The 255,697-nt window shown below is 45.7% G+C and overlaps 3 protein-coding genes across 20 annotated transcripts in view; 2 read left to right on the top strand and 1 right to left on the bottom strand.

The window, feature by feature from the left end:
* The first annotated feature begins 12,451 nt into the window (after nt 1-12,451).
* Nucleotides 12,452-125,172, top strand: PLEKHA7 (pleckstrin homology domain containing A7). Of its 7 annotated transcripts, none has more exons than XM_088450337.1 (27): nt 12,452-12,778; nt 29,055-29,138; nt 73,525-73,630; nt 77,220-77,324; nt 78,201-78,273; nt 78,645-78,745; nt 82,196-82,362; nt 86,267-87,304; nt 89,763-90,252; nt 90,775-90,831; nt 93,799-93,852; nt 94,979-95,059; nt 95,995-96,063; nt 96,350-96,430; nt 98,954-99,103; nt 100,211-100,312; nt 100,881-100,989; nt 102,532-102,758; nt 102,850-103,062; nt 103,334-103,448; nt 111,846-111,937; nt 112,074-112,274; nt 116,968-117,129; nt 119,083-119,216; nt 120,530-120,672; nt 120,829-120,913; nt 123,263-125,172. In XM_088450337.1, exons 1-27 carry the CDS (start codon nt 12,711-12,713, stop codon nt 123,276-123,278), a joined length of 4,323 nt encoding a protein of 1,440 aa, XP_088306463.1. In that variant the 5' UTR covers nt 12,452-12,710; the 3' UTR covers nt 123,279-125,172. The 7 variants fall into 7 exon arrangements, with proteins under 7 accessions (XP_088306463.1, XP_088306462.1, XP_088306461.1 ...); XM_088450336.1 differs by lacking the exon at nt 120,829-120,913 and adding an exon at nt 122,905-123,013 and having other exon boundaries at nt 90,775-90,861; XM_088450335.1 differs by having other exon boundaries at nt 90,775-90,861.
* Nucleotides 125,173-135,425: 10,253 nt separating this feature from the next.
* Nucleotides 135,426-145,257, bottom strand: CUNH11orf58 (chromosome unknown C11orf58 homolog). The gene is made up of 5 exons (XM_088450334.1): nt 145,128-145,257; nt 140,412-140,495; nt 139,975-140,035; nt 138,130-138,239; nt 135,426-136,537 (listed from the first exon to the last, which is right to left on the bottom strand). The coding sequence occupies exons 1-5, from the start codon at nt 145,185-145,187 to the stop codon at nt 135,767-135,769; spliced, it is 1,086 nt and encodes a 361-aa protein (XP_088306460.1). The 5' UTR covers nt 145,188-145,257; the 3' UTR covers nt 135,426-135,766.
* A 58,040-nt stretch (nt 145,258-203,297) lies between these two features.
* The window catches only part of SOX6 (SRY-box transcription factor 6), a 448,338-nt gene continuing 395,938 nt past the window's right edge, over nt 203,298-255,697 (top strand). For 3 of the 12 annotated variants that reach the window (XM_088450327.1, XM_088450324.1, XM_088450321.1), the window contains exon 1: nt 203,298-203,518. The gene's annotated coding sequence lies outside the window, so the exon portion shown is untranslated. Of the gene's footprint in view, nt 203,519-203,664; nt 203,783-203,976; nt 204,192-204,284; nt 204,314-255,697 lie in introns of those variants that run through there. The other 9 variants (XM_088450331.1, XM_088450326.1, XM_088450325.1 and 6 more) reach the window with 6 other exon arrangements.

The following is a 255,697-nucleotide window of genomic DNA, read 5'->3' as shown; positions in this document are numbered from 1 at the left end:
TTCTGCCATTCTACAGGTTTACATTTTATGATGTGTTCACTTTAGTTGTGTTGAGTTCTTAATGATAATTAGAGGCCTATTCAAATAGACGCAGGATGTAAGGGCAGTAAAAATCGCTAATGTTTTACCTACCGTAATACATAGAAGTGCGTGCTGCCGAGCATTGTGCAAGGCTCCAATTGCAGCTCGCGGCTATTTGAATCTGGCCATTAATATGTAATATGTTGTCCGTCTTCCGATCATGCTGACGCGTTTGTACCACTGTCTTTGTGTTTGGCCCGGAAATCCTCTATCAGGGATCTAGCTCAGTACATTCTTGATGGGATCATGTAACTGCTGTGTCCGGTTCCAGCTCCGTGTAAAGTGTAATTATGCGGAGTCATCGGTCAGTGGCCGAGCGCCATGGTTATGTTGGGAAATTAATGTGATCTTCACTTAATAAGAAGACCTGCAATAGATTCCTTTGTGCAGTCAGAGAGCACTTTATCTCATTTCACTTAATTAAGGCTCAGATTGAGCTTCATTACACATGCATAGATGAAGCAAGCATGAGACTTGTGGAAAATAAGCTTTTAAATTGTGGTTCTGCTAATTTCCTCATGCAGGTTTGCATTCAGTATCTTATTCTACATCGATCTCCAGTCTTCATTCATTATCCAGCTTCTGGTGGTGGCACTATTAGGGTGCTGCAGGCTCACCTGAAAATGAAGAGCCAGAGAGAGGACATTACTGCTAACCTCACTGTAGACTTCTCAAGTGTCTGTACTAATGGTCAGCGCTCTGCTGCCAGCCTGCGCATTACAATGGCGCCCTGTACAGGCCACAATGAGTGTTTTCACACGTCAATAGTATGGGTATAGTATAGCGGTGGCACAAAAGCTCTAGAACAGTAAAAGTACTATACAGGATATCCTTAGTAACTGCAGGTTATATTGTTGTACACTGTACAGGATATCCTTACTAACTGCAGGTTATTTCGTACACTGTACAGGATATCCTTACTAATTGCAGGTTATTTCGTACACTGTACAGGATAACCTTACTAATTGCAGGTTATTATGGCGTACACTGTACAGGATATCCTTACTAACTGCAGGTTATTATGGCGTACACTGTACAGGATATCCTTCCCTTTTGCAGGTTATTATGGGGTACACTGTACAGGATATCCTTACTAATTGCAGGTTATTTCGTACACTGTACAGGATATCCTTACTAACTGCAGGTTATTATGGCGTACACTGTACAGGATATCCTTACTAACTGCAGGTTATTATGGCGTACACTGTACAGGATATCCTTCCCTTTTGCAGGTTATGTCGTATACTGTACAGGATATCCTTACTAACTGCAGGTTATTATTTCATACACTGTACAGGGGATCCCTCCTAACTCCTGGTTATGATGTCATACGCTGTACAGGAGATCCTTCCTTACTCCTGGTTATGATTTCATACGCTGTACAGGGGATCCTTCCTTACTCCTGGTTATGATGTCATACGCTGTACAGGGGATCATTCCTTACTCCTGGTTATGATGTCATACGCTGTACAGGGGATCATTCCTTACTCCTGGTTATGATGTCATACACTGTACAGGGGATCCTTCCTTACTCCTGGTTATGATGTCATACGCTGTACAGGGTATCCTTCCTACCTTCTGGTTATGATGTCATACACTGTACAGGGGATCTTTCCTAATGGCTGGTTATGATGTCATACACTGTACAGGGGATGCATAATGGTTGAATATGATGTCATACACTGTACAGGGGATCCTGGCTTACTGCAGGTTATGATGTAGACAGGTTATCCTTGCTATCTGTGGACTATGATGTCATGCATTGTACATGACATCCTTACTAACTGCATTTTATGAGGTCACTGTACAGAATAACTTCACTGTACACAATATCCTTCCTAACTGGGGGTTATGATGTCATGCTTTGGACAAACTATCCTTACTAACACTGAGCTATGATGTCATACACTGTGCAAAATATCCTTACTAACTTCAGGATATTGTGTAATACATTGTATAGGATATCCTCATAACATGGGATTATGATGTTATACAATAAAGAGGATATCCTATACTGTGTCATATTTACCATGCTGTCACAGTAGGGATGGTTAAATTGCACCTTGAGTAGCCTTTACATGTGATGTACTCTGTTCCATCATCAAAATTATACTATGTGACCAGTACTATATCGTATATATACAATACAACTATGATTTTAAATCTTCCTATAAAGGGATCTGCCTGTGTCACCAGCTGTGATGGCATTTTTCCTGGTACAGCATGACCTCAGCTATGGATGCAATGTGGTATAACTTGTCCGTGGTGTACTAGCTCCACCAGTTGTTGTGCTGTCAGAGATATTAGGATAAATACCGCAGGGAATGTTTGTGCTGTCTCTGTATGTATGATGAGCGTCCTCACTGAACAGGACAGAGCTAGCCTGGATCCTCTAACATAGTGCTTAGAAACAATAACTTGTTGAGCTATTGAGGATTTTTTTATATCATAGTTTATCCTCAATTATTCAACAAATATATTAATGGAAATGTGTAGTTAGAGGAAGGCTTTCAGAGCGGTGCTGATAATGTGATCTCCTGGGAACATATCACCATCACACTGCTGTGAAACATTAGTAAGTAACATAAAACAAGGAGGGAAAAGTCCTCTCTATCCTGGGATGTGCCCTACACCTGTGGCCGAGGAACCTCCCCACCCGACCACCGGCTTCTGGGCTACCTGAGCCTCATGATGTGACCGGAGTGCCAGCAAACTCCCTGGTAGTAGGGCATGGTTGCTGGATAATGTAACTACATATATTTTACCGTTTTAGACTCTGGGGTAGATTGGCCATAGCAGCCAATCAGATTCTGCCTATCATTTTATAAGATGCAGTGGAATATGATTGGTTGCTATGGAAACGGTAACGCTTTTCATTTTTAGAAGCTTTAGTAAGTCTACACCACCTCTGTGTCTGCAGAGTATATTACTTCTGATCAGACACGTAAGTGGCCATAGATCTGATTTATATGTGGAAGAGCCATAAAGATGATGATCATGAACCTGTATTATCACACACATGGTAAAGAAGCCATCTAACTATCTTCTGCCCAAATTAGATGACGTCTGCTACCTGTATTTCCAGGTGAAAATAAGACTGAGCCAGCAGGACAGAGAATGGAAGTGTTGGTTCTCTGCAGTATAATTAGATGGGAAATGGGGCAATGTAATGTCAGCATCCTAATTATCTGACCTCTAGATCTAGGTAACACAAGGAAGGAGAGTTGGCTTTTACCTCCTGTATTTATGTCTTTGTCATCCTGGATGAGGGGGGGGGGGGCTTGAAATAGAGGGTCCCTGTTCGGTTAGGGTTTGGTATAGTGAGTCGACACTCATTCGGTCAACATGAGGTTGACAACATATTCCTTATGTTGACATTGACTATGTTGGCATTTTGCAAGTCTTACACTAATGGATTGCCAACATGGTCAGAATGTCGACAGTGTGGTTTTAAGGTAAGGCTAACTCTAACCCCTATGCCAAGGTCGACATTTATGATAACATTCTGGTGTTGTCACCTTAACAGTTCAGTTACACAGAAGGCCAAGGGGTTCACCCCTTTATCTATGACAACTTTCTGCTTTACAGAAAACAATCTCAAGCCAATGTCTTGACCAGAACCTACTTTCATTCTGAAATGGAGACTGCAGGTGTTCCTGTATTCGGCTGTGACCTCCTAATCCTCACCTGGCACAAATACACTACAGATGATGAGAGGTTATTCCAGCCCCTTACTTATGCTGGGCATACACTATACCAGGGCTCGACAAAACCCAGGGGCCAGGTCGCCATGGGGACCAGATTTTGGTGCCTGGCGACCAGATTTTACAGGGAGGGAAGAAGCAGCACCCCATGTGCATAGCACACTTTTATTTGGGGGGGGGGGGGGTGGTTTGGCTCCAACACTTTCGCCCTGGCTCCTGGATTTTAGAAAAATTTGTCGAGGCCTGCACTATACAATGATCTGTCAGATATCTGTCCAATCTGGCTGGTTGGAATGAAAACCTGGTAATGTATGGGAGCCAATGACAATCGTCCATTTGCTCACAAACACTGAAAAACAGACACAAGTTGTCATTCAGACAAATTGGTTTAAAACAAATGAATTTAACCAATTTGAACAATAATTTTTGTCCATTTTCTAGTGTTTTAAGACCATATGGTCAATTGTCATTGGCTGCTCCCATACATTACCAGGTTTTCATTACAACCAGCCAGATTGGACAGATATCTGACAGATAATTGTACAGTGTATGCCCAGCATTACTTTTACATCTCATCTCAGGATGTTTCGTTTATATGACCGACCACACAAGTTTTGAGGTTTTGTGCTGTACGGTGTGATATTATGTACCTGGCATTGTATGTTCCCCCATGTGGTACCCCTGTTGTAAACTTTTTTGTTTATTGCAAATATTTAGCATGGCAGCACCGTGTAGCCCTGGACACCGGTTTCTTGGCAGCGGAGTGGCGTTCGGTTGATCTGCCGCATCTATTTCCCATTAGGGTTTCGTAACTACAGGGAGAGAGAATCAAACATCCTGCTGCCTCTGAACCCTCCAGTATTTACCCACCGAGCCCCTGCCTCAGTGTGCATCGCCATATCAGCTGCTGCTACACTCAGTGGTCCTCTGAGTTTTGGGAGTCAGGAGAAATGCCTACGGCGCCGCCAGGCAGATGGACTCTCCGCATCCTGCAAGCTAATGACATGATTATTCTATGAGGCCTAATGATCTGTCATAAACACGTTACTCTTTGTCCGGAGGGCATGAGATTTATTAGGGAGGGACGAATTAGAGGCCTAATGGGGGGATTAGAGTGTAGCTGCAGAGCTTTGTTGAATAATTTTTACAACACTGTAAATGTTAATACATGAATTTAAGCCTCACATGACCGCGTCACCTGGTGACCGCCGTCTTCACTGTGTGACAGATCTGCTGGAGTAGGAAGTTGTACTACACAAACCTCTACAGCAAAGATAAATAGATACTGTATAATAGGCCCATTTATCCAGAGAATTCGTACCCAGACAGTTCCAGATTCCAGGAAGGAGATAAATACATTTATTGCTGCTAGATAATCCAAAGTGTTTCTTATAAAAGTTACGATGAGGAGCTCCGCTTTACAGTTTAATGAGGGGGTCCGTGTGGGGAGATATGGGGGGTGAGGCGGTTTAGGTTTGATCCTTCAAATTAAAGAAAAAATCACAATACTCCACCACTCCAAATAATACCTGTATTAATAAGTCTTGCAAACTTTTCAAAACTAAATATATGTAAGTGATTGTGGGGGAAGCATTTTTCTTGTGGACATCAGACTTCTGTTCAGTTGGCATTTGAAAGAACATAGGTCCTCATTCAGAGTCGGTCACAAGCGCTGAGCGCTCGCAACTGACTCGATGTTTTGGTCCTGCGCACGCGCAGCGGCCGCCCTGCGCGCGCAAGCCCCGTAGCGAGAAAGAAACTCTCTCGCTCCGGAGCTCACTACAAAAGGGGCGGCTGACGATGTTGATCGACAGCTCGTCCTGTTTTGTGGGCGGGGGTTGGTTACACAAACGGAGGCGTTCCTGATGGAATGCTTGCCGTTTTGTGGGCGGCCGCACTGACATCAGCAGTGATGTCAGTGGGGAGTTTCCTGCTCGATCAGAGCAGGAAGCTCCCTGGGGCTTGCGCTTGCCGAGATCGAACCTTAGGGTCTCGTCGCAAGCCCCAATGGCCACCATCACCCTGGAGGCCGCACTAAAATAAAAGAAGCGCCCGCCCTCATTCAGCGAGAGCGATCGCTTCTTGCGACCGCCTCTGAATGAGGGCCATAGGGTCACTGGTATGTTTTGGCTTAGTTGCGTGTAAATGCTAATACAGGTAAAATCCCAAGTGTGTAATACAATCTATGCGATGACCTCGGACTTTATATGGATGGGCTATGTGGAATGAGTGTAGATTAATGGTCTTCTCCCTGGAATCCTCCAGTGCCTGTATAATGACGTATCTTCGCATTATTGAAATAATTTTTAGGTGTGTTCTAAATATCCTTTTCCAATAGGAGCTTGTCGCTTATATTATCCTTATATTGTAAGTGTATTTTGGCTGTAGGTACCCCCTGTTTGCAGGTGAGTTACTGGGTCACTGAGGGGTCAGTGTGTGTTTTCTCATTCTTGTTGCATATATTCCATTAAATCTTCCAGCGCAGCTTCTGAATCCTATCGTTTTCTAAAGATCTCGTCAAGACTTTTATCTCTACCTCTCTCCTCCCAATCAATATAAGCATCAGTTGTCCTGTCCATAACTAATGAACGCTGACGGGTACAGATTTGTGTGTTATACAATTGCAGTATATCCGTATAGACCATGACATGACCTTCTATGTGGCCTCCCTGGCTCTGAGTTGGTCTCATAATATGTGCTTGTATCACAATGACACCATGCACGTTTCCGTGGGACTGTTATGGAGCATACACACGGTCAGATTTGTCAGACTTGTCAGATTTGTCAGATGAACGATTGAACGATTTTACCAAAGTTTTGAACGATTTGAACGATTTTTCACTGCATTAAAATGAATGGAATCATCCAAGTCTGACTGCAAACCCATCAGATGTCAGATATCGTTATCTGACAAACGGGAACGCGCATCGTTGATCGTCCATCGTTCAGGCATGTCAGATATGAACGATTTTCCTTTCAGATATGAACGACTGAACGATTTTTAAATCGTTATCGTTCATATCTGAAGGAAAAATCTGATCGTGTGTATGCACCATTAGTCTTTAATTTGTCGACTTGATCCCGTCCAATGCGATTTCCTATTGCTGCACCGTACAGAGGGCCTGATTCAGACCCAGACGCTAAGCCGCGATCACTCGCTATGGGCGATTGTCGACCGTCTGCGTATGCATCGCAGTGCGCGAAGCAGTCACTGTGATCGGGAATCGTGCGCTCTTTGCACAAAGACTGAGCGCTACTTTGAGTGACAGCGCCGTTTGTGGGTGGTAACAGGGGAAGGTGCTGTGAAGGCAGGCGTGTCTCTGGGTATCAAAACGGAGTTTTATGGGTGTGCATAATTAGCATGGAAGCGTCATTGTACACGTCACTTGGTTGTATTTCAGCCTGCAGTGCTTGCGGCGGGGTAAGGTCTACCTCAAGCGCTGCGCGCAGCTCTGATGGCTCTCAATGGTTCTGATTAATCATACACTTCCTGGAGATGACGTGTAAGTAAGAAAAGTGGGCGTCTTTATACCGGCGTGCGCTCACTCTGCCGTCGCACTGTAAGACATAGAGGGCGTCCTTATACTAGACAGTGCGATCGTGGAATTTGCATACCCGGCCCCTTTTGGATGCGAGCAATCGCGGCTTAGCGTTTGGGTCTGAATCGCCCCCAGAGACCGCACTGTTACCAGATGACATACAGAGTTTGCAGAGCTGCCCACCTCCTTCCCCCGGGGTACCCCTGTGATGCAGTCTGTTGTGTCTGTGACTGTGCATTCTATTGGTTCAAGTCTTCCCATATGACTACATATGTCCCTCTCTGACTAGGAGGGTAGCAATTAAATATTCTCTTTTACAGTGCTGCTTATTCTCTTTTAAAGTGCTATATAAAAAACTGATGATAGTATACCTCCTATCTTGGTTTGGCTGGCAGTGATCTCTGTCTGCAGATGATACAGAAATATTCTGATGCTGTCCTGCTCCTTCCCCAGGTTTCCAGCTGCCTATCTCCATTCTCCTGGATGACCCTTCACAGACTTAAATCTCTTTTCTATAGAACTCTGCTGATTTCACTCCTTCCCGCACAGCAACTCGTCCCCTTTGTGTGCAGCAGTCTGTCTGAGTACAACTCCAGTCTGTTCAGAAAAGATTGGGTTCCCTGGCGTGTCATTCCTATTCTGCAAATCCCGAAACTGGTTCATAAATCAAACTTAAACTCTTCACTAACTTATAAGGCGCGAAGTTCGGTGGTCTTCTACCTTAACAGTGTGGGCCTCATTAAAAAATTCAATGAAGCCTGAGGGCCACTAAGCTATACTGTGGTATTTAGACTCTGCCCCCTCCTCACACAAATATGTCCCATAACTGCCCCCTCCTACAATTTTAATTAGGTCCCAGAATGGCCCCCCTCCTCCTACAATTATAATTATGATAATAAAACTGCCCCCCTCTTCCATTAATTATGCCAGTAGTTGCTCCCATCCTCAAACAGTTATGTCCCATAACTGCCCCCCCCCCTCTGTAGTGGTCCCCCCCTATGCAGTGCCCCTTATATAGTGCCCCCAGTAGTAGTCCACCTTATGCAGTGCCCCTTATATAATGCCCCCAGTAATAGATATGTAGTGCCCCCAGTAGTGGTCCCCCCTATGCAGTGTCCCCCATACAGTGCCCCCGGTAATAGTCCTCTCCCCCCCCCCCCCGATGTAGCGCCCCCAGTAGTGCCGGCACCCCTATGCAGTGCCCCTTACATATATAGGACAAAAAACAGTTACCTGAATCCCTGCGCATGTCCCTGTCCGCTCCTCCATCCTCCTGGCCCGCTCTGCACTATGGGAGAGACATCATGGCATCATGACTCCTCTCCCATCACCCACTGCGGGAGCCGGATGGTGGAGCTCAGGAGTGAGCTCCAGCCCGGCTTCGGCCGTGGGTGCAGTAGCCAATGAGAGTCTATCTGACTCTCATTGGCTGCCAAAACAAACATACTGCTGCAGGATAGTAAGAGTGTACTACCCGGCATAGGCGGCTGTGTTTGTTTCTGTGTAGTGCGGACCGCACTACACTAACCATCGGCGAGCCACGGGGAACAGCTCCACGGGTTGAAGATCCAGGGCTGCTTTAAGTAATATATCTCTCCTCATCCTTTATTATCCTTCATTTATTCCCTGAAATGCCGTCTTCTGGCTCTCTTCCTGACCTGTCCTGGTGTAACTTCTATCCATTCCTGTTTTCAGGCTTTTTCCCTCGCCACAATAGTTTTATGGAACGATTTACCCCGAAGCATCAGACTGTCACTCAGTGTCCAGACATTCAGGCACTTTCTGAAAACACACGACCTTATGGAGACCTGTTCTATCACCATTCCACCTAGCTAGATGCCCAAACCTGCTCTCTTCCCCTGTGTGTCTTGTGGACATAAACTAGTATTAAGTTGCAGGGACAGACTGTTGATTCTGAATACCCGCTGCTGCCCTTTGCTTGTCCTGACCATAAATCTGCCAGTCAGCACCTTCCTGTAATTCTCCCCTTTACTTGTATTATATAAGATCTTTGATTCCTCAAGTCCTTGTGCTTCAGTCTAATAACACGATCATTACTCTGACAGTGCTGTGGAATATTATGGTGCTATATACAGAAAATGTCATAACTTAAGACACAGAAGTGTAGTGACAACTCACTTGAGGCTTTTCAGCCATCCTGAGAAAAGAGGCGCTGGGAGGATATGTTCCTATTACTCTGTAATTGGACTTGGACTGAGCAGTCTCCGTGACTCATGGCTGATGCTGGTTTCATTTTTAAAACTACTGGTGTGTTAATCAATGCACCATACCATATACTGTCAAAGTGGTGACTTCCCCATTAGGAAGCTAATGTACTTTTTTTTGCTGCGTATGAATACTAATTAGGGCCTGAGTCTGCTGTTCACTTATGAAGGGCAAAGTCGTTTAGAAACCAGTCGTTTGCAAACTGCCGGAGGAGAGGTTACCTGGAAGCGAGTACAAAGGCAATGATCTAACCGTTGTCGGTAACCTGATGTTGCTTAGGTGCCTGCCATGCAGCTTCTGAATACTCCACAGGCCCTGACTTTATATTGTTTACTGTCGGCAACCCAAACCAAGGATCTTCACTAGGACGCTATTTAATCAGGAGATGGTGCAAGCTGTGCCCAGTGCGTTTGTAGTAGCGATGATGCCCAGTAATATGCATGGCAGTGGTACACAGTAATACGTACGTCTGTAGCATTGATGTCCAGTGTGTTGTGCGGCACTGATGCCCAATTTGATGTGCTGCAGTGGCAGTGATACCCAGTGTTATATATGCCTAGTGGTACGTATTGCAGAAGCAGTGATGCACCAGTAAGATGTGCGGCACTAGTGTGATGCACAGTGTTACGTATGTCTCTAGCAGCGCTGCCCAGTGAGATATGCATCAGTGGGGGTGATGCCCAGTGTTATATATGAGACTAGTGGTAATGCCTAGTAGTACGTATTGCAGTAGCAGTGATGCACCAGTAGGATGTGTGGCACTAGCGTGATGCCCAGTGTTACGTACAGCTCTAGCGGCAATGCTCAGTAAGATGTGTGGCACTAGCGTGATGACCAGTGTTATGTACGGCTATAGCAGTGATGCCCATTAAGATGTGTGGCACTAGCGTGATGCCCAGTGCTACGTAAGGCTCTAGCGGCAATGCTCAGTAAGATGTGCGGCAGTGGTACTGGTGCCCATTGATATGCGCAGCATTCGTGGTGATTCCCGGTAATACGATGGTTTAAGTCATGCAAGGTGCACCAAACCATCCCAATTCAATACTTGGGCTCAGCCTTCTGATACCACGTGGCCTCCGTCAGTCACTGTTGCTCCCAATGCTGACCCAGTGGCAACCTGAATCTGGACAGTGCATTGTGCCAAATGCCAGAGATCGCCCCATAGCACACATACATTGACTATATGGTGTGTGATACACATGGATTTAATAACAACCATTATACTTTCCCAGATTCACCGGGAACTTACACTTCTCTGTCACAGGACAGTTATTTCCTCTTATCAGGTGCATGTCCCAGATTTTGTCCTTCTTGCTGTTTGCACCTAATAGATGTATAAGTAGTTCCGTGCTGTCCGGTAGCTTACCTTACTGTACATTACTGCAGAACTTACAGTACGGCGGCACTAATATACCCACTGATGTCACATCTCATGGATACTGCATGTGAGAGCATGTTGTCAGGTCAGTGTGTGTCGCTGCCTTCACCACCATGTGTGTAATTTGTGTAAACACTAATACTGGGGAAGTTGGCGTTTAAAAGAACCACAACGCTGCTGTAATGTTCCAGTCCATGAGCAGCACTTTCCAGACCCATCTTCCTGTGCTACACGTGGTTAGATCATTTTACGCCATTGTTGCAGCAGTTTAGCGTCTTTCCTGGGCAGATTGCATTGTGTAACTTGTATTGGGAGTATGTCATGGTGGAGGTGGTTACGCGACATTAATCCTGCTAAAGTCTGGAGAGCCCCATGCTGCTTTGTTACTTGTGACCATTATCAAAGGTTTATTATTTAACAGAGAGGAATAAGGAAGTCTTATAAATGTAACAAAAATTTTGTGAAAGTAAGTGATACATGTTATAACTCCCATCATCTGTGTAATAATATTATGTACAGAATAGCATTGTATGGCAACTTTGGCTTTTCATTTCTGCAATTTTGTTTGACAAAGGGACTTTTTTGCGGCCCCAGAGGCGTGTAATGTATCTGTTCCGATTCCGTTAGTCGTTATATTTGGTCCGATCAGTAAGCCTGTGACCTGTATGGGTAGAAACGCAGCCTAATGCTGATTTACGCGGCGCTACGCAAGCCCCCCCCCTGCGCTTTCTGCTCCATTACTTCCTGAGCGACGTTTAAGGTCAGTTTATCCAGGATTACCCTGTGACTCGTCATCCGGGGAGATGAGACCCTAGTAATTGGCTCAGTGTTTTATTGTTGCAGCAAGCACCTTGGTTTCCTAAGTTGGCTCCTGTGTGTAATGTCAGATCCGCTCTCCCATGTGTAGTTCTCCTGGACCCAGACATGGGTCCTTGATGCTGTCTGGAAGTGGCGTGTTATAAGCGGAGACCTGCGTCTCCTCCAGCCTTTGTCCCTCTCATTGTCTCACTGCAGTAGGTCAGAGCTGATCTCCGAGAGGAAGGTATAGAATGTATTGTGTCTTGTCAGCCCTCGCTCAGTGGGGTGCAGTGAACATGATACACGACTAAAGTGCTGCAATCTATTCTCTGTTCTGCCACCCTTCCACACATATTTGTACTGGAAGTTCTCTGCACAGCGTGTAAATGTCAGTGGCTTTATGAGGCAATCACATCCTCTGCGCTGAGAGTCTCAGGGGGGGCTATCACCGCGGACCCTCAAGGTCATAGATCACCGAATACCTTTACAGGAGCCATCTGTGACAAAGAGCGGAAATAAAAGGTTCCACCTGCAGCCTCGATCTTCATTAGCTGATAGGAGCGATTTGCAGCATTGGCAATAAGTTGTGCTGTTGGCTTTCAGCCAGGAGGAGCGCTCTCTCTCTCTCTCTCTCTCTCTCTCTCTCTCTCTCTCTCTCTCTCTCTCTCTCTCTCTCACTCTCTCCCTCGCTGTCTGTCTCGCAGACTCTGAGCATTGTGTGTGATTCTATCCAGAAGGCACAAGCTCACCTCTGCTCCTGCACATCTCCCTGTGTGTAACCTGCCGTGATGTCACAAGGGTGGTGGCTATGGGTTCTAACAGAATGAAGTGCTTTCTGCGGACTGGAGAATTGGAATACACTTTGTCAGTAGCTGTATAGAGGGGTCACTGGCTGCGCTTGGCTTCCCTCTTATGCAGCAAGCCGATTCTCTCGCTAATGGGATGTAACCATGTGTAGGAAGAGGATTTAGAAGCTGGGAGATCATGTGGAACCCTGAGTATTCAAACTTAGTCCCTCGCGTGGAGTATCCCTTATACCAGGTGTCGTGCAGGTGTGTACCGCTCTCTCTCTCTCTCTGCCTCACAGCCTTATCCATGTTAACTCTTTCATCGCCCTCCCAGCCAGCAGCTGCAAAACAGGTCGGAGACAAAAGGTGTTGAACTTGTCTGTGACTGGGGGAGTGTGTTTGCGGATTACTTTCAGCGACGTTAATTCTGCATAAGAGCAGATCGGAAAATCTGCATTGCATCCCAGTTTGGCATGGAGGAAGAAAAGCTGTATATTATCCAGCGCTGCTTGCTGGCCTCAATATTACTGATTGCAGGATTTGGGTGGCTAGCCGCTACGAAGGTTGCCAAATGCTCTCCATGTAACTGGCACCTTGTAGTGTGCACAGGGAATAATACTGGTGTCATTGTACTGCATGTTGGCGCAGGTGATGTCTGGAGTATAATCCGTATTGTACATTTATACAACTTTTACTGGACCGATGCAGCTCCCTGTACACCAGGGACACACACCTGCAAGCACAACGGTGCAATTGTGTCAGATAATTGGCTTTAACCCATTGTCTGCGTTTTCTGTGTCACTCGTTTTCCCGCATAGTTGTCGGGTTACGCCGTGCGGTAAGAGTTTCAGGTGTAGGGCACACCTTGGAGAAAGGAATGTGGGAGATTGTGCAAGTGGAGCGTTCCACAGATATGACTCGTTCCCAGGCTGGTTACTGATTACACCTTGCTGTTGGCAATCTGCTCTCCATACTCGGGTTAATGGTAGAGAAATGAACGCTATGGCTTTGCGTATTATGGTTTTACCGCTGAATACCTAGGGGGCAGCGCTGTTGTCGGGGACTTAGTTGAAATGGTTTTGCAGTTGCCATGCATGTACGCTACAGTTTTTCATGATCACTTATCCACTGTTTAGCAGGACAAGAGTCAGTCGTGTCAGTGTATTCAGCTATGAAGAGGGTCCATTGCGTCTAATTGTTTCTAAGGTTTACATTGAATGTTAGATGGTTGCTAATCTGCCAGGTGCTGGAAAATCCACATATATAAAACTATATAAATAAATGTTAATAACTAGCTTTCAGGTATGTTCCGAGCGTGCATGGCACAAATAATGGCATTGCCGCCTTCCTTTACTACCAGTCACTTGTGTTTAGTGAGCTCAGTTAGTTGCCATAAATGATGGTCACCCTCTGGCTGTAGGGTGATATATCGAAGAGGGGGCAACGTGATTTATTTGTATAGAGAATCATCAGTTCTTTTTATATTTATCTGTTCCATGTACTACTGAGTGCTGACAGCAGTTGTACCTTTACACCCTCATACACATGTTAGGGAAGGTCTATGACTCCCAGGTATAATTCTATCTATTAGATGAGCTATGTGTTAAACACATCTTTTGTACACCTGTTTAGAGAATTGCTGTATCACTCAAACGCCTCCATAGAAAATCTCTGTATCACTCGCATCTCATGGAGATGCTCTCTATCACTCCCACCTGTACACACCTGGTAGAGAAGCTCTAGCTCTCCCACCTGTACACACCTGGTAGAGAAGCTCTAGCTCTCCCACCTGTACACACCTGTTAGAGAAGCTTTCACTCTTACCTGTACATACCTGTTGGAAAAACTACATGTGCACGCCTGTTGGAAAAACTACATGTGCACACCTGTTGTAACATTAACATCTGTGTGTACTCTGTATTAACACTCACACCTGTATACTTCTCCATCGAGATGCTCTGTAACACTCACACCTGTACACACCTCCATACAGAAGCTCTGTATCACTCCTGCATATACCTCCATACAGAAGCTTTAGCACTCACACCTGTATACGCCTATTGGAGAAGCTCTGTATCACTCACACTTGCATATACCTCCATACAGAAGCTCTATCACTTACAGAGCTTCTCCCATAGGTGTATACAGGTGTAAGTGATACAGAGCTTCTCCCATAGGTGTATACAGGTGTCTCACTCACACTTGCATATACAGTACCTCCATACAGAAGCTCTATCACTCCCACTTGTACACACCTGTAAAAGATGCTCTATCGCTCCCACCTGTATACCTGTTAGAGAAGCTCTAGCTCTCCCACCTGTACGAGAAGCTTTCACTCCCACCTGTACATACCTGTTGGAAAAACACACATGTGCACACCTGTTGTAACATTAACATCTATGTGTACTCTGTATTAACACTCAACACCTGTACACACCTCCATAGAGATGCTCTGTAACACTCACACCTGTATACACGTCCTCATCGATGCTCTGTATCAGTCACACCTCCATAGAGATGCTCTGTAACACTCACACCTTTATACACGTCCTCATAGATGCTCTGTATCAATCACACCTGTATACTACTGGTAAAGCTCAGCCACAATCACACCTGTTTATATATCCATAGATAAGCTTTGTATTGGACACACCTGTATACGCTGCCATAGAGATGCTCTGTAACACATCTGTACACACCTCCATACAGAAGCTCTGTATCACTCACACCTGTATTCACCTATTGGAGAAGCTCTGTATCACTCACATCTGCATATACATCCATACAGAAGCTCTATCTCTTACACCTGTATACACCTATTGGAGAAGGTCTGTATCACTCACACTTGCATATACAGTACCTCCATACAGAAGCTCTATCGCTTTCACCTGTACACACCTGTAAGAGAAGCTCTCTCGCTCCCACCTGTATACCTGTTAGAGAAGCTCTAGGTCTCCCATCTGTACACACCTGTTAGCAAAGCTTTCACTTCCACCTGTACATACCTGTTGGAAAAACTATGTAACACACCTGCTGTAACATTAACATCTGTATGTACTCTGTATTAACACTCACACCTGTATACTTCTCCATAGAGATGCTCTGTAACACTCACACCTGTACACACCATACAGACGCTCTGTATCACTCACACCTGTATACACCTATTGGAGAAACTCTGTATCACTCACACCTTCATATACCTACATACAGAAGCTCTATCACTCACACCTGTATACACCTATTGGAGAAGCTCTGTATCACTCCCACCTGTATACACCTCCCTACAGAAGCTCTGTATCACTCACACCTGTTAGAGAAGCTCTATCACTCACACCTGTATACACCTGTTAGAGAAGCTCTATCACTCACACCTGTATACACCTGTTAGAGAAGCTCTATCACTCACACCTGTATACACCTGTTAGAGAAGCTCTATCACTCACACCTGTATACACCTATTGGAGAAGCTCTGTATCACTCCCACCTGTATACACCTCCCTACAGAAGCTCTGTATCACTCACACCTGTTAGAGAAGCTCTATCACTCAAACTTGTATAAACCTTTTAGAGAAGCTGTGTGTCAATCACACATGGAGAAGCTTTGTGTACACATCTATTGGAGAAGCAGTGTGTCAATCACACCTGTACACACTTACTGGAGAATCTGTGTGTCAATCACACTTGCACACACCTACTTGAAACCTATGTACGCCTAAATGAAGATTTTGGATTTGTAGGAACTCTACAATTGTTGCTGTCAGGTTTCCAGAGATCACAGGTTGCTTCTGTGACACAAAACCCATCTGCTCTCACATGTTCTTTGTGTTCTGCAGCCTTATCTTGTTCCTGAGCTCTTCTGTGTTTGATTACAGTACATAACACAGTATATTGGGGTGGCATAGAGTTGCAGTTCTGTACAAGAGTAAATTATCTTTGTGTCACCAATGTCCCACATAGGACTCTGTTGCAGAATGTATTTGGGGGGAAAATTGCTTTGTGGTCACAGAATTCAAATATCTGCACAGTGATCTATTTTTCCCATGCTCTTCCGGGGTTCCCAACGCAGTGTTTTCCAGGTGTCATCGTGAGACGTGGGCTACAGTGTGTATGGACCCAGCTACATTTCCACCGCGATGGGATGAAGAATGGGCTAGACGGTGGGAGGGGATATAGCAGAGCTGGGAACTGTACTGATGACGATGATTCTCTAGACTCTAATTTAGAAACATTACCCGCACCATCACCCTGCCGGCAATTGAGTTTGAAGACCCTCCTAGGATTTATAGTAAAGGTTTCCTAAGCACACCTGTTCTGCTAGCTAATATGTCTGTCTGAAATCTCATTAGCATAGATGTGTGCGCTGAAACAGAGGTAAATTATTTTTAATGCACTTTGTGAGAGAGGAAGTAACGTATTCACCATGATTTACAGCGCGTCGTTACTGAAAGATTCCGTATATATTCCACTGTGCCCAATATGTGTGCAGCTCCCAGCAGAAACACGCTGTCACGGAATACCTGTCCTTCAGTAGGTGCTCTTCCATCGGTCCTCGTGGACAATAATCCCGACAGTTTAATGGCACCGGTATTCAAGAGCAATGTATTTTAGGAAGAAACTCTACTTCCATTCACCGCTTGCAATGTTCCAAAGCGGCATTTCATGGATAGAATAGCCGATTATGGAGTAACGATTTAACAGATGGAGTTGGAATAGTAACAGCAAATGAATGAAGCGTGGTAGGGTATAAACCTTCTGATATGATTTCTTGGCACACTAGATGGGACAATTGTTATCTGTTTATGTTCTGTGTCCTATATATTACTAAATTTATTGCCTCTGATTCCTCTAGGATAATGTAACAAACATTTCTCTGTGAATAGAAGGTCTCACCTCTGGCTTCTTAAGGGGTTAAATATTGTGTAGTGTCTTCACCTCTATGTAGTGTGTCACTCGAGTTCTTGTGAGGAGTTGTGCTGTGGTACATTGTGTGACAGACTCCTACCATTTACATGACAATCATCCAGAGGAACCTGTTTTGTATCTGCAGGTTAGGGGCCGGGAGTAACTCTCTCACTCGCCTTCATATTTCCTCTAAGGGAGGGTAAATAATTACTCCTTTTTATATCTCTCATTGTCACCTCCAGGTAGTCATTACAGGAGGTAGAAACACGAACATAGGAAAGTTATGTGTCTTTCTAGACCGAGTATAACTATGTTGTGTATGTATATTGGATAATAACCGTTTGTTTGTTTTATAGTACCTTCTCGCTACCAGGAACGCTATTAGGGACTCAAACACTTGTGTTGTGGTCCAGTTTGCATGTAGATGGATGGGAATGACTAAAGGCCCCCATACATCAGGAATTGATTGCACCAATTGTGCAATTCTGCAATCGATTGAAAAAGGAAAAGATTTTTATACACAATCAATTGCTGATGTATGGGGGCCTTTAGGATGTTGCCTCCAGGCGGGTGAGGGGGGACGTTGCCCTCAGGCGAGTGAGGGGGGACGTTGCCCCCAGGCGGGTGAGGGATGGCGTTGCCCACGGGGGGTAAATGTGGGGGACTTTGCCCCGAGGCGGATGAGGGGCGACTGCTAATGTGGGTGGAGTATGAGAGTAAACTAAGCTTTTTCGTCTGTCTCATATCCAGTCCTGAGAGTTGGAGCTAGGAGCCGGAGCCCGCTGTTGTGTCACGGTTAATCTTATCCGCAAAGCAATTCCAAAAACATACCAAGATTAATCTGATAATAACATAAACTCTGCATCGCGGAACAATCAGCTGCCGGACTCTCCTGCAGATACTCTGTTAATGCTGTAATGTTTTCCTCTGGCATGTTTTATTTTAAGTAAATGTATCACAGAGGGAGAACTTATCAGCGTCCAGATAGGACCTTTGTTCTTCCTGAAATGACATTCCAATGAGAGTGTTCACACTGAACTGTCACTCTGCGGGTTTGTTTCACCTTATTCTCCATCAACACAATTAGAGTAAGGTTTAGAAGATTCCAGTACTTCAGATTTAACCTTTCATAAATTCTGCTTATGTAACTAACAGGGAATCGCATTTGGGGGGGATTTTGTGAAGTTGGAGAACAAATTTAATTGAAGGCTGGAAAGCGAGATTGGATTATTTGAAAGTTATTTATATAGCTACAACATATATTTTGCAGTACGTCAGAAGACTGTTAAACTACCGGTATGTTTTTTAAGTGTTAAAGAAAATTGGAAGCACCATAGCGACAATGGCAAGGAAAACATACAAACTCTACACAGATATCCGTGCAAGATCATGAATGTTTTTCCATGTTCCTCTGGTCTTCTATACTGTACACACCAGTCGGCGGGGAAATTGGTGTAGTGACCGGGTTGTGGGAGTCTCTCCTTGACTTGTTCTGCAAGCACATGTATGGAATATGCTGTAGTTTCTGTAAAGTGGGAATGGTCTTGGGTTCACAGATGCTGGGGGAGAAAGTGGTGGTCACGTTAGAGCTGCAATGTGTACATGCTGTGGTGGAACTTGTTGATTTCTTGGATGTATTTTGACTCTGAGGTTTGCTGTAACTACCTCATCATCCAGGGAAACCATTGTTCAGCCTCATCATCTAGAGAAGTTACCTGTTCCATTTCATTGTCCAGAGAATCCACCTTTTCCATCTAGTTATCTAGGGATTCCACCTTTTCTACCTTATAACCCAGTGATTCCACCTCTTACACCATATCACCCAGAGATTCCACCATATCGCCCAAAGACTCCACCTCTTCCACATTATCACCCAAAGACTCCACCTCTTCCATATTATCACCCAAAGACTCCACCTCTTCCACATCATTACCCAGATCCTACACCTTTTCCACCTTCTCACCCAGATTCTACACCTTTTCCACCTTCTCACCCAGATTCTACACCTTTTCCACCTTCTCACCCAGATTCTACACCTTTTCCACCTTCTCACCCAGATTCTACACCTTTTTCCACCTTTTCACCCAGATTCTACACCTTTTCCACCTTCTCACCCAGATTCTACACCTTTTCCACCTTATTACCCATACATCTCACCTCTTCCATTTTATCACCCATAGATTCCACCTGATCACCCAGGGAATCCGACCTCTTCCACCTGATCACCCAGGGAATCCGGCCTCTTCCACCTTATCACACAGAAAATCCACCTCTTCCACCTTACTACCCAGGGGTGGGGGGTGATCTGAGACAGTGAAATCGGAGGTTGGATCTTTTTAGCCATTTTAATATCTGAGGCCGGGTGAAGTGAAACCATCTTAATCTACGGTAGTGCTGAATAAATTGGAATTTACATTTAGATTGAGAACTTGTTTTGATGCGGTTGATGTAATTAGTAGCACAACAATTGATGGCCTCGCTCATTGGCAGCTCTAACAACTTTTGTATCACTCCATCACAGCAATCAAATTAATCCTAGAGGTATTCTCATTTTGTTTGTATTGATTCCAGAGAAGATGATGTGCCCGGGGGTTCTATCACTTTTTCACTTCTCAAAAGTAAACTTTCTGTTCTGGGGAATGTTAATGATGTTGGCAGAATTTTCCGTCTTCTGTTTTCATCTTGCAGAAGTGTTACCCAGTATATAAGAGATGAGACTGCAACAAAGACAGATTCTGCATACTGTGCTTTACACCAAAATGGTTTTCATGTGTGTACGATGAAGATGGTAAATGACACAGCGTAGGAGAGGAGAGCCCGGGGGCACTTTGGCACTGGCCAGTGGTATGTAAGTCATTCTGAGTGCCCTCTGCATTTTTACTGGCAGATATCATGCTATATTGTCAGGAGGGTGTTTTTATTACTTCATATACATTGACTGACTGCCAGTAAATTTACTAAACAGTGGTAATCCAGAGTCTTACAGTGCTTAAGTACAGAGCACATTTATGTCTGCCGCCAATTTTGGCGCCGATTTGTGTATAGGAAGATAATGATAGGTCCCAAAGTGTCTGTGTGTTTGGCAGGGTCTGAATAACATATTATATTATAGCTTCATCTCCTCCTTGTCCATGTGTGCCCCGTCTAGTAGTCCATCAGATCACTGGAACTCTCATGTGTTCCAGGAGATGAGTGTGCTGATCATATGGGGGACAGTGACCTGCAGGCATGTGTCGTGTGTGTGTGTATGTATATATATATATATATATATATATATATAACTATATTTTTTATGTGTGGAAGGAGCAGGGTAACCCTTCACAGGAATAAGTGTTTATTTATTTAGCGCTTTTCTCCAAAAGTACTCAAGCATATTTTTGTAGTCTCTAATGATCGTTTATTTGAAATGAATTTCATACATCCAACGTGTTGATATTTTGTATGTTTATTACTTCCATGACTTTCCTATTAGTGGTGGATCTCTGTGTGTGACAGTGTGGTTGGGAACCTCAGTTTGGCACCTTGGCACATGTCTCTGTAGTGTATTTGTAGCCACCTGACTTGGGGGAGGCCTTTAGCACCACCAACCTGTAAAGAACAACTACATTTCCTCTTCTTGCTTCACCCAGGGGGCACATGATACCAGTAACGCTGATCACCGTATATAACATCCAAATCCTGACTTTTTACAAATGCTCCCATCGTCAGACAGAGGCACCAGATTTCACTTTGCAGGATGAGACTATGTAAGTGACACAAAGGGGTAGAGAGCAGCAGATTTACAGCGTTGTTTTCCTGCGTATCTGATTTGACGCCTGCTATTAAAGGAACATGATTTTTACCTTGCAGTTGGTGTGTTAAGGAAAAGCGCGTTTCCGGGTGAACATTGACAAATGTCAGAAAACCTGCAGCATAAAAGCGCCCTTGTAATAGGGACAGCCCCGTTGTCCATTAACTCTTATAGTGGGTTTAAGGCATAGATGATGCCGAACTGAGAGTGGTCATTTAGTAGAGAGCGTGCAACATGAGATTAATAAAGAGGAGATTCTTACAGGTTAATTGTTTGGAATTTGATGTTTTAATTATTTCCCACTTACACATTTTCAGGCCTATATGCAAAACGAGATGCGGTTAAAATCCCGACCGCTGGGATTCCGGCGGTCAGAATGCCGGCGCCAAGCAAAACTAATTGGAGATTATCGTTCTATTTAGTATTGGGGAGGTTCAGGGACCATGGATCGGGTGCTCATTGGATGAGGCCGCACAGTCTCGCTGCATAGTTGTAGTACATATGAGTGTTAATGCTCCTTTATTGTGTCACTAGCATCCTGGCAGAGGCCTACAGGCCCGGCTACTGCTTCATCAGTAAATAGGAATTTAGTGTATAAATGCGCCTATCATTCTAGCTTTCATCATAAAAGACCCTTTACAAAGAGTAGTAATCACACATCTCCTTATAAAGTCTGATTCAAGGGTAATTTGCAATAAAAACATTTATTTCCCTCCTCAAACGAGAGCGGAAAGAAATGAGTATTATTCTGCGTCTTCACGGTACATCATCTCCTTATTCCAGCCGTTATTACTAACGTTCTATAAATCGTTGATGTACTGCTGTAGTCTTGTACCATTATAATACAGCATAAATAATATCAGTCTCCATTACTAGGAGCAATCGATTTATAAATATCAAAATAATGTGATTTGGGTGCGGTGTGAGCAGAATACATGTAAACACGCAGGGGTTCACATACGTGTGTGTAACATGTAGCAGGTCTCCCACATTTTGGACCTGGAAATCTGAATTAGAAAAATTATTTTGTTAGTAATCATGCCCTGGGTACAGCTGGCATTACAGGACAATACTTATCAGATTCTGGAACGGGTTTATAGTAGAAATGGCACTGATGTATATATAAATCCGATGTCTTCTGTATACTGTGACTCCGGGCCTCTCCCATTTGGGGGTGAATGTTTTCGGCATCTGTTAACTGTAATTAGCCGTTCTGGGCCATTGCTGCCCGTGGTTGGCCATTTTAAGCCTCTGCTGCCCATGGTTGGCCATTTTGGGCCTCTGCTACCGTGGTTGGCCATTTTGGGCCTCTACTGCCCGTGGTTGTCCCTTTTGGGCCTCTGCTGCCCGTGGTTGTCCCTTTTGGGCCTCTGCTGCCCGTGGTTGTCCCTTTTGGGCCTCTGCTGCCCGTGGTTGTCCCTTTTGGGCCTCTGCTGCCCGTGGTTGTCCCTTTTGGGCCTCTGCTGCCCGTGGTTGGCCCTTTTGGGCCTCTGCTGCCCGTGGTTGGCCATTTTGGCCCTCTGCTACCCAGATGGCCAAAATGGACGAATGTGAGAGGCCATTTTGGGCATCTGCATCAGCAGTCTATTAAAAAAAATTTTTTTTATCAGCAGCAAAAAATGCTGTGGCAATAATGGTACACCATGGAATGTGGAAAGGGTTATTGGCATACATTGCTTATAATTTCCACAGACCATCAGTGATTTCTCTATTGCCGAGTGTATTTCCCTGATTTCTAGTTTATAGTTACCATGGGAACCACTGAAAGTACAAATATATTTATTATAATCACATTTTTGTACTGTATGTTCCATCCAGCAAACAGGCGGGTGTTGTACAGAGGGAAGACAAACCATCTGTGTGTTCCCATGTCTTTACAGCCCGCTAGAAGGAAATACTGTATCACCCCTATTTTCTTTAGCAGTATAATACAAATAATTATTATTGGTATTTTGTTATTTATTACATTTTCTACAGCCATTGTGCCTGTACTCCCCTGTCCTGTATAGTGTCCCAATCCTGCCCCTACTGTTATGTGTTCTCCATGGTCTGTAACTGTGGCCATCTCTCTCCTGTGTTATTATACCCCGTTCCCAGTAAGCACAGATCATTGTACAGTAACATGAAATAAATCTGTTATTTCGATGTTGCATCCAGTGACCTATAGTTCTGCCATCCTTGTCTACACAGCCGGCGTCTTTCCCACGGAAATTCCTCACATACGTACAGTCTCATCAAGTCAATTATGAAGTATTAATTGGTTTTTGTTTCCTTGCCAGCTGAGGACAAGCTATAAAACGCACACGCTGGGCCTGTGTGAAAGTATTCACCCCCCTCCCGGGAAATTCCAGCCTGTGATTTGTGCACAAACATGAGGAAAATACAGCTAGCCCTCATCTTTCCCTCATCTTTCTATTATCCCCTGAGGGGAAACTGATTGCATATTTATAATTATTATTATTATTATTATTATTATTATTATTATTATTATTATTCTTTTTAGTAATAATACTTATAGTAGCAGTATAATTGCATTTATTAAGAGAATTTCTCTGTAGACCACTGATACTTGTGGTAATTACTTGGGGCAAGGATTATTTTCTTTACCTGGTAATACGCTTGTTATTAACATTGAATTCAATAATACAGTTGGTTTGCATCAGTTTTATTCACTTTTGCGTATATAAATTCAGAGTTGACCCAGAACTTAAAGATTATGCCTTTGTGTCAATGACTTTGTAGTAAATAATAATGATCTAGTTAGTGCACAGTACCACTTCTCTTGTTCTGTAGCTAGGTATAATTATGTATGTGTAGCCGCACAGTACCACTTCTCTTGTTCTGTATCTGGGTATAATTATCTGTATGGGTAGCTGCACAGTACCACTTCTCTTGTTCTGTATCTGGGTATAATTATGTATGTGTAGCTGCACAGTACCACTTCTCTTGTTCTGTATATGGGTATAATTATCTGTATGGGTAGCTGCACAGTACCACTTCTCTTGTTCTGTAGCTAGGTATAATTATGTATGGGTGGGTGCACAGTGCCACTTCTTGCTCTGTATCTGGGTATAATTATGTATGTGTAGCTGCACAGTACCACTTCTCTTGTTCTGTATCTGGGTATAATTATCTGTATGGGTAGCTGCACAGTACCACTTCTCTTGTTCTGTAGCTAGGTATAATTATGTATGTGTAGCCGCACAGTACCACTTCTCTTGTTCTGTATCTGGGTATAATTATCTGTATGGGTAGCTGCACAGTACCACTTCTCTTGTTCTGTATCTGGGTATAATTATGTATGTGTAGCTGCACAGTACCACTTCTCTTGCTCTGTATCTGGGTATAATTATGTATGGGTAGGTGCACAGTACCACTTCTCTTGTTCTGTATCTGGGTATAATTATCTGTATGGGTAGCTGCACAGTACCACTTCTCTTGTTCTGTGTATGGGTAGGTGCACAGTGCCACTTCTTGCTCTGTATCTGGGTATAATTATGTATGGGTAGCTGCACAGTACCACTTATCTTATTCTGTATCTGGGTATAATTATGTATGGGTAGCTGCACAGTACCACTTCTCTTGTTCTGTATCTGGGTATAATTATCTGTATGGGTAGCTGCACAGTACCACTTCTTGTTCTGTATCTGGATATAATTATGTATGGGTAGCTGCACAGTACCACTTATCTTATTCTGTATCTGGGTATAATTATGTATGGGTAGCTGCACAGTACCACTTCTTGTTCTGTATCTGGGTATAATTATCTGTATGGGTAGCTGCACAGTACCACTTCTTGTTCTGTATCTGGGTATAATTATGTATGGGTAGCTGCACAGTACCACTTATCTTATTCTGTATCTGGGTATAATTATGTATGGGTAGCTGCACAGTACCACTTCTTCTTGCTCTGTATCTGGGTATAATTATGTATGGGTAGCTGCACAGTACCACTTCTCTTGTTCTATATCTGGGTATAATTATGTATGGGTAGCTGCACAGTACCACTTCTTGCTCTGTATCTGGGTATAATTATGTATGGGTAGCTGCACAGTACCACTTCTCTTGTTCTATATCTGGGTATAATTATGTATGGGTAGCTGCACAGTACCACTTCTTGTTCTGTATCTGGGTATAATTATGTATGGGTAGCTGCACAGTACCACTTCTTGTTCTGTATCTGGGTATAATTATGTATGGGTAGCTGCACAGTACCACTTCTTGTTCTGTATCTGGGTATAATTATGTATGGGTAGCTGCACAGTACCACTTCTTGTTCTGTATCTGGGTATAATTATGTATGGGTAGCTGCACAGTACCACTTCTTGTTCTGTATCTGGGTATAATTATGTATAGGTAGCTGCACAGTACCACTTCTTGTTCTGTATCTGGGTATAATTATGTATGGGTAGCTGCACAATACCACTTCTTGTTCTGTATCTGGGTATAATTATGTATGGGTAGCTGCACAATACCACTTCTTGTTCTGTATCTGGGTATAATTATGTATGGGTAGCTGCACAGTACCACTTCTTGTTCTGTATCTGGGTATAATTATGTATGGGTAGCTGTACAGTACCAGTAGCTGCAATGTTTCCCAGGTACAGTGGATAGGTTAATTAGAAATCGGCACTACACCACTTTCTCAGTGCCCATTTCTAGAGTCATCTCAGCGGCAGTGACTACACACTACACCGTGCGCTATCGGTAGGAAAACCAGGGACCAGGTGCAAAATAGTCACCATTAGTGGTGATAGTTGCTGACGCCCCTAAACATACTTCTTGGTCCTATCTGGCACCAGGAGGCTACAGTATTGCTGTCCACCGCTACCTGGAACTCTGTTTGCTGGGGATTATGAGGGGAGATGTATCAAGCCGTATACAAGGTGGACAAGTGGAGAAGTTTCCCATAGCAACCAATAATTTTCTACTAATCATCGTATAGAAAGTGTTTAGTTTAAAAAATGGTAGCCAGAAGCTGATTGGTTGCTATGTGAATCTTCTCCACTCTTTACCCCCCTTTTGAAGTCTCCCAAGAAAGAATAGAAACTGTCTGGACTATAATAAATATGGGATAATTACCTCCTACACTACAGTATATTGTGAGGTAACCAGAAGGTACACTGGTCGCGTAAAGGTTTATGCAGGTCACGGAAATCTTTGGAGGGGTTGTGTAATGTGTACAGTACATTTTATTCATGATTATACAATGACCTGAGAACTTTATACATATATTAGTATCACCAGTGCGATGTAGTATTGTCCTGCTTGTATCTTCTGCTGGTCCATGTTACTGATCTGTCTCTATGGGAATACAAACTTGTCTTTCCCTACTCTGGATACATATGTACTGTATGTATATAATCTATATACAGTGGGTCTCTGGTGCAGAGTAAACTATTCAGTTGCTTGTTTTACTGCACCTCCGTGTAATTTATTCTGTATTAAAGTTCTGCGTTTTCAGTTGTGTGCAGGATGAATAATAGGAGTCTCGGTAGATTTCTCTATTTGTTCAATAATTGAAAACGTTTCTATGTAAATATTTCATGTTATGTCTGTGTTTTGTACTGAATGAAAGATCTCTGTAAAGCAGAACAGGGACCTAGCCTTGGGGTTCTGCCTGGGGGCTGTATGTAGTGGGGAAGGTCTGAGAAACATGTACAGAGTTTAAGCAGCGTCTTTCTTAAATATTACCCAAGAGAGGGGGGCGTGTGGAGACCCCCTCCTCGCAGTATGGGGATGTGGGACGGGTTATTAAAAATCAGGACTGTGCGTGCACATTTATAAAGCAGACATTACAGCGACTGCGACACTGAGTCATCTAATTTGGAGATGATCTCGCTGTGCCAGGTCCTGCAGCTGCCCAGTTTCAGGTCATTATGGGAAGATTTATCCGATGACTTTCCCATCCCTTCTCCTGGATTAGGACCATAGTATATAACATATTGGACATGAGCTGGGGGTGTGACTTATCAGTCTCTCTGTGCTGTTGTGGAACTATGGGGCTCATTCCTCGTTGTCCATGTTTGCCTATATTGGTGCTCGCACGTCTGCGACTTTATGCAAAGGCGCTTCACAGCCGTTCCCTGGTGCGCATCTGTGCATCCGAATGTGCAAGGACTGGATGTACTGAAATGAAAAATGCGGAAAAACCCCCTGCAAATGCTGTTTTCGGGGGTTTTACCATGTTTCTGAAATGTACTAAGCACTGGAATGAGATGCATGCCAGTGCTTCGACCCGGTGGGTAATGCCATCTTTAGGTGGCGTTAGCCAACAGAAGCCCATGGGCTTCTTTTCAGGATGCCTCCCTAGAGAGGGATCCAATCTGATCCCTCCCATCTCACTCCACCGCGGTGCACTTCATTCTGCGCATGCACAGAAGGACGCCAGAGGGACATCTGGGTGTTAAACCCGGACGTCCCTCTATCCGAGGGCATCGCAAAGGACATCTCTTACCGGGAAAGCTGTCCTTTGTGAAGGTCATACAACAGTAATCAACCGTATGTACCCGATAAGAGGCGGGGGATGTATGGCATCGAGGATGCGATGCTTAGTACATCCCGCCCTATGATTCTCACTGTCAGCCCCTGACGCCATACATGCTGAACTTGCAGCGTTGAAACTTGCACCAGCACTATGACAGGTATAGTTTTTTTTGGTCCGCGTACGGCTTCCTTCCGTGTGACTTAGAAGCGTGTGCAGAACACAAAAAAAAAAAAGCTTCACTGCGTCTGACATTGCCGCTGCATCCGACTCAGAATGAAGGTCTGTGTTCTGCCGGAATCTGGCCGGCGGTTCAAATCTCGACAGAGGCAGCCCGAAAAGGATGAAAATCCCGATCGTCCCCAGGTAAGTATTCACTAACCTATCCTACACCCTAACCCTCCCTTAGGAGTGCCTAACACTAACCTTCCCCCCCCCCAGTGCCTAACCCTAGTCCCCCCCTCTAAGTGCCTAAACCTAACCCCCCTTCCCCGCCGCCTAGACCTAAGTCCCCCGGAGGGTTGCCTAACCGTCCCTCCCCCTAACCTAACCCTAACCTCCCGGGGGGGTGCCTACCCCTAATACCCCCCCACGGGAGCCCCTAACCTAACCCTCCTAATGCGGTTGTCGGCGCCCGGCATCGCTTCCATCGGGATCCCGGTCTACCGGCATCGGTAAAATGACAGGCATCTAGATTTAAGCAGTCGGGAAACCGGCTGTCGGGATTAGGTCCGCCGGCTTCCCGACTGCTTACCGTTCTGCCAGTGCATGCTGAGACATATAGTTCCTCAGTATCTGGGGAGCCACAAAACTATTGGTTCCAGACACAGATTCTGTCGGTTTATCGGTGTATGGGGTGGGGGAAGATTTTAATAAAGATTCTGAATTTTTTGCAACTCTTCATTTTTGTATTTTTCTGGAGAATAGGGAAAGATCTATCTCCTCTTGTTACAGTATATTCTGAGATGCTAACCGTGCAATATGGAAAATCCGGACCACCCCCATCTGTCATATTTCTGGCATTAGGAAATGTCTTCTATGTAACTGTGATAAGATAACACGCAGCTAAATCTCTATATAGCGGAATCTGTCAGTGTCTGTGATATCCCGCCGGATCAGACGCTGCGGTGAATGACCTGCGCGGTGGCCCCCTCATTGTGGGCCTAGTGAGAGAGACTACTGTTACAGCAGGGGGACACGTAATCCGAGGACGCAGGATATAATCAGCAGCTGGACGAGCGTTATAATAACATAAGTCACTGGTGACAGCTACTAGAAGACATGTTAATCTTTTATAGTAAGACAGTGATCAATGTGAGAAATGATAATTCTTGACCTGTTTGTTTCTCATTTCTCTACAGCCACAACCAGCGGACGACGACTTTCACACACCCAGTGACGGGTGAGATTTCTCCTGAGAATGCGGAGTTTGATCTGCGTGATGAGTACGTATCTTCTCATGTGGCCATTCGTAGAAGTCCTTATTGGGGAGGGGGAAATGTTTCAGGTCCTCAGGACATTCTCTCGGTGACTGTAACTATGCAGAACTTTGTCACATTTACCTATTCTAATAATTGTTCTCCTGACCTTGTCAAAACATCAGTTTGATTACCATAGTATGAGGTACCCGGCCCCCAATCGTAGCGCCCATGGAGGGGAACAGCTCCCTATCAGGTCAGCATGAGAGGAATTCCGTTTTCTCTGCACATGGACCTTTTTGTGACAGACGCCCCTGTGGGGTACATAGAACTTTTTTTTGTGGGGGGGGGGGGGTGAGACATTTGACACATGCTGTTCTACTGAGCCGTGGGAGGGTGGGTGTCTCAGGACTGTACATCCGTCCCAATCACTGCAGTAGGGGGATGGTGCCGCGGCTGGATGGACTTGTGTGGCAGTTGTGCCCACTGCGCGTGACAGGGCTCTGAATTGGCGTTGCTGCTTCAGTGCGGTGCTGAGTGGAAATGAGACTGAAATCCCTCATCTGTGGACTGCAGCACATTAAGTAATGACAGTCTGACAAAAATGTGCCCATGCTTGTTAATTTACTGTACAGGCCGCTAATAATACTACCAGCTAATATTTCCCTGCTCTGGTAATTACATTACCCTCCGCTCTTCCTCACGGAGTCATATTCCGCGTTATCTCAGCCAAACACTTTAACATCATTGTTTCCTTTTCAGAGATTTTGCTGCGTGATTTTATGCGATCAGTGTTTATTAGGGTAATAAGGAAATGGCCGGAACATATCGTCATCAACATTTGGTAAAGCATAAACTGGTCCAACAAGAGAAGAAATAAATGGCATCGTTAAATAGCTGGTTATGGAAAATACAACAGGGCGTCGCACTGAATTATAACAGCCAGTATTGGCGATGACGATAAAACTAGGAAAGGTTATGATTGCGCTGAGGGGGCTGGTGGTGGGGTTAGGAGCCTGTCTCCAGGGGAGCGGTACTAAGGGAACTGTATTGTCCAGGTTCCTTAGATCTCGCTGTGTGGTTTTTATACCAACATCTCATAGATCACATTACTATAACAACTAAACGGACGTCCTAGCAGAACAAATGGCAAAACCTCACCACACTCACCATCTATATAAAGAAGCATCCTCACTCGTCTTTGCTGCGCCAAACAGCCCCTCTCGGCGCGCCTGGTCCATTTGAGACTCTGCTAGCGCCTGGCATCTGTTTTGCATCCTTTTTTGCTGAAAAAAAAACATCTAAGTCGCAATGTTATGTGACCAGGACGCACCATGAGATTGTGCTGATTAATGTGATATGTGACTCTTGTATATCTGTGTGCGATTGAGTCTCTCAGTCAGCATGCAAAGTACTACCATGCAGCGGCCGCAGCTTTTTTCCACGTCAGGTTCCGTTTACATTATCAGCCGCACAGTGTGTGTGAGGCTGGGTGCAGCGTGTGTGAGGCTGGGTGCAGCGTGTGTGAGGCTGGGTGCAGCGTGTGGGCTGCTGGGTGTACTGTACTGTAGTGTGTGTGTAGTGTGTGCGGCTGTGTGTAGTGTGTGTGTGTGTATGTTTAGGTATTGCCCATAGCATCCAATCAGATTCTGTCTATCGTTCTAGGATGCTTTTCATTTTTAGAAACTTTAATAAATCTACCTCTAAGGGGCATATCCAATTGGCCGCGGGTTTTCCCCCTTGGCTAATTGTTGCGCTGGACGGGATTCAGTTAGCGGGGATTCCACGCGTGGGTGTCCCTGAGACCCCGCATCCGAGTCCCCGCTGATTGACTTTATCTTGCACCTCATGTAGGTGCGAGGTAAAATCAGCGTGAGGCCGCCCTATACGGCCTCGCGCGAGAGGATATTACACACTGATTCCGCAGTTCTCGCAGAATCAGTGTGTTCTCGCGCGGGAGTCCCGGTCTAATGACACGGGGAAATAGCTATTTAATTGAATAGCTAAACCCCGCGTCGCGGGACTTTTGCCTGTCAATTAGCCGCGGATTGGATATACCCCATTGTGTGATGATTGTGTTGTAGTCTGGATTGGTTAGGGATAATGCAAGGATTGGGCTCCTGGATGGCCGCTATTAGGGCCGTGCCTCTGTGTTTATAGAAATTATGTGTTGAACCAACCAAGGGAAATTAGGAAATATTTGAATCTTCATTTTTTTATGGAAAATAAAGAAGCTATTTCTATTATATATTAGTACAGGTTATTTAATCACTTGAAAACATCCAACAAAGCAGCAGCTTTATCTTTATAAATAAAATAGCACCAAAGATTGTGCTGGAGAGATGGCCACTCCTAGTGGAGGAGCCAGGCTATACGTAACTGGGCCTCCAGGCCACTTCTAGTGGAGAAACCAGGGTATCCGTAACTGGGCCTCCAGGTGACTTCTAGTGGAGGAACCAGGCTATACGTAACTGGGCCTCCAGGTGACTTCTAGTGGAGGAACCAGGGTATCCATAACTGGGCCTCCAGGCCACTTCTAGTGGAGGAACCAGGCTATACGTAACTGGGCCTCCAGGCCACTTCTAGTGGAGGAACCAGGGTATCCGTAACTGGGCCTCCAGGACACTTCTAGTGGAGGAACCAGGCTATACGTAACTGGGCCTCCAGGCCACTCCTAGTGGAGGAGCCAGGCTATATACGTAACTGGGCCTCCAGGACACTTCTAGTGGAGGAGCCAGGCTATACGTAACTGGGCCTCCAGGACACTTCTAGTGGAGGAGCCAGGCTATCCTTAAATGGGCTTCCAGGCCACTTCTGGTGGAGGATCCAGGCTTATCTGTAACTGGGCTTCCATGCCTCTTCTAGTAGAGGAACCAGTATATCCATAACTGGGCCTCCAGGCTGATCTAGCATTGCCCTATAACACTGCATTCATAGATACATATGCATTACGTTCTATATTACCACAACCACTCCCAAAAATAATATAATCCTAACTTTCTGCTCAAAACAAATTGAACAGACTTTGATCTAGGTCCCTTCTTGAGCGTATGATTATATCAGTGCAGCTTTGCATGTTCCCATCACCAGCTTTATGATTAATATACACAGTCAGGGCTGCAACTAGGGGGGGGCTAGAGGTGCACGTGCACTGGGTGCCAGAATGCAGGGGGTGAAAAAGGGTTGACTCACGGTGGCTTGTGGGGCTGCAGATTCAGAAAAAAGCCATCCAAAAATGGCCGCCGCCCAGGAGGAGACAGATGCTAGGTGTCCTTACTGGACCTCTAGTGTCTGTCTCCTCCTTGGCGGCGGCCATTTTTGGATGGCCGTTTTCAGCAGATTCCATGCGGACTAGCCATCCACATGGACTCTGCTGAAAACGGCAATCCAAAAATGTCCGCCACCAAGGAGGAGACTTACACTAGAAGTCCTACTGGACCTCTAGTGTCTGTTAGGCCAGCACAATGCACACAGAGTTCCCGGAAGTGCCGGGAGAAGATGCTGAAAGCTACATCTTCTCCCATGAAACCCCCCCCTGGCAACGAGCATGAAACCCCCCCCTGGCAACGAGCATGAAACCCCCCCCTGGCAACGAGCATGAAACCCCCCCCTGGCAACGAGCATGAAACCCCCCCCTGGCAACGAGCATGAAACCCCCCCCTGGCAACGAGCATGAAACCCCCCCCTGGCAACGAGCATGAAACCCCCCCCTGGCAACGAGCATGAAACCCCCCCTGGCAACGAGCATGAAACCCCCCTGGCAACGAGCAGGTAATTTTAAAGTAATTAGAAACTTTACTGTGGGGCATAAAATGGTGTCGGGCAAATATGTAAGTGGCACTTTGGTAATAGGCATTACAGTGTGTGGCACAATGTGTAATGGGCATTATGGTGTGTGGAATAATGTAAGTCACTATACCAGGGACGTTTGACTAGTGCACTGCCTTATGGAGGAGCAAGGACAAAATCCAGGTACGAGAAGGGAGGAGGCGCAAAATTGCTGCCTTGCATCGGGTGACAGATATCTTAGTTTCGGCCCTGACAAAGTGCTCCTGATGACTCCCCAAAGCATTGTACCCCCTAAATTGCTGCACACAAGAAAAAGACCCAGGTACATTTCATCCCATGTCAGAATTTGCACTTAATCTGAAGTTAGTGCATTAAATGTGGTTGTACAGAATATGAACAACAGTGTAAATCCTCCATAGTAAAGCCATGGAGTATAATTAGATTTAAAACCTACTTTGCTACATGTACAATGTGATACAAGGACTGACAGAGTGCAGGGACAGAAGCTGAGAATTATCACATTATTGGAACATCTCCACCTTAGAGCTGGTGTATGACCTTATTAACCACTAATTAAGATATAAAGATTCAGAAAGAGTTTAATTTTATGCTCAGGACATTGTAAACTAAACCTGGGAACTTATCCAGAAACTAAACAGCACTGGGATGCAATCGGGATACCGGCTGACATGATCCCGACAGCTGGCTACCCGACTGCTTTATCCCGGCGTGAGTTAAATGACTGGCGTCTATATCTAGACGCCTGTCATTTTCCCGACGCCGGGAGACAGGCGCCCGGCATCCCGATCGAAGGGATGCCGGGCGCCGTGAGCGGACAGCCGCGGAGGGGGAGGGGTTAGGTTTAGCGCACCCGGGGGGGACTTAGGGTTAGGCACTCACCCTGGAGGGTTAGGGTTAGGCTAGGGGAGGGAGGGTTAGGGTTAGGCACCCCTGGGGGGGACTTAGGTTTAGGCATCGGGGAAGGGGGGATTGGGGTTAGGCACTTGGGGGAAGGTTAGGGTTAGGCACCCCTAAGGAGGGTTAGGGTTTGGGGGGGTTAGGTTAGTGATTACTTACCTTAGGATGATCGGGATTTCCAGCGCTGTCGGGCTGCCGCTGCCGGGATCTGTTCAGCTGCCGGGAATCGGCGGTATTTCATACCGATTCCGACATGCGCTCTGTGATACATTGCAAGTCTGCCCCATACTATTAGATATTGCTTTTATTTGAATTGATACATAAAACATACTTTATGCACTACTTGGGCATCAGTTCATGTTTTTATTTGTACCAATACTACACCGTGCAGAGTCACCAAAATATTTTCTCTCTCGGATAAAACGTAACATACTGAAGTCACTAACCACGCCTCCCCCCAGACCATCCATTGTTGTTAATATTTTAAGATGTGGACACTGTGACAAATTAATATACATCTGTTGTAGACAAAGACACATTGTGTTGGGTCACTGGCTGCTTTCTGCTCCTGTGGATGGGACATGACAGAGCCGCCTAACAGCTGCCAAGGGATGTTGGGCACTTATACAAGCCAGGGCGACAGGCTTACAACAATATCTCTCCCTGAATGTGTGTTAAATGCTGGTGATAAAGGCTGTACATGGGGCCCCCTGGGGAGACTGTTACTATAACAGCCATGGGCTAAATAGCAAAACACCGGAGAGGTGGAAACTTTTTAGATTTGCTATGTATGAGCAGAGATATGGAGTAGACTGGGGTCTCCTTATCCTTCCTCCGCTAACATACAGCGGTCAGCTCTGAGCAGCCCCCTGTGGTCAACTATATAGGGGCCCTGCTCCCCAGAGCTCACAATCTAAATACCCACCTGTATTAGCCCATTACATTGGCTGGAACTAAACTCTGCTTCTAAAAGAAAATTTCCACTTCCAAATTACACTGTGACTGGTTCCTTTTACCTCCATCCAGGGACCTTTTGTGATTCCGGTTTGCTTTTGTGACGTCAGGCTACACAGAGCAGTATAGCGCCCGGCGTCTTTCTTTTTTTTTTTAAACTACTAGTAATCTGCCTCCGTTCATCTTAGCGGCATACACTGTCCCTGACATTGGTATAAATGACTTTTCATATTCGCAGTGTATGGTCGTCTGCCTGTATTGTGACCATACATTCCCTAGATGTGAGTTGGGTATGTTCTTGGCTGGTCAGGGTGTCCGTGTGGGGGTGGAATAGACTTTAATGACCAGGGTTCATATACAGAGTTGCCCACATAGACCTTTGCTGAAATCCACCGACTTTGCGAGTTCACCATGCCAAGCGTCCCACCAGAGTCACTTTCTCTGTCAGAATATGCATCTTAGGGCCGTATTCAATTAGAAGTGAAAAGCCATTTTCGCAAAGTTTTTTTTGCAAAAGTTTTGCCTGAAAACGTATCTCTGTATTCAATTCCCTGTGCGAAAAGTCAATGCGCTGATATAGGCAAAAGTTTTTCTCCACAGAATAGCAGGAGAAAAGAAGTCCAAAATCTATATTTTGAGGTGCAGATGTTGGGAAACCACTCAGAACCCTTGGTATACCCCCCCCCCCCCCACAGGACAATCAACCCAAAAAAGTAACAATTTTTTTTTCCAGGAACACCCCAAAAACGCATTAGAAATTTTGGGCAAAAATGAAAAAAGTGGGGGGACAGCTTCAAAAACTAGCCAGGTATTTTTGGACTTGCAGGTGCTTATATGACGGAGGAATTTGACTTTTTGGAAAGCTTCACTCTACAGACATTACAATATGCTAGGACCCATTTTCAGGTACCCCAAATTTGATGGAACTACTTATTTGCCCCAAAAAACCACTGCTTTATGCTATTCTTCACCACTTTTACAAAGACACTCAGTGATCGCGGTGAGTGACAAAATATGTGGGTCCCAGGGACCCTCCACTTTAAAAAAAAAAAAAAAATGGGGTCCTACCTGACCATTTCTGGGTCCCATCATGATTTATGCTTTAGAGCTCCCCATATGCCTCTCAGACCTCCCCTAACCCCTTACAAATGATGCCACACAGCCATGCCCAGCCTTTACAGATCATGCCGCACATTAATGCCCTTTACACATTGTCACACAGCAGTGCCCTGTCTTTACACATTTTGCCACAGCCATGCCCGGTTCTTAAACATTATGCTGCGCATTAATGCGCAGTCTAAACACATTATGCCATGCAGTAATAGCCCTTACAAATAATGCCACACAGCCATGCCCGGCCTTTACACGTTATACCGCACATTAATGCCCTTTACACATTATGCTGCACATTAATGCCCTTTAGTCCCTCTTTGCATTGCCCCCAGTAGTAATCCCCCCTATATTACCCCTAGTAGTCCCCCTATGCATTGCCCCCAGTAGTAATCCCCCCTATATTACCCCTAGTAGTCCCCCTATGCATTGCCCCCAGTAGTAATCCCCCCCATGCAGTGTCCCCAGTAGATTACCCCCTATGCTTTGCCCCCAGTAGTTTACCCCCTATGCATTGCCCCCAGTATTGGCCCACCTATTAATGACCTGGTCCTAGTGCCCAGGTCACTCACACCTTCAATTGGGCCTAATGCCCCCTATGTAGCCCGGGCCTTGTGCCCACCTATATACCCACAGGCCTATTGCCTGCATTTATCCCATGGGCCTAGTGCCCGACAACCCTGGTGGAGGGGTAAATAACGGTGGCCCAAGGCCGCCAACCCGTATGGTGGAAGAGGCTGCCGGGGGGAGCTTTGATAGCTCTTTTCCTTTCCACCCACACAGTTCTCTTCGGTCCCCAGCTTCGTTCTTCTGCCGCTGGCCCGTCCTCTTCCTTCTTGATCACGCCGTCTTCTGGCCTCTTGCGCGGCCGCTGGAACTGTTGCCGCACCACTCTTCTCTTCACTTGTCTTCGGGAGGTCTTCACTCTTCGCCTCTGCCGACGGACTGAACGTTCCCGCTCAGTGGAGTCTATTGAAGACATCCCGAGTGGGCGGGGCTATGACACGGCGAGCAGCTATTGGCTCGTTGCGTCTGCCTCCTATTGGCTGCTGGACCGTGAGCCAAATGGCTCACAGCCAGTGCCAAACAACCGCCGCCGCTACTTGGCTTCCGGGCAGCGAGCTCCGCTCTACTTGCGCCCGGAACCAAGCGTTGCCCGCCGCCACTTTACCACCGACACTGGTGTAAAGGGACCTGGCGGTCCCTTCACCAGGTACCCGCTGCGGTACGCTGGGAACAAACACACTGTCCCAGTGCCGGGCACGGATGCTGTGCCGATGCTGGGATCAGACACTTGATCCCAGCAGGGCTTTCCACAGCAGCAGCCAATGAGAGTCTATCTGACTCTCATTGGCTGCTCTAACAGACAGTGTCGTGTTCTTCTCAGGGGGACGCGCTGTGCTGCAGCCAGCTGTCAGGGATTGGCCCCAGCACAGCGCGTTCCCGGGGACCCGGCTACTTTCTAAAAGTGAGTCCCCAGTGCCCGACATCGGGTAAAATATGCGCTATAGCGCCTATTTGCAAACACACACTAATTACAAGCAATTACCACTACTTAAATACCCTAACTAGCTCAATTGGGGCTAATCTAAACTACCATAATGATTTCCGAAGTCAGCCCATCTTTTTCTGGGGTACAGAGTGATTCCCCCAATTCATCCTGCACTTTTCGTCTGTTTCACATTCGCCGGGGTCCCGTTTTCGCCTGTTTGGCAATTGAATACAGAGTAAATGGGGAGCGCGCATGATATGTTTTTGCATCCAAAACACGCGAAGACTGTAATGACAGGCAGAACTTTCTCGCCGATGCGAAACCAATTGAATACGGCCATTAGTCGCATCGCTAATGCGACAAACGTACAATGCCGGGGTACCCTGTCTACTAGAGCTGGCATGTTATGTACAAAAAAGGCAAAAGACAGCATTTCGATAGGAGCGCCTTGCGGCACGTCGCTTGGCTTAATCTGCGGCTTTATAGCCTGGTACACTGTGAGCTGCTACAATGAGAATAAGATGCAAAATTTCGGAAAAAGTACGTTAAGTACAAGACTCGCTACTCATGGCTGAACGTCTACGTCGCGCCAAGCATCTCGTGCCACACGGCGCAAGAACGCTAGGTGAGAGAGTACACATCTGTATCAGTGTGAGACAATGCAGCACTCGGTGGCCAGGACGGGAGTCATTTATGCAAATGAGCGAATGGCGACTTACAGAGAGCGAGAATTCCGTGCGTGTTTGTGCCGTGTCTCTAATATATGGAAACTCTGGTATTAGGATCAGGAGTTGCTTTTTCGGCCTCTGACTGTGGATGAACATGTCCGGGCTTTGTCATTCAGGGTGAATGTTGGGGTGCGAGGTGTTTTTATTGGGGGAGACTGGATTTACATAGGATTTGCAGTTTGGGTATATACTGTATACTTCTCTGCTGCTTAACAGAGTATGGTGTTGTTGTTATGTACATCCAGCTGGTCCCAGGCACATTCTACATGTGTCACGGTAGCATAAACTTATATGTGTGTGTATATATGTATGTATGTGTGTGTATGTATATGTATATATGTGTGTGTATATATATATATATATATATATAGCATGAAAAAGTCCCGGCACTCCATAAGCCCCAAGCTGGGCAAATACCTTGCTCCAGGTGCCCTCAATGAGGCCGAGATCACTCCCCTCTATCCAAACCACAGCATGCAAAGCGGCACTCAGGAGACTTGACACTGGGGTGAAATAACGTGTTTACTTCAACGTTTCGAGATACAGAGAACCTGTCTTCAGGAACATGGGTTCTCTGTATAGGGTTCTCTGTATCCCGAAACGTTGAAGTAAACACGTTATTTCACCCCAGTGTCAAGTCTCCTGAGTGCCGCTTTGCATGCTGTGGTTTATATATATATATATATATATATATATATATAATATATAATATATATATATTATATGCCCGCGCTCGGTTTTACCCATATCATACGTGGTACCAGCTGCATGGCAATATTAATGCCATAAATGTATACAAAACAGAATAACATTTGCCATCGGCGCTAACAATAATATACTGCAAATTTTTGTGTGTGCAGCAAATTAAACAAAGGGGATTTTGTCATGATTTGATCAAAGCATTTAAGCCTGCAGCCCAGCATCAAGGGACCTCATTTTTCTGCAGGTCCCTAACACTAGCATATATGCCCAGCTATATATATATATATATATATATATATATATATATATATATATATATATATATATATAACGATGTTCTCCTTGGTGCAGGTAAAAAAAAACCTTATTTATATTACTTATTTCCATGGGAATTCCCACTCACAGAAATAGCTATGCACATTCGGGGTCTCCGGAGCCTGTTACATGGTGACGCCGTCCCTCTGATTGAGATTGATGCAGAAATATTTTCGGAATTAAATCTCCCCCAGGATCCATTGCAGGAAATGAAACCTCTCTGATCCTTGTCCTGGGAATATCTATATAACCAGGTTAATGCCCCTGTTCTGTGTAAGCTTCCTATGGGGTATGACCTCAGACTTCCCACGTCCCAGCGCACTGTCGTGAAAGTGACAGCTCGCACGCTGCGGCCTGAGTGAGCGATGTTATATCGAAGGCTAAATGATTCAGATTAAACGCGTGGCAGTGAATTATACGGATATAGATTAGCTGGTCCTGCTAATGCAGATGAATTTATGTGACTGCTGAATCCAATAATTACTGGTTCTTTCTGCCATAATTGTCTGTGGTCCTGTTAGGGTTTCTTTTTTTCCTGCCAGTTCCGATTGCCCCTAATGATCTGTTTGCACATCCAATTATATTTATTTCTTCATTAAGGTGGTTTGATGTAATAGAACACGTCTGGCCCTGGAGCTGTTTATGTATATAGCATATATGCAGTCTTAGGCTTCCTGTGACTGCGCTGATCTGTGTATTGGAACAGTTTAGACCGAGTACTCAGGATAGACCATTTCTGAACACAGAATTATTATTATTTTATTTTTATTTTTTCGTCAAATCTGCGTGTGTTAGTGTGCCCAGATGGCATTTACTGTGATCGGAGGAGCTGGGCCATGCTGGATGTGAGCGATGTTGAGGAAGGAGTTCAATTCTGAATATAAAATGGAGGTTTCAGGTTGCGAGCGATGCATTGTAAAACACTTCAACGGGTGAAGGACGAGGTCCCAGGTACCCGAAGAGTGGCATGATTGTTACAGTCCTGCGCCATCCGTTACAGTCGCTGGCACATGCTTAGCGCAGGAAAGGATTTATAATAGTTTGTAATATTAATGTACAAATGGTAAACCTGGGGTAGGGTCTCCCGATGCCCCTATAATCATTACACAAAGCTGGCGTTATGGCAGCGTTTTAGGAAAATAATGATAATATTGGAATAGCCAAATGTGATGGCGGTCTGGAATTCACATGACTCCTTGGATGAACTGCAATCCTGCAAATAGCTGCACAAGGAGACTGAACCGTGTCCCCAGAGCAGAACAGGAATATCGATCGGGTTCGTCTTTTGTTTTCGCCCAGACGCTGCTGTTTTTCCGATATCTGGATTGGAACACACGAAATGTAACTGAATATTTTTATCATGGGGCAGTCTCTGATAAAGTGGCTTTAACATTAAGTTCAGTTGCCCTGTTGTCCCAGTTCCACATGTTGATATAATTATGACTGTTTTACTTCACCAATAAACATTATTTTTTATTTTCTGCAATCCCCTTTAAAGCAGGTGAAATAAACAATTACACAGAATGAAATATGTGAACCAGGTGCTATAAAAACCAAGCTGTTATATTTTTAATAGATTCAGTATAAATATTGTAATCAGTGGTTATATCTACCCATAGATCGGGGGTACCCCTGGATCCTTAATACTGTATAAATAACGGTCAGTATCATGTTTAAGGGTCTATTTACTAAGCAGTGTTAGGAGACAGAGTGAAAAGTGATAAGAAAGTGATAAGGTGCCAGCCAATCAGCTCCTAACTGTCATTTTTCAAACACAGCCTGTGAGATGACAGTTGGGAGCTGATTGGCTGGCACCTTATCACTCTCTTATCACTTTTCACTCTGTCTCCTAACACTGCTTAGTAAATAGAGCCCTTAATTTCCAGGGATCCCTTTATTTTAGTATACGGACTTCAATTCCTGCAAAGTATTTTGTTCCAATATATACAAAGAGTTTGCACATGTACTGACCAAAAGAAATGGTCTAAAGTATTGAAGCTAAATAAAACCCTTTTAATAGCTAAAGTTCAAACGGCGACTGACCTCTAATCACCGATGTACCATTGAACATCTTATTGGTCGAACAGCTATTTCTATGAAGTGTCTGCAGCTTACCGTACTATAAGAAAACCAGTCTGAATTGTCGAAACAGCTCAGCATTTTTTATTGGTATCTTATATTTCCATTATTTCCTCCTATAGTCTTGTGTATATTGACATGTTTTATTTTATCCTATGTAAATTATGTATTATGAACTTTAGCTATTAAAAGTTGTTTTTTTAGCTTGAATACTTGAGGCAATCAGGGGGTATTCAATATGGGAGCGAAAAGTCCGTGCTGGACTTTTCGCTCCACATCGGAGATTTTCCTGGGATAAAGTATCGGGCGCTCGCCCGCTTTATCCCCGTATTCAATATAAAACCTACGAAAACGGGAAGCTGCAAAGTGGGATCTGCGAAAAAAAAACGAAATTTACCTGGAATAAATTGTAGGACCCCCCTAAAACTAAAAACATGGGGTATCACTATGGGTACCCCCGTTTTAGCCTGCAAATGAAAGTCGGGGATTTAAATAGCGGCTGCAGGTGTGTTTTTCCAGACATTGAAGAAGTGATGCAGAAGAGCACTTAGGATATTTTTTTTGTTTTTTTAAGTGGTCCCATCAAATTTGGGGTACATGAAAATGGGTACTTGCATATTTTTATGTCCCTAAAGTAATTCTGGAAAAATTCTGCAACTATGCACCTGCTGCTAATAGCCTATTCTAGAAAACACCCCCTGCATCAGAATAGCCCTGATCCTATTTCTATTGTTAAACCCTTTTTTCCTTTTTTTTTTTTCACCCCAATTTTTAAATACATTTTTTGGGGTGTCCCTATTTTTTTTTGACAGTTATTTTTAAAATGTCATTCCCAGGGGTGCAGGTTATTTTTTTTAAGCCTGCACCCCTAAACCCCAATTCTGCACTTTTTTCGCCACCTATTCAGTGGTGAAAAGTTATCCCCGTTTTTTTTTTCTAAGACTTTTCGAACCAGCGAAAAGTCTTTGAAATTGAATATGGTGTACAACCAAAACCAGCGAAAATGACGTCATCGGTGCGATATTATCGCAAAAACTGACTTTTCGCTCCATATTGAATACCCCTACATGTCTTTTGGTAAGCACAGGCGCAGTCTATTTGTAGCTTTTGGGGGAACCTTGCACGATTCCTTTTCCAGACAGCTGCAGTTCCAGACCAAATACATATATTAAACCTCCGACATAGCGCCAATTTCTGATTACATTTGTTTGCTGCTTTAAAGTATTTTGTTCTCACTTTTTCCTTTTGGGTAATTTGAAGAACCCTTACGGGGTCCAGAAGCTAATTACTATCACATACTCTATATATTGTGCATCAAATCATAAAATATGAATGTAGGAGCAAATTTGTTATTCTTTATCGTTACACAAATATATCGCTCATAGGGCCTGATTCTGAATCAGACGCAGCTCCTTTCACGGCCGCAAATAGCGAGTTTTTGCAAACTGCGCATCTGCAGAAGTGAATTTGCGCATTTTGGGGTATTTTTGGGTCATTCTGAGTCAGATAGATCTTGGGTGGATATTTCTCTGCGTGAGGGCAGCTGGATGTGGAGATTCTAATGGTGACCGCTGTGAACGGAAAAACTAGGGGCGGTGCACCTTCCCGCTGGAACCCCTTCGCGTTAACCCTACGGAGTTTCGCATGGGTATAAGAGTCCATTTACCTTCCGAGGCTTCCCACAAACATAGCCACTTTGCGTCCATCTCCGAATTAGGCCCATAACCCGATTCTCATATATGATCTTTTTCCCAATATTAAGTCTAAAAGATTTGGGAACAAAAATTGCTCCAAGAGTCCACTCCTAGTGGCATGAGTAACACTTCACCTAAGTGGCCAGTCGGTGTAGATCAGTGCGATTTCTATAGTTTTTAACAACCAACAACTCTCTTCATTGTTAACCTACATCTATCAAGATTGTATCTTCCTGATATTGATGTCTGACAATTTGAGAGATAGATGAGAGCCAACTCCTGTGTGACTAAGGTGGAGTACACATCAGAACGATGTGTATCCCAGCCGAGCCAACACTCGATGGAAATGTATCGGGCGGCCGTACACACTGAACGATCTGGTGTACGTCTGCACGTTATACCTTTCCATCCTGCAATCGCCTGCATCCGGTCGTCAGCAATGTCTGCCCAATTGACGTGCACGTGATCACGCAATTGAGGCTGCACACTGACCTATATGGACGATATATCGTTGCGATCAGTGTTGGTACGATATATAACGTTCAATATATCGCCTGATGTGTACCCAGCCTAAATCTGAGGTAGTGTTCATCATATATGCAATGTCATGAATTCAATCAATGCATTTTAAACTAAAAGATACAGAAGGCAATTGTGATTGATCGGTTTTGTTTCCTGTGTTATTAGTACATATAGCGTTTGTAATTGAAAGCCTACAAATATTCCTTTTCATTTCATAATGGTGTATTATGTATGAGTTGTTTAAATATTACCCCATTACAGCACAGACTGTGTAATGGTTAGCATTACTGCCTCACAGCACTGATGTTCGATTCCCACCACGGCTCTACCTGTGTGAAGTTTGTATATTCTCCCTGTGCTTGCGTGGGGTTCCTCCGGGTGCTCCGGTTTCCTCCCACACTCCAAAAATATACTGGTAGGCTAATTGGCTCCTACTAAAAATTAACCCTCATTTGTATTTGTGTGAGCATGTGATAGGGAATATAGATTGTAAGCTCCACTGGGGCAGGGACTGATGTGAATGGCCAAATATTCTCTGTAAAAGTGCTGCAGAATATGTGTGCGCTATATAAATAACTGGTAATAAATATACACAGTCTTAATCATTCCCTTCAGTATGAGTAATCATGCAGTGTTCCTCATATTAATCCCTGTAACGCACCCTCTTCATGCTAAGAGATAGCATTTAGGAAAGCGATTCAGTGACTCCCAAACGGCAGTATTCTAATGATATCAGTATATGGCTACTTACTTTTAAACTTCACGGAAAATGTTTCCACTATCATAGGCGGAAACTTGTTCAGTTTCATGTGCAAAGTAACAGTTTACCTGCAGTACGCTAAGGGACTGTGGACCTGATTCAGAGCCGGACGCTTTGACAGAGCGCTCGCTCTGAATCAGGGCCGGCCTTCTGTTTTTTTAGAGCGGCCTCCTGGCCGCTCGCATAGCTGTGGGTGAACACCCACAGCTATAGCGAGCGGCCAGGAAGATGGTCGCGATGGTCTTGACCATCGCGACCATCGGGCTTGCAACGAGACCCTTGTGGTAGGGTCTCGTTGCCGCAAGCCCTAGAGTGCTTTCGGCACTACCAGAGCCAAAATCTCTCCCACTGACATCACTTGTGATGTCAGTGGGGCCGACCCCAGACGGTAGGCGTTCCCATGGGAACGGCTCTGTCTGGGCAGCCACGCCCACCAAAGGGGGCGTGCTGTCACTCAACATCGACAGCACGCCACCTTTGGTACGAGACCCGGAGCGACTGTTTGCCCGTCGCTATCCGGGTCTCGCGCATGCGCACTGGGCCACCATCGACCCGCTTGCGAGCGCATAGCTGAATCAGGCCCTGTGTAAATTGATACTATTACCAAGCCTATTGTACTTTTTCATTCAGTTTCATTCACATTGTGTCGTTGCTATCTGTAATAGAAGGAACTTTTGACCTCCGGGCCTTCACCCGTGTATTCGAAAGATGCTATTCCATAGTGTGGTAGTCAGTCGTTTCTGACTATATTAACATTAAAAATAATTCAAGCGTGGTCATTCACTATATAGCCTTAGAAAACTGTTTGCCAGAAGATTGCAGCAAACCAATAGGGAAACACGTAGTCCCATTTCCTTGACACTTGTTTCGCTGGTGGTTTTGTTATAGGATATTTACTGTTATTAACACAATATTAAGAATCCAGAGGGGTACTCCAATCTATGGATAAACATAACCTAACTACTGATCACAATATTTATATGAAAACAGCCTTGTTCTTAAAGCCCTTTATTCACCCCTCCCTCACCCCCTTGTTACTAGACATCAGTCACTCCCCCCCCCCATACAGTCAGTGGGAAGACCCCCTAACTTCACACCTCTCTAAATATACAGTAGTCTTGATACAGTTTTGTGAAGGGTCGGCCAGAGAGGTTTTGGGGTCTAGTAACTCCTCTCCTAGATTAAACCGTTTGCACATTATATCTCAGAATCTGGAGTGTTTCTGTATAAATAAATAACCCACAACTGGAATAATCTGACAACCTGAGCTCATTTTCATTAACAAATATGTATGAGGCAGCTTCTGGTTGCTTTTTAAGGCGCTAATTAATTACTTAATTACTGATTTACCGCAACTTGAGAAAGCAGAACACAAGTAAACCTGACCATAGCTGGGAGACGCGAGAGGAAGAAGTGGCCGCATGACTTTACTATTCTATCGTCCTGAGAGCGGAGTCGGCTTCAGCACCAGATCTGTAGGGATATAATGCTGTATTTAGGGTGCAGTCTTCTGGTTGGCTTAAATCTTCTGTATATTGGCCATATGTAATTTGCTGTGCAGCTGCGTTTGTAAGTACCTCTCAGCAGTATCACAATAAAAATACTTACGTGAATTTAATTATTCTGCACCCAAATCACAACTGCTTGAAAAATAATGTATCCACAATTAATTTAACATTTGAGAGAGTTTCAGCTCCTGGTCAATGTACTGTGACTGGCAGCTGTTAGTCTGTACATAGGGGGGCCGTAATAAGTTATATAAATCATCCTTTATTTCATCTAACAGATTCCATCCCTGGCAGATTCATTAGACGCTGATTTGTCTAAGGACATTTCTTACTGGAGGGATCGTGTTTTGCTATAGGGACTCTCATATTATAAACTAATATCACTTTAATGATTGGAAATCCAGTTATGGTGACTGAAGCTCGCCGTTCTGTCGCTACTTATAACGCAAACACTCGGGCTGATTCTGCTGCGCGGTCGCTTTAGCGCCTCTTGCTGTAATTGGGTCTGTGACTTTATGCTAATGCTGGTATCAGCCCTACCCCGGTGTACAGCCGTGTATCTGAATGCGCAAGGACTGGGACCTCCACTTTGTGCACCTATAGACGCAATAATCCCGCTCGGTGTGTCTTTAGATGCAGCTATCGGACGAACCATTGAAACTCGCACCTGTCCCGTGCTGGGTGCAGATTCCCAATCTTAGTATGATCTCCAGAGTAAGCGATTAAGCATCTGAGTTTTGCAACCAGTTGTGCAACACGCCCGCCCGAAAGACTCCCATAAGACGGTGCATATCCGTGCGTCTGAATAGCCGTCGGCCAGGAACGCCCGATACATTTCTGAGAAGTGCGCACTTCTCAGTTGCTGCTGCCACTCAGTACGCTCACACACCGTGGGAAACGCATGCGCTGTGCGACCTATTAGCTACTTAGAAGCATGTGCAGTTGTAAGAATCAACTGTTTGCTCGATTATCAGGCCCAATGTGGCTGCATGAATTTTCTGGGAGCATAGCAGGTACATGAAACCAGGATTACCTGTGCAAAATAGCTTCTATGTATATGTACTCATTCTTTCTAGGCTACCAGCATTTTTCAGGTATGCTCCCCTTTTTGCTGATGGTTGCTTTAACACTGTCCTGCTAATGGGATGTAGTTTTGAGACCGATGGCCGCCGATCTCAATCCCGACAGCTGAATCCCGGCGAGGGATTTAACCTAGGCGTTGAAATACCAACGCCTATGTTAATCCCGATGCCAGAACGCAGAGGACGCCAGCCCGAACGAAGGTAAGTCCAGGGCGCTCTTAGCGTTAGCCGCGGGGTGGGGGGGGGGTGTTAGGATTAGGGAGTCTAGCGGGGTTAAGGTTAGGTTCGAGGAAGGGGGGAGATTAGGTCTGGCACCCCCATGGGGAAGGGTTAGGGTTAGGCACCCACCCGGGAGGGTTAGTTTTAGGGACCCCAGGGGGGATGTTACAGTTAGGCATTAGGGTGGGGGGGTTAGGGTTAGGCACCACTAAGGGAGGGCTAGGGGAGGGGGGCAGGGCAGGGCAGGGTTAGGGTACTTACCTGCCCCAGTTGGAATCTTCATTTGTCGGGCATCCGCTGTCTGGATTTGAACCGGCTGTATGTCATTCCCTTTCCCCTGCTAATATGTCCATCTTTGCAGATTGGTTGTAGTCTGAAATCAATGTTAAATAACAGTCAGGTGCAAGCAGGAGCAGTAACCTGCAGACTGTGCTGTCCAGCCCTGGATCGATGCCTCACCTACAGTACATGGTGACCTGCAGTACTTACCTCCTGCAGCCCTTCTGTTATTGTGTGACAGACCAAAGATAAATGATTTCTAGCAGAAGCCATTTATCAATGAATGTTTGTATAACCCCCACCATTTCCTCTGTACCATCCGTCATGTTAGTGACTTAAGCCACAATCCCTAAACGGCCTCTAACCGGCAATCTGTCACCTGGATCAGCCCTAAACAGCCTTTAACCTGCAATCTATCACCTGGATCAGCCCTAAACGGCCTCTAACCTGCAATCTATCACCTGGATCAGCCCGTAATGTATTTCAGTACCAGCAGCTGGAATCCCGCATATGTTTCTGGGTGGTCTGTGTGGTTTGGGCATCTCCTCTTTTGTTCCTGATCGCTTATTTTGGATCAGCTGGGCAGTAGAAGCAGAGCTGGTGCCGGGTGCTGGTCTCAATGTAATGCTAGGTACACACGGGACTATCTGTTCAGCGAACGATATCCTTGAAACTCCTCGTGTGCTGGATGAACGATATTGTTCATTCACACACCAAAGATATCACCAACGATGAAGGACCAACGATCACAAATCCCTATGGAAAATGCTTGATATCTTCCAGATTGGCCTGCATGCATGCACGATGGATGATATTGTTATCATCCAGCGGGAGCGTGCATCGTTGGTCGTTCATTGCATACATACGGAACGATGTATTGTTGAACGATATTGTTAATGTTCATATCGTAACTCTATATCGTTCCTTGTGTACGCACCTTAAGACTTTGGAGAGGAGGATAAGAGCGTTAGCTGTAACTTTTTGGCCATAGATACAAAGCAGCATCTGAGCAGCGATTTCTCCTATAGCTCTTCGATGCACCATTACACTGCTTGAAATAAGAGATGTTCTGCAAACACGCGCAAAAGGGTCGTCTTTATCTAGATGCTGGTAGCACAGTAGTTAGCATTGCTCCCTCAGTGCTGGTCTGTGTTTGTGTATTCATCTCCAGAGTTGGGACAGTGACTGTTCATTCTGCTGTGCGGAGGGGCTAGGATATAATAAGGGAGAAGTCCAGGTGATGCCAACATGTTATGGGTATCCTGCTTGGAACTGTTAAGGAGTTCTACAGCCAAATGTGGGATGAGATAAATGTTCTCATGTGCGGGCAGCACAGTGGCATGATGGTTAGCTTTGTGGCCTCGCAGCACTGGGGGTCATGGGTTTGATTCCAGCCTGGTCCCTATCTGTGTGGAGTTTGTATGTTTGCGTGGGTTTGCTCTCACACTCCAAGGTCATACTGGTAGGTGGTCTAGTTACTAAGCAGTGTTAGGAGACAGAGTGAAAAGTGATAAGGTGCCAGCCAATCAGCTCCCAAACGGTCATCTCACAGGCTGTGTTTGAAAAATGACAGTTGGGAGCTGATTGGCTGGCACCTTATCACTTTCTTATCACTCTTCACTCTGTCTCCTAACACTGCTTAGTAAATAGACCCCATAGAGTGTAAGCTCCATTGGGCCAGGGACTGATGTGACTGATAAATATTCTCTATAAAGCGCTGCCGAATATGTGCGCTATATAAGTAACTTCATTAACACCATACACTGTAATAAAGGTTGATGACGGTAGTACTGATCATTTGCTTTTATCACTGCCCCTCCATATTATGTGCATGGAGCTAATTGCGGGTGTTCACCCATATGCTGTGTCTGTGACCCCATCGTCCATATCCAGGCACTTGTTTTGTAGCTGTCATCATGATCAACCCCCATTCCCTGGTGCAAGAGACTCATCCCAACACACAGACCTCTGCATATCCTGTATCCACGCACCCTGTACATGCCTTCATGTGACCACCCCGTTACCAACAGCTATGCCCATTCAGCCTCAAGTGGAGCTACCTGCGACTCTGATTCGTCCTAAGATGCGTATGCCCGATTCCGCAGTATGTGCAATGTAAGAACATGTACGATCCATGCGCGCACCTCTGCATCAGCCCCGTGTTCCCAGGGACCCATATCTGTCTCTACTGGACGTATCCGTAAATGGGAGAGTTCTTGTTGCAATTTCGCATGTTCTAGAGATTGTGGTAGTGAATTGCAGTATATAGGAGCATGGTGCAGTATAGTGTGGTGTACAGGAGATTGTAGTAGTGAATTGCAGTATATAGGAGCATGGTGCAGTATAGTGTGGTGTACAGGAGATTGTGAATTGCAGTATATAGGAGCATGGTGCAGTATAGTGTGGCGTACAGGAGATTGTGGTAGTGAATTGCAGTATATAGGATCATGATGCAGTATAGTGTGGTGTACAGGAGATTGTGGTGGTACAGTGCAGTATATAGGAGCATGGTGCAGTATAGTGTGGCGTACAGGAGATTGTGGTAGTGAATTGCAGTATATAGGATCATGGTGCAGCATAGTGTGGTGTACAGGAGATTGTGGTGGTGCGGTGTATAGGATCATGGTACAGTATAGTGTGGTGTACAGGAGATTGTGGTAGTGAATTGCATTATATAGGATCATGGTGCAGTATAGTGTGGTGTACAAGAGATTGTGGTGGTGCAGTGCAGTATATAGGATCATGGTGCAGTATAGTGTGGTGTACAGGAGATTGTGGTAGTGAATTGCAGTATATAGCATCATGGTGCAGTATAGTGTGGTGTACAGGAGATTGTGGTGGTACAGTGCAGTATATAGGATCATGGTGCAGTATAGTGTGGTGTACAGGAGATTGTGGTGGTGAATTGCAGTATATAGGATCATGGTGCAGTATAGTGTGGTGTACAGGAGATTGTGGTGGTGCAGTATATAGGAGCATGGTGCAGTATAGTGTGGTGTACAGGAGATTGTGGTGGTGAATTGCAGTATATAGGATCATGGTGCAGTATAGTGTGGTGTACAGGAGATTGTGGTGGTGCAGTATATAGGATCATGGTGCAGTATAGTGTGGTGTACAGGAGATTGTGGTGGTGCAGTATATAGGATCATGGTGCAGTATAGTGTGGTGTACAGGAGATTGTGGTAGTGAATTGCAGTATATAGGAGCATGATGCAGTATAGTGTGGTGTACAGAAGATTGTGGTGGTGCAGTATATAGGAACATTGTGCAGTACAGTGTGGTGTCCTAGAGAATGTGGTGGTGCAGTATATAGGAACATTGTACAGTACAGTGTGGTGGTGCAGTCCAGTGAATTGGAGCATTGTATAGTACAGTGTTGTCCTGGATATTGTTGTAGTGTAGTGCAGTATATACAGAAGCTGTGTGCAGTACAGTGTGGTATACTGGGAATCGATGTGGTGCAGTGCAGTATATAGGATCATGGTGCAGTATAGTGTGGTGTACAGGAGATTGTGGTAGTGAATTGCAGTATATAGGAGCATGGTGCAGTATAGTGTGGTGTACAGGAGATTGTGGTAGTGATTGCAGTATATAGGAGCATGGTGCAGTATAGTGTGGTGTACAGAAGATTGTGGTGGTGCAGTATAGTGTGGTGTACAGGAAATTGTGGTAGTGATTGCAGTATATAGGAGCATGGTGCAGTATAGTGTGGTTTACAGGAGATTGTGGTAGTGAATTGCAGTATATAGGAGCATGGTGCAGTATAGTGTGGTTTACAGGAGATTGTGGTAGTGAATTGCAGTATATAGCATCATGGTGCAGTATAGTGTGGTGTACAGGAGATTGTGGTAGTGAATTGCAGTATATAGGATCATGATGCAGTATAGTGTGGTGTACAGAAGATTGTGGTGGTGCAGTATATAGGAGCATGGTGCAGTATGGTGTGATTTACAGGAGATTGTGGTAGTGAATTGCAGTATATAGGATCATGGTGCAGTATAGTGTGGTTTACATGAGATTGTGGTAGTGAATTGCAGTATATAGGAGCATGGTGCAGTATAGTGTGGTGTACAGGAGATTGTGGTAGTGAATTGCATTATATAGGATCATGGTGCAGCATAGTGTGGTGTACAGGAGATTGTGGTGGTACAGTGCAGTATATAGGATCATGGTGCAGTATAGTGTGGTGTACAGGAGATTGTAGTGGTGCAGTATATAGGATCATGGTGCAGTATAGTGTGGTGTACAGGAGATTGTGGTAGTGAATTGCAGTATATAGCATCATGGTGCAGTATAGTGTGGTGTACAGGAGATTGTGGTAGTGAATTGCAGTATATAGCATCATGGTGCAGTATAGTGTGGTGTACAGGAGATTGTGGTAGTGAATTGCAGTATATAGGATCATGGTGCAGTATAGTGTGGTGTACAGGAGATTGTGGTAGTGAATTGCAGTATATAGCATCATGGTGCAGTATAGTGTGGTGTACAGGAGATTGTGGTAGTGAATTGCAGTATATAGGATCATGGTGCAGTACAGTGTGGTGTACAGGAGATTGTGGTAGTGAATTGCAGTATATAGCATCATGGGGCAGTATAGTGTGGTGTACAGGAGATTGTGGTAGTGAATTGCAGTATATAGGATCATGATGCAGTATAGTGTGGTGTACAGAAGATTGTGGTGGTGCAGTATATAGGATCATGGTGCAGTATAGTGTGGTGTCCTAGAGAATGTGGTGGTGCAGTGCAGTATATAGGAACATTGTGCAGTACAGTGTGGTGGTGCAGTCCAGTGAATTGGAGCATTGTATAGTACAGTGTTGTCCTGGATATTGTTGTAGTGTAGTGCAGTATATACAGAAGCTGTGTGCAGTACAGTGTGGTATACTGGGAATCGATGTGGTGCAGTGCAGTATATAGGATCATGGTGCAGTATAGTGTGGTGTACAGGAGATTGTGGTAGTGAATTGCAGTATATAGGAGCATGGTGCAGTATAGTGTGGTGTACAGAAGATTGTGGTGGTGCAGTATATAGGAGCATGGTGCAGTATAGTGTGGTGTACAGGAAATTGTGGTAGTGATTGCATTATATAGGATCATGGTGCAGCATAGTGTGGTGTACAGGAGATTCTGGTGGTACAGTGCAGTATATAGGATCATGGCGCAGTATAGTGTGGTGTACAGGAGATTGTGGTAGTGAATTGCAGTGTATAGGATCATGGTACAGTATAATGTGATGTACAGGAGATTGTGGTAGTGAATTACAGTATATAGCATCATGGTGCAGTACAGTGTGGTGTACAGGAGATTGTGGTAGTGAATTGCAGTATATAGCATCATGGTGCAGTATAGTGTGGTGTACAGGAGATTGTGGTAGTGAATTGCAGTATATAGGATCATGGTGCAGCATAGTGTGGTGTACAGGAGATTGTGGTGGTACAGTGCAGTATATAGGATCATGGCGCAGTACAGTGTGGTGTACAGGAGATTGTGGTGGTACAGTGCAGTATATAGGATCATGGTGCAGCATAGTGTGGTGTACAGGAGATTGTGGTGGTGCGGTGTATAGGATCATGGTACAGTATAGTGTGGTGTACAGGAGATTGTGGTAGTGAATTGCATTATATAGGATCATGGTGCAGTATAGTGTGGTGTACAAGAGATTGTGGTGGTGCAGTGCAGTATATAGGATCATGGTGCAGTATAGTGTGGTGTACAGGAGATTGTGGTAGTGAATTGCAGTATATAGCATCATGGTGCAGTATAGTGTGGTGTACAGGAGATTGTGGTGGTACAGTGCAGTATATAGGATCATGGTGCAGTATAGTGTGGTGTACAGGAGATTGTGGTAGTGAATTGCATTATATAGGATCATGGTGCAGTATAGTGTGGTGTACAAGAGATTGTGGTGGTGCAGTGCAGTATATAGGATCATGGTGCAGTATAGTGTGGTGTACAGGAGATTGTGGTAGTGAATTGCAGTATATAGCATCATGGTGCAGTATAGTGTGGTGTACAGGAGATTGTGGTGGTACAGTGCAGTATATAGGATCATGGTGCAGTATAGTGTGGTGTACAGGAGATTGTGGTAGTGAATTGCATTATATAGGATCATGGTGCAGCATAGTGTGGTGTACAGGAGATTGTGGTAGTGAATTGCAGTATATATAGGATCATGGTGCAGTATAGTGTGGTGTACAGGAGATTGTGGTGGTGAATTGCAGTATATAGGATCATGGTGCAGTATAGTGTGGTGTACAGGAGATTGTGGTGGTGCAGTATATAGGAGCATGGTGCAGTATAGTGTGGTGTACAGGAGATTGTGGTGGTGAATTGCAGTATATAGGATCATGGTGCAGTATAGTGTGGTGTACAGAAGATTGTGGTGGTGCAGTATATAGGATCATGGTGCAGTATAGTGTGGTGTACAGGAGATTGTGGTGGTGCAGTATATAGGATCATGGTGCAGTATAGTGTGGTGTACAGGAGATTGTGGTAGTGAATTGCAGTATATAGGAGCATGATGCAGTATAGTGTGGTGTACAGAAGATTGTGGTGGTGCAGTATATAGGAACATTGTGCAGTACAGTGTGGTGTCCTAGAGAATGTGGTGGTGCAGTATATAGGAACATTGTGCAGTACAGTGTGGTGGTGCAGTCCAGTGAATTGGAGCATTGTATAGTACAGTGTTGTCCTGGATATTGTTGTAGTGTAGTGCAGTATATACAGAAGCTGTGTGCAGTACAGTGTGGTATACTGGGAATCGATGTGGTGCAGTGCAGTATATAGGATCATGGTGCAGTATAGTGTGGTGTACAGGAGATTGTGGTAGTGAATTGTAGTATATAGGAGCATGGTGCAGTATAGTGTGGTGTACAGGAGATTGTGGTAGTGATTGCAGTATATAGGAGCATGGTGCAGTATAGTGTGGTGTACAGAAGATTGTGGTGGTGCAGTATATAGGAGCATGGTGCAGTATAGTGTGGTGTACAGGAAATTGTGGTAGTGATTGCAGTATATAGGAGCATGGTGCAGTATAGTGTGGTTTACAGGAGATTGTGGTAGTGAATTGCAGTATATAGGAGCATGGTGCAGTATAGTGTGGTTTACAGGAGATTGTGGTAGTGAATTGCAGTATATAGGAGCATGGTGCAGTATAGTGTGGTGTACAGGAGATTGTGGTAGTGAATTGCAGTATATAGGATCATGGTGCAGTACAGTGTGGTGTACAGGAGATTGTGGTAGTGAATTGCAGTATATAGCATCATGGTGCAGTATAGTGTGGTGTACAGGAGATTGTGGTAGTGAATTGCAGTATATAGGATCATGATGCAGTATAGTGTGGTGTACAGAAGATTGTGGTGGTGCAGTATATAGGAGCATGGTGCAGTATGGTGTGATTTACAGGAGATTGTGGTAGTGAATTGCAGTATATAGGATCATGGTGCAGTATATTGTGGTTTACATGAGATTGTGGTAGTGAATTGCAGTATATAGGAGCATGGTGCAGTATAGTGTGGTGTACAGGAGATTGTGGTAGTGAATTGCATTATATAGGATCATGGTGCAGCATAGTGTGGTGTACAGGAGATTGTGGTGGTACAGTGCAGTATATAGGATCATGGTGCAGTATAGTGTGGTGTACAGGAGATTGTAGTGGTGCAGTATATAGGATCATGGTGCAGTATAGTGTGGTGTACAGGAGATTGTGGTAGTGAATTGCAGTATATAGCATCATGGTGCAGTATAGTGTGGTGTACAGGAGATTGTGGTAGTGAATTGCAGTATATAGCATCATGGTGCAGTATAGTGTGGTGTACAGGAGATTGTGGTAGTGAATTGCAGTATATAGGATCATGGTGCAGTATAGTGTGGTGTACAGGAGATTGTGGTAGTGAATTGCAGTATATAGCATCATGGTGCAGTATAGTGTGGTGTACAGGAGATTGTGGTAGTGAATTGCAGTATATAGGATCATGGTGCAGTACAGTGTGGTGTACAGGAGATTGTGGTAGTGAATTGCAGTATATAGCATCATGGGGCAGTATAGTGTGGTGTACAGGAGATTGTGGTAGTGAATTGCAGTATATAGGATCATGATGCAGTATAGTGTGGTGTACAGAAGATTGTGGTGGTGCAGTATATAGGATCATGGTGCAGTATAGTGTGGTGTCCTAGAGAATGTGGTGGTGCAGTATATAGGAGCATGGTGCAGTATAGTGTGGTGTACAGGAAATTGTGGTAGTGATTGCAGTATATAGGAGCATGGTGCAGTATAGTGTGGTTTACAGGAGATTGTGGTAGTGAATTGCAGTATATAGGAGCATGGTGCAGTATAGTGTGGTTTACACGAGATTGTGGTAGTGAATTGCAGTATATAGGAGCATGGTGCAGTATAGTGTGGTGTACAGGAGATTGTGGTAGTGAATTGCAGTATATAGGATCATGGTGCAGTACAGTGTGGTGTACAGGAGATTGTGGTAGTGAATTGCAGTATATAGCATCATGGTGCAGTATAGTGTGGTGTACAGGAGATTGTGGTAGTGAATTGCAGTATATAGGATCATGATGCAGTATAGTGTGGTGTACAGAAGATTGTGGTGGTGCAGTATATAGGAGCATGGTGCAGTATGGTGTGATTTACAGGAGATTGTGGTAGTGAATTGCAGTATATAGGATCATGGTGCAGTATAGTGTGGTTTACATGAGATTGTGGTAGTGAATTGCAGTATATAGGAGCATGGTGCAGTATAGTGTGGTGTACAGGAGATTGTGGTAGTGAATTGCATTATATAGGATCATGGTGCAGCATAGTGTGGTGTACAGGAGATTGTGGTGGTACAGTGCAGTATATAGGATCATGGTGCAGTATAGTGTGGTGTACAGGAGATTGTAGTGGTGCAGTATATAGGATCATGGTGCAGTATAGTGTGGTGTACAGGAGATTGTGGTAGTGAATTGCAGTATATAGCATCATGGTGCAGTATAGTGTGGTGTACAGGAGATTGTGGTAGTGAATTGCAGTATATAGCATCATGGTGCAGTATAGTGTGGTGTACAGGAGATTGTGGTAGTGAATTGCAGTATATAGGATCATGGTGCAGTATAGTGTGGTGTACAGGAGATTGTGGTAGTGAATTGCAGTATATAGCATCATGGTGCAGTATAGTGTGGTGTACAGGAGATTGTGGTAGTGAATTGCAGTATATAGGATCATGGTGCAGTACAGTGTGGTGTACAGGAGATTGTGGTAGTGAATTGCAGTATATAGCATCATGGGGCAGTATAGTGTGGTGTACAGGAGATTGTGGTAGTGAATTGCAGTATATAGGATCATGATGCAGTATAGTGTGGTGTACAGAAGATTGTGGTGGTGCAGTATATAGGATCATGGTGCAGTATAGTGTGGTGTCCTAGAGAATGTGGTGGTGCAGTGCAGTATATAGGAACATTGTGCAGTACAGTGTGGTGGTGCAGTCCAGTGAATTGGAGCATTGTATAGTACAGTGTTGTCCTGGATATTGTTGTAGTGTAGTGCAGTATATACAGAAGCTGTGTGCAGTACAGTGTGGTATACTGGGAATCGATGTGGTGCAGTGCAGTATATAGGATCATGGTGCAGTATAGTGTGGTGTACAGGAGATTGTGGTAGTGAATTGCAGTATATAGGAGCATGGTGCAGTATAGTGTGGTGTACAGGAAATTGTGGTAGTGATTGCATTATATAGGATCATGGTGCAGCATAGTGTGGTGTACAGGAGATTGTGGTGGTACAGTGCAGTATATAGGATCATGGCGCAGTATAGTGTGGTGTACAGGAGATTGTGGTAGTGAATTGCAGTGTATAGGATCATGGTACAGTATAATGTGATGTACAGGAGATTGTGGTAGTGAATTGCAGTATATAGCATCATGGTGCAGTACAGTGTGGTGTACAGGAGATTGTGGTAGTGACTTGCAGTATATAGCATCATGGTGCAGTATAGTGTGGTGTACAGGAGATTGTGGTAGTGAATTGCAGTATATAGGATCATGGTGCAGCATAGTGTGGTGTACAGGAGATTGTGGTGGTACAGTGCAGTATATAGGATCATGGCGCAGTACAGTGTGGTGTACAGGAGATTGTGGTGGTACAGTGCAGTATATAGGATCATGGCGCAGTACAGTGTGGTGTACAGGAGATTGTGGTAGTGAATTGCATTATATAGGATCATGGTGCAGCATAGTGTGGTGTACAGGAGATTGTGGTAGTGAATTGCAGTATATAGCATCATGGTGCAGTATAGTGTGGTGTACAGGAGATTGTGGTAGTGAATTGCAGTATATAGCATCATGGTGCAGTATAGTGTGGTGTACAGGAGATTGTGGTGGTGTTGTGCAATATATAGGAGCATGGTGCAGTTCAATGTTGTCCTAGAGACTGTGGTGGTGCAGTCCAGTGCATTGGAGCATTGTATAGTAGTAGTGTTGTCCTGGATATTGTTGTAGTGTAGTGCAGTATATATAGAAGCTGTGTGCAGTACAGTGTGGTATACTGGGAATCGATGTGATGCAGTGCAGTATATAGGAACATTGTGCAGTACAGTGTGGTGTCCTAGAGAGTGTGGTGGTGCAGTGCAATATATAGGAACATTGTGCAGGACAGTGTGGTGTCCTAGAGAGTGTGGTGGTGCAGTGCAGTATATAGGAACATTGTGCAGGACAGTGTGGTGTCATAGGGTGTGTGGTAGTGCAGTATATAGGAACATTGTGCAGGACAGTGTGGTGTCCTAGAGAGTGTGGTGGTGCAGCGCAGTATATAGGAACATTGTGCAGTACAGTGTGGTGTCCTAGGGAGTGTGGTGGTGCAGTGCAATATATAGGAGCATGGTGCAGTTCAATGTTGTCCTAGAGACTGTGGTGGTGCAGTCCAGTGCATTGGAGCATTGTATAGTAGTAGTGTTGTCCTGGATATTGTTGTAGTGTAGTGCAGTATATATAGAAGCTGTGTGCAGTACAGTGTGGTATACTGGGAATCGATGTGATGCAGTGCAGTATATAGGAACATTGTGCTGTACAGTGTGGTGTCCTAGGGTGTGTGGTAGTGCAGTATATAGGAACATTGTGCAGGACAGTGTGGTGTCCTAGAGAGTGTGGTGGTGCAGTGCAGTATATAGGAACATTGTGCACGACAGTGTGGTGTCCTAGAGAGTGTGGTGGTGCAGTGCAGTATATAGGAACATTGTGCAGGACAGTGTGGTGTCCTAGAGAGTGTGGTGGTGCAGTGCAGTATATAGGAACATTGTGCAGGACAGTGTGGTGTCCTAGAGAGTGTGGTGGTGCAGTGCAGTATATAGGAACATTGTGCAGTACAGTGTGGTGTCCTAGGGAGTGTGGTGGTGCAGTGCAGTATATAGGAACATTGTGCAGGACAGTGTGGTGTCCTAGGGTGTGTGGTAGTGCAGTGCAGTATATAGGAACATTGTGCACGACAGTGTGGTGTCCTAGGGAGTGTGGTGCTGCAGTGCAATATACAGGAACATTGTGCAGTACAGTGTGGTGTCCTAGAGAGTGTGGTGGTGCAGTGCAATATGTAGGGGAATTAGCAGTAGAGCATGGTGTACTAGATATTGTTGTGGTGCATTGCAGTATATCGGAGCATGGTGCAGTAGAGCATGGTGTACAGGAGATTGTGATAGTACAGTATATAGGAGCATGGTGCAGTACAATGTTGTCCTGGAGATTGTGGTAGTGTCATCTAGTATATTGGAGTATGGTGTAGTACAGTGTTGTCCTGGAGATTGTTGTAGTGTAGTGCAGTATATAGAGACTGTGTGCAGTACAGTGTGGTATACTGGGAATCGTTGTGGTGCAGTGCAATATATAGGAACGTTGTGTGGTGGTGCAGTGCACTATATAGGGGAATTAACAGTACAGTATGGTCTACTAGAGATTGTGGTCAGTGCAGTATATATAAGCTTGGTGCAGTACAGTGTGGTGTACTAGAGATTGTGGTGCAGTACAGTATAAGCTTGGTACAGTGCAGTGTACTGGAGATTGTTGTGGTACAGTATATATAAGCATGGTGCAGTACAGTGTGGTGTAGTGGAGATTGTTGTGGTACAGTATATATAGGCATGGTGCAGTGCAGATTGTTGTGGTACAGGATATATAAGCAGGGTGCAGTACAGTGCGGTGCAGTGGAGATTGTTGTGGTACAGTATATAAGCATAGTGCAGTGGAGATTGTTGTGGTACAGTATATAAGCATGGTGCAGTACAGTGCGGTGCAGTGGAGATTGTGGTACAGTATGTATAAGCATGGTGCAGTACAGTGCGGTGCAGTGGAGATTTTTGTGGTACAGTATATATAAGCATGCTGCAGTAGTGTGGTGTACTAGAGATTTTTGTGGTGCAGTATATATAAGCATGGTGCAGTACAGTGCGTTAAACTCGAGATTGTTGTGGTACAGTATATATAAGCATGGTGCAGTACAGTGTGGTGTACTAGAGATTGTAGTGCAGTATATATAAGCATGGTGTAGTACAGTGTGGTCTAGCGATTGTATTGCAGGGCAGTGTGTGTGTGTGTATATATATATATATATATATATGCATATATGTATATGCTTGGTGCAGTACAGTGTGGTGTACTAGAGATTGTAGTGCAGTATATATAAGCTTGGTACAATGCGGTGTACTGGAGATTGTTGTGGTACAGTATATATAAGCATGGTGCAGTACAGTGTGGTGTACTAGAGATTATTGTGGTACAGTATGTATAAGCATGGTGCAGTACAGTGCCGTGTAGTGGAGATTGTTGTGGTACAGTATATATAAGCATGGTGCAGTGCGGTGTGGTGTAGTGGAGATTGTTGTGGTACAGTATATATAAGCATGGTGCAGTGCGGTGTGGTGTAGTGGAGATTGTTGTGGTACAGTATATATAAGCATGGTGCAATACAGTGTGGTGTACTAGAGATTGTTGTGGTACAGTATATTTAAGCATGGTGCAGTACAGTGCGATATACTAGAGATTGTTGTGATACAGTATATATAAGTATGGTGCAGTACAGTGCGGTGCAGTGGAGATTGTTGTGGTACAGTATATAAGCATGGTGCATTTCAGTGGGTTGCAGTATATATAAGCATGGTGCAGAACAGTGCAGTGTACTAGAATGTGGTGGTCAGTGCAGTATGAAGCATGATGCAGTATATATAATAATGGTGCAGTACAGTGTGGTGTACTGGAGATTGTTGTGGTACAGTATATATAAGCATGGTGCAGTACTGTGCGTTGTACTAGTGTGGTGGTCAGTGCAGTATATATAAGCATGGTGCAGTATATATAAGCATGGTGCAGTACAGTGTAGTGTACTGGAGATTGTTGTGGTACAGTATATAAGCATGGTGCAGTACAGTGTGGTGTACTAGAGATTGTTGTGGTACAGTATATATAACTATGGTGCAGTACAGTGTACTGGAGATTGTTGTGGTACAGTATATATAAGCATGGTACAGTGCGGTGTACTGGAGATTGTTGTGGTACAGTATATATAAGCATGGTGCAGTACAGTGTACTGGAGATTGTTGTGGTACAGTATATATAAGCATGGTACAGTGCAGTGGAGATTGTTGTGGTACAGTATATAAGCATGGTGCATTTCAGTGGGTTGCAGTATATATAAGCATGGTGCAGAACAGTGCAGTGTACTAGAATGTGGTGGTCAGTGCAGTATGAAGCATGATGCAGTATATATAAGAATGGTGCAGTACAGTGTGGTGTACTGGAGATTGTTGTGGTACAGTATATATAAGCATGGTGCAGTACAGTGCGTTGTACTGGAGATTGTTGTGGTACAGTGTATAAAAGCATGGTGCAGTACAGTGTGGTGTACTAGTGTGGTGGTCAGTGCAGTATATATAAGCATGGTGTAGTGGAGATTGTTGTGGTACAGTATATATAAGCATGGTGCAGTACAGTGCGTTGTACTGGAGATTGTTGTGGTACAGTGTATAAAAGCATGGTGCAGTACAGTGTGGTGTACTAGTGTGGTGGTCAGTGCAGTATATATAAGCATGGTGCAGTATATATAAGAATGGTGCAGTACAGTGTAGTGTACTGGAGATTGTTGTGGTACAGTATATAAGCATGGTGCAGTACAGTGTGTTGTACTAGAGATTGTTGTGGTACAGTATATATAACTATGGTGCAGTACAGTGTACTGGAGATTGTTGTGGTACAGTATATATAAGCATGGTACAGTGCGGTGTACTGGAGATTATTGTGGTACAGTATATATAAGCATGGTGCAGTACAGTGTACTGGAGATTGTTGTGGTACAGTATATATAAGTATGGTGCAGTACAGTGTGGTGTACTAGAGATTGTTGTGGTACAGTATATATAAGTATGGTGCAGTACAGTGTACTGGAGATTGTTGTGGTACAGTATATATAAGCATGGTGCAGTACAGTGTAGTGGAGATTGTTGTGGTACAGTATATATAAGTATGGTGCAGTACAGTGTGGTGTACTAGAGATTGTTGTGGTACAGTATGTATAAGCATGGTGCAGTGCGGTGTAGTGGAGATTGTTGTGGTACAGTGTATATATAAGCATTGTGCAGTACAGTGCGGTGTAGTGGAGATTGTTGTGGTACAGTGTATATATAAGCATGGTGCAGTGCGGTGTAGTGGAGATTGTTGTGGTACAGTATATATAAGCATGGTGCAATACAGTGTGATGTACTAGAGATTGTTGTGGTACATTATATTTAAGCATGGTGCAGTACAGTGCGATATACTAGAGATTGTTGTGATACAGTATATATAAGTATGGTGCAGTGCGGTGTAGTGGAGATTGTTGTGGTACAGTATATATATAAGCATGGTGCAGTACAGTGCGGTGTAGTGGAGATTGTTGTGGTACAGTATATATAAGCATAGTGTAGTGCGGTGTAGTGGAGATTGTTGTGGTACAGTATATATAAGTATGGTGCAGTACAGTGCGGTGTAGTGGAGATTGTTGTGGTACAGTATATATAAGTATGGTGCAGTACAGTGCGGTGTAGTGGAGATTGTTGTGGTACAGTATATATAAGCATGGTGCAGTACAGTGCGGTGTAGTGGAGATTGTTGTGGTACAGTATATATAAGCATGGTGCTGTGCGGTGTAGTGGAGATTGTTGTGGTACAGTATATATCCTTGATCCTAACATACTTTCCAACTACCGACCCATCTCTCTTCTCCCTTTTGCTTCCAAACTCCTTGAGCGTATTGTCTACAACCGCCTTACCACCTTTCTTTCTTCCCACTCCCTCCTTGACTCATTTCAAACTGGCTTCCGATCTCTCCACTCCACTGAAACTGCCCTCACGAAAGTCAGCAACGACCTCCTTGCTGCCAAATCCATGGGCCACTACTCTCTGCTCATTCTCCTTGACCTCTCTGCTGCATTTGACACTGTAGACCACCCTCTCCTCCTGCAAATCCTTTACTCTCTCGGTCTTCGTGACACTGCCCTCTCCTGGCTTTCCTCCTACCTCTCTGATCGTTCCTTCACTGTGTCCTCTCATGACTCCTCTTCCCCTCCACTTCCACTAAAGGTAGGAGTTCCCCAAGGTTCTGTTCTTGGACCTCTCCTTTTCTCCCTATATACATCCTCTTTGGGTGAACTCATTAACTCTTTTGACCTCCAATATCATCTCTATGCAGATGATACTCAAATTTACCTTTCCACCCCTGAGCTCACCCCTGAGCTCCTTAACCGTATCTCCAACTGTCTCTCTGCTGTCTCTTTGTGGATGTCCCAGCGCTTTCTTAAACTTAACATGTCTAAGACTGAGCTGATCATCTTCCCACCCTCTTCCACTACATCACTTTCCACAATTTCATTATCTATAATGGCACAACTATCTCCTCTAGCCCCAAAGTGCGCTGTCTTGGAGTTATCCTAGACTCCTCCCTCTCGTTTAAACCGCACATTCAGCACCTCTCGCAGTCCTGCCGTTTTCACCTAAAAAATATCTCCAGGATAAGACCCTTCCTCACCCAGGATGCCACTAAAACCCTCATCCACTCACTGGTCATATCCAGATTGGACTACTGTAACCTTCTCCTAGCTGGCCTCCCAGTCTCTCACCTCTCTCCACTACAATCGGTTCTTAATGCTGCTGCTCGGCTCATCTTCCTCTCCAGACGTTCTACATCTGCTTCCCCTCTCCTCCAAGCCCTACACTGGCTCCCCTTCCCCTTCAGATGCCAATTCAAGGTTCTTACATTTGCCTACAAAGCCCTCACCAAATCCTCTCCCGCATACATTTCTGACCTTCTCTTCCTTCACACTCCCGCCCGCCCACTTCGCTCAACTAATGCATGCCGCCTCTCTTGCCAACTGATTACTTCCTCCCACTCCTGCATCCGAGATTTTGCCCGTGCTGCTCCCTACCTTTGGAATGCTCTCCCTCTCCACATCAGACTCTCCACCTCTCTACAAATCTTCAAACGGGCTCTCAAGACCCACTACTTCATCAAGGCCTTCCAGCACTCATCCTAACCCACCTCATGCTCTTTCCTTCCCATCTTCCCCTTCTGTGTCACGCCTGTCTGTCTGCCCCTCCCCTTAGAATGTAAGCTCTCACGAGCAGGGACCTCTTCCTTCATGTGCTTCTCTTTACATTTTCTTCTACTCTCTACTCCCCATTAGGGCACTTAACACGGGACCGCCAATTCCCGGCAGCTTATTGTGAGTGCTTTAATCACTATTTCAGCAATGTATATAAGTTGTGTCCTTGTCCTGTACTGTAATGTACTGTATGTTACTTGTTTCTTGTTCACCCATTAGTTGTATGTACTATGTAAGGCGCTGCGGAACACTTGTGGCGCCATATAAATAAAGGATAATAATAATAATAATAATATATAAGCATGGTGCAGTGCGGTGTAGTGGAGATTGTTGTGGTACAGTGTATATATAAGCATGGTGCAGTACAGTGCGTTAAACTCGAGATTGTTGTGGTACAGTATATATAAGCATGGTGCAGTACAGTGTGGTGTACTAGAGATTGTAGTGCAGTATATATAAGCATGGTGTAGTACAGTGTGGTCTAGCGATTGTATTGCAGGGCAGTGTGTGTGTGTGTATATATATATATATATATATATATATATGCATATATGCATATATGTATATGCTTGGTGCAGTACAGTGTGGTGTACTAGAGATTGTAGTGCAGTATATATAAGCTTGGTACAATGCGGTGTACTGGAGATTGTTGTGGTACAGTATATATAAGCATGGTGCAGTACAGTGTGGTGTACTAGAGATTGTTGTGGTACAGTATATATAAGCATGGTGCAGTGCGGTGTGGTGTAGTGGAGATTGTTGTGGTACAGTATATATAAGCATGGTGCAGTGCGGTGTGGTGTAGTGGAGATTGTTGTGGTACAGTATATATAAGCATGGTGCAATACAGTGCGATATACTAGAGATTGTTGTGATACAGTATATATAAGTATGGTGCAGTACAGTGCGGTGTAGTGGAGATTGTTGTGGTACAGTATATATAAGCATGGTGCAGTACAGTGCGATATACTAGAGATTGTTGTGATACAGTATATATAAGTATGGTGCAGTACAGTGCGGTGTAGTGGAGATTGTTGTGGTACAGTATATATAAGCATGGTGCAGTACAGTGTACTGGAGATTGTTGTGGTACAGTATATATAAGCATGGTACAGTGCAGTGGAGATTGTTGTGGTACAGTATATAAGCATGGTGCATTTCAGTGGGTTGCAGTATATATAAGCATGGTGCAGAACAGTGCAGTGTACTAGAATGTGGTGGTCAGTGCAGTATGAAGCATGATGCAGTATATATAATAATGGTGCAGTACAGTGTGGTGTACTGGAGATTGTTGTGGTACAGTATATATAAGCATGGTGCAGTACTGTGCGTTGTACTAGTGTGGTGGTCAGTGCAGTATATATAAGCATGGTGCAGTATATATAAGAATGGTGCAGTACAGTGTAGTGTACTGGAGATTGTTGTGGTACAGTATATAAGCATGGTGCAGTACAGTGTGGTGTACTAGAGATTGTTGTGGTACAGTATATATAACTATGGTGCAGTACAGTGTACTGGAGATTGTTGTGGTACAGTATATATAAGCATGGTACAGTGCGGTGTACTGGAGATTGTTGTGGTACAGTATATATAAGCATGGTGCAGTACAGTGTACTGGAGATTGTTGTGGTACAGTATATATAAGCATGGTACAGTGCAGTGGAGATTGTTGTGGTACAGTATATAAGCATGGTGCATTTCAGTGGGTTGCAGTATATATAAGCATGGTGCAGAACAGTGCAGTGTACTAGAATGTGGTGGTCAGTGCAGTATGAAGCATGATGCAGTATATATAAGAATGGTGCAGTACAGTGTGGTGTACTGGAGATTGTTGTGGTACAGTATATATAAGCATGGTGCAGTACAGTGCGTTGTACTGGAGATTGTTGTGGTACAGTGTATAAAAGCATGGTGCAGTACAGTGTGGTGTACTAGTGTGGTGGTCAGTGCAGTATATATAAGCATGGTGTAGTGGAGATTGTTGTGGTACAGTATATATAAGCATGGTGCAGTACAGTGCGTTGTACTGGAGATTGTTGTGGTACAGTGTATAAAAGCATGGTGCAGTACAGTGTGGTGTACTAGTGTGGTGGTCAGTGCAGTATATATAAGCATGGTGCAGTATATATAAGAATGGTGCAGTACAGTGTAGTGTACTGGAGATTGTTGTGGTACAGTATATAAGCATGGTGCAGTACAGTGTGTTGTACTAGAGATTGTTGTGGTACAGTATATATAACTATGGTGCAGTACAGTGTACTGGAGATTGTTGTGGTACAGTATATATAAGCATGGTACAGTGCGGTGTACTGGAGATTATTGTGGTACAGTATATATAAGCATGGTGCAGTACAGTGTACTGGAGATTGTTGTGGTACAGTATATATAAGCATGGTGCAGTACAGTGTGTTGTACTAGAGATTGTTGTGGTACAGTATATATAACTATGGTGCAGTACAGTGTACTGGAGATTGTTGTGGTACAGTATATATAAGCATGGTACAGTGCGGTGTACTGGAGATTATTGTGGTACAGTATATATAAGCATGGTGCAGTACAGTGTACTGGAGATTGTTGTGGTACAGTATATATAAGTATGGTGCAGTACAGTGTGGTGTACTAGAGATTGTTGTGGTACAGTATATATAAGTATGGTGCAGTACAGTGTACTGGAGATTGTTGTGGTACAGTATATATAAGCATGGTGCAGTACAGTGTAGTGGAGATTGTTGTGGTACAGTATATATAAGCATGGTGCAGTACAGTGTGGTGTACTAGAGATTGTTGTGGTACAGTATGTATAAGCATGGTGCAGTGCGGTGTAGTGGAGATTGTTGTGGTACAGTGTATATATAAGCATGGTGCAGTGCGGTGTAGTGGAGATTGTTGTGGTACAGTATATATAAGCATGGTGCAATACAGTGTGATGTACTAGAGATTGTTGTGGTACATTATATTTAAGCATGGTGCAGTACAGTGCGATATACTAGAGATTGTTGTGATACAGTATATATAAGTATGGTGCAGTGCGGTGTAGTGGAGATTGTTGTGGTACAGTATATATATAAGCATGGTGCAGTACAGTGCGGTGTAGTGGAGATTGTTGTGGTACAGTATATATAAGCATAGTGTAGTGCGGTGTAGTGGAGATTGTTGTGGTACAGTATATATAAGTATGGTGCAGTACAGTGCGGTGTAGTGGAGATTGTTGTGGTACAGTATATATAAGTATGGTGCAGTACAGTGCGGTGTAGTGGAGATTGTTGTGGTACAGTATATATAAGCATGGTGCAGTACAGTGCGGTGTAGTGGAGATTGTTGTGGTACAGTATATATAAGCATGGTGCTGTGCGGTGTAGTGGAGATTGTTGTGGTACAGTATATATCCTTGATCCTAACATACTTTCCAACTACCGACCCATCTCTCTTCTCCCTTTTGCTTCCAAACTCCTTGAGCGTATTGTCTACAACCGCCTTACCACCTTTCTTTCTTCCCACTCCCTCCTTGACTCATTTCAATCTGGCTTCCGATCTCTCCACTCCACTGAAACTGCCCTCACGAAAGTCAGCAACGACCTCCTTGCTGCCAAATCCATGGGCCACTACTCTCTGCTCATTCTCCTTGACCTCTCTGCTGCATTTGACACTGTAGACCACCCTCTCCTCCTGCAAATCCTTTACTCTCTCGGTCTTCGTGACACTGCCCTCTCCTGGCTTTCCTCTTACCTCTCTGATCGTTCCTTCACTGTGTCCTCTCATGACTCCTCTTCCCCTCCACTTCCACTAAAGGTAGGAGTTCCCCAAGGTTCTGTTCTTGGACCTCTCCTTTTCTCCCTATATACATCCTCTTTAGGTGAACTCATTAACTCCTTTGACCTCCAATATCATCTCTATGCAGATGATACTCAAATTTACCTTTCCACCCCTGAGCTCACCCCTGAGCTCCTTAACCGTATCTCCAACTGTCTCTCTGCTGTCTCTTTGTGGATGTCCCAGCGCTTTCTTAAACTTAACATGTCTAAGACTGAGCTGATCATCTTCCCACCCTCTTCCACTACATCACTTTCCACAATTTCATTATCTATAATGGCACAACTATCTCCTCTAGCCCCAAAGTGCGCTGTCTTGGAGTTATCCTAGACTCCTCCCTCTCGTTTAAACCGCACATTCAGCACCTCTCGCAGTCCTGCCGTTTTCACCTAAAAAATATCTCCAGGATAAGACCCTTCCTCACCCAGGATGCCACTAAAACCCTCATCCACTCACTGGTCATATCCAGATTGGACTACTGTAACCTTCTCCTAGCTGGCCTCCCAGTCTCTCACCTCTCTCCACTACAATCGGTTCTTAATGCTGCTGCTCGGCTCATCTTCCTCTCCAGACGTTCTACATCTGCTTCCCCTCTCCTCCAAGCCCTACACTGGCTCCCCTTCCCCTTCAGATGCCAATTCAAGGTTCTTACATTTGCCTACAAAGCCCTCACCAAATCCTCTCCCGCATACATTTCTGACCTTCTCTTCCTTCACACTCCCGCCCGCCCACTTCGCTCAACTAATGCATGCCGCCTCTCTTGCCAACTGATTACTTCCTCCCACTCCTGCATCCGAGATTTTGCCCGTGCTGCTCCCTACCTTTGGAATGCTCTCCCTCTCCACATCAGACTCTCCACCTCTCTACAAATCTTCAAACGGGCTCTCAAGACCCACTACTTCATCAAGGCCTTCCAGCACTCATCCTAACCCACCTCATGCTCTTTCCTTCCCATCTTCCCCTTCTGTGTCACGCCTGTCTGTCTGCCCCTCCCCTTAGAATGTAAGCTCTCACGAGCAGGGACCTCTTCCTTCATGTGCTTCTCTTTACATTTTCTTCTACTCTCTACTCCCCATTAGGGCACTTAACACGGGACCGCCAATTCCCGGCAGCTTATTGTGAGTGCTTTAATCACTATTTCAGCAATGTATATAAGTTGTGTCCTTGTCCTGTACTGTAATGTACTGTATGTTACTTGTTTCTTGTTCACCCATTAGTTGTATGTACTATGTAAGGCGCTGCGGAACACTTGTGGCGCCATATAAATAAAGGATAATAATAATAATAATAATAATATATAAGCATGGTGCAGTACAGTGTACTGGAGATTGTTGTGGTACAGTATATAAGCATGGTGCATTTCAGTGGGTTGCAGTATATATAAGCATGGTGCAGAACAGTGCAGTGTACTAGAGTGTGGTGGTCAGTGCAGTATGAAGCATGATGCAGTATATATAAGAATGGTGCAGTACAGTGTGGTGTACTGGAGATTGTTGTGGTACAGTATATATAAGCATGGTGCAGTACAGTGCGTTGTACTGGAGATTGTTGTGGTACAGCATATAAAAGCATGGTGCAGTACAGTGTGGTGTACTAGTGTGGTGGTCAGTGCAGTATATATAAGAATGGTGCAGTACAGTGTAGTGTACTGGAGATTGTTGTGGTACAGTATATATAAGTATGGTGCAGTACAGTGTACTGGAGATTGTTGTGGTACAGTATATATAAGCATGGTGCAGTACAGTGCACTGGAGATTGTTGTGGTACAGTATATATAAGCATGGTGCAGTACAGTGCACTGGAGATTGTTGTGGTACAGTATATTGTGTGTATAAACTGTATATATAAGCATTGTACAGTGCAGTGGAGATTGTTGTGGTACAGTATATAAGCATGGTGCAGTACAGTGTGGTATGCTGGTGCAGTATATATAAGCATGGTGCAGAATATATAAGAATGGTGCAGTACAGTGTGGTGTACTGGAGATTATTGTGGTACAGTATATATAAGCATGGTGCAGTATATATAAGCATGGTGCAGTACAGTGTAGTGTACTCGAGATTGTTGTGGTACAGTATATATAAGTATGGTGCAGTACAGTGTACTGGAGATTGTTGTGGTACAGTATATATAAGCATGGTACAGTGCAGTGGAGATTGTTGTGGTACAGTATATAAGCATGGTGCAGTACAGTGTGGTATGCTGGTGCAGTGTATATATAAGCATGGTGCAGTTCAGTGCGGTGTACTAGAGTGTGGTGGTCAGTGCAGTATATATAAGCATGGTGCAGTACAGTGTGCAGTATATATAATAATGGTGCAGTACAGTGTGGTGTACTGGAGATTGTTGTGGTACAGTATATATAAGCATGGTACAGTACAGTGTGGTGTACTAGTGTGGTGGTCTGTGCAGTATATATAAGCATGGTGCAGTACAGTGCGGTGTTCTAGTGTAGTGGTCAGTGCAGTATATATAAGCATGGTGCAGTACAGTGTGGTGTACTAGAAATTGTTGTGGTACAGTATATATAAGCATGGTGCAGTACAGTGTGGTGTACTAGAAATTGTTGTGGTACAGTATATATAAGCATGGTGCAGTACAGTGTGGTGTACTGGAAATTGTGGCGGTGGTGTAGTGCAATTATAGGAGAATGGTGCAGTAGAGCGTGGTATACAGGAGATTGTGATAGTACAGTATATAAGCATGGTGCAGTACAGTCTGGCGGTCAGTGCAGTATATATAAGCATGGTTTAGTGCGGTGTAGTGGAGATTGTTGTGGTACAGTATATATATAAGCATTGTGCAGTACAGGGTGGTGTACTGGAGAGTGCTGGCGCACTCAGTATATATAAGCATGGTACAGTGCGGTGTACTAGTGTGGTGGTCAGTGCAGTATATATAAGCATGGTACAGTACAGTGTGGTGTACTAGTGTGGTGGTCAGTGCAGTATATATAAGCATGGTGCAGTACAGTGCGGTGTACTAGTATAGTGGTCAGTGCAGTATATATAAGCATGGTGCAGTACAGTGTAGTGGAGATTGTTGTGGTACAGTATATATAAGCATGGTACAGTGCGGTGTAGTGGAGATTGTTGTGGTACAGTATATACAAGCATGGTGCAGTGCGGTGTAGTGGAGATTGTTGTGGTACAGTATATATAAGCATGGTGCAGTACAGTGTGGTGTACTAGAGATTGTTGTGGTACAGTATATATAAGCATGGTGCAGTATAGTGTGGTGTACTGGAAATTGTGGCGGTGGTGTAGTTCAATATATGGGAGAATGGTGCAGTAGAGCGTGGTATACAGGAGATTGTGATAGTACAGTATATAAGCATGGTGCAGTACAGTGTGGTGGTCAGTGCATTATATACTAAGCATGGTACAGTGCGGTGTACTAGTGTGGTGGTCAGTGCAGTATATATAACCATGGTACAGTGCGGTGTACTAGTGTGGTGGTCAGTGCAGTATATATAACCATGGTACAGTGCGGTGTACTAGTGTGGTGGTCAGTGCAGTATATATAAGCATGGTGCAGTACAGTGTGGTGTACTGGAGATTGTTGTGGTACAGTATATATAAGCATGGTGCAGTACAGTGCGGTGTACTAGTGTGGTGGTCAGTGCAGTATATATAAGCATGGTGCAGTACAGTGCGGTGTACTGGAGATTGTTGTGGTACAGTATATATAAGCATGGTGCAGTACAGTGCGGTGTAGTGGAGATTGTTGTGCTACAGTATATATAAGCATTGTGCAGTACAGGGTGGTGTACTAGAGAGTGCTGGCGCAGTGCAGTATATATAAGCATAGTGCAGTACAGTGCGGTGTACTAGTGTGGTGGTCAGTGCAGTATATATAAGCATGGTGCAGTACAGTGTGGTGTACTAGAGATTGTTGTGGTACAGTATATATAAGCATGGTGCAGTACAGTGTGGTGTACTGGAAATTGTGGCGATGGTGTAGTGCAATATATAGGAGAATGGTGCAGTAGAGCGTGGTATGCAGGAGGTTGTGATAGTACAGTATATAAACATGGTGCAGTATAGTACGGTTTACTGGAGAGTGCTGGCGCAGTATATAGGAGCATGGTGCAGTACAGTGTGGTGTGCAGAATTTAGGAGCATGGTGCAGTACAGTGTGTGTACTAGAGATTATTGTTGAGCAATGAAGCATATTGGAGCAGAGGGCTGTACAGTGATAGGGCAGTGCAGTACAGTTTGGTGTACTGGAGATAGCTGGTGCAGTATATAGGATCACGGTGCAGTACAGTGTAGTTTTCTGGGGAGTGTTGTGCAGTGTATTGGAGTATAGTGCCGTATGGTGCTTTATGTAACAGCACGTTGCATTATATCGTGGTGTCTGGGGATTGTTTTGGTGCAGTTTAATGTATAGGATCATGGTGCAGTATGTTGAAAGCTTATGTGGTGAGTATCCGGTCAGAATGTGGGCAGCACATTAGGGTGTTGCTGCTAGGTTTAGGTTTAAATTGCATAAGGAATGGTATGTCGACATTTTTTTTTTATTCAGTCAACCTAACGTCCATGTTGACATTGGTGAGAGGGCACTGTGGATATGCTGGAGAGAGGGCACTGAGGGTACTAGAGATTGTGCTGGTGTAGTATTTAGAAGCATGGTAGACTCGAGGGGGCAGCATGGGTATGCTGGAAGAAGGGCAGCATAGGTATGCTGGAGAGGTACCAGCGTGAGTACGCTGGAAGGTAGGGCAGCGTGGGTAGGCTGGAAGGTAGGGCAGCGTGGGTAGGCTGGAAGGTAGGGCAGCGTGGGTAGGCTGGAAGGTAGGGCAGCGTGGGTAGGCTGGAAGGTAGGGCAGCGTGGGTAGGCTGGAAGGTAGGGCAGCGTGGGTAGGCTGGAAGGTAGGGCAGCGTGGGTAGGCTGGAGAGGTGGCGCCGTGGGTAGGCTTGAGAGGTGGCGCCGTGGGTAGGCTGGAGAGGTGGCGCCGTGGGTAGGCTGGAGAGGTGGCGCCGTGGGTAGGCTGGAGAGGTGGCGCCGAGGGTAGGCTGGAGAGGTGGCAGCGTGGGTAGGCTGGAGAGGTGGCAGCGTGGGTAGGCTGGAGAGGTGGCAGCGTGGGTAGGCTGGAGAGGTGGCAGCGTGGGTAGGCTGGAGAGGTGGCAGCGTGGGTAGGCTGGAGAGGTGGCAGCGTGGGTAGGATGGAGAGGTGGCAGCGTGGGTAGGCTGGAGAGGTAGCAGCGTGGGTAGGCTGGAGAGGTAGCAGCGTGGGTAGGCTGGAGAGGTAGCAGCATGGGTAGGCTGGAGAGAGGGCATCATGAGCACGCTAGAGAGGTGGCATCATGAGCACGCTGGAAGGAGGGCAGTGTTGGGTATGCAGAAGAGAGAGTAGTCTGGGCGCTGGAGAGAATGTACTTTGGTATATTGAGAAGTGGCTGGTAAGTTGCCACCATTTAATGGCGACATGATTAGGGGAGTGCTGCGGAGCTCGCTGCTGCTGTGTTTTGATTTCCGTGTACAGAGAACTCGATCTACAGAGAACATTCAGTGTCTGCACACAGTTACCCGGCCAGTGATTCAGGTTCCCATTATTGTCCCTGTCCTCGTTTGGAGAACAATGATGTCATTTCAGGACACAGAGAATCTGTGACATAGATGGAGGGCAGAGGGGCTCCTGCTGGAGAGAAGTGTAGAGCTGTCCTGCCTGAGATCCCAATTACCGATTGTATTCTGTGTCCCCGAAATACGTAGCGTCCATTAATGGTTCCCTCTGCCAGGGGATGTACGGTCATCGTCCTGCTCTAGCAGCGAGGATGGATTATTGGAGTAATTATATTCTGCTTCTGCTGCATAATGTTCTCACTACATCATTTGTCTTCTCCAGGTCCATCATGTCTCCGCAGCAGATGAACCAAAGACCCTACAGCATGGTCAGTGAGGGGTCTTCAGCTGTGACCCCACCCACGGCAGAGGCCAGGCCCCCACCCAAGGTAACTCCGCCCCTGAGCATGGCTCCTCCTCTCTGCACCTCTCCAGCACTGAATGACGCACAAGCGTCACTTCTCCAAGATTGGGAGTGTACGGGTAGGGCCCAGGATTTTAGGTATCCACAGAGGTGTAAGGAAGACCCACTGACATCAATGTTCACCTATTGTGATAATGTTTAATATTGATGAGTGCATTCATATATCCGGGAGCTGCGGATGTAAATCTCAATTCTATTTGCTTTGGTAGAATTTGCAATGGAAATGACTGAGCAGGTGGAGAACATTGTGTCTGAGCAAATAGACGTTTCTCTCTGGCTGTCTCATAAGATCAGTATAATGATCTGTGTGTACTGTACCTGTGCCAGCTGCTTCTGCTTATATACACGATGCACGTCCAGGTGTAATGCACTGTAACAATGGGGAATATCCCATTCAGCACTACAGAAACAGAAAATGCAAACGGATCTCGTACAGCACAGTGCAGACACACCTCTCATTCTGCATAGGGTGATACAGGGCAGTATAGGGTGTCACATGGCAGCACGTGGCACACACCTCTCAGACTATATAGGGTGATGCATAGCAGTGTAGGGTGTCACAAGGAAGAGCAGTGCAGACACACCTCTCAGTCTGCGTAGGGTGTTGCAGAGCAGTAAAGGGTGTCACAGGGCAGCACACTGCAGACACACCCCTCAGTCTGCATAGGGTGTCACAGGGCAGCACTTGGCAGACACACCTCTCAGACTATATCGGGTGATACATAGCAGCATAGGGTGTCACAGGGAAGAGCAGTGCAGACACACTTCTCAGTCTGCATAGGCTGTTACAGAGCAGTATTGGGTGTCATATGGCAGCACACGGCAGACACACCTCTCATCCTGCATAGGGTGATTACAGAGCAGTATAGTGCAGCACACGGCAGACACACCTCTCATCCTGCATAGGGTGATACAGAGCAGTATAGTGCATCACAGGGCAGACACACCTCTCATCCTGCATAGGGTGATACAGAGCAGTATAGTGCATCACAGGGCAGACACACCTCTCATCCTGCATAGGGTGATTACAGAGCAGTATAGTGCATCACAGGGCAGACACACCTCTCATCCTGCATAGGGTGATACAGAGCAGTATAGTGCATCACAGGGCAGACACACCTCTCATCCTGCATAGGGTGATTACAGAGCAGTATAGTGCAGCACACGGCAGACACACCTCTCATCCTGCATAGGGTGATACAGAGCAGTATAGTGCAGCACACGGCAGACACCTCTCATCCTGCATAGGGTGATTACAGAGCAGAATAGTGCAGCACACGGCAGACACCCCTCTCATCCTGCATAGGGTGATTACAGAGCAGTATAGTGCATCACAGGGCAGCACACGGCAGACACACCTCTCATCCTGCATAGGGTGATACAGAGCAGTATAGTGCATCACAGGGCAGACACACCTTTCATCCTGCATAGGGTGATACAGAGCAGTATAGTGCAGCACACGGCAGACACACCTCTCATCCTGCATAGGGTGATACAGAGCAGTATAGTGCAGCACACGGCAGACACACCTCTCATCCTGCATAGGGTGATTACAGAGCAGTATAGTGCATCACAGGGCAGACACCCCTCTCATCCTGCATAGGGTGATTACAGAGCAGTATAGTGCATCACAGGGCAGACACACCTCTCATCATGCATAGGGTGATACAGAGCAGTATAGTGCATCACAGGGCAGACACACCTCTCATCCTGCATAGGGTGATTACAGAGCAGTATAGTGCATCACAGGGCAGCACACTGCACCTCTCATCCTGCATAGGGTGATTACAGAGCAGTATAGTGCATCACAGGGCAGCACACGGCAGACACACCTCTCATCCTGCATAGGGTGATACAGAGCAGTATAGTGCAGCACACGGCAGACACACCTCTCATCCTGCATAGGGTGATTACAGAGCAGTATAGTGCAGCACACGGCAGACACACCTCTCATCCTGCATAGGGTGATTACAGAGCAGTATAGTGCATCACAGGGCAGACACACCTCTCATCCTGCATAGGGTGATACAGAGCAGTATAGTGCAGCACACGGCATACACACCTCTCAACCTGCATAGGGTGATACAGAGCAGTATAGTGCATCACAGGGCAGACACACCTCTCATCCTGCATAGGGTGATTACAGAGCAGTATAGTGCAGCACACAGCAGACACACCTCTCATCCTGCATAGGGTGATACAGAGCAGTATAGTGCATCACAGGGCAGACACACCTCTCATCCTGCATAGGGTGATACAGAGCAGTATAGTGCAGCACACGGCATACACACCTCTCAACCTGCATAGGGTGATACAGAGCAGTATAGTGCATCACAGGGCAGACACACCTCTCATCCTGCATAGGGTGATTACAGAGCAGTATAGTGCAGCACACAGCAGACACACCTCTCATCCTGCATAGGGTGATACAGAGCAGTATAGTGCATCACAGGGCAGACACACCTCTCATCCTGCATAGGGTAATTACAGAGCAGTATAGTGCAGCACACGGCAGACACACCTCTCATCCTGCATAGGGTGATACAGAGCAGTATAGTACATCACAGGGCAGACACACCTCTCATCCTGCATAGGGTGATACAGAGCAGTATAGTGCATCACAGGGCAGACACACCTCTCATCCTGCATAGGGTGATACAGAGCAGTATAGTGCAGCACACGGCATACACACCTCTCATCCTGCATAGGGTGATACAGAGCAGTATAGTGCAGCACACGGCAGACACACCTCTCATCCTGCATAGGGTGATACAGAGCAGTATAGTGCAGCACACGGCATACACACCTCTCATCCTGCATAGGGTGATACAGAGCAGTATAGTGCAGCACACGGCAGACACACCTCTCATCCTGCATAGGGTGATACAGAGCAGTATAGTGCAGCACACGGCAGATACACCTCTCAGCCTCCATGAATACTATTTATACCCAGAATTACCTGTGTCTTGAATTGGTTGTGACTGGCAGCCACTCTGTGTGTTACTATTGGTGAATTCCCCTGTGAGCACGTACAGTTAGTAACATTGTGTTATGAGCATTTTGGGTATATTTTATATATAGATATATATTATTATCACTGCTCTGACAGATATGGAAGCAGTGTATGGTACATGGCTCATTCCATGGTAACTCACGTTACAAAGTGACATAGCAAGTATGTGCATGGCTATCAACCGCAAAAGGAATTTGTGAAATTAATTTTGTTTACTGAGAATATAATAAAACAGGTCATGCTTTAAAAACCTGTATACAGGAATTGCTAATTGTTTGCTATGCCACTTTGTAACGTGAGTAACCATGGAATGACCCACTTACAGAATATGGTATTTATATTACTCTACTAGTGATGGAAGCTGCATAATGTTACTATGAAGCTTAGTGCATTGTTGGTGCGCAGTGCGCTGTAATGAGTGCGATTGCACCGTACTCTGCGTGTGATGTTATAATATGCGGCACTGGTCTCCACTTAAGCATTAGATGTCACCCACACCCCAGTGCTGAGAAATATGTTCTGCAATAATTGGGTCTTTCAGGCTCCTAAATCTGGCGGCAGAGTGTACAGTTTCGGGAAGAGAGACCAGTCCATCAAGAGGAACCCAGACCTTCCGGTGCTGGTGCGAGGGTGGCTCCACAAACAGGTGGGTGAATGTGGCCTTACCCCCGGAGCATGAAGCATCCTTATGTCATGTGTTACAGTGTCCCACGCGGTTCTCTTACTGTGCATAATGTACAGTAAATGCTGGTTGAATTCTGCTCTAGAAAGACTTAAAGGTGAAGTTCAACCACTATTTTACTTGAGCTGATCCATAAACCTGAAATAACTAAAGTGTTATTTAGTGTCCCATTTAATAACGAGTGATATGCTTGTTATCGCTCATTACTTATCTAAAAATGGTGCTCCAACCCATCAGCTCCTAACTGTCACTTTGCAGGCTGTGTTTGAAAAAAATGTCAGGCGCTGATTGGTTGGCGCACCATTTAAGATAACGAATGATAACAAGCATATACGTCGTTATTAAATGGGGCCCTATATGTAATAATTCTGTCATGCTCACTCTTTTCTGCAGCAGGACCCTGTGTTAGGTGGAGGGGCTTCTCTAACTGAGCAGACACTGACTGACTGGTAGGCTTTCCGTCCTGAAATGCACAACGTGGATTGGTGGATTCCTGCTCAGGGGAAGGGCCAGTGTCAGCACAGTAACTGAAATGTCTGTAAGCTCAGCGTTTTGGGCCCTGATCAGACCCCACTGATGTTGGAGGGGCTTCACTTGTCTGTAATGCAGTGGGGCTGGGTAATACTGTGTTCAGGGTGACCCTGACATTCCAATGCAACTCTGTGATAGTGGGCTTTAACTTCTATTTTTGGTCTTAGGTCCTTTATTGAGTGTGTAGATAGGAAGTGCATATGTATTAATCAGAGACCAGAAGTTGGTAACCTATGTGTTGTCCCCATGTCCTATGTCCCCCATAGCAGGGATGTTCTTGCTCTAAGCATATAATACTCTCCTGTACAGGACAGCTCAGGGATGAAGCTATGGAAGCGACGGTGGTTCCTGCTTTCGGACTATTGTTTGTTCTACTACAAAGGTGAGTGGTCGGATATTGCTCTGTCCTGTAGTCTCAGCCAATCGCTGCTCCATAAAACTTCTTTCCATATTCCTTTAGCGGAAGTTCAGGGATCATGACATGTTACAGAGGTGCGTGTGTTCTTGTCTCACTTGCTCCCAGGACATTATCCAGAAGTTTATTCCAATTACCATATTCCTGCAAAGGTCCATCCGACATTACTAGTCACTAACTGATAGACTGTCATTTGGCTGGTTTATACATAGAACACCAAACAGGAATTAAGTCGGACTGGGGTATTTGGGGCCATTATAATACAATACACACTTCCATATATCTGAGAATGTTCACTTCACATACTCCAGTGACAGCCGTTATCTCTCCTCTACCAGACAGCAGAGAGGAGTCCATACTGGGCAGCATTCCGCTTCCGGGATACGTCATCTCTCCCACAGCGCCCGAGGATCGCATAAACCGCAAGTATTCCTTTAAGGTATGATACGTTGCACTCTGTGTTCTGACCTCATTATAAATACAATAGAAGCAAGTTATAAGGCAATAAGGGTGCAGACAGATTACCTCATCACCTTGGAAGATGGAACCTCCCAGCCTCAAACAAATGTTGGGTAACCCTAAATCGGCCGCAAGCTCCCCAAATTCAGATAGTAGCAGATTGGATGCTTTTTGGGGCACACCACTTATTCAGGATAGGGGATCACTATTTGTCCGTGAGTCAAGTTCACTTTCAGGCTTGTAATTCATTACCTCATAATGTTTGTTGGAAATTAATTACTAATGAAGCTTCAGGTGTCATTGACTGGGAATCAGTAGAGATGCATTTGGTGATTTGTCCAGCCAGACCTCGGAACCCCCCCGCCCCCTCCCACCCGCTGCCAGGCCTTGGTCATCCCCCAGCAGCCGGGCCTCTGCAAACCCCCCCACTCCCCTCCCCCTGCAGCCAGGCCTCTGCGACCCTAGCCAGCTTCCAGTCTAATGTAGACCTTTACTTCTCTGGTCTTGCTTCGGGTTGCCTCACACTGTGCGCACACTTGTACGTATATTGTAATTCAGGTTGGGATTGTAGAGGACCCGCTCATACCACATCTGTTTACATTCCCTTATATAGTTCTCACATCTCCCCTTTTGCTGTAATCGCATCCATTCTGAACGCTCGGCTGGAAAACTTTGTTCCTGTTGTAGAAGCTGAAAGCTATTAGCAAGATTTAATTTAAAATGTTTTCGTAGCGAGCGCCTCTTTCATTAGTCCTTGGCGCATTAGACTCATTTTAGCTATTTACTCTCATTTATTGGCCACAATGGATTATTATTATTATTTTTTTCTCCAAATGAATGTAAATCCTGATTTATTGCAGCTCGTATACATTTAATTGTCATTTTATTTTTATGCATAAAAAGTTATTAACATTTAAAGCAGCTTATGCAGGCGATGTCGGATTGTGAGTTATTAGGATTTGTCTGCAGACAGATGGGTCTTATTATGAGAGAGAGAGAACTTTTATGAATATGGATTTATCTACGTACTGTCTCAGATCAGTGCTCGCTGGACTTTCCTCACACATAGGCAGTTGCGTGGACGGCCCGTCTGTACGTTACCTCCCATGAGGCAGTGGATGAGACTGGTAAATGGAAACAATTGGAAATGGCCCCTGTTAGCTGAATAAACAGAGTATTAGATCACCCGGAGAATTGCTGAGCCCACTAGAGCTCCGCTCAATGCCTGTCAGTTCGTGTTAGTGATGTGCATGTCCGACAGCTCCCAGTCTCACAGCGTAGTCTCAGCGAGGAGGACGGGGGTCTCTCAGCTCCTCCGATGGGGTAAGATCCTGTACGCAGTTCACGGGCTTCATCTACTTCCTCTATGAAGGTGAGTTTGTTATGTACTGAGAGGAGTCTGGTTATTTGGCATTTAGAAGGTGTTGGGTTTATAATCTTAATAGTGTATCAGGTAAGCACTGTGTTGTAGCCAGTAATTTCAGGGACCTCCCGTCTCTGTCTCATGTTGGATACCAATAAGAATCATTACGCTGTATAATGACAAATATGTCCCTGTGATTTTATCTGTTGCGGAGATTGTACCCCAGAAAACATGGTATGTGAGTAGCCCCCACAGATGGCTCCCCGTTGAGCATTATAGGCCAGTAAATGAATTTAGCAGAACGTTCAGTTACTTTTTGCAGAGTAGTTAGACAAATCTGTTTATTGTGTAACGTTTTCCAGCACATGCTACTGAATCCGTGAATACAGATGCTTTGTACATATTGTGTGTTTGTGCCGGAGGCTGCACACACCTGTTTGTTGGTAATTGTTTGTGCCACAGGCTGAACACACCAGGATGCGTGTTGATAATTGTATGTTTGTGCCACAGGCTGAACACACTAGGATGTATGTTGGTAATTGTATGTTTGTGTTACAGGCTGTACACTCCCGGTTGCGTGTTGGTAATTGTATGTTTGTGTTACAGGCTGTACACTCTGGGATGCGTGTTGGTAATTGTATGTTTGTGTTACAGGCTGTACACTCTGGGATGCGTGTTGGTAATTGTATGTTTGTGTTACAGGCTGTACACTCTGGGTTGCGTTGTATGTTTGTGTTACAGGCTGTACACTCTGGGTTGCGTGTTGATAATTGAATGTTTGTGTTACAGGCTGTACACTCCAGGTTGCCTGTTGGTAATTGTACGTTTGTGTTACAGGCTGTACACTCCGGGTTACGTGTTGGTAATTGTATGTTTGTGTTACAGGCTGTACACTCCGGGATGCGTTGTATGTTTGCGTTACAGGCTGTACACTCTGGGATGCGTGTTGGTAATTGTATGTTTGTGTTACAGGCTGTACACTCTGGGATGCGTGTTGGTAATTGTATGTTTGTGTTACAGGCTGTACACTCCGGGTTGCGTGTTGGTAATTGTATGTTTGTGTTACAGGCTGTACACTCCGGGTTACGTGTTAGTAATTGTATGTTTGTGTTACAGGCTGTACACTCCGGGTTACGTGTTGGTAATTGTATCTTTGTGTTACAGGCTGTACACTCCGGGTTATGTGTTGGTAATTGTATGTTTGTGTTACAGGCTGTACACTCCGGGATGCGTGTTGATAATTGTATGTTTGTGCCACAGGCTGTACACTCTGGGATGCGTGTTGGTAATTGTATGTTTGTGTTACAGGCTGTACACTCTGGGATGCGTGCTGGTAATTGTATGTTTGTGTTACAGGCTGTACACTCTGGGATGCGTGTTGGTAATTGTATGTTTGTGTTACAGGCTGTACATTCCGGGTTACGTGTTGGTAATTGTATATTTGTGTTACAGGCTGTACACTCTGGGTTGCGTGTTGGTGATTGTATGTTTGTGTTACAGGCTGTACACTCTGGGTTGCGTTGTATGTTTGCGTTACAGGCTGTACACTCTGGGATGCGTGTTGGTAATTGTATGTTTGTGTTACAGGCTGTACACTCTGGGATGCGTGTTGGTAATTGTATGTTTGTGTTACAGGCTGTACACTCCGGGTTACGTGTTAGTAATTGTATGTTTGTGTTACAGGCTGTACACTCCGGGTTACGTGTTGGTAATTGTATGTTTGTGTTACAGGCTGTACACTCCGGGTTACGTGTTGGTAATTGTATGTTTGTGTTACAGGCTGTACACTCCGGGTTACGTGTTGGTAATTGTATGTTTGTGTTACAGGCTGTACACTCTGGGATGCGTGTTGGTAATTGTATGTTTGTGTTACAGGCTGTACATTCCGGGATGCGTGTTGGTAATTGTATGTTTGTGTTACAGGCTGTACACTCTGGGTTGCGTGTTGGTGATTGTATGTTTGTATTACAGGCTGTACACTCCGGGATGCGTGTTGGTAATTGTATGTTTGTGTTACAGGCTGTACACTCCGGGATGCGTGTTGGTAATTGTATGTTTGTGTTACAGGCTGTACACTCCGGGATGCGTGTCTACATCCAGCAGAAAGGTTCCCAGCGGGAACATTCTGGGATGAGAACCTACTACTTCAGCGCTGACACCCAGGAGGACATGAACGGCTGGATCCGAGTGATGAACCAGGCTGCCCTCATCCAAACCACCCCCGAGAGCACCAGGCAAGTGGTCTGCGGAATTGGTGTGTTGTGTATCCCAGTGTGCGGCTGCTGGGGCCTCAGCCGGTTAACTTAAAAGCTGTTTAATGGGATGTTACAGGACCACTGTAGAAAATAATAGCAGCAGCCAGAATGGACTGAAACTATCCGCACATTACGGGGCAGGGGGTAGGATCAGGTGACTGCAGTGTATATTGCATCATTACCTGTCTGGATAGAAACTGGCTGATGGATTGTGCCCAGAAAGTAGTTACCAACGTGCCGTTCATACATAACTGGACTAATGTTATAATGTGCAGGTAACCCCAGGCTTCTGACTCTGGACCAATGCTGTGTAATACAAGTTGTATTAATCTATGTATATAATATCTGTATAGATGCTGTGATTGCTTCTGTGTTCATTATGAAATCTTGTGAGTAGTAAGGAATAAAAGTGCCCATACACTTTGCGATTTGCTTACGATGCGGATCTCGTATGCAATCGTTCTTGAACTCTCTCCGGCAGCTGCTGTGAACGATGTGCAGTAAAAGCTGCACGATGTTCGCCTAATCTATCGTGCACGTTCTAATGATTTGCATAAATCATTAGATCGAGTGCGTTATGACACAGATGCATGTAGCACGGTCCAGGGAGATCCGGGCTACATGCATCTGTGTCATTGACACAAAAGCACGGACGGGATCATTGAGACCCGTCTTTGCTGCTGTGTATTTCAATGAGTCGGATACATGCACGGACCAGAAGAACCGTGCTACAAGCATTTGTGTCATTGACACAGAGCACAGACGGGATCAGAGAGACCCGTCTGTGCTGCTGCAGTAAAAATAAAATAAAAAACCTGTGGAAAATAATAAACAGAATGGCGTGCTAACCCCCCGAAACCCCCGCCCTCCCCCCCCCCCCCCCCAAAAAAAGGCAACCAGCCCCGGTGTTTTGGTGACCCAGTGCTGGTTGTGCTTAAGTACAGGGGACAAACCACGTAGGGGTCCACTGTACTTAAGCACAACCAACACCGGGCTAGTCAGAACCAGTTCTGGTTGCCAAAATACATGGGACAAACGACGTAGGGGCCCCCCATACTTTGAGCAACCAGCACTGGGCTCTGATCTGGTTCTGGAAATACAGGAGGAAAAAATTAGTAGGGTCCCCCTGTATTATCCAGAACCAGCATTGGACTTTTTCTAGCAAGGGAGCTAATGCCACAGCCACGGGAACCCTTTCACCCGGGCCCCCCCAGCCGAAGCATTAGCCCTGACTGCTAGTAAGCCCAGGCTGGGGATCCCTGGGGAGCTGGGGACCCCCCCAATAAAGGGGTCCCCCTCTCCAGGGCACTCCATGTTTAGGCTGATAGCCCGGGGCTAACCCCGGCACCCCTGGGGCGGTGGGTGCCAGGTTGATAGTGTAGTACATTTGATTAAAGTAAAAATATTGTGTTTTGCTGTGGAACAACAGATCCCAGCAAGCCTCCCCCACATGCTGGTACTTGGAGAACCACAAGTAACCAGCATGCGAGGCATTACGGGCCAACTGGTACCTGTAGTTCCACAGCAAAAGCAATATTAAAATAAACACAGAAGAGACACACCGTACAAAGTATGTTTATTAATCTTTGCACACACATGAACATGTACTCACCTATGTAGCCCATCGGTCCCCTTCTCCAGTAGAATTCATAGAGTACCTGTAAAAAAAAATAAAATATCCATACTCACCGTCTCCTATGCGAAGATCGGGTCCTCTTCGTTCCAAAGTAGGCGTCCCATGGGGTCCTTGCAAAACAGAAAAACGAAAATTTGCGAGCCACCGTACAAAAGTACCGTCCTGTAAGGACAGTATTTCTCGAATGAGAGCTCAGCGGCGGGTGTATAACTATAGAATCCCCGCCGCTGAGGGCTCATTGGTTGAAAGAGGCGAGCCTTCCGCCTCTCAGCCAATGAACGGTTCCCCCCCATATCCCAGCATGCCCTGCAAGAGTAGCATGGCCAAACAGCAAAACTGTGGCAGGACATCATGGTATGTGTAGTTCTAAAACAGCTTGGGGCTGCTTATTGCCCACCCCTCTGACTTCTAATATCCTTATCATTCAAAGTAGTGTGTACATTGTCCCATATAATAATTGTATAGCACTTTCTGTTTGCAGATGACAGTAGGATAATGTTTAACCCAATGTCTTAACTTACAAGGGGCCCGCCTATTGGGTTACTGTGCGATGACAAAGGACCCAGGTATAATTGTATATAGTCATTATATGGACACTGTAGGTTTAGGGTTAAGGTTCCGCTACGGATAGGGCTCGAACAGTAGAAAAACCTCATATCGACATGCACAATGTCGTTATTATGACCATGTCGACATTCTGAATGCCATCATTTTGTACCACACCCTTGTAGATAGCATGCAATGCATATCTGCTGCACCCAGAACTAACATGATATGATCATGTGTGAATGGGGCACAAGATATGGCACCTGCCCCTTTCGGACACTGGAAAGGCAGCACCTTTAATATACAGTTCAGTTTTTGGCACCAATTCACAAAAAATGTCCTGGAACTGCCTATTAGGCCGACTAAATTATTGAAGATCTCGGTTATGAGGAAGGCCTGTACGAGTTCCATTTATTTACATAGCGGAGAACATTTATAGGGACATGGTCACCGGGTATAATTAAATGAATGGCCCGTACAGAATATTCTGTGGCCATGTGTAAGGTCACCGCAGAGGACACCAGGAGACTCCTTGCAGCTGGGAGTAAAGAGATTTGTTCTCCAGCTCTGAAAATGATTCTTTACAAGCGCAGTGACTAATAGTCTTCCACTATAACTGTTACTTACAGACACTAGGTCATTTACAGGAAGAATTAGACAAAGCTGATTATTTGGGGATGCTGGCATTAGTAGTACAATGCAGTATGTTGACCTGGGGAACTTTTTGATTGCTAGCACGGAATCTGTAAAGAATCTTCCCCCTTTGACGATTCATAGGAAACGCTATATCGTATGTTTTGTATCTTCCTCTGGATCAGATGGGTTTTTGAGAATGACATTTTGAACTTGGTGGACATATAATTTATTTTTTTATTGTTCTTTCAATGTAAACATCTATGCGACCATGTGAAACTTCATTACCATCATACAAAAGCAGGGCACACTGACATTAATGATTTCCTCTGTGACCTGAAGGTGGCGCTGCTCCCATTGTATACGATGTGCTTGCCTTAGTGCGGCTCCCTGTAAATATAGTTTATGCAGTAATTTTTGCTAACTCCGCGTCACACATAGGTGTGTAATTCTTCACACACATGTTTTATTTCATATCTGTAACACGTAGACATGAGCTCCCCACCCTTCCTCACACTCTTTTCACTCACAGATTGTACTACTCATTATTCCCCAATCATCATGCATGCAGGACAGCTATAATTGCTCCTCGCTTTCTAACGCCAATTACCAACTGACATAGTGCATCGTCTTGTATTGAGTTGCTGAAACATTCTGCAGACCCCAGCAGGAGTGTTAGTGATCCTGTAGGACAGTCTCTAACCAGAGACTGCGTCAGCTCAGGAATTGTGCTCTGTCCGGGAACTGTAAGCCAGAGCTCAGCAATATACTGTGTGTGTGTGGAGCAGTCAGGACATCCACTAGCTTCCAGATCCTGGCGGCAGAGAGTCACCAGCTCATGTTCATTTTGCTGGCTTGATGTGGATGGAGGGACACGCTGCCAGCGTATCGTGGAGCCTATGGAACATGACAGAGGGCGTTTATTTTTTTAGGTGATTTGTAACGTGTGATATTTTACTAATGTAGCGTTAATTGTAGAGAGGAATATTTTGCTGTCCCGGAATAAGTATTAGTCATTGCTGATATTCACATGGCTAGAATCATTTTTTTATTTATTTTTTGATTTAGGGAGATTGATGACATGGAATGGCCGTTGTCTCCTGAGAATAACCACGTTGACACTTTCAAAGAATATGCAAAACCTGAAGTGGCCCCAGTAAGAACCAGTTATCAGATATCCAAGGAGCCTTTCCCATCCAAGCCAGAGGTGCGGAGACGAGATTCGGGGGACAAAGAACGATATCGAGATGCAGGAGACAAAGAAAATCAGCGGGATGCAGGAGGCAAGGAACGCTACTGGGATGCCGGGGAGGTGGAGTTCTATCGGGATTTTGGGGACAAAGAGCGCTACCGGGATGCTGGAGTAAAGGACGCCGACCTAAATGTGGGAGACAAGGAGCGCTATCGGGATACTGGGGTGAAAGGGCGACACCATAATGCGGGGGACAAGGAGCGCATTCGGGACATGGGGGACAAGGAGTGCTATCGGGACACAGGGGACAAGGAGCGCCAACGGGATGTGGGGGACAAGGAGCGTTATCGGGATGCGGGGAACAAGGAGCTGTACCTGGCAGCAGGCGATAAGGACCTATACCTGGATGCGGGTATCAAGGAGCACTACCTGGATACAGGGAACAAGGAACGGTACCATGTTGCGGGGGGAAAGGAGCGCTACCGGGATGCAAGCGAGAGAGAACGAAACCGGGATGCTGGGGACAAGCCGCACTACAGGGAAGTAGGAGATCAGGGACGCTCTCGAGATCTGGGAGACCGGGATAGTTACATTGCTCACAAAAACACCTTAAATTCCAATGGAGGAAAAGCAGCCCCCTACTCTATCCCCAATGAGAGGCAGTCGGCTTTCACAGATTTCTCCAGGACACACCGAATCTCTGCTGCACAGACACTACAACCTCAGAACATTGAGAGGAACGGGACCCTACCGCCCTCATTCCGCGTCAGTGCCGGTCCCATCCAGCAGAACGGGACAGACACCTATAAGAGAAGATTTGTTTCAGGTGCCAATTCCGAGAAACAGGTGCAGAGGAAAAGCGTTATGGGCCAAGTGGAGCAGTGGGTAAAGGTACAGAAAGGAGACAGTAAAAGGTAAGACACTTTCTGTAAATCCTCTTTAAGAAATTGTTGACACGGAACAGGTGTTGATCTGAAGTTCGGTAACCTAAATTACTATACAGAACGTTACCTGTGCTGGGTGGGTCCGGTGCTTCTCTCTTGCTTGTGTCAGGAGTCCATATGGGCAGGGCTTAGGCCTGAACAAGGCACGTGGATCTCCTGTTTGGACTATTAGATACATAGGAGAATCCGCCGATTCCCAGGATTTACCGAGTGTGAAGTAACGTTTTTAATTCAGCTGAAAAATGAATATTTTTGATTTTGATGGAGTTTTTTTTTTTTTTTAAATAAATGTGACCAAGTAGGCTAAACTTTGTGGTTACCGTTTAGACGTGCCTAGTGGGAAAATGTGCCGCTGCCCATGACATTCCCGTAAATCAGGGTGGGTCCGTACGATCGCGTTGCCACCACACAGTTGCCACCACACAGTTCCCGGCCCAGAAAGACAGATCCTCCCAAGTTCCGTCCGGTTCAGAATTAGACAGAGTTTTGCAAAAATACGTGAAGTCGCACCTGCGCATATGCAGAAACTCGCCACTTGCTTCCGTGAACCAAGATCCGTGTCCGAAACGGCCCCTGTGTTGTAGTGCTGAGCACACGGGTCCCGGAATCTTGTCGGCCTTCACTGGTGACTGCAATACTCAATATATTTGCATGTTTCACTGTCACATATTGCACTGAATGTGGTGATATAAACCCTGTATAAGTTCCTGATGGGAGCCGTCATATTGGTTCTTCTAAATATGGTTTCTTAGTGTAGTAGCTATAGCTCCCCCTGCAGGCTCGCTGGAAAAAGTCACGTATAGAAATCTGTAGTGATATTTCATACGTGTTAATCTACAATCTGGTTTTCTCTGTCTCTCTCTCAATCGTGTGAATTGTATCTGAGGATCCCTGCTTAGCTGTGTTTTCCGCCTTCATATTACTATTATTTATCGGCTTGTAGCTTACTAAATCTATATACCTGTATCTCTGGCCTCTTCCGTGCTTTTTAGCAATATGGTGTGTAGCAACATCCCCTGATTAAATTATGTTTCCAGTGTGGTAGCGTCCTGTGCTCTCAACAGTGTACACAACTGTATCCCCAGCACCACTTAAATAAACGCAGTGTGTCGCTGATATGACACAGTCATCACTGCTCAGTCATATTCTTTACAATAGGTCACGGAGAGAGTATTCAGTACATGGAACTATTTATACATGGGCAGTAATAGCGTGTGAAGAGATATGAATTGAAGTGAGGAGTAAACCGGTTAATGTAGAGTGCAGAGTTCTGTCTCTTTTTTTGTGGGTCCTTTTATTGTAGCCTTGATTTATTTATTTCATGCCCAGTTAAACAGCTTTGAAGATGAAAACACTTTAGAACCAGAATAGATGAATGAATTGCGTTACAGTTCAAATTTCTGATCACACACTAAAGGATTACGTATAAAATAAAATAATCCAATTCTTAGTGAGTTATCATAATCTAACTTCAATAGAAAATACGGATTCTCGCATGTCCTCGTGACACTTAGGGCCTGATTCAGAGCCGCTCGTAAGCGGCCGCTCGTTCGTTCCTACCGATGTTCACACAACTGCGCATGCGTACGGATTTTAATACGCATGCGCGAACCAGTCAGTGCGGACGAAAATCGTGTGCTCGCTATATAGCGAATGCCTGCTATTTTGAGTGACAGAATGAGGCGTTTGTGGGTGGTAACAGGGGAAGGTGCTTGAAACGGGGAGTGGAGATCCGAACGCAGGCGTGCTTAAAGGTCAAAACGGGCGTTTTAAGGGTGTGCATAATTAACAAAGCAGCGTCATCGACCACGTCACTTGGTTGTTTTATAGTCAGAACTGCTCGCAAAATAGCGGTTGAAAAAAACAACTACAAGAATAGCGAGCAGGTCATACGCCTTTCGATGTACTCGATTAATCTAATAAATAGCAGACATGACGTATGATGCGAGCGGCCAGGGGGCGTTATTTTCAAAATTACGTTTGCATGTTTTGTTCGCTCGTTCAGACATAGAGGCGTGAACAGACCGCAAAGAGCGAACGGTTCATTTAAATAGCCAGCCCATTTTTCTGAACGAGCGAGCGCAAATAGCGTCCGGCTCTGAATCAGGCCCTTAGCTCATTGGTCAAACCGGTTTGCGATCGCTCTGATCAGAATTAGATTGTTTTACAGATGCGTCCTCATTATGCCAATGCGGCGCAAGCTGAATCCTTATACGAAGCTCGGCGTGGAAAAAAAACGCGGCTGCTGCAACCCAGCACTTTGTGTTCAGTTTCAGACTCCGTCGCACACGTAATGAAAGTGTATTCATAGGGGAGTGATTGGGTTCGTGAGGTCGGAGATTGCAATGCTGGTGATTTTGCGCACACGAGAGCGAGTGGCTTACATTTGTCATCTTTCCTATTTCTGACCTCGTTCCTCTTGTTCCAGCATTGGTCCGGACCACCCTGTGCCTCTCTCTGAGAGATACCAAACTGTGCCAAAGACCAACCGACATCCTTCCGGCGGCTCCCCACCACCCAACCGGAACTTGCCAAGTGACTATAAATATGCGGCAGACCGAGTTAGCCACCTGAAGATGTCCAATCAGGAACGCAAGGCCACCAAGGAAGGGACGGTGTGGCAGCTCTACGAGTGGCAGCAGAGACAGCAGTTTAAGCATGGCAGCCCCACTGGGCAGATTTATATGGGGTCTATGGATGCCGCAGACCGCGTCAGAGCAAAGAGCTTATTGGATGTCCCAAGATCCATTTCTGTTCCTCCTTCTCCATCCGACATCCCACCACCAGCACCTGCAAAAGCATTTCCTCCAAGAAGACCCCACACTCCAGCAGGAAGACTCACTGTCCGGCCGCCGGATGGGCAGGTCGATGTCCCCTACCTTGAGTCACCACAGAAGACTCGGGTCCATGCTGTGAAGGTATAGTGAAAAGACCATTGACATGTTTATAGCCTTGGATAATCCAGCTGTAACAGCATAGCAAGTGACTATTCCAGTACCTACTTACAGTAGAAGCACAAAATATTGGACCCAAGAAAATGCAGTGAAACAGGGTTTGGCTTTACTTGCATAGTGTGTGTAATGAACGCTGGGGATTCTAGAGCACTGATAGAGCTAGAGGCAATGAAGCCCCATCCCATGGGCACAGTGAGACCCCCGTTCCTCACCTTACCTATAGTTGCATGATTCCCACCTTCCATCTAGGGACTCCTCTAGCTCTACAGTAACAGAGGAGATCTCACCCTGCTGGGACTGGCCTCCAGGCCTTGCTCCACTGTATAAGACAGACACTCAGGGTCTATGGTTATTACACCCCTGCATGAGAGGTCAGGTCCAGCTGTTCTGGTTCCCTAGGTGTAGGTGCTCTCTGTTAGTGTGCAACTCTTTGCCCAGACCACTAGGTGGCCCCTCATGCTCATTCTTCTTCTCTTGTCTCCCTAGTCTGCAGCCCACATAGATCGTCGGTCTATGCCGTCCATGGGGTACATGACTCACACTGTAAGTGCTCCCAGTTTGCATGGCAAGTCGGTAAGAGCTTTCTCATTGTCATTTTTATTTTGCCATTTTGTAGTTTCTACCTCAAGTGTTACATGATGTGAGACCTCTGACAAATGGCTGCAGAGATCATACCAAAACGTAAACATTTCCATCAGAGACTCCACTAGAGAGAAGAGAACCAGTTGGATGAATCTGATTTTTCTCAGAGGCTTCTGTGTCCTCTTAATGAGCCCTGATGTAGTGTTCATTCTAGCACCCTGCACCTGTCACAACCCCGTGCAGTTCCTCTCTGCTGCCTGAGGTGTCGCTCTTTGCTCTGGTGCTTCTAGCACACTCAGCTGATGCAACAAACAGCTGAGATACAGACCAGAGTGTGTTAGAAGCACCAGAGCAGAGAGCGACACCCCAGGCAGGAAAGAGGAACTGCACGGTGGGTTGTGACGGGTGCAGGGTGCTAGAATGAAGACTACTGATGTCCTCCGTAACACACCCTACTTGTGCCCCAAGAGACTCTAATCTGTGTGGCATGGGGCCGTAGGGAGCCCTGTGCATGAACCTGTTGTGTCTGACTTCTCTCTCACAGTGTGTCTATAATACCCGCAGCCTGAAGAGATTACGTTGCTCCTCACTTGGTTAAGGAGACACCAGGCTAAATTGGGCAGCATCCGATATTACACAGTGGGCAAATTAAAGCAGCGTAAGCCGACCTATCTCACCTCCCAGGTCAGCCGCTTGATGCCTCATTCGTGGTGACCACCCGCTGCTCCCCCGTGCTCCACCCATCGCTGCTGCGTATCTGGGTGCGGCGCCAGTATTCATAGAATGCATCTGCTGCGCAGCACCTAAATCCTGCATTTACCTGTGTGATACACCCAGCTATATAGTCACCAACCTTTCCGGCATATAACACCCATCACCCATTCAGATGAGTCTTAATGACCACATGACAGACCCCCCCTCCCCGCTAGTGCCCCTTGGCACCCATTAATACCATAATCTATGTGAACAGGGCTGAGGCGATTTTAACGGCATCTTGCATAAACTGCATTAATACATGACCTATTGATTGATACGACAGGTCGTCACCGATACAAACCGTCTGCATCATCTCTTGGCCTTTGCCTGCATGGACTGTTAGTGTTGAGGTGCAGCCTGAAACCCCCTATAACATAAGGGGTGTGAGTAATCTCCCACACTGCAGACTAATCACAATGATGTAATAACACAGCCATGAGGCCACTGACCATCCTGTTGTACATCCTGTCCTCAATTCCATTGTAAACATTTGGACCACGGCTTCCAGTCATTGCTCAGCACCGAGCAAGGACAGTGCTCTCAATACACCTGCCACTGTGGGCGCCATGGTCTGTCCAGCCCATTAAAAAGGGTCTGATTATTCTGACCCACGGAAACGCAACATGAGGTCATTTTGGTAAATGATAAGCAGATGTAGCAGGTGTGCCCCAGCATTCATCGCCTAGCAGTAACCTTTATTAGTCATACTTCTAGTGACCGGTTACATCTCATAACTCCAACACTAGAGGGCGCCCTGCTCTGGGGCCTATTATTATTGAAACTGCAGATATTCATTGCACCAAAACAACATTTTATTGGTAATTCTGCTACAGTTTTATGACCTTACTGCTATTTTGCTGGGATTATTTTTTGTCACGATTCACAGGGAAAATATATTTGCGGCATGTAGTGACATAATATTATTTATTTTACTGATTTTCATTGCAGCCTCTGCATGGCCTATCCCAGCTTCTGCTCCATTCCACCATTAATATGTGTATAATGTGTAATACCTACATGAGGACACTGTATCTATACATTACCTGGGGGTACAGAGAAGGCATACACTATACATTGCCTGGGGAACACACAGTAGGTGTACACTATCTATACATTACCTGGGGGAACACACAGGAGGTGTATACTATCTATACATTACCTGGGACATACAGGAAGTGTACACCATCTATACATTACCTAGGACACACAGGAGGTGTACACTATCTATACATTACCTGGGACACACAGGAGGTGTACACTATCTATACATTACCTGGGACACACAGGAGGTGTACACTATCTATACATTACCAGGGGGAACACACAGGAGGTGTATACTATCTATACATTACCTGGGACATACAGGAGGTGTACACCATCTATACATTACCTGGGACATACGGGAGGTGTACACCATCTGTACATTACCTAGGACACACAGGAGGTGTACACTATCTATACATTACCTGGGACACACAGAAGGTTGTACACTATCTATACATTACCTAGGGGACATACAAGAGGTGTACGCCATCTATACATTACCTGGGACACACAGGAGGTGTACACTATCTATACATTACCTGGGGGACATACAGGAGGTGTACACTATACATTACCTGGGGGACACACAGGAGGTGTACACTATCTATACATTACCTGGGGGACACACAGGAGGTGTACACTATCTATACATTACCTGGGGGACATACAGGAGGTGTACACCATCTATACATTACCTGGGACACACAGGAGGTGTACACTATCTGTACATTACCTGGGACACACAGGAGGTGTACACTATACATTCCCTGGGGGTCATACAGGAGATGTATACTATCTATACATTACCTGGGACATACAGAAGGTGTACACTATCTATACATTACCTGGGGGGGGACACAGGAGGTGTACACTGTATATTACCTGGGGGACACACAGGAGGTGTACACTATCTATATATTACCTGGGAAGCGTACACTATGGCGTACACTATATATTACCTGGGGGGGACACAGGAGGCGTACACTATATATTACCTGGGGGACAGACAAGAGGTGTACACTATCTATACATTACCTGGGACACACAGGAGGTGTAATGTATATGTATTTTTACTGTCATATACACCATTTGTTCTGTACATAACGTGCTGTCTGTTTTCTCCTGGAGGCGGACGATACGTACATTCAGCTGAAGAAGGATCTGGAGTACTTGGATCTTAAGGTAACAATTTTACATCTTCATTTCCTGGTGTGGAACACTGAGTGATCAGCTGCACTGTTGCAGAAATGGCTGTGATCTGAATTTACTGTGCGCCCACCACAGATGTAGTACATTTTGCTAAGGACCAGTCTAGGATCTAGTATGAGACCTAAAAATAGGTACAATGGATCCCCTATCAGCTGCATTATTCAGTGGGTTCCTATCATTCCAATTTACTGGTGAAAGGTGTCTGCAGGGGAGCAGATCAGCTTATCCCTGTTACCAGTCCTGGGTAGTTCTGCAGGCTGCAATGGTCTGACTACAATAAAAGTAATATATGTGTGTACATACTGTATAAGACAAAGGAAGCTCTGTGTAATGAGGGCTGTGACAGGTAGCTGGGAAATATTTCTAAATAAAATGACTGTTAATGAGTAAGTAGGCATTAAAACATGTGAATGTCTGTGTATAGTCTGGTTGCCGTGTTAGAGGAGCAACTCTAAAGCTGGGTACACGCTATACAACGTGTGCACCCAGTGACGGAATAGTGCGATGTAGCAAAACGTATGTACAGAGAGTACATGATCCCTTGTATGACAGTGTCATTCATTGCAGTCTCCCATCTGCTGCTCAGCAGTAAAAGACTGACCAGGCGTACACACTGCACAATCCGTACGATATACCCTTCCGATCCACCGCGGAACAATATGTATCGCATGGCGGATCGTATAGTGTGCACCCAGGTTAACAAAGCTGGCAGTGTGCGAGTGACAACGTGGCAATTGTGCTGTACATAAATGCATTGTATGGAATAGCAAAATCCTAAACGTGACCCTCAGCCACCTGCACTGGAGTTGGGGGCTGGAGTGCAGTGTTACTCTGTAAAAGAACTGCAGTGTAATGTAAGAGTTGCACTGAACGGTGTATTTTGCATAAATGGTTTTGTATATTTTTGCCATCCTTTAAAACACAAAAGCTAACTGCACCAGCCTCCACACGTTTCCGGCAGGGTGTTTGGGTCCAGTTCTTCCATAGGGCCTGCTATAGGTATAGGGAAATTGTACTCAGTGAAGGCGCGGATACTGTGCGTCATTCACACCTGACTTCTGTGCGGCTTTCACACACAATTTCTTCTAATTTGAAACAGATAAAGTATAATGAACCTCTGATCAACTTGGTTCACAGTGTTTTAAGGAATTCTACACCAGGGTACCGAACGAGCATAAACGTAAGCTGCCTGTACCGCCTCGGTGTGACCATTTCATGGCTTTGCCCGTGCGGCAGTTTCGTTAAGTAGCGATGGCGTTGCAGCCGCCTTTAATCTGCTTCTCTTCAGGTTTTATTTATTTTTATACTTTTGTGATGTGTTTTTTTTTTTTTTTTTTAGTTTTTTAAAGTCCATATTTTTGCTTCAGATTGCATACAGTCTGCTTGCTGTCAATATTTGTGTTTCAACTATACCGCTGTGTTCCGTGTTTTGAGTTAGAGCGTAAGCTCTGTGACAAGGGCTTGGTAGCATGATTAAAATACGCACCATACCCCCCATCTGCTTGCTATAAAGTGTTGCATTTGTAACGTTGGAAATTGATTATGGCGACTCCTGACCAAATAGACCCAGATGTCATACTGCCCGTGGGACCCCTGCGATATTGTATCTAACATTTACTATTCATATCTTTGTTCTGCCCCTTTCCAATTACTGGCAGCCCTATTAAGGATCCTGTGGATCTACGTAAATAAAATCTCAAAAGATCGGAAAGGTTCTTTACCCTAAACACCAGGTTTGTTGGTTGCGCCTAAATTCCAAGATGTGGGATTTCTACTGTAATAATATATTATCTACACTTCTATGAGAGAGTCGCCGCACCCTGAGGTTTTACTGACCGAGCCGTCTCTTGCTGAGATGGAGGCTGGCGCATACCGTATTACGGTAACTTAATAAGGTTCCTTATTCTTCCTGCCAGTGTGAAATTGGCACGCGAGGTGAGTTTGGCAGGAGAGACGACCCTCAGAATGGTGCATCTTAATACCAACGTTACCAAGACCTGTTATCATTAAACGCGCATTTGCTGCATGTGCCGATGGCTTAGCCGCGTGTCCGTCGCTGTTGTTACGGGGTTACCCCTTTGTCTTTCACACAAGCGCCTGTTTTGTAATTGGCAGGTAACGGGACGAGAGTCTATGAGGGATCGCTCCTCAAAGCCGGTCAGGATTGCCGAAAGTGACGTTGACGTAAGTGATGGCCAAGGTCTGGGTAAAGAGCAATCGCAGTGTAGAACGAGGAACCCAAGGCACAGAGACATTCTGGACATTCGTGGGGCCTATACACTAACCTATATATCTGGGGCCACATAGGCTGTGACAGGATTCTTGGGATAGATATCTCACTGACATCTCTTGGCAGAACTAGTAGAGTAGTATGTAATGTGTCTATGTGCCATGGTACAACTCTGCGTGTTACAGTCTGTGTACGAAGCCATCACGTATGTTTCTCTTCTCCCGTTTCTTACCTGTCCAGGTGAAGCTCAGTGTGCTGTGTGAGCAGGACCGGATCCTGCAAGATTTAGAGGACAAGATCCGGGCTCTGAAGGACAATAAAGTGAGATTATCCTGAAAATGTTTTTCAATTACTTAAGGTGCATACACACAACGATTTTTTGAACAATTATCGTTAACGATATCGTTTATCGTTCAATCGTTGAAAAAATCGTTCACTTTCTGAGTGAAAACTATTATCCTTCATACGCGTTCACTTTTGTAGTTTGTAGTTCAGTCAGACTGACAAACTCAACGATTTACATTAAGGGAATATGCAAAAATCGCTTGTAGTTTCAAAAAAATCATTCATTGCACTTTAAAAAAATCTCTGACAGATAATTGTTCAGAAAATCGTTCAGAAAATCATTGGTAACAAAATCGCTGTGTGGGTATGCAGTTTAAGTCATATTAGAGCATTAGGGGGGGCAATCCTGTACGTTCACAGCCTGGTTCCACATTCTGTGTCTTGAGGATGCAGCGTTTGTGTAGATCTTTTGCCCATTCAACCAGCTGGTCTGCCAGATGCATCATTTCGTTATTATACACACTTACATAGTTCATATGTACAGAACACACATTATGGCAATACAGTTTACAACCAGGGGGTTCCCTGCACAGAGAGTGTATTGGAAAAGCCCACCCTAAAGGGCTGTAGTCACCGTTCCTCTGGAGGGCTGTCCCGGCCTTTGACAGATCTGCAAAGCGACAAAGTCCGCAGAGACTTTTTATTTACCATCAATGGGGGGAATTCAATTCAGTGCGCTATTGAATAGCAACGGGAGGGTGCGCCCGAAGCTATTCAATACACCGCGCTGTTTGGGCGCACTAAGGCTTCCTTCTCGCAACCCCCTGGGGATGCTTCGAGAAATCCGACCAAAGTGCCGGGTGCGCGGCTGTTTTTCTGCATAGCGCGGCGCTAACAGCAGCGCGCCCGGCACTTTGGTCAGAGAATGCAAGTTACCGCGCCTTAACACCCTTGTTAAAGCAAGATAACCGGCATTCTACGACCACATAGCGCACTGAATTGAATAGCTCCGGGAGCTCGCATTGAATTGATTCGCCCCCACTGTCGTGTCCTACAGGGACCGCAATCCTAGCCAGCCTGTCCTGAAGGGAGAGAGCACAGCAGCCCCAAGGCTCGGGTTAGCCTCCACCATCAATTGTATTGTCAGCCAATGGGGACTAGATATGTCTGTGCTGGGTTGGGTATGAAATATCGGCAGCTGGGATGCCTGCTGTCAAAATGCAGACTGCAACATCCTGATGTTCGGTATCCCGATAGGGGTCAGGTAAGTATACTAACCCTTCCCCCATCTCTCCCTGACCCCCCCTTCTTGCGCCCTAACCCCCCTTCTTGCACCCTAACCCTCCCCACCCTGCACCCTAACACTCCCTCTTAGTGCCTAACCCCAACCCTAACCTCCCCCCCCCCCCCCCCCCCCCAAAGCCTAACCCTCCCCCTGTGGTGCCTAGTGCTAAATCTCCCCCCGCAGCTAACAGCTAAGAGGCCCCATTGTACCTTAGTTCGGGATGGCGGCTGTCAAGATTCTGCCGTCAGATATAGACTGGCGTGGAGATCTCGACGCCTCCCTTTAGTCCCGGGTCGGGGTTCTGACCCGGGATTTCGACGGCCGGCATCCTATCCGCCTGCATACAAACTACATCCCGTCTGGGCTATTGCACAAAGGCTAAGGAAGCTATTTATTAAAGCTCGGAGAGGGATAAAATTGTGAGAGATAAAGTATTAACCAATCAGCTCCTAACTGTCATTTTTCAAACACCATCTGTAAACAGTTAGAAGCTGATTGGTTGGTACTTTATCTCTCTCAGTTTATCTCTCCCCAAGCTTTGATAAATACCCCCTTAATGAGTGTGCTCGGCTCACGCTTGGCTTTTCCAAGGAGACCTATCTGGCTCCAAGCATTTGAGTCATTACATATTGATGTTTAGCAGTAGGAGGTGACTCTAACCCGAGGGCAATATAATGAGATTCCACCCAGTATTTAATTGTTGTACATTGTAAAGTAGCTGATTTCATGTTGCGTTTTGAATCTCTATAAGGGTTTCTCATTCACACGCGAGTGCAGTCATTACAATGTACTGATCCAGGTAACACTGTCTGGTTTAATTAACATGGGTCCTCCTGCGAGCCAATATCTCTAACAGTGACTACATTACAAAGTGAATGACTTGGGGGAAAATAATACTGATAATAGTAATCGGTGACTCCCCCACCTGGCAGCATTTATTTAGGAAGAAGTAACACAATGCACAAGAATACAATACCACCATACGGTATGCGGTGCTTAGCAATACAACTTCCTACTACAAATCCGGCGAGAGGGGACCAAGCAGAACTCACTTCTAGTTACAATACACCCAGCAGGGAGGAGATTGAGCTTTCCACTATAATACTTACAGCTGTTTAAAAACAAACTACTTTCTCCACTCACCGCATGCGGGTATTACCAGGACCTGGCATTACATTAGATTTGTATCTGCAAGTTTCAGGAGATATATCTGCATTTCTCTCTCTCTCTTACCTTTGTCTCTCTCTCTTATAACCTTGTTCTCTATACTGCAGGACAAGCTAGAAACGGTCCTGGAGGTTTTGCACCGACAGATGGATCAGTACAAGGAGCAGCCGCAGCACACAGAGAAAATCTCCTACCAGCAGCGCCTCCTGCAGGAGGATTTAGTGCAGATCCGAGCCGAGATGTCCAAAGTGTCTACTGTACGTCTTTTAACTTCTGAAGGTTCTCATACAGACATTAGAGCGCCCGTTCTATACTGCAAACATTAGAGCTGCCCCCTTCTGTCATCTCAGGTGCAGACATTAGAGCTGCCCTCCTCCTGTCATCTCAGGTGCAGACATTAGAGCTCCCCCTCCTGTCATCTCAGGTGCAGACATTAGAGCTCCCCCTCCTGTCATCTCAGGTGCAGACATTAAAGCTCCCCCTCCTGTCATCTCAGGTGCAGACATTAGAGCTGCCCCCCTCCTGTCATCTCAGGTGCAGACATTAGAGCGCCCCCTACTGTCATCTCAGGTGCAGACATTAGAGCTCCCCCTCCTGTCATCTCAGGTGCAGACATTAGAGCTCCCCCTCCTGTCATCTCAGGTGCAGACATTAGAGCTCCCCCTCCTGTCATCTCAGGTGCAGACATTAGAGCTCCCCCTCCTGTCATCTCAGGTGCAGACATTAGAGCTCCCCCTCCTGTCATCTCAGGTGCAGACATTAGAGCTCCCCCTCCTGTCATCTCAGGTGCAGACATTAGAGCTCCCCCTCCTGTCATCTCAGGTGCAGACATTAGAGCTCCCCCTCCTGTCATCTCAGGTGCAGACATTAGAGCTCCCCCTCCTGTCATCTCAGGTGCAGACATTAGAGCTCCCCCTCCTGTCATCTCAGGTGCAGACATTAGAGCTCCCCCTCCTGTCATCTCAGGTGCAGACATTAGAGCTGCCCCCCTCCTGTCATCTCAGGTGCAGACATTAGAGCTCCCCCTCCTGTCATCTCAGGTGCAGACATTAGAGCTCCCCCTCCTGTCATCTCAGGTGCAGACATTAGAGCTCCCCCTCCTGTCATCTCAGGTGCAGACATTAGAGCGCCCCCATTGCAGCCAGGTCAGTAGGAGAGTTCCACAGTTTCTGCTGCAATCTCCAGAGTCAGGGAGAGACCCTTCGGATCCCTGGAAACCATCTTAACTTCCCTTCTGTTATGTATGGTGACTCCTACATGTGACACACTCAGGTTGCCCTCGGTGCCTTTAGCCTGAAGGAGTAGCAATGCGGCAAGGGTAACCTGTAACATACGTGACATGACCGCTTGTTTATCTGCCGCAGGATATGGAGAACTCGTGGAACGAGTATATGAGGCTGGAGAGTGACGTCGCCCAACTGAGGCAACTGTTACAGGAACAAATGCACAGATCTCCCTCATCTCAGGTGTGTTATAGTCATCGACCCCCCCCCCCCCCCCTCCCCCATTGTGACCTCGTTGTACCGCCCACACCAGGGAGTACAGCCTGTGACCTAATATTGCCACTACACCCTTTACTGCCCAGATCTCCAGGTGTTATTGTGTTATATACACACAGGTATGCAGCCGTCACTGTCGTCATCCATAATGTTGACCAACTTGAGGTCGACACAGTGAAAATGTCGTTGTTAGGGATACTGGAGAAATATATTGTCGACATTCTGACCATATCTAGATTTCATTAGTGTTGACATGGTGAATGTCAGCATAATGACCATGTCGAAATTATTAACGTCAACATGGTATTGTTAACATAGCATACGGAACCCCACTCACAGTATATATCACAGTATATTTTAGTGTTAACAGCTTATTTCATTGTCACACATACACACATACTATCGCACAGTATCTCCTTGTGTTAAACTCTCATATAGTATCTCTAGGTGTTACACACTTGTTGTTTTATTGTGACACAATCTCTCATATAGTATCTCTGCATGTTACTACTCGGCTTGTTATCTCCTGGATTAGGACAGGGCTCAGTTACAGAAAGATCTGTGGAGAATTGAAGATGTCACCGCTGGTCTCAGCTCCAATAAACTGAACTATAAAGTTCTCGTAGAATCATTCAAGAATCCAGGTACAGAGGACTATATGTAACTATCCCTGAGTGCCGGGATGAGCGCGTTAGCTGGCCTGCACGACCAAAGGATGAGCGCGTTAGTTGGCCTGCACGACCTAAGGATGAGCGCGTTAGCTGGTCTGCACGACCTAAGGATGAGAGCGTTAGCTGGCCTGCACGACCTAAGGATGAGCGCGTTAGTTGGCCTGCACGACCTAAGGATGAGCGCGTTAGCTGGTCTGCACGACCTAAGGATGAGAGCGTTAGCTGGCCTGCACGACCAAAGGATGAGCGCGTTAGCTGGCCTGCACGACCTAAGGATGAGCGCGTTAGCTGGTCTGCACGACCTAAGGATGAGCGCATTAGCTGGCCTGCACGACCTAAGGATGAGAGTGTTAGCTGGCCTGCACGACCAAAGGATGAGCGCGTTAGCTGGCCTGCACGACCTAAGGATGAGCGCGTTAGCTGGCCTGCACGACCTAAGGATGAGCGCGTTAGCTGGCCTGCACGACCTAAGGATGAGCGCGTTAGCTGGCCTGCACGACCTAAGGATGAGCGCGTTAGCTGGTCTGCACGACCTAAGGATGAGAGTGTTAGCTGGTCTGCACGACCTAAGGATGAGAGTGTTAGCTGGTCTGCACGACCTAAGGATGAGAGTGTTAGCTGGCCTGCACGACCTAAGGATGAGAGCGTTAGCTGGCCTGCACGACCTAAGGATGAGTGCGTTAGCTGGCCTGCATGACCTAAAGATGAGTGCGTTAGCTGGCCTGCATGACCTAAAGATGAGAGCGTTAGCTGGCCAACACGACCTAAGGATGAGAGCGTTAGCTGGCCTGCACGACCTAAGGATGAGCGCGTTAGTTGGCCTGCACGACCTAAGGATGAGAGCGTTAGTGGGTCTGCACGACATAAGGATGTGTGTATTAGCGGGTCTGTATAACAGAAGGATGTGTGTATTAGCGGGTCTGGATAACAGAAGGATGTGTGTATTAGCGGGTCTGGATAACAGAAGGATGTGTGTATTAGCGGGTCTGGATAACAGAAGGATGTGTGTATTAGCGGGTCTGGATAACAGAAGGATTTTTGTGTTATTTTTTATTTATATAGCGCCATGAAATTTACACAGTGCTGTACAGAGTACATTTGGAGTTCCTATATGTCCTTTCAGTACAGTACAAATGCACACACTCTAGGGTTAATTTTTGTCAAATCCAGTTAACCTGCCAGTATGTTTTTTGGGGTGTATGAGAGAGCTCATACAAACTCCGCAGAAATAGAGCCCTCTATAGATACTGAACTCATGCCTCAGTGCTGTGAGGTAGTAATGCTAACCACTATGCCACCGTGCAGGTGGCGTAGTCATAAGAGTGTGATTGTTAGCGTGTATGACTGTATGCATGATGTCTGGATGTGTTAGCGGGTCAGCATGATGTGTGTGTTCATGGGTCTGCATGATGACATTACTGTGTAATTACTCTGTAAGGTACAATATTGTAGCGCTAATCAGATGATGGTTGCCGGGACAGTTTCCGCCAGCGGTGAAATGCTCCTTTCTTCTAGAAAGAAAAACCGTGCCTTTGGTTACCTCCACGTTTGTGCCTTCCGTTAGCACAGCGTTTACAACGGTTCGCGGTAAATCTGCAACGCTCCAGAACCCGCCAGCTCTTGTGAAACAGACACTAGGGATGGGATTATATCCTCAGCCGTACATCCAGGGCAGATCTAGCTCCCAGCCCCAGCTGTGGCAGAAACCAGAGCAGACCCGAGCACCAACCCCACCAAAGCTTGTGAGTAGCGAATGGGTGTATTGCTGCGCACCACAACGAGCGCAGTCCTGCACTGTACTGTCTGTGATGTCATCTGTTTTTCCATTCCCAGGAAGAGGGCGCTCCTCCACGCCCGCCTCTACCAGACATGTACAGTCCTGAAGATGCGGGTCCTCCACCCAATATCCCACCCCCACCTGCGCTGCCTCCACCCCCGAGAGAATCGTCAGTGGTCAGGCACACCTCAGTGCGGGGCTTGAAGAGACAGTCAGACGAGAGGAAGAGAGATCGGGAGCTGGGGCAGGGTGTAAATGGAGACTACAGGGTAAATGGTTTCATCATCTACCATACATGTCCTGCGTCCAACTTATCCGCTGTCCTGCGTCCAACTTATCCGCCGTCCTGCAGTATGTGAATTCCCAGGACTGTTTATTAGCTGCAACAGATCTGCAGTATCTCCTGAATGTTTGATATGTCACTAAAGGACGATACTGAGCCAGAAATGCGCATCGGGATGTATACTGTGGCTACTGCTAGCTATGATGCACCCGGTCATCTCATTTACAGGATGTGTGTCTTATGTACTCTGGTCACAGGTAGAGCTGCGTACATACGTGAGCGATCCGGAACTCGCAAATCTGGCCGACTCCATCCCACCATCCTCTGGCTTCCTGGGCTCCGACACTGGCTACCAGACATTGCCTTCTAGAGGTAAGGAAACGTATATTATTCTATAGCATACAGGAGATCACACAAGCGGACGGGCAGATGGATGATCCAGCGTCCTTCATAATAACCAGCACTATGACACTTTCTCTTCGTCTTGAGATATTATTGAGTAATTGTAACTATTTTCAGCCCCCAGGGAGTTACCAGCTGCCGTATACAATTATATATATTTCAGATTTAATTTGAGGGTAATTACATCCAAATCGTGTGAACGGTGTAGGAATTACAACAGTTTTAATATGTGCCTCCCACTTTTTAAGGGGCCAAAAGTAATGGGACTATCAACTCAAAAGCTATTTCATGGACAGGTGTGGGCTATTCCCTCATTATTTAATTATCAATTAAGCAGGTAAAAGGTCTGGAGTTGATTCTAGGTGTGACATTTGCATTTGGAATCAGTTGCTGTCGACTCTCAATATGAGATCCAAAGAGCTGTCACTATCAGTGAAGCAAGCCATCATTAGGCTGAAAAATCAAAACAAACCCATCAGCGAGATAGCAAAAACATTAGGTGTGGCCAAATAAACTGTTTGGAACATTCTTAAAAAGAAAGAACGCACCGGAGAGCTCAGCAACACCAAAAAACCCGGAAGACCACGGAAAACAACTGTGGTGGATGACAGAAGAATTATTTCCCTGGTGAAGAAAAACCCCTTCACAACAGTTGGCCAAATCAAGAACACTCTCCAGGAGGTAGGTGTATATGTGTCAAAGTCAACAATCAAGAGAAGACTTCACAAGGGTGAATATAGAGGGTTCACCACAAGATGTAAACCATTGGTGAGCCTCAAAAACAGTAAGACCAGATTAGAGTTTGCCAAACAACATGTAAAAAAGCCATTACAGTTCTGGAACAACATCCTATGGACAGATGAGACAAAGATCAACTTGTACCAGAGTGATGGGAAGAGAAGAGTATGGAGAAGGAAAGGAACTGCTCATGATCCAAAATATACCACCTCATCAGTGAAGCATGGTGGTGGTAGTGTCATGGCGTGGGCATGTATGGCTGCCAATGGAACTGGTTTCCTTGTATTTATTGATGATGTGACTGCTGACAAAAGCAGCAGAATGAATTCTGAAGTGTTTCGGGCAATATTATATGCTCATATTGAGTCATATGCTTCAGAACTCATTGGACGGCGCTTCACAGTGCAGATGGACTATGACCCGAAGCATACTGCAAAAACAGCCAAAGAGTTTTTTAAGGCTTAAAAGTGGAATGTTATGCAATGGCCAAGTCAATCCCCTGACCTGAATCTGAGCATGCATTTCACTTGATGAAGACAAAACTGAAGGGAAAATGCCCCAAGAACAAGCAGGAACTGAAGACATTTACAGTAGAGGCCTGGCAGAGCATCACCAGGGATGAAACCCAGCGTCTGGTGATGTCTATGCGTTCCAGACTTCAGGCTGTAATTGCCTGCAAAGGATTTGCAACAAAGTATTAAAAAATGAAAGTTAGATTTAGGTTTGTTTAGTTTGTCCCATTACTTTTGGCCCCTTAAAAAGTGGGAGGCACATATAGAAACCGTTGTAATTCCTACACCGTTCACCTGATTTGGATGCAATTACCCTCAAATTAAATCTGAAAGTCTGCAGTTAAAGCACATCTTGTTTGTTTCATTTCAAAGCCATTGTGGTGGTGAATAGAGGCCAAAATATGAACATTCTGTCAATGTCCCAATATTTATACACCTGCCTATATATATATATATATATATATATATATATATAATATATATATTTATAAATTTCTATATGGAGCGTTGCCAGAGTACTCACATTTAGGGAGATGGGGGTCTATTTACTAAGCCTTGGATGTAGATCAAGTCAGTGCCAGATTAAGGTCTACATGGGCCTGGAGCTGAAATTTATGAAGGGCCTATTGTGTGCTGCTGCAGGCGAATGTGATAACCTCTGTGGCAGTGTGACTAGTGATGTGGGGGCATGCCTAGTGTGTGGATGTGGTCTACACAGGGGGTGTGGCTATATCCATGGGGGAATAATTGCCTCCACTTTTAACAACTTTATAGTTGAGCTATAACAAAAAAGGGTTTTTTTTTTTGTGAAAGGGCAAATACAGCTGCCATCCGCGGCCTGCGGCACCACTGAAGGCTATGATTATTCATCATCACTCCTCATTGATGCAGCAGCTCCCTATATACACACACACAGAGACATATATATATATATATATATATATACCAATGGGTTGGGTACGGAATGCCAGTGCTCGGGATCCCGCCATTCAGAAACACCCGATGCTGGCATCCCGACAGGGTTAGGATAACAACACTTGTTGGTCAGTATCCTAACCCTCCCACCCCGCTGCCTAATACTAACCTTCCCCCTTAGTGCCTAAACCTAACCCTCCCTACTTAGTGTCTAACCATTCTCCTAATGCCTAACCCTTACCCCAGTACTTACAGTCGAGATGCCGGGACCAGGACTCTGACAAGTGTCGGGATTCCAGCGCTGGCATTGTAAGCGCTGGCATCCCGACTATCTGTCTAATGACCGCATCCAATACCAATCAAAATAGCACTCTAACAGCGATTATGGATCACACAGGACCCCCAAGATGCTTTTAAAGTTTCAGAATTCTATACTTAGGGTGTTTCATCATAAAAGAACCTAAAGCCTGGTACACACTAGGTTGACGTTTGGCAGACCCGTAACCTATCTGACGATTGGTAAGTGTATACATATTTGCCAATCGCCTGCCCGATGACCCGGGCTTTACAGCTGCACAGCAGATGGGATATGTCTGTGAACCATATCGTTCACAGACATATCCGCTGTACACACCCGGCGATGCACTATGGATATATCGCCTGTACAGTGGAACGGGGGATATATCTATCAGTCTAAGTTAAAAGGTAATAGGTGAACCGGTGCGCAAACAAAGCTGCAGATGGGAGGTAATCAAAAATAGGAGGTATCCTCACACCTCCATCAACATAATGTGATATATATATATATGGCATCCACACAAATAATCAGCAATCTTCAAGACAACAATATTCACACAAAGATAAAAGAGTGCATGCAAAGCACCAATATATAGCATATACTGAATCCACACTAGTGAGTGGAAATGTATAGTACGCGTATCCACAAATTGCTGGAGGGTGACAATTACCGGATTGGAGTAAAGGAGCTGTTAACGAACAGTCCTTAATAAGCCAGAATGTATAGAGACACAGAAGTAGTCCCGGGAACTGCACTGGTCTGGGCTTGGACCTCCGCTCTCAGGCACTGCACTCCTTGTTCATCCGTGGTTCCCCCGTCTGACACCATGGTGTTGTCTTGAAGATTGCTGATTATTTGTGTGGATGCCATTTTCAACAACTGATTATACAGCTTCAACAACTGATTATACACATATATATATATATATATATATATATATATACACACAGTGCTTGAAGTGGGAATACTGAAGTGGGGGTATGGAAAATTTAGTTGAAACCCCCCCAAGATTTGGGAATTTTGACAATGAGATACAGCCTCTGCACTTCACACTGCCAGCTTCCCGCTACTACACACCCTGTACCTCACACTGCCAGCTTCCCTCCACCTCACTCTACCTACTTCCCTCACCCACTCCCTGTACCTCACACTCCCTAATTCCCTCACCCACTCCCTGTACCTCACACTCCCTAATTCCCTCACCCACTCCCTGTACCTCACACTCCCTAATTCCATCACCCACTCCCTGTACCTCACACTCCCTGATTCCCTCACCCACTCCCTGATTCCCTCACCCACTCCCTGTACCTCACACTCCCTAATTCCCTCACCCACTCCCTGTACCTCACACTCCCTGATTCCCTCACCCAGTCCCCGTACCTCACACTCGCTGATTCCCTCACCCACCCCCTGTACCTCACACTCCCTGATTCCCTCACCCACCCCCTGTACCTCACACTACCTCTTCTCTCACCCACTCCCTGTACCTCACACTCCCCGATTCCCTCACCCACCCCCTGTACCTCACACTACCTCTTCTCTCACCCACCCCCTGCACCTCACCCTACCTGCTTCCCTCCAACTCACACTACCTACTTCCCTCACCCAACCCCTCTACCTCACACTACTTCCTTCCCTCTCTCTCCCCATGTACCTCTTTTTCCATGTCCGGACTGGATTGTGCTGTCAAAGTCCAGCTTCACCACCTCCCTGGCAGTGGGGTGGGGGACAGCAGCTCCGCGAGCGGCTCGGCAACCTCCCTACAGGCTTTAGACTTGGTTCTGGCTGTGAACCAATCACAGCACGGGGTTCCAGCTGTGAACCAATCACAGCACGGACTGGCAACCAATCAGATACAGCCACGTAGCTGTTTCTGATTGGCTGCCAATCCGCAAGCTGTGATTGGCTAGCGGACGGCACCAAATTTTAAAGACCACCCCATCCCAGAGTATTCCTTTAGACTGGCCGCCGATCTGTGATTGGTTCACGACCGGCGCCGGGTTTGTAGTGTAATTCTCTCCTGGCACCCGGTGCTTGTTCAAGCCAGCCCAGTGCTGCTCAGAGATGTTTCCCCAGTGGGACACATCTCCACTTAATGCTGCCGCTGCTCCCAGCGTAGTCTGCGGTATGGCATAACACTGCTCTCTTCAAGCCTGGATGTAGGGTGAGCTAATTTAGAGACAGCGGCTGATTAGACCCCTCACTCGCAACTGCCGCTAGCGCTACTGAAAGGAAGGATGTCCTAAACATCCTTCGTACTTTCACTCGGGAGTCGGGCTGCCTCATAGAGGGACCGCGGAGCCTCCCCAGTCACTCTGGCTTCTGCAGGTGTGTGAAGGCAGAGAGAAGGAGGCGCCCGGACTGCAGCTGCTCTGGGAGGAGGGAGGGGACAATGCTGCTGCGGCGGTGCTGCTGCCACCGCCTATTAGATAAACAAGGCAGCAGTCCACTTACTGCAGGGTTCAGACTGTGCTCTAAGCCCGCCCTTCCTGCCTGACTCCGCAGCATTAACACAGCCAGCCGCACAAACGCTCACTGCAGCTGGCTGAATGGTGAATAAAGGTTTAAATGTACTTAAATATCAGTACAGATCTGTACTGATGTGCCGCCTCTTCTTTCCTCATATACAGTATGTAGTGTTGTCATAGATCACTAGAGGGGAGTTTTGTGTGTATATATTATATATATATATATATATATATATATATATATACACAAAATACATATATACACTCACTTATATATGTATGTATACAAAGTCTCACATTATATGTATATATACATATATATACATATATATATATATATATATATATATATATATATTATATATATATATACACACACACACACACACACACGTAGGTGCCAGACATTACACTTACCTGTGTGAAGGAATGCTGGTTATGCATCCTGATTTCTCCTCACGGCTGGTGAAAGTTTCCTTCCTGCCTTCCTTCCTTCCTCAGCTCAGCCTCTGCACTCCTCTTGTTAGGCTGACCTTATAGTTGAATTTATGTGCCCAGCTATTGACTAAGTTGCCCAGGAAGGGGGGTAGTGGCCCTTGGGGGAATGGGCTAGGCTTCAGATGACCCGGGGGACTGGAGCATATGGTGACCCAAGGGACACACAACTTCAGATGGCCAGGGGAGCTTTAGTACGACCTGGGGGCGGGGCTTCAGGCGGCATGGGGGCGGGGCTTTGGGCAGCATGGGGGCGGAGCCTCGTACTGCAGGGAAAGGAATAAGGATATTCTGACGTGTGACGGAGCTTCAGACGGCCGATGCGGGGTGAATGGTCCAGACTTCGGATCTTCCATCACAGCAATGCAGTGTCGTCGCATTCAAAGCAGTGCAGACAGTGTTCTCATGGATTTTTTTTCCCTGTCTGCACTGCATTGAATCCTGTGGGCCTATTTTAATGGTGGGCCTGGAGCTGTAGCTCCACCCGCCCCATTAGTAATCCGGCCCTGGATCAAGTACCAGCCAACCAGCTCCTAACCGTCATTTTTCAAACACAGCCTGTGATAGGCAGTTAGGAGCTGACTGGATGGTACATTATCTCTGCTCCTTTTATCTCCATCCATGGCTTAGTAACAAACGACCCCATGATGACTGCAGGTAGATCTGCGGTAATAATTTTCATCATATATATATATATATATTTCCAGAAGTGCGGCACTCGCAGCATATATGAGAAGAATACTAGCACATATATATATATATAAATATATATAAGAAGCATATAGAAGCCTGCACACACTGTAACCGTTGATGCACATGCCTGGGGTGACTAATCCATAGGTCCAGTGAAGAACCCAATAATATAGCACAAGTAGATAGGATTCACTCACCAGGGCTTTCCAATGATTATAGCAAAAAGTCACATTTTATTCCGTCACATCATATGGATATCAGGTGCATTGTAAGTCGATGTTTCAACCGCTAAAGCGCGGTCTTCTTCAGGACACCACCAGTGTAGAGGACACAGACAAACCCTGCCTGACCTCCTGCCACAGTCCCCCTAATATACCACTATCAGTCATCAAAAAATTAGGCTCCGCCTCTCTGGCCCTTCTGCGACCGGAAGTGACTCAAACTATTAAAGCTCAAGGCTAAGCAACTTATCCTACTCATGGATTAATAGCCCCCAATAAAAACCGCTACCACAGAAACTGAGAAGCCCTATAAAGAGCTGCAAATTCAGCTCCAGACTGCGGGGAAGCCGATGTGCGTTCTAACTAGTGGAAATGCGAAGTCAACACATCTCTGGCTTTAGTTCCAGGTAACAGGATGTGCAGCTAAGGAGCCTGGAGAAAAACTAGTTCCACCTCATATAAAGTAATATAGTGACATACAAGGGAACAGTGGAAGGATACAGGGATAGTGTAAAACATAAAACCACCACAGAAGAAAACTACAAATGCATAAATACAAATACATAGTTAAACTTCAAATAATCAAACTTAAACTGAGCTTCTGGGTAAATATACTGAACACGAAAAAAAATCCAAACTCAAAAAGAATTTATATATATATGTTATATTTATTTTATGTATTAATGTTGTGGTGGAGTAGATTCTGCTTTTGCCGCGATTGTAGTTTTCGGGTGCATGTTATATAGATTGTAAGCTCTTTGAGCAAGGCCCTCTTTCCTCATCTGCTTTCCCTTCCCTCACTTAGGCCCTCATTCAGAGCCGTACGCTCTGAGCAGAGCGCACGCTCTGAATGAGGGCCGTCCTCCATAATTATGGAGCGTCCTCCTGGACGCTCGTATAGCTGTGGGTCACCACCCACAGCTCATACGAGCGTGCAGGTTGATGGCCGCGATGGTCTTGACCATCGCCACTGCGAGCCGGAGCCTGCGGTTGAGTTTCTCAACCGCAAGGCCCGGAGTGATTTTGGCTCTATCAGAGCCAAAATCACTCCCACTGACATCACTAGTGATGTCAGTGGGGCCGGCTTCTGACGGTAGGCGTTCCCACCAAAGGGGGCGTGCTGTCAGTCAACATCGACAGCACGCCCCCTTTGATCATACACAACAAGCGAAGGAAAGTCCTTCGCTCGTCGCGTCTCGCGCATGCGCACGACGGAGCTCCCTCCGTCGTGCGCATGCTCAGTGCACACCATCGACCCACTTGCGAGCGGACAGCCGCTCGCGAGTGGGTCTGAATCAGGCCCTTAGACCATTATTTCCTCCCCACTGTCTACACCTCCAGCGATACTCTCCTGCAGCTTATTATGTATAAGTGCAGTAATGGTTATATAGCCCCATTTGTACTCTTCTACTTCTGTTTGCATTACTTCTGATTATGTGCTGTGTACGGTGCTGCAGGGACCTCTTTGGCGCAGTATACATACAGAATAATATGTGTACTCAGATAGGGGCTCCTTTATCATTGATATCATACTTAATGCGATCTGGGCGCGATATTACTGCCCATGATCGCATTGCTGTATGCGATGATACTGCCCTGATGTATGAAAAGGCACCCGCAGGGACAGGGGCTACGAAAAAAGCGCGTCCTTGCGATGTGCCGGGAGTGATGTGACCAGGTGAGCGGGACTGCAGCGAATGCGTAATCTAAAGACCACGCTTGCGCCGCGATCACTGCCGGTCCCTTTGTCGTATGCGACTCAGAAGCATGCACAGGCTTAAAACATCCGCCAACTGCGAGCGCTTCAACATTTCGTTCCCTGAATTAGGCCCATTATGAGGTTGTCCATGTATATGATCTGTGCCTTGTCCCGCGTCGTGAGTATGTTATACCAGTATATTTTTTAACAGTGTTTGTCCGCCGTCTTTAGCGCTCTGGAACACGTAATTACTTTTGCGTCAATCAGATGCTAATGAATCCTCTCCTATCAGTCACTAGTGATTCCTCAAATGGTCTTTTATCTCCAGGTTTATCTGGATCAACTTCCAGGCTCCCTCAGTCTTCATCTATTGCATCTTACGTCACGCTGCGGAGGGGCCCCACCACCGACGGTTCTAAGGTAATGCGGCAAAAGTCTCTGCTTCTCTTTTCTCTCCAGATGCGTCCTGACGCTATAACAGGGAACGCTGTTGTTTGCGTTGTAATGTTTGGATTCAGTTCTCTCGTACAACAAGTTTCTGTGTGTTTCTAAACAGGACAGACCAAAAAGTGCCTTCGAGCGCCTTTATGCCGGCGACAACCAAAGAGGTAAAATGAGCGCCGAAGAACAACTCCAGCGCATGAAACGGCATCAAAAAGCCTTAACCCGCGAACGCAAGAGAACGCTCAGCCAAGGAGACAAACAGTCCGTCGCAAACCAACCCGCCTCTCGGCCCGTGTCTGCGGACATCAGCTCAGTATGTTAGCGCGGAGGGAGGAGCCTCCTCGAACATTTACTCTATAGTGTCTCGTAGAAAAGCACTTTATTGCAGTGTGCATGGTACACGAGGTTACGTCTCATCTACAGGTAGTTTCATGGCTTCAATAGGACTAATAGCTGCAGGGATTAACGGCGGCTGCGCCGACTGGCATCACGTAGTCCGCAAGGCTTTTTCTTGAAATAACACAATGTAACGTAAAAGAGTTTATAAACGATGATAGATTATAATTTTGTTTTCTAAGATGAATATTTGAACCATTTCCATCCCCGCTTTTAGACTGTTTACAAGCACAAACTCACTGGAGGCACTTTGCACGTCTATAGATAATTGATAATCTAGTTTATATGAAAACGCTTCAGCACAACAGGGATAGACAGGTCTGTGAAGCTCTGGTTCTGTAGTTAGGTCTCTCTGATGTAGGGTGCTATACACATGCAGTGAATTCTTCCATAAGTTCTAGGCTGTGCCTCCACCCTCCTAATTAATGTCATGGTCCACCCTAACTCCATCCCACAGGCTCCTCTGCTTCTCAAACCCTCATTCATCATCCTGTCGCCTCTCTTTATTTATGTTGACAGTAAGTATTAATCTGTTTGCAGTACTCGCTAACCGCCATACTCATTGCTACCAGGCTTTGTTTGCATTTTTAGCAGCTCCTGCATTAATTACATCCTGCCTGTTAATTGCAACGTTATCCATCCTCTTACCAGTAACTTCCATCCAGCTGCCCATCGTCTATTTCTTAAACATTTCCCGGTTTAGCAGAGAAACGTTTTGGATGCCTGCAGTCCGGTCTTCACACAGTGATTGCACATTTAGGAGGGTTTAGGATGGGGTACATAGATTACATTTCTTTATTCTGTGTTGCAGATGGTGAGGGGTTAAAACGACCCCGTTATGTAGATGCAGGTAGCTGTGAACTGGTAATGCCTTTGGCAACAGTAGAAAATCTCCTGTAACGCCGCCTACCCCTATGCCACCGCATCCACCTGGCAGAACCCTCGCTCTGCCACTACCAAGCTAAGTGGCACACTGTTGTGCAGCGCCTTCTGCTGTATGGGTCACACAACTTCATATATAGATCACCTGTCGCCTACACACAGTTGTAGCAGCTATTTTGTATACTGAAGGAATGTTCATGAGAATGCAGCCAGTGACATCACTGATAAGGCAGCCTATCCATTCACTATGAGCCAGTGACATCACTGATAAGGCAGCCTATCCATTCACTATGAGCCAGTGACATTGCTAAGAGTGCAGCCACCGATTCACTGTGAACCAGTGACATCCCTGAGAATGCAGACTGACTATTCACTAGGAACCAGTAACATCGCTGAGAATGCAGCCTATCCATTCACTAGGAAATGGTGACATCACTGTGCATGCCGCCTATCCATTCACTAGGAAACAGTGACATCACTGACAAAGTAGCCTATCCATTCACTAGTAACCAGTGACATCACTGAGAATACAGCCTATCCATTCACTAAGAAACAATGACATCACTGAGCATGCAGCTTATACATTCACCAGGAACCAGTGACATCAGTGAGCATGCAGCTTATACATTCACCAGGAACCAGTGACATCACTGAGCATGCAACTTATCCATTCACTAGGAACCAGTGACATCACTTAGAATGCAGCCTAGGAACCAGTGACATCACTGAGAATGCTGCCTCTCTCTATTCACTAGGCACCAGTGACCTCACAGAATGCTGCCTCTCCATTCACTAGGGACCAGTGACATCACTGAGAATGCTGCCTCTCCATTCACTAGGGACCAGTGACCTCACAGAATGCTGCCTCTCCATTCACTAGGAACCAGTGACATCACTGAGAATGTTGCCTCTCCATTCACTAGGAACCAGTGACATCACTGAAGCACTTTTGAACAGATGTGCTGAATTCTCATGAATATGATTCTGCAAACAAAATCACTGCTTGGCCTCATTTGCTATTCACGCAACGTGCACTTTATTACTGTCACTCCTATTACATAAAGATTTCCCGTGAGACTGATCAGTTTAAACTCATTTACAATTTAAATTATTCTTGAGGGTGATGAAAATGCTGGGGCTGAGCTTTGCCCATTCCTCTGCCTAAAGTTGCTTTTTATTTTGTAATGTGCGAAGTCCTGCTTGAAACGCGTTTCTGGGAGATGCTGCGTTCCAGTACAGGATTTCCCGACACCTTTGAGTTGTTGCAAAACAATGTAAACCTTTTGCAGAGCGATGGCAGCAGTAAGGAAAGCCCTGAGAATGCACCCCTCTGCACCCCTTTATTTCAATAACCTCTCTCTGAAACACAAACTCACATTTTTACACTACTCGCCTTATCGTGGCGTATCAGAGCTGTTACTTCATTTTTTGCAAGGGACTCCCTTTTTCCAGCCAACTTCTGGCGTGAATCTGCTCTACGGGACACACCAGCATGAACGAAGGTGCGCAGAGCGCTACAAGACTGTATTATACACAGCGGCTCTTCCATTTTTTTTGGTTTATTGTAAATAAGGTCCTGTGTGTGGGTGACTGGTTCCCCCTTTACTGATACAATTTGTGATCACACCCCTCATATTCCCGTATTAATACACCACTACATCCATTATAGCTATCCTGCACACACATAGCAATAATTCTAAGAGGTCGTCAGCACTGTACAGAATACTGTAACTTTTTTAAAGACATGTTTTAATCGAATGTTAACTTTTACTACTTGTCTTAAAACTCACATTATCAGATCCTTTTGGACACAGTGTTAATATGAGCTCGGTGCTGTTCTGATGTATGTCTACCAGAAACCCAATAAACTGGAAACAACGTAATGGAGAATTCTTAAATCTCTTTTTTTTTTTTTTTTCCCCCCCCGCTGGACGTTGTTGGTAACAGGACCTGGTATCATGAGTATCGCGCAGTGCTGAGATCACTGGGGACGTGTGACTGAGAGGCGCAGGCCGATTAATGTTTGTTTAATAAAAGGGAAACAATCTTTACAATGCTGAATCTTTTTATAAAGTTGAAGCCGACTTAGAGCAGTATTCAATTTGAGCGGACCCGCGATACTTTTTTGCCTCCCGGACTTTTCGCCTACATCGCGTGTTTTGCAGGTGGAAAAGTATCGCGCGCGTGCCCGCTTATCCCCGTATTCAATTTGAAAGTAGGCGAAAACGGGACCCGGTGAAACTTAAACAAGCGGAAAGTACTGTCAGATTTGGGGAAATCGGCCTGACACCCCCCAAAAGATGCTCTGACATGGGGGTTCTCTATGATACCCCCCGATTTGGCTTGCTGAAGGTATTTGGTGTTTTTAAACGGGCTCAATAGCTGCTAAATAGTGTTTTTGTATAAGTGGTGCAGAATAGTATTCAGGATTTTTTTTGAAGAAAATAACTTATCCTAGCAAATTTGGGGTACTTGGGGACCCCCCCCAGAGTCAAGTTCGCTAGTTTTTAACTTTGTCCCCCAACATTTTTTTTTTCAGCCACCAACTTCAAAGTGATTTTTTGGGGTGCCCTTAAGTGTTTTTTTTTTTGACAGTTTACCTTTGGGGGACTATCTGAAGGCTGCACGGGGGTTCCCGCAACGTTGCACCCCAAAACCCCAATTCTGCACTTTTTTCCGCCTGCTATTCATAGGCGAAACTTCTTCGCCTAGTACATTGCATTGAGTTTCCGCCTAGACGTAGTCTTTCAAATTGAATACGGTGATACTTTTCCAGCTGGCGGAATGACGTCATCGGCGAAAAGTTTCCGCCAAAAACACGCGAAAACGGCTTTTCGCCTCAAATTGAATACAGGCCCATAGTTTGTGTCACTTAGATTTCCTGGCTAGAACATTCTGGCTGAGGGTAGACATTAGGCCATGTTTGCACCATGTGCTTCCATGGAAGGGAGAGCGCACAAGACTATACGGTATCCGCCATTGATTATAGAAGATAGGATTACGCTGTATATTTTATCGGCCAACACGTGCGATGTAGATTATAAGATTATGCAGTGACCACTTTATCCTTTAAATGTTTCCCCCCAATGTATCTCTAGAAGTAAAACGTATTGGTAGTTATATGAAGAATTTGGTGAGGCATCGGCAGTCTGTGGTCCTGATTGTTTCCTTTTTATTCATCCATGGTTTTATCAGCAGACAACTGTATAATGTGACAGCAAGTGGGATATGGTGTAATAATTCCACATTTCCTTATATAAAAATAATTCTTGCGCATTAAACGCAGACGGAGGCCCGTTGTCTGTACGGGAGAACGAAGGTCCACGTGATGACTACACAGTTCCGGGGGCCAATCGAAGACCTCACTGTATGTGTATTTATGTGTCTGAGCTGAGAGAGAAGTTTGTGGCAAGAAAGTTACTTTTCTGTTGCTGTTAGTGGATCCGACCAGATCATGGACTTTTTAAAGTGTAGATGTTGGTGGAAGACTGCCCGTGACCATCTGACCATCTCTCCGTTATATAATATAAAGATTTGTTTCTTAGCTTTGGGATATCTTAATCTTTACCGTAGAAATGGATTTATCATTGTGTGTCACGATTCCCGATAGTGGTCAGTCCCAGTGTGTGTCTGTGAGTTGTGCCAGGATGTGGGTGTTCTGGGCATGAGTTGGGCATATCCCAGTGTTGTGGCTGGAGGCGTTTAACGCTCTTTGTGTCTGTTATCAGTGGAAGCGAGAGCAGGAGTTTGATTTCCAGCTGCTGGAGAGGGCCGCCCGCGACGCGGAGGACCGAGAGACTGATGATCATGGCTGGGTATACGCTAAGGCCATACAGGTCACAGAGCTAGATTTGGAACCACAGGAGTATGATTTGGACATCAGTAAGGAGGTAATGTCACAATATAAACAGGAGATGTAACACATTGGGGGAGGGGGGATACAGACTACCACCCTCCCCCAGGATGCTGTCATTGGGGAGTTTCTGGAATGTGGTAAATAGAGTGAGGGGAATAGAATGAGGTTGGAAGGACTAGAAGAAGAGTTTAGGGGTGGGGGGGAATAGAATGTGGCTAGTACTGAATTGATAGTTTGGGGGTGGGGTGGTGACAGTAGAATGGGGATGAGGGTCTGGTAAGGAACATATTTGGACAGAGTGGTGAGTTGAAGGGCGGTGAGAGTAGAATTGGTGATGGGGGAATAGATTTGGGGTGGTGAGAATAGAATGGTGGTGCACCCATGACACGACCTCTGACCTCACTGGTCCATTATACTTGTAATGATTATTTACTTCATTCATGCCAATAGAGGTGATTAACAACATAGAATGCCACAAACCATTCATAAGACGGTGCTGCCATCTAGTGGTAACTATATAGTGCAGCATGTGAGCTTAAGATGTGATTATCACCTGCTGTTATGGACACCTTTTTTTTTTTCTTCTTGCTTTTTGGTATAGGTAAGATAAACATAAATAAAGGGGAAAAGATTGGTAAATATTAAGCAGTGAGAATTCATAGAAGATTCTGCCAAACACATGGAACTAGTAAACCTTACATGTACAGGGCATCATCTGCGGCGCAGCACACGATCCGGTGTGATGATACGCTTAATGGTTTGCGCTTTTAGATTTAGTATTCTGCTAAAGTGCATTGCAGAACACTACGGCGACGTACAGTATGTGCTAGGTATTGCAGAACACTACGGCGACGTACAGTATGTGCTAGGTATTGCAGAACACTACGGCGACGTACAGTATGTGCTAGGTATTGCAGAAACATTATATTTTGCAGTGCTAAAGGGTATTACAGTGATATGAAGCGAGGAGAGGGCTCATTGTTAGGGCATTCCTTGCTGTGTTGGGGGAATACAGCGATACAACCACTTGTACGGTACAGCGGTTCGGAGCTGGCAGAGGTGGGGTTTATACTCTGTAATATACATGTGACACATATAATGCAGATCCATTCTCCTCTTACCATCATGATTAATGTGAGCTATCAATGATCTGCATTTTAGGAGACTAGCAGAAAACACTTATTTTATTAATCTGAGTGGTGCTATAGTGGTTGGGCTTGGAGGTGAGGTTTATAGTTTCTAATCATATAATATGAGGTGCAGTATTTTGTTGTTTTGTACCAGGCAGCTTAGAGTGACTTAATCTGACTCTCTTCACTGGCCCCCTGTCCAGTCTCCTCCAACTCCTGTCCACCTAACCTGCCATGTCCAGTCTCCTCCAACTCCAGTCCACCTAACCTGCCCTGTCCAGTCTCCTCCAACTCCCGTCCACCTTACCTGCCCTGTCCAGTCTCCTCCAACTCCTGTCCACCTAACCTGCCCTGTCCAGTCTCCTCCAACTCCTGTCCACCTAACCTGCCCTGTCCAGTCTCCTCCAACTCCTGTCCACCTAACCTGCCCTGTCCAGTCTCCTCCAACTCCTGTCCACCTAACCTGCCCTGTCCAGTCTCCTCCAACTCCTGTCCACCTAACCTGCCCTGTCCAGTCTCCTCCTACTCCGGTCCACCTAACCTGCCCTGTCCAGTCTACAAACTGTCATTCATCTGCCTTGCTCTTTCACTTTTCATCATCTGCCCTGTCCAGTCTACCTACCCTTGCCTAGTGCCTACCCCTCTTCACCTGCCCCTGCCCTGTCTGCCTACCCTTCTTCACCTGCCCCTGCCTAGCCTACCTACTCCTCTTCATCTACCCCTGCCCTGTCTGCCTACCCCTCTTCACCTGCCCATGCTTAGTCTACCTACTCCTCTTCACCTGCCACTGTCCTGTCTCTCCAGTTCTACCGGAGACTTTTTTTTTTTTTCATGCACACTCTGCTGTTTCCTCCCAGTTATCGACCCCAGACAAGGTGGAGATTCCAGAGAGATACATCGAGCTGGATCCTGAGGAGCCGCTCAGCAGAGAGGAGCTGAATGCCCGCTACAGAAGAGTAGAAAAGATAAAAAATTTACTGGCGCGTTCCAGGTTAGTGTCACAGGGTGTCAGTCCTAAATATACACTACACGCCGCAAAGTATGCGGACACTTGAACATCACACCCATGTGTACCACAGGCATTAATGTGGAGTTGGCGCCCTACATGCTACTATAACAGCCTCCAATCCCCTGGGAAGGCTTTCCACTAGGTTTTGGAAAATGGATGCTCAAGCATGGCTATTCTTAAAACCTGGACTGTTAGGATGCCTGGAGGGTCTGCGTTTGGGAACCACTGCACTACTTGCCAATCCCATTCTGCGAGCTGGCACGGCTTACCACTTTGTGGCTGAGCCATTACTTTTCCTAGATATTTCCACGCCACAATCACCGTGGCAGCTCTCGCTGGGCAGAAATTTGATGAACTGACTTTTTGAGAAGGTGGAATCCTGTGACAGCGCCACATTGAGAGTCTGTGAGCTCTTCACTATGACCCATTCTCCTACGGTGACTGCATGGCTGGGTATGTAGTCAGGAAGCCGGTGGTCGAAATACTGACCGCCGGCTTTCCGACTGTGAAAACCCGGCATGGGACTAATGATGGGCGTCGAAATACCGACACCTATCATTATCCAGACACCAAAATCCCGACGCCCAGCATACCGAAGAAAGATAAGCTGAGCGTCGGGACCTCTTAGCCGCGGGAGAGGGGGGATTAGGTTAAAAGACTCTCGGGGGGGGGGGGGGACTTAGGGTTAGGCTAGGGGAAGGGGGGGGGTTAGGGCTAGGCGCCCCTGGGCGGAGGTTATGGTTAGGCACCCTCCCGGGAGGGTTTGGTTAAGGGTGCGGGGAACAGGGGTTAGATTTAGGCACCCCTGGGAGAAGGGTTAGGCACTAGAGGGGAGGTTAGTTAGGCACCACTAAGGGAGGGTTAGGTTCAGGGTGCGGGGAGCAGGGGTTAGATTTAGGCACCCCTGGGGGGAAGGGTTAGGCACTAGAGGGGAGGTTAGGGGGAGGGAGAGGAGAGGGTTAGGATTAGTACTTAGTTGGGATTTTAAACTTTCTGCCTTCAGGTGTCGGTATTACATTCGCCGGGCTTAAGTGCTGCCGGCGGTTTGTCATACTGATTCCCATGGCTGTATGCTGGATTTTATGCAGAACCAGCAGATGGCGATTTATAGATACAGATTTCTCACTGGTGGCGGATCATTTGTTGATGATCTGTGGAATTCAGTAGACAGAAATCACAGAATACACACAAAATAATACAGAATACAAAATAAATGAGAGACTGCTTTTGGAAAATGTCCCATAATACCCTGTTATAAAGTGATTTTTCTGTGAGCCCCCCGCATCTCTCTGCAGTGTACACAACCTGCAGCCGGCACCATACCCGGAGGAGCTGGGCTCCGCAGATCTCGATGTCCAGATGCAGGAACAGGAGAGGATGATCACCATGTCGTACGCCCTCGCCTCCGAGGCCTCGCAGCGCAGCAAGCAAGTGGCAGGTGGGCGTAGCGAGCAGTCATTCTGATTTTAGAAATACTATTTGGTGCACAGGGCCCCCCAAAAACCGTATCGATGTGTTTTTTTCGACAACTTCAGTGGAGGAAATTGTTATTTCTAGTAATAGAATAATGATATTATTAATGTTTATTATGTAGTGCCGGCCAACTCCGCAGCACTTCACAACTGTGAGCAAATGAACAGTAATAAAACAGGATTGGGTAGTGACAGACAGACGAAGCGGTAAGAGGGCGCATCTTACAGCGGATATGTATGTGTATGACGATGGCGTCTAACAGAGAACACTGCTTACAGTCTGCAGTTACTAATTCACTAATTGGTTCTGCTCTCACACGCCCACATCCGACAAACGTTATTATGGCGAGATTGGGGTCCCTCTTTCCCTTCCTTGTCTCAGCTTGAACCCTCTCTACGTCTTTGCGGTCCACTCTGCCCCCTCTTCCATCTGGCTCTCACAATTTCTCTCCCTTATCATAGAGGACTTAAATATCCTGATCTCATTCATGTTCCTTACACACTTATTTTCCCCCTCACCTCGTCCCCCCTCTCACATCAACTTTCCCCGAATACCTCTCATGCTAGGTGGAACCCTGACATACTTGTTGGTTGTTCTATCCTACATATACGGCACCATGGAACCCTTGTAAATAAAAGATGATAAACTCTAAATGTAAAGGTCCCAGCAGCATCTGGACCCCCTGTATTAGTGAGTGTGCTGCCAGTGCCAGCCGTATGCATGGAGGACTTCAATCCCAGCAGGGGCTTGGCAGCAGTGTGTGTGACGTCCGCCTTCTGCCACCTTTCCTTGTGCTGACGCACGTTTCCCAGGGAATTGTGCTGACCTTACAGGCATCGAGACCCCCAGCACAGTTCCCTGCCCTGTCCCGTCCCATGTGTGGGACCTTCCTCTCTCTTCCATGGGGCTCTGTAGCTGGGCCCTCAGTTTAGATGAGTAGTGGGGATCCATAGCCTTAGTGTTCCATAGTCATGTTTTTTTATATATATATAATATACAGTATGTATGTGTGTGTGTGTGTGTGTGTATATATATATATATATATATATATATATATTTATAATACGTCCTATAGGACTCCATTTAAGAATAGATCTAGTTTGCCGGTGGTATAATTATTTAAGTATCATTGCATCTTGCAGTGATACATTTATACACCAGTACTTAACATCACTTTGGAATATAGATGGCAAGTTCCTTAGCGCACCACACCTATTGGGCAGCTGGTAGTCACTTTCTAGGGTATCCCTCTTTACCAAAAACAATAGAAATGTACAAGAAATTAAAGTGATGTCAGCGCTAACGGTGTAACATAAGAGATTTAATATAAAAGCAAGAATTTAATATAAAAGCAAATATACTTTCTTCATAAAACATACTGTAAAGTGCATACATTTCTTTCAAATTGAGTAAGCAGAAAAACATGTAAAATGAGCTCAAGCAGGGAGCATAATATAATGGATGGTTCCTACCATAAGGTAGCTGTGAGTGTCACTCCTGGTGGAAAGAGCAGGGGCTCCGTACAACACCCTGTTTTTGGACACTCACAGGCAGAGCCCGTTTAAGTCCTCGGTAGGATGAGTAACTGCACCTCCTACGCGTTTTGAGCTTGAATGCTCTTTTTCACACCAGCCTTGATCAAGAGCATTCAAGCTCGAAACGCGTCGGCGGTTTGGAGGTCTTTTATGAAGAATGTATATTTGCTTTTATATTAAATTCTTGTTTTTATATTAAATCTTTTATGTTACACTGCTGGCGCTGAGATCACTTTCATTTCTTGTATACTTACCATCACTTACCTGCCCTGGGCACTGTCTCCCTCCGTGGCGTCCTCTGCTGTGTTGCCAGCAGCCTGACGCTCTGGTGACGGGTTACTGACAAATGCATATGCGCGACGCCCGTCTGCGCATAGTGCTTTATCGCGTTGGGGATTCAGCAATGCATGGAAGACGTTGGGAGCTGTACCGCTTAGGATTTCCTCATAAACCGCTTGTAATATTAGATTTATCGCTGTTTGCTAAATATTACATTGATGTCATCCCATGTTAGCGTCAGAAGCGAGAGCTAAAGGGGTTGTGTCCTCCTTAAATGGAGGCCTAAGAGAGGAGACACGAGGCTGAAGAATATTGGGTTGTGTATTCTTGTTGATCTACATGAGAAACTCACCTGCTGTATAATGTTATATGGTCCGTTGCAGCTGGACAGCTGGTCTCAAAATCTAACTCCCCCCGTCTACCCGCCCTAAAGACACCTGTCCCCCAATTACCCAACGGATTATACTACACAATTGTCTGAGCGTCTGGAACGTAAGATGGCATGTACCGTGCTGCATGCTGGGTATTGTGTCCTGTGTTATATGAAGTACAAATATGTGTGCATTGCATTGTTTGATGTGTCCTCCCTGCATGACTGTGAGTGAACATGTATGTAAACGTATACCGGTCCATGCACTTTGGTTGTATATTGGACCTAAATTTTGAAATAATTAGGCTGTTATTTATAGTTCTCTGATCGTGTCTCCTCTGAATTTCTGCTTTGTGTTTTATCTTTACCAGCCCACGCTGTAAATGACCATTAATCCTGGAAAATGAAGAAAACACCATTTACGCGAGATACTGTTGCCCAGTTATCTGGTTTTCACCATAGAAGGGATTTTGTGCAGAAACTCCACCAAGTCTTCCAGCGAGCGTCTCCTGCTGCCCTTATTATGCGACTGTAGTTCTTGGTATTGTGGCTTCTGAATGTCCGACAGCCGGGTTTCCTGAAGTGTATGTGTGTGTATATATATTTATACTATGGTGGCAACATGACAATGCTGTGATCAGAAGAACCACTTGGACGCTGTCCGATAATACTCCCCTTATGGCCTGTTATAGATTCATAAGTTTCTTTCACGTATGAACGCAGCTAGAGAGGACGATGAAATCAAGGTGGACACGGTCTGATCAGCGTTCCGTTTGCGTCGGGTACTTTGTGGGGATATCATTATAAACCGTCTCTGGATTACAACTTCTCTACTCCAACATGGCGAATACATAGAAGAGCAAAATCCTTTATAACTTGCACCAGAGAGAACGTTTGTGCTGAATTGTGGATCGTTGGAGGTGACCTAATGTGTGATGTGATTTAAGGTCTCCGTTCTTCAGTCCAGCAGACCCTGTAATGGCCGTTGTGTTTTAGCTGCTGGCGGTGATTTACGTAACTGCGTCCCTCAGCCGTCCGACCGAGAGTGGATTTTATGTCTACAGACATTTTATCAGGAGACTGTCGCTCTGCGTTCCTCTCCATCCCGATTACTCTGTAACCAGCAGCTGAGGCCGATCTTTTAATGTTCACCCCAGAGATTTCACGGGACAGGGGGTCCAGGTTTTAAAAAAAATTTAAATATTAGAACAAGCCAGGTTTGTAACCTCAAAATATATATATCATCTTCAGGGGACGGTTTGTGGAGACCAGCACTGAAACGTTTTATTCTTTTATTTTTCACGTCCGGTATTTAACTGTAATCAGATATTTATAGTCCATAACACTGTTTTTATACTAAAACTTTGAGTTTGGTTTGTGTCTCCGAAAGAGGGTTCCCAGATACTTCCTAAAGTCCAAGAGAGAGGCCAGACTGAAGGAAAGTTTTCTGCAGGGATAAACTACCTATAACTAGACGACATAAAAATGGGAAAACCAGGTCTCCAGCACCGAACACCTTAAAGCAATATGTACAATGTTATAATGAGAAAAATTTGTTTTTTTTGGGGGGGGGGTTGTTTTTTACTAGGTAAAATGGATCCATTGAAACTAATGGGCTCCAAGTCACAAGTCCATAGTGAGTGGGTTTATAAATATTCTGTGGCGCAGTTTTATTTTAACATTTCATAGAGGAGGGAGGGCGGGGGGGGGGTTTTCCCATGCAATCCAGGGCTCAATTCACACAACACTAACTAAATATGCAACGAGTTATAGTAAAATGACCTCCGATGCAGTTTATAAAAGCTGTACGTCAGACCTGGCCAACCTGTGTGTCTCCAGCTGTTTGTGAAACTACAAGTCCCAGCAGGCCCTGCCAGTTTTGCTATTAGGGAATGCTAGAACTGTGGCAGGGCATGCTGAGACTTGTAGTTTCACAGCAGCTGGAAGGGCCACAGGTTGGCCAGGTTTGTTGCGTGCACTCCTCGCTAGTGACAGGAGGGTATAAAGGTGCTTCCCAGGTTTGCTGTGGTTTGCAGAATATTTAATAACCTTGTTTTGGGATTTTACAGCTACGAATGACGAGTGATTGCATTCTAAATTGGTTTTAATTGATACAGATTTTATTTTCTATAACCTGAGAAAGTAATCTATAATTAAATATATATATATATATATATTTAGAAGTTGTCTATTTTTAACTAACTCTGAACTGCCGTTATCACTATTGTAAAGTTTTGCCAAAATTAGATTGCCTTTATTTTTGACTTTGTACAAAATAATAAAAAAAAAAATAGTTGAATAAAAGGAAAGACAAAAAAACGTAATCGCATTTCCAAGCGACTGTTCAATTCCGCACTAATCGCATTTCCAAGCGAATGTTCAATTCCGCACCTGTGTGATAGACAAATTCACGTAACATCTGACACAGCGACAGATATTCTATTAGGGATTACTTTGTAAGGCCCTGCGGAACACTTGTGGCGCCATATAAATAAAGGATAATAATTTACTGACATTGCTTTCAGGCACAAAATGTGCCCTGAAGCACGGCAACCAATCAGTAACTGGCTTTTATCTGATTTTGGAAGTAGTAAAATGAGGAGAGCCTGCATCTGTTTTCAGACTCACCGCACATCGTCAGCTATTTGCACCAAAAACTTCCAAACCACTGTATAATGAATCTGGAGTTTTGGAAGTTAAAATCGGCAGCGATTTTGGGAGGGTTGATCTCGCCGTCAACAGGTTACAAGTTGCCGGTCCGTTATTTGGAGAAATCCTATTAATACAAATTTTTTTATATGTGGATTTGTGGTTCTAATCCAGGCATGTCAAACATGCAGCCCGACGGTGTTGGCCCAAATATATATAATATGCGGCCCACACCCCTGCTACGATCAGAGCTCAGCTCCGATAGGGCAGTGTTTTCTGTATTTAAAACTGGCAACTGGAGACTAAAGAAGCCTCTGATCGCTTCACAGGCCAGCGTTCACAGAAATGCAGCGCGCAGATGACGTCTCCCGATATGAGAGGAGCCTGCGCCTGCCGCTCTGGATCTAATTAGATCCAGTCAGCGGCAGCGTCTATGCGGGACGGTGGGAGTGATGATAGCATGGACTGGAGCGGTGCCCAGCGTCCATCGTGAAGAAAGGTAAGTACTGCACAGGTGAGTGGGGGCCTGTTCTATACTGGGTGGGGGCACAGCATAAAGTTCACTACTAGGAGCATTACTGGGGGCACTACTAGGGACATTACTGAGGGCACAACATAAGGGGCATTACTGGGGGCACTACTAGTAGCATTACTGGGGGCACTACTAGGGACGTTACTGGGGCAGTACTAGTGGCATTATTGAGGGCACAATATAAGGGGCGCGTTACTAGGGGCACAACATAAGGGGCATTACTATGGGCACTACATAAGGGGCATTATTGGGGGCACAGCATAAGGTGCACTACTAGGGACATTACTGGGGTCACTGCATAAGGGGCACAACTTCAGGGGGCATTGCATAAGGGGCTCTAATACAGGGGGAAATTGCATAAGGGACACTGCATTGGTTTTTATTAATAAACCTTTCAAAATTGCGTATAAGCCTTTTTTGATGTTGCGGCCCACACACTCTTAGACCTTGAATATGCGTCCCGGTTGGTATTTTGAGTTTGACATACCTGTCCTTATCTCTCAGCCCATTCTCTAGGCTACTAGCCCAGGTATTTGTGGTTGCGTATCCCTTTATCCAGCATCTATGCAAAGACTGAGGTTAATGGAAAACACTCGGTAAGGGGCGCAGTCAGTCCACAGTGCTGATTTCATTGGCAGTCTCTGAATTCTGCTGCTAGAAGAAAGCCGCCTGCTTCCTAGTGTCAGAGTACAAAGACTGCCAGAGAACGTACGTACATCACAGTCGCTCCGATTCTGTTTGAACCGGCATATTGATTGGTTTCGTCCCTTTTGCATTTTTCCTCTATTATCTGGAAAGGTGTCTGCGTTGCAGAGCTAAATCGACTGAGATGAACTTTCCGTGGAAACTTCTTCACTTATTTCTTAAGTTCAAAGCCAAAAAAAAAAAATTGCAAAGGGCATTTTTAATACTCGCCTGTTGAGGCATTCTGTGTGATAACCATACTTGGAATGTTACGATACAGGTAGGCAGCTGTGCGAAAACAAGATGTAAAGAGCTTGTAAATTGCGGAGCTCTAACTACAACTTTCAATATGGGGTTAAGCTGGAGCTCGGTCCCAAAACTGTGCACCCCAAAGGGGCGAGCCAGACTTAGCTGTGGTGAGTGTTTCTTTGCCAGCCAATTGGGGTAGAGTGGCGGGTCCAGGTGCGTGAGAAAGCTTGAACGGAGCTCCTCCCCCTCTGTACACCACTTACGTTAGTGTCCTGGCCTATAGGAGCTTTTATCCATTGCTGCAGTATTAGTTATCTTATTTACACCAGGTAGTGCTGCGAGGATGACTGCAGAGTACCCCCCCCAGTGTTGGCTAGGAACATGGGCTAGTGGTGCTGTAGCAGTACCTCCATTGCAGAGGCCTTGTAACACCTAATACAGGAGGAACGGTGTTTCCGCTGGGCACAACAGTCGAATAACCGCGCTCCATCACAGAGGTTACCATGGTTGCTGCTGTGCTTTCCAGACCCCTGGGTCTGTAACCATTAGGATTACAGTGTGGGCTAGGGACTGAGTGGACCGCAAGACGTCATAAGGATGACAGCAACTTGTAACATGGTACTGGGCGTAATGCAGACACTCATTCTGCACAGAGGCCTACCTGAACCAGCATCAATAGGAGCTCCCGCCTCCCCTGCTCATACCCTTCTGCAGTGAGGTACCACGTTTATTAGGGGTGTTTTAGTTCAGATGTACTGGCCTCTGTAGGTTGTTTTGCAGATTCACTTCCTCTTATCTGATCATATTTTGCTCCTGTCCGGCAGCATTTTTCTATTGTCTCCTGTCAGACGAGAGCAAAGCCTGAGATGGTACTCCTATCAATGGGATTGCCTGTCCCAACTGCCAATTCTCCCCATTGGGTTAGAGGTTTTGCGTACTGTGCGCTGATGTTCAGAAGGAACAGATGTCTTAAGGCGCATACACACGTAAAGATTTTCTGTCCAACCATCCAACTAGTTGATTGGTTGGAATGAAAATCTGGTACGGGATGAAAGCAAATGACAATCAGCAATTTGCTCCCAAACGCCGGAAACGGACAAAAACTGTTGTGAACAAATTGTTTAGACCAGGGGTCTTCAAACTTGGCCCTCCAGCTGCTGTGGAACTACACATCCCAGCATGCACTGCCACCTTTTTGATATAACAGCATGCTAAAACTATGTGCAGTGCATGCTGGGATGTGTAGTTCCACAGCATCTGGAGGGCCAAGTTTGAAGACCCCTGGTTTAGATCATAGGTTTTTAAACTTGGTCATCAGGACCCCAAACAGTGCATATTTTCCAGGTCTCCACACTGAATCAAGTGAAATAATTAGCTCCACCTGAGGACCTTTTAAAATGTGTCAGTGAGTAATGACTACACCTGTGCACCTGCCGGGGGACCTGCAAAATATGAACTGTGTGGGGTCCTGAGGACAGAGTTTGAGAACCACTGGTTTAGATCAAACATTTAACAAGTTTGTCTGACGACCATTTTCATCTGTTTTCTGGCATTTAGGAGCAAATTGCTGATCAGTAGTTACCCCCCATACGTTACCAGATTTTCATTCCAACCAATCAGCTAGTTGGCTGGTTGGACAGAAGATCTTTACGTGTGTATGCAGCTTTAGTTACTAGCACCACAGGTGGTAGAGATCTACTAAGCTTCCGGCACTCATAAGGTTAATTCTGCTTTAGCACAGACAACTAGCAGCAAGTGTAAAGTTCTGTGCAAACTTCAGCGAGGACATACATCAAAAGAAAAAAGTATACATTGCGCTTGGTCACAGCTTAAACATATATGAATATATGGACTACACAAACTATTAAGCAGGATTGTGTATGTAATGGTATATATAATACTTTTACTTTGAAAAAGACGAACGTAAAAAGGGCATGAAATTGTGACCAACAATAAATTTGTATTTAAAAAAAAAAAAAAAAAAAAATCACATTAAAAACAGTTTTGCTATTTAGAAAATATAAAGTTTCTTTGTACTCCGTGTGTGGTCTTTCTGTTCAGCACACTGTATGAATGTCCCAGTAACAATGTAATGTATTAGTCTTTCGTACCTGTGTATTAGAATGAACCCTAATATCTGTGCTGGTGTCCCATCAGCAGCCTGCCCATGAACTAACTCCTACGGGGGAACCAAAACCCAGGAAGCCCGTTCCGAGGACTGGAGAAGTGCAAAGTGTGGCTGAACGAGGCAGTTCATACCACATATATATATATAAATAATATAGCGGTTACATAGAGGCCCCCACAAGTTTGTTGCCCAGGGGCCCCCACAGACCTTAATCTGGCCCTGAGGTTCCCCATCCCTGGTGTAGTAGATTTGCGCCTTGAGACTCATACAGGAGTTACGATACCCAGGAAGCCCGTTCCGAGGACTGGAGAAGTGCAAGGTGTGGATGAACGAGGTAGTTCATACCTGGGCTGGGACGCCAGCACAGATATTAGGGTTCATTCTAATACACAGGTACGAAAGACTAATACATTACATTGTTACTGGGACATTCATACAGTGTGCTGAACAGAAAGACCACACACTTGAAAACTTCTTTGCGTACAATGAAACTTTATATTTTCTAAATAGCAAATCTGTGTTTTAAGTACATACAAATTTATTGTCCGTCACAATTTCATTCGCTTTTTATGATTGTGTCTTTTTCAAAGTAAAAGTATATATAACATTGTATACACAATCCTGCTTCTTAATAGTTCATGTAGTTCATATATGTTTAAACTGTGACCAAGCGCAGTGTATACATTTATTTTTTTTCTATTTTCTTTAGGTGTCTTAGTTACAACACATCTAGGTTTAGCCATCAGGTTTCTGGCTGCTTTTCCTTCTTCTCTGGATCGCCAAGAGTGGACGGTAAGTTCTAAGTGCCAAGTGTGGATATTTATTTTTTGAGATTGTCCAGGTCCACAATTCCCATCATCAGTGCAGCAATGGTGGAGACCATTTATGGTGCGGCTGGGGGGACTGCCTTAGTCTGATCATGTAAAGCTATATATACTACTGTATGTGTATATGAGATATATACTATACTACTGTATGTGTATATGATATATATACTACTGTATGTGTATATTATATATAAATATATATATACTACTGTATGTGTATATGAGATATATAGTACTGTGAAGGTGAGCAGGGGTGTAGCGAAGGTGGTTTCAGTGGAGCATGAGCGCCGGGCACCAAAGTGGACAGAGGGCGCCATCCAGGGTTCCGGAATTCATGGGGGCTGCACTGTATGATGGACACCTGTTAGTTTTATCTCTGTTTGTTTGCTCTATATCCTAAATAAGTTACGGATCTGAGATCCGTTTCTACATTTCATGCTCCCTCAAGCTGCCCAGATCGTCTCCCCTCCACCCCTCCCCTCTTCTGTGATCATCTTGTCACCTCCCCTCCGGCCCTCCCTCCTCTGTGATCATCTTCTGTCACCTCCCCTCCGGCCCTCCCTCCTCTGTGATCATCTTTTGTCACCTCCCCTCCGGCCTTCCCTCCTCTGTGATCATCTTCTGTCACCTCCCCTCCGGCCCTCCCTCTTCTGTGATCATCTTCTGTCACCTCCCCTCCCTCCTCTGTGATCATCTTCTGTCACCTCCCCTCCGGCCCTCCCTCCTCTGTGATCATCTTCTGTCACCTCCCCTCCGGCCCCTCCCTCCTCTGTGATCTGTCACCTCCCCTCCGGCCCCTCCCTCCTCTGTGATCATCTTCTGTCACCTCCCCTCCGGCCCTCCCTCCTCTGTGATCATCTTCTGTCACCTCCCCTCCGGCCCTCCCTCCTCTGTGATCATCTTGTCACCTCCCCTCCGACCCTCCCTCCTCTGTGATCATCTTCTGTCACCTCCCCTCCGGCCCTCCCTCCTCTGTGATCATCTTCTGTCACCTCCCCTCCGGCCCCTCCCTCCTCTGTGATCTGTCACCTCCCCTCCAGCCCCTCCCTCCTGTGATCATCTTCTGTCACCTCCCCTCCGGCCCTCCCTCCTCTGTGATCATCTTCTGTCACCTCCCCTCCGGCCCTCCCTCCTCTGTGATCATCTTCTGTCACCTCCCCTCCGGCCCTCCCTCCTCTGTGCTCATCTTCTGTCACCTCCCCTCCGGCCCCTCCCTCTTCTGTGATCTTCTGTCACCTCCCCTCCCTCCTCTGTGATCATCTTCTGTCACCTCCCCTCCGGCCCCTCCCTCCTCTGTGATCTGTCACCTCCCCACAGGCCCTCCCTCTTCTGTGATCATCTTTTGTCACCTCCCCTCCGGCCCTCCCTCTGTCACCTCCCCTTTCCTGTCAGATTAATTACATTCACTTCTCACCTCTTTAATTCCCTCCCCTCTCTACCCTGTGATCGGCTTTTTGCCCCTCCCCTCTCCTTTATTATTGGCTTCTGTCACCACCCCTCTTCTTATTGGATTCTGTGACTACCCCTATTCTCTCCTCTCCTTTTCTTATTGGCTTCTGTCATCACCCCTCTCTGACTGGCTTTGCCCCCTCCTCTCCTTATTGGCTTCTGTCACTGGTCTTCTCTTATTGGCTTTGCTCCTCTCCTCTCCTTATTGGCTTCTGTCACCACCCCTCTCTGATTGGCTTTGCCCCTCTCTCTTCTTATTGGCTTCTGTCACTGGTCTTCTCTGATTGGATTTCCCCTTCCCCTCTCGTTTCAGATTGGCCTCTGACACCTTTCCTCATTCATTCATTGTGCTTCAATAGACTTAATAGTTACACATCTGAGGTAAAATCCTAAACTTCAATTCAAAGTAATGAGATATTCCCAGGCATGACCACACAGTGTTATTTGAAAGGTCTTTAAAATAAAATAAAAAATTAGGAGACCTGAAATAATAATAATAATGGTGGTAGACAGAACATGATTAGTAGTACTCACATAATATAGGTGCAAAGTGGGAGCATAGCTGAGAAGGGAGCTTCCAATAGGTGGTCCCACTCCAGTGACAGCTGCTTGGGGCAGTAATAAACTGTGTGCCCCCTGTGATATCTCACTCTAGCACATGTACTCTGTCAGTCTCACTCTAGCACATGTACTCTGTCAGTCTCACTCTAGCACATGTACTCTGTCAGTCTCACTCTAGCACATGTACTCTGTCAGTCTCACTCTAGCACATGTACTCTGTCAGTCTCACTCTAGCACATGTACTCTGTCAGTCTCACTCTAGCACATGTACTCTGTCAGTCTCACTCTAGCACATGTACTCTGTCAGTCTCACTCTAGCACATGTACTCTGTCAGTCTCACTCTAGCACATGTACTCTGTCAGTCTCACTCTAGCACATGTACTCTGTCAGTCTCACTCTAGCACATGTACTCTGTCAGTCTCACTCTAGCACATGTACTCTGTCAGTCTCACTCTAGCACATGTACTCTGTCAGTCTCACTCTAGCACATGTACTCTGTCAGTCTCACTCTAGCACATGTACTCTGTCAGTCTCACTCTAGCACATGTACTCTGTCAGTCTCACTCTAGCACATGTACTCTGTCAGTCTCACTCTAGCACATGTACTCTGTCAGTCTCACTCTAGCACATGTACTCTGTCAGTCTCACTCTAGCACATGTACTCTGTCAGTCTCACTCTAGCACATGTACTCTGTCAGTCTCACTCTAGCACATGTACTCTGTCAGTCTCACTCTAGCACATGTACTCTGTCAGTCTCACTCTAGCACATGTACTCTGTCAGTCTCACTCTAGCACATGTACTCTGTCAGTCTCACTCTAGCACATGTACTCTGTCAGTCTCACTCTAGCACATGTACTCTGTCAGTCTCACTCTAGCACATGTACTCTGTCAGTCTCACTCTAGCACATGTACTCTGTCAGGTTAAGTAAAATGATCAGAATATATAATACAATCTTCTCTATTTACTAATAACAATGATTCAAAGGAGATAAAAGTCAGATCCTAGGTGCTATACATAAATAAAACAGTACCAAAGGAGCTACCCCTTACTGTCAGATCACCGAATCATTCTATTCCCCCAATGGGACCTCAATACCCCAGCGTGATACTGTCACTGTTTGCCTCTTCACTTCAGTATGCCCCTACGGGCTGGGTATACCCCACTGGCACAGGTCAGTATGGGGGAGGGGGCATGGTTAAAGTGCCCGGTATTTACAGGAGACAGCAGGTATATTTGAACATATGGAGAAAAAAATAATAATAATAAATATTAGCTTCTTACATGAAACCATGTTCAAATACAAGTCTGCTCCTAACACTGTAATAATCAGGAACTTTCTGCGAGAGAAGTAAGAAAAAGCAGCGCAGCTAGAGGGAAAGCAATATGGCCGATGTTCCAAAATTCTGCCTCATTTCGCCAGACGCCAATGAAAGAACAGAGACGGCGAATGACCCGTTCACTCCAGCCCTACTACCAAATAATCATGCCTGGGTCTTCTCACCACACCCCCATCGTCTCCTCTTCCAAGTCTCCCCAGTTTTTAAGAATGAGCACTAGAGGTGCCGAGATCCTGCTCAGAGGCTCCTGATACCATCGATCTATATTAACTCATCTGTTTATATAGCGATTACATCTAGGTGTTATATATCTTTCATACATTTACTGTATGAAATCTGCAAATGGAGGATATTTTGTAAATCCATAACTTTGTTGTTTTGCAGATTACAGTGCTGTGTGTAATAACATAACTCACCTACTAAATAGATATTATTTACAGGAGTTTATACCAGCATTGCTTGTGTATTATACACACAAATGTTCCATACAAGACTCATGAAAGTAAAATACATTGTACAGTCATATTCTCGTTCTGTGGAAGTACTAAAATAAAGTCTTAGAGGTATTTTCCCCATCACAAAAATATACATCATCATAGACAAAAGGGAAAGTGGAGTTCCTAGGACCAAAATCTGGTTATTGGCCTTTACACTTAACTTGTGCATGGCCACCAATCCATACAAAGCATGTGTTACAGCGTGACAGGCTTGCGGTCTCCTTGGCAACTCCTGCCCTACCGAAGAGTGATGTCCGGTAGAGAAGCCAAACCCTCATTGTAAGCGGTTATCTGCCCCACAGGCACTACAGAGATTCAGATAAAAACCTGCCCACAATAAGAGTTTTTACAGCAAAAATCCCTCTTCCCAATATCAGGGAGGCAACCAGACTATATACAGATGGCCAGACTTAAGCTGACCACATACTAGACCAACTTACATCCAACTAGTTGATCGGTTGGAATGAAAACCTGGTAAGGTATGAGAGCAAATGACAATCAGCAATTTGCTCCCAAACGCCGGAAAATGGACAAAAATTGTTTGATCTAAACAATTTGTTCAAACTTGTCTGACGCCATTTTCATCTGTTTTCTGGCATTTAGGAGCAAATTGCTGATCATCGGTTACTCCCATACGTTACCAGATTTTCATTCCAACCAATCTACTAGTTGGACGAAAGTTGGTCTAGTATGTGGCCAGCTTTAAGCTGGGCATACGCTATACAATTATCTGTCAGATATCTGGCTGGTTGGAATGAAAACCTGGTAATGTATGGGAGCCAATGACAGTCGATCATATCGTTTTAAACACTGGAAAAAAAAAATAAAATAAAATTGTTCAGTGTTTAAGACTATATGATCGACTGTCATTGGCTCCCATACATTACCAGGTTTTCATTCCAACCAGATTAGACAGATATCTGACAGAAAATTGCATAGTTGATGCCCAGCTCAAGGTTACTATAGATCTGTCAACACAACCTGGCCTGACTAATGCAGAGGTTCCCAAACGCGGCCCTCAAGGCTCCCCAACAGTTCAGGTTTTAGAGATATCCACAATTGACCACAGGTAGCTTAATTAGTACCTCAGTCAATTTGATTTAACCACCTGGGCTCAACCATGGATCTCTAAAACCTGAACTGTTGGGGAGCCTTGAAGACCACGTTTGGGTAGCTCTGGACTAATGGTTAGGATGCAGAGATTTATCAGTACAGGCTGATCTATTAAATAGTATACATTCTAGCACCCTGCACCTGTCACAACCCGTGCAGTTTCTCTATCCTGTCTGGGGTGTCACTTTCTGCTCTGGTGCTTCTAGCACAGTCAGCAAATGCAACAAACTGAGGAGATACAGACCAGAGTGTGCTAGCAGCACCAGAAGCACAGAGCGCCACCCCAGGCAGGAAAGAGGAACTGCACGGGTTGTGACAGGTGCAGGGTGCTAGAATGTACACTATAATTCTCCATAGCAACCAGCATCCCAGAAAATTCCCAATTACACAATATATAGTTTATCAGACAAATAAAGACCATACAGAAAACTACAATTCTCCAAAGTTATAGAACCACAAAAAAAGAAGAAAAATCAGAAATGTATACAGAATAATTGCTTCATGTTTTAAAAGAAAGACACAGCGGAGCTTTATTCCATCACCAACTGAAAGTAGGGTAACCCTTTCCCTACCTGATGCATGGTCATCACATGGTGCCATCGCTATCCCACCCTCCAGCTAGAGCCAAAATCTTCCCTTATTCTATCAGTATAAACAGGTCCACATGGGCTGGAAACACTGCAGGGCTATACAGTAGTTTATCTTTCCTCTGCTAAACAGGTCATGTCCGTGTGAACGTTTAGGTTTAGACTTCTCCACCCATGATTAAGGAAATCCTAAAAACATGGCATGTTGGGGGAGTGTGGGGGGTACTTCAACTGCAATTTTCCAGAACACAGACAGTGTTAAGAGCTGGTGGATTTGACAAACTGCATCTTGTAGTTGCCCTTGGATGGTTTCTTCTCCGGATCGCTATTCTTTGCGCCGGTTTTATCGCAGACGCTCTTCTCACCGGTTTTGTCGCAGACGTTCTTCTCGCCGGCTTTGTCGTAGAACCTCTTCTCGCCGGCTTTGTCGCAGACCCTCTCCTCGCCGGCTTTGTCGTAGACCCTCTTCTCGCCAGCTTTGTCGTAGACCCTCTTCTCGCCAGCTTTGTCGTAGACCCTCTTCTCGCCAGCTTTGTCGTAGACCCTCTTCTCGCCAGCTTTGTCGTAGACCCTCTTCTCGCCAGCTTTGTCGTAGACCCTCTTCTCGCCAGCTTTGTCGTAGACCTTCTTCTCGCTGACCCTCTTCTCGCCGGTTTTGTCACAGACCCTCTTCTCGCCGGCTTTGTCATAGACCCTCTTCTCGCCGGTTTTGTCACAGACCCCCTTCTCGCTGGCTTTGTCACAGACCCCCTTCTCGCTGGCTTTGTCATAGACCCCCTTCTCGCTGGCTTTGTCATAGACCCCCTTCTCGCTGGCTTTGTCATAGACCCCCTTCTCGCTGGCTTTGTCGCCGACCCTCTTCTCGCTGGTTTTGTCGCCGACCCTCTTCTCGCTGGCTTTGTCGCAGACTTTTCTCTTGGCGCCAGACTGGTACTCACTGTCAGAGCTGTCACTGGTACTTGCGTCCGATGAACTCTCTGATCTGGCGGCACTTTCAGGAGATGCCGGCTTGTCATCCACGCTATTACACTACAGCGAAGAGATACAGCTTGTTTACGAACATATATAGGTATACAAGTTATCATTATAGGAGGTAATAATATAATGTTTATACAATCTATATGGAAATGAAATAAATAAATCTTATGCCCACAGATCTACCGGCAATATTACAAAGTAAATATAGATCTTTAATAAAATAGATCTTGAATGCAACCAGATTTTCAGAGCATTATAAAACACTAGCTGTTGCCGGCGGCTTCGCCCACAATGAAATAGCTTCTGCCACCATTTTCTTTTTAAATTTGAGGTGCTCTGATTGTATTGCTTTGCATAGGGGCCCTGTCGCAGGAGTGGTCCCTTGTGACCAGCAGCACCTTCACCCACCACTCACACCAATGTCACTGTGTGCCTTTTGCACGGATTCAGTATGATTGACTGCCGGCAGTTCAAATCCCGACAGTGGCATCCCGGCAGCAGTGAAAACCCTCCCTTAGGGGGTGCCTAACCCCAACCTCCCCCTGGGGGGGCCTAACCCTCCCTTCCCTAGTCCAACCCTAAGTCCCCCCCCTCTTTCTAGGAGTTTCCAACTTGGAACAGACAGACACAACGTTCTTATATTATAGACAGTCGACGTTTCAGTCAAATCCAAGGTCTTTGTCAAAACACAAAAGAAATTAATATCAAAGAACAAGTGCCACCAAAACAGGTAGTTAAGGCCACAAATGACCTGTGTTCTCGGTGGTGTATTGACAAAGGTCCAGGATTGTACAGAAAAGCTGATTTATGATGTTTTATGATGGAATAAAAATATGGTTGCGTCAGCTTTCAAGCAATACTTGAAGTAGCCTGAGAAATCGCCAAGGCTTACGCAAAAGCACTCCCAGTAAAGGATACACCAGTGTGCCCAAGGAAGAGAACAGTCATACATGAAATGTTGGCTGCTAGCAGCAATGACCTGGGTTTCGTAATGAAACTGTAGAGAAATCAGGATCCTTAAGAATTTGGTGATATCAGAATCTTACAGACATCGCTAATATTTGCCCAAACCGAAATAAGTACTAATTTCAGTGATTTAGGCTGTGACTGGTTTCTGATACACAAGTAAAGCCAACGCATCCTGTCCATAATACCTGTATAAGCCAGGAGCTCTGAGGTCAGCACGTTACTGAGAAATGTGTATTAGGAACAGCGCATATAAAGTCTCATCAGAGATCAGTGTATGACAGTACGCCCTATTTATATAGCCCTGACTCCTGTGCATAATAGCCATATCATTTACATTGTCCCATTATCAGCTCAGCGGGTACAGAGAGACTACACTCTTTGATTTTTTAATAGAAATGGTGGGGTATCTTATGCATGCATATGAGACTAGTCTATATAGACATCAGAAACAGAAGGCGTTTTTTAGTATATATTTTATTGTTATACTGGACTATTGTTGCATTTGAATTATATTTTATAAAGAACAATTCTTTGACACATATTTGGTGTCCTGAAATTTACTTTCTGCCCTGTTTGGTAATTGCTAATATTTAGGACATCATTAGCGCAACTCCAAACCACCTTATTTGTTAGGGAGACATTACGCACAATAACACGGACATGCCCGTTATTACCTCGCTGAATCCCAGCCCGCAATGGCGTCGGTTCCTCCCGGACGTTGTACTGTCCATACTCTGCTGGTACTGATACTCCAACTCATCGTTCATCTTCCGATCCTCATCACCTATGGGAGAAGCAGCCCAGCGTTATATAACATTCAGAGTGACCCAATACCCCCTTCTTCTGTGTTACCGCCACAGATTACTCTGATTTACTTATTACACCCCTATTACTACCCCAGACTCGTGTGATCCACCTACTATCTCCCCCCCCCCCCTTCGTTACTACCACAGACTGCCGTAATCCATTACTCCCTCCCCTGAATTACTGCTCCAGACTATTGTGTTTCATCTATTGCCCCCTCCTCTACATTACTGTCCCAGATGGTCGTAACCCACCTATTACCCTCTCCTCCGTTACTGCCCAAGACTACCGTGAACCATTAATTACCCCCTCCACTGTGTTACTGCTCCAGGCTATTCTGAAAAGGTAAGAATTTCATACTAGGGGTTTCTCAAACCTAGACCTCAGGACCCCACACACGTCACGTTTTCCAGGTCCCCCAGCAGGTGCACAGGTGTCCTAATTACTGACACATTTTAAAATTTCCACAGGTGGAGTAATTATAATCACCTGTGATTCTGTGAGGAGACCTGGAAAACATGCACTGTTTGGTGTCCTGAGGACAGAGTTTGAGAACCGGTGTACTAGTACCAGCTCCCAGCAGGACAATTCCCGCTACTATAACACATGACCACTGCTCACACATGTAACTGAACTTGCTCCAAATCCCAGCACACCAGCCCCTGTAACTCATGTGGTAGATTAGCTCTCACACCAGCCCCTGTATCTCATGTGGTAGATTAGCTCTCACACCAGGACACCAGCCCCTGTATCATGTGGTAGATTAGCTCTCACACCTAGACACCAGCCCCTGTAACTCATGTGGCAGATTAGCTCTCACACCTAGACACCAGCCCCTGTAACTCATGTGGTAGATTAGCTCTCACACCAGGACACCAGCCCCTGTAACTCATGTGGTAGATTAGCTCTCACACCAGCCCCTGTAACTCATGTGGTAGATTAGCTCTCACACCAGGACATCAGCCCCTGTAACTCATGTGGTAGATTAGCTCTCACACCAGGACACCAGCCCCTGTAACTCATGTGGTAGATTAGCTCTCACACCAGCCCCTGTAACTCATGTGGTAGATTAGCTCTCACACCAGGACACCAGCCCCTGTAACTCATGTGGTAGATTAGCTCTCACACCAGGCCATGAGGAGGCTTTACCAGTGTACTCTGTGTGTAGGAACAGGAAATGCGGGGTGCACCACAGAAGTTCTCCCCTCCTAGAGAACAATATAGCGCTAACAAATACCATAAATCAGTGGTTCCCAAAGTCCGCGCTTTAAGGATATCCATGCTTGAGCACAGGTGACTTAATTAGTATCTCAGTGTTCATTCTAGGTCCGGCGCCGGAGCTAGAGAGGGGCACTTCTGCACTCACCCAAAATAAGGGCGTGGCCACGAGAAAAGGGTTGCGTCTCTAAGACGCGTCCCCTTTTCAGCATGCGCCCGGCATCCATTCACGGCGGTGACTGCTGCACTGCTATTTTCCAGGCCCGCGGGTGGGGACGGCACCCGCAGGGTGTTTTAGCGGGGCAGGATGCATTCTGCCCTTCACAAATCGGGCAGGGCGCGGCGCCCAGCTACAGCAGCCTAGTGAGAACGACACCTCAGTCAATTAGATTTAACCATATGGACTCAAGCATGGATATCCTTAAAACCTGGACTGTAATAGCAGTTTTGGGATCCTCTGCCTTAAAGGATGGAAATCTCCCACTGGGAGCGCTCACCTGATCGGAAGTGGGACGTGGACTTGTGATCTCCGATGATCAGACGTCCGGTGTGTTCTTTCTGTACAAAAAAAGAATAAACCCCCCCCCCAAAAAAACACTATTAAGGGCTATAAACATTTGTTAAGTTTTAATTCATATATTAATTTAGAACACACACACACACACACGCACACATCACCCCCCCCCTGTCAATTTTATTTAACCATCTGGACTCCAGCACGGATATCCTTAATACCTGGACTGTAATGACAGTTTGGGATATATACCGGGACTGTACATCGTTATTTAGAAAGAGGTTTAGATTCTATGATCTCCGAGTAACTAGCTCGGGACAAGTACACAGAATAACAGACTAGGCGCTGTGATAAGTGATAGCAGATAAGGGGGCACATATCCGGCTGTAGGTCCTGTTCCACTCTCCTGCTATCTCCCACCTTGCTGGCCCCCATGAGCCGGAGGAATTTCTGCGTCCGCTCCTGATCGCCCAGGTCTGCCTGCTCCCAGCTGCCCGCTCCAGCCTGTAACACAGAGACATCCCATTACCGCCGTGTGTGGCGCGAGGTCTCTGCGGCCAGCGTGTCGTGCGACATCTCATCAGCATCAATTATGGCGACTTTACACACAACATAAATCAACATCACAGAACATGGGACTGACAGAGCCGTGTCATTATCATGATGCTAGGGGACGACACACATGAAACAGACCAACATCACAGAACATGTGACTGACAGCAGAGACGTGTCATTATCATGATGCTAGGGGACGACACACATGACAGACCAACATCACAGAACACAGGACTGACAGCAGAGACGTGTCATTATCATGATGCCAGGAGACGACACACACAATGACACAGACCAACATCACAGAACATGGGACTGACAGAGCCGTGTCATTATCATGATGCTAGGGAACGACACACATGACACAGACCAACATCACAGAACATGGGACTGACAGCAGAGACGTGTCATTATCATGATGCTAGGGGACAACACAGCCCAACATCACAGAACATGGGACTGACAGTAGAGACGTGTTATTAGCATGAGGCTAGGGGACGACATAGCCCAACATCACAGAACACGGGACTGACAGCAGACACGTGTCATTATCATGATGCTAGGGGACGAGACACACAGTACACAGACCAACATCACAGAACACGGGACTGACAGCAGAGATGTCATTATCATGAGGCTAGGGGACGACACGCACACACGACACAGCCCAACATCACAGAACACGGGACTGACAGCAGAGACGTGTCATTATCATGAGGCTAGGGGACGACACGCACACACACACACGACACAGCCCAACATCACAGAACACGGGACTGACAGCAGACTTGTCATTATCATGAGGCTAGGGGACGAGACACACACAACACAGCCCAACATCACAGAACACGGGACTGACAGCAGAGACGTGTTATTAGCATGAGGCTAGGGGACGACACAGCCCAACATCACAGAACACGGGACTGACAGCAGACACGTGTCATTATCATGATGCTAGGGGACGAGACACACAGTACACAGACCAACATCACAGAACACGGGACTGACAGCAGAGATGTCATTATCATGAGACTAGGGGACGACACGCACACACGACACAGCCCAACATCACAGAACACGGGACTGACAGCAGAGACGTGTCATTATGAGGCTAGGGGACGAGACACACAGTACACAGCCCAACATCACAGAACACGGGACTGACAGCAGAGACGTGTCATTATCATGAGGCTAGGGGACGACACGCACACACACACACACACACACGACACAGCCCAACATCACAGAACACGGGACTGACAGCAGACGTGTCATTATCATGAGGCTAGGGGACGAGACACACACAACACAGCCCAACATCACAGAACACGGGACTGACAGCAGAAGCTCATTATCATCCCGTATGGTGACGTCACACAAATGAAGTAGGCTGACATGACAGAAGACAGGACTGACGGCAGGCACATCTCATTATAGACATATATGGGCAGGCAGGCATCATAGAACACGGGACTGACAGCAGTAATCTCATCATCATGGATGGCAATGTCACATACATGACCTTGGTTGACATCGGAGAACAAGAAACTGACCGCAGAGACACGTTATTATTGACATACATGGCAATGTCACACGTGACATTACAGAACATAGGACTGACAGCAGACACCTCATTAGAAACATGGCTGGTGACATCACAAATGACAGAACTGACTGCACAGATACCTCACACGTGACTGAGGGGGACACTTCCGATAATGTGTATGCTACCTCACCATACATAGGATGATAGTATTCATGTGATATTAGGGGACTGACAGAAGGAGCAGCTCCTCTCAGGACATATCGTGTCCATGACCTGAGCACCGGGTTTAGACACATACTGAACAAGCATTACTACAATTATTACTTCTGTGGATACCATGGAACGCAAGGATCCCAGCCCCGTACATCACAGGACAGCGAGTAAAGGCGTCATATATAATCAGACTATTGTTATCACTATTTACTGCAGTACAGAGGGTGCAAGATGGCAGTAACATTAAAGCAGCAATCCCATTAAAAAATGATATAGATATATAGCTATAAGAAGCAGCTTGATAGTTTCCTTTTCTCCATGGTTTGTTTCTTCAGACTGCTACTGATGATTTATACTTGCGCAGATTTTCCAGCATTGCGTGACTACCATGGCAACCACAGTCACCAGGCATTACATGGTGTAATGAGCAGGGAGGCTTGGAAACCCTCTCTGAGCTCTCTATATGTCGTACAATCCTTTCCCCTGCCAACACATGACATGCTGAGAGCTGTGACGGCCATATTTGGTTGCCCTTCAGAGTGGTATTCAAAAGTATATGATTTGTAGGAACAGAAATGATACATGCTTAAAGAATACTTAATTTAAGATAAAAATAAATGTAAAAAATTATTGCGGATTCAAGACCACACTCACTCTATCTGCCATGGTTAGCAGTACTGGCTCATAGCACTGAGATTGCCACCATGGCCCTAAGTGTGTGGAGTTTGTATGTTCTCATTGTGCTTGCATGGGCTTCCTTGGGTGCTCTGGTTTCTACCCACAATTCAAAAATATACTGATCTGTTAATTGGCTCCAATCAAAAAAATAACCCTAGAGTGTGTGTACAGTACATGTGTTAGGGAATATAGAGTGTAAGCTCCACTGGGGCAGGGACTGATGTGAATGGACAAATATTCTCTATAAAGCTCTGTGGAATATGTGTGCGCTATATAACTGGTAATAAATAATACCCACACCCTGTGTCCTCATCCTGCCTAGTCAGTCATTTTATTGGTGTATGTTGTTCCTAGATGTGTTAATTTACTCTTTTTGGTACTTATGATGTATCATGTTATACAGTTACTATGTATATGCCCTGTACAGCACTGCGGAAACCTGGCGGTACCTTAAAAATAAATCATAACACAATAAACATAATGGCACTTTAATAACTATATTATAAAGAATATACTTTAGTATCACTACTATGATCAGTATAATCTATAATCAGTGTAGTACAAATCATGTTGGCAACAATAGTACTACGGCCAAACTAAAATAAATGGACTGGGAATAAGGGGGCAGGCAGCAGTGAGAGGACAGATCACATTATTACTACGGTGTTGTATGGTGTGGGAATGTCACAGAAGTGTAGCGTTAGGTTTATGATCAGTGTGATATAAAGGAACACTAGTAACCCTGGTGTACCTGTCACACAAAAATTGGTATGATGAGTTCTGTTTAAGAAAAAAAATACTAGTATTATTACTATAGTGCGTGTGGTAGGAGGCATTATTAATTGGAGGCCTACTAATAGTATCACAGTCAGTGCAGGAGGAGGCAGTAACAGGAGGGCTATGGGCAGCGCAGGAGGAGGCAGTAACAGGAGGGCTATGGGCAGGATGAGGCAGTAACAGGAGGGCTATGGGCAGGAGGAGGCAGTAACAGGAGGGCGATGGGCAGGAGGAGGCAGTAACAGGAGGGCTATGGGCAGGAGGAGGCAGTAACAGGAGGGCTACGGGCAGGAGGAGGCAGTAACAGGAGGGCTACGGGCAGCGCAGGAGGAGGCAGTAACAGGAGGGCTACGGGCAGCGCAGGAGGAGGCAGTAACAGGAGGGCTACGGGCAGCGCAGGAGGAGGCAGTAACAGGAGGGCTACGGGCAGCGCAGGAGGAGGCAGTAACAGGAGGGCTACGGGCAGCGCAGGAGGAGGCAGTAACAGGAGGGCTACGGGCAGCGCAGGAGGAGGCAGTAACAGGAGGGCTACGGGCAGCGCAGGAGGAGGCAGTAACAGGAGGGCTACGGGCAGCGCAGGAGGAGGCAGTAACAGGAGGGCTACGGGCAGCGCAGGAGGAGGCAGTAACAGGAGGGCTACGGGCAGCGCAGGAGGAGGCAGTAACAGGAGGGCTACGGGCAGCGCAGGAGGAGGCAGTAACAGGAGGGCTACGGGCAGCGCAGGAGGAGGCAGTAACAGGAGGGCTACGGGCAGCGCAGGAGGAGGCAGTAACAGGAGGGCTACGGGCAGCGCAGGAGGAGGCAGTAACAGGAGGGCTACGGGCAGCGCAGGAGGAGGCAGTAACAGGAGGGCTACGGGCAGCGCAGGAGGAGGCAGTAACAGGAGGGCTACGGGCAGCGCAGGAGGAGGCAGTAACAGGAGGGCTACGGGCAGCGCAGGAGGAGGCAGTAACAGGAGGGCTACGGGCAGCGCAGGAGGAGGCAGTAACAGGAGGGCTACGGGCAGCGCAGGAGGAGGCAGTAACAGGAGGGCTACGGGCAGCGCAGGAGGAGGCAGTAACAGGAGGGCTACGGGCAGCGCAGGAGGAGGCAGTAACAGGAGGGCTATGGGCAGGAGGAGGCAGTAACAGGAGGGCTATGGGCAGAAGGAGGCAGATAACAGGAGGGCTATGGGCAGGAGGAAGCAGTAACAGGAGGGCTATGGGCAGCGCAGGAGGAGGCAGTAACAGGAGGGCTATGGGCAGCGCAGGGTGAGGCAGTAGCAGGAGCGCTATGGGCAGCGCAGGGTGAGGCAGTAACAGTAAGGCTAGTAGTATTAATGGATAATAATTCTCGGGGACAATAACATGGTTACCGCCGCCACTCACCTCCCCATCCTGGCTCTGGGCCCCTCTTTTGTGGCCCCTGCTTTCGGTGTGGCGGCTCATTATGCTTCTAGGCTGCCACCGGAAACGCGCATTGCATCCCGGGACATTGAGTTCTAAAGCAGCGCTACGAGTGTCACGTGTTTCCTGTCTGTAACTACATCTCCCGGCATCCTTTACGGCCCATGTCTGCTGCGCGCGCCGCGTTCTCCTCAGAACTTACTTAGTTACAGGTGTCAGTGTGTGTAGTGCTGGTGGTGTCTTCTACAGTCCTAGAGGTGTGTACTCCCTATATCCATATACAGTCCTAGAGGCGTGTACTCCCTATATCCATATACAGTCCTAGAGTTGTGTACTCCCTATATCCATATACAGACCTAGAGGCGTGTGCTCCCTATATCCATATACAGTCCTAGAGGTGTGTGCTCCCTATATCCATATACAGTCCTAGAGGTGTGTGCTCCCTATATCCATATACAGTCCTAGAGGTGTGTGCTCCCTATATCCATATACAGTCCTAGAGGTGTGTACTCCCTATATCCATATACAGTCCTAGAGGTGTGTACTCCCTATATCCATATACAGTCCTAGAGGCGTGTACTCCCTATATCCATATACAGTCCTAGAGGCGTGTACTCCCTGTATCCATATACAGTCTTAGAGGCGTGTGCTCCCTATATCCATATACAGTCCTAGAGGTATATACTCCCTATATCCATATACAGTCCTAGAGGTATATACTCCCTGTATCCATATACAGACCTAGAGGCGTGTACTCCCTGTATCCATATACAGTCCTAGAGGCGTGTACTCCCTGTATCCATATACAGTCCTAGAGGTGTGTGCTCCCTATATCCATATACACTCCTAGAGGTGTGTATATCCATATAGAGTCTTAGAGGTGTGTACTCCCTATATCCATATACAGTCCTAGAGGTGTGTGCTCCCTTTATCCATGTACAGTCCTAGAGGTGAGTGCTCCCTATATCCATATACAGTCCTAGAGGTGTGTGCTCCCTATATCCATATACAGTCCTAGAGGTGTGTGCTCCCTATATCCATATACAGTCCTAGAGGTGTGTGCTCCCTATATCCATATACAGTCCTAGAGGTGTGTACTCCCTATATCCATATACAGTCCTAGAGGCGTGTACTCCCTGTATCCATATACAGTCCTAGAGGCGTGTACTCCCTATATCCATATACAGTCCTAGAGGTCTATTCTTCCTATATCCATATACAGTCCTAGAGGCGTGTACTCCCTATATCCATATACAGTCCTAGAGGCGTGTACTCCCTATATCCATATACAGTCCTAGAGGCGTGTACTCCCTATATCCATATACAGTCCTAGAGTTGTGTACTCCCTATATCCATATACAGACCTAGAGGCGTGTGCTCCCTATATCCATATACAGTCCTAGAGGTGTGTGCTCCCTATATCCATATACAGTCCTAGAGGTGTGTGCTCCCTATATCCATATACAGTCCTAGAGGTGTGTGCTCCCTATATCCATATACAGTCCTAGAGGTATATACTCCCTATATCCATATACAGACCTAGAGGCGTGTACTCCCTGTATCCATATACAGTCCTAGAGGCGTGTACTCCCTGTATCCATATACAGACCTAGAGGCGTGTACTCCCTGTATCCATATACAGTCCTAGAGGTGTGTGCTCCCTATACCCATATACACTCCTAGAGGTGTGTATATCCATATAGAGTCTTAGAGGTGTGTACTCCCTAAATCCATATACAGTCCTAGAGGTGTGTGCTCCCTTTATCCATGTACAGTCCTAGAGGTGTGTGCTCCCTATATCCATATACAGTCCTAGAGGTGTGTACTCCCTTTATCCATGTACAGACCTAGAGGTGTGTGCTCCCTATATCCATATACAGTCCTAGAGGTGAGTGCTCCCTATATCCATATACAGTCCTAGAGGTGTGTGCTCCCTATATCCATATACAGTCCTAGAGGTGTGTGCTCCCTATATCCATATACAGTCCTAGAGGTGTGTGCTCCCTATATCCATATACAGTCCTAGAGGTGTGTACTCCCTATATCCATATACAGTCCTAGAGGTCTACTCCCTATATCCATATACAGTCCTAGAGGCGTCTACTCCCTATATCCATATACAGTCCTAGAGGTCTATACTCCCTATATCCATATAAAGTCCTAGAGGCGTGTATATCCATATAGAGTCTTAGAGGTGTGTACTCCCTATATCCATATACAGTCCTAGAGGTCTATACTCCCTATATCCATATACAGTCCTAGAGGTGTGTGCTCCCTATATCCATATACAGTCCTAGAGGCGTGTACTCCCTATATCCATATACAGGCCTAGAGGTCTATACTCCCTATATCCATATACAGTCCTAGAGGTGTGTACTCCCTACATGCATATACAGTCCTAGAGATGTTTACTCCCTATATCCATATACAGTCCTAGAGGTCTATACTCCCTATATCCATATACAGTCCTAGAGAGTGCTTCCAAGTTCCGTGCGCAGTCCTAGAGGCGTTTATCCCCTATATCCGTGTGCAGTCCTAGAGGCGTGTACCCCCTATATCCGTGTGCAGTCCTAGAGGCGTGTACCCCCTATTTCAATGTACGGTCCCAGAGGTGTGTACATCCTATATTTATGAATAGTTCTAGAGGCATGTACCCCCTAAATCTATGTACAGTCGTAGAGGCGTGTACCCCCTATATCTATGTACAGTCGTAGAGGCGTGTACCCTCTATATGTACAGTCGTAGAGGCGTGTCCCCCCTATATCTATGTACAGTCATAGAGGCGTGTACCCCCTATATCTATGTAGAGGCGTGTACCCCCTATATCTATGTACAGTCGTAGAGGCGTGTACCACTTATATCTATGTACAGTCTTAGAGACGTGTACCCCCTATATCTATGTAAAGTCATAGAAGCGTGTACCCCCTATATCTATATACAGTCATAGAGGCGTGTACCCCCTATATCCATATACAGTCCTAGAGGTCTACTCCCTATATCCATATACAGTCCTAGAGGCGTGTACTCACTATATCCATATACAGTCCTTGAGGTCTATACTCCCTATATCCATATACAGTCCTAGAGGTGTGTACTCCCTATATGCATATACAGTCCTAGAGGTGTGTACTCCCTATATGCATATACAGTCCTAGAGGTGTGTCCTCCCTATATCCATATACAGTCCTAGAGGTATATACTCCCTATATCCATATACAGTCCTAGAGGTATATATTCCCTATATCCTTATACAGTCCTAGAGGTCTATACTCCCTATATCCATATACACCCTATATACTCCCATATATATCCATATACTCCCTATATCCATATACAGTCCTAGAGGTGTGTGCTCCCTATATCCATATACAGTCTTAGAGGTGTGTGCTCCCTATATCCATATACAGTCCTAGAGGCGTGTACTCCCTATATCCATATACAGTCCTAGAGGTATATACTCCCTATATCCATATACAGACCTAGAGGTGTGTACTCCCTGTATCCATATACAGTCCTAGAGTTGTGTACTCCCTATATCCATATACAGTCCTAGAGGTATATACTCCCTGTATCCATATACAGACCTAGAGGTGTGTACTCCCTGTATCCATATACAGACCTAGAGGCGTGTGCTCCCTATATCCATATACAGTCCTAGAGGCGTGTACTCCCTGTATCCATATACAGACCTAGAGGCGTGTACTCCCTGTATCCATATACAGACCTAGAGGCGTGTACTCCCTGTATCCATATACAGTCCTAAAGGCGTGTGCTCCCTATATCCATATACAGTCCTAGAGGTGTGTGCTCCCTATATCCATATACACTCCTAGAGGTGTGTATATCCATATAGAGTCTTAGAGGTGTGTACTCCCTATATCCATATACAGTCCTAGAGGCGTGTACTCCCTGTATCCATATACAGACCTAGAGGTGTGTGCTCCCTATATCCATATACAGTCCTAAAGGCGTGTGCTCCCTATATCCATATACAGTCCTAGAGGTGTGTGCTCCCTATATCCATATACAGTCCTAGAGGTGTGTATATCCATATAGAGTCTTAGAGGTCTATACTCCCTATATCCATATACAGTCCTAGAGGTGTGTACTCCCTTTATCCATGTACAGTCCTAGAGGTGTGTGCTCCCTATATCCATATACAGTCCTAGAGGTGTGTACTCCCTATATCCATATACAGTCCTAGAGGTGTGTGCTCCCTATATCCATATACAGTCCTAGAGGTGTGTACTCCCTATATCCATATACAGTCCTAGAGGTGTGTGCTCCCTATATCCATATACAGTCCTAGAGGTGTGTGCTCCCTATATCCATATACAGTCCTAGAGGTGTGTGCTCCCTATATCCATATACAGTCCTAGAGGTGTGTACTCCCTATATCCATATACAGTCCTAGAGGTCTACTCCCTATATCCATATACAGTCCTAGAGGCGTCTACTCCCTATATCCATATACAGTCCTAGAGGCGTGTATATCCATATAGAGTCTTAGAGGTGTGTACTCCCTATATCCATATACAGTCCTAGAGGTCTATACTCCCTATATCCATATACAGTCCTAGAGGTGTGTGCTCCCTATATCCATATACAGTCCTAGAGGCGTGTACTCCCTATATCCATATACAGGCCTAGAGGTCTATACTCCCTATATCCATATACAGTCCTAGAGGTGTGTACTCCCTACATGCATATACAGTCCTAGAGATGTTTACTCCCTATATCCATATACAGTCCTAGAGGTATATCTTCCCTATATCCATATACAGTCCTAGAGGTATATACTCCCTATATCCATATACAGTCCTAGAGAGTGCTTCCAAGTTCCGTGCGCAGTCCTAGAGGCGTTTATCCCCTATATCCGTGTGCAGTCCTAGAGGCGTTTATCCCCTATATCCGTGTGCAGTCCTAGAGGCGTGTACCCCCTATATCCGTGTGCAGTCCTAGAGGCGTGTACCCCCTATTTCAATGTACGGTCCCAGAGGTGTGTACATCCTATATTTATGAATAGTTCTAGAGGCATGTACCCCCTAAATCTATGTACAGTCGTAGAGGCGTGTACCCCCTATATCTATGTACAGTCGTAGAGGCGTGTCCCCCCTATATCTATGTACAGTCATAGAGGCGTGTACCACCTATATCTATGTAGAGGCGTGTACCCCCTATATCTATGTACAGTCGTAGAGGCGTGTACCACTTATATCTATGTACAGTCTTAGAGACGTGTACCCCCTATATCTATGTACTGTCATAGAAGCGTGTACCCCCTATATCTATATACAGTCATAGAGGCGTGTACCCCCTATATCCATATACAGTCCTAGAGGTCTACTCCCTATATCCATATACAGTCCTAGAGGCGTGTACTCACTATATCCATATACAGTCCTTGAGGTCTATACTCCCTATATCCATATACAGTCCTAGAGGTGTGTACTCCCTATATGCATATACAGTCCTAGAGGTGTGTCCTCCCTATATCCATATACAGTCCTAGAGGTGTGTCCTCCCTATATCCATATACAGTCCTAGAGGTATATACTCCCTATATCCATATACAGTCCTAGAGGTATATATTCCCTATATCCTTATACAGTCCTAGAGGTCTATACTCCCTATATCCATATACACCCTATATACTCCCATATACATCCATATACTCCCTATATCCATATACAGTCCTAGAGGTGTGTGCTCCCTATATCCATATACAGTCTTAGAGGTGTGTGCTCCCTATATCCATATACAGTCCTAGAGGCGTGTACTCCCTATATCCATATACAGGCCTAGAGGTCTATACTCCCTATATCCATATACAGTCCTAGAGGTGTGTACTCCCTACATGCATATACAGTCCTAGAGATGTTTACTCCCTGTATCCATATACAGTCCTAGAGGTCTATACTCCCTATATCCATATACAGTCCTAGAGAGTGCTTCCAAGTTCCGTACGCAGCCCTAGAGGCGTTTATCCCCTATATCCGTGTGCAGTCCTAGAGGCGTTTATCCCCTATATCCGTGTGCAGTCCTAGAGGCGTGTACCCCCTATATCTGTGTGCAGTCCTAGAGGCGTGTACCCCCTATTTCAATGTACAGTCCCAGAGGTGTGTACATCCTATATTTATGAATAGTTCTAGAGGCATGTACCCCCTAAATCTATGTACAGTCGTAGAGGCATGTACCCCCTATATCTATGTACAGTCGTAGAGGCGTGTACCCCCTATATCTATGTACAGTCGTAGAGGCGTGTACCCCGTATATGTACAGTCGTAGAGGCGTGTACCCCCTATATCTATGTACAGTCGTAGAGGCGTGTACCCCCTATATGTACAGTCGTAGAGGCGTGTACCCCCTATATCTATGTACAGTCGTAGATGTGTGTACCCCCTATATGTACAGTCATGGAGGCGTGGACCCCCTATATCTATGTACAGTCGTAGAGGCGTATACCACCTATATCTATGTACAGTCGTAGAGGCGTGTACCCCCTATATCTATGTAGAGGCGTGTACCCCCTATATCTATGTACAGTCGTAGAGGCGTGTACCACTTATATCTTTATACAGTCATGGAGGCGTGTACCCCCTATATCCATATACAGTCCTAGAGGTCTACTCCCTATATCCATATACAGTCCTAGAGGCGTGTACTCACTATATCCTTATACAGTCCTAGAGGTCTATACTCCCTATATCCATATACAGTCCTAGAGGTGTGTACTCCCTATATGCATATACAGTCCTAGAGGTGTGTACTCCCTATATCCATATACAGTCCTAGAGGTATATACTCCCTATATCCATATACAGTCCTAGAGGTCTATACTCCCTATATCCATATACAGTCCTAGAGGTCTATACTCCCTATATCCATATACAGTCCTAGAGGTCTATACTCCCTATATCCATATACAGTCCTAGAGGTGTGTACTCCCTATATCCATATACAGTCCTAGAGGTCTATTCTCCCTATATCCATATACAGTCCTAGAGGTGTGTACTCCCTATATCCATATACAGTTCTAGAGGCGTGTACTCACCATATCCATATACAGTCCTAGAGGTGTGTACTCCCTATATCCATATACAGTTCTAGAGGCGTGTACTCACCATATCCGTATACAGTCCTAGAGGCGTGTACCCCCTAAATCTATGTAGAGGCGTGTACCCCCTATATCTATGTACAGTCGTAGAGGCGTGTACTGCCTATATGTACAGTCGTAGAGGCGTGTACCCCCTATATCTATATACAGTCATAGAGGCGTGTACCCCCTATATCTATGTACAGTCATAGAGGCGTGTACCCCCTATATCTATGTACAGTCTTAGAGGCGTGTACCACCTATATCTATGTACAGTCATAGAGGCGTGTACCCCCTATATCCATATACAGTCCTAGAGGTCTACTCCCTATATCCATATACAGTCCTAGAGGCGTGTACTCACTATATCCATATACAGTCCTAGAGGTCTATACTCCCTATATCCATATACAGTCCTAGAGGTGTGTACTCCCTATATGCATATACAGGCCTAGAGGTGTGTACTCCTATATCCATATACAGTCCTAGAGGTGTGTCCTCCCTATATCCATGAACAGTCCTAGAGGTGTGTACTCCCTATATCCATGAACAGTCCTAGAGGTGTGTACTCCCTATATCCATGAACAGTCCTAGAGGTGTGTACTCCCTATATCCATGAACAGTCCTAGAGGTGTGTACTCCCTATATCCACGAACAGTCCTAGAGGTGTGTACTCCCTATATCCATATACAGTCCTAGAGAGTGCTTCCAAGTTCCGTGCGCAGTCCTAGAGGCGTTTATCCCCTCTATCCGTGTGCAGTCTTAGAGGCGTTTATCCCCTATATCCGCGTGCAGTCCTAGAGGCGTGTACCCCCTATATCCGTGTGCAGTCCTAGAGGCGTGTACCCCCTATTTCAATGTACAGTCCCAGAGGTGTGTACATCCTATATTTATGAATTGTTCTAGAGGCGTGTACCCCCTATATCTATGTACAGTCGTAGAGGCGTGTACCCCCTATATGTACAGTCGTAGAGGCGTGTACCCCCTATATCTATATACAGTCATAGAGGCGTGTACCCCCTATATCTATGTACAGTCTTAGAGGCGTGTACCCCCTATATCCATATACAGTCCTAGAGGTCTACTCCCTATATCCATATACAGTCCTAGAGGCGTGTACTCACTATATCCATATACAGTCCTAGAGGCGTGTACTCACTATATCCATATACAGTCCTAGAGGTCTATACTCCCAATATCCATATACAGTCCTAGAGGTGTGTACTCCCTATATGCATATACAGTCCTAGAGGTGTGTACTTCCTATATCCATATACAGTCCTAGAGGTATATACTCCCTATATCCATATACAGTCTTAGAGGTCTATACTCCCTATATCCATATACAGTCCTAGAGGTGTGTACTCCCTATATCCATATACAGTCCTAGAGGTGTGTACTCACCATATACAGTCCTAGAGGTGTGTACTCCCTATATCCATATACAGTTCTAGAGGCGTGTACTCACCGTATCCGTATACAGTCCTAGAGGTGTGTACTCCCTATATCCATATACAGTCCTAGAGGTGTGTACTCCTATATCCATATACAGTCCTAGAGGTGTGTACTCCCTATATCCATGAACAGTCCTAGAGGTGTGTACTCCCTATATCCATGAACAGTCCTAGAGGTGTGTACTCCCTATATCCATGAACAGTCCTAGAGGTGTGTACTCCCTATATCCATATACAGTCCTAGAGGCGTGTACTCCCTTTATCCATATACAGTCCTAGAGAGTGCTTCCAAGTTCCGTGCGCAGTCCTAGAGGCGTTTATCCTCTATATCCGTGTGCAGTCTTAGAGGCGTTTATCCCCTATATCCGCGTGCAGTCCTAGAGGCGTGTACCCCCTATATCCGTGTGCAGTCCTAGAGGCGTGTACCCCCTATTTCAATGTACAGTCCCAGAGGTGTGTACATCCTATATTTATGAATAGTTCTAGAGGCGTGTACCCCCTAAATCTATGTAGAGGCATGTACCCCCTATATCTATGTACAGTCGTAGAGGCGTGTACCCCCTATATGTACAGTCGTAGAGGCGTGTACCCCCTATATCTATATACAGTCATAGAGGCGTGTACCCCCTATATCTATGTACAGTCTTAGAGGCGTGTACCACCTATATCTATGTACAGTCATAGAGGCGTGTACCCCCTATATCTATGTACAGTCTTAGAGGCGTGTACCACCTATATCTATATACTGTCCTAGAGGTGTGTACTCCCTATATCCTTATACAGTCCTAGAGGTGTGTACTCCTATATCCATATACAGTCCTAGAGGTGTGTACTCCTATATCCATATACAGTCCTAGAGGTGTGTACTCCCTATATCCATGAACAGTCCTAGAGGTGTGTACTCCCTATATCCATATACAGTCCTAGAGGCGTGTACTCCCTTTATCCATGTACAGTGCTAGAGAGTGCTTCCAAGTTCCGTGCGCAGTCCTTGAGGCGTTTATCCCCTATATCCGTGTGCAGTCCTAGAGGCGTTTATCCCCTATATCCGCGTGCAGTCCTAGAGGCGTGTACCCCCTATATCCGTGTGCAGTCCTAGAGGCGTGTACCCCCTATTTCAATGTACGGTCCCAGAGGTGTGTACATCCTATATTTATGAATAGTTCTAGAGGCGTGTACCCCCTAAATCTATGTAGAGGCGTGTACCCCCTATATCTATGTACAGTCGTAGAGGCGTGTACCCCCTATATGTACAGTCGTAGAGGCGTGTACCCCCTATATCTATGTACAGTCATAGAGGCGTGTACCCCCTATATCTATATACAGTCGTAGAGATGTGTACTTCCTAAGTCCATGTACAGTGCTAGAGGTGTGTGCTCTCTACATTCACGCGCTGTCCTAGAGGCGTGTGTGTCCTACATCCATGCATAGTCCTAGAGGCGTGTGCTTCCTACATCCATGTGCAGTCCTAGAGGCGTGTGCTTCCTACATCCATGTGCAGTCCTAGAGGCGTGTGCTTCCTACATCCATGCGCAGTCCTAGGGGCGTGTGCTTCCTACATCCATGCACAGTCCTAGAGGCGTGTGCTTCCTACATCCATGCATAGTCCTAGAAGCGTGTGCGTCCTACATCCATGCACAGTCCTAGAGGCGTGTGCTTCATACATCCATGCACAGTCCTAGAGACGTGTGCTTTCTACATCCATGCGCATTCCTAGAGGCGTGTGCTTCCTACATCCATGCACAGTCCTAGAGATGTGTGCTTCCTACATCCATGCACAGTCCTGGAGGCGTGTGCTTCCTACATCCATGCACAGTCCTGGAGGCGTGTGCTTCATACATCCATGCGCATTCCTAGAGGCGTGTGCTTCCTACATCCATGCACAGTCCTAGAGGCGTGTTCTTCCTACATCCATGCACAGTCCTAGAGGCGTGTGCTTCATACATCCATGCACAGTCCTAGAGACGTGTGCTTTCTACATCCATGCGCATTCCTAGAGGCGTGTGCTTCCTACTTCCATGCACAGTCCTAGAGGTGTGTGCTTCCTACATCCATGCACAGTCCTAGAGGTATGAACATTCCTTATTTTAATGCGCAGTTTAAGAGGTGTGTGTTCCTATATCCATACATAGCCCTAGAGGTGTGTACTCCCTTTATCCATATACAGTCCTAGAGAGTGCTTCCAAGTTCCGTGCGCAGTCCTAGAGGCGTTTATCCTCTATATCCGTGTGCAGTCTTAGAGGCGTTTATCCCCTATATCCGCGTGCAGTCCTAGAGGCGTGTACCCCCTATATCCGTGTGCAGTCCTAGAGGCGTGTACCCCCTATTTCAATGTACAGTCCCAGAGGTGTGTACATCCTATATTTATGAATAGTTCTAGAGGCGTGTACCCCCTAAATCTATGTAGAGGCATGTACCCCCTATATCTATGTACAGTCGTAGAGGCGTGTACCCCCTATATGTACAGTCGTAGAGGCGTGTACCCCCTATATCTATATACAGTCATAGAGGCGTGTACCCCCTATATCTATGTACAGTCTTAGAGGCGTGTACCACCTATATCTATGTACAGTCATAGAGGCGTGTACCCCCTATATCTATGTACAGTCTTAGAGGCGTGTACCACCTATATCTATATACTGTCCTAGAGGTGTGTACTCCCTATATCCTTATACAGTCCTAGAGGTGTGTACTCCTATATCCATATACAGTCCTAGAGGTGTGTACTCCTATATCCATATACAGTCCTAGAGGTGTGTACTCCCTATATCCATGAACAGTCCTAGAGGTGTGTACTCCCTATATCCATATACAGTCCTAGAGGCGTGTACTCCCTTTATCCATGTACAGTGCTAGAGAGTGCTTCCAAGTTCCGTGCGCAGTCCTTGAGGCGTTTATCCCCTATATCCGTGTGCAGTCCTAGAGGCGTTTATCCCCTATATCCGCGTGCAGTCCTAGAGGCGTGTACCCCCTATATCCGTGTGCAGTCCTAGAGGCGTGTACCCCCTATTTCAATGTACGGTCCCAGAGGTGTGTACATCCTATATTTATGAATAGTTCTAGAGGCGTGTACCCCCTAAATCTATGTAGAGGCGTGTACCCCCTATATCTATGTACAGTCGTAGAGGCGTGTACCCCCTATATGTACAGTCGTAGAGGCGTGTACCCCCTATATCTATGTACAGTCATAGAGGCGTGTACCCCCTATATCTATATACAGTCGTAGAGATGTGTACTTCCTAAGTCCATGTACAGTGCTAGAGGTGTGTGCTCTCTACATTCACGCGCTGTCCTAGAGGCGTGTGTGTCCTACATCCATGCATAGTCCTAGAGGCGTGTGCTTCCTACATCCATGTGCAGTCCTAGAGGCGTGTGCTTCCTACATCCATGTGCAGTCCTAGAGGCGTGTGCTTCCTACATCCATGCGCAGTCCTAGGGGCGTGTGCTTCCTACATCCATGCACAGTCCTAGAGGCGTGTGCTTCCTACATCCATGCATAGTCCTAGAAGCGTGTGCGTCCTACATCCATGCACAGTCCTAGAGGCGTGTGCTTCATACATCCATGCACAGTCCTAGAGACGTGTGCTTTCTACATCCATGCGCATTCCTAGAGGCGTGTGCTTCCTACATCCATGCACAGTCCTAGAGATGTGTGCTTCCTACATCCATGCACAGTCCTGGAGGCGTGTGCTTCCTACATCCATGCACAGTCCTGGAGGCGTGTGCTTCATACATCCATGCGCATTCCTAGAGGCGTGTGCTTCCTACATCCATGCACAGTCCTAGAGGCGTGTTCTTCCTACATCCATGCACAGTCCTAGAGGCGTGTGCTTCATACATCCATGCACAGTCCTAGAGACGTGTGCTTTCTACATCCATGCGCATTCCTAGAGGCGTGTGCTTCCTACTTCCATGCACAGTCCTAGAGGTGTGTGCTTCCTACATCCATGCACAGTCCTAGAGGTATGAACATTCCTTATTTTAATGCGCAGTTTAAGAGGTGTGTGTTCCTATATCCATACATAGCCCTAGAGGTGTGCACTCCTTTTATCCATGTACAGTCCTAAAGCTGGGTACACATTAAACGATATGTGTACCCAGCGTTCTGACTGACGACCCCCCTGCTGACGAACCGATGTATCGGGCGGCCAGTACACATTAAACGATCCGGTGCCCGCCCGCCCGATATGTCAGCCAGTGCCGCATGCCGCTGCCTGGGTCCGCCAGTCGCATCGTCAGATTGAGCTGCATGTTGGGACGAGCTGACGATGTCTCTGACGACCCCGCAGGAGCGCGCAACGACCGACGTAGTAGGTACGCACTAGGGGTCTCATTCAGACCCGGTCGCAAGCGCCGATGCGCTCGCAACCGGGTTGATGGTCCCCACAGAGCATGCGCACGACGGAGCCGGCTCTGTCGTGCGCATGCGCGAGACCCGGCTAGCGACGGGCGCTCCGTCGCTAGGGGTCTCGTAGCAGACGGGGCGAGCGGTCGATGTTGAATGACAGCTCGGCCCGTTTGCTGGGCGGGCCGGGGGGCGTGCCCGGCCAAACGGAGGCGTTCCAGTCGGAACGCTTGCCGTTTGGGGGCGGCCCCACTGACATCATTGATGATGTCAGTGGGGAACTTCCTGCTCAAACAGAGCAGGAAGTTCCCTGGGGCTTACGAGAGCCCAGACCCAACCTTAGGGTCTGGTCGTAAGCCCCGATGGTCGCGATGGTGATGACCATCGCGACCATCACCCTGGTCGGTCGCTAGAGCTATGGGTGGTAACCCACAGCCTAACGATCGACCAGAAGGCGGCACTTAAAAAAGTAAGTGGCCGCCCTCATTCAGAGTGATCGCTTGCAGCAAGCGATCGACTCTGAATGAGGTCCAAGGTACACAGAACGATTTGCCATTTCGATCTGTTGGAATTGTGCAAATCGTTCAAAATATTGTTAAGTGTGTACCCCTTAAATCTTTATACAAAATTAATGTGTGGAATCCCGATATCAATATAAGGTCGTAGAGATGTGTACTATATCAATTCAGTCCTAGAGGTTTGTTCTTACTATAGCTACAGTACACAGAGGTTTGTGTTAGCACTATATCTACATACATTCTTAGAGGTATGTTCTCCCTATAACTACAGTCCTAGAGGTGTGTACTCTAACCAATCATACGAGTGTGTTCTCATTAGATCTATATACAGTCCTAGAGGTGTGTTATAATTTCTATGTACAGTTCTAGAGGTGTGTTCTCCTATCTATATACAGTCCTAGAGGTGTGTTCTCATTATATCTATGTATGTCTATGTTCTCATATCTATATATAGTCCTAGAGGTGTGTTCTCATATCTATATAGAGTCCTAGAGGTGTGTTCTCATATCTATATACAGTCCTAGAGGTGTGTTCTCATATCTATATACAGTCCTAGAGGTGTGTTCTCATATCTATATAGAGTCCTAGAGTTGTGTTCTCATATCTATATAGAGTCCTAAAGGTGTGTTCTTATTATATATATATAGAGTCCTAGAGGTGTGTTCTCATTATATCTATATACAGTCCTAGAGGTGGGTTCTCATATCTATATACAGGGCCGTATCCAATTTGAGGCGTTAAGTCCGTATTTGCGGTAATTTACTGCCGATGACGTCATTATCGCAAGTTTTAGTTTTACCTCGTATTCAATTTGAAAGACTTTTCGCCTAGGCGGAAGTCAATGCAATGTAATAGGCGGTAAAGTTTCACCTATGAATGGCAGGCGGTAAAAAGTGCAGAATTGGGGTTTTGGGGTGCAACATTTCGGGAACCCCCGTGCAGCCTTCAGACAGTCCCCCAAAGGTAATCTGTGTCAAAACATTTAAAAAAAAAAATTAAGGACACCCCTAAAATTGACTTTGAAAAAGGGGGTGAAAAAAAAAAATTGGGGTACAAACTTAAAAAATAGCGGACTTGACTCTGGGGGGGGGTCCCCAAGTATGCCCCAAGTGTTGCAGGTGTTTGCGGCAGGTGGGTTTTTCAGTTTTTTTATGTCACTTTAGCAACTTTAAAATATGCTGAACCCCATTTTCAAGTACCCCAAATTTGATGGGCATAGTTGTTTTGCCCTAAAAAAACTTCTAAATGCTCTTCTGCAACACCTTATTCCGAGCCGCATTTATGCACCTGCCGCGACTATTAGAAACCCTGACTTCCTTCAGGAGTTAAAAATCCTTTGTCCTCCCCTATGGCTACACTTCTTTAGGGGGGTCCCTAGAATATTTTCTGAAAATTCCCGTTTTGTTTAACCTGTAAAAAAAACGGGGTAAAAATTTACAAAAAAAATGACATAAGGTCCCCCCCCCCCCCCCAAAAGCCAGACCAGCGCCAGTGGTGGTTTCTAAAAATATGGGGAATAAAAAGTGTAGGGTTCAACCGTATTTTAGAAACCAACCCAAGGCTGCAGGGACCCGTTCTGGTTTTAAATATAGGGGTTAAAAAAAAGTGGGGATCCCCTATATTTAAGACCAGCACCAGACCCAACCGACCGGGGTGTAATGCCACAGCCCGGAGACCCAATCACCGGGGCTCCAGGTCCAAAGCATTAGCACCCCAAATCGGTCAGCGCAAGCCGGTGATCTCGGGGGAGTCGGGGACTCCCCAAAGAAGGGTCCCCCCCCTCTCCCGAGAACCACAGGCTTAAGCTGAAGCCCGGGGCTCTTCCCCATACCCTTGGCTTGGTGGGTATGGAGGTAATGGGGGGGGGGGGCAAATAATGTAAAACTATTGTGTTTTACAGTGGAACTACAAGTGCCAACATGCCTGCCATTTGGCACATGTGGAACAACAAGTGCCAGCAGACATGCAGCACCTGTAACTTCACTGTAAAATAAAGAGTTAAAAAAAGACAAAACACACACAGTGACAGTATAACTTTATTACACACACCTACCCATTCACACATACCTATACCAGATGTATCTGTCCCCTTGTCCAGTAGAATATCCTTCATACATGGCAATGCAAAGAAAAATTCATACTCACCTATGTCCTGGCACTGGTCTCCGCAGTAATCCAGGTACTTGGCAAAACAAAAAACGAGTTTACACGACCCACGCAACAGCTATCAGTATGTGTGTTGCCACACATACTCATAGCTCCCGAATGCCAGCTGATGGAACATGCACGGGGCTGGCAGTAACAGTAACTGCACCCCCGACCCTCGTTCTGTGCTCTCTCTCCTCTGTTCTCCAACTGCTCCTCCCTCCCTCTTTCTCAACTCATATTTACAGTCAGGTGCATAAATATTGGGACATTGACAGAATTTTCATATTTTGGCCTCTATTCACCACCACAATGGCTTTGAAATGAAACAAACAAGATGTGCTTTAACTGCAGACTTTCAGATTTAATTTGAGGGTAATTACATCCAAATCAGGTGAACAGTGTAGGAATTACAACGGTTTCTATATGTGCCTCCCACTTTTTAAGGGGCCAAAGGTAATGGGACAAACTAAACAATCCTAAATCTAACTTTCACTTTTTAATACTTTGTTGCAAATCCTTTGCAGGCAATTACAGCCTGAAGTCTGGAACACATAGACATCACCAGACGCTGGGTTTCATCCCTGGTGATGCTCTGCCAGGCTTCTACTGTAAATGTCTTCAGTTCCTGCTTGTTCTTGGGGCATTTTCCCTTCAGTTTTGTCTTCATCAAGTGAAATGCATGCTCATTCGGATTCAGGTCAGGGGATTGACTTTGCCATTGCATAACATTCCACTTTTTAGCCTTAAAAAACTCTTTGTTTGCTTCTGCAGTATGCTTCGGATCATTGTCCATCTGCACTGTGAAGCGCCGTCCAATGAGTTCTGAAGCATTTGACTGAATATGAGCATATAATATTGTCAGAAAGACTTCAGAATTCATTCTGCTGCTTTTGTCAGCAGTCACATCATCAATAAATACAAGGGAACCAGTTCCATTGGCAGCCATACATGCCCACGCCATGACACTACCACCACCATGCTTCACTAATGAGGTGGTTTGTTTTGGATCATGAGCAGTTCCTTTCCTTCTCCATACTCTTCTCTTCCCATCACTCTGGTACAAGTTGATCTTTGTCTCATCTGTCCATAGGATGTTGTTCCAGAACTGTAATAGCTTTTTTACATGTTGTTTGGCAAACTCTAATCTGGTCTTCCTGTTTTTGTGGCTCACCAATGGTTTACATCTTGTGGTGAACCCTCTATATTCACTCTTGTGAAGTCTTCTCTTGATTGTTGACTTTGACACATATACACCTACCTCCTGGAGAGTGTTCTTGATTTGGCCAACTGTTGTGAAGGGGTTTTTCTTCACCAGGGAAATAATTCTTCTGTCATCCACCACAGTTGTTTTCCGTGGTCTTCCAGGTCTTTTGGTGTTGCTGAGCTCTCCGGTGCGTTCTCTCTTTTTAAGAAGGTTCCAAACAGTTGATTTGGCCACACCTAATGTTTTTACTATCTCTCTGATGGGTTTTTTTGATTTTTCAGCATAATGATGGCTTGCTTCACTGATAGTGACAGCTCTTTGGATCTCATATTGAGAGTCGACAGCAACTGATTCCAAATGCAAATGTCACACCTAGAATCAACTCCAGACCTTTTACCTGCTTAATTGATAATGAAATAACGAGGGAATAGCCCACACCTGTCCATGAAATAGCTTTTGAGTTGATTGTCCCATTACTTTTGACCCGTTAAAAAGTGGGAGGCACATATAGAAACCGTTGTAATTCCTATACCGTTCACCTGATTTGGATGTAATTACCCTCAAATTAAATCTGAAAGTCTGCAGTTAAAGCACATCTTGTTTGTTTAATTTCAAAGCCATTGTGGTGGTGAATAGAGGCCAAAATATGAAAATTCTGTCAATGTCCCAATATTTATGCACCTGACTGTATACTTTATTTTTGTTTATACATCAAATCAATCCAATTAGTCCAATTAATATTTGTACGTAGTAAGTCTTTATTGGCTATCTATGCCTAAAACTGCATACACACACAACGATTGAGTTAATGAACGATTTTAGTAAACGATTTTCTACCTTGAAAAATGAACTAAAATCGTTTACTAAAGTTGTTCATTTACTATGTTCATTTAAATGTAATGAACGATTTTTTAGAACTACAAACGATTTTTGCATATTCCCTTACTGAAAATTGTTGAGTTGACAAGTCTGACTGAGCTACAAACTACAAACGTGAACGCGCATGAACGAAAATCGTTCATCGTTTGACTCAGAAAGTGAACGATTTTTACAAATGATTATCGTTAAACGATATCGTTTAACGATAATTGTTAAGAAAATCGTTGTGTGTATGCACCTTAAAGCTGCATACACACACAACGATTGAGTTAATGAACGATTTTAGTAAACGATTTTCTACCTTGAAAAAATGAACTAAAATCGTTTACTAAGTTGTTCATTTACTATGTTCATTTACGGTAAATGTAATGAACGATTTTATGAACTACAAACGATTTTTGCATATTAACTTAATGAAAATCGTTGAGTTGACAAGTCTGACTGAACTACAAACTACAAATAGTGTTCACTCTAGCTCCGGCGCGAGGCAGGGCGCCGGAGCTAGAGAGGGCACGTTCCGCGAGACCGAGAAGGGGGCGTGGTCATTGAAAAGGGGGCGTGTCTATAAGACACGTCCCCTTTTCGTCACTCTTGGGGGCGTGCCTGGCACTTACGGACAGCCCCCAAGCCCTGCAGAGAGGGAGAATAGATGACGGGCGCATGCGCCCGGCGTCTATTCTCCGGCGGTGACCGAGTCACCGCGCATTTCTTCACCCGCGGAACACTGCGACCCGCTGGTGAAGACGGTTCTCGCAGGCTGTTAGGGCAGGGCGCTTTTTGCCGTCCTTCTGGAGGGCAGGGCGCTTTTTGCCTTCCAGAAAGAGGGCAGGGCGCCGCGCCCCGCTAAAACAGCCTAGCGGGAACGCTATACAAACGTGAACGCGCATGAACAATAATCGTTCATCGTTTGACTCAGAAAGTGAACGATTTTTTCAAATGATTATCGTTAAACGATAATCGTTCAAAAAAACGTTGTGTGTGTATGCACCTTTAGAAATAATAATGACATAATTCCGTGTTATCTTTTTGTTCCCATATAGAAATCTGACATGGTCGCCCATTTAGCCTTCATTTCTGCTTATTGCAGTTAAATGCTATCTTATTTACCTCATTTGTTTATGTAATAACTGAGACTTGCTGTCAGCTGTTCTGTGCATATTAAAACTTATACATTTTAAACCCATAATTCTTATTGCTAAAAGATGGTATATAGCAGTTTAACCTTTACATATCTCCGCAGTTAATCACACTTGTAGAGAAATAAAACACTAATCTCTACACACTTTTTAATACATCATTTAACTTGCTTTTAGCTAAAATGTAAAACAAAATGGCTGCTGCATCAGACACCATACTTGCCTACTTTTGAAAATGCATTTCAGGGAGATTGTGAAAGCAGCACCTATGAGCGCGGCGGTAAAGTGGGCGTGTACTGCTACATCTGAGAGACGTGTCATAAAATTGACTTGCATCCAAATGCAAATGATCCCCAAAGCAGTCGGTAAGATCTATTTGTTGATGAAAACACACTATCACTTTTCAGAAAATACATGTATCCATAGGGATCATTCTGCCTTATAACCAATGCAGGAAAATGATACTAATGATCCAATTTGAATGTAAATATCTCTGTTTATTTTTATATATAACATATTCATAATGGCAGTAAGTTAGAATCAGGGAGATTGCTAGGCTCTTCAGGGAGACAGGGAGATTGCTACTGTTTCAGGGAGTCTCCCTGACAATGAGGGAGAGTTGGCAGGCATGTCAGACACACACTTGCTTACTTTGGAGAGGAAAGGGAAGGCCTTATCCTCTCTAGGCCTGGGGCCATTCGACAAGTGCGGCCTTCCGCAACTCGCACAAAAAATATATATATTCTCAATCATTTCTATATACTCTAAATTGCAGTGCAAGAAAATAAAGTTACATAAGCATGCATATATTTGTGAATTGCTGAAGGAATACGTATTCCTGTTTTAGCAAGTTCTAGAGCTGTGTTCTCATTATATATATATATAAAGTCCTAGAGGTGGGTTCTCATTATATATATATATAAAGTCCTAGAGCTGTGTTCTCATTATATATATATATAAAGTCCTAGAGCTGTGTTCTCATTATATATATATATAAAGTCCTAGAGGTGGGTTCTCATTATATTTGTATACAGTCCTAGAGATGGGTTCTCATTATATATATATATATATATAAAGTCCTAGAGGTGGGTTCTCATTATTTTTGTATACAGTCCTAGAGGTGGGTTCTCATTATATTTGTGTACAGTCCTAGAGATGGGTTCCCGCTATAGATTTTTTAAAATAACTTAAATTTCCAATTAATACAAAAATTATCTCCTATCTATATACAGTACTAGGGATGTGTACTCCCTATATCCTTGAGGTGTATACTTCCTATAACTAGGTACAATTCTGAATTTGTATACCTTTTATATCTATGTACAGTGTTAGGAGGGGGGTACTCCCTATATGTGTATGACTTGTGTTTCTCAAACTTGCTCCTCGTGGAACCCTGACAGTGCGTGTTTTTAAGGTATCCTCGGGAATAACTACAGTAGTACAACCTGTAGATCTATTGTGTTAGGCAATTAACACACTGTGCTCCGGCTAGATGATCTGGAAAACATGCACTGTTGAGCTAGGTTACCTGGCTGGTTGGAACAAAAATCTGGTAATGTATGGGAGCATATTATTATTATTATTATTATTATCCTTTATTAATATGGCGCCACAAGTGTTCCGAAGCACATTACAAAGTACATAAATAAATAAATGAACAAGAAACTAGTACAATACAGGAAAAGGACATGGTTTGCTGCATTAGAGATCATAACACCCAAAATAAGCAGCAAGGAGTCCGCAATCAAGTGTTAGATGCCCTTGTCGGGAGTAAGGAGTACAAGAAAGTTCAAGTAGAAGCACATGAGGGAAGAAGGGCCCTGCTCGTGAGAGCTTACATTCTAAAAGGGAGGGGCAGACAAACAGGCGTGACACACATGGGGCAGACGGAGGAAAGAGCATGTAGTAGTGGGTTAGGATGAGAGCTGATAGGCAGGGGTTAAAGTGGGATCCGGCTCCCGCAGTGCTCTATGGGACAGACGTCAGCTCCCACGGTGCACTATGGGAGAGACGTTATGACTGCCCTCCCATAGAGGAGCAGCCAGGCAGATCAGCCGGCAGAGAACGCGGGAGCCGGGCTTAAGGTAAGTATTCATTTTTTGTTTTTTGTTGCATAAGGGGCACTACCACTACTGGGGCACTGAATAAGGGGCACTGTTACAGGGGGAATACTAAAGGGGGATTTTTATAAGGGGCACTACCACTACTGTGGGCTTTGCATAAAAGGCACTACCACTAGTGGGGGCACTGAATAAGGGGTACCACTGCTGAGGGCACTGCATAAGGGGCACTGTTACAGGGGGAATACTAAAGGGGGCTTTTTATAAGGGGCACTACCACTACTGTGGGCTTTGCATAAAAGGCACTACCACTGTGGGCACTGCATAAGGGGCACCACTACTGAGGGCACTGCATAAAGGGCACTACCACTACTGTTGGCACTGCATAAGGGGCACTACCACTGTGGGCACTGCATAAGGGGCACCACTACTGAGGGCACTGCATAAAGGGCACTACCACTACTGTGGGCTCTGCATAAAGGGCACTACCACTACTGTTGGCACCACTACTGAGGGCACTGCATAAAGGGCACTACCACTACTGTAGACTCTGCATAAGGGGCACTACCACTACGGGGGGCACTGCATAAGGGGCACCACTACTGAGGGCACTGCATAAAGGGCACTTCCACTACTGTGGGCTCTGCATAAGGGTCACTACCAATGCGGGCACTGCATAAGTGTCACTACCACTACTGGAGGCACTACATAAGGGACACCACTACAGTGGGCATTGCATAAGGGGCACCACTACAGTGGGCATTATGTGTAAGGGGCACTACGGCTGTGGGCTTTGTAAAAGAGGCACTACTACTGTGGGCATTGTGTAATAGGGGCACTGCTGTGTTTCATACATGAATAAGGGACACTACTGTGTGGTGTAATGTGAATCAAGATTGTGCTACTGTGTGGCGTAATTTGAATTGGAAATACTATTGTGTGACCACACCCCTTTTGAGACCATGCCCTTTTTTTGGCTCACACTGTCCCGTTATTGAATAAGCACCAAGGGGGGGCGCTGAGTTCCACCACTTTTCTAGGACCACTTTAAGCACTGCTGATAGGCCTTGATGAAGTAATGGGTCTTGAGAGCCTGTTTGAAGATTTGTGGAGAGTCTGATAGGGAGAGGGAGAGCGTTTCAGAAGTAGGGAGCAGCACGGCCAAAATCTTGGAGAAGGGAGAGGGAGGAAGTAATCAGTTGGCAGGAGAGGAGGCGTGCATTTGTTAAGCGGGCGTGAGAGTGAAGGGAGATGAGGTCACAGAGGTAAATGGTAGAGGATTGGGTGAAGGCTTTGTAGGTGAGTGTAAGAACCTTGAATTGGGCTCTGAATGGGAAGGGGAGCCAGTGTGGGACTTGAAGGAGAGGGGAGGCAGATGTAGAACGTTTGAAAAGGAAGATGAGCCGAGCAGCAGCATTGAGGACAGATTAGAGTGGAGAGAGATGGGAGTTAGGGAGGCCAGATAGGAGGAGGTTACAGTAGTCCAATCTGGAAATAACCAGTGAGTGGATGGGGGTTTTAGCATATCGACCATTTGCTCCCGAACACTGGAAAATTACAAAAACGGTCGTTCGGACAAATTGGTTAAATCAAACGGATTTAACCAATTTGTCTGAACAAGTCTTTTTTCTGTTCTCCGGTGTTTGGGAACAAATGGTCAATTGTCATTTACTCCAATACAGATTTTCGTTAAGCTTGGTACACACCTGGCCGACAAGTTGGCCGTCCTAGCGACCTATCTAACAATTGCTAAGTACCAATCTTTCGGCCGATGTGTGTGGCCAGCAGAGTTATTTGAATATGCCCGCCCACTTGTGATGTCGTAATCAATTCTGCAGGCGACATTTCAGGCAGTCGGCCATTCAGACTACCAGACGACATATCGTTCAAGTGTGTACTCAGCATAACAGCTAGTCATATCGGACAGATAATCTTATAGCGTGTACCTATTTTAAGAGTTACATGAGGACCGGGTTTGCGAAACACCGGTATGTACAGTCTGAGGTGTATGCTCCTTATATGTATATACAGTCCTAGCGGTGTAGGCTCCTTATATGTATATACAGTCCTAGCGGTGTAGGCTCCTTATATGTATATACAGTCCTAGCGGTGTATGCTCCTTATATGTATATACAGTCATAGCGGTGTATGCTCCTTATATGTATATACAGTCCTAGCGTGGAATGCTCCTTATATGTATATACAGTCTGAGGTGTGTACTTCCTATATGTATATACAGTCCTAGCGGTGTATGCTCCTTATATGTATATACAGTCTGAGGTGTGTACTTCCTATATGTATATACAGTCCGAGAGGTGTATGCTCCTTATATGTATATACAGTCCTAGCGGTGTATGCTCCTTATATGTATATACAGTCTGAGGTGTGTACTTCCTATATGTATATACAGTCCGAGAGGTGTATGCTCCTTATATATATATACAGTCCGAGAGGTGTATGCTCCTTATATGTATATACAGTCTGAGGTGTGTACTTCCTATATGTATATACAATCCGAGAGGTGTATGCTCCTTATATGTATATACAGTCTGAGGTGTGTACTTCCTATATGTATATACAGTCTGAGGTGTGTACTTCCTATATGTATATACAGTCCGAGAGGTGTATGCTCCTTATATGTATATACAGTCCGAGAGGTGTATGCTCCTTATATGTATATACAGTCTGAGGTGTGTACTTCCTATATGTATATACAGTCCTAGCGGTGTATGCTCCTTATATGTATATACAGTCCTAGCGGTGTATGCTCCTTATATGTATATACAGTCCTAGCGGTGTATGCTCCTTATATGTATATACAGTCCTAGCGGTGTATGCTCCTTATATGTATATACAGTCCTAGCGGTGTATGCTCCTTATATGTATATACAGTCCTAGCGGTGTATGCTCCTTATATGTATATACAATCCTAGCGGTGTATGCTCCTTATATGTATATACAGTCCTAGCGGTGTATGCTCCTTATATGTATATACAGTCCTAGCGGTGTATGCTCCTTATATGTATATACAGTCCTAGCGGTGTATGCTCCTTATATGTAAATACAGTCCTAGCGGTGTATGCTCCTTATATGTATATACAATCCTAGCGGTGTATGCTCCTTATATGTATATACAGTCCTAGAGGTGTATGCTCCTTATATGTATATACAGTCCTAGCGGTGTAGGCTCCTTATATGTATATACAGTCCTAGCGGTGTATGCGCCTTATATGTATATACAGTCCTAGCGGTGTATGCGCCTTATATGTATATACAGTCCTAGCGGTGTATGCGCCTTATATGTATATACAGTCCTAGCGGTGTAGGCTCCTTATATGTATATACAGTCCTAGCGGTGTAGGCTCCTTATATGTATTTACAGTCCTAGCGGTGTAGGCTCCTTATATGTATATACAGTCCTAGCGGTGTAGGCTCCTTATATGTATATACAGTCCTAGCGGTGTATGCTCCTTATATGTATATACAGTCCTAGCGGTGTATGCTCCTTATATGTATATACAGTCCTAGCGCTGTATGCTCCTAATATGTATATAACAGTCCTAGAAGTGATTACTCCCTATTTATATATCAGGGTCCATAGGGTATCCACAGGATGCCTTGGGGTATAGGTGATGACATCAGGCATCGGGCACCATAGAGTTAAGTTTCAGCCTCCCAGGATGCACTAGGGTCCCCCTCCTATACCCCGCCCCCGAGCCAAAGCATCTCAGTTTCGTTTGGTGCCCGGCCGGAGTCGGATACACCTGTTAGAGGGGGGCTAAGAAGAGCCCCTGAAGTTTCTTCAATGCAGCTGTGGCTGCACATCTGGAAGTACAGCATGGACAGTCAGTGCTGACATCCATGCTGTCTTCCCTACACCCCCGCCGGTACCAGAACGCCGGTACCGATCCGGGGATGCTGGTAAGCATCTGGGGTCACAGCTAGCGGTGACCCCAGATGTTTGGGACCATGGCCGGATCCAAAGGGGCAGCAGGTAAGCAGCGGGGTCCCGCGGTGGGACCCTGCTGAAACATGGTCCAGAGTCCCCAGGCAGGGGGCTCCCTGGGGACTGGCTGCAGCATGGAGCCAGGTACCTAACCTGCACTTCCACTACCCCCTTGGGACAGCGGACCGCGGCTGAGCGGTAGCGCTGCGGCGTCCCATGGGTTAATTGCATGCCAGAGGAGCGCGCCTTCCCTGTACACAGCCGGCGCCTCCCCCGCTGCACACAGCCCTCTCTGCACTGTGCTGACTGGCCCTGTGGCAGCGCCCCTCCCCCAGGCCGGCCGCCTCTATGGTCCTCGGTTTTCATCTTTACAAGACACATGGTGAACACTGCTGGAAGCTTGGGAGCGGTGGCATCACGGTCTGGGTCCCCCGGCAATACCTCTCCTCCGTTTGGTTCAGGTCTGTGTATGCAGCGCTGTGTCCTACCAGGCTCTGTGTCTGCGTAGTTGATTATCAGCGCTGTTAGTGCAGGAATTGATTTTCTTTGCTTTGTGACTTCTGCTAGCGCTGCTGCCTGTACTTTCATTTTCTACTGTCAGCCTTTTCACTGTCCCTGATCTTTTTCTGCTAAAGCCCTTGCGGTGCGATTATTGCAGGGTGGTCTCACACTATACTACAAGTATCAGTGAGAGGGGTCACATACTTACCATCATGTCTGAGAGTGACTTTCCTCTCCAGCCTATGTGTACTACGTGTAAGGTACCAATAGCGGAGGGGGAGGGTAGCGCGGAGGGGCTATGTCGGCAGTGTTATTTATTGGCGCGGCCAATTACTGTCACGGCCCCGGTACAGGAGCCGCCCTGAGCTTGTTTCGCCAAAGAGCTTACAACCCTCGTGGGCCAGTTAGCTCCGCAACCTGCGTTCTCACAGATGGGTTTGTCCCAGCAGTCAGTGGTGTCGTCACCCATGCAGGGTTTCCCGAGACAATTGATGGTACCACACAGTCTCCCTATTTCCCCTCCCCAGGTCTCTCAGGAGCCTGCGTGGGTTAATTCCCTGACTAGTTCTGTACAGCACTTGTCGGACGTGTTACAAGGGGAGTCTGTGTTGAGGCCACATTAGCGGTCGGTGGCGTCCCTGTCCGCTCCTTATGAGGATGACGACGTGACATCTGATGATGGGGAGATTCTGGATCTTTCGGACCAGGAACCTCTCCGTACTAAAGAGTCGGACGCTAGGTCCAAGGTTTATATTCCTGGACTTATTCGGGCAGTCCGCACAGCTTTAGTGATTGAGGATGAAAATCCTCCGGTGTCAAAATCTAAATATGCCTTTTTTAAGGATATTAAGGGTGACGCCACAGTGTTTCCTCTTTCGGGTCAGTTAGTGGACCATTTAGAGGAGGCGTGGAAACATCCGGGCAAACGGTATCAGCCTCAGAGGCGTTTGGCGGTGGCTTATCCGTTTGCGGATAATTATTTTTCTAAGTGGGAATCCCCTCAGGTGGATTCTCATGTGACACGCCTAGTCCGAAGTGCCACATTGCCCAAGCCCTCCATGTCTTCCTTGAAGGATGCTATGGACCGTAAGGTAGAGATCTGCCTAAAGTCTGTTTATTCCCTTGCGGGGGGGGGCAGCTAGGTCGACTATGGCCATTTGTTGGGTAGCCAGGGCTATGGAGCGCTGGGCTGATAGTTTGGAGGCGTCTTTCGATTCCGACTGTTCGGCTGAACAGACCGAGTTGATAGGCAATCTCTGGGACTCGGCCACTTATATCAATGAGGCGGCCTTGGATATCAGTACCCTGGCGTCTCGGATTTCTTCGGCGGCTGTAGCTGCTCGTCGCACCTTATGGTTGCGATCTTGGAAGGCGGACGCTGATTCCAAGAAGGGCTTGGAAGCTTTGCCTTTCAATGGAGAAGTCCTCTTTGGTCCGGATCTGGTCAAAATCGTAGCCACGCTGGCGGCAGCCAAATCGGCATGTCTTCCGTCTGCTGCGGTTCAGGGTAGTCCTAAGACGCAGTCTTTTCCCAGACAGGCTGGCCCCTGTCTGGGAAAAAAATCGTCCAAGACCCGGAAACAGGCCTGGAGTACCAGACGTCCGGCCCCTAAGCCCGATGACAAGCCTACGGCCTGACGGTCCGGGCCTCCCTTTGGGGGATTCCAAAGCGGGAGGCCGCCTGCTGCAGTTCGCCCAGTGTTGGTCGGTTACCACGACAGACACTTGGGTTCTCGAGGTGGTTTCTCACGGGTACGCCCTCTCCTTTCGGCACAGGCCCCCGTCTCGATTCTTCACCATGGGTCTTCCATCAGACCGGAACAAAGCCATGGAACTGCGGAAGGTTTTGCACACTATGCTCCAGGCTGGAGTTATAGTGCCTGTTCCATTCTCCCAGAGCGGCCAGGGTTTCTATTCCAATCTGTTTTTGGTGCAGAAACCAAATGGGTCGTATCGTCCGATCCTCAACCTCAAAGCGCTCAACAAGTCTTTGCGGGTGCCGAGGTTTCGGATGGAGACCCTACGGTCCATCATTCAGGCGCTGGAACCTGGGGATTACATGGTGTCGTTGGACATACAGGACGCTTACGTGCATGTCCCTATTCTTTTGCGCCATCAACAGTTCCTCAGGTTTGTAATCCGCAACGACCACTTTCAGTTCCGGGCGTTACCTTTTGGGCTGGTGACAGCACCACGTGTATTCACCAAGGTGATGGCGGTCATGGTGGCTTCCCTGCGGCTGCAGGGAGTCCGCATGTTGCCGTACTTGGACGACCTTCTGTTGGTGGCAGGATCTCCAGAGCTCCTTCTACGCCACTTGGACCTGACCATTGCGGTACTACAACGGCACGGCTGGTTGATAAACTTTCAGAAGTCCACCCTGATCCCGTCCCGGAGGCTTCTGCACCTCGGAGCCTTATTGGACTCTGGACAGCAAAGGATCTTTGTGACGGGGGAAACGATCTCTGCCTTGCAGTTGAGGGTGCGCAGTTGTCTGCAGAATCGCCGTGTGTCTCTGCACTCGGCAATGAGGTTACTGGGCTCCATGGTGTCAGTCTTCGACATGGTGGAATATGCCCAGTTTCACTCCAGACCTCTGCAGCAATTGATGCTGTCCAAATGGAATGGACTGCCTCAGAGTCTAAAATCCCAGACGATGGTGCTCACTCCGGAGGTTCGCCTGTCCTTAGCCTGGTGGTTGCAGACGACCCATCTCAACAGGGGTCGTCCGTTCTGGGTGGCGAATTGGGTCCTGTTGACAACGGACGCCAGTCTTTGTGGCTGGGGAGCAGTCACGGGTCCACACTTGTTCCAAGGCAGGTGGACTCGGGCGGAAACAGAGCTTCCAATAAACATCTTGGAGCTCAGCGCGGTGTTCAATGCTCTCCAGCAGGCACATCGGGTTCTCCAAGGTCACCCAGTGCAGGCCCAATCGGACAAAGCTACCACCGTGGCCTACATAAATCGGCAAGGAGGAACCCGAAGTCGGGCGGCTCTCGTAGAGGTGTCCCGAATCTTGGTTTGGGTGGAGCGCAATCTCCCGGCCATATCAGCAGTCTTCATCCCGGGAGTCCTAAACTGGGTGGCGGACTTTCTCAGTCGCCAGGACGTTCATCCGGCGGAATGGTCTCTGCACCAGGACGTCTTTCAACTTCTGGTGGACAGGTGGGGTCTTCCAGAGATCGACCTCATGGTTCCACGGCACAACAACAAGTTGCCGGTGTACGGGTCTCGCACAAGAGACGAAAAGGCGTCTCTGGTGGATGCTCTGTCCGTCCGGTGGACGTTCCGGTTTGCTTATCTGTTTCCTCCGTTTTCCCTTCTTCCACGGGTAATCCGGAAATTCAAACAGGAAGGAGGGACGCTCCTGTTGATAGCTCCCGCGTGGCCCCGGAGGCACTGGTTCTCAGACCTCCAGGGACTGTCCGTGGACATTCCTCTGCGGTTGCCGTTACGCCCGGACCTCCTGTCACAGGGTCCTTGTCTTCACCCGGACCTGACTCGGCTGTCTTTGACGGCGTGGCTGTTGAGACGGCCATGTTAAGGTCCAGGGGGTTTTCCAGCTCTGTAGTGCAAGCAATGCTCAGGGCTCGGAAACCGTCCTCTGCAAGGATATACCATCGTGTGCGGCATACGTTCTTCCAGTGGTGTCGGCCGAGAGGTTATGCTCCTCGGGAGTTCCGTCTATCTAGAGTGTTAGCTTTCCTACAGGCGGGACTGGACCATGGGTTTCGCCTTGCGTCTCTGAAAGTGCAGGTGTCTGCCCTGTCCGTCTGGTTCCATCGTAGGATTGCTGCAATCCCTGATGTGCGCACCTTTATGCAAGGTGTTCTCAGAATTCAGCCACCTTTTGTTCCACCGGTGGCGCCTTGGGATTTAGCTGTGGTCCTGAGGGCTCTCCAGGGACCGCCGTTTGAACCACTGGGCTCAGTGGACCTCAAATGGCTGACAGCTAAAACTATTTTCCTTCTGACCATTGCTTCGGCCAGACGTGTTTCTGACTTAGGGGCTCTCTCCTGTAGACCCCCTTTTCTGATTTTTCCTAGGAACAGGGCGGGGCTGCGCACTCGTCCTGGTTTCCTCCTAAAGTTGTTTCCAGTTTTCACATCAACGAGGAACTCGTTGTGCCGGCTTTTAACTCACCTGATCTTTCAGTGGGTGAGGCCACTTTGGATGTTGTGCGGGCCTTAAGGATTTATGTTGACTGCACTTCTTCGTTTAGGAAGTCGGACGCCTTGTTTGTCCTCTATGGCTTCCGTAAAAAGGGTTGGCCTGCTTCAAAGCAGACTTTGGCAGGCTGGATTCGTATGGCCATTTCAGAAGCTTATCTTCATGAAGGCCTTCCGGTTCCTTCCTCTGTGGGTCCTTCGTGGGCAGCTCGACGTGGTGCCTCTGCAGTCCAGATCTGCAAGGCTGCCACATGGTCCTCGGTCCATACTTTTGTGAGGTATTACGCGTTTGACACCTTTGCCTCTCAGGATGCTTCCTTCGGGTGGCGGATTCTCCTTTCAGCACAGGAGCGTCCCCACCCTTAAAGGATACTGCTTTGGGACATCCCCAAGGTATCCTGTGGATACCCTATGGACCCTGATGTAGAAAATATGAGATATGGTAAGAACTTACCTTTGTTATCTCTATTTCTACGAAGTCCATAGGGCTCCACAAGACTCCCGCCCTGTCGCACCTGTGCTGCAGATGGGCTTTGCTCTAGTCACCGTTTTTTCCGTCTCCCTCTGGTGAGAATGTGATTCTTGTGTGTGTCCAGATCTTTTTTCTCTCTCTTCATTCTCTTCCTCCGGCCTATGGCTTGGTACGTAACTGAGATGCCTTGGCTCGGGGGCGGGGTATAGGAGGGGGACCCTAGTGCATCCTGGGTGGCTGAAACTTATCTCTATGGTGCCCGATGCTTGACGTCATCACCTATACCCCAAGGTATCCTGTGGAAGCCTATGGACTTCGTAGAAATAGAGATAACAAAGGTAAGTTCTTACCATATCTCATATTATTTTTTCCTAGCCCGTACGAGTGTCTCTACCGCCCCAGAGGTGTCTCGGTATAGTCCTAGAGGTGTGTGACAATGGTATATGCACAGTTAGAGCAGTCAGTGACTGCAGGTAAGTGCTCCCTCAGATATTCATTATTATATGTGCTGTGCATGTTGCTTTGTAAGACACTATGGGGGTGATTCAATTGTATTTTAAGGTTCGCTAATTAATGGTCGCTCAGTGTTGCAATTCAGTTGTATTTGGGCGCCCATCATTTATCGTGCCCAATTAGACCGGGTTAAGCCGTGTAACATGGCTCCACGCGTCTAAAGTCAACCAAACCATGGAGTTTCGCACATTCCCGCTCGCCTCCTGAATTGCTCCGTCGGGCGCCCAGCACTGATAGCCCCGGGCACTAACAATTGAATCGCTCCCTATGGCTTAGGGCAGTGATTTTCAACCTTTTCCAACTTGAGGCACACTAGGCAAGATTTTAAAATTGCCAAGGCACACCATCCGGCGATGCGGCATGCGTGACCTATGCAAAAACGTACACATTGGCTCTCACATAAAAAAACACACCCATTGGCCTCCACAGGAATAAAACACACATACAATGGCCCCAAAGAAATAACACACACAAACATAGGCCCCCATAGAAAAAAAAAATAACATAGGCCCCCACAGAAAAAAAATAACATAGACATCAACAGAAAAAAAAAAAAAGATCCCCCCCACAGAAAAAAAATAACATAGACCCCCCATAGAAAAAAAAATAACAGACACATCCACAGAAAACAAAATAACATAGACCCCCCCACAGAAACAAATAAAAAAAAAAACACACATTGCTCCCCACAAAATCAAATCATACTGGCTACCACATCAAAAATAAATTAAAAATTTTTTTAGATTTACTTGTCTGTCATCGGATGCAGGTACCCACGATGCAGAGCTGTCAGCAGCGACTAGGAGGAAAGGCCTGGCTGGCCGCTGGAGGGAAAGATGTACTTGCTGGCCACGGGCGGGTGGGAATGAAGGGGTGGCTGGTCGCGGGCGGGTAGTACTAGTTGGCCGCAGACGGGAGGGAGAGAAGGCTTGGCTGGGTTGGCTGGCCGCAGGTGGGAGGAAGAGAAGGGGTGGCTGGCCGCGGGAGCGAAGGACTGTCTGAGACGCTGTTGGGGGAGGCAGGCAACGCGGCGTGCGTGACCTGTGATGTCACGCTGCCACGTTCAGGTAGGTCACGGCCCGGGAGTGCCTGAGCCTCCCAGAGGAGCTCAGGGGCAGCGCTGCCCGGTCCGCAGCTCTTTAATGTGACCGGCGACTCTAGCACTGCGGCACACTTCACAACCGCCCGGGGCACACTACTGTGCTGCGGCACAGCGGTTGAAAACCGATGGCTTAGGGTATAATGTTTCTCAAACTTTACACCAAAAGCTTATTACAAGTCACCTCTATCACCACTCTCTTAAGGTGCCTACACACTTGGCGATATACTCACGATCCGACATTGTGTCCAATTTCCCCTTGAACTCTACCCAGCAGCTCCCCGGCAGTCGTGGGCACGATTTGGTGTTAAAAACTATTCAATGTGACAAACGATCTATCGTGCCTCCTATCTATTCCAGTGCATCGTGACTGAGATTGTCAGATCTGCCCTACAGCACGGCAGCTCTGAAGATGCGATGTACGACCTGCGGGGACAACCATCGGCATCGTGATCGTGAGTGGACACGCACAATTTGGGCATATTTTACACGATTTGTTGTCACGATGCGGCGTGTAAAATATTGTTAAGTGTGTAGGCACCTTTAATGTACACAGCACAGACACGCTCTTATTGATATTGCGGCATTTACTGAACCCAGGGGATAGCGCTGCATCACAGGTGGTATGGAAAATACTACCAGCCTGGGAACTCAGTGATGTTATAATACTACAGAGGATGGGAAGACCTGCTACTACAGAGGTGATGGGGACATGTGCTACTACAGAGGTGATGGGGGACATGTGCTACTACAGAGGTGATGGGGGACATGTGCTACTACAGAGGTGATGGGGGTCATGTGCTACTACAGAGGTGATGGGGGTCATGTGCTACTACAGAGGTGATGGGGACATGTGCTACTACAGAGGTGATGGGGGACATGTGCTACTACAGAGGTGATGGGGGACTTGTGCTACTACAGAGGGGTGGGGACATGTGCTACTACAGAGGGGTGGCGACTTGTGCTACTACAGAGGTGATGGGGGACATGTGCTACTACAGAGGTGATGGGGGTCATGTGCTACTACAGAGGTGATGGGGGTCATGTGCTACTACAGAGGTGATGGGGGTCATGTGCTACTACAGAGGTGATGGGGGTCATGTGCTACTACAGAGGTGATGGGGGTCATGTGCTACTACAGAGGTGATGGGGACATGTGCTACTACAGAGGTGATGGGGGACTTGTGCTACTACAGAGGGGTGGGGACATGTGCTACTACAGAGGGGTGGGGACATGTGCTACTACAGAGGTGATGGGGGACTTGTGCTACTACAGAGGTGATGGGGGACTTGTGCTACTACAGAGGTGATGGGGGACTTGTGCTACTACAGAGGTGATGGGGGACTTGTGCTACTACAGAGGTGATGGGGGACATGTGCTACTACAGAGGTGATGGGGGACATGTGCTACTACAGAGGTGATGGGGGACATGTGCTACTACAGAGGTGATGGGGGACTTGTGCTACTACAGAGGGGTGGGGACTTGTGCTACTACAGAGGTGATGGGGGACTTGTGCTACTACAGAGGTGATGGGGACATGTGCTACTACTGAGGTGAAGGGGGACATGTGCTACTACAGAGGTGATGGGGACATGTGCTACTACAGAGGGGATGGGGGGACGTGCTACTACAGAGGGGATGGGGACATGTGCTACTACAGAGGTGATGGGGGACATGTGCTACTACAGAGGTGATGGGGGACATGTGCTACTACAGAGGTGATGGGGGACATGTGCTACTACAGAGGTGATGGGGACATGTGCTACTACAGAGGTGATGGGGACGTGCTACTACAGAGGTGATGGGGGACATGTGCTACTACAGAGGGGGTGGGGACATGTGCTACTACAGAGGGGATGGGGGACGCGCTACTACAGAGTTGATGGGGACATGTGCTACTACAGAGGCGATGGGGGACATGTGCTACTACAGAGGCGATGGGGGACATGTGCTACTACAGAGGCGATGGGGGACATGTGCTACTACAGAGTTGATGGGGACATGTGCTACTACAGAGGCGATGGGGGACGTGCTACTACAGAGGTGATGGGGGACTTGTGCTACTACAGAGGGGTGGGGACATGTGCTACTACAGAGGTGATGGGGGACTTGTGCTACTACAGAGGTGATGGGGACATGTGCTACTACTGAGGTGAAGGGGGACATGTGCTACTACAGAGGTGATTGGGACATGTGCTACTACAGAGGGGATGGGGGGACGTGCTACTACAGAGGTGATGGGGTTCATGTGCTACTACAGAGGCGATGGGAGACATGTGCTACTACAGAGGCGATGGGCGACATGTGCTACTACAGAGGCGATGGGGGACATGTGCTACTACAGAGGTGATGGGGACATGTGCTACTGCAGAGGTGATGGGGGACATGTGCTACTACAGAGGTGATGGGGAGATAAGTGCTACTACATGGGTGATGTGTTACTACAAAGGTGAGTGGGGGATGTGTTTCTATAGCACACGGGTCTTTACACTGACTGCGAGTGCTGTTTAAAATTTTCACCTGCAACCCGCCAGGAAGCAGCCGCTGCTTTGTAAATAAAGCCCTTAGTATGCCTTGTGGACTGTGGTCGGGAAACTCTGCCATATAAGTACGAGGTAAAACTTGCGATAGCGGCACTACCATAAATGACCGATACATTGCTGAATCCCAGCGCTATTTCCCATTGTATTGAATCGGCCCCTTGGTGTACAAGGTGAAAATTTCATACCAAAGCCCAGTCTCCTTCATACATTTCCTTCATCAGTGCTAGGCTTAGCATCATTTCTATATGAGGTTATTCCTGTGGCATACATTAGTTACATGTGCAACTTTTAATGGCCTTTCTATATAAAATGCGCCTGTAGCTACCCCCATCTTTCTGTAAAATGGGGATAATCTCGGAAGATGTCACGAATCAGCATTAGCCCGGCAAGCCTTCATGTGTGTACCCTAACCCGGGCCCCGTTACCAGTTGTTACATCATAGATAACCAGTTTCTGCCCAAAGTAAAATATGAGGCTTTTCTGTATAATGGTCTCAAGTTAGAAGTCCACTATTCACTGATTTTACAAGTCTCCGTATACTGGTTAACTTGCAGGATTTTCTAGAGAAGCCAGTGAGCAAAGTCTATAGTTAGGATTTGGGTACAGGTTGAGTCTCCCATATCCAAATATTCCGAAATACGGAATTTTTTTTAGCATGACTGATCTAGTGAAACCTTTGCTTTTTGATGGTTTAATGTACACAAACTTTGTTTAAGGCACAAAAATATAAAAAATATTGTATAAAATTACCTGCAGGCTGTGTGTATAAGGTGTATATAAAACATAAATGTATTCTGTGTTTAGATTTGGGTCCCATTCCCAAGATATTTCATTATGGTATGTAATTATTCCAAAATACGGAATATTCCGATATCCAAAATACCCCTGGCCCCAAGCATTTTGCATATGGGAGACTCAACCTGTACTTGAATCATGGAATTATCATTTTATACTTCTGGGAGAACATCCTAACAATACAGGAGAGGAACTGGGAGGTGCACGTTTATAAATCAATACATTGCGATTTTCTGAGAAAAATGCACTTTTGCACCGTACATTACTGAACATTGCATGTGCGCTCTAGAATTAAGTTGAATCTTCGGTAAAAATGTGATAAACTGGTTCCGAAAATATGGGGCGGCAGACCTAAGACGCCAAACAGCTGTTTCTTTCTCAGGGAATCCTCTGTTTCTGTGCGTTCTAATCTGTCCTATCGTGATCGTATGAGACATTACGGCATCATTCAGAATGTGGACAACCAATTTTAAGGTTATTCTGCAATTAGGGTTCGATTAGGGTTAGGCTTACATTCAAACTGAATGTAAATTTGAATTGTCGACATTCTGAATGTCAAGATACCACACCCGGGTAAATCGCTATCCCTGTAATTTTGTTTTCCACGTATCGCCTTTGTTTATCATGCCTAAAAAACTTTCTTGGCACCTATTTCGGAGTACACTGTTTAGCCTTTTCAATAGCCCCATGTACATTAAACTCTTTAAAAGAACTTAGAAATGTAGATGTGCCAAGCCTAAGAATACTGCAGTGAATTCACCTCTCCCGGCTGCCCGCATAAAGACAGGTTTGTGCCTGAGACTTTGGAGCAGTAGCTGTTAAACCGTACAGAATATTTACTTCAATAAATCATTAGAGCAAACTAAGGCACAATTATACCCATAGAGAAAAAAATATTCAAAACACTGATTTATGTGGTCGAGCGTCTCGCACTTTTTCTCCAGCGTATTTTGAATTTTCTGCGTGTTTGTCGTCTTTGGCTGTTAGACTGAGTCTTTAAAGTAACGAGCCCTGCTTATTTAACATTCCTCATTAGAGGGTTTTGTTATTCTTCTTGCAGGCAGAGCTGAGATTTGCATAGGGTGCTATGTTTAAGGTTTATCGAATGGCACAAACCGGCTCCCTGGAAACAAGTTGAATTTATTCCACTTGGGGAACATTCCACCGAGCATTATTTGTGGCTTCCAGAGTCAGCAGCCTGTGTGTATTGTGCTTGAGGAACGGTGTGGCCAAGCCGCACTCGGGGGATCCAACTGTCCGTTAATGGAATTCTACCATCCTCCTACAATCCTGCGCCCTAATTCGCCGTCTCTTAAATTCTTTTAGTTTCTCAGACCATCTTCCTGCGAGACTGTAGATGGAGCCATTTTCTACAAATTGTCTCAACCAGCCTACAATGCTCCGTATGTTTCTGTTGTTCGGTGGCCTCAATTTTTTTTTTTTTTTATAGTTGTTAACTAGTTAATTCATTTTAGTGCAATGTACCGCTGCGCACATTGGGCCCGATTTAGAGCCGCTCGGTCTGAATCTGGGTGTTTTTTCTTGTGTCCGGCCGCTCGCAAAGCTGTGGGTGACCACCCACAGCTTGTTTGAGCGAGCCGGAGACCGTCGCGATTATCGCCACCATCGGGCTTGCGACAAGACCCTGGGGTAGGGTCTAGCTGCCGCAAGCCCAAGTGGACTCCCTGCTCTAATAGAGCAGGAAGTCCACTACTGACATCACTAGTGATGTCAGTAAACCCACCTACAAACGCCAAGCGTTCCTAAGGGAATGCCTGCGTTTGTCCGGCCACCCCCTCTACCCGCCTACAAAACGGGGCGAGCTGTCAATCAACATCGACAGCCGCCCCGTCTTGTTGTGAGCCCTGTAGCGACTGAACTTCAGTCGCTCAGCGGGGCCCGCGCACGCCGGACGCGGCGCGTGCGCAGTGGGGAACCATCGAGCCGCTTGCGAGCGGCTCCGAATCGGGCCCATTATCGCTAATGCTAGGCAGCCATCGCTAGTTTTTCTGTGCACCTCTGTAGGGTGCAAGGAAAAATGGACGCAGATGGTAGTCGCGGAATGACTGATCCGGAGGCGCTCCGCGCTGATTGGAATTCTCTCTAAGAAGTTTTACTAAAGTTTCTAAAAATGAAAAGTGGAGGGGTTACCCATATCAGCCAATCAGATTTTAGCTATCATTTCTCTATTGCATTTTAGAAATTGAAAAGGAGAATCTGATTGGCTGCTATGGGAATCTCCTCCACTCGTCTGTTTTAGAAGCTTTAGTAAATTTAGCCCTTAGAGGTGGATTCAGTTAGCTGCGTAGCTAATTGATTGCATGATGTACTTGAGTAAGCATAGTGACCATAGTGCTACCCATTAAATTATTAGTCTCTGCGTTTAGATCTCATAGACTGAATTACTATGAAAGCAAAGTATGCTACTTTGGGGCACATTTATCGTATATTTGCGGCTTAATCCCCGAAAATGCCCATTTTCGGGGGATAACCGCAAATATGTATGAAGGAGGGACTGCAGCAGATATCTCAGATACCTGCTGCGAACCCCTAATTCCCGCAGATACCTATGGGGGATGCGATGCTGGCAAAATTACCAACATCCGGAATCCGACGCATTCCGGATATTGGCCCTCGCAGACTGTCAGTGATTGCCGTTTCTGACAGCATGGAGTGGGTGCAAATCCTAATATTAACGATGACAACTGCGAAAGGGAAAATAGCGGGTGGGCCGGACTTCCACATGCAGCTCCTACTGGATTTTACATGTATGTATAAATGCACCCCTCTAACTCTTACACAGGCATTAAAAGCCTAATAAACTTGTATTGTTTGCTTGCAAACCAGTATTAAGAGAGAGTTTGGGAATTAACAGAAAGACAAAGTGGTAAGAGGGCGCTGCTCGCAAGCTTACAATCCATACACACTACTAGCGATACACAGGTCAGGAGAAGCCGAGTGATACAAAGGTCTCATTCTGTGACATCACCAGTTAGGTCAGAGATTAGGGGGATGCAGTAAAGTGCCCCTTCTCCAAGCCACAATCTAAAATGAACCTTTCTGTGCTGAAAACCTCCGTAGCGCATACCGCAATGCCGATCTTGTGACTGGTACAAACGGGCAATGTATAAAGCGGTGGCTCGCCAACTTCACCGAAAGATGCTCATTTTCTTAGACTTGGTTTTCATTGGTGAGTTTGGCCGAACCACTCCATTTTGCATCTGATGCTTATAAATAGGGGCTTGATTTGCAGTATTACTAAAACGCAGCTCTAATGTAGTAGCAAAAATAGGCTTAGACACAAATCTGATGACGCGTACAACTTTAATTAAAGCATCCTGAGCTCTGACGTGTCCGTTGTAGAGGCAGCGACATGCTCTCAGCGTATGTAGCGCACGGATACATCTCCTGAAACGCAGCTCTTTATCGCGCTACAAACAGCATGCACGCTGTGTGTCTACACATCAGATGTGACTTTACGCACACCGCGGGGCAGTTTAATAAATAGTGTGGTTTGCTACCCAACTATCGCTTCAATCTTATAAGCGTAAAAGCTATATGTTTGCATTACTAAAATTACAGTCATATATGTCAACTAATTTTGATGCAAAAATGAATGAAAACCAGATGATGAGGTCTGTATTGACATCAGATGAGTTGACAAATGTTCCTCGCATTGTTGTGGAATTATATTTGTGCTTTAATTGTACAATACTTGTGATCTTCTGCGGCCAGGCTAAGCCGGAAAATCATTGCGCGTGACATCGGTGTACGGAGCGTTTAGCGTAACGTTGTTTTGTAATTTGTACGATATCTGTCCACAGATACATAAACATATTTGTGATCTTTTACTGATGCACATAAACTAAACTAAACATAAACTAAAAGAACATGTATTATTCTATGCTTCCCAATGACAGCTGTATCTGTCCTAAAAAAACAACAACAGAGGCTTCGCAACCGTCGCTGCAGCAGGAAAACGTGAAATTATTTAATTCATTAACTTGCAACCCTGCTCCGGTTATGAGGGGGTTAAAAAGGGAGAACATGACGCGATCTGACTTAACAATGGAATATGTTTCTTGCATCACATTCATATGTTCTTTTATTTCACACATTGAATCAAACTATTTTGATCATCGCCCTCCTTTATTTAATTCCCAGTTACTCTGACACTTTATCCCACTCATATGTCTGTTTGGGCCCCTAGCTGTGGTGGTATTAGTCACATTTATTTATATAACGCCCATGTACTAAACAACATTTTACAATTGAGTTAATGTAGTTTGAATTTTCTACTGCTCACATCCATGGCATGAATCCCATTTAATCTGCAGCGCGCTCTCTCTCTATATTTTTAGCTGTTAATGACGTATTTAATAAACTCATGAAAAAAAATAAAGTGTGTTGGATTTTGACGTGGAGTGGGTGTAGTGGCACTCTGTGTATTGTAGTTCGCTGCTGGCAAGTATCTCGCACACCGTTCCTGACGTACAGCTGTTTACGTTTAATATTAACTCCCACAGATACCGATTTACAGATCCCAGAAATGACAGCATCCCTTGGAATGAAAGTGTATTGCAACGACTGTTTTTCTAATTTTGTTATTAGTGTTTATAAAATAAACTTACTTATTGCTGTGGAATCTGATATAATCTCCGAAGATTATTGCATTCATAAAATAATAGCGTAGGTCCTGGCACTAGATGGGGCTCCCCAAATATTTTCTGTGGCACCTAACGTTGTTACAAGTCCATCTGTAATGCACTTACATAGGGATTCAGCTTACAGACATTCAGTTACGGTCTGTGGCAGTTTCAATGTGCGTGGGTCGGATCCATGAATGCTGGGAAGAGGCCCTTGCTATATTCTTTGAGAGCAGAGTGGGATCCCAGGAGGCCAGAATGGAAACTTTTCAAACTGCCCAAATGTTGCTATGGGGCCAGTCGATGCACTGCGCCGTTCTTGTATCAGGGCTATAATTAACAATCTAGTCCTCACCAAGTCCTAACATTTTTATAAATCCAATCTAATATGACAACACGATACACATTTTACTTTAATATTATTTAATCAAACATTAAGACAGATTTATCAGCTGGTTGGCGCTCATTTTAGTGCCCCCTTCCCACCTCCACGTAGGGGAAGCTGCCCTCGTATCAATTACGAAGGTCTGGAGCATTCAGATTTGCGCTGCCCCCATGCCAAGAAGAAGAGACAATTGTATCATGCCAACAATCTTCAGGTCATCAAATATTTGAAATGGTCAAACCAAAATCTAGACCTCAACCACACTAAGATGCTGTGGTGGAACATTTAAGAGAGCTTGGCATAAACTGATGCCCTCAAAACATCATTGTACGGAGAAGTGGGCCAGGGTTCCTCAAATACGATGTAGAAGAATGGACTCATACGAAGACAATTCAGTTGTTGCTATTATCGTTGGCTCTGTAGGTGGGGTCTTCTTACTTTTTCAGCTATGGATTCTTCCTGTTAGCTTTTTTTTATTGAATAAGGACAAAGTAAAATTTGTTGTGTGCGGTGTGTCCCCATCCATCTATCATGTAGGTCATGTGTGTCACATTGTAGCTGGGAGGGAACTGGTTGGACTATTCCTACCACTGTATACAACATGAGGAGTAACTTGTGGAATATCCTGCAACACGTTATCCGTATCAGGCAATTTCTCTCATCCCTTTGCAGTGGTACAACTGTTGCCATTGCTGGCCCTGGACATAGGTGACCTAGGACAGCCTAGCTCCAGTGGGGGCACCCATGGGCAGGCTCGGCAGAGGCCACTACAAGAGCAGCACTGTATAGATTTATCCAGTTGGGGACACATCTGCATCCAGCACTCCGATCGGGCATCAGAGGAGCCGCTGCAAATTTTTTACATTTAGCACTGCCCGTGAGCCAGTCACAACTTGCGAACCGGCAGCCAATCTGGAGCGGCCGCAACGATCCAATCGCAGCTCACTGCATCATTACTCCACCCACATGCTTTAGCTTTTATGAGCTGCGAGAAGTCAGAGCCACAGCGGAGAGGGGGGCAAAGAAGATCTCCCAAAGAAGCGTGGCAGACGCTGCACATTAGAGGTGACCTCGCAGGAAGACAGAAAAAGAAGACAGAAGACTCCAGGACGCCTAAGTCCGGAAGACAGGGGCTCTTGAAAAAGAGCATATACTGGCCCCCTTGTTGTTCGGGTAAAGTCTAGTGAGAGTAAAGTAGCCAGTAGAGTCAAGCCAGCGCAGAGAGCCAAGAGAGGATCCAGCACTTGGCAAGTTTAGGAGCAATACTGACCCCCATGGGGAAGGGCCGATGCAGGGGGTAACCCTCCATAGCCACCAATGTTTGGAATTATGGGTCTGTATAACTAACACCCTAGACCACCAGGGTGTTGGCAACAGTGATGTGGGCACTTACGATCGGGTGCTAGGCACGTGCCTCCCATGATGGGGGGATGGAGGTCCACCAGCTAAAATCTTGCCTGGATAACCAAATTTTTGGGCTAGCCCTGACTGTTGCTGTAGGAGACTTACATGATAGGAATTAGGTGGACAAGATCACAGCCCTCTTAGGCATTGGGACAGTTACAGTTTCAGCTGAGATTACATTTCCAATTATGGCTTATTTTAGGATTGGGGTTGATGTCTGGGGCTAAAGCTTGGGATGGGTGAAAGATAGTACTTGACCTATGCGAGTGTTAAGATTGGGACTGTATGGTTAAAGATTGAGGTTAGTACTGATTTTTATTATCCCATTCACATTTCTGGGACATTAAGGACCTGAGATGGACAAGGCTGCAGGACTTCTACAATCCTGGTTCCGCTAATAGAAATGTAACAGTCGGTAAAATATAAAGTATTAGAGCAGTAACTATAGGAGAGACCAGTAACTGTGCTGATGACAGGCCTCTGGCTGGGGAGACTGTGGGCCTAATTCAGAGCCGCTCGTAAGCGTTCGCTCTGAGCGATGTTCGCACAACTGCGCATGCGTATGGGTCATCATGCGCAAACCAGTCATTGCGGTCGGAAATCGAGCGCTCGCAAAACAGCGAGAGACTGCTAATTTGATTGACAGAATGTACCGTTTGTGGGTGGTAACAGGGGAAGGTGCTTGAAAACGGGGGAGTGGAGATCCGAACGCAGGCGTGCCTAACGGTCAAAAGGGCGTTTAATGGGAGTGCACAATTAGTAAAGGAGCGTCATCGACCACGTCACTTGGTTGTCTTTTAGCCTGAACTGCTCGCAGTGATAGCGGTAAGAAAAACCTACCACAAGCACTGCGAGCAGTTCAGATGCCTTTCGATGTACCCGATTAATCAAATAAATACCGGAGATGACGTGTGATGCGAACGGCAAAGGGGCGTCTTTACAAAATAGCGAGCGCATTTTTCATTCGCTCGCTCAGATATAGAGGCGTCAACAAACCACAATGAGCGAGCGCACAATTTAAATAGCCGGCCCCTTTTTTTTAACGACCGTCCGCAAATAGCGTCCAGGTCTGAATCAGGCCCTGTGTATGTAGGGGTACACTGAGTGTGTTGCTGCACAGGGGAACAGACCGGGCCATGCACTCTTACCATTTGAGGCTTATGTTCTATGGGGGCTCTGTAATTGTACATTCTCAAAATAGCCTGATGTGTGACCTGTATTTTTCAATTCTTAACTGTTTGAGCCCCGACCATCTCTCCTGTGGAGACAGGGATCGAGCTTCCCTTCTCAGTGCCATTGTTTAAATGACTCTGTGTAACAGATCCAACACCACATAAAGTGGTGATGTGGTGTGAGGCATTACGTTAGTTGCTACTTCATGAAACAAAATGGGTAAGACATTCCTTGGCTCTAGTGCATTATACACAGAATTGGTCTCCAGGTGTAGCATGTGGTATCTGTCGCTGGTGTAGTGCAGTGTGTAAAGATACTACTGTATCTCTGGAATAGTGCAGGGTGAACAGATACTATCTGGTGTGCTGTAGTGCAGTGTGAACAGGGTCTGTTGCTGCTGGTGTAGTTCAGTGTGCATAGATACTACTGTATCTCTGGAATAGTGCAGGGTGAACAGATACTATCTGGTGTGGTGTAGTGCAGTGTGAACAGGATCTGTTGCTGCTGGTGTAGTGGAGCATGTACAGGGTCTGCCTCTGGTGTATCGCTGTACACACAGTATAGTGTGCAGTTTGCACAGTATCGGTATGTGGTTATAGTGCAGTATATACAGGCCTGTCTCTGGTGTAATGCAGTGTGCACAGCTGCTATATCTAGTGTAGTGCAGTGTTGACAGGGTCTGTTGCTGCTGTAGTGGTGTGTGCACAGATACTGCCTCTGGTGGTGTGCAGTTTAAACAGGCCTGTCTCTGGTGTAATGTTAGCACAGAATCATTCTGGACTGGTGTAGAGAAGTATGCACAGGGTCTATCTCTGGTGTATTGTAGTTTGCAAAGTATGTCTTTGATGTAGTGCAGCTCGCATATTGTCAGACTGTAGTGCAGGGGTTCCCAACCACGGTCCTCGAGGCACACTAGCAGTCCAGGTTTTAAGGATAGCCATACTGGAGCACACGTGACTTAATTAAATACCTCAGTTATTTTGATGTAACCATCTGTGCACAAGCATAGATATCACTAAAAACAGGACTGTTAGTGTACAAAAAAATAAGTTCTAACCTGTGGCGCTGCACTCCACAAGCAGCAAGTAAAGACCATAAAATAAGTCGCCCACTTATACAAACAAGATACATGCAGATAAGGACGGTCTTACAATATTCGCGCTGTGGATAGTCCCAGAAATCCTTCAGATGTAGAATTTCTTCCAAATGTTGTTTTCCAATATGTAAAAAACATAAACAAGTATACAATGGTGTGATAAGGTTTATAGCATCCAGCTAAGACTTTATTCTACCATTACAATATGGTGACTATATGAAACATGTTGAAGTTTGTATTTTAGAGACACTTATCTTAATAAAGACGCCGCAGTGCGTTGAAACCCGTTGATAGTGTCTGTTCACATGGGGAAATCGCATGCCTGTCTGGTTTGACATTGCCACCGTAGTGACATACCCGGGCTCCATCTACCTACCGTGTACTTGGTATTAACCACATATGGTATACAATGCCCCTTTAAGTTTTTATTAATAAAATATACTTTTATCTTCAATATCCCCACCATCTGATTCCATTCCTTCTTTTATTTGACGCTGTTCATATATATCACCATGAGGAATTTGGTCGTATAAACAGGACTGTTAGTGTGCCTTGAGGACCGAGGTTGGAAATCACTGCCATAGTGTATAAAGTGTCATTTTCTGGTGGAGTGCTCTCAGTGTCTATTAAAGGTGTATTGCATAGTGCACAGTTATGGTGTTGTAGAGTGTGTAGTGTCAAGTATAGTGCAGTCCGTATAGTAGGCCAGATGCAGCACGGATCGCTATTCTGTTTATACGCACGCAGCGCACTTGCTAATATCAGCGTTCTCATTGCGATCGCAGCCTGACATAAGGACGCCCACTTCCCCTTACTCACTTCCGTGTACTTTGGCAACAGAGCGAAACAATCGGTAACATCGGACCCATACGCACAGTTAAGGCAGTTCAGACCTCACTCAGGAAATGCTAGCTTCAGCACACGCTATGAGGCCTCAGGCTGCGTATGGTACGCAACAATCGGCCAATTGCATGCATATAAGCAATTGCATTCCTTGCTGAATAAGGCCCAATGTCAGTCAGCGCTGTAGCGTGCACGGGGTAACTCAGCAGTGTGCACCAGGTCTGTGGTGTAGTGTCTGGTGTAGTGCAGTATGCACAGTGGGCCTGATTCATTACGGATCGCTATTGCAGCTCCGTAATCACACACAGGTCTGCTGCGAATATATTGTAATTAATGCAATTGCAACGCCGTCGCACTGCCAGCATAGTGATGCCCACTGCCCCCACACTACCGCTATCTCTTATCCGTAATACCTTGCAGTCCTACGTATACATCGGTGACATAGGCCCCTCACGCACAATTACAACAGGTCTGACCTTACTTAGAAATTGCTAACCTTGTTGCACGCAGTTAGTACTCAGGCTGCGTATGCCGTTGCAGTGGCTAATTTATGCATGTCCATGACAGGCACGCCTGCGTTTCTCCAACCACTACCCCCAAACGCTGACTACCTGTCACTCTCTGCGGTGGCTTACCGTGCTCTGTGTAATCGCAGTGTAGCCTTCGCACACGTGCACTGCGATGCATGCGCAATGTGCAACAATCGGCCAGCTGAAAACGCTGTTGCGATTCGTAATGAATAAGCCCCAGTATCTGTAGTGTAGTGTGTGCAGTATCAGTGTGTGATGTAATGTAGTGTGCACAGTATCAGTGTGTGATGTACTGCAGTGTGCACAGTATCAGTGTGTGGTGTAATGCAGTGTGCACAGTATCAGTGTGTGATGTAATGCAGTGTGCACAGTATCAGTGTTTGATATAATGCAGTGTGCACAGTATCAGTGTGTGGTGTAATGCAGTGTGCACAGTATCAGTGTGTGATGTAATGCAGTGTGCACAGTATCAGTGTTTGATATAATGCAGTGTGCACAGTATCAGTGTGTGGTGTAATGCAGTGTGCACAGTATCAGTGTATGGTGTAATGCAGTGTGCACAGTATCATCTGCAGGTGTGTACACGCCATATTTCTGGGCCACGTAGCAAAGCACATGTGATATATCGTTCAGATATATTGTGGGCTTTGGTCAGGGATAGGCCAAACTTGCCGACATTCAGCTCCCTCCATCCGGGAGGGAGTTGAAGGTCTGTATACGGCGGGGGCAGCGGCAGGGTGATGATGAAGTATTGGGGGCAGAGCCGGGGGCGTGACTTTGTGATCGGGTCATCGTGGCCTCGCCCCCTCTTCACAATGCCGAAATTAACGGCACTGTGAAGCAGGGGGCGGGGGCTACGATGACGAGATTGGATAAATCGCGTCATCCAGCCCCCCCATCCCCGCTGCGGGGGTTTCTAGCGTTGCTGCGGGGGGGAGGGGCGGGCCAGACTGGCCAGCGGCCGCCGGGAGGCTTGCTTGCCTTTCCGGGGGGCCGGGAGTGGTACCTGATATTCGGGAGGCTCCCGGCCACATCAGGAGGGTATGCAAGCCTGATTACAGGAACCGTCTACAATGACATCAACTCGGGCTCCTCTGGTCAGACATCTCAGTCGATCGATTGGTAAATGTATTTGTACAGACACATACTGTTGGCCGGCCGGCCGGCCGATCCGTCGGCCAAGTGTATATCTTAGAGGTGCAGGAAATAGAGGATACATAAAGTATCGGAGTAACAGTTGTAGCTGATGGTAATGTAATCACCTAGAGACCAGAGGAGACTCCTAAATAAAGGACGTCATTAACAAATTAAATTAAATTAAAATAATAAAAAAATAAATACCAAAATAAATATATAAAAATAATTATTAATAATAATAATAATAATAAAGGATGTCAGTAAATAAAATAAATACAAAAATAAATAATAATAATAATAATAATGAGGATGTCATTAAAAAGGGCCTGAATAAAAGCCATTTTTAATTACTTCCAAAAGGTTTTGCTGGGCTTACCCAGTTTCAGAAACGGAGGCGACCCGGGAAAAACCCAGGACAAGGGTGCAGTGGAAACAGGGTACGATTCGGCCGGGTAAAAAATCCCTGGACAGACCCGGGATTTTGGTGGAAAAGGGGCATTAGACAGTAAAGCTCTTCCGGCATCATGTTTAGGGCAGTTGTTTAAGGCAGTTGACTCCTATGTATAAAAAAAATCAACCCACAAACATTTCTCCAATATAGCCGTAAGATTAAAAGTGTCAATTAGTTTTAAGGCAAAAAAAAAACAAACACCTGGTTTTGCCTTAAAACGAATTGCTGCTATAAATCTAGTAGCTAGATCACCAGAACCAGCAAATCGGAGCCCATTACATTTGGGCCTCTATAACTACTCTGGTGGAGAAGCTCCTCCCTCTTAACCTGGCAGCCCGCTGCAGAGAGGAATGGGGGAAATGTATCAAGCCTTGGAAAGAGATAAAGTGGAGGAATTGCACACAACCAATCATCTACTGTCATTTTTTTTTTAATCATGCTTGATAAATGACAGTTAGAAGCTGATTGGTTGCCATTTCCCTTCAAGGCTTGATACATCTCCCCCTGGATACGAAGTAGGGTATATTTATTTATAAACGCTACACTTATTGCATGCATAGTGTTCATCCGACGATGAGCAGCCATACCTATACAAGCAAGGTCCTATATTAGCTTCACTTCCTATTTAACAAGCTAATAGATTGCACTGGGACTAATTATACTGCTTTCATAATGAAACAATCAGATGTCCTATTATGATGTGATTTCCTGTGTAAGAACCAACTTTGGCCCTGGGCTGAGATATAACTTATGGTTCGTCAATGACTTTGCCCTTTAGTGAAACATCATCCCCTATAACATGCCGGACCATACAGAACGAGGAGTCCGTTTAGGTATGGTATGAGGCACAGTATTTGCATTATGACATCTTGCTCCTGGTGAACCTTTGCTGTGGATCGTGCTGATTTCAGTAGCAATTAACATAACCATTAGGTATAGGACGCTACACAGATATGAATACGCCTCTTCAGTACGGATTTGCACGTGGATAGGTATAAAAACAAATGAGGGGACCTGCACACGGGGGAATGGGTATGAAATACCGCCGGCTGCATGGCCGGCGGTTCGATTCCCGTCAGCCCCAGCCCGACAGGAGCAGAGTGCGACGCAGCGGAAGCCGACAGCGCTGGAAATCCCGATCGTGGATAGGTAAGTATCCACTAACCTAACCCCCCTAACCCTAACCCTCCTTAAGGTTGCCTAACCCTAATCCCCCCTCTAAGTGCCTAACCCTCCTGGGGGGGTGCCTAACCCTAAGTCCCCCCCGGGAGCCCTAAACCTAACCCTCCCCCCCGCGGCTGTCCGCTCGCGGCGCCCGGCATCACTACGATCGTGATGCCGGGCGCCGGTCTCCCGGCGTCGGGGAAATGCGGGCGTCTACATCTAGACGCCCGGCATTTCACCCATGCCGGGATAAGACAGTCGAGAAGCCGGCGGCAGTCGGCTTCCCGATTGCTTCCACTGTGATGTAGTGTAGTGCACAGGTTCTGTGATGTAGTGTACTGTACTGTGCACAGGTTCTGTGTTGTAGTGTACTGTGGCTGTGCACAGGTTCTGTGATGTCATGGCCACTTATTCAGTCCCCCCCTCCCTTCCACCTCCCCCTTGACCCTATCCCTTCACGTCTCCTCCACTACCTCTCTCCCTGTGCCTGTTCCCATCTTGCTCACCTCCTCAATCTCTCCCTCTCATCTGGCACTGTCCTTTCTGCATTCAAATATGCCCTTGTCTCTCCCATTCTTAAAAAACCTACTCTTGATCCTAACACTCTTGCCAACTACTGACCCATCTAGTGTTCACTCTAGCTCCGGCGGCAGGCAGGGCGCCGGAGCTAGAGAGGGCAACTTCGTGCGTGCGCGCCCTTAAAGGGGGCATGGCCATGGAAAAGGGGGCATGTCTATTAGACGCGTCCCCTTTTCGTCATACTTGGGGGCGTGCCCGGCGCTTACGGACACGCCGGGCAGCCCCCAAGCGCTGCAGACAGGGAGAATACATGCCGGGCGCATGCGCCCGGCGTCTACTCTCCGGTGGTGACCGGGTTACCGCACATTTCTCCACCCGCGGGACACTGCATCCCGCGGGTGAAGATGGCACCCGCAGGCTGTGAGTGCAGGGAGCTTTTTGCCCTCCAGAAGGAGGGCAGGGCGCCGCGCCCCGCTAAAACAGCCTAGCGGGAACGCTACCCATCTCCTCCCTTTTGCTTCCAAACTCCTTGAGCATATTGTTTACAACCGCCTTACCACCTTTCTTTCCTCCCACTCTATCCTTGACCCTTTTCAGTCTGGCTTCCGTTCTCTCCACTCCACAGAAACTGCCCTCACTAAAGTCAGCAATGACCTCCTTGCTACCAAATCCAAAGGCCACTACTCTCTACTCATTCTCCTTGACCTTTCTGCTGCTTTTGATACTGTGGACCACCCTCTCCTGCTGCAAATCCTTCACTCCCTTAGTCTACGTGACACTGCCCTCTCCTGGCTATCCTCATACCTCTCTGATCGATCCTTCTCTGTCTCCTCTCATGGCTTATCTTCCCCCCCACATCCTCTCACAGTAGGTGTTCCCCAAGGTTCTGTTCTTGGACCACTCCTTTTCTCCCTCTATACATCCTCTCTAGGTGAACTCATCAGCTCTTTTGACCTCCATTATCATCTCTATGCTGATGACACTCAGATCTACCTTTCCTCCCCTGACATCTCTCCCTCTCTCCTCACTCGTATCTCCAACTGTCTTTCTGCTATATCTTCCTGGATGTCCAAGCGATTTCTTAAACTTAATATGTCTAAGACTGAGATGATCATCTTCCTACCCTCCCACATAACCTCACCTCCCACTATTTCTTTATCAACTGATGGCACAACTATCTCATCTAGCCCCAAAGTGTGCTGTCTTGGAGTTCTCCTGGACTCCTCCCTCTCCTTCAAACCACATGTCCAGAACCTCTCACAGTCCTGTCATTTCCATCTTAAAAATATTTCCAGGATCAGACCCTTTCTCACCCAGGATGCTACTAAGACCTTAATACACTCACTGGTCATCTCCAGATTGGATTACTGTAACCTTCTCCTATCTGGCCTCCTCAACTCCCATCTCTCTCCTCTCCAGTCTGTCCTCAATGCTGCCGCTCGACTCATCTTTCTCTCCAAACGCTCTACATCTGCCTCCCCTCTCTTACAAGCCCTCCACTGGCTCCCCTTCCCCTTCAGAACCCAATTCAAGGTTCTCACACTCGCTTACAAAGCCCTCACACACTCCTCTCCCATTTACACCTCTGACCTCATCTCCCTTCACTCTCCTGTTCACCCTCTTCGTTCAACAAATGTACACCGCCTCTCATGCCAACTGATTACTTCCAGCCACTCCCGCCTTTGCCCATGCTGCTCCCCACCTTTGGAACTCTCTCCCTCTCCCCATCAGACTCTCCACCTCTCTACAATCCTTCAAACGGGCTCTCAAGACCCACTACTTAATCAATGCTTTCCAACTCTCATCCTAACTTGCTACTACATGCTCCCTCCTCCCTGTTTTCCCCATCTGTATCATGCCCCTGTCTGCCCCTCCCCTTGAGAGTGTAAGCTCTTGCGAGCAGGGCCCTCTACCCTCTTGTGCTTCTCCTTACTTTATGTTCATCTACTTCTTACTCACCACTAGGACACCTAACACTTGGTGCCTATGCTTTGTTGCTTAATTAGATGTTATGGCCACCTATGTATCAATGTATATTATCCATGTCCTTGTTCTTCATTGTACTGTATTTTACTGTAATTCACTTTTTGGTTCTGTACCTTGTAAAGCGCTGCGGAACACTTGTGTCGCCATATAAATAAATGATAATAATAATATTGTGTATTGTGGCTGTGCACAGTTTCTGTGATGTAGTGTACTGTACTGTGCACAGGTTCTGTGATGTAGTGCACAGGTTCTGTGATGTAGTGCACAGGTTCTGTGATGTAGTGCACAGGTTCTGTGATGTAGTGTACTGTACAGTGCACAGGTTCTGTGATGTAGTGTACTGTACAGTGCACAGGTTCTGTGATGTACTGTACTGTGCACAGGTTCTGTGATGTAGTGTACTGTGCACAGGTTCTGTGATGTGTACTGTACTGTGCACAGGTTATGTGATGTAGTGTACTGTACTGTGCGCAGGTTATGTGATGTAGTGTACTGTACTGTGCACAGGTTCTGTGATGTAGTGTACTGTGATGTAGTGTACTTTGCACAGGTTCTGTGATGCACTGTACTGTGCGCAGGTTCTGTGATGTAGTGTACTGTACTGTGCGCAGGTTCTGTGATGTAGTGTACTGTACTGTGCACAGGTTCTGTGATGTAGTGTACTGTGATGTAGTGTACTGTGATGTAGTGTACTGTGATGTAGTGTACTTTGCACAGGTTCTGTGATGCACTGTACTGTGCGCAGGTTCTGTGATGTAGTGTACTGTACTGTGCGCAGGTTCTGTGATGTAGTGTACTGTACTCTGCACAGGTTCTGTGATGTAGTGTACTGTGCACAGGTTCTGTGATGTGTACTGTGCTGTGCAGTACTGTACTGTGCACAGGTTCTGTGATGTAGTGTACTGTGCTGTGCACAGGTTCTGTGATGTAATGTACTGTGCTGTGCACAGGTTCTGTGATGTAGTGTACTGTACTGTGCACAGGTTCTGTGATGTAGTACAATGTGCACAGGCTCTGTGATGTAGTGTACTGTGCTGTGCACAGGCTCAGTGATGTAGTGTACTGTACTGTACTCAGGTTGTGTTATGTAGTGTACTGTATTGTGTGAACAGACCGTTCTGTGATGTAGTGTAGCATAGTGTCTATGATGTAGTGTACATGTCTTATTATTGTGCTCTATGTAGAAGCGTCCCGTGTACTCAGCAGGTGAGAAGCACAGTACAACGTCCCCTTCATATTGACAGCAATATTCTATGCGTATGTATCCGGCTGCAGAATGGGGGGAATAAAGGGGGCATTCATGTCACCACCCTCCCCCACTATTATAGAGGCTGCATTATACACGATTTCCAGCTCCTCTATTTACCTTGGAACACAAAGTGTACATCTTACCCCGCGCAGTGTATTTATTATTATCACCGACACCCTGACAACCTGTCACACGTCTCCCCAACGCAATCAGCGCTGCTCTGGAAGTGCAAGTAGTCGGGGTTTCCGCAGTGTCCTTCTTCTTTCCCATTGGTGAGGATTTATTTCACCATGATCTATATTATTATTATCAGAACGAATCCCCCGATCGCACATCATAATATACAATATATATCTAGATAGAAAATCAGATTATACAGAATCCCGCTATAATTTCGTTTTATTCGTTTCCCATCTCCTCGGCCGCTGAGGATCAGGTCACGAAACCTACAGATTAAATTGTTGGATGCGACCCAATGCGATCCCGCGATCGTTCCGAGGTATTTGTGGTTATTATCGTTTACCGATCATCAGATTCGAGGCGATCAAAGTTTTACATTTTATCAAAAATGATTTATAGAGTCCCGCAAAAGTGTGTACGGATTGTGCTCAATAATGATCGTATCTATAATACCCGCCATCGGATCGGACCCTGATAAAGTGTAGTGAGAGCCTGAAATATAGGAAACGTAATTCACTATAAGGAGGGAAATAATTTCTGCAACGATCCGTAATGTCAGTAACAGACCTATACTGTATGTATTAATGGCTAATTTGATGTTTGATGATAACTATTATCTGCCGCAACTACCCTGTGGGATTTGTAGAGTGTGCATATGTATGTGTATATATATATATATAATATATAGTGTACATCCATCTATAGTATATATGTGTATGCATAAATGACAGATATATATCTATCAATATCTATATATATTTCTGCATACACACACACATATATACTATATACAGTATATACTACAGATGGATGAATGTACATATATATATATATATATATATTTATATATTCTGGGTGTAAATAGATGTCTCCTGTGCTTTATGGGATATACAGCGTGTATTATGCCTCCTTAATATTATGTAAATCGTGGCACGCGAATTAATATTCAACAGTAAGATAAACCCAGTAAATACAATAGTAATAATAACAAATTATGACAGCAATATAAATAACACGGACAATAAAAGCAAATGCAAGAAGTATAAGAATAACAGCGATTCGAGGAATAACTCCGAGTATACCAGGGTGACACGGTGCATGTGTGACAGGTATGTGGGTGGCCCGTCTGCCCCTTACCTGTGCGGCGTGCAGGTGAGGGAGTCCCCGGCTGATCCCTATGCTCTGCACATGGGGAGTGAGACGTGACGTGGGGAACAAAGGCAGAGAGGCTGGCAGATGTGATACAGGAAGGTGCACGCTCACTCCACACTCTGTGCAGCTCTACACTACACGCCGCGGCACGGTGAGTACAGTATGCTGGCCCGCTGAGCTGACACTCTAGCCGCATAGGTCCGGTGTCTGGGGGAGGGGGGGGACTTTGACATTCCCTGTGAGCTGTGTGTGTCTGCCGCCTATGTGTATTATATGTGTTGCTGGGGCATGCAGCAGGTGACTACATTCCTGTACACTGTATACAGATGACCTTATGGGAACGTGGGAGCGGGACATACATAATGCTCATGTTTGTAATGCATATAGTACACACATATCTACATAGTAATGTATTACACCCTCATTCATATACACACATACTAATATTCCTAACATTATTACAGACATACATTCACAATACATGTTACACAAATAAATAATATACACATTACATTAATCCTATTAACACACATTCACAATACATATCACTCACATTCACAATACATATTACATACATAAAAGGAAAGTTCATCTTACATATTACACACATGCATAATACACTGCTTCATATTACATATACTACACACATTCATAATATACATATATTACACACATTCATATTACACACATTCATAAAACATACATACTAAAGTTCATAATGTTAAAATAAATTATCTTTCAAAACACACATACATATTACACATACACGTAATACACACATTCATAATACATATAACACTTCTACAAAACGCAGATATTACACGTATTGAACATATGCATAAAATACAAACGCATATTACTTAAGACATTACACCCATGCATAATTAATATATTACACACAATACACTTATATTAGACACAAGATGCATTGCATTATTAGCTCCTTTAATATAATGTTACATCAGATAAAATAAGCTAAAATCTGTTTCGGGGAGAACTTTTAGTGTCTCTCCCAAAGTATTTATATGATAGTATTGTTTATTTGTATACTTATTGTATCGTAATATTAGGGTTTGTCCTGTACTGTTCAGTCATCTTCTGCGTTGAGAAGTATCTGGCGTATGTAATAGTCCCGCGTGTCGGTATTAGATCACCGGATGAAATGTAACAGTCCCGGGTATAAGTATAGTGACGGGTTATAACAGTTCAGGGATATAACAGTCCAGGGGTGCAAGTATTATGACATAGGACAGTCCAGGTATAAGAATTAAGACAAATACAATGTAACAGTGCCGGGATATAAGTATTAGCTCAGGGGATACAATGTAACAGTCCCGGGATATAAGTATTGGCTCAGGGGATACAATATAACAGTCCCGGGATATAAGTATTAGCTCAGGGGATACACTATAACAGTCCCGGGGTATAAGTATTATGACAGAATATACTATGTAACAATCCCGGGGTATAAGTATTATGGCAGGAGACACTGTATATGTAACAGTGCCGGGTATAAGTATTAGATCAGAGGATGATAACCGGGGTATAAGTATTAGATCAGGGGATACAATGTAACAGTGCCGGGGGTATAAGTATTATGACATGTGATACAATGTAACAGTCCCGGGGTATAAATATTATGGCAGGGGATATAACAGTTCAGGGATATAGGTATTATTACATAGGATAAAATGTAACAGTCCCGGCATAAATATTATGACACGAGATACAATGTAACAGTCCAGAGGTATGAGTTTTAGATCAGGGGCTTACAATGTAACAGTCCCTGGGTATAAATATTAAATAAGGGGATACAATGTAACAGTCCCGGGGTATAAGTTATGAAACAGTCCCTGGGTATAAATATCAGATCAGGGGATACAATGTAAAAGTCCCTGGGTATAAGTATTAGATCAGGGGATACAATGTAACAGTCCCTGGGTATAAATATTAGATCAGGGGATACAATGTAACAGTCCCTGGGTATAAGTATTAGATCAGGGGATACAATGTAACAGTCCCTGGGTATAAGTATTAGATCAGGGTATACAATGTAACAGTCCCGGGGTATAATTATTAGGGGATACTATGTAACAGTCCCTAAGTATATTAGATACCAGTAACAATCCCGGGTATAGTATGTGGTCGGAGGATACAATGTAACAGTCATGGGTATTAGGAGATCAGACTCTTCCTACTATCATCGAATATTGGGGGGCTAGCCCGAACCCAGACTTCTACAGTCCGTGTTACCTGACTTTTGTTGGCGTTACTACAAACTGTCCCGACTATTGTCCCTCAGTACAAAATCTTAATCTACCTAATCTGGCTCCGTGACTACTTCTGCAGTTGACTTCATATTACTATTAACTCCTTATTCTCTATAACCCACCTAGTATCCGTCGTGTACCCCTTTCCCTTTATCACCCCCCCCCACCCGTACTTATTAACCCTAATCTAGCGAATCTGCACCTACCTACCTCCTTCGTTTCTTTACGTTTTGTGCCCACTTAATGTTATTGTTCCTACTTTTATTGATTATTGTCCCATTATTGCCATATTTTCTTTCATTAACCATTGATTTGTTCAGTCTGTGCCCCCTCCTGTCTTTTTTTTACCCCATTCTGAAGTTTATGACCCCCTCCTCCCTTTATTAATCCTGTGTCCCGCTCCTTCCATATTTCCCCATCCTACTGTGATCCTCTCTCTAGTTACTCCAGGTGTCTTGTATCCCCCTCTTCTCTTATTACTCCAGTGTCCTGCAGCCTCCTCTTCTCTCTTATTGCCCCCAACTCCTGTTACTACATCCATTACCCTCGTCTACTGCAGACCCTTCCCTTTCTATTACCCCAGTCTCCTGCAGTCCGTTCCCGTTATTGCCCCCGTCTCCTGCACCCCCCTTCCGTTATTGACGTAGTCTACTGCAGCTCCCTTTGCTATTACCCTGGTCTAAAGGCCTCCTCCTCTGTTTTAAATCACTCTCCTGCAGCACCCCTTGCTATTACCCCAGTCTCATGCGACACCCTACCCTGTTATTACCCCAGTCTCTTGCAGTTTCTCCCATGCTATTACAGCAGTCTCCTGCAGCCCGTTCTCTGCAATTTCCCCTTTCTCCTGCAACCCCTCCTGTTATTTCCGTAGTCTCCTGCAGCCCCCTCACCTGCTATTACCCCACTTTCCTGCAGCCCCCTCCCGTTATTACCCCAGTCTCTTGCAGCCTTCATCCTTGCTATTACCCCAGTCTCTTGCAGCCTCCTCCCATATTACCCCAGTATCTTGTAGCCCCCTCGCCTGTTATTACCCCAGTCTCTATGCAGCCCTTTTCACCTGTTATTACCCTAGTCTACTGCAGCCCCATCCCCTGGTATCCCATTCTGTAGCATACCCCTCATCTGTTATTACCCCAGTGTCTGTGCAACCTCATCCCCTGCTATTACACCAATCTCCTGCAGCCCCCTCCCCTGCTATTACCCCAGTCTCCTGCAGCCCCCTCCTCTGATATTACACTAGTCTCCTGCAGTGCAGCCCCCTCTCGGTATTACCCCAGTCTATATCAGTCCCTTTCCCTTTTATTACCTCAGTCTCATGTATACCCCTCCTCTGCTGTTACCACAATCTCCTGCAGCCCCCCTTGTTAATACCCCAGTCTTCTGCAGTGTAGCCCCTCAAGTTATTACCCGTCTCCTGAAGCCCTTCCCCTGTTATTACCCCAGTCTCCTGCAGTGCAGCCACCTCCCCTGTTATTACCCCAGTTTCCTGCAGTACAGCCACCTCCCCTGTTATTACCCCAGCCCCCTTTCCTGTTATAACTAGTCTTCAGCAGGGAAGCTCCCTCCCTTGTTATTACCCCAGTCTCCTGCAGCCCCACCCCCTGTTATTACCCCAGTCTCCTGAAGAGCTACTCCCTTCCTTGTTATTACCCCAGTCTTCTGCAGTGCAGCCCCATCCCTGTTATTGCTGCATTCTCCTGCAGCCACCTCCCCTGTTATTACCCCAGTCTCCTGCAGCCACCTCCCGTTATTACCCCAGTCTCCTTCAGCCACCTCCCCTGTTATTACCCCAGTCTCCTGAAGGGCAGCCCCCTTCCTTGTTATTACCCCAGTCTTCTGCAGTGTAGCCCCCTTCCCTGTTATTGCCCCATTCTCCTGCAGCCACCTCCCCTGTTAATACCCCGGTCCCCTGAAGAGTAGCTCCCTTCCCTGTTATTACCCCAGTCTCCTGCATGGCAGCTCACTTCCCTGTTATTGCCCCAGTCTCCAGCAGCCCCCTCCCCTGTTATTACTCCAGTCTTCTGCAATGCAGCCCCTTCCCTGTTATTGCCCCATTCTCCTGCAGCCACCTCCCGTTATTACCCCAGTCTCCTGCAGTGCAGGTACCTCCCCTGTTATTACCCCAGTCTCCTGCAGTGCAGGCACCTCCCCTGTTATTACCCCGGTCTCCTGCAGTGTAGCCCCCTTCCTTGTTATTACCCCAGTCTCCTGCAGCCACCTCCCCTGTTATTACCCCGGTCTCCTGAAGAGCTACTCCCTTCCTTGATATTACCCCACTCTTCTGCAGTGCAGCCCCTTCCCTGTTATTGCTGCAGTCACCTCCCCCGTTATTACCCCAGTCTCCTGAAGAGCAGCTCCTCCCCTGTTATTACCCCAGTCTCCAGCAGCCCCCTCCCCTGTTATTACTCCAGTCTTCTGCAATGCAGCCCCTTCCCTGTTATTGCCCCATTCTCCTGCAGCCACCTCCCCTGTTATTACCCCAGTCTCCTGCAGGGCAGCTCCATTCCCTGTTATTACCCCAGTCTCCAGCAGCCCCCTCCCCTGTTATCACTCCAGTCTTCTGCAATGCAGCCCCTTCCCTGTTATTGCCCCATTCTCCTGCAGCCACCTCCCCTGTTATTACCCCAGTCTCCTGCAGGGCAGCTCCATTCCCTGTTATTACCCCAGTCTCCAGCAGCCCCCTCCCCTGTTATTACTCCAGTCTTCTGCAATGCAGCCCCTTCCCTGTTATTGCCCCATTCTCCTGCAGCCACCTCCCCTGTTATTACCCCAGTCTCCTGCAGTGCAGGTACCTCCCCTGTTATTACCCCAGTCTCCTGCAGTGCAGGCACCTCCCCTGTTATTACCCCGGTCTCCTGCAGTGCAGTCCCCTTCCTTGTTATTACCCCAGTCTCCTGCAGCCACCTCCCCTGTTATTACCCCGGTCTCCTGAAGAGCTACTCCCTTCCTTGATATTACCCCAGTCTTCTGCAGTGCAGCCCCTTCCTGTTATTGCTGCAGTCACCTCCCCCGTTATTACCCCGGTCTCCTGAAGAGCAGCTCCCTCCCCTGTTATTACCCCAGTCTCCAGCAGCCCCCTCCCCTGGAGCTGGGAGGGGGAGTGTTAAGAACCATGGCCCGGCCACTCACTTTCGGATGTTGCACGCCGGGAAATGCTTAGAATACTTACATGGCCGCTCTCAGCCCCTTCACGGAGTGACAGACTCCCCAAGACCCCCAAACTGTCTGACGCCTCAGAGCCGTGTGTCAGGGGTAAACTTCCTCCAGCGACCGGGGGCTCCATCACCCTGTGTCACTGCAGCTAGGAGGTAATAGGGGGATTGTCCAGTACCTACCCTGTCACCTGCTGGGGCTATACACAACCTCCCCCCTCTTCCCTGTCCTGCGTGATTATCTCCTCTGTGGGTGTGCGTGTACCTTGCGAGACACGTGGAGAGCTGAAGGGGGGTAACTAAAGCCAGCCATCCCCCTGCCCTATGCTTGTCTCAGCAGAGCATATACAGTAATCCCGCAGTCTGCCCCTGCTGGATCTGCGCCCGCATCCTGCCCCTGCTGGATCTGCCCCCTGTCAGGTAGGTCTGCACGGTCCCGGTAGGTTTTGCACTTTGCAGCTCCCGGGGAGCATTTCCCTGTCTGGCCGCAGGGGGGCGCCAGAGATCAGTCCCCGCTGCGTTATCTCCCAGGCAGCAGCCGCTGATAAAGTTCTACGGAAACTTTCAGACCCATCTCACTCCCCAACTTGACATGATAAAAAAGCAAAGTGCAGCCCTCTGTCTTATTGCTCCGGAGTGAGGAGCGGCTCCCGGGATGGCACAGGAGCTGCACTGATCCGGATTCTCCCCTCTGTCTTCTGCTTCCACTGCAGCTCATGGAAACTGACCTTAAAAGAATGCTTAACCCATAAATTGTCCCAGAGCCTGAGCCTGGGGCTGCTGTGCACTGCCAATCTGTCCCCGGAGCCTCCTGCCTGCTGTGTGCACAGTAAGTGACTGTGGCTGATTGTTTCACAACACTGTATTGTCTCTCCGTTATCATGACATACATTGCTTGTACACCTATCATGTATCCTGCCGGCTGCATGGCATTGATGTCTCATTGATCAGGTTATTGGCTCTAATCTGGTGCCCCCTCTATAATTACAGCTTTACCTATGTTGGTGTCGTACTTGGTGGCATTTTATGGTTGCTGGCGATGCAGAGGGGTCTGTTATGAGTTGTTGTCTTACATTGGTTTAATAGAACAGTTCTGTTTGTGGCTAAATATAATAATGACATTAATGCCTGGTCCTTGCAATAGGTAACTCTTATCCAGGATAATATTCCTAGTTTATGTCTGTCTGTCTGTTCTATCTCTCTATCGCTATCATTTGTATGATGTATGCATTATGCTTATTCTTGAAGCACTACTGCAAGATCTTTGTATTTACATCAGGCAGGTAACCTACCTTGTGAAGTTCCTTTACAGTATTTATTTCTGGTCATTTTGTAATTTATAGTGAGTGGAATAACTCAGGAATATAAGGTCTGTCGGCTTTTCATCTCAACGACATAATCTGACTTTACCATGTGCAGGAGCTGGTAAATACATTTCTATGCTTGGGCTTGTTGGAAGTGATTTGAGATATTGATGTCCTGTATTCTCATTGTCCTGGGCTAATTTCGGGAGTAAATTACGTGTGATTAGGTGAGGCCGCCCTTTCTGCGTGGAGCTGCACATTGCTTTATGCTGTGTATAGACCCACAGGTCGCCCAGCCCTGATCTGATCCTCTTTTTATTGGGTACTTTTTCACAGGTTTTCTGAGGACAATAGAGGAACAACACAACCCGGCTGTTGTGGCTGCTGTCGCTGTGTATTACTGTGTCTGGGGGCCACAGATTAATACACTCCTCGGGGTGTATCCTCCATACCGTCCTTGAGAATTTACCAGATAAAAGGCTAAGAACATCCTGTCCTGTATTGATAAGACCATTATTGTGTATGTTCAAACACTTCACCAACCGGCTCAGTACTGCCTAACTTCTTCAGTCTGATTTTTCTTAGATTTGCTTTCATTTATTATTTGAATAGTTATCTTATTACATTGCTGTTTTCTAATTTCGTCATCCTGAAGAAGAACACTTTCACTATTTTTTTTTTTTTTTTATTTAATTTTCAAGATCCTTGCTATTAGGTGATGCATTCAAATTGTATTTAATTGTCATCCAGGAAAAATAAGGATTGTTAGAATTTCACAAAATTACTCCACTTAATGGACTGTTGCTGATTTACCTTATTTAAAAAAAAAAAAAACCCTTGAATTAATTATTCTCTTAATCTCACATCTAGACGTGGGTTTATCTAGACACCGTTCAGATCGGCAGATGATAAATTCTCCCCGTTGATTTATTTTATTTAATCATTTATTGTTGTTGGTTTTTTTTTTATTTTTTATTATTATTTTTTTTTTTATTATAGTCCGGATTTTCCTGCGTGTAAGACAGTCAATTGTAACTGAAGACGAGCGGATCACGCTCCAGCATTTTGCCATACAAAACTTTTATAAGTTCGAATGCATTCTTGTGTTAAGTGAGGAAGCCTGCATGTGTAAAAGAATCCCTTTGGCCTGGGCCTGTGCAGGGTAAAGCTGATCCTGTAATGGTATTTTGTTTTCAACAGTTGGTGTGCTAGAAGTTCCCTCATAAGGTAAGGTGGCACTCGCTCTGTGAGGGGCTTTAAAATGCCACATTTAAAATTAGACTGCCAATTCAGCGAAGTGTATCCACTGCTAAACTGGGATATACTTGTGTTCGTCCTCTCTCAATAGCCTGTATTCAGAATTAGCCCGTTCAACGACTTAAACTGTGGAGTCAAATTTAGAATAGACAGTGAAGAGATTGGGGGGGGGGGTGATACAAAGATCCTTTTTTGTTAGCTAGGGAGAGATAAAATGAAAGCGGCTCTCCCCTTGGCCGCAGGCATAATGCGCTTTTTATTTATGATACATGTAAATAAAAAGATGCTGAATGGCGCTGTTTGCAGAGGCCTTTGATGCAAATTATACTGTTGTGTTTTTTTATTTTGTAGATCTGTGACTTATCTCTTGAGCACTTTGTCGTCTGTTTTATTTTTTCTTCCCTCTGCAAATTTTTTTTATTTATTTATTTTTTGGAGTGGCAGAAGTTTCTCATTTGCGGACTTTAGGGTGGAAGTTGCCCGGCTTGATGGAGGGTGAAAGACGCGTTTGTCCGGGTTCCAGTTAATACATGTATAGGGATTGTGATCCATCTCCTGGCAAATTCTGCAGCAATTCTCAGCTCTGCAGGAAAACCTTTTAGGATCAGTTTAGCACAAAGAACGTTACATTCTAGGTATGTCACACTCCCTATGTTCTGTCGACTGCTGCTGGCTTTAATGTGTCTCCCAAGGAAATTACCAGCCTGTGCCGCATCATTAACTATTCCGTGACCCCCCCAGGCACATGGCAGGGAGGACGTGAATGTGTTAAAAATATTGCAAATAGAGCAGCGGGGTCAGTAGCTTCCTAGGGTCTCTGTTTCTACCTAGTCCGGTCACCTAGCAGGGAAGTGGGCTCTGTTTTATTCCAATGCTGGGGAATATTCAGGTGGTGTTTTTTTGGAAACGTGATTTAAACAACCGTTCTTTCCTGAACAGATCAGGAGAGATTTGTCTGAGAGAAAAAACTAAAACTAATAAAAAGTGCGTGCATATGTGTGTGTATGTATATGTGTGTGTCTATATCTATATATATATATATATATATATATTATATAATATAGCACTCCCTGGTTTTTCAAAGACGTACTCCCTGGTATTCCAAAATTATAGATATTCCAATTTCCCCATCAAGCCAGGTTCTGCTGCTTTGTGCGCCGGCCCTCTGCTGTGCCCTGGCAGTGAAGGGGTTAATGTGGTGCTAACAATTATTTCACATTTACAGAGAGGGCTGCAGGAATGTCAGTGTTGTATCTGTCTCAGATTTCGCTGTCTTTATAGATTGTTCTGTACTGATAACGTGCTGGCTGCACCGACCTGGTCTGTATCTTGCCGAGCTGTGGTGGGCACAGGTAGGGATGGAGGTGGGCTGGGTGGGCGCCAGTGTGGAAGCAGAGAGGTATCCTTCTAAATGGAATATGTGTGTGGCAAACCGGGTAATGCAAAACAATAACTGAGCCTTGTGTGTATGTATGTATATGTGTATGTGAGTGTGTGTGTATATATATATATATATATATATATATATATATTATGCTACTGTACGTGACTGACAAATCTGTGCATGGGAATACTTGGCAGCAAACAGGCGCTATTTGTTTTTTTATCGTCTGGCGTTACATTCATATATTTTTATTGTAGATACATTCTGAATTCCTATAGCTGTGATGTGTAATCTGTCAGTGCACATTGTAGATAGCGTGTAATGAATTTATCCTATAGATTGTGAGCTTGCGAGCAGCACTCTCTCACCTCTGTCTATTACCCAGTTGTGTTTTATTACTGTATTTGTCCCCAGTTGTAGCACGCTGGTGATTATGCTGGGACATGGGTCATTCGTATAAAATGTAGGGACTGACTTTATAGGACACCTCTAATGCACATTGTCACTATAAATAAGTTGCATTTCACCTGTATTCATGTATTTATAATCCAGCCGTTTGTGACCTATATGTAGGTGGAATGCAATGTGTTCTCAGACTGTACGTATGTATATCCATGTTCTATAAAGTGACTGTACATAATTATCTGCATATGTATAGAAGTCTGTGTGTATGTATTTATTGGTTTCACACCATCATTGTATAGTTTTATAGACTTTCCCTAAATATTTTTCCCGGTACAGTATGATATATGCAGTGTCGGAGTAATGAGCACGGGTATTATGTATAATCTAGAGATACATGTACTGATGAATACCTAGACATATCTACTGGTTATTGAAATAATTTTTTGGGAATGTGGGTATCTTGTAATGTCCTGACTTACAAAGGCCTCTCTCTACATACTGGGGAAAAGCAAGGATACAGTGTCATAAACAGCGAGGCATTAAGTTAGAGATGGAAAGAAAACAGTTTGTGCGTTAGTATAGAGGGAAAGGAAGGAAGAAGGTAATTAACTCATAACAGTTAGACATTGTAGATGGAGAAATGAATGATGGAAGGGAAGATATGACAGGAACTATACATGGAATGATTGGAGGTAAAGGTGTAATGATGGAATAAATGAAGGAACACAGGATAGATCAGAGGGAGAAGTGATGTGGGATAATATGGACTGGCGTAGCACGCAGTAGGAATGATTAGATGAAGGCCTTGGAAAGGGAAGGATGCGATGATGGGCAGGAGGAATGATTGGCTGGTGGAAGGATGGGATGATGGAGTACACTGTAGAAATCCAGAGCAATGGACAGAAGGATGAGAGGATGGAATATACAGTGGAAATTGGGAGGGAAGGATGGGATGATGGAGTAAATGATGGAAAGCGGGAATAATTGGAGGGTGGAGAGAATGACCGTATGATGGAAAGCAGGAAGGATTGGAGAATGGAGTGATGGAGATGGGTGAATGATGGAAAGCAGGAATGATTGGAGGATGGAGAGAAGGACCGAATGACCTATGATGGAAAGCAGGAATGATTGGAGTGATGGAGATGGGTGAATGATGGAGTATATGATGGATAGCAGGAATGATTGGGTGATAGAGGAAAGGATGGAATGATGTCTATGATGGAAGGCAAGTATGATTGGATAATGGAGGGAAGGACGGGATGATGGTATATGATGGAAAGCAGGAATGATAGAGAGAAGGACGGTACTACGTGCATGATGGAAAGCAGGAATGGTTGGAGTGATGGAAAGAAGGACGTTATGACCGTATAGGATGGAAAGCGGGAATGATTGGAGGTTGGAGTGATGGAAAGAAGGACGTTATGACGGTATAGGATGGAAAGTAGGAATGATTATATGATGGAGGGAATGACCGTATATGATGGAAAGTAGGAATGATTGGATGATGGAGGGAATGACCGCATATGATGGAAAGCAGGAATGATTGGCTTATGGAGGGAACGACCAGTATATGATGGAAAGCAGGAATGATTGGATGATGGAGGGAAGGACAGTATATGATGGAAAGCAGGAATGATTGGATGATGGAAAGGATGAATGATTGGATGATGGAGGGAAGGACAGTATATGATGGAAAGCAGGAATGATTGGATGATGGATGGAATGACAGTATATGGAATGCAAGAATGTTTGGATGGCAGAGGGAATGACAGTATATGAGGGAAAGCAGGAATGATTGGATTATGGAGTGATGGATGGAATGATGTGTATGATGGAAAGCAGGAATGATTGGATTATGGAGTGATGGATGGAATGATGTGCATGATGGAAAGCAGGAATGATTGGATTATGGAGTGATGGATGGAATGATGTGTATGATGGAAAGCAGGAATGATTGGATGATGGATGGAATGATGTGTATGATGGAAAGCAGGAATGATTGCAGGAAGCGATGAGAGAGGGAAGTGAATAGGATAGATAAAATCAGTTGGTTTGTGCTTCCCCCTTTAGGAAACCGCATTCAAATTAACCTTGACAGTTTTATTAATATTTCTAGATAAGTGACTGACTCCTATAAACATGTACACAGGATCGCTGCTGTCAGTAGTTAGTGAGACCCACCACCTTCCCCGTGCAGAATGCACAGGCTGAGCCAGTCTCCTGTGATCCCATTTATTCCCAGCACACATTGTCTCCTTCTGTGTCTCTGTTATTAGCAGCTTTCTGTGCTAGTGGCAGTTCATCTGAAGCATTTATAGCTCTTGTATAAGTTTATTACACGTTCCTGGAAGCATGTTATAATAGAAAAACAAGGATCACCAACAATGCTCTGCCCTCAGGACACAAGTGGCTGCCTGGTAAAACTATTAGGCCTTGTTAATAAAAAAAAGCAGCGTATTGTGTCTTCCTTCCATGTTGTCACCAATTCCAGCAGCAATGTGCGGTATTAACTCCTTCCCTGCCTGTGGGCGAGGGCAGGGTAAGATTACAGAGAGGCTTTGGGATTTACTTTTGGGCAAGATAGTCTGTAATGAGGTAAGTGCTGGGAACCTCACACTACGAGACCTGCATGTAGCTGCAGGAATAGGTGAGGTCCTAGCGCTATTTACTTACCCCTTTCCTCGAGTGGGGTCAGCTGTGTGATCTGCAGGGAGAACCGTAATATCCTGTGTTACCTGTAACTGGCAGGCACTTTGTGCAGGATTGTCAAATGATCCCGAATATCACATGGTAGAGAAAGTCCCGGGACGCTCATTCTGCCTCCGCTAATGGAACATTTCGGAGGCGTTGCTGCTATTCTGCTGTTGTAACATTTCACAGGCGTTTGGTCATAGTGGTAGAATGGGAATTAATGAGCTGACGGTGATGCATCCTCTCATTGTGTGAGCCAGGATGAACACAATGTCCCGGAGACCAGTGAAGGACCAGCCGTAGCAGGGACAAATGACCCTCAGGACTTTCAGTTTTGGTCCCTTATCCCTCCAGGACTTTCAGTTTTGGTCCCGTTGCATCAGGTTTATTACAGCGCTTTCTCAGGTTTTTGGCTTGGCTGTCAGATTTCCTAGTAATCACAATGTATGGCGGGTTAAAGTTAGTTTTACAGAGACAAGAAAACCATTATTCATGTATATTTATGGACAGACTGATGCTTCTCTGCCAGCTGTTCCTGGTTTCAGGAATAGTTCTAGGGCTTTAAATCTTTAAATTTTTTTTTTTTTTTACTTTATTTAATTCCGTTTTTCAGTCCAACTGCACACTGCCACTTGTGTACAGTGTGGGCCTGATTCAGCAAGGATCGCTATTCAGCTAATATCAGCGGTGACATGCAATTAATTGCATTCACATTGCGATCATAGCCTAACACAAGGACGCCCACTTCCCCTCGCACACATCCGCATACTTGGGCAACATAGCAAATGAATCGGTAACATCGGACCCATACGCACAGTTAAGGCAGGTCAGACCTCACTCAGGAATTGCTAGCTTCAGCGTACGCTATGAGATCTCAGGCTGCATATGGCCACGATTTATGCACCGCTGTGCAACGCACTGGCACGCCTGCGTTCGCATTACCCCCCCCCCCCGTCACCACCTACAAACAGCACTTCCTGTCAGTCACTGTATTCTGGGTCTGCATACCCTCTGCAATCGCAGTTCAGATCGCAACTGCTAGTTCCTGCTCTGCAATGCATGCGCATTACGCAACAATCGACTGCACGCATATTAGCAACTGCTTTCCTTGCTGAATCAGGTCTCGTGTGGGGAAGCAATCGGGAAGCCGACTGCCTATATACCGGCAGCCGGCTTCCCGACTGTCTTATCCCGGCAAGGGTGAAATGCCGGGCGTCTGGATGTAGACACCCGCATTTCCCCGACGCCGGGAGACCTGCGCCCGGCATCACGACCGTAGTGATGCCGGGCGCCGCAAGCGGACAGCCGCAGGGGGGGGGAGGGTTAGGTTTAGGGCTCCCGGGGGGGACTTAGGGTTAGGCACCCCCCCCGGGAGGGTTAGGGTTAGGCTAGGGGGAGGGAGGGTTAGGCATCCCCGGGCAGGACTTAGGTTTAGGCAGCGGGGAAGGGGGTGGTTAGGGTTAGGTACTTAGAGGGGGGATTAGGGTTAGGCACTTGGGGGGGAAGTTAGGGTTAGGCACCCCTAAGGAGGGTTAGGGGGGTTAGGTTAGGTTAGTTGATACTTACCTATCCACGATCGGGATTTCCAGCGCTGTCGGGCTTCCGCTGCGTCGCACTCTGCTCCTGTCGGGCTGCTGCCATGCGGCCGACGGTATATCATACCCATTCCCCCGTGTGCAGGTCCCCTCATTTGTTTTTATACCTATCCACGTGCAAATCCGTACTGAAGAGGCGTATTCATATCTGTGTAGCGTCCTATACCTAATGGTTATGTTAATTGCTACTGAAATCAGCGCGATCCACAGCAAAGGTCCACCAGGAGCAAGATGTCCTAATGCAAATACTGTGCCTCATACCATACCTAAACGGACTCCTCGTTCTGTATGGTACGGCATGTTATAGGGCAGTGTTAGCTAACCTTGACACTCCAGCTGTTGTGGAACTATATATCCCAGCATGCCCTGCCACAGTTTTAGCAAGCCCTAATAGCAAAACTGTAGCAGTGCATGCTGGGTTATGTAGTTCCATAACAGCTGGAGTGTCATGGTTAGCCAACACTGTTATAGGGGATGATGTTTCACTAAAGGGCAAAGTCATTGACGAACCATAAGTTATATCTCAGCCCAGGGCCAAAGTTGGTTCTTACACAGGAAATCACATCATAATAGGACATCTGATTGTTTCATTATGAAAGCAGTGTAATTAGTCCCAGTGCAATCTATTAGCTTGTTAAATAGGAAGTGAAGCTAATATAGGACCTTGCTTGTATAGGTATGGCTGCTCATCGTCGGATGAACACTATGCATGCAATAAGTGTAGCGTTTATAAATAAATATACCCTACTTCGTATCCAGGGGGAGATGTATCAAGCCTTGAAGGGAAATGGCAACCAATCAGCTTCTAACTGTCATTTATCAAGCATGATTAAAAAAAAAATGACAGTAGATGATTGGTTGTGTGCAATTCCTCCACTTTATCTCTTTCCAAGGCTTGATACATTTCCCCCATTCCTCTCTGCAGCGGGCTGCCAGGTTAAGAGGGAGGAGCTTCTCCACCAGAGTAGTTATAGAGGCCCAAATGTAATGGGCTCCGATTTGCTGGTTCTGGTGATCTAGCTACTAGATTTATAGCAGCAATTCGTTTTAAGGCAAAACCAGGTGTTTGTTTTTTTTTTGCCTTAAAACTAATTGACACTTTTAATCTTACGGCTATATTGGAGAAATGTTTGTGGGTTGATTTTTTTTATACATAGGAGTCAACTGCCTTAAACAACTGCCCTAAACATGATGCCGGAAGAGCTTTACTGTCTAATGCCCCTTTTCCACCAAAATCCCGGGTCTGTCCAGGGATTTTTTACCCGGCCGAATCGTACCCTGTTTCCACTGCACCCTTGTCCTGGGTTTTTCCCGGGTCACCTCCGTTTCTGAAACTGGGTAAGCCCAGCAAAACCTTTCGGAAGTCATTAAAAATGGTTTTTATTCAGGCCCTTTTTAATAATTATTATTTTATTTTTGTATTTATTTTTTTGGTATTTTATTTATTTACTGACATCCTTTATTATTATTAATAATTATTTTTATTTATTTATTTTGGTATTTATTTTTTTATTTTTATTTAATTTAATTTGTTAATGACTTCCTTTATTTAGGAGTCTCCTCTGGTCTCTAGGTGATCACATTACCATCAGCTACAACTGTTACTCCGATACTTTATGTATCCTCTATTTCCTGCACCTCTAAGATATACACTTGGCCGACGGATCGTCCGTCCGGCCAACAGTATGTGTCTGTACAAACACATTTACCAATCGATCGACTGAGATGTCTGACCAGAGGAGCCCGAGTTGATGTCATTGTAGGCGGTTCCTGTAATAAGCCTATGGCAGGCTTGCATACCCTCCTGATTTGGCCGGGAGCCTCCCGAATATCAGGTACCACTCCCGGCCTCCCGGAAAGGATGGGGGGGCTGGAGGACGCGATTCATCCAATCTCGTCATCGTAGCCCCCGCCCCCTGCTTCACAGTGCCGTTAATTTCGGCATTGTGAAGAGGGGGCGAGGCCACGATGACCCGATCGCAAAGTCACGCCCCCGGCTGTGCCCCCAATACTTCATCATCACCCTGCCACTGCCCCCGCCGTATACAGACCTTTAACTCCCTCCCGGAAGGAGGGAGCTGAATGTCGGCAAGTTTGGCTTATCCCTGACCAAAGCCCACAATATATCTGAACGATATATCACATGTGCTTTGCTACGTGGCCGACGTCGTCCAGAAATATGGCGTGTACACACCTGCAGATGCACTGAAGGATATATCATTTGTCCGCTGTACGAGCGATATATATTGTACAGTGTGTACCCAGCTTTAAATTGTAATCTTATTTCGGGTGGGGGCCATTTCTGCCTTTCGTTTCATGCCAGTGTACACAATTTGTGTCTTTATCCCCTCAATGAATTAGAAATATAGGATGACACTAATCTAAAGTATATGTGTGTGTGTATATATATATATATATATATATATATATATATGTATATATATATATAAAAAAACAGCCCTTTGGTTTATTACAGTAGCAAACCAAGGAATAGATATTATATGTTGTTCGTACGTCGTGTTTGATATATACACTGCTCAGACTATGGGGGAACACAACTGTGATAAACAGCGAGGCTTTAAATAAAGATCACTGAGTATAAACAGATCAAATATATTCTTCAGTCTCCAGCTAAACAGGAATTGATGGGTGCTGTCAGCATGGATCCTAACGTGTGAATTATTAAGTGCAGATAAACTGCCTCATATAGCAAAGAGATACAATGTACTTATTGAGAGACTGAAACAAAGCCCAGCACTGCCTTTTCATGCCGCATTCGATATGAACTGTACCCGTCTTACATGACCCAGGGAAATGTGGTTATTGCCTTGGGATCAGCTATACTTGATCTGGTGTTTATATACACATTCTGGTATTATACTTATCAAAATTAAGAAAGATATTGTCTTGTCGAATGAAAAAAGGTTTTCTTCTTGCAAGTCCATTATGTTTTGTATAGTAAAGCGTTTATCATTTTCACGATAACGTGACCACAAGATGGCACTAATATATCACAGCGTCCTCCTTTTGTCATGCCTCCACGTTACAACTGCAGACTGTTTCTTTTTCCGACTCCATCAACAATTGTATCATCGTTGTATGTTTGACCCGTGTAGGGGCGTCAATGCGTTGTGGGTGTAGAGGCACAAGTTTACCTGGGAACAGTTCTCCTTTACGTGTCCATTAAATCTGCATCTTATTCAGGCAATGAGCCCCAATTCCAAATAATCGTATTAGTGCTCGATTACTCACGGAAACACCCAACACTCTGTAATATTCAACGCAAGCCCTTCACCTATATCAGTGTTGGCTAACCATGACACTCCAGCTGTTGTGGAACTATATATCCCAGCATGCCCTGCCACAGTTTTAGCATGCCCTAATAGCAAAACTGTAGCAGTGCATGCTGGGTTATGTAGTTCCATAACAGCTGGAGTGTCAAGGTTAGCCAACGCTGACCTATATAGTCATATACACAACAACCCCCATGCTCCTAAATGGTTTTAAATAAAGCCAGATTGTCTGCCCGAGTTCATTGCAATACACAAAAAAAAAATCCTCACCCCAGGTTCACGGCTGTGGGCATTGTCTATCTGTTAGTGGCACACCATGCAAATGAGGGGAACTACGCAGCCGCTTTCTCGTCGTGTATCGCGAGATTCGGCCCCTGACGCTGTGGAATGAAAGTCATTAGACTCCTAGTCCTAAGTGGAGATGGGGGTTCCTCGTATCCGCGAGAGAAGGTTTCTGTGGATTGAGAAGAGTTCCGTTACTGTCACCAAATCCGAGCCAAAACCTACCTGCTAAGGTACAGCACCGCAACACCCCTGAGGCGCACAGTATCTGTATAATAAGGAGCCGGCACGGGCACATGTAGCCCGAACTCGGTACACACCTGACAGACCCAGATTCTGGCAGCTCCATACCAGCCGCCGCTATCCCCGCTCCTCGCCGTCATCCTTCCGGGTTCTGCGAATCTGCTGCATAATCAGGGAAAGATTCCGTCTCTCAGAACATCTCATTACAAACATAAAAATAAAACATTTTCAGATGTTTTCAAACAGGGCTGGAGATTAGGCAGTCACTGCTTCTGAATACTAAAATCCCAATATATCAGCTGCTGGTTTTGAAGTGAAACATTCTGTCAAGTGTATGTCTCTGTGAGGCGTCTATCAGGCACCGACAGGTACCGGCCGTGATAAAAAGCAGATAACTGGCTGCTCAAGTATTTACAGATGGGTAGAAAGGAGAGTGGATGGGAGTACTCACATTCTTCACAACTCCTATTATGAAAAACACACAGACAAATAAAGGTAATTTCATATACAGCGATCAGCCCCTTGTCTCCCCTCCCGTAGTATTCACAGGCTGTGAACGGGCTTCTGGATAAAACGTCGCCAGGCGTATTGAAATGACATTATTATTTGTTCCGGATGATTTTCCATTCTACAGATCATTTCTTGCCTTTGTGTACATATTGAAATGCTATACAGTATTTACTTATTTATTGGCAGTTCTTTGTTTATATAGTGCGGACCTATTCCGCAGCGCTTTACAGAGGGTACTCCAGTCTTTCCCATCACTCCCTGCCCCAGTGGAGCTTGCAATCTATATTCCTTTCACCACTTTTGGGGGCTTCCCGGCATGTCCGTAAGTGCCAAGCACGCCCCAAAAATGGTGAAAAGGGGCACATCTTAAAGACACGCCCTTTTTCTTGTGATCACGCCCCCTTTTTGGACGCAGGAGTACCCCTTTCTAGGTCTGACGCTGGACCTAGAGTGAACACTATGTATGTATGTATGTATGTATGTATGGATAATTGCACAGTGCTACTTCTCTGGTTCTTATACACTGTGATTCTTGGCATTGGGTCTTATTCTGTATGTATTGATAAGTGCACAGTACTATTGTTGTTGTGGTTCTTATACACTGTGATTCTTGGCATTGGTTCTATTGTTTATATATGGATAACTTCACAGTACTACTTCTGATTCTTATATTGGGAGTCTCTATATTTATTCTGTATATATGAATAACCAGACAGTACTACTTCATATTCTATTAGTGTGGATAATTGCAAAGTGCTACTTCTCTGATTCTCAATATTAGTTTGTATTCTGTGTGTTTCTCATTTTGTATGTATGTGTAACTGCACAGTACTACTTCTCTGGTTCTTATACGGTGTGATTCTCAGTGTTGGTTCTTATTGTGTATGTCTGTTTGACTGCACAGTACAACTTCATGTGTTCTTATATTCTGTGATTCTCAGTATTGGTTATTACATATGTATGGATAAACTACACAGTATTACTTTCTTTTATTCGGTGTGATTCTCGCTCTGACCTAGATGCCTCCTAGCAATTTGTATCCTCACATTAATTTCTCCACTGGGGTCTCCTGCATTCTGTGCAATATATATAATATACATTACTTTATGCTACAATGTAATTATTATTACATACACCACTTAGTAGCTCACTCTGGGGCATTAATGACTATAATCCTAATTAAGCAGGTACGTAGCATCGGATTGATACAGCTACGACTTTATCGCTGAGACCTGAACTGCTGAAACGAGGAGTCTTGGTGCTGATTTATTCCCCGGGATGAAAACACAAATCTTGTTGAACTTTCCCCAGCGCGGAGACTTCATATTGATCTCCCTCGAATCACAAAGTCTCCACATTGTTCCTCCAACTTTCCCTGAGTATTATCCATTCTTTTCATGTGACACGGCGGTTAGTGAGGGGGGTGAGGAGGGGGGACTTCTAAGCAGAAGGGTCAGGTGCTGCAATTGGGTTCTCCTCTATATTTTATGACTCAGATAAAGATTTCTGCACATGAGGCTGTATGTGAGAGGAGAAGACATTTCCATATCAAAGTGAGGATGGTGGAGGCAGCGTGCTAATTAAAATGCAGCGGTTTGGACTGTGTATGAACAATTTAATACAGTTTGTGCACCATCTCCAGCCAGCAACACATGTGTACCGTATCTTCCAGCAATATTTACCCAGTTGTATAATCTGGATCTCGGATGAGTGTTTATTCTGTGCCGATGTGACTAAGGGACTGAGGCTGAAATAATCCCAAATCATTTATTACCGCATTGTCATTTGCAGAATTTCTTCATCCCGTCGTGTTGCGTTTCGTCTCCCGGGAGGACGCAGAACCTCCAGCCCTGGCTGACGCATGACTGTCATGTATCTGGAGCTGGGCCGCTCACCGTGCAATAAGGTGAATACCTAAAATAATGACCTGTGTGTTGGAGATGGTTCAGCTTTGTATCTGTGACATCCTGTTGTGCCGGAGGCACCTTTTTTAATGGCTGTGGCAGAGGGGGCTCCGACGTTGGAAATAGAGATGGCCATTGTACTTCGTGTTCATTCTAGGACCCTGTACCTGTCAAGTTCCTGGGGTGTTGCTTTCTGCTCTGGTGCTTCCAGCACACTCTGGTCTGTACTTCAGCAGTTTGTTGCATCAGCTGAGTGTGCTAGAAGCTCCCGAGCAGAGAGCGACACCCCAAGCAGGAAAGGGGAACTGCACAGGGTTGTGACAGTTGCAGGGTGCTAGAATGAACACCAATTGACTAATGTCATTTCCCAAGCGTCTTACCATTATTCTACATTATCCTGGTACCAATGTGTTGTACAAGTCTTTTGTGTCTGTCTGTAACACTGGTTGTGACTGTGTTATTTCCTATATATATATATATATATATATATATATATATATATATATATATATCTCATTATATTATAACACACACACTCCACCATAGAGTTTGGCAAGGTGGGGTCACTGAATTGTCAAGTATATAATCTCTATTATTGGGCTGGGGGTCCGGCCATTGTCCTGGTCGTACTGATTTTACTGGACATTTAGTAGCTGCGGAAATTATGCAGTGTCACATTATAGTAATAAAAATCGCTCTATAATCATCTAATCCCAGGAACCTCTCACTTATGGTCATATGAATATATCTGGTACTACTATACCTGTAGAAAGGTGCGGATGCTTGTATATGGTGAGCAAGGTACTTTAGTGCATTGAAATAGTGGGCAATAGCAATTTTCCTTTGGACGTCTGAGCTTTGCAGTCTTAGCACCTTCCGGCTAAATATTTCAGTGTAACGTGCAATGTGCAGGGATATATGCTGGCATAGTGGCTCATTGCAGTGGAACTGGCATTGAGGTTGTATAAAATGTTCCTTTCATTAAATGGATGGACTACTTAGTATGTCTTTTTGATACTGACTAACAACACTGGTGATATCTTTCCTCCTCACCTCCCAGCCCCCCATATCTGAATCTCTGCCTGTAGATCAAGGCCCGCTTTGTATTCTTGAGTCCTTATCTTGGCATGAATTGGGCCTGGGAATTTAGTAAAGTTTTCATTTAAGTGGAGATCTTTGAGAAATCATTTTTGAAAGTTTCAGAACTTTTCTTACTGGCTTATGTCAGACGCCTGTATGGCCGAGTTCATTGGCGATATGTTTGTTTAGTTGACTTGTATTATACATGATGTAATATTACATTGAGGTCCCTTGACGACGGACTGCAAGCTTACATGTTTGAACAAAATATGAACCCGATGCTTTATTATGGCGAGCACAGATCCTCTCTAATTTTTATTTAAACAATGTGGCCACATAACCATATGCACCCCAGGTCTAGGAATGGCGAGTGCATTTTGTTTTCCCCAATCTCTGTCTCTCCATAACTACTTTGCTCAGAGTTGCGCGCTCCCGGCGTGGAGATATTCCCGCACAATCTATTCCGACTGATTGATGCATTCAGCCACTAAACAAAATCTTCAGTTTTACTTAAAATTACAAGTGCCGTTTTACATATCATTTTGTTTGGTAATACTGCATTTTACATTAAAAGGGGGAAACAAAACCCACCATAAAGAGGATGTTTCAGGCTTCTTGTCCACCTTTTCTCTTAGAAATGTGTATTATCAAGGGCCCTATTCATACAAATGGATCAGGTTCATTTCCATGTGAATGTCGCACTGCACGTTCCATGGAGGAGACGCAGAAAGGGATCTTGATTGTGCGCGGCGCAGCTTCCTTTCGCGATTCAGCCAGAATTACGGCTCTGAATGCCTGCACTTTGTTTAACTTTGCATATCAGCAGAAAACTGTTCCAAAATTGTAGGGGTCTTCCAGCAATATGTACCCAGCGTAATCAGACCCCAGAGAACATTTACATTCACAAAGAGGGGACAGGAGCAGCTTATGTCTCTCACAGGCACCAAAGGGATTCTTGTATCACAGCAGCTGAGGAGATCTATAGTTCTATATCTCGGTTTCAGCGCACAGTCTCTCTTTTACCCTGTCTCTTATCTGTGTCTCACGCTCTCACTCTCTCCACCATCTCTCTCTTTCTCTTCCACTCTTTTGCTCTCTTTAGTGTTCTGTCACCATCTCATGTTCTGTTTTCCTCCTTGCTCTCTCTTCCTCTCTTTCTCTTAGCCTTCTGCTCTTTAGTTCTTTACACTATCTCGTTCTGTTTTCCTCTCGCTCTTTCTCCCACTCTGCTCTCTCTTTAACACTGTCGCTATCTCACCCTCTGTTTTCCTCCCTCTCTTCTTCTTTCTCTGAACCCCTCCTAGTCTCTTTAGCGCTCTATCGCTACCTCATGCTCTATTTTGCTCTTGTTCTCTCTTTCTTGTTCTCTTTAGTGCTTTGTTGCTACCTCACTCTCTATTTTGCTCTTGTTCTCTCTAGTGCTTTATTGCTACCTCATGCTCTATTTTCCTCTTGCTCTCTCCCGTTTGCTCTCTTTAGTACTCTATTGCTACCTCACTCTCTATTTTCCTCCCTCTTGCTCTTTCTCCCACTCTTCTGCTCTCTAGCGCTCTATAACTACCTCATGCTCTATTTTCCTCTTGTTCTCTCTTGTTCTCTGTAGTACTTTATTGCTACCTCACACTCTATTTTCCTCCCTCTTTCTCCCACCGTTCTGCTCTCTTTAACACACTATTGCTATCTCACTCTGTTTTCCTCTTGCCTCGAACCCCTCCTGCTGTCTTTAGCACTCTATTGCTACCTCACACTCTATTTTTCTCTTGCGCTGTCTCTAGTGCTCTATTTTCCTCTCACGCTCTCTGCTGCACTCTCTTCCTCTTTGCTGTCTTTTCCTCGCACTCTTCCCCTCTCTTCCTAGTGTATAAAAGACTGTACATATAAAGATGCACTGACGTTATTAGTACAAGCATTACCTTGAAGTGTCAGGTAGTAGGGCGGGCGTTCCTTTACCTTCTCAGAGTCCGGAGCTGGTCACTATTCATTCCCTGTGATCCCGGGGACTAAGGAGAATTCTGATCAGCCGCTTCTGGATTTAGTCATTTTGTTTTTCTTTTTGTTTCTGTGAGAAACCAACTTGTGTGTTTTTTTTTTTCTTGCATTTAATAACTCTGAGAGTAATTGAAAGAAAATAAAAGGATTTTCAGATTAAACATATTCCAATTATTTGCGATTTATTAAGGATGCTATATGTTTTGGGAGTAGAAATCTTCCTTTTGATGTCCTTCACATAGACTCGTTAATGATGCGTAGCCAAAAACAAAAAGATAATGACATTTTAAATAATAATGGGACAGCTGCAGCCTGAGAGCTTTAATTCGAGGTATATTTTCTGTAATGCGTCATGAATCTGGCGAGAACAATGCGACGATACTGTTTGTATTCACACCCCAGGTACATTAGCCAAAGTGTCCATTCACACATAAAAGCGGATAAAGCTGGAGGTCTCGGGCAGACTTTTTTTCTTTGCTTTTTAAAAGGTTGACAATTTCACATCTGCAGGAGGATTGTAATTTCTAGTTTGCTTGGCTGATCATAATTGTGATGAGTGTTTTTTTTTTAATTTTTAATTTTTTGTAAAGATACCTACAGATAATACCACTGATTATATTACAACCTGCTCCAGGCACCGACCCAACTGCGGTTAAACACATATTTCGCATATTACAGACAAGATCACTTAAAGTGAAACAGGTTTATTATACTGCAGATTAGTGGGAGGCTGGCACGGATGTGCCGGTCCATCTTCTACTTTATAGGTGTGGAGTGCTGGTGTTTATAATGTACAAAGGGGCACAGCTCGGGTGGGCTGGGTACATAGCCATTGGTAACTACCTGATCGAATTGGCCTATTTCTCTTTAAATCCTTAGGGAAGTGCCAGATGGGTGCTTAGAGCTGGCGTAGTTTTCCGACCAGGAAACGCAGCATTGTAAACGGATATGGTCAGCTAGTAAAGGGATTCGGCGCCAATGTTGCCATGCTCATCGAAGTCATTCTGCTGTCAAAGTGGTGCTATGGCGAAATGGGGGTAGAATCATGTCAGGCTCTCTATGTGCATTCCGACTCAATGTATGGTGTATTAGATAGTTCTGTATCCACAGGACCTGCACATACCTTGTCTGGTTTCCAGGGACAAATTAACATATTACACAAGTTACTTTGTGAAGTTAATAAACACCACAGAGCTCTCACATTCCAAATAATCTAAACGCGTCTGCTTCTGTTGCAGTAAGGAGATGGATCCCTTCAATCCTCTGTAATATTGGACTTAATATTTATTTGTTTTAGGAAAGCAAAGTGTTAGTAATGAGCTTGGCCACAATCTTTAATGTGTACTCTTACATTTAATTTTATATTACGTGACTCCTAAATATGGGGAAAATCATGTTCCCCTGTGTAACTATCGGCGGGTATTTTCCCTGTTGAACCGGCCTTTTCCTCAGATGGCTCAGTAACCGGATGTATGGCTGGAACACACCGGCATTTGGGCCGAGCCGGATGTTTTGAGTATTGGGCTGAACATACGAATCACAGTAAAGGTGGCTACACACTAGACAATGTTTTACACGATTCGCCCGATTTCGATGCGTCGGAACGACAAATTGTGTAAAATATGCCCAAATCGCGAGTCTCCACTCATGATCACGATGCCGATGTGCGTACCTGCGGGTCGTACATCGCATCTTCAGATCTTGCCTGCTGCTGGTAAGATCTGCCAGTCTCGTACACGATCCAGCGGCATATCGTACAGTGTTTATGCCAGTAGGATATATGTCGTTCGGATCCGCACACGATGCTTGCAGGCATGGATCAGGGAAAGAGATAATTACCCGATTAGAAAAAACCAGTAGGCGACAATTGTTCCTGTCTATTGTTAGTACTAATCATACACTAATTGGTTAGCTGCTGTTCCAATTAAGTCTCTGCAGACTTAACAAGATATTAGAAAAAGTGAAAAGATTTATAGAGTAATTGCGCTTTATCTATTAGTGAATATTTAAATAATCCCACACACAATCAAATTTAAATAACGATTGGCATAATTTATTAAAATATACACATATAATATTGCATGGGACCCAGCAAGAACAAATAAAAACATATTGCACAGTATAAAAGAAAGTAAATATTCAGCAGTGACAACAATAAGAAAATATAGCCTTTAAATATCCAAATCTCTGCTGCAAAACAGCGCTCTTATTCCAATTTGTAAAGGAATTAAATGTCTGCTGATGAATTGTAGCAATGTCCATATTGTAGGTTAGATAAAGAGATACAGTTTCTCACCCTGATGTTTGCACAATAATTCCAGTATATTCCTTTGGTAGCCCAATATTGATGGGACATCAGGACAAGGCAGCTTATCCGGGTGGCAATGTCTGATGTAGGTCACCGGACCCTTGGCTTCCAGCAGCAATCCCCGCACCCACGCTGTTTCCGCACAGTGAGACCGACGTCTCTACCGTGTGTGAGACTGCAAGTGCAGGGGGGGCTTTGCAGCCTCTAACTGATCAATACGAAAATCTGTCAATGTCCAGTATTAGGTCCTCAGACCATCGTCTTCTATCCGCCGTAACTGCCGCGCTCACGCTGTGTCCACACAGCGAGGCCGGCGTCTCTGACGTGTGAGAAGGTGCAGAGAGAAACAAGTCTGCAGTTTAAATCTATCCAAAGGAGAGATGAGACTGTGGCCCTGATTCAGAGCCGGACGCTCTGACAGAGCGCTCGCTCTGAAACAGGGCCGTCCCTCTTACTGTTTGGAGCGGCCTCCTGGCCGCTCGCATAGCTGTAGCGAGCGGCCAAAATGATGGTCGCTATGGTCAAGACCATCACGACCAGCGGGCTTGCGGGCTTGCGACGAGACCCTTGCGGTAGGGTCTCGCTGCCGCAAGCCCTGGAGTGCTTTTGGCTCTATCAGAGCCAAAAGCACTCCCACTGACATGACTAGTGATGTCAGTGGGGCCGGCCCAAGACGGTAGGCCTCCGTCTGGCCAGCCACGCCCCTGGCACACCAACCCGGCGCGCCCACCAAAGGGGCGTGCTGTCAATCACTATCGACAGCGCGCCCCATTTGGTGCGAGACCCATAACGACGGCTTGGCCGTCGTTATTCGGGTCTCGCGCATGCGCACGACGGAGCCGCCTCCGTCGTGCGCATGCGCACTTGGGCAACATCGACCCGCTTGCCAGCACTCGCGAGCAAGTCTGTATCCACAAGGGGACTACGTGTTTTTAATTAGCAAGGAGTCCTTACACTCCAAGACTGCACATTTAATAAGACACAGTGGGGGTAAGACCAGATATAAATATATATATATATATTATATTATATGCGCTGTTAGTTTTGGGACTGATATTGGGGCGTGGGGCTCTCTGGGCTGGTGTGGCTGGACTGTTTCATGGCATCATAATGTACGCTTTTTCACTTTTTAGTTTTGTTATTTATATATTTAGCACTTCATACACTTTTAATTATAACCTCTTACTTATGTAAGACTTATCACGTAGGAGTTTCTTTATAATTCTTTAACCATCACTTACAATCTCGCACTAGTGTGATGCCATGGGGCGGTTCTGCTGGGTTGGCCTTGGGGGACCTGTGCCCTGTATTTGTTCAATAGGAGTGTTAGGGACCTGCCTGATAGAGGTCACCTGGATATGGTGGGCAGGCCCATAATTATGGCCATTATTATGCTAAGAATCTCTTTGATGTAATATTATTATTATTAGGTTTAGCATGGTTAGAGTGTGCACTTGCATTTTTTTCTCTTTTTCAGACTGTATCCACCATCACGTAAATAAAGTGGCAATAGTGGTTGGTTTACAGCGGTGTTGTAGATGATTGCTGGATCCCTGCTGTAAAAATAGTAACAGATTCTCCTTTCTAACGCGTTTCTTCACCCTTAGGTACAAGCATGCGGGGGAGGCTTGCTGGGACCTGTAGTTACACATCAAAAGACCATATTATCTCATCTAGTTTTTTTACACCACACTGCACTATCAACCCGGCACCCAACACCCCAAGGGTGCCGGGGATAGCCCCGGGCTATCAGCCTAGGCCTGGGGTGCCCTGGAGCGGGGGACCCCTTTATTGGGGGGGTCCCCAGGGATCCTCGGCCTGGGCTGACTAGCAGTCAGGGTTAATGATTCAGCTGGGGGACCCATTGATAGGGTTCCCCGGGCTGTGGCATTTTCCCTCACTAGAAAAAGTCAGGTGCTGGTTCTGGATAATACAGGGGGACCCTATTAATTTTTTTTTTTCCCCCTGTATTTCTAGAACCAGGACTGGATCAGAGCCCAGTGCTGGTTGCGCTAAATACAGGGGACCCCTACATCATTTGTCCCCTGTATTTTGGCAACCAGGGCCGGTTCTGACTAGCCCGGTGCTGGTTGTACTTAAGTACAGGGGACCCCTACGTTGTTTGTCCCCCATATTTTGCACAACCAGCACTGGGTCACTAAAGCCCGGAGCTGGTTGCTCTTTTGTGGAAGGGGCCCTACTGTGTTTTGTTTTTTGGTTTTTTAACACAGGTTTAAATTTTTTAAACACAGCAGCACTGATGGGTCTCACAGACAGATGCATGCATCACTGATATCCCTGATCCGTGCAATCATCTGTCTGCTAACCTGTACGATCTAAAGATCGGCAAATCTTTAGATCGTGCACGATAGATCTTGTGACACATCGTGCAGCTTTTGTTGCACATCGTGTCCTGGAGTGCCGGGGAGAGTTCAAGGGAATATGCTCATGATATCTCATCGTGAGCACATAGTCTAATCTAGTGTGTAGTCACCTTAAGATACAGTCTAGACGGTCGCCGACTGCCCATTCAGACCTGCCGAACCGAATGTTCTCACATTGATTGACCCACACAGACTTGGAACTCAGAGCAGCTTAAGGAGACGAAACGATCTGAAGTTCTTATGTAAACCGTATTTACAGAACAGTCCAGCTAACTTCTGAGCGTGCTCAACCCCAGAAACGGCGCTGAGATTTCGGAGCTTTTAATATTCCAAGAAAGGGGGCTTCCTAGTTCCACTGTAAAGTGTAGTGTAAAAATAAACCTGCCCGGTATCTGTTCTTCAAAGCCGCACACAATGCACATATGGGCAGTTATCACCAAGAACACCACCTTTATAGGACGTGATAGTATTTGCCCCAGTTATTTTTTAACTATTTTAAGATTTATTTATTATTAATTTTAAAGATGTGTATTTCTAGTTTTCTCTCTTCCTACTAAAGCGTCCACCTGCTGCGAATATTAAGTTACACCAGCAAAGATTTCACCAGCCCTCTGGAGGCGCAGTTTCTCCATCTGAACATGGGCGCCTGTGTCAGTAAACTGCGTCTTTAGGTGCATTCGTTGACCTCGGCACACCCGTGTCTGACAAGGCCCCCCCTTGTTACCACTCAGAATAGTGCAACGAAATCTCTGCGTCTGAGAGCGGTAACCCTCAGGTCACACGCCCAGTGCGACTGACGCATGCACAGACTTAAACTTACATCCGACATCACCACTGCGTGCACATCTGTATCAGGCCCAGTGGGTCTGAGGTCCTGCGAGCTGTGTGTTACACATGATTACGTCACCAGATGTGGAATTGCTAATATCGTGCCCACTGGGTAACCAGAATCTGCCACTGTCCCATCAATACGCGTGTTGCTAGTTGATCAGGGACTGGCAGTAGGGACTGGACTCCATCCATCCCACGTGTGTAACATAGTCTTAGTTGACCAAGCTTCATACATATCCTATTCATTTTATGCAGGCTCTTTTTTGAACTTGCAAACCTATTCTCATGTGCTTTCTGCGCTCTGAGCTGACTATTTATTTCATAGAGGGAGGGGGGATCCTTAAGGCACAAGAGACCATCTTGCATTTATTTGTACCCCGTGCTCTGCCTGGACCATTGTGTGTTCCAGTCAGTGTATCCCATGGCCAAACGCTTGTAGAACCTTGGAGGCAAGTTGTGGAAGCTTAGCGTGGCTGCTGCCGTCACAGAACGCACCCAGCCCTGGTTTCACGGAGAGCATTCCTTCTTCCCTGGTGTACATCTACAGAGATTTATCCGGGACCCAGCCAAGTGCACCAGGGTACACAGTAAGCAGTCGGACATTTGTGAGCCCAGTAATTGTAATGCTACAATTCCCCCCCCCCCCCCCCCACACACACCTGCTGCCTGGAGCCGGCTGGCGGGAACATCATCGGGCAGAATCTGCCTCTCCCGTGTTGGAGCTGAAGTTTTGTTTTCCTTCTGCTGTCAGAGAAGAAGGGTAATAATTTGCCTAGGGATATTAGGAACTGGCAGACACCTGTATAAAAATACAAAATCCTACTCCTTTCCTTAAAGGCTTCTAGCTCCTGTATAACCGGCCAGATATGTCATCTCCTATTACACTTGGCACCTACCTGCCCAGGTTATCCTGCCCGTCTACCGTTCCCCTGTCCATCTTCTGGTCTTCAGCACCCTCCCAGCTCTGAGCAGTGCGATCTGCTTACATTAAAATAAGCCCCCTGGTTGGCGTAATTCCTGGTACAGCATTGTACCAGTAGTATTAGCAGTGTCGGCGCCCTCTGCTTATATTGCCCAGTGGTGCCATTGGATGTCATCGCAATGAATGGAACAGATGATTTCCTAATTAATAGAAGTCTCTATACTGTGGTCAGAATTATTTGTTTAGACTTTTGCAACTTTTAACCATTTTGAAATCAGTAAAGTAGTACGATGTAAATTTATATAACTAAACTCTATGGACTGGATCAATAATTCTGCTCTGAACGACTTGATGCTATTCAATGCAGCATGTAACCACACATTGTACCGTCGTTTGCCGGATCGTGCAGTGTGTGCGATATATCATTATCACATCATTGGGTCGCATCATCGATTTGATGTGTACCCGTCATAAGATTCCCTGAGGAAAAAACCCTTAAAGGCCTTGAAACGTTGGTGACTGTTGATACTGTTTGATATTTCTTTCAAAGTCCGTGCAATGCCCCCTCTTCCTCTTTTAAATATCTATCTTGGACATTCTGGAGTGTTGTGGTCAGTGGTGCAGTATTTAGATGCACAAATACCGGTCACCATACAGCTTGTCGGGGTTAAAACAAACAAAATTATGCTTTAATATCGTCCTCATTCAGCAACAGAAAATAAGAAACAACCTAGCACAATCAGGGCACTATACTTCACTTCAGCCCTTACTATCAAGGGCAGCTTAGTCTGTTTCACAACCTCACATAAAGTCTCAGTCCTGCCTGCTCCTTGCAGGTGTGGACCACTAGCCTGCCTGGCTGCCACAGCTTACCAACACCACCTTGCTTAATTCTTCCACATAATCCCCTCCCCTGCTCACAACCCCTGGGGTGAGTCATTTGGGATGAGTAATTTTCATGGCAAAGTTCCTCTCACTTTCCTCATCAGGTCCTTGCACCACCTTCACAATCTGACACTCTTCTGTCATCTGGTGATCTCGTCCTCCAGAGTTCCTGTATTTTCTTTTCTTTACTTTATGGAACTTTAATGGTTATGTGGTTTGTGAATTGTACAGCAGTTGATTGACAATGCTTTCAAATTTTGCACCAATTTTTCTCCATTTTAACACCTTTCAGATAAAGCTCTTTGTGTGACTTCCTCCATTTCAAAACTTCCACTTTCTCTTGAAGCTCTAACCCAACATTCTCTATTGCCGCATCTATATCTTTTTGGCTGTACCTACGAACTTCGACACTTTCCCCCCACATCAGAAGGCATAAAAAAAGGTTTTTATACTGTAGGTAAAAAATGTTAACCTTTGCAGCTCTGGGTATTCATGTATACAATAGTGCATCTTGCACACTTTTTTGTGTTGTGAATTAAAGAAGTAACGTCAGAGACCTTATAATGTTTTCAGGAGGTCGAGACTGTGTCTATTTCTCTTAATTTCCAACACATTGATCAACAGGGCAAGTTGCAGACCTAGTGAGCTTTGAACAGCTCCACAGCAGCACTTTGCTGACCAAGACATTCCTTACATGGAACTCAAACAGTACTGAGTTATCACCTTCCATCTTATTACTGCTTGCTGTAATCCTAAAGGAGAAGGCACTTCTTTAGATTGGGGGCTTTCACTCCTTGTAGTGTGATATCCTCTTAAATCCATTTCCTCACAAACCAGTTTAACTGTAGTAGAAGTTTGGACTTTGTTGAATAAAGTCACTTTCATGTACATGAACTAGGTTTTGCTTTTAAATACAAAAGTGTATGATGCGGATATTATTCTGATCACATGGAAATATTATAGTCTTCTCATGGGAAGCCATATATATTTTTGTAGTCTTCTGTGTGTCCTGACTAATGGGAGAAAAGATCACTGTTTGTTTTTGTCAACGCCATATCACAAACTCTATTTACAGCTTTATCATGGAAAATTGTATATCTCTTGGAGAACTGCACATCTTTAGACATAACAGGGAGCTGGAGGTCACTGCAAGGCATTTAATTTTATGAAAACTAGTTCTTTTGGGGTGTTTTGCAGCTTTGACTCATTAATAGTAAATGGAGCAATCCTATCAACATGGCCAGAATCAAATTCCAGAGTTTAGTCCAACATATTTTCCTCTTCTGCTTTTCCCACTTCCACATGGCACTTTTCCTCAGTTGCAGAGAGTTGTTCTCCCAGCTGGGTCATTTTTCCCATTGCTTTCCATTTTGTTCTGAGTCTGCAGAAGATTGCTCTCCATATCTTCAAATTTAAAAAGTCCCAATTTTTGTTGAGCTTTATCAGATTATGCAACTTTTATTTTGCATTCTAGCTCTTGTTCTCTGGCACTCATTTCCACCTGGAGATTGTGCAACTGTTTCTGTGCACTTGATAGGCATTTTTTCAAGGCTCACATTCTCTCCTTGCAACTCCTCAAGCACACAACATACATTGCAAAGTTCTTTCTCCAAAACTTCACTTTGTTCTGCTGTTTCATGCAGAATTTATTTCACCAAGATGCTCTGAAGTTGCTCTGGAAGTAGCCAAGATAGACTGGAAAGTCTGTATTTGTTCCTCAAAACTTGCTTTTGCATCCCCGTTTCTCTGCCACTGAACGTGATTCTGCAGCGTATGGATATATTACTTTTTTTTTTTCCCCAGAGCTTCTCAGTTAGACATTCTCTCTCTTATTCACATTCTGCAGCTGTGCAATCCAAGCTGAATTAGACCCATAGTCCTCTCCTGATAGACCTGGCACCATTCACTGACCACACACATTGTTAGTTTTACTCTGCTTTTGCATTTTAGATGTCTCTCACTTTGGAACATAACTTTGTAATACAGAATCTTGAAAAGTTATCCTTCATCATATCACAGAGGGGTTTCAAAAACTTTAAATCACCTCCTTGCAACATATTGATATGCTTCCAGACTGTAGACCCCAGTCCTGGATTTTCAACTCTCTAGCTTGATGATGAGCCTTTGCAATCAACCTGTCTCTTCTAGTAGCTGCTTCACTTCATTCCCCATATTTAGCTGCTGTTCCAGTATATATACGATAAATAACTTTTACTTTATCACACTTTTTGCTTTCAAAAGTATTCTCTATACAGCAAACCACTTTACTTGACACTGCAAGCATGGCACGACAACTACCAGCATGTATCCCGGTAAGCATCACTTTAATTTTCTTTTGCAAAATGTATCTTGCTCTGCACTGCACCCAACTCTGATGAGGCAGATTAAAACGCTTGTTTTCTACAGCAGAAACCCTATTAACCCCTTCTCTGACTGCACACTGCTGCAGCACTTCACAAACACTTGCTTTTATTTGTAACAACATTGTAGACACCTTTTTATTTTTCCTTTGCAAATAAGTGTCCACTTTATACTTAGAAAGCACATGTGTTAAATGATATCAAATTTTGCATCACAACATATGCAGAAAATGTTCTGTTTAAATAACACTTCACAACAGGCTTTTTGTCACTCACCACCCCCCTGGGCTTCATGTAGGTGAGTCCTGTTGTATCTAATATACTACTGCTGTTCTGCTGAAAACATCAACATTTTCCATTCAAGCTGCTGCAATCCTCATATTTCAGCGTAGATCACAATTACAGGCCAATTCTCTGCCATAATATGACGTTCTGGAATATTGTGCTCAGTAGAGTGGTTAACGGTGTAGTATTTGAGTGCTCAAATAATGGTTCCCAGACAGCTTGTCCGGGTTAAAACAAACAAAATGGTGCTTTTAATATTGTCTGCATACAGTAACAGGAAATGCGAAACAACCTAGCACCCATTCAGGGCACTACCTCACTTCTTCAGCCCTAACTTTCAAGGTATCTGGTCTGTGCACAACTTCGACCAAGGTATTAGTCCTGCCTGCTTCTGGCATGTATGGCCCTGTGGCCTCCAGGCTCCACTGCCCAAAGCCCCACCTGGGCTGTATCCTCTGGGCAACAGATAGGTGTGGCCACACCCCTTTTTAAACTTGTTTGAGTGGACCCCACCATCACAGAGATTCAGTGGCTCACCAACAACACCTAGATCATTCTACCACAAATATATTGTCCTTTACGATCTCTTTAATCCCCAAGTATTGATTTATTGTCTAATGAGGTGTATTTCTCCAGTCTTTAAATAAGATAAATACAGTTCTCGCATCTGTCTATAAATTGACGGTGAATAAGCTGCCTGGTTACACGCCAGGAATATACACCGACTATCCGCACCAGTGTAGAGTGACCCATCAGCCAGCGCTGGTTAGGGTGGTACGAGTCCTGGAGCGCCAGTCACTCCGCGCAATGAATGAGGAGAATCCGCATTGCTTCTTTTATTGTGTACTGGGCTCTGGTAGATGTCCGAGCTGTCACATTAGGAGATGTCAGCTACACATCCTGCTCCTGACGGCATCCAGCGAGACTGCCGGGCTTCAGTTTCATGTTCCATTAATTTCTATCACTTCCCCTTTTGCGATCTGTAGCATTACGCTGTGACATGAAAGGTTTTCTGACAGGGCAGTTGTAGGTTAGCAGCGCGGTTGTCTACTGAAATTTTTAAGAAAAGGATTAAATATAAATGATTAGACTTAATGGAAGACACAGGATAATGACTGCGGAATGGGAATACTACAGCAAGCAATGAGAGCGTGTCTCCTCACGCCCTCTGTGTCTAATCTTTTTCCAAAGCCATTTTTTATTATTACATTTAATTTCCTTTTGCAGGCAGTCCCCCCCCCCCTCCCCACCCCGAGCCCTGAACAACTATTATCTTACTGTCCAGTCGTTGATCATATCGGAAAGGACATTGTAAGCAAATGAGAGGAAGGAACTGGGCACTAGAAGGATTGAAAGTGCTTAGTGTGGACGTTGTAATATGACAATAGCGCTAATTCCCATTTCCGTACACACCGTTACATCCGGCAAAAGGTGATTCATCCAAGCTCTGGCCTAAGTACATTATAGAATTGGACAAATTTATTACCAGTTGACTGCACTCCACAAAATTAAAGAGAAGTTTAATCAGCGGAGGATAAAATACAATGTGAGGAAATCGAATGCTGGAGAGTGTGGAGGTCTTTCTGATCCACATTATTATTAAGGGACTTGTTTGCCAAACACATTGTAGAGAGAAAGATAATGGAACCACTATCATAGTGGCTATTGCAGAATCAAAGTTGCCTATGTTTCTCGGAGCAGGATTTGTGCTGCGCATGGTCTGAAAATGGAGGCACGCAGGCGCGGGCACTGTCTGATCGCATATACACTTCCGACTGGAGAGGTGTAACTGGGGGTGTGATGCAGGGCGTTCTAAAGGTGCCTACACACTTTGCGATGTGCCCACGATGCGATATTGTGTCCGATTTCCCATTGAACTCTCCCCGGCAGTCGTGGGCACGATTTGGTGTTAAAAACTATCCAATGTGACAAACGATCTATCGTGCCTCTTAACTATTCCAGTGCATCGTGACTGAGATTGTCAGATCTGCCCTACAGCACGGCAGCTCTGAAGATGCGATGTTCGACCTGCGGGGACGCACATCGTGTTCGTGAGTGGACACTCACGATTTGGGCATATTTTACACGATTTGTCATCACGATGCGTCGGAATCGGGCAAATCGTGTAGAATATCGCGAAGTGTGTAGGCACCATTCCGTGGGCAAAGTTCAGCGAGGGTGTGTTCACGCAAGTGTAGACCTGGACACAACGGACAATGGCCATGTTTTCGGGACCGTTGCATTACATGTGTGCAATGTGAATGGAGAACTAGTCACAAATATCCTGCACATGTGGATGCGTGCATATCTGCATATGGGCGGATCTAGGTATTTTTTGACTAAACCAACACTTGTACTTGCATTAAAAAAAAAAAACCCAACAAAACCAATAACTGAAACTTAAAACCACAAATATTCTGAAACACGGTGTGCGCGGCTAATTATAGCTCAGGTAATGGATATCACTGTATTACGTAGCACTGCAGTCCCGAGCCAAGGGTGGATGGCTATAGTTCCACGTTACTGGGGACCGCTACAGATTGGGAGAGGGGGAAATAGGGGGCCTGGTTCAGAGGTGGACACAGTCACTGCTGCATCTTTTTGCCGCGCCTGCCTCTTTATGCTGATGCCGCAACCGATTCTGTCCATACGGCGACGCCCACTTGCAGTGGAGCTAATCCGTCCTAGGTGCTGCTTCAGACGCACCATTGGAGCTTGCACCAGCCCTTGTGGCAGATGAAATTTCTCCGTATCGACACGTGTACAAATTCGTTCTGGTTCTCCGTGCGGTAACCATCGGAAAGCATGCGCAGTAATTTCCAACTTTGGCCAATTGCATGCAGTTACCGTGCACTCCTGAATCGGGCCCCAGTTATCACCTGTGGCTGCTCAGGGATGCCGGTCTTAGTTATATAGTTTAGGACCCTGATTATTATCTTCTCAGTACCAGAAACACTGCTCTGCATTTTCTACTATAAATAGGCCCAACTTGGTAGAGATGCTCCGTCTTATGGGGGCGGAATTCCTGGCTCCCAATGGCAGTTTTGTCATTTAAACATTTTGGAAACGTTTTTTTTTTCTTATTTTATATAGGTGTCTGTCTCTCCTTTCAGGCTGGTGTAGAAGGTGTGATTCAGTTTACATACCAGTCAGCCTGAAAGATGTATTAGAATATACAATCACCAATGGAAAATATTTTGTTTGTATAGATGGAGCAATATGATGGAGTAATAAAATATTTTCTCTTTCTAAAGAAAAGTGCCAAAACTACAGAATCCGATTCCCTGAGCGTTAGTTTGTGGGTTCATTTCCACCTACTGTTGGCCGGACACAACATTGTTCCAGATTGTTTAGGTAAAAGAGTCACAATCTACGGCCTATCTAGTCCCGAGTTGCGTTAATTGACGAGTAGGGGGCCAGGTGGCTGCCACGGTCACTGCGCAGTGATACGTTAAAGCGAGGGGCGGAAGCAAGGAAAACATCCCCAGTTCCCCGAGAATGAACGTTGGCTTTGAGGGACAGCGAGGCCCGTCTTCCTGTATTTATGTGTAGGTAGAATGGCGTATTTGTGCGTTCCTGCTGCCACAATCACCCATTCTAGTGGAGAAGAATAGGAATCATTATGAGGGTGTAAATAGGGCATTCAGTGGTCTCTTTCAGCCTCCCGTCACACCTGCCCGGCTGGCAGTATAAATCCATGAATGAACCATTTTATTAAAAAGCCGTCGTAAGGCTGGAAGCGGAGGTCAGCTCCGTGCTCCCTTTGCCGACTCTCCTTCCATCACATGTTTGATCTGGGGGGCTGCAGTGAAATGCCTGTGACACTGACTTTGTACTCGCTGCTATCTGTCTGCTACAAGTTGAAAGTCTTTGACACAGCGACGCTGACAGGCTGTGAACGCCGAAGAACGTGCGAGAAAATGTTCCGTCTTAAGGAAGCCTTTACCGAGCATCATCTTCCTTTTGCGATGCATTTGAAATCATTTCAGTTGCTATTAGGCTACCACTGAAAAGGTGTTCGTCTGATTAAAGGCCGCATGTTTCCTCCATGGCAGCGTACATTCCAAGACGGTCGCCGCTCACAGCAAGTTCATTAGCAATGCAGATTCCGGCGATTGAAGTCAGTGCCGGCTTTTTACACTACAGTTGTCTCGGCCTAATGAGCTGCGCTTTAATGTTCAGGAAAAAAAATATTGTTGTTACTTTTTTTTTTTTAAAAGGGGTTGTTTGCGAATCTCATTAAATTTAATTCCACTTTCAAACAGGATTCTCATTGTGTTGTTGGAGGACAAATAAAATACTTTCCTGTCTTACAAGTCAATCTTTTTAACCTTGCTGAAACAATGTAAATTAGACTCTTGTTTAAGCAATTAATGCGGCTATTAATCTGCGGCCTTAAAAATCTAGCGGCGGTGGGAAAGACCAGCCTAATCTAGAAGGCGTGCAGATAAAGATGATGCTTCTCGTCGGTTCTAATGAATTTTACATCATTTATTGTTGTGTTCTCAGAAGATGTGCAAAAATGCACGGAACTGTGGAAATTAAGGTGTCACAGTGGTTGTAGAACCGCAGGTTCCAGCATGCCCACCAGCTAGTTCCAGAGCAGGTTGCTTACTCTGCTCTAAGAACTAATTTGAGATGGCAGAAAAAAGTGGTTCTGGTGTAAATTTAATCTGAATATAGAGACTGCTTGTGGGGGGGATGTAGCGGGAGGGGTGATCATTTTTGATTTCTGAATCCGATTCCAAAACAGTCCATTGATGTCTCCGTCCACCCTACTCCCAGAGGTCTGGGTGAAACAGTCCGGCATTACCTCAACGTTAATTGTATCAAGGTGACACATTCTTGCTAGTTTCACTTTGATACATGTATTTGGCGCTCCAGCCCTGGACTGCTGCAGTGTCCACTAATTTCCTAATTAGAATCCAGCAGAGAAATAGCATTTCCAGCCTGCAATGTTTTTCCCCTGCCGCCCCTCCCCCACCGCGATAAGACCTGACCTTTTGTAAAATAAATTTTTTAAAAAAAAATCTGAAACATCCCTCTGACACCGGGGATTTGTTCTTCCCACTATATACTTTGTAGAAAATGTCAGCGACAAACCCCATATTTTTCTATTTTCATTTCCCCGTGCATTGCTTGGTGCTTCCTAGGGACACAGAAAATGCAGTTTTACCATCACCTTTGTTAGCTACTAATTTATCTGGACTGAGAGAGGGAGCGGTTACTGAACGTTCACGAATGGCGCATCGCGGAGAGAGCGGCACAGGCCACAATTTCTGAAACTGTACAGAGAGCGTCCTCACATTCTGCCCCTGACACTGGAATCTTCATATTGTAATCACAGGAATTTTTAGTCTAAACCTAGAACAGATAAAATTCATTTCTGTTTGTCCAGCAGCCGGTTGCGCAATTTGTGTGAGATTTCTTGGCTAATTGAACCAGTTTCCTTTTTTACCGGAACAACAGGGTTACGTTCCAGCTACGCGTGTGGATTTGCGTGTACTTACGAAGTAAAAGTTCCCTCGTGTCATTTCTCAGCGAGAAGCAGCCGCTGATTATTTTTATTAAGTGTCTGCGCCTTTTTTATTTTTTTATTTTTTTTTCTCTCCCTCAACTGTTTTTCCTCATTTAATATTCACAAATCACCTTAATATATCAATTTGTTTTTCTGATGGCTTATGTTCTGAAAACAATAGTTTTTCTGCAGTAGTAATGGTTGTCTGTTCTACCAAATGCAGCAACATTGTTACCACAAAGTAAACCATTGCTGTCATAAGACATTGCTATTTGTAGTGTATTAGGGAGGAAGGGAGAGCGTTCAGACTGTTATCTTTTAAAACCTATTTGATACACATCTGCTGAAATCTCCCATTTTTCATTGCAAGATTATTTGCTACTGGAAGGCTGCAATAATGTTTAAAGGGCGTATATATTATCAGTCCCTATCGCGACAGTTTTATTTTGAATGAAAATATCCCCGCTATGTACGAACTGTAATTCAAAGGGACATCGGTAACGTTGTAACGTTATTTGAGTATTCTCTTACATTTGTGAAAGGCTTCTCCAGGGGAATCGGACACTGCGCATGCTCACAGTGTCAGATTCAGGAGCTGGCCAGGAGGCTGCGGGAGAGGGATCGCAAGATCCCACTCCTGTGAGATTGCCTCCATAGGATTAAAGCAGTTGATGCCATCTGAGGATGGCGTAAACTTACGGGGCTTTGCTTTTTTGGAGTTTGGTACATAAGGGTCAGATCATACTCCCCATTGATAATAATGGGGACTGCGGTCTGCAGCACTAATTAGCTCTCTGCAGGAGGTTCCTGCGATTGACTGTAAGCACATGGCAACAATTCATAACATTATGCAGAATCTGCAGTTTCTACACAAGTTTGATATAATGCTTGATAAATAGGCCCTTAAGTCGCGATATTATGAAATGGTTGATATGAATGCTAAACCTCAGTATAGTGTATACATATATATATTTTTATTTTATTTTTATTGAAATGTGGTAGGTTGTCAGACCTGAATAATTATTACAGTCGCTTATTTATATCCCGTCACCATATTACACAGCGCTCCCTCCTGAGCTTATTTGACCCTGCCACCATATTACACAGCGCTCCCTCCTGAGCTTATTTATACCCCGTCACCATATTACACAGCGCTCCCTCCTGAGCTTATTTATACCCCGTCACCATATTACACAGCGCTCCCTCCTGAGCTTATTTATACCTCGTCACCATATTACACAGCGCTCCCTCCTGTGCTTATTTATACCCAGTCACCATATTACACAGCGCTCCCTCCTGAGCTTATTTATACCCCGTCACCATATTACACAGCGCTCCCTCCTGAGCTTATTTATACCCCGTCACCATATTACACAGCGCTCCCTCCTGAGCTTATTTATACCCCGTCACCATATTACACAGCGCTCCCTCCTGAGCTTATTTATACCCAGTCACCATATTACACAGCGCTCCCTCCTGAGCTTATTTATACCCCGTCACCATATTACACAGCGCTCCCTCCTGAGCTTATTTATACCCCGTCACCATATTACACAGCGCTCCCTCCTGAGCTTATTTATACCCCGTCACCATATTACACAGCGCTCTCCCTCCTGAGCTTTATACCCCGTCACCATGTTAAACAGCGCTCCCTCCTGTGCTTATTTATACCCCGTCACCATATTACACAGTGCTCCCTCCTGAGCTTATTTATACCCCGTCACCATGTTACACAGCGCTCCCTCCTGTGCTTATTTATACCCCGTCACCATATTACACAGTGCTCCCTCCTGAGCTTATTTATACCCCGTCACCGTATTACACAGCGCTCCCTCCTGAGCTTATTTATACCCCGTCACCGTATTACACAGCGCTCCCTCCTGAGCTTATTTATACCCCGCCACCGTATTACACAGCGCTCCCTCCTGAGCTTATTTATACCCCGTCACCGTAGTACACAGCGCTCCCTCCTGAGCTTATTTATACCCCGTCACCATATTACACAGCGCTCCCTCCTGAGCTTATTTATACCCCGTCACCATATTACACAGCGCTCTCTCCTGAGCTTATTTATACCCCGTCACCATATTACACAGCGCTCCCTCCTGAGCTTATTTATACCCCGTCACCATGTTACACAGCTCTCCCTCCTGAGCTTATTTATACCCCGTCACCATATTACACAGCGCTCCCTCCTGAGCTTATTTATACCCCGTCACCATATTACACAGCGCTCCCTCCTGAGCTTTATACCCCGTCACCATATTACACAGCGCTCCCTCCTGTGCTTATTTATACCCCGTCACCATATTACACAGCGCTCTCTCCCGAGCTTTATTTGTACCCTGCCACCATATTACACAGCGCTCTCTCCTGAGCTTTATACCCCGTCACCATATTACACAGCGCTCCCTCCTGAGCTTATTTATACCCCGTCACCATATTACACATCGCTCCCTCCTGAGCTGATTGCAGCACAAATGTCAGAGACGAAAGCAATTTTTGACTTTGTCAATGTTTTTTTTTTTTGAGTATTAGCGGATATTTGGTCTCCCCCCTGATCTGGCTGGTTATTGGGAAAACTGCCGCTGTGTTGTGACAATTGCTCTGTCCCAATCGATGCAATATTGTGTCGCCTCATTTAGAGAATTTACGGTGAATTTAAGGTGAAATTGACAAATCCCATCGCCTCTTCAGCTGTGGTTTTAACACCCGTCCAAAAAAACAAAACAAAACAAAAAAAACAGTCTGGTTGCTGCATAAATAGGCCCCCTTTATGTTTTACCAAACAGGTCCCTGAATACTAAATTTAAGTGGGTGTTATTTGATTCGGCAATGTTCCCCTGCATGCATGTCCAACAAGCCAGCTTTGCAAGCCGAGGTCTGCAGCTACAGGGAGAAATGTTATTGCAATGATATATTTTTATTAACTGCTTCTGTTTTTATTAAGGATAATGAAAACCGTGTGTTTGGCCTCGCGAACAAAACTAACGTGACCTTTTCCGTGACCTACCTGTTGTGCTTTCACAAACGATAATACTAACCGTATGTGCAAAGTGATCTGGGGTATTGCAGCGTGTCAGCACCCGCCAGGAGAAAGCTCATTTGTATAAAATATCTCTCGCAGCCAGGGCAGGACAGCAACGATCTGCAGACGTTATCTGATGGAGGAATGGGAAATGCGCGCAGTATAAAATAGAATTTATGGAGATGTCACAGCAGTTAATCTGTTGTAAAGAGGAACTAGCTGGAGCATCTGCTCGTCTGCAGCAGTCTCCAAAAAGTAGTAGATGGAGTAATGTATTGAAAGTGGCTACTGAGGCTGAATTAGAGCGCCGTGATAGACTGCACGCTCCTAGACGGTACAGCGGAGGCGGCCATTTTGTAGGCTGAACCAATATCCGTGAGATTGACGACTGTCTGTTTCCTGCCACATAATAACTTTGCTGAGGTACTTCTCTTCTATCAGCTGTGAAATAAGTTCTTCAGAATATATATTGTTAGGCGCTGGTTAGCGATCTTCATTCCATTTTCGAAATTAACTAGGCCTCTTTGGGTCTTGTTCCATGTACCTGAATGATTAAAGCAAATCATTAGGGTGGTTCACGTTAATTATTAGCATATCGTTAATAAATATTAAAGATTTTTGTGCCCAGTGACTTGGTTCATAATACTTGTAGTAAACCGTTAAAGTGCCCCTACTTATGAATAATGTATAGTCGGCATTACATTTGTATGGTTGAAAAAATTCTGGCCACATGGCCTGATTTAGCTTAGGACGGAATTGCAAAGCTGCAGGCAAGCCGCTTTGCAATTCCGTCCTTGCAATTATGGTAATGCAGCAGGAGGCATCACGCTTCCTGCATATATTACTTATCCGAGCTGCATTGTACAACGCAGCATCGGATAGTCTGTGGGAACATCGGCCAGCTAAGCTGGGCCCTGGCAGATGAGAGAAGGAGGCCAGGAAATCTCCCGTCAGCCGGCGGAGATCCTGGCCTCTTCTCGCTCCCTCCGTTTCGGGAAACGGAAGCCGTTGCCGCCCTCTCCCGCTCACAAACGGCAGCAGACAGTCTGCGTGCGTGCCAGCCTGTGTGCCTGCGCTGACTCCCGACCATCGGGAATCTACGTTCAGCAGTGCACTGCTGAATCAGCCCCACAGTATTTAACACAGCTATAATTTACAGAATAAGGTGCCCAGTCTCATATGCTGCCGAGGTAAACGGCGCCTCCTCAGGACAGACAGTGAAGCACACCCTACCTGGCTAGAGACTATTTCAGAAGTTGTCTTTAATTCCAGCCACAAAATTCCTTCTATTCTGTAGTAATGAGATAAATTTAATTTGTTTACCAAAGTATAACGTTACCTTTCCACAGACGGCTTTAGTAGCTCATTTTAGGGCTCCTGCGCTGAAATGTAATCACTAGTGTTGTGGGGTGTGTTACTGGCTTGGATGTGCGGCGCTGTTACACTCTGTAAAGCAGCTTCATGGCTGACGCTAAACGGAGATAAGTTGCGGTGAGCGAGTGGAAATGGTTTCCTAATATAAATGTTAAACAAACACATGACTTTACTCCTGTGCTTCATTTTATGGCGTTACACAAATGGATTTGTTAATCAAAAATAAATAAGGAAGTCGAGATTGATCACATTTTCCTACGTCCTTATGGATGATTTGACAGTCAAATATCTCTGTTCGGGCCAGAAAATACCATCGATAGCCGGAGAATGTTCTGCCCAGACTGCCGGGGCTCACAGTAACCCCATCATTTCTGGATCAGCTCATTCTATTCTAGTTAAATTCAGCATGTGATTGCAATGTGGAATTATTGTCAGGTTTATTTTCTGAGCCGTGTTACGTATGAGAGAGTCTTTCACCCTCTGTGCAGCCTGCCAGTGATGGGTACCGTGCCAGTGTGCGCCCTGGCTCAGTGCGGGCAGAGCAGTTTGCGTTACGCAGCCGCCTTCTGTGCGATTTCTATCTATAGGTTCTTACTTGTATATGGGGGGGGGTGTAACATGAGCAATGCTTCACGTATAAGTACATTTGCAATATTTATTTAGAGGCAATAGTAGTAACTGATTATAAAACTTGTCAAGTATATAGATAAGTGTGAGGCTAGAATGTATACGTGTGTGAATAGACCATACCTGTGAGTTTCAGGACAGAATGTACATGTGTGACGTGAGGGTGTGCAGGCTGAATGTACATGTGTGACGTGAGGGTGTGCAGGCTGAATGTACATGCGTGACGTGAGGGTGTGCAGGCTGAATGTACATGTGTGACGTGAGGGTGTGCAGGCTGAATGTACATGTGTGACGTGAGGGTGTGCAGGCTGAATGTACATGTGTGACGTGAGGGTGTGCAGGCTGAATGTACATGTGTGACGTGAGGGTGTGCAGGCTGAATGTACATGTGTGACGTGAGGGTGTGCAGGCTGAATGTACATGTGTGACGTGAGGGTGTGCAGGCTGAATGTACATGTGTGACGTGAGGGTGTGCAGGCTGAATGTACATGTGTGACGTGAGGGTGTGCAGGCTGAATGTACATGTGTGACGTGAGGGTGTGCAGGCTGAATGTACATGTGTGACGTGAGGGTGTGCAGGCTGAATGTACATGTGTGACGTGAGGGTGTGCAGGCTGAATGTATGTGTGCTGTGTGGGTGGATGAGGGTAGGATGTAGTAGTGGGTGAGGGTAGGGTAGGATGTAGTAGTGGGTGAGGGTAGGATGTAGTAGTGTATAGGATGTAGTGTGTGGGAGACTGTAGGATGTAGTGGGTGTATGAGGATAGGATGTAGTAGTGTGGGTGGATGAGGGTAGGATGTAGTAGTGTGGGTGGGAGAGGGTAGGATGTAGTAGTGTGTGGGAGAGTGTAGGATGTAGTAGTGTGGGTGGGAGAGGGTAGGATGTAGTGTGTGGGAGGATGTAGTAGTGTGTGGGAGAGGGTAGGATGTAGTAGTGTGTGTGGGTGAGGGTAGGATGTAGTAGTGTGTGGGAGAGTGTAGTATGTAGTAGTGTGGGTGTATGAGGGTAGGATGTAGTAGTGTGGGTGGATGAGGGTAGGATGTAGTAGTGTGGGTGGATGAGGGTAGGATGTAGTAGTGGGTGGGAGAGGGTAGGATGTAGTAGTGTGGGTGGATGAGGGTAGGATGTAGTAGTGGGTGGGAGAGGGTAGGATGTAGTAGTGTGGGTGGATGAGGGTAGGATGTAGTAGTGTGTGGGAGAGGGTAGGATGTAGTAGTGTGGGTGGGAGAGGGTAGGATGTAGTGTGTGGGAGACTGTAGGATGTAGTGGGTGGATGAGGGTAGGATGTAGTAGTGTGTGGGTGAGGGTAGGATGTAGTAGTGTGGGTGGGAGAGGGTAGGATGTAGTGTGTGGGAGACTGTAGGATGTAGTGGGTGGATGAGGGTAGGATGTAGTAGTGTGTGGGAGAGGGTAGGATGTAGTAGTGTGTGTGGGTGAGGGTAGTATGTAGTAGTGTGTGGGAGAGTGTAGGATGTAGTAGTGTGGGTGTATGAGGGTAGGATGTAGTAGTGTGGGTGGATGAGGGTAGGATGTAGTAGTGGGTGGATGAGGGTAGGATGTAGTAGTGTGGGTGGATGAGGGTAGGATGTAGTAGTGTGTGAGGGTAGGATGTAGTAGTGTGTGGGAGAGGGTAGGATGTAGTAGTGTGGGTGGATGAGGGTAGGATGTAGTAGTGTGTGGGAGAGGGTAGTATGTAGTAGTGTGGGTGGATGAGGGTAGGATGTAGTGTGTGGGAGACTGTAGGATGTAGTGTGTGGGAGACTGTAGGATGTAGTGTGTGGGAGAGGGTAGGATGTAGTAGTGTGGGTGGATGAGGGTAGGATGTAGTAGTGTGGGTGGATGAGGGTAGGATGTAGTAGTGTGTGGGAGAGTGTAGGATGTAGTGTGTGGGAGAGGGTAGGATGTAGTAGTGTGGGTGGATGAGGGTAGGATGTAGTAGTGGGCGGGAGAGTGTAGGATGTAGTAGAGTGGGTGGATGAGGGTAGGATGTAGTAGTGGGCGGGAGAGTGTAGGATGTAGTAGTGTGGGTGGATGAGGGTAGGATGTAGTAGTGTGTGGGAGATGGTAGGATGTAGTAGTGTGTGGGTGAGGGTAGGATGTAGTAGTGGGTGGATGAGGGTAGGATGTAGTAGTGTGGGTGGATGAGGGTAGGATGTAGTAGTGGGCGGGTGAGTGTAGGATGTAGTAGTGTGGGTGGATGAGGGTAGGATGTAGTAGTGGGCGGGTGAGTGTAGGATGTAGTAGTGTGGGTGGATGAGGGTAGGATGTAGTAGTGTGTGGGAGAGGGTAGGATGTAGTAGTGTGTGGGAGAGGGTAGGATGTAGTGTGTGGGAGAGGGTAGGATGTAGTAGTGTGGGTGGATGAGGGTAGGATGTAGTAGTGTGTGGGAGAGGGTAGTATGTAGTAGTGTGGGTGGATGAGGGTAGGATGTAGTGTGTGGGAGACTGTAGGATGTAGTGTGTGGGAGACTGTAGGATGTAGTGTGTGGGAGAGGGTAGGATGTAGTAGTGTGGGTGGATGAGGGTAGGATGTAGTAGTGTGGGTGGATGAGGGTAGGATGTAGTAGTGTGTGGGAGAGTGTAGGATGTAGTGTGTGGGAGAGGGTAGGATGTAGTAGTGTGGGTGGATGAGGGTAGGATGTAGTAGTGGGCGGGAGAGTGTAGGATGTAGTAGAGTGGGTGGATGAGGGTAGGATGTAGTAGTGGGCGGGAGAGTGTAGGATGTAGTAGTGTGGGTGGATGAGGGTAGGATGTAGTAGTGTGTGGGAGATGGTAGGATGTAGTAGTGTGTGGGTGAGGGTAGGATGTAGTAGTGGGTGGATGAGGGTAGGATGTAGTAGTGTGGGTGGATGAGGGTAGGATGTAGTAGTGGGCGGGTGAGTGTAGGATGTAGTAGTGTGGGTGGATGAGGGTAGGATGTAGTAGTGGGCGGGTGAGTGTAGGATGTAGTAGTGTGGGTGGATGAGGGTAGGATGTAGTAGTGTGTGGGAGAGGGTAGGATGTAGTAGTGTGTGGGAGAGGGTAGGATGTAGTGTGTGGGAGAGGGTAGGATGTAGTGTGTGGGTGAGGGTAGGATGTAGTAGTGGGTGAGGGTAGGATGTAGTAGTGTGTGGGAGAGGGTAGGATGTAGTAGTGGGTGAGGGTAGGATGTAGTAGTGTGTGGGTGTGCGATGATGGACTGTAGTGTATGTGTGAGGACAGAATGTAGCATTTTGTGTGTGTGAGGACAGAATGCAGTGTAAAGCTGGGTACACGTTAGCCGATATGTCGTCCGATCCAGCTGATTGGGCCGACATATAGTCTACACCGGCCAGTGTGTTATCACTACTGACAACCAAGTGCGCTCCCGTTTGGGTCGTCAGTCGCATTATCAGGCGGCCCTACATGAAGCTCAATCTGACAATGCGAGCAGGACGCGGCTGGTGCCGATATATCGGGCGGTTGGGCACCGGATCGTGTAATGTGTACCTGCCACCATATATGTCGCCCAGTCGGCGAAGCGTTCTTCCATCGCATCGCTGGGTACACACATCGTCCAGTGTGTACCCAGCTTAAGGTGTAGCATTCCATCTGTGTTACTGAACTCTGTAGTGGGATGGCATGTTGTGCCATAATGTACGGTGCCGCAGCAATGAGGATGGAACCGGGGATTCTCACAGCTGTTCAGCCTTAAACCATGTTTAATCCTCATTCTTTATAATTTTCTAGTGCTTTTTGATCTCTCAGTATGAGGATGAAAAGAAAAGATTTATTGGGATGTCTGGGTGTATTATATATCCTGCCTGCTTGTATCCATCACCGGTGTCACAGGTGTCTTGCCCACCAAACGTACTTTGGATAATGTCTCTTTCAGGGATTAGTGCAGGGAATAGCTGTGTCTAAGATGGGATGTAATCTTCATTTCAGGATAATTTCCAGGATTCTATTCCCCAAAATGACTACAAAACTCAAAAGAATGCAGTCAGTCATATACTGTAATATCAGGAAGCGAAGGGCGACACCAAACGCCAATATCTCTCCCATTAGTGTAACGCCTCAGCTGGGCATTTTCTGCAGTTACAGTGGTCTAATCACTACTTGTGCCCAATTCCAGGCCTGAGTTTTTACACTATTAGGATTTGTAAGCCAGGATTTAGGTATTTCCCTTTTTATACATTAATAAATCAGTCGTGGAGACTATTAATGTACAGAAAACCTGGGCGTTTCTCGTTCCTTTCTGTGCAGATTCATATTCTGGTTTATTTTAAAATACAAAGCATGGACCACCGCCTTATTTAAAAGAAACATTCTGCAGAAGGCTAGTTCTTAATGGATGGGAGTTATCTTCAGTATAATGGATTTATTCTTTTTTATTAAAAGCTATGACAAGTGATGATAACTATACACAAGGTGTATGTTATAAGTCACTTATACAGTATTTGACTTTTGCTGCAGAGGTCTGTTTGCCAGCCCGGCTTTTGGTAAGAAACGACCCTGCTCCCCGTCCGCTCTCTGCTGTGACTTTGGATGTTTGGGGAGAGTGAGATCTGATTCCCAGACATAGTCACACACTCTGACCTCCACCCGAGGGAATGTTAATTCTAACGGACAATGTGTTTCTATCATATATTGTGTCACCAGAAAACATATTCTTTAGAGTGGCTCATCCATTGTCAGTGTCCTGCATGTGTATAAATGTTTCATCCTACAGTGGGGATGGTCATTCCCAGATAATATGCAGTGACAGCTTAAAGGGAACCAACAAAAGTTTTCTTTAATGATTCATAAGTGTTCAGGGTAAAGACTTAACGCTTGTACAGTTATCTGGGTGTTTTTGTTGAAGCTCTATTACAGAATGTCCTTTATATTACACTATAGATTGAAGTGTCCTTCCAAAGCTGTAAGGAGACTTGTAATCTGTATTTGGAACAGATATGCATGGTAGGTAGAGTTGTGGAAGGTAGAATTTACTCTGTGGCCACTTTGAGGTTCACCTTTCTAGCACTGGGTAGGACCTTCCTTTGAACCCAGAACCATTTGGGTATGGCATGGATTCAACAAGGTACTGGAAACATACTTTTACAGGCTCTGGCCCTTGGTGGCATGACTGTGCCATGCATTTGCTGCAGATGTGTGGGCGAAGCACACGTTCTGCCACATCCCAAAGCTGCTTTATTGTACTGAGATGCGGTGACTGTGGAGGAACCTGCACTTATTGTCATGTACGTGGAACCGGCATGAGATGGCGTGCCCTCTGGGAGGTATGCAGTCAGGAAGCCGACGCCTGCTTCCCGTCTGTCATATCCCGGCAAGGTACTACGCTGCGAGACCGACGCCCGGCTTACCGAATGAAGGCAAGCCGGGCGGTGGCAGCAGACAGCCGCAGAGGGAGGGTGAGGTTTGGGGCTTCTGGAGGAGACTTAGGGTTAGGCACCCCCCGGGAGGGTTAGGGGTAGGCCCCCCGGGGGGGTGGTTAGGTTTAGGCAACCGGGATGCCGGGCGCCTGTCTCCCGACGTCGGGGAAATGTCAGACGTCTACAAACACTGCGAACTATACACATGCGCAGACAGGAGAAAATCGCTCAGAGCGAGTGCAACTTAGCGACCTGGTCTGAATCAGGTCCCTAGTGTGGTCTACTGCTCCTGTTGCCCATCTACAGGTTTGATGATCTGGGCGTTCTGAGATGCTCTTTTGCATAGCACTGGTGAAATGTAAGCTGTCACCTTCCTGTCATCTTGAAACAGCCTGGCCATTCTCCTCTGACCTCTCTCATGCTCAAAAGTGTTTTCACCCTCAGAACTGCCGCTCACTTGATGGTTTTTTTTTGTTTTGCACACCATTCTCTGTAAACTTTAGAGACTGTACTCAAATACCCTGTCTAGCATTGACAGTCATTCCACGGTCAGTTATTTAGAGCGCACTTCGTCCTCATTCTGTTGTTTTCGTCTGAACAACAGCTGAACCTCTCAACCTCTCGACTTTTTAGATACTAAGACGCATGGCAGTTGGAATACATTAACCATCTGCGTGAATATCGGTATTGTATGATGAATCGTGCCCATAGCGTGGAATAAGGCAGTTGGTAAGGTGTATACGGTCAGCAGTAGGTGGGATTGTGCAGAGTAGATTATTTGGCCTATAAGGATTGGTGAGGAGCAGATTAATTGATAGGGTCTGGATGATATGATGAGAGTTAGATTTAGTGCTGGTTAACTCTAGATGAGAAAGTGCTGGTAAGGAGTAGATGACGAGCAGTAGGCGATGGCTGAAGAGTAGATTATATATTGGGGTTGAATATGAAATCCCGGCACTTGGGATGCCTGCCGTCAAAAGACCAACAGCGGCATCCCATTGCTGAGAATCCCAACAGGGGAGAGGTAAGTATCCTAACCTTCCCTCCTTAACCCCCTAACTCTCCTGTTGTGAACCCAACCTTCTCCCTGTTAGTGCCTAAGCCTACCCTCCCCCCCCCCTTAGTGCCTAACCCCCCATGTCTGTAGCCTAACCCTAGCCTCCCCCTCCAGTAGCCTCACCCTAACCCCACCCCTCCTCACGGCTAAGACTTAAGAGCTCCCGCTGTACTTACCTTCGGCATGCTGGCTGTCGGGATCACGGCATCAGCATCTTCCCTCTTGTCTGGATTCTGGCGCCGGTGTCTTGTCCCCCGGTTCGGGATTCCAGCTCCAGGATTTCGTCACTCGGTATGCCTATGGTCGGCATTTAAACTACATGCCATATATTGATGAGGATTTGATGTATTGATAAGGGATGGATGAAAAGGGGTTACATTTACATGAATGGTTTGGAAGGAGTATTACAAATCATTAAGATAATTAAATGGTGAGAAGTAGATTAAACCCACCCACCATATAATTTATTATCTTTGCCACCTAATATCTGATTGTATTGCAATGAATGTTTTTAGTCCTAGCGGAAGACGCAGGTGTCATGCTACTGTACATGCCAGTCACCATACCGGTTCATGCCAAAAGTGGTGAGAGAGTCACATGCGTGCAGGGACTTGTACGCAGATGAGGCAGTGTGCCGTGTCCCTGGCGCTCTTTGATGTATTTCCAGGATCACATTAGAAGAATATCATCCACGTGACACTGCAGCTATGTGATCTGAAGCCATCTTTCGTAAAATGATTCCTGGGCTGCTATTGTCTTGAAAGTTGTCTGCTTAAATAAAAAGTAATCTGAGGACGTCTCTCTTTTAGGAATAAATTGGCAGTAGTTAACCTTTATCTGGCCAGACCTGTTTCAACAGAATACCGTTAAATTGTGAAGGCATATTTATCCTCGAAGCATTATAACTCTTAACAGTAACATTGTATATGATAAATGCACGGTGCGGAGTATAATATGTGTGTGGTGGTAATACTTGTATAAACCGCTGCTAGAGGTATCCCGGTCACCCCCTGACACCGCTGGTCGTCAAAAATAATGGGGAAATGTAGCAGCAATTTGTCAAATTCGTCCATTTGTGCTGCAGGATTTTAAGTGATGATTTTGCCTTTAAAAAAAAAAAAAATTGCTGCTTTTGAATTAAATTGCAAAAATCTGCATGTTTGCACGTTCCCCATGAAAGCCAAAGAGGAACAACGGTGACGCACGTCACTCTGAACAATACTCAGATCTTCTCTGCTTTATTTCTGCCACTCAGTGTTGGGGTAAGGGAAGAGATCATTAAAGTGTGGGTAATAAATAGTACAATAATATTCCTGGGAGGATTGGAGCCGGTCAGTGTCGCCATTCAATACATTAAAGATTGCTGATGTAACCTATGCAAAATATAACCCGTCAGATGTAAATGCTATAATGTATATTGTGCATGTGAATCTTCTCGGTCAGTGCCATTATAATACAGTACAAGACCATGAAAAATACCTGGACTGTACGACTGAAAGCGGAGACTAATGTCACACATATGATACCTAGGCCCTTATTCAATTAGTCGCAATAATTTCGCAGCCGTCGGCGGAATCTACTTTTCGCCGACTTCGCGTGTTTTGGAGGCGAAAGCTTTTCGTTCGCAGCCTTGCTTTTCGCCCTATTCAATTCCAAAGGGCGTGAAAACGGGACCCGGCGAAACGCAAACAGACGAAAAGTGCTGTCAGATTTGGGGAAATCAGCCTGACACCCCCAAAAAGATGCTCTAACATTGGGGATCAATGTAGATTCCCCCGAATAGCCCTGCTGAAGGTATTTGGGGCACTTAAATGCTCTCAATAGCTGCTGATTAGCGTCTTTGCACAAGGGGTGTAGAATAGCATTTAGCAGTTTTTTTGGAGAAAATAACTAGTCCCAGCAAATTTGGGGTACATGAAAATGGGTGCTAGCATGGTTAAAAATCGCAAAAGTAAAGTTTTTAAAAAACGCACCTTCAGCAAGCACCTGCAATCAAAAAAGCACCTCCCCCATACTTGCAGAGCTTATTTCGCTAGTTTTGAAGTTTGTACCCTGACTTTGTTTATTTTTTTTTGCCCCCTTTTTCAAAGTAATTTTTTGGGGTGTTAGGATTTTTTTGACACAGTTATGCTTTGGGGGGCTGTCCCAAGGGTGCTGAGTGGTTTCCCGACGTTTGCACCCAAAACCGCAATTCTGCCCTTTTTTTCACCACCTATTCATAGGCTAATCTTTTTCGCCTATTACATTGCATTGCGTTTTCGCGTACGCGAAAAGTATTTGGAATTGAATACATCAATACTTTTTCGCCTGGCGAAATGACGTCATCGGCGAAAACTTTTTCGCCGAAAAGGGCTTTTCGCGTCTAATTGAATACTGCCCCTAAGATATCTATGTATTAACATTTTACTAATCTAGCACTAGCATATATTCCATTGTGCTTTATTATGTAACCTATAGATGAAACGGACCCAAAGATGTTCTTTCCTCTGATTCTGAGCCCCCTTATTACCAGACCCAATATAAAATGTATGGACGGGATCCGGTCAATATACCGACAGTCGGGATGCTGGCGCTGGAATCCGGACAACTGTCAGAATCCCGGTGCCGGCATCCCGACAGTAAGTAATGGGGTTAGGGAGAGGGTTAGGGGGTCTAGTTACTAAGCAGTGTTATGGTGCGTACACACTGGGCGATTAAAGTGGACGACTGAACGATAACGATATCGTTATCGTTCAGTCGTCCACTTTATCGTCCATTTTTAACACAAAAAAGATGAACGATGACGACGACGCGCGTTCCCGCGGGTCGTTCGTCATCCTCGTTCATCGGGCTGACATGCAGGCCAACCTGACGACCTCGTCAGGTTGCTGCATGTCAGGGAATGGGTGAGAGAGCCCGGCGCTGAACGATATCGCTAATGATATCGTTCAGCGGCTGTGCTCAATGTCATGAACGACATTGAGCACAGCCTGCCGGGGACACACTAGACGATATCGCTCAGGGAGCATATCGTCTAGTGTGTATGCACCTTTAGGAGACAGAGTGAAAAGTGATAAGGTACCAGCCAGTCAGCTCCCAACTGCCATCTCACAGGCTGTGTTTGAAAAATGACAGTTGGGAGCTGATTGGCTGGTACCTTATCACTTTCTTATCACTTTTCACTCTGACTCCTAAGACTGCTTAGTAACTAGACCCCTTAGAGTTTAGGCACTAAAGGGGGAGGTTAGGTTTAGGGTGTGGGGAGGGAGAGGTTAGGGTCAGGCATCGGGGATGGTTAGGGTAGGGTGAGGATACTGACCGACAAGTGTCAGTATACTAACCCTGTTGGAATGCTGACTGCCGGGGTCCCGTACCCAACCCGTATGGACAATGGATTTAGCTGTATGTGAGGGAATCCTCGATGGAGCCTGATGATAGATTAGCTGCTGTGAAGTAGTTATACCACTCTACAGAAGGTTACGTTTAATTAATCTTAATTCCTACATGTGTTTACAGTGACACACAGTTTGCTACCTGAGTGTTGGTCACACCCTATATCTAGGTGGCAAATTAAACTTTTTGTTGAGAGGAAAATAAAAGAAAAATATTACAAATTGCTAAATATTTTGTTATTGACCCTTTTGAACATCAGGTATGGGCCACAATCAAATCCTCCTTCTTTTATCTGAGGAATATAGCCAGAATCAAGCATTTAATTCCCTCAGTCATACATGCATTTATGTCCTCACGCCTAGACTACTGCAACGCCCTCTACCTTGGTCTCCCAGCAAAAGCATTGCACCACTTGCAGATGGTACAAAATGCAGCTGCCAGGCTATTAGCCAACCAGCCCCGTTCCAGCCACATAACACCCAATCTCTACTCCCTTCACTGGCTGCCTGTAAGATGGCGAACCGTTTTCAAGATTGGATTACAGACTTTCAAAGCCCTACATGACAAGGGCACAGGGTACTTGAAGCAGCTTCTGATCCCTTACTGTCCCACTCGATTACTGCGATCCGTTGATGAAGGACTATTAACAGTACCTAGAATCTCCCGGAATTCTTTTGGGGGTCAAGCTTTCAGCTTTGTGTTTCCGACTCTATGGAGCTCTCTTCCCCCCCCCCCACAGTTCGAGATGTCTCCACTCTAGAGTCCTTCAAAAATAGACTCAAGACACACCTGTTCACCCAAGCATTTCTCTAATGTCCATTGTTAAGCTTGTTTTGTATTTTGTGCTGTAAAGCACCTTGAGTCCTATTAGGAGAGAAGTGCTACATAAATAACATTATTATTATTATTATTATTATTATTATTATTATTATTATTATTGGAAGTGTTTACTGAACTGGTTATGGGGTATCATTAACTGTTTACTCTACGCTTATTGGTGCAGTTAATGGCTGGTGTTCCCATATTGTGACGCTGTCAGCCCTGCGAGTTGGTAACGGTGCACTCCGATCAATCTTTGTTACAATTATGTACCCCAGTGTTGACCATCTCCTCTTTGTACAGTTTGCTTTAGGTTTGGCTATCGACCATCGATGGCTAGCAACTATCGATGGTCTGCTGGTGATGTTTGTTGGTCTTACCATTGATATGGGAAGCCAGGTGGCGTACATTAGTGCTGGAGGTTTGTGCTTGTGAACCATTGATGACTTTCTAACAATGGATATAAACCATCGATGGTAGAGCCTTCGATGGACAATTCAAATTTGCAGATGACAAATTTACAACATGAATCATGAAGCATACAGTAGCCACATGGCCATATTTCTCTGTTGGAGATTGCCACCAGCATGCTTTGCAACAATAGCGGGTTCCAGGCGAACATAATCTTTATTAGATTTGTGTCCTGTGTAAAAGCATTTAACCCGAAGCAATGTTCTTTTATGAGGACCTTGACGCATGTTTTTTCGTTTATCACAAAGGCAATGCATTCTAGGAGATTCCCACAATCCTTAGCTGCTTGCTATAAGACCGTAAAGAAGCAGCTCTAGATTTCTTTGGTCATGATACATGTGTGTCACACGCCTGCTGACTGTACACGTGGTCTCTCCTGAAAGTGCTGCGGAGAGGGTGGCTCGGTCTGATTTTGAACAGTAGCAGAGTTTTTTTTTTTTTTTAAGTCTTCACCAAACCTTGTTTTTTGGGCTCCTGAAAGAAGCTGTCTGTTGCTAACAACGGTCCTTTGTTCACGGACAAACTGCAAAATGTGCTTGTGTTTAGCTTAAACATTAAAAATAAACTACCTAACTGCTGGTTGTGGTGCAGGGAGGAAATCATGGCTGTTAAAGGCTCTGATTGTGTTTGTGGAGGAATTGTTTGGGAGAAAACCTGCTCCATCTGTTACCTTTTCAGGGAGAACTGGATCCCTGACCGTTGTAGGAGAAATTGTGGCTCTCCTCGCTGTATTAATCGCCCCTACAATATGCAGAAACCCACCCGTTTCATGTACTCTTATATATATCTCATACGTGTTTTTTGCAGTCTTGAGATTGACATTAGACACCTGTTTTGTAGGTGTTAATCTGTAAATTTGCCACCTTGTCCAAAAGTGACGTTTGTTACAGATCTACAGCCATGGCATAAAAGTTTTGAGAATGACACAAGTATTGGTTTTCACAGTTTGCTGCTTCAGTGTTTTTAGACCTTTTTGTCAGATGTTACTATGGTATACTGAAGTAAAATTACAAGCATGTCATAAGTGTTAAAGGCTTTTATTGACAATTACATTAAGTTTATGCAAAAAGTCAATATTTGCGGTGCTGACCCTTCTTTTTCAAGACCTCTGCAATTCGCCCTGGCATGTTGTCAATCAACTTCTGGGCCACATTTTGACTAATGGCCGCCCATTCTTGCCTAATCAATGTTTGGAGTTTTGTCAGAATTTGTGGGTGTTTGTTTGTCCACCTGCCTCCTGAGGATTGACCACAAATTATCAATGGGATTAAGGTCTGGGGAGTTTCCTGGCCATGGAGACAAAATGTCGATGTTTTGTTCCCCGAGCCACTTGGTTATCACTTTTGCCTTATGGCAAGGTGCTCCATCATGCTGGAAAAGGCATTGTTCATCACCAAACTGTTCTTGGATGGTTGGGAGAAGTTGCTCTTGGGAGGATATTTTGGTACCATTCTTTATTCATGGCTGTGTTCTTAGGCAAAATTGCCTAAGAACACAGCCTAGGCCACTCCCTTGGCTGAGAAGCAACCCCACACATGAATTGTATCAGGATGCTTTACTGTTGGCATGACACAGGACTGATGGTAGCCCTCACCTTACCTTCTCCGGACAAGCTTTTTTCCAGATGCCCCAAACAATCTGAAAGGGGATTCATCAGAGAAAATAACTTTACCCCAGTCCTCAGCAGTCCAATCCCAGTACCTTTTGCAGAATATCAGACTGTCCCTGATGTTTTTCCTGGAGAGAAGTGACTTCTTTGCTGCCCTTCTTGACAGCAGGCCAGTCTCCAAAAGTCTTCGCGTCACTGTGTGTGAAGATTCCCTCACACCTGCCTGCTGCCATTCCTGAGCAAGCTCTGCCCTGGTGGTACCCCGATCCCACAGCAGAATGAACTTTAGAAGACTGTCCTGGCGCTTGCTGGACATTCTTGGGTGCCCTGAAGCCTTCTTCACAACTATTGAACCTCTCTCCTTGAAGTTCTTGATGATCTGATAAATGGTTGATTTAGGTGCAGTCTTACTAGCAGCAATATCCTTGCCTGTGAAACCCTTTTTGTGCAAAGCAATGATGGCAGCACATATTTCCTTGCAGGTAACCATGGTTAACAGAGGAAGAAAAATAATTTCAAGCTCCACCCTCCTTTTAAAGCTTCCAGTCTGTTGTTCTAACTCAATCAGCATGACAAAGTGATCGCCAGCCTTGTCCTCGTCAACACTCTCTCACCTGTGTTAACGAGACAATCACTGACATGATGTTAGCTGGTCCTTTTTGGCAGGGTTGAAATGCATTGGAAATGTTGTTTTTGGGATTAAGGCCCTGATTCAGAGACGGACGCTCTGAATCAGGGCTTTTTTTTTTTGGAGTGGCCTCCTGGCTGCTCGCATAGCTGTGGGTGACCACCCACAGCTATAGCGAGCGGCCAGGATGATGGTCGCGATGGTCAAGACCATGGGGCTTGCGATGAGACCCTTGTGGTAGGGTCTCGTGGCCGCAAGCCCCAGAGAGCTTCTGGCTCTAATAGAACCGGAAGCTCTCCCACTGACATCACCAGTGAAGTCAGTGGGGCCGCCCACAAATGGTAGGCGTTTGCTTGGGAACGCCTCCGTTTGTGAATCCACCCCCCGGCCGCGCCTACCAAACAGCGCGAGCAGTCAATCACCATTGACAGCTCGCCCCCTTTGGTGCGAGACCCGGAGCGATGGAGCAGCCATCGGTAGCAGGGTTTCGCGCATGCGCACAACGGAGCCGGCTCCGTCGTGCGCATGCCCAATGGGCAAACATCGACCCGGTTGTGAGCGCTCAGCGCTTGCGACCGGTCTGAATC

This window comes from Taudactylus pleione, unplaced genomic scaffold (assembly GCF_031769625.1).
Source record: "Taudactylus pleione unplaced genomic scaffold, aTauple2 ptg000515l, whole genome shotgun sequence".
NCBI lineage: Eukaryota > Metazoa > Chordata > Amphibia > Anura > Myobatrachidae > Taudactylus > Taudactylus pleione.
Note: the sequence above shows the minus strand (reverse complement) of the source record. Positions and strands in the feature narration are given on the sequence as shown.

Excerpts from the sequence above, each read along its gene's own strand:
- PLEKHA7 (XM_088450335.1), top strand. The coding sequence starts at position 12,711 with ATGTGGAACCCTGAGTATTCAAACTTAGTCCCTCGCGTGGAGTATCCC. Across the intron at positions 77,325-78,200 it reads GAGGGTGGCTCCACAAACAG|GACAGCTCAGGGATGAAGCT; the intron begins GTGGGTGAATGT and ends TCTCCTGTACAG. Across the intron at positions 100,990-102,531 it reads AGAATCATTCAAGAATCCAG|AAAGAAAAACCGTGCCTTTG; the intron begins GTACAGAGGACT and ends CCTTTCTTCTAG.
- CUNH11orf58 (XM_088450334.1), bottom strand. The coding sequence starts at position 145,187 with ATGAGCCGCCACACCGAAAGCAGGGGCCACAAAAGAGGGGCCCAGAGC. Across the intron at positions 138,240-139,974 it reads CACGTCCCACTTCCGATCAG|GTGATGAGGATCGGAAGATG; the intron begins GTGAGCGCTCCC and ends CTTCTCCCATAG. Across the intron at positions 136,538-138,129 it reads GCGGGCTGGGATTCAGCGAG|TGTAATAGCGTGGATGACAA; the intron begins GTAATAACGGGC and ends TCTTCGCTGTAG.